This window comes from Lampetra fluviatilis, chromosome 34 (genome assembly GCF_964198595.1).
Source record: "Lampetra fluviatilis chromosome 34, kcLamFluv1.1, whole genome shotgun sequence".
NCBI classification, from domain to species: Eukaryota; Metazoa; Chordata; class Hyperoartia; order Petromyzontiformes; family Petromyzontidae; genus Lampetra; species Lampetra fluviatilis.
Window position 1 is genome coordinate 9,514,144 of NC_136308.1, and position 255,327 is coordinate 9,769,470.

The window sequence follows — 255,327 nt, forward strand, 5'->3', positions numbered from 1 at the left end:
TCACGTAGGTATAAAATAAAATAAATCACGACGTTTCGGGCGCAACACAAGCGTCCGTCATCAGGTGGGAAAGCATGGTCTGCTGCTGAGGCAGACTGTTTTAAAGAAGTGGCCGGGGCTAGTGATGTTAATGTGAGAGATTAGCATGTAACTGTAGAAAAGGAGAGCTGCCTCCTCGACGAGGGCACGGAAGTGGCTATGTTAATTGTGAGAGATTAGCATGAAATAACAGCTGACATAGGCAGGTAAGATGGAAACATCACAGTCAAATTTCGATTTAAAGCTTTCGTGACTGCAGGGATTCATCTTCTTGGTTCTTTCGGTAAAGTCACGTGACTTTACTGAAAGAACCAAGAAGACATCACAGTCAGTAAAGACTTTACCTGGTTAATAGCGTCCTTCCAATGATTGCTCAGTTTGTACCCATCCTCTCAGTTGAAGTTGTGTCTGCGTTTATATATCTGGTGGTTTTGGTGGATAACGTGTGGATAGTGTTCACTACATCAAGTCATTATGTGAATAATGTATAGGTACTATTTCAAGGCATGCTGTGATGGGTCAGTGATGTGATTGGTGTTTCCATCAGTCACGATGGGTAGCTCTTTGCAATGTATAATGGGTAATCACAGCTTCAAAACTATGTAACAATTTTTTATTTTACTAGGTAAGGTCCATGGAGTTATATAGCTCTTTTTCATAAGCTACCTGGCCAGGAATGATAGCTCATGTAAGTGGCTTATCATCATGTGGACATTTATAGCAGCTATTCGATTCAGCCATATCTGCTGGGTCCGCGACCCGATATTATCGTACACCACATCCATTACACTTCTTGCTAGAGCTGTGGTTACTAGTCACCTACTGCAATCTATTAGTAACCTGACTTTTTTTTTTTAAATCAAGCCCTGGTAATGAGTTCATGGTAATTTCATTATGAATGTCACACAATGCCCGTAGATTGCAATTATATGACACCACTCGACCAACATCGTAATGTTGAGAGATATTGCTTAAGTGTGCTAATGTATTGACCAAATTCTAACCAATGAAGCTTGACACTGGTGGTTTTAGAATTTTCATGACTGAATTTAACATTAACATATACGATATTTCACTCAAACTGCTTGAGCCCTATGCGGTTTGAGCGAATCATATGTTGATGTTAAATTCAGTCACGAAAATTTTTAAGTCTCACCAGTGAGGAGCTTTATTGGTCAAAATTTGATCGGTACACTGACATGTGTCAATAATGCGTCAACGGCGACAATTTTGTTAGGTGGTGGAAGGTTAGTGACAACAATTTTGGTATAAAATTACTACATGGCCGAACCACAAACAAATATAGTTCCTTGTATTGGCTACGGAAGCCTATGTTTTAGTTGATAATGATGCAATACAGGTTTCCCTCGTTATTTGCGGGTTTGGTTTGTGCGATTTAGTGGATATGCGGCTAACCTATTTCTATCCAAAATGTGCTTCGCCAGTCTTCCCTCTCCCGCCCACCATTGCTCAAACTGCTCGTGTTGATAAAATTTTACGTGTGTTTTTGCAATTATCAAGTGATTTTATTACCCCCATTGTCATCCAAACGACCATCTAGTACAAGTGGCCTTGTGATCAACAAATACAACGTAGAGGTGGGTGAGATTAAAAGCGAAATTGCATGTTCATTAGGGCTAGCACAGTCCACTTTAAATACTTTTAAACCAAGGAGACAAAGTAAAGGCTACTGTGCAATAATGTTTTCCAATTATACCCACCTTCACTGATATCCTGGAACGCATCCCTATGTCTGCCGCAGACACAGCTTAGTTTGTAGACACCGGGGTATTGCATGTCAGGGATCCCTGACATGCAATATTACATTGTGGAAACTAAGTGACATGTCTCGGACCGGGTTCGTGAACATAACGCAGATCTGAAACACGGTAGGACCAATACCTCAGCCGTGGCTGATCATTATTTTAACGCTGTGGGCACACGTAAAATTGATTTTTCCAAGACAAAGGTACTCTCAAAGCCACTGGCTATCAGCAAAGATTCGTCCATGAAGCCATCCAGATATATAAACACAGACACAATTTCAACTGAGAATATGGGTACAAACTGAGCAATCATTGGGAGGACGTTATTAACCAGTTTAGGTCATATGTTAGCAGTTATTTTCGACTCTGGTGAGTTACATTCACTAACAGCCACCGTTAGCTGTGTTAGTAAATGGTGGCTTGCTATCTTTTACCACCTCCATGTGGCGATGTTCCTTTCCGAGCTCTCTCTCTAGATTACATTTACAAGCAAATGTATTCCATTGACATGCTAATCTCTCACAATACAATGGCCGCCCCCACAGCTTAATTTATCAAGATTTCTCCCATCTTATATTTACAAGCTAATTTCATCTCTAGCCCCGCCCACTGACCCTTGGGCTACACCCATCTCAAACCTTTATAACTTCCTGCCTTAGCAGCGCTCCCTCCATATATGTTTTTCTGCCTCAGCAGCTCTCACCTGATAACAATTGCTTGTGTTGCGATCAAAACGTCGTGATATTGTTATTATTTTTATGATTTTTATTATTATTTTTATCTACGTGGCTTTACCGAAAGACCCAAAGAATATGAATTCCTGCAGTCATGAAAGCTGAAAGTCAAGATTTAGTATTCTAATGATCAACAGTTACTTTTAGAACATGAATGACGTAGCAATGACGGTATTAAGTTAATGGTGTTGATCTTCAGGCACGGTACCATGAGTAATGGACATGGTGATTATGGCAATGAGTTTGGTTCAGTAATTGACATTGTGATCATGGCAATGAGTTTGGTTCAGTACCATTTCCAGGACACGGTTTAAGTGCAAACCTGAATGACCAAGTGACTTGGCAGAAAAACATACTGAATGTGGAGAAGTTGTGAGTCACTAGTGGAGGCGTTTAAGCAAGAATACTGAATACATGAGTGGTGGTTGAATGGGCGAGTATTATTTGAGTGCTGTACTGCATCTCAAAAAAAGTGGGGGAGGTAGCAAGGAGCTGAGCAGTTAGGGAATGTGTTTAAGACATTATTTAACCACAGTGAATAATGGGTGAACGAGCAACTGGTGTCTGGGCGGCTGATTAAAACTGGCAAGTAGTGGTGAGAGTATGCCTATCTGAACAAGTACTGTATTGAATATAAAAAGGGAAATATCCGATTGAGTGGGTGAGAAGCCAAGTCGAGTGAACGAATGGGTGTTTAAGGAAGTATCGGATGTGAATCAGACAATATTCGAGTGGGCGGTGAGTGGAGTGAGTAATTTACTCGGATGTGAAGTCATGGCAGTGGTGACTCACCCGCCTACCTAAACGCGTATCACAATAGAGATTGGGCGGCTCGCCCGAGAGGCGTAACTGAGACCAGAACATTCGGTAGACTGCATTAGCCGCTTAAGTAGGCGGAACGCAAGCATTGGTATTAACGCACGAGTATATAAACAATGTGAGTGGGTGGTGAGTAAATGAGTAAATGGGGTAACTGAGTGGTGAGTTAATTCACTCATAAATTTAGTCATCATCACACAGTTGACTCTGAGTCATCATCACACAGTTGACTCTGAGTCATCATCACACAGTTGACTCTGAGTCATCATTCCAGACTGGTGAGATAGACCACTCATAAGCCACAACATTTGCACAACAGATACAGTGGTGGGCGGTTCCGTTCCAACTCGTGGGGGTGGGTTGGAGTGGGCGGCCCTGGGGGTGGGTGGAATGGGCGGCCCCGGTCCATCTCCCTCATGGGGGGGTGGGCGGTTACATCTCTCAGTGGGGGTGGGTAGAGTGGGCGGTGCCGTTCCAACTCGTGAGGGTGGGTGGAGTGGGCGGTCCTATTCCGTCACCCCCGAGGGGTGGGTGAAATGGGCGGTCCCGTTCCATCTTCCCATGGGGGGTGGGCGGTTCCATCTCTCTGTGGGGGTGGGAAGAGTGGGCGGTGCCGTTCCAACTCGTGAGTGGAGTGGGCGATCCTATTCCGTCACCCCCCGGAGGGCGTGGAAATGGGCGGTCCCGTTCCATCTCTCCATGAGGGTGGGTGGAATGGGCGGTCCTATTCCGTCGCCCCGTGGGGGTGGAATGGGCGGTACCATTCCATCTCCCCCATCGGGGGGAAGGGGGCGGATCCACTCACCTCCCGCCTCCATATCCACCGCGTTCACTCCTCACAGCGCCATCTTCACTGGCGGGCGGGGGTGAGAAGCGGGGTTACGGCAGGCGGAGTCGTGCGGACGGAGAGCGAAAATAGTTCCGCTATAATAACCCCACCACCCACTCCAGTGTGGCGGTACTTGCACTATTTTATTTTCGCGATTTTCATCGCCGATTGCTATTACGGGAGTATTTTTTTTATCACGAGTTTGTGTGTTAAATGTGAGCTGAGGCGGCGTTTGGTTCGTGTGGTGGGATCTGTTGTCACCATTAAGTTCGTTCATATTTAAATGTTTTATTGACTGCGTCTTACGGACTGGCGATGAAGAACGACTACGACTAAGAACTATTTTTGTAAACTATACAGTACAGTACTCGTGTTGCTGATGCAACAGCAATACTCTTGAGCAATATACAACAGTAACGCGAGAGTAAGAATTGTTAATTAAGGAACATTTTAAAAGCTTGTTTGAAAACGATGCGAAGATCTTAACGGTCATGGCCAACGAAGATTGGAACCTGGGCGCCATGATGATGATGGATGGAGAAGGAGGTGATGATGATGTGGACGATGAGGACTACTACGACAACGACGATGATGTTGATGAACGCCACGGCCTCGTCCGTGGCCGTGGGGTCTTGGCCCGTTCTCGTGCCGGGCTTAAGTCCGCGACCGGCCGAGTCATCGCCGACCTCTTCAGGGTCCTGGCTCCGTCCGTCCAGGCGAGTCCCGGACCCAGAGATCGCCCGTCAACGTCCCCTGCCTCTTCGGCTTCTTCGTCCGCGTCCTGCTCGTCCGAACGGGAACTCATGAGGCTGTTAAGAGGCCTGCGGGACGAGGGCCTTCACCCGACGGTGCTACGCAGCAAGGACGTGTACGGGTACTCCTCCGTCACGAACACCCACCGCACTCCGCCGCCTTCCGTCGCGTCGTCTCCTGCCTCCGTGTCGTCACTATCGTCGTCATCGTCGTCGTCGTCAAATTCCTCCGTGACGTCCGCGGGCTCCCTGGACCCCGGCCACCATTTCGGCGGTGGCGGCAGCGCCCCCCTGCGGCGGCGACGGCGCCGCGGGAAGAGGCGGCAAAGTTTGAAAGCCCTCGTTGAACGTGGAGGCCGCGTCTCGTTGCTCGGCAGCGACGGCCAGACTGGCCGAGTGCGCAAGCGGAGGCCGCCTCGTCGACCCAGTTCGTCGACGTCCGGCGACGCGAGTGCCAAAAAGGGTCGAAGGGAACTGGCGAACCGGAGAGACCGAAACGACGAGCCTTGGCGTTCGGTGTCCGTGACGGTCGGAGACTCGTCGTCGGACGAGGGAGTCGCAATTGCGCGCATGCAGGCGCAGCACCAGCTCCGGGTCAACCTGTCTCCTGTCATCAGGCTACAGCCACTGCCCGTTTCTGTGGACGAGAGTGGCCGGCTGTGCGGTGTGAGACGCTGACCGTACCGCGGGTACGCCAAAGCCTAACGGGCCGAACCACAACAGAAACGAGGGGACCCCTCCTGTTTTGTTGGGCTTGTTCTGGTTTCTTTACAGCACATGAGTCCTGAAGGACCATCGACGAAAAATGGGATTGGGCCAGGCCTGAGCTGGTGAAGAGACATTTCTTTCGGGATGATGATGGGTGGTGCCCAACTTGGCTGGGTGACTATTTCTGTGGTCTTGTCTGCCTTGACAATTCCCAGTGATTATCTGGAACATTTCAGCGAAGCTGCGTTTTGTTGTGAAGATTCGTCGACGTGTGTAAATAGAAAAATATACTGTGATCCGGATTTGTATTTATCGATTTGTATGCTATATTTTTTGTTACTTTGTAAAGCATTTGTGTTCTTGTACTGAAAAAAGTAAGTAAGTGTAATGAGCACCTTCAGGGTTGTGTGTGTATCAGACCTGGAGTCAGAATTTGTATTGCAAGCACAGTGTAATCGTAATTTCGTCGCATACTGCTGGTATAATTGTACAGGCTGAACCCGCTTAGCGCGACCCTGTAGAACGCTGATTCGTTGCAGCGCAGTTTGTTGTGGAAAACATTTTTACAAAAAAATTAAGAAAATCAAAACGTAAATCGTTACGAGTGAGAACACGCAGCTCTGGCCAAGGAAATCACAATTCATGTCACGATATTATGAATTGTAATTTTTATGCCATGAAATCTTTACAATCTGTATTATTAGTGCAATTACTGATACCGAAATGGAGCCCTCTCATATTACTTGTAGGAAAGAACGCTTTCGAGAATTAATCACCAAATATACAATGGTATAAATCTTGACTTAAAGCTTTCGTGACTGCAGGAATTCATATTCTTTGGGTCTTTCGGTAAAGCCACGTAGATAGAAAAATAAGAAAAAATATATCACGACGGTTCAATCGCAACACAAGCAATCGTCACCAGGTGAAAAAATATAGCGGGAGAGCTGCTGAGGCACAATTTTTTTTCTATCTACGTGGCTTTACCGAAAGACCCAATGAATACAATGGTATAATGATCCCGTTTCGTGCCGATTTGATTAGTGCTCATTTCTCCAGGAACATATCTTGAGTACTAAGCGAGGTCTGCCTGTACTGCTAATTGATCCCATGTCCAGTGTGTACCAGGAACGTTTTTTGGATGACCTTTTGGTCAAGAGGGGGTTTATCTTGTGCTTGTCTTAATTAAATTTGTGAAAAGTTATATATATAACTGCATCATGCCTGGCAAGCTGTGCAGTAATATAAGGTATTTTGTTGCACATATATTTTTAGTTTTAATTTGGTTTTAGGGTTCTTCGAGAAGGCACTCAAATTGCCTATGACAAATAGACAATGACAATTTTTCACATGCAATTGTCACTGATAGTGAGAAACTTTGAAACCGTACGGGAAAAAATTGTGTCATCCAAGAAAACTGATCACATTTGTCTAATAATGCCTCAAAAGTATAAGGTCAGTGACGTTTTGGGCAATGACCCCTTAATAGCACATTTGCCACATTATATTTGGGTAGTGGCCTCTCATGGCACAAACATTTGTGGTATAAAGAAGGGCCATTCACTGAAACATCGCTTATTTTCCCATAAGGTAGTGTTTACCAATGTGTTTTTTGTTATTTGTGCTTATGTAGCACTGCTGACACGGTATGACTAAACTATTTCTAATATAGATGCATTTCTTCGTCTTGAAATGTGTATTCTTATCTTGCGTCTTCACGCAAAATGGGTGTTTAGTGCCCAGTTGTGTTAAGACACTGGTGAACGCTGCTGGTCTAGAGGGGAAGGGCTCGACATGACCTTAATTTATTGACCCCAAAGGACCATGTAGAGTTGTACCGTAATTTTAAGAAAAATGTATTCGGATGTTTTTGTCCCTATAATATGGCAAAGGTGTTGGTGTAAAATACGTGTCTGGTGTGACCACGCACTCTTCTTGACACGTGGAGCTTGTTAAAGTTTGTGCCGTAATCTACAAATTGCCAGTAAAACATTTGAGACATTTGCTATGCTATTTTGGCCAACATTGTGGTGACTAATGAGATTTTTAAGTTTTAATATCTGTTTTGTACACCAGTATGCAATATGTTGCCTTACTTTTAAGGTTGATATTTAATAAAATATGAAAATAATTTTGCTTCCCTGTATTTTCTGGTCTGTGGTGGTCTTTTATATGCACATGGCAGACCCGTAAGTAGAGGAGTTCTTAATAAATGTATAAGACTTCATAGAAACTTTATGGATTGGTTTTAAGAGTTTATAGCAGTTTTTACTCATTGAAAGTTGTATATATGTAAAGTCACGTATAAGGGAAATAATATTTTATTATTTCCCTTCTACGTGACTTTACCGAAAGAACCAAGAATATGAATCCCTGCAGTCACGAAAGCTTTAAATTGAATAGTGTTATGTCAATCTACAGGTTGAAGATTCCGATTCCAAAGAACACAGGATGAGATGTTACTATCCTTTGTGCAAGCACTTCCAAGAGTTCATGAACAGTGAGCCTGGTGAAATTTGGGGAGCGCATCGTCAGTAGTGAACCTTTGGTTCCTAGGGTGTTTCGGCCTTTCATACTATACACCCTCCCCAAAGGCGGCCAGCGACAGACAAAGACAATTTGTCAAGTCTGTAAATTACAAGAAAAAACCCATAATACGATGATAGTGCAGGCTTATTTTTTTTAAAGTACATCCTTTGAGCATTTACAAAAACCAGAAGCATTTGAACTGCACTCTGTCGGGTGGTGGTGGGTTTTAACGACATTTATATATTTACACGATCTAACCCACCCCCCCCCCTCTTATAGCGACATTCAAACTATTTTGATGGTGACCAAAATGTCCTTAAAGAAATGTTGAATGGACAATTTGTGTAGCATGTTTGAAATTTGCAACTGTTTTTAGTTTTTTTGGGGTTAAGTTTTTGTTAGGTTTTTTGGGGGGTTTTTGGAGTTTTTTGGGGGGGTTTTGGGGTTTCATTTTTGTTAGTTTTTATGAGTGTTTTTTTGGTTTTTGTGGCTCCTTTTCAATGTGTCGACTAGTTTACAGAAATAGATGCTTTATAATTCACTGCAAGTAGCCTTGAGCAAAATATGTGGTCTCTGCAAATGAACTATTCAGTTCGGTTATTGGGAAGATGGCGAAAATAAAAGTGGTGCACCCCCATGTAAGAACGGCACAAGTGATGCAATCAAGTCCCCTTGTTTATGGAAGTTGATTTCGCAAACTAGGCCTGGCTGCTCGTCCATTTTCTTTAGTGGCTCAGGAGTGGGGAAATTTGTGATTTATTTTAGTTTCTTACAAACCAGTTTTTATACTGGTAGGAACCTCCTGGTTACACCAGCCCACAGGGGATTATTGCGTTGGTCGTGCAGGGAAGGGCTGGGTGGGAGGGGTGGGGCTAGGTGGGGGGTGTGAGGGGTGGGGCTGGGTGGGGAGGGGCTGGTCACCCCGTGGTGCCCTTATAAAACTCAACGTTTAACCTACTCACACCGGTTTGTGCCCGCCCTCAGTCGGGCATATTTGCGGAATACACCACGCCGCCGTTGACCCTGGCCATTGACCGAGCAACCCAACGTTCCTACCAGCTCCCTCCGCAGGAATCTGTTAAGTGTGCGTGGTATGGGCAGTGATGAGTTCAAGGGAATTTTAGTTTTTCCTTGTGGGTAATAGGTTATTCAAGTTAACATTCGAGTTACCGTTATATGTGGCATAAGTAGAAAAGGACTTAAGTGTAAACCCCATTTCAAAAGTGAACATGAAGGAATTGGCCAAACATCTCTTCATGAAATTATTTTCGTGACTTGGCGACGCTTCCATAAATAAAATAAAGTGATACATGCGAAGATTCCGACACGCTTGCGGGACTATGTCGCTCAGCTGGCCTGGAAACGCCTGGGAATTCCCCAGGAAGAGCTCGAAGAATCTGTCGCCAGGGAAAGAGGTCTGGACTGCCCTACTCAAGATGCTGATGCCGCGACCCTCGCCACCACAAGCGGACTGAGAAACGAATGAAGATTGCGAAAGTGCTTTCAAATGTCTGTCATGAAAGACGCTTACATCCATGTCGGTTTGTGTGCTGATATTTGAAGTGCCTATCTACATTTTAAATCACAAAGAAGTTTGCCCTGAAGTTTAGAATAATTTATTTTGATTCCATACAGCAATTTTGAGGTCGAGCTTCAGTACAAGGTAAATTAAGATACAATTGTTACCAGGTTCTCAACATTTCCGCTTGCTCAAGGTGGTTCATACGGTAATGTTTTTTCTCTGTTTTAAAGACCTTTACAGCATGCAAACAGCGTGCAGCACAAACAATAAATCGTTACCATGGAGTTTATGTCTGCCATGTAGGTGCATTGTTTTTCTGGGCATAGATTAGACGTAACAATTTACCTTTCCAACAATGTGATCTGTCAATCTTGTCACGAATATATATTATTATTATACATTTCAAATTGTATAGTCTGTCTCGATTGTCCTGTTTTGTATGGTCAGTCCACTTTGTATTTTATTACTGTTTTGTTTTCTTAGTACTACTCTATATGCTCGTATTTTATTTGGTACATTATCAGTCTTAATTTTCCGATGATTTCTCATTTGTTCCATTATCCGCAGGCCAACAAACCATATGTGTAATTGTTTAGGTAATTGATTCATACTCTCACGACTCAACACATATATCACACGTTGTGGTGGGTGCTGCGGTGGTGAGATGTTAACTACCTCTCATGGTATACAGGAGATTATAGGTTCGATCCAAACTTTTCTTTTTCTTTCATATGGCCGATGTAGATTCAGAGCAACAACTACAATTTCACATTCAGGTGGTCCAGCCAGATAATCGTGCCAGGAGCAGTGGAGTGTATCGCTGTGATGTCTCCCGACCCTGATGCCTGTATATTTGGAGTTAGCATGTTCTCCCCGTGGTTGGGTGGATTTTTCGCCTTCAGTTTTTCCCTCCATATTTAGAAACATGTATTTAGTATTTGGCTGCTATACATTTCCAATTGATAAGCCACTTCATTGGACTATCATTTGTGGCCAGGTTGCTTCTGAAATAGAGCAATATAGCTCGGTGGACCTTACCTGGCAAAACAAAATTGTTTATTTTTCAAGTTTAGTATCGTGAGCTTATGAATCAATGAATCGATGCACAATTCCGTGCCTCGCATACATACATACTGTATGCGAGGGGCTGATTTTTAGAGAGGTTTGGCGATGGTTTGACACCTCCACAGCAGGGCGTCGCTCTCCGTGGCTCTCTAAGCCCAACGGATACTGAGAGGGCTGCTGATGGACTGGGAAACACCTGTAATCACCAGCTCCTGTGAGGGGAGGGAGGGGAAAACACAAGGGAAGGGAGAGTTAATGCCAGTGCGGTTGTTTGCGTGTGCACGGTGCGTACATTTTTAGCCGTCGTTAATTATAGGACGGCGTTTTTAACCCAATATTTTTTCCGCTCTTCAATTTGGGTTGGTGTTTACATAAACGTGTGATGCTTTTAAACCGTGCTTTTTACAGTATAGAGTTACAAGGTTTTAATGTTACGAATATGTAACACCAGGTTATTAGCTGGAGTAGTGTAATGGATTATCCAAGCTTCAATATTAATAGTAATCGTTATCATAACAGTATTTAAAGTATTAATGCTTACCTAAATGTCAATATTATCAGCAATCCTTAATGCAATTCAGAATTGAAAATGATAATCACGCCAACATTTGAAGTGAATGTGGCTGTGAGTGTACAAAGATGGCACAGAGGAGAGCACAGGTGATGTATCTATCCACCAGTCATCTCAGTCAACCCATAACACCTGGGTCCATCTCAACCTGCTGGTGACACTTCACGTGGCTTCATATGCACCTATCATTGCACAAGCGCAGTGTTAACATCACCGTTAATGTAGAATTGGCGGCTGTTTTCGAAAAGAACAAATCTGTGCTTTGTAGCTGTTCAGGAGGTTTACTGTCAGCTGTTGGAAGTCTCGAGGCTTCAGGCTGCGGTAGTCAACATCGCGCTCACAAGTGTACACAAGGGCACGACCCCCCACTTCGCTATTGAGTGTGCAGGTGGTGCAATTGCACCTGGGGCCCATGAGCTGTAGGTACCCAGATGCTAGACTGTCATGAGGGGTGGGGGTCGTGGGCACATTGCCATTCTTTGTAACAGTGACACAAATGATCCACAATATCTTGATCTCGTCAAGGAGCATAAACCATCACGCAAACTCCGGTCATCCTCGCAGCGGCTTTTGGCTAACCATTGAACAAAGACGTTCACTGCATTGCGCGCCTTCAGACGCGCTTCTGCGGTCGTCTGGAACGCTCTTCCGATATTAGGAAGCCACTGGAGCTATGCACTTTTAAATTCAAGTTGAAAACTAATTTCTTTAGAACTGATTTTTGTGTTTAGTTTGTCCTTCCCCCGCACCTCCGATAAGCATGGTTGGCTACGTATGTGTCAAAAAAGTATAACATACATAACAGGGCCAATCTGCAATTGCCATAATTCCACAATCATATGATCAAATGATCGAAGGTGCCACTTTCATTGGACTTTTGAACTGGCGTGTGTGTGGCTGTCACCATGGGTGGTTTTCCACTGGCCATTTTCTGTGCAGAGCTATGGCCAAACTGATACGCTGGCCTTACATGACATCTGAATCTAGCTTGGGGCCAAGCAGGGTCAGGGGTGGGGCTAATGACATTCCATGCGTATGACATCATCACACCCGAGAAAGATGAACAATACGACATACAGTGAATTGCTGGTGTGTGCGAGTGGATATCAGTTTAATGAGGAGCGGTAGTGTCGAGGTTAGTGCGCTGCACTACAAACCTGGTGACCCGAGTTCGATGCCCTCTCACGGTCAACACTAGTGACGACTATCTGAACCGGTCCTGGGCCTCCCCTAGGTTGACTCGGCTTCAAATGAGTACCTGGTGTGGTGTATAAACACCACCACTAGGGAGACAAAGGTGGCAGGGCGTGGTGCTGTCCACCCACCCCCTTGTGTGCCGTGCCAGCCTTCATAGGTGCTCGCTGACATCACTTGCCCCAACTCTCTGTTAAGGCTAAATGGGGGATCTTTGTGTATTTCAGTTTGAGCATGACCATGTCCTCTACATGCATCTCAATGTCACACATTGCACGCGACGTCCATGGCACGGCTCTGCTTCTACAGTGGGAAAAGTATGGCGCCTCCTGACCTGTGACAGCCTGGCTCGGCGCAGGACGGATGTGCCAGAGGAAAAGGAATATCGCACTCCTCCTGTCTTCCCATCCCATCAAGCAGTGCACGGCGTTCCTTACACGCTCGCACGTCACTCGTGCTCACCCCCTACCCCGTACGTACCCCCGTGGATGAGTGCGTGTAGCTGGTCCAGGACTGGCCGTTGACGGTGACGGATGTGGGCTTGGACGAGATACCCAGCACGCGGATCGCTCCGAGGTTCAGCGCCTTTGCGTCGGGGCTGCCGTTCACCTGCACGGTGTTGTGCAGCTCCCCCTGCGAAGTTCAGTTTGGTTACAGATAGCTTCTTTTTTTTCTTTCGTTTTTGTTTTACTTTGCCTCCAACTTTAAATGCACTGTCCATTGAAATGCTCGTCATTTCATTACCTATAGTCGTGACATCCATTGCATAATTTAAATTTTCACGAGATTTGAATATTGCTATACAATCTGTCTACATTTTCCTGACAGGAAAAGCTGAAAAGTGCATAAAGACGCAGGAGAGATTCATTCTTGCAAATGTATTTAAGGATCAGGGGGACATAACAACAAATGGTATGCATCATAAGACAGTGGGGCTTGGGCAGAACATCATCGTTTAGAAGAGATGATTGGCAGACGACGGTGAGACCACACTGGAAGAATGACCTTTGCAGAAGTGGAGCAATGAGATGAGTGAATGTGCAGGCGTGTGATGATTTTGGTACAGCCAGACTGCGGAAGGGTGACAGTGTTATGAGGCTTTCAGTCAGCAGTGGAAAATCTTATCGAGATTAATACATTTAAACTTCAAACAACCCATGATTCGTTCAAATATTTGTTCACTGAAGAGATTGTAACATGATGCTTTTTTAATGGAATATTTTTGTTCACAGTAATTTTTATGAAACAAAAAATGCGTGGATTAAAAGTGTGTTCGTTGGCACCCTGCCTAACATGTGCGCACCTTTTCTACGTGCGTTTGTGTGTTTTCATACGTACGTGTGGCCCACGTGTTTGCGAATGGAGGTGAAACGAATGACTTTATAACCAGAGGGGCATATCGCATGTCAAATGGGCGCATGGGGCACCACAGGCATTTCTCAACCACCACCATACATCCCACCAACATTACCAAACACAAGTGGCTTTAAAAATACCCCGTATATCATTTCATAGACTATTGGGGTACGTGCTGTCAGTGTGGGTACCTCATTAAACTTAGCTGGCAGAGTGCTCAAATGCATGGTGTGGCCGAAATTTCACATGGCTCCCTTCAACTCACCCCAGCACCGATGTTGATGTACTGCACCAAGTACTAATTTCAGGCCGAGGTGACCAGATGCCGTCACCACCACACCATCCGTATCACCCCCAACTCCACTCTATTAACACTGAGTTATCACCACACCATTAACACCACAATCACGACCACTACCCCCATGCTGCTATGCTGATCGTCATTGTGCAATACCTTGTGGCTATTGCGCATTTCTGGAGTACGGCTATTGCGCAATCACAATACAACAGTTCTGGAGTCCTGCTGTACTGTGAGTGTGCAATAGCCGTATGAGGGTGGTGAAAGCAGATATGAAAAATGTTCAGTCCTTCCACAATGGATACCTCAGAAATATCGGCCGTATATTTTGGCCAAACAAAATTTCCAATCGTTAATTGTACTTTAGGACCCGAAGCCCTGATAACATCACAAACGAGATATTCAAAAAAACTACAACGAAGACTGTGATGGCCATAGGGGCCAGGTCCTAAAAACGGAACAGAAGTGCATCCCTAAAATTGCTCTGAGATGGACGCCTCCGGGGCAAAAGAAAACGGGGAGAGGCCAAAAAAAAAAACAACTGGCGAAGAACCGACGCCGAAGAGCTCGGTCGGGTGAAGCTCTCGTGGGGAGAGGCACACAGCATGCAGCCCAGGAGAGAAAAAGACGGAGAGAGCTCATTGTAGCCGTACATCCCATAGGGGATGAAGAGGAGCGATTAAAGTAAAATGAGTGTTGGCCCCCCCTAAACTCTGAGTGAGCATGCAGCGCGTGTGAATGCCCTCCTGTGCACGACTCACGCCGGACACGGAGTAAGAAGCCAGGAAGTAGTTTCCTTTTTCAATGGGATCTGTGGAAGAGACAATATTCAAAGCATGGTTCGCGCATTGTAAATGGAGCATTTGTGCGTTGTGTACATTAAAAGACGAGTAGACACTGGTATTTGCACCATTCTTACAGCGCAAGCCTGTCACCAATGTTTCACAGATGGGTACAGTCTGCCAGTAGGGGACAATGTGGCTGGGTAGATTTTATCCGATGATGTAACCTTGCAGGTCATTTTTATAATTTGGGAAATTTGGACTCCGACACACTTGGCCTCCGTTTTTTTGTTTTAAAACACATCCAGGGATCTTTAACGTCCCTGCCAAAGCAGACAGTGCATAATCATTTGTTTATGCACCCCCAATGTTAACCAGGGTGTCCACTGGGCTCGCACCTCAAACCTCTGCAACGGGGCGGCCAATGCTCAACTGCTGGGGCATGCCCTGATTATCCTTGGTAATTGGTGGACGTCGTGAACACATCTGTATTCGCACTTGCACAATATTAATTGGTACGGCGTAATGATTTCTCCTGCGTAATGATTTATCCCGCGCAATTATATGTGCTGGCGCAGTTCATCCACGGTATAATTTAGAGGGGGTTTCAACTGTTTATACAACATTTGTCTCATGTTCTGTTTCCGGGTTCTTCCATTCGTGCTGATTCTTGCATCCGAACTGTGGTTAGTCGAGCTCTGAATAGTTAGATTGAGCTACGTACAGCAATCTCCCGGTTTACATCGGGGATGCGTTCCTGAAAATGCGCAACGAAGAATATCGAAACAGCGTTAAAAGGGGGAGACGTACATCGGCATTACCGCACAGGTGGTCCAGATGTCTTGTGACCCCCAATTAATTGACCCAGAATTTGTTTTTCCTTCGCATATTAATTTCTACACTCTCTGGTTCTTTCGGTAAAGTCACGTAGATAGAAAATAATAAAATAAAACACGACGTTTCGGTCGCAAAACAAGCGTCCGTCTTCAGGTGAGAAAAAATGATCTGCTGTTGTGGCTTTATTTTTTTTCTCACCTGAAGACGAACACTTATGTTGCGACCAAAACGTTTTCTATTATTTTCTAAAATTTTTCTATCTACGTGGCTGTACCGAAAGCCCCAAAGAGTATGAAGTCAAGATCCAAAAGATTACATCGTGAAACTACTTCCAAAGTCCATTCCAATATGTGTTTTTGACAATTGGTGGGTTGCCATTTTACGTGCCCTGTGAAGGAGTCTACGATTGTTAATCTCGCTGCAATCGCACCAACATTGTTTTCATCCTGTGAGCTAAATTAAGCGAAAAATAGGTCAAACCAAATTTAATGTAATGGCTTGATTTTTTAAATTATAATCATTGGTAATTAGACTGAGATACCATGACATCAATGCCAACTAGGTATTGATTTGTAGAACTGATTAATATTCCGTTTTTTTTATTGAACTACTTGGATTACAAATTCCCTTTACATTCCTGTCTTGGTTTGGTCCGTGTGCTATCCAACTCAATACTAAGTTTGTTTCCTGAGGCAAAATCTACGAATCTGGATCGTGAGGGGAAGTCTTATCAACGCTACTGTGTTAATAAACCACAGATAACCTTGATTACTGGTTATCATGAACTACCACCACTACAACCATAAATAGTTTAACACGTAGGCTTTCGTGACCAATATCATTAGTAATAGAGGGCAACAGGACGAATGATCAGCACGAGACTAAAACATCAGATAAATATTAAATACTCCCAAATACAACTGTCAGCAGTAGCAGAACACACGTGCCAACAAGGACACTCAATTGATTTTCATAATGTTGAAGTTCTCTGCAAAGCTAGCTACGACTGACCAAGACTAATTAGAGAATCTATCGAAATTGAAAGAATTAAAATTTATTGTAACCGTTCGGATAGCTACCGACTTAGTGCTGCGTGGAAGCGAATTATCAAAAAAATATCTTGATTTGAAGCTTTCAAATGATACATTGTTTAAATGCATGCCTATACAGGCCACCATACTTCAATTGGGATTACCATTGGTACAGCTATTTAAATGGACAGAAAGGATGATATCAAAGCGCTCGCATAATGTGCATTCATAATGTACGTTGACTCATTAACCCCCCCCCCCCACTTTGCGCAAGAGCGCAGAAGTGTAATCAACCCATATATACGCCTCTAAATAAGGAACGAAACAGGTGGACTTCTCCACAAATCTGGCTGTCGCCTGATGAAGCTGGTTGTAATTACGTCGTACTCAAGATTGTAAATGTTGTGGCTTTGCTCTCCAACACACTGGTGTGCTGTACTCGTGACGAATTGACATGTTCTGTTTACGTTGGCTGTGTCGGGTGGTGGCAGGTTTTTTAACAACACATTTATATATCTACATAATCTAACCCCCCCCCCCCAAAAATATATATATATTATGGTCTGTTAATAATAGGTGGCTCAAACCCAGATTCGAACCCAGCGATTTATCGGTTAGGAGCTGGGTGGATTATTCCATCGCAGGATTTTGAGAGATGCCAATGGCTTGGGGAGGCATTCATCCAGCAGTGGATGGACCGTGAATGCTCATGTTGATCTTAGCAGTGCTGGACCCGGTGCTCAGACACTTGTTACCTCACTGAGCAACCCAGCCACCTCACCTTTGCTACCGTATCCTTGGAGCGATTAATTAGGATATATTCAGAGGGGTGACATCCAAATTAGCTTGTATCATAATGCCAGAGGTATAAATGTAATGCTATACCGTATTGTGAGAGCTCTCTCGGGAGTATAAGAGTGGCGCACTATTCCAGAAACGTTATTTGTCTTGCACATTCTATTGATTGGCGCACCTCTGCAATCCAGCGGCTTAGTGGATTCAACGTGTTTGTGAAACAAGTAAGCTTTTGCGACCAATATTATCCATAATAATGGTTTTTTTGGGGGTTAGATCGCGTAAATATAAATGTGTCATTAAAACTGCCACCGCCCAACACAGCCAATTAGTAATGTTTGTTACTTAAACAACACATTCCAATTAGATACTATTTCACCCCACCGGTGTGTTGGAAAGTAAACCCACAATATTTACAATTTGAGTACGACGTTTCGCCAGTCATTACGACCATTTGTGAAATTACAAATTCACCGGACTTCGATGTTGCCAGGAGATGACGGACAAAATAGGTTTTCATTCCCCCTGTAGAGAGTGTTTCTCCTCGTAATGTTTTTTCTCTGGCTGCTCCAGTTTGTTCCTTCGGGCAAATCACTCATTAATGGCATAAGCCTAAAATCCCGAAAGACACCACCTCTTGAAAATGGGTCTTGAGAATCAGAAAGGTTTTCGTGGATTAATAAATGACGGACGTTGTTGTCTTGAAGTGAGCAATGTCTCGCTCCACTCCGACGGCGCGCATGGAAAGTGCAGCAGCTTCTCGGCATCTCCGTCATCATCATCTGACCTCCCCCCACGGCAACCGACGGGGCCTTTTTTGAAGCCGAGAATGACCAGCCTCTCTGCATTTTAGACACGTCCATGTTGTAGGGAATATTTCGGACGATTTCTTTTTTTGCCGTTAAAGCTTTTTGCCTCGAGCACGATGCGATATGTTTTCCGGCCCACGTGCCAGCAAAAGCCTGCCACTAAGTGTCCGGGCCGCTGAGTCACTGCTGTCATTCAAAAACTCGTACTCAAAAACAATTCACCTTGCCAATAGTCAACAAGTGACAGCTCATCTCATCGAAATGGACTAACGGCTCATGTTTAATGGTATTGTTGTTTGTTCAGCACCCTCTTAATGGCTTGGCGTGTTACAGCGCGAATTTAGTTATCATTGTTATTATTACATTATTGATAACGAAGCTCTGTATGCATGCATCACTCGATTTGCATTCACAGATCATCAGCACCAGTACAGCAAACAGAATGCTATGTTTTGCTTTGCGTTAAGGTCAAAGCCCATACTGTTTGGGTCGTGGCATCTGTTCATGAAAGTGCCTTTCATGAATAGAAGCCAGGGAAAGAACAAGAGTCACGGATGTTCCAGCTGCTACTGCGGCTGTTAAAGCAAAGTAAACCACGTGGACATGGGCAGCATGCATCATGGGAACAACTGGTGAGAGATGAGATACGGAATCAACTCGGGAGTGGAGATCGAGAGAAGGGTGGAGAAGCAGAGGAAGACAGCGGAAGAGAGGGCAGCAGAGAGACAATGTGGAAGAGTTCAGAGGTCACTGCTGGACACAAACAGCTGGGGAATGAAAGGAATGGAGGCAAATGGGGGAGGCATTTGCCCAACAGTGGGAAGTTATTGGCTGACAACCGAAACAGCATCTATAGATGAACATATGCAACCCCCCAGCGATTCAGGGTCCTTATTCGATTCAATATTTTGTTGTTGTCACTCTTTACCATCTGATTTGTATAACGAAATTAACGTACATATTTTAGACATGGATAAGAAACTCCCCCCCCCAAGACTATTTGCATTTTAATTCCATGAAATAAATTAAAGAATCGATTCTCACAACCCACGCTGGTCGATGCGTGCGCAGCATCTGTCGTGAGCGTAGGAATAGATTTCAGTCGATGAATCGATGCGTAGTTACATGCTCTGCTGACTACCTCGCGTCGATGGAGTTGCAAGGCGTGCAAGAAGCCTCGGTCGCGAGCTGTGAGCCGCACCGTCACCAACAACCCCAGCATATTTTAGACATGGATAAGAGACAACAATCGTGATTTTTTTTAGTCTGCGTTTTTCTCTCCCTTGAATGAGGTGACAAAGGCTGATTAAGCTAATGATGCAGGCTTGGTACTGAAACGGTATAATGCAGTAGAACTCCTCTGGGACCAGGGAGATCAGAGCAGGCGCAGGGTAGATCGGCGGTCTAGCAATGGCAACGCACACCAAGTAAAATCTGCCTTTTCTCCTCTCAGGCCATTGTGTTCATGGGCCAGATGACAGATGGCCGGGCCGGGCTCTCCAGGCTATGTGGATTCTATTGAAGCTTAGCAAAGAGCTTAAGTCCGGTTCTACCACTCCATTGCTGGGGCTTTGCGACTGAGCTGCACCGAGTAGATGAAACCTTCACCACAGTGAATTTTGGCAGCAGCAGGGGCATCATTTTGAGCCTTTGGGTAAATTTGAAAGAAATTCACGCTGCTCAGAAGTCAGAGCACTAAGCCGGCGCCACTGAGAGCCTGGGTTTGAATCCGGGTTTCAGCCGCCTGTGGTTGAACTGAGTTTCTCAAGTGTGGCGAGTTGATGGCCTCAAGGCTGTTTCACTTTGACATTTGACGAACCATCATGGTCCGGCATACAAGAAGTGCACATCTATTGCAGTGACATCTATTGCAGAATAAGTTCTGAGACATTATATTCCCGGTCCGTAACGATATGGCGATTTAACACCGCAACATATTGTTGTTGCAGGTTCATGTTTGTGTGGGGTTCTGTTATTTAATGGTTGCTTTGATGTTCATTCTAAACGTGCGTTTAGAGTATTTGGCTGCTATACATTTTCCACATGACAAGTCACTTCACTGACCTATCATTTGTGGCCATGTCACTTCTGAAAAAGAGCTATATAGCTCAGTGGGCTTTACCTGGTAAAACAAAGATTAGTTTAGTTTTAGTGTCATTGCTTTTCCAAGCAACTGGTTCGACCGGCTTGTCCAGAAATATTTAACAGTTCGATGTGCATTGTACAAACTGTTACTTCCAGAAGTACTGAATGTGTAATGTTCATCGCTGTTCTATTCACAAACTGGTTCTTCCAGAAGTATTCAATGGTTGATGTTCATCGCTTTGATGTTCACAAACTGGTTGGTTCAGCAGTATTGAATGGTTGATGTTCATCGCTTTGATATTCACAAACTGGTTCTTCCAGAAGTATTGAATGGTTGATGTTCATCGCTTTGATGTTCACAAACTGGTTCGTCCAGCAGTATTGAATGGTTGATGTTCATCGCACAAACTGGTTCGTCCAGCAGTGTTGGATGGTTGATGTTGACTTTGATATTCACAAACTGGTTCGTCCAAAAATATTCAATGTTTTATATTCAACGCTTTGATATTCACATCGCTGACTGATAGCCATAGAAATTACGAGCAGGGCAGTTGTTACGCTCGGTGTTGTAAATACGTTGTTGAACTTAGAAATAAAGTTTCCACTTTCACAAATTGGACGTCTCGAAGGAGCTTCTTTACACACGCATACATACCCCAACACACGTGTGCGGACGTGCGCAACTACCATATCGTACGCATTCACAAGTGTACGCAAGCACTTATCTGACCTTGTGCACATGTGTACGAAAGTACATGTCAACACAATCAATGGAGTAAATAGGAATCGAGCAAGAACAACAAATCATTGTTAAATAATACATTCCTTGCAGCGTAAGTTGGCTCTGGCAGATTATTTGTAGATTGATTACAGCACTGATTACAATTAATTTCACATAAACACCCAAAGACAAAGATCCCCGTATACCCTTAACAGACTATTGCGGCAAGTGCTGTTAGCGAGCACCTCTGAAGGCCGACACAGCACATAAGCACCATGCCTGGCCGCCTTTGTCTCCCTAATTGTATGTGTACGTGTGTGCGTATATACATGTAAATATATATATACACACACACACACAAAAGTTCGTAAAACAACGTACTACATAATTATTGCATGTGTGAAGGCGATGGTGGAGAGCATATCGGGTTATATTTTTCTTCGAATTTAGGTGGTCTCGTGGTATAATGTTTGGCACCATGGACTTATAATCCAGAAATTGCCGATTCGATTTGATCTCCTGGCGTGACAATTCTTTTTAAACCGAGTGCAAGCACTCCCGCCTCCAAAATATCTGTCCCGAGTGTGGAAGAGTAGGCCAAATACCTTATAAGAAGGGCTCTCTAGAGCGCCCTCTAGTGGAAACCCTTCCACCAGCAGCGCAGTAACAGAGCCATTGCAGGGCTGCACCATTATATTTAGTTAACTTTTAAACGAAACAGTTTTTTATTTACCATGTAAGGCCCACCGAGCTATATAGCTCTTTTTCAGAAGCGAACTGACCACAAATAACAGCTCAGCGAAGTGGCTTATCACGTGAAAATTGATAGCAGCCAAAAACTTTCAACGCATGTTGATTCTAAATTATGGAGGGAAAAATTGGAGGACTTGGAGAAAAATCCACGTGACCAGGGGCAGAGAGACATTGATACTCCAAATATACAGGCGTCAGGGCCCGGATCGAACTCATGACCTCTTGTATACCAGGCGAGGTATTTAACACCTCGCCACCGTCGCGCCCCTTACTTGCCAGGGCTTAATTTCTTACTGGAGTACTTTAACAGCAGCCATAGCAGCGAGAGCGATACTGGATGTGGTAGCGAAAATATTTTCCTGGACAGATCAGCTGAAATGTTATAATCCCTGCTTGCAGGAGACCTATGCATGGGCATTTGTAGCCAGGCTCGCAAAAGACACACGCTGTACACAATGCACATAACTGAACACACCATACACACACAAAAAAAACTAAGATCCTCTGTATAGCCTTTACAGACTGTTAGGGCAAGTGATGTAAGCGAGCACCTATGAAGGCCGGCACGACATACGAGGGGTTGGGTGGCCAACACCACACCCGGCCGCCTTTGTCTCCCCAGTGGCGATGTTTAGACACCTATGGGAGGGCTCAGGACCGGTTCAAATAATCGTCACTAGTGTTGGCCGTGAGCGGCAATCGAACTTGGTTCGCCGTGTCGTAGCGCAGCGTAGCGCGCTAACCACTACACCACCGCTCCCCACGCACCGTACACACTGCTCTCCACACGGACTCGTGGCGAGCCCTGAAGACCGGCGACGGATTATTGTGCGCAGTTTGGCCACGGGGAGAGACGCGTGCCGTGTGGGTGATTAGCCCCTGGGGGTGAAGAGACCCCCCCGCCTGGGTCGTACCTATGGAGTCACCATCGTCCCAGTAAAGGGAGCCCTTGGCGGAGCCGGTGTCGTCCAGAGCAACCAGAAGGCCCATGGGGTTGTGGCGGCTGCGGGGGTAGTTAGTGGGGGGGCAGAGACACGGGAGACATGGGGGGGGGGGGGAGGGGGGGTGTTAACGTGATGTGCACGTTACGTCTGTGTGTGTTGGTGTATGTGCGTGTGCATTGTGCAAGGGTGTGCGTGTGTGCGCGGGCATGCATGTGCGTGTCTGTGTGTGCGTGTCCGCGGCATGTGAACAATGCGTGTAGAGAGTGCCGCATGCATCACGCGTGTTTGTCGTGTGGGTGGGAGCAGAGGCGCCGTGATTGGGGGCAGACCGGCAACCTGGGTTTGATTCCCCGCCATGGCAAACGTCTTGGCGGTGAATAAACTTCAGCAATGGGAAGACACAGTCGGCTCGGGCGTGGTTTTTTGGGCACACCAAACCCCTCCCTCCCTCGTGCACCGTCCTGGCCTTCATAGCTGCTCGCTAACAGCAGCAGTCTATGTCGGCTATACCAGGGGATCGTTGCCTTTGTGCACGTGTGCAGATTGGTGCCCGTGTGATTTGCATGTGTGCGCATGCATGCATGTGTGTGCATTTGTGGGTGTGGGCACGAGTGTGTCTTTGTAAAGGTATGCATGCGCCTTCGTAATTGCATGCGGAAATGCGCGCAAGTGTTTTTGTGGCTGTAAATGCATGCATGCGTCTTCATATGTAGATGCAGGTGTTCTTGTGGATGTATGCATATATATATAGGCTTGCGTGCGAGAGCGTGAATGCATCCGTCCTTTGTGTGTGTGTGCGTCTGCACATGAGTGCGTGCGTCCATGTGATTGTGGGGGCTCAGTGGGATCTGCAGACGAAGGTGATTAAGCGTGTCTCAGGACTATTGCAAGGAGTTCGAAGAGAGGAGGTGAGATGCGGGGGTGTGAGATGTGCGAAAGAGAGAGAGGGGGAGGCACGGGACACGGGGGAGAAGGGCAAGAGGAGCGAGCGAGACCACGAATTCTAAACAAGCTCCCAGCACGTGGGGCGAAAATCGTCTGGCATTCAGTGCCGGAGCAACACGCGCTGTACGACCCGAACACAACATCAGAGAGCCACCTACACACACTGTGCATGCCTGTCCCTAAGACCTGCATGATCACCACCACCAGCACCGTTAGCCACAAACAAAGACAATGATCACTCCCCCCCCACTATCCCTATGAAGGCCTGCACGGCACACGAGTGGATTGGTTGCCAACACCACGCCCTTCGCCTTTGTCTCCCCACCGCACCAGGTACTAAATTGAGGCCGAGTCTACCTAGGGGAGGCCCATGACCAGTTCACATAATCGTCACTGGTGTTGGCCGTGAGCGAAAATCGAACTCGGGTCGCCCGGTTCGTAGCGCAGTGCACTAACCGCTACACCACCGCTCCGCACGTGCTCTCTCTCACACACACACACGAGCACCTCTTGGAAGTGGTACGCTCTGGATCCTGAGTGGGCAGCACGTAACCTCCCCGCACGAAGATTGGTATCGTCTCCAATGGAGCGTCAACCTTGATGGAGGTCTTCCTCTTCCCCACCGAAACCTCAGTGCCCTTGGAAGGGAAAAGGGAAGACATTTGATTGCGTGCATTTTTGTTGATTGATTCATTGATACTGATGGAGCAGTGTCCTTTATTTAATCTGGAAAGTCTCAGCTAGATCTTCCATGGACACGAACTTGCCTACCCCTCCCTCTCATCTCACTTCACTCCACACACTCTCCTACCACTCCCCTCTCATCTCACTCTACTCCGCTCCACGCACTCTCCTACCTCTCCCCTGTCATATCACTCTACTGCCCTCTACGCACTCTCCTACCTCTCCCCTCTCATCTCACTCGACTCCCCTCCACGCACTCTCCTACCTCTCCCCTCTCATCTCACTCTACTCCCCTCCACGCACTCTCCTACCTCTCCCCTCTCATCTCACTCTACTCCGCTCCACGCACTCTCCTACCTCTCCCCTGTCATATCACTCTACTGCCCTCTACGCACTCTCCTACCTCTCCCCTCTCATCTCACTCGACTCCCCTCCACGCACTCTCCTACCTCTCCCCTCTCATCTCACTCGACTCTCCTCCACGCACTCTCCTACCTCTCCCCTCTCATCTCACTCTACTCCCCTCCACACACTCTCCTGCCTCTCCCCTCTCATCTCACTCGACTCCCCTCCACGCACTCTCCTACCTCTCCCCTCTCATCTCACTCTACTCTCCTCCACGCACTCTCCTACCTCTCCCCTCTCATCTCACTCTACTCCCCTCCACACACTCTCCTACCTCTCCCCTCTCATCTCACTCCACTCCCCTCCACAGACTCTTCTGCCTCTCCCCTCTCATCTCACGTCACTCCCCTCCATACTCCTACCTCTCCCCTCCACACAGATAGACTCAAGAATCCGTAGCTGTACTGCCATCTTCTGGCTACCTTGCATACTCTCATCGGACACATTCACAGAGATTTAACCATCGGCAAATAAAAAAAAAACTCTTTCCCGACATCACATTATCCGCACATGTTCTTGATAAAAACGACTCCCTCGCTCGGGGTATATTTGCCATTACGGGCGTCTGTGCTCGCATGGTGGAGCCTTGACTTAATTGAAAGCAGATGATCAGCCCGTGTATATGTTTACCTTGTAGTAGTCAAACCAGCGGGCATCCGGCAAGTAAACATCGATGGAGAATGTTTGCTGCAACAGGGGAAAAAAATACAAATGTTCACGACCACAAAACTGACAAGATGCACAGTTGCATGTATGCCTGTCGAACTTCTTTCGCACCGTACATAGCCAACCGTGCTAAGAGGAGGTACGGAGTTGGACTTGCGACGAGAGACATGAAGAGGAACGCGTGGACCGGGGTTCATACGCAGGGTATGACACACATCGCTAGACTAGCCGATGGACAAAATTGCGGATACAGTGGTCGACGAAGGAGCACGTTCCCTCCATGACTGCTGATACAGGCCACCATACTTCAATAGGGATTACCGTTGGTAGGGCTATTTTAATACACACAATGGACAGGAAGGACAAGATCAAAGGACTAGCATAATGTGCATGCATAATGTGCGTTGACTCATTAATCCCCCCCACTTTGCGTAAGAGCGCAGAAGTGTGGTCACCACATCTACGCCTCTATATAAGGAACGAAACAGGTGGACTTCTCCACAAATCTGATGAAGCTAGTTGTAATTACTGGCGAGACGTCGTACTCAGAATGTAAATGTTGTGGCTTGGCTCTCCAGCACACCGATTAGTGCTGTACTAGTGACGAATTGGCCACGTCCTGTTTACGTGACAATCCTCACTAGTTGGCTGTGTCGGGTGGTGGCGGGTTTTAACGACACACTTATATATTTGCGCGATCTAACCCCCCAATAAAACCTCCATTATAGTTTAATCGATGCATAACGAGATTTGCGAAGGGTTTTGGAGGCCTTCGTCCAGCAGCGGTAGACAGAACATGGGTGATTATAATCCTGACAATGATAAGCGTGCGACAAACATAAAGGAAATGTCGTAGCTTGACACGGATCCAAGATTAACCGGCCAATTCAATTGTCAGCTCTCTCGCTGTCTTTAAGAACCGAGTGCTTCTCTTTCAAATAAGGGGCAGAATCGGGCCATTCATGAGTTGCAAGGCCAAGCACTTCATTAATATCCAGCGTGTAGGAGTGGGGATCACGCGTAGAGGAGAGACGGTTGTTTTGTTACAAGACACTTGATTGGATTCTCGTGTGTTAGGGAGCAGTTAACATGTGGAAAAAAGATTATGTTGTGACATCCCTCACACGCGTGAGATGTACAAGGTGTTTGAGTCAAGATACGTCGATAATCTCCAATACAACTGTCATGGGACTTTCTTCTGATGTTGCCGTGAGTAACTTGGCGAGGGCGTAGCTCCTTGTCTAACTCTGCTATCGTGTGCATTTTGAAAGAACGGAAGAGGAATGCAGCGAACAGAGAACGAACACCTGCCCACCTATTATCCACCCACCAATACACTCCCCTACCTGCCTCCTAACCCTCCACCATACTCATACCAACCCAACCATCCGCATGCCCATTACCCACCCACCCACCCACTCACCCGCCCATCCACTCACCCACTCACTCACTCATCTGCCCATCCTTCCGATATTTGACCCATTCACCACACCACTCATACACACTCACGCGTCCTCTCACCTGCTCACTCACTCATCTGCCCACCCACTCACCCTCCTGGCCACCCACTCACCCACCCATCCACTATACCACCCACTCATCCACTCACCTACCCAGCCAAGCCACCCACCCACTCACCAAACCACCCACCCAATCACCCACCCACCCAATCACCCAATCACCCACCCAATCACCCACCCACCCAATCACCCACCCACCCACCCACTCACCCACCCACTCACCCACCCACTCACCGACTCACCACCCACTCGCCCAGCCACCCACCTCGGTGAGCACGGGCGCGATCATGAGCGCGGGCCCCCACAGGAAGACTCTGTCGATGTCGTGCGTCGCCGAGTCCTCGGGGAACTCGTGGAGTAGGGGGCGCACCACGGTGCTGCCGAGCGTGTGCGCGTCGTGGAACAGCGTGTACAGGTACGGCAGCAGCGTGTAGCGCACGCGCAGCGCGTCGCGCGCGATGCTCGCAAAGCTCGCCCCGAACGCCGCCGGGTCTTGCTCCTGTCGCGACGTTACGGGGGGCACGCCAGCACAGAGGTAGAGGTTAGGGATCCAAGCTTTTCACCGTGCGCCGTTTCTCTTCTCTCTCTCTCTCCCCTCTCTCTCTTTCCCCTGCTTCTCTGTCCCTGCGGTGTATCACGACCAGGTTCTTACTTCCAAGATGTTCGTCTCTACCGGTCGTGTCCATCCTGGCTATCCTGGTTGTGTTTTACCAAATTTTGCTTTGTCGAAGTCGTCCGTAAGTATTAAAAAGACGAAGATCACCTGTCTAGCCTTGACAGACTGTTGCGGTAAGTGCTATTAGCGAGCGTGGCGCAAGCAGCACATCCGGCCGTCTTTGTCTCCCCAGTTTCAATGATTACGCACCGCACCAGATACTCATTTAAGGCTGAGTCGACCTTGGGGAAGCGTAGAACTGGTTCAGATTATCAGCACTGATGTTAGACTTGGCCGGCATTCAAACTCAGGACATCAAGGTCGTAGTGAAAAGCGCTAAGCACTACACTACCACTCCCCACTGACATTTCACACACACAAATAGACAAATATCTCTTATATAGCCTTAACGAACTGTTGGGGCAAGTGCTGTTAGCGAGCACCTATGAAGGTCGGCACGGCACACGAGGGGATGGGTGGCCAACACCACGTCTGGCCAACACCACGTCTGGCCATCTTTGTCTACCCAGTGGCGATGTTTACACACAGCACCAGGTACTCATTTGAGGCTGAGTTGACCTAGGGGATGCCCAGGACCGGTACAGATAATCGTCACTGTTCTCGGTGGCCGTGAACGGGAATCGAACTCAGGTCACCGGGTTCGTAGCAAAGTGCGCTAACCGCTACACCACAACTCCCCTACACATTGCACACACACATTGCACACAAACACATCAACAAAAATAACCGCCATTCGCCAATAAGCATATTTCTAAATGTGGAGGGAAAAACCGGAGGACCCGGAGAAAAATGCACGCGACCACGGGGAGGACATACAAACTCCAAATATGCAGGCGTCAGGGTCGGGATCGAACCCACGACCTCCTGTATACCAGACGAGGTAGTTAACATCTCACCACCGCGGTGCCCTATAGCAGCACCCAAAGCAAGGAAAGGTTCCCCCACACCCCTAGCGTCGAGAAGCAACGCAGCTTCCTGAACGGTGGCCCTTCATCCTCCGCTTTAACGCACGCGGGGGCTGTTTCCAACCTCCGCCGTACCTTGTAGTTGAGGCCGTTGTGGTTGCGAGAGAAGGGGTAGAAGGCGCCAAGCTGCATCCAGCGCAGGCACAGCTCCTCCTGCACGTCGCCGTTGAAGCCACAGATGTCGGCTCCAACCTGCACGGGGAGGGAGGGAGGGAGAGAGAGGAGAGCGGCACAGGGTTTAACACACGGGCACTGAGACGCAGCGGAGAGATGTACGGTCTTTTCTCCTATGAAGCGATAGTAGTTGCGTTCCTGAAGAACACTGCCTGATGGAAACATCGCGTTGTAATGAACGATATATGATACAGGGTAAAGCTCAGTCCGCGATCACACGTGAGATGCGTACGCAGACTGAACAAATGCTGAGACGCGTGGGTATCATCTAGAAGCATCCAGCAACGTCTCGCCTTGTGGGATGCTATGCCAAGGCAGCCGTACGACCGCTTATTCATTATCGCGCGACGTAGTTCCGTTCACTCGATCGCGTTGTATCCAATTCGCATCCTCGTTAGAAAACAATGTGCTCCCTAATACATTCATAACGCGTTGCATCCAATTCGCGTTATGAAAGCACGCGGCGTTATAGGAAAACGGACTTTACGGTAGCGACTTACGGAGATAACTAAAAGAGACGAACACAGAAACGCGCACAAGGAGAGAGAGAGAGAAGGTTTTAGACACAGGGAGGAGACACGGAGAGAGGAGTCACTGGGAGACACGTGGAGTGATGCAGAACGATGCACGCAGAGGGAGAGATGCAGCGAGTCGAGTATGGGACTACGCAGTGATGCGGAGAGATGGAGAGAGCCTCGAGGGGAGAGAAACGCGGAGAGACAGATGCACCGAGAAGACGCGTAGCATCATTGAGGCCACAACAGTGAATTGTATGACATCTGTATCACTTAATTTACTTAATGTCTTTTGATTTGCCGCGTAAAAAAATTGGTGTCCCTACAAATGGTTCCAGTGACAGGATTTTCCATGATAATTCGTCTCCGAATAATGCCTTTTCCTCACCCAGCAGGGCCCCGCCGAGTTGCGAAATGCCATCTTAGAAGGGTGCTGCGTTGGGATGTTTGGCCAGTTTTCATTTTGAGAATGATTTTGCCCGTGGGATAGGACTGGATAAATCCCACGTACGCAACGGGGATATCACTCGCAGATGGGGCTCATTGACCCACTTGCTGTCTTGCGTTCAACACGTAGGCTCACCCGACCAATATTATCCTAAATAACGTTTTTTTTGTTGTATTGCGTAAATATAAATGTGTTGTTAATCCGCCAGGTAAGGTTTGTCACGTAAACAAAACGTGCCAATTAGTTACCATTTCAGCACACCGGTGTGTCGGAGAGTAAACCCACAACATTTACGATTTGAGTACTGCGACGTTTCGCTGGTGATTACAACCAGCTTCATCTACTGTCTCCCCCTGGCCATCCTGCAGCCCGGCAGCTTCGGAAGTCTCAAAAAATCTCCGTGTCCTCCGCCAAGCCCTTTCCCAAAAACGGATCGTGTTGGCGTGCTTAGCCAAGCGCGGCGCATTGGCGTGCTCGTGCACATCCGCCCCGTAGACTGCGAGCACGCAAGACTCCGATGGCGAGAATGTTGCGAAGCTCCGCTAGAGCGCAGCGGCGCGTTACCCGAGGCTTTTCTGTGGCCTTGTCCAGCGCTGCGCTGCCCACCCCCCTCCCCTTTATCTGTTCGTCCGCATCTTAACCCTTTCCCATTCCGATGACGTACGTAAGTGTACGTCATGTATTTTTTTTCCGATTCCATCCCGATGACATACGTGTACTTCATCGGAACGGAACCAGAAGAAAAAATAAAATAACTATCGGTTCCGTGGCTCCCACAAGGCCATGCGGGAGGGTGTGTGGCGCCAGCTATCACAGAGTGCGGTCGTGTCGCTAAGGTTCTCTGCGGCAAGTACAATGTCTTTAAAAAACTACGGCGCTATGCCTCTATAAATAAAATTAAAGCTGAGCCGCTTGCGTGTTCCGAGATTCAGCGGGGAACGGGAAACCCACCCTGCAACTTGCAGACGTCTCGGAATGGGAAAGGGTTAAGCATCCCCATTCGCCGACCACACAGCGCTCGGTTGCCCGGGGAACTATCTGATGGACCGGCGCAATGAATGTTTGGCCGTGGGTTAATTTGGGAGCAAAGCGATGGAAGTCGAGGAGTTTAATTAGAGGAGAGGCATTTCATTCGTTAGCGTCCTTGTTGTCCTCCTGTGTGTGTGTGTGCGCTTCTAGGTGTACCGTCTGTAAAGGTCACCCTCTCTCCGCTCCCGTATTGCCCAAACCGATAACAGACAATATGTCACCATCACATATCCGCCTCTCCACACAGAAAATTCAAGCATTCTTTACACAGCCCCCACAGCTTTGATTTGGTGCAAGCAAAACTCAGGACCGGTTTGGACGTATGGTGTCTCATCAGCAGAGTAAGGCTGGCTTGAATCAATGCTAGTGACCTGCCAGCAAGATAAGGGCCCTGAGTTTGAGTTTTGTATTGCACAGAGCGCCTCCTTTGCTTTCAACATATGCGGCCGCTTGTCAGCAGAGTTCAGACTTACATTGCAGTTAAATGTTCGACTGTGATCAACGCAGAGGTTACCCCTTAGATTCGTTGGGAAATGTTCACGCTTAGGCTTGCTTTTCGGACTCATCCCGAAATTGGGCGCATGACGCTCGTGCCCCCCCCACCCCCCGTTGCACCACGGCAGCATTGCGTGTGAGGAGCGTGTCCACTTTGACGACTCGGCAGAGCCGTTTGTGCGAGTCTTGACAGGAGAGGGCGGTAGCGCAAAACGTGGACTAATCTCCATCTGTTCAATTCGCGTGGCATAGAGTGTTGCCCCCTATCATACACGTGGGTTTTATCCAGGTGCACCGGCTTCCTCCAAATGTGTAATAATTCTCCGGAGACGGATTCGGAATCAGTCCTCTTTATTTTCACTTGACGGTACACTTGCTCCCACACGCTCCGTTGCTGGCAGACAACGTAGCGTCAGCGGACTCCCACCAGCTCCCACCGCGCACGTGGCACCCGGAGCCCCGTACGCGCGTGGCTCTCGCCCCCGTTCAGTTCCCAGACTCCTCCTCGATCCTTCCTCTCTCTCCCTCTTAATCCCTTCGTCACGTGGTCCTCCCAGCCAATCCTCCATGGACAATCTCGACCGTTCTCGATGGTTCCCTGTCAATCCCGGGACCACGCCTCTTACCCGGATCCCCATTGGCTGGGGTCCCAATTGGCTGGGCCAATCACTCCTGCTGACATGCCGTGATCACGCCGGCCCCACACTCCCTATCTCAACCCTTATTGGCTACAAGCAGGACCGGCAAGCCAATCCCCCACGTGAACCCACGATAGCTGTTATTACACATGTAACCAAATTATATGGCTCAAAACATCTTGATATATTGAGGACCGCAGAGCTTTGGCAATTGTTGGCACCGGCACGCCACCTGGCTGGTGCCTTCCAGCTCGTTTGCGGCTCCTCCTCGCGCCTCCAAGTCGTCTCTCTGTCTCCCAGAACGAGCGAGCACTTCGCTGTTCTGCGGTTACAAACTGATGTGATTGTTGTGAGTGCAAGTCCAAATGATCACCCAATGACTGCACGACAGAACGCCCTCTGTTTGCCCAGGATAGCCTCACTGAGTCGACACATTTGTCAGGTGGGAACTGTCAAACTGGGATGTTTGAACAACTTTTTTGTTTATTTATTTTGTTGTCCTTTCCCCCCGCACCTCCGATTAGCACGGATGGCTACGTACCGGTACTAAAAAAGTTCAACATATGTACATTTGCAATTGACCCCCCGGTGGGCTAATGATAAAAGTTGGCAAGCCTGAGTTTGTGCGTGAGGAAGCCAAGTGGGATCCACCCCCCCCACGAATTCCACGAGCCAGCGGTGGCGGGTTGCAAGTTGAAATTATAAGCTGCGTGGCGGTGTGGTGGTGGAGAGGCTCCGGTTCGGTTGGGGGGGGAGGGGTGGGGGTGGTGTGGGGGGTGGGCGCGCGGGCGGGGGGCAGTGCCGGAGGCTCGCTTACGTAGGGGATGCCGAAGAGGTTGAAGTCGAACATGCCCACGATGGAGATGTGCACGTTGCTCCACTGCGAGTGATTGTCTCCGGTCCAGTGGGCCACGTAGCGGCCCGAGCCGGGGAAGGTGGAGCGCGACACCACGAAGGCGCGCTTGCCCGTCGCTCGCTCCGCCGCCCTGCGAGCCCAACGCAGCCCACGGTCAAACGGGAGATGATCATGCCCGCGGAAGGCGACGCGTCGAGGTTTTGTGACGTTGCCTGCCAACTATAACTGGGACGACGGGCCGGTGGGTCGTCGATGGGTGGCTTCTTCGTCGACGAATAAAAAGAAAACTGCCGTTGTGCCCCGACCATCCTGCCTGCCTGCCTCCCGAAGGCAGGAAACCTCCAAAGAGCTACGCCCAATGCAATGATTACATCAGCAAGCCCCGCCTATCACCTCCCGTCCAGCAACACGTGGAAAAACAGGTGAGACTCATTCCCCCCTCCCCCCAATTTTTGTGTGTGTTATCTGAGTGAGTTGAGTAATGGAACCGGTATAATCAGGAGAGTACTATAATCGATTACGTCAATAATCGGATATCCCACCTGTATTGCAAATCCCACTGAGTTAAGTGGTATGCTGCTAATTTTTGTTCCCACTTGCTATACACCGACTCACAGTGATAATGGGAGGCTTTCAACCAACAGTGGATAGACCGTGACTCATGTTGATAATAGGACCTTCTACCAGCAGTGAATAGAGAATGACTTAAGGATGATATTGGTAAGGATTTCATTAAGCAGTGGATACACAATGGGTAATAATGATGATGGGGGAGGCCTTCATCCAGCAGTGGATAGACCATGGCTCGTGATGATGATGGCGATGAGATGTTGGCTGGGTCACGGCGGTGCGCGCGGTCTACTCACGCATAGGACGGCTCGCTCTGCGACCATCCGAACAGCGAGTGCGTGTCATAGTGAAGGCCCAGGTAGGACACGGAGTCCGGGCACAGGGTCTTGTCGGCCAGGGTGTCTCCCCACACGGTGCCTGCAGCGCGAGACGGAGAAACGCGGGTGGCGGGGCGAGGGTGGCACAAAGCGACAAGATTCGTATCCCCGCGACTCGCTCGCACGCAGTCCGTGGTCTTTCTGACGCGTGGCGTGTTGCCAGAGTTGCCACCTGCTATGGTTGTCTCAGGGTTGTCCTCTATTTGAAGTGGCTGCCCATGGAAAAATGTAAGTCTTTTCGAGACATTCACATCTACTTCTCCCCGCTCTGGCTAACGTGAGATATTCTTCTTCTCATGAAATGTCCTGCTTTTTTTGTTACTTCTGAGGTGGCAACCCTCGAGTGTGTGTGTGTTGTGTGTGTCTCAGTTAGTCAACCCATGGCACCTGGGTCTGTCCCGTGACCTGCCAGCGGGTGTTTGACGCTCCACGTGGCCTAAACGTGCATATGGCCTGACAGAAGCACCATTGTGATGTCGTCACCGCTTTGTGGCGAATGGTGGTTGTTGTTGTTGTGTGTGTCTGAGTTATGCTTGAACCAACAACACGGAAAGTTGGCGGTTCGGACCACAAGTGGTGCATCTGCCAGTCATCCCCATGAACCCACGATACCTGGGTCTGTCCAGTGACCTCCTGCCGGTCACAGCCTTCCACAACATCAATCGATGGTCTCAAAGTGCACCTTGCCAGCCTGGCACAAGCGCCGTAGTGATGTCACCATCACTTAATGGCGGCTCTTTGTTGTTGTGTGTGTGTTGTTGTGTGTGTGTTGTGGTGTGTGTGTGTACATACGTGGTTTGAACGGGGGGTTGTTCCATTTGTTGGCGGCACAGCCGCTCTGCTGACCGGTGCCGAAGTTAGCCGGCTCGTTCATGTCCTGCCGGAGACATCACGGGGACGGCGGGGGGGGGAGAGGCGGAGCAGCAAGAGAACCATCATCGGCCAGCCGTGATTTATCCACGCACACCCTCTCACCTTCAGTTGCTCTGACAAAATGTTGACTCGAACGGAACCCTGAACGCTGCTGTAACCAGTCGTCAGATCTGGGGTCAATTGTAATCACAATTACAGCAGCGTCGTTAGCTGAAGTTACCATTTAAATCAGTTTAACATGGAGGCTTTCGCAACTAAAATCATCCATAACCTGTATTATAGATGATATTGGTCGCGAAAGCCTACGTGTTAAACTGACTAACCTCTATGGGGAGAATACTTTTCTTCAAACCAGAAAACTGGAGAAACTCCGAATTTAAGCGGATTAAGCTGTTGTCTTCACTGGCATTCCTCAAAAGATGCAGAGATTCAAAGGTAATTCCACACGCAGTTAAAGTAACTCATCACATTAAGTCACGTAAAGCTAATCAAATACTACATAAAGCGAGTGAGTTGTTTCTAAGAGAGAAAACAGCACAATAGACGTGAACTAAGTCACACTTCTAAATCACTAATGTCCTTACACGTGAGAATGAGTAACAGTGTCTCTACAGATCACTGGAATATAATCGACATAATTACACAACAATCAGCTGATAATGTATTTAACAAAACTAACACTACTCAATTAACACATTTGCTAGACTAACTAACAAACAACTCTCAACTAAAAATGAACATTTTATAAACAAAACGGTTATCAACATTACTAACGTCGAATTATCCAGCAATATGGTTTCAGTCCTGTCAAAAGGTCTTAACTTTACTGTTGCCCCAAGTACAATCCCTGTCGATGAGATAATCTTTGAAGTGGAATCAGCAGTTAGACATATCCCCCATAATCAAGCTGAGATGACTAGGCATGAGGTTGCCAAAATGATTGAGAACAGCAAATTGCCAAAAACAAATATTAACTTCAGTGAAGCAAAAGCCTTCAGAGAATTGAAAGCAAATAAAGATACAGTATCCAAATTCTTGCTGCTGATAAGGGCCGATCGACTGTTGTGATGCCCTGTGAGGACTATGATAATAAAATCAAAGATTTACTCGATGAAGGTACCGACGTTAAAATTAAACGAGACCCTACCAGCACCTTGGAAGGTAAAACAACGGCAATCATTGCAAAGTTATCAATTCCCAAGGAAGAGCAATACCTGATCAAACCAAGGGCATCAAAACCACCAAGACTTTATGGGCTACAAAAAAATTCACAAACCTGATATCCCATTAAGACCCATAGTTAGTACAATTGGCTCTGCCACGTACAAATTAGCACAATACGTAACGAAACAAATACAGCCCTACATCGGTAGGACCTCTTCGTTCATCAAAAACTCTGAAAATCTCATAAATATAATTAAAGATATTAAGCTTAACCCTGATGATATTCTCGTAAGTTTTGATGTGACTTCTCTGTTCACGAGGGTTCCAGTCAACGAGTCAATTAAATTCCTCGACACTCTGGTAACGAACAAAGGTTTAGCCAAAGATATCTCAAAACTAGCTGAACACCGTCTAAAGAACACCTACTTCTTGTGGCTAGGTGACTTCTATAAGCAAAAGGAAGGGTCAGCAATGGGCTCTCCTTTTTCTCCTGTGATAGAGAATTTGTACATGGAAGATTTTGAAACAAAAGCAATAGCTTCAAGCATACTTAAACCATCTGCTTGGTTTCGATATGTGGATGGCACATTGGTGGTCTGGCCACACTGCAAAGATACACTGAACGAATTTCTAAATCATCTCAACTTGCAAAACCCATATATCCAGTTCACCATGGAAGTAGAAGCTGACAGAACTCTACCATTTCTGGATATTCTGCTCGGTCGAGGTCGAAATGGAAAAATAACACGCAGTGTTTACCGAAAGAAAATGCATACTGACGCCTATCTAAATGCAGAGTCACACCATCACCCCACACATAAATCTGCTCTTATCAAGACGCTCGTTCATCGAGCCAAGAAAGTGTCAGATGGTGAAAGTCTGAGAAGTGAAATTCAATATGTTAAAGAAGCGCTGCAAATGAACGTTTGCAGGAGTAACTGATAAACTAGCCAGATGTTTGGAAAAACCGAAGCTATCAACAGAAGGTGTGTACAAGATTATAATTGCACGTGTGGTAAATGTTATGGTGGGCAAACAGGACGAATGATCAGCACGACACTAAAAGAAAATCAGAGAAATATTTAATTATCCCAGATACAACTGTCAGCAGTAGCAGAACACGCGTGCCAATAAGGACACTCAATTGATTTTGTTGAAGTGCTGTGCAAAACTAGCTACTACTGGCCAAGACTAATTAGAGAATCTATCAAAATTGAAAGAAATCAAAATTGATTTAAACGTTCGGATAGCTACCGCCTTAGTGCTGCGTGGAAGCGAATCATCAAATAATACATTATTTAAATGCATGCCTACAAAGGGCAGCGTACTTCAATAGGGATTACAGTTGGTAGGGCTATTTTAATAAACACAATAGACAGGAAGGACAAGTTCAAAGGGCCTGCATAATGGAACATGCATAATGCACATAATGTACGTTGCCTCAGTAACCCCCCCCCCCCACATAGTGCAAGAGCACAGAAGCGTGGTCACCACATCTACGCCTCTATATAAGGAACGAAACAGGTGGACTTCTCCACAAATATGATGAAGCTAGTTGTAATTATTGGCGAAACGTCGTACTCAGAATGTAAATGTTGTGGCTTGGCTCTCCAACACACCGATGTGCTGTATTAGTGACGAATTGGCATGTTCTGTTTACGTGACAACCCTTACTATTTGGCTGTGTCGGGTGGTGGCGGGTTTTAACGACACATTGATATACTTAATCGATCTAACCCAAAAACCTCTATTATGGATTACCATTTCATGTTGCCAGGTTTCATTTCTCACTAGAAGTTTTCTGACTTGGAGTATGGGAAAATTGGCGTAAGGCACTACCAGCTCGTGCACACGGTACCCCTATCCACAATAACCAGATATTATTAGCTATTATCTTGTTATAATTCTATTGACAGGTTTATAACCACAATAATAACCAATAAAAATAATGTTTGAACAATTCAGGGAAAAGAGGTCCTGGTCCGTTCCGGCTGAAATTAAGTGCTGACAAGCATCGCAGTGTGACCGCGATTCGTTAAATACCAGTGACGCAGAAGTACGATTGTGCACCTCCGATTGGCGGGGTTGGTTACGTACGGTGCGAATGAAGTTCAACATTCACGCAGCCCATAGACTAACACTACCCATAGAGTTTAACACGCATGCTTTCGCGACCCTGTTGAAGTAAGGTGGCCTGTATACCGTTGGTAGGGCTATTTAAATACACACAATTGACAGGAAGGACAATATCAAAGGGCTCGCACAATGTGCATGCATAATGTACGTTCACCTAGTAATCCCCCTCTTCCCCCCACTTTGCGCGAGTGCGCAGCTGCGTAATCACCACATCTACGCCTCTATATAAGGAACGAAACAGGTGGACTTTTCCACAGATCTGGCTGTCGCCTGATGAAGCTAGTTGTAATTACTGGCGAAACGTCGTACTCGGATTGTAAATGTTGTGGCTTGGCTCTCCAACACACCAGTGTGCTGTGCTAGTGACAAATTGGCACGTTCTGTTTGCGTGACTTACTCGTTGGCTGTGTCGGGTGGTGGCGGGTTTTAACGACATATTTATATATTTACGCGATCTAACAAAAAACCCCCCTCTATTATGGACTACCCATATACTCAACACTGCCCATAGACTCAACACTGCACTCAGCACTGCACCTCCAATTAGCACGGTTGACTACGTACAGTGCGAAAGAAGTTCAACATACATACAGCCCAAATTCTAGATTTGAAGCTTTCGTGACTGCAAGGACTCATCTTCTTAGGTTTTTTCGGTAAAGTCACGTAGGTAAAACATCAAAATGAATGAAAATAAAATAAAATCAAATAAAAAATCACGACGTTTCGGAGGCAACACAAGTCTCCGTCATCAGGTGGGACCGTCACAGCCAGATTAGCTGCATCAAGGGATGCAGCTAATCTGGCTGTGACGGTCCCATTAGCTGCATCAAGGGATGCAGCTAATCTGGCTGTGACGGTCCCACCTGATGACGGAGACTTGTGTTGCCTCCGAAACGTCGTGATTTTTTATTTTATTTTATTTTATTTTCATTCATTTTGATGTTTTACCTACGTGACTTTACCGAAAAAACCTAAGAAGATACATACAGCCCATATAATAGCATTACCCATAGACTCAACACTGTCCATAGACTCAACACTGCACTCAACACTGCCCATAGACTCAACACTGCACCACCAATAATTATCACGGTTGGCTACGTAAATAAGTCCAACATACAAATATTTGCAATTGACCCCCGGTGGGATAACAATAAAATCACCGAATTGGCAAGCCTGAATTTGTGAGTGAGGAAGCCAAGTGGGATCCACCTCCCCATAAACCTCCCCCCCATCCACCCCACCGCCTTCCCACGCGGGAATCCCGGGGAACTCACGATCCACAGTCCGTCGTAGTTGAGCACGTCCATGAACTCCACGCACATCTGGATCCACCAGTCGCGGGTCACCGGGTTGCCGTAGTCCGGGAAGACAGAGCCCCCTGGTGGCCACACCTGGGCAGGGTGGCAGGGCACGGGCGCGATGGGAGGTTTTCAGTTCATTCGTTTGGGGCAGAGGGGGTGGGAGTTGGGGAGAGGGGGGGGTGGTCGGCAAAAAAACAAAATAACGAGACATTTTTTTTGAATTCGGTAAAAAAATTAAAACACTGAAATATTTCGAGAGCCGCATTGCACGCGGACGCAAAACGACGGCACTTCACGAACGACGCCGAGCCACGTATTTCTTTTTTGTCATCGCTATTTTAAGGACGGTGACGCCGCATTAACACATCGTTGGTGGGCTTTCAGGCGCTCGCTGTTCATCGTACATTAATTAGGAGGGGGGGGGGGGTCGTTTTTATTTTTCACTACTTTGCAATTATATCGTCTGGAGCCACGCAGCGGCCCTCAAAAGAGCCACCGCATGCGGCTCCGGAGCCGGAGGTTTGCCGACCCCCCCCTGGCTTGGGGTGAGGGATAAATGCACAGAGAGGAGTAGGGGGTCATGGATGATGGATGACGCGGGGTCAGGTCGGGGTTATGGAATATAGATTGCGGGTAGGCTTAGAGGTAAGCGATAAGGGTTAGAGGGGCTGGGGATACGGATGTTAACTACCTCGCCTGGTACACAGGAGGTCGTGGGTTCGATCCAAACCTTGATGTCTGCTGCATATTTGGAGTTTGCGTGTTTCCCGCGTGTTCACATGGACTTTTATTTTTTATCCTGGTCCTCCGGTTTTCCCCTCCACATTTAGACTCAACACGCCTTGACAATATTTGGCTGCTATACATTTCCACGCGATAGGCCACGTCGTTGAGCTATCATTTGTGTCCAGGTCGCTTCTGAAAAAGAGCTACATAGCTCAGTGGGCCTTACCTGCTATAATTAAAATAGTTTAGAGTTTAGTTTATATGGATAGCGGTAGGGGTAGAGTATTAGGAGTAGAATTATCGACAGTCAGGGGTAAAGGTAGGGGAATGATACAGGAAGAGGGAATGGAGTAGAAGATAAGGTCAGCATTAGGTGTAGGGCTTGGAGTTCAGCATTCGGATGCTGCTATTGACGACGAAGACAATTGTGACGATGTACATGCTGATGCCGTTGTTGTTGCTGATGACGATGATGGTGACCGCGTATGTACCTATGTATGATGATGGCGACGACGGACGATTTGGCAATGGCGATGCCTCACCTTGCCGACGGCGGGCGTCACCCCGTCGCTGTTGTTGACCCACACGCCCAGCTGATTGCCCAGGTCGTAGGGCCGGTAGGAGCCGGGGGGGTCGTCCTTGGTGAGACACGGGTCCTGAGGTCGGAAGACGGGACAGAGGGGAGAGGGGGGGGTGAGGGGACACGGATGCTTGCGGCATCATGACCTGGCTAAAGGTGCAGTAGGTGCAGGAGATTGGCTAACTAACGGTGGCCATGGCTGCTAACATGAACGACTGTGAGGCGATCTGGTTCGTGAGGTTGAAGCGACCAAGGGTGACAGGTCACAACGGGGCAACGATGTGGCTAACAGTGCAGCAATGTGGCTAAGCTTAAGATGAAGTGGTTCACGGTACGGCAACGCCGTGAAACGTAGCACGTGTGGGTGGGTGCTCGCTCACGGCTGGTAAGAAATGGCTGTGAGGATTGCTCGGCTCGCTCACCGGTGAGGAAGCCGAATCGACAGTCATCGGCGCGTCGTTAAACGCTCGACATTGCGACGACCCCAGCGTGTCTGGCCGTGTCGGCCGGCGGAGGGTCTCGCGATATTGATTCGGCCAGATCATGATTACGCGGCCGAACCCACAAACTCTTGTTACGTGTCAACGTGGTGGCAGGAGGTGGTGATTCTGATTGTCTGCCGGCCTGGGGGCCGGCCATAAATGACGTCACGCGATTTTGTACGATATTTGACTCCCCCACCCTCGTCACACGGCGTCACAAAAAGTCAGACCCCCCCTCAAATATGAGGTTACAAAGCTCTGCCCCCCCCCAAATAAAATAAAACATGCTTAAAATCGCTTTAAACTATTGTCATTGTAGTGTGTATTTAATGTGCCGCTGCACTATGATGTTGTAGGAGAAAACATTTATTAAAAAAGTCTATTTAATTAAGTAGAACGTGTTGTCTATATTTTTTTAAAGTTGTGCATTTTGATGTGACGTCACATTTCTCAACCCCCCCCCCGTCACACATCGTCACAAATTTCTGACCCCCCCCTAGGTGCGTGACGTCATTTATGGACGGCCCCATAGAAGGACCTTGCCCCCACCCTCCTTGACCCCGCCCTCCCACCCCGTGACCCCCCCCCGCACCAGGATGATGACGTATCGCATGCCGTCTTTCTGCAGATCTTTGACGTATTGGCCGAGGCCTGCGTAGCGCACGTTGTCGATGGTGAAGTCTCGCTGCTCCTGCATGTAGTCAATGTCGCCGAACTGCACGTCCTGCGAGCAGCACGCGACACACAGACAAAGGTTAAGCCTCTGTTGCAGCCTCAACTCGCTGTTGGGGCAAGTGCTGCACGCAAGGATACCTCGTCGACGCCCAATGGGGAGTTTCGCGGCTTTCGTGCGATCCACAAATCCTCGCTGCTGCCTCCACGGCAAAGACTCACGGGCAGCCACGAGTGGTGCAGCCGCCACCATCACCGCCACCTCCACCACTACCACCACCGACACCACCACCTCTACCACCACCGCCGCCACCTCCACCACCACCGCCTCCACCGCAATCACCACCATCACCACCGCCTCCACCACCATCACCGCCACCACCACCACCTCCACCACCATCGCCGCCACGACCACCACCGCCGCCACCTCCACCACCACCTCCACCACCGCCGCCTACACCACCACCACCTCCACCACCACCACCGCCGCCACCTCCACCACCACCATCACCACCACCTCCACCACCGCCTCCGCGTGCCACTTACGTGCGGGATGTCGCTGGCGCGCATGCGGTCCACGGTGGCGCGCACCGTGTCCAGGCTGTTGTAGCCGTAGCGCGACAGCTGGAAGCCCAGCGACCAGTACGGGGGCAAGAAGGGCCTCCCCACCGCCTGCAAACCCAGGTTGCAAGTCACCAGCTCGATTTGAATTTCGCACGTGGGACTTTCGCGACCAATATGATTAATAATTAGCACGGTTGGCAAACGTACGGTGCGAAAGAAGTTCAACACGCAGTACAGTAGTAATATCGTGTGATGCTGTATACGTGGAGTTTGCGTCTCTCCGTGGCTAGATGTTAACTACTTCGCCTGGTATACAGGAGGTCGTGGGTACGACCCCTACCCTGACGATGACTGCTGCTGTGTACGTGGAGTCCGCGTCTCTCTCTCTCTCTCCGTGGCTAGAAGATGTAACTACCTCGCCTGGTATGCAGGAGGTCGTGGGTTCGACCCCGACCCTGACGATGCCTGCTGCTGTATACGTGGAGTTCGCGTCTCTCTCTCCGTGGCTAGGAAATGTTAACTACCTCGCCTGGTATACAGGAGGTCGTGGGTTCGACCCCTACCCTGACGACGCCTGCTGTATATTTGAGATTTGCGTGTCTCTCTCCCCGGCTTCCCCGAGTTTTTCCCTCCACATTTAGCATCGACGTCATGCGCTTAGAGTATTTGGCTGCGAAAAATTTCCACACGATAAGCCACTTCGCTGAGGTATAGTTTTTGATAACCAGTTCGCGTCTGAAAAAAAAAAGAGCTAGACAGCTCAGTGGGCCCTTACCTGGTAAAATAAGAATATGAAAAAATAAGAATAGGTCTTACCCTTGCTGGCAATAAAACAGGAGGTGTTAAGATGTTCAAACAGAACGCTTTTGTCAAGGAATCAAGTTTGCATTGACCACGTGCAGTACTTGTGGTGAACACGCAAACAAACATGCTCCGATGAAGTCACGTATGTAGAAATAAAATAAAATTTAAATAAATCACAAATAAAATTAAATTCAAATAAATCACGAAGTTTTGAACGCAACACAAGCGCTCATCATCAGGTGAAAATGGGGCAAAACACATAGCGAGGGAACACACAGAGGGACATCACACACAGAGCACACAGAGAATGGCAAACTGCACGGAGGCAAATCTATTTTATTTTATTTCTACATACGTGACTTTACCGAAAGAACCAATGAGTATAGTAATTCCTGCAGTCACGAAAGCTTCCAATCTAGATTAATGTTCCGACAACATACGCAATCTTCTTGGTTCTTTCGGTAAAGTCACGTAGAAGGGAAGTAATAAAATAATAAGAAGGCTCAGCTAATCGAGTCTCTCACCTTTCTGAAGAGATGCCGCGACTCTAAGGTAATACCAAACGCATTTACACTAACATCTGCTGCTGTAACTTCTTCTCTACGTGGTTGTTTGGTAAATGCAGCTACATATCATTAACATTCCTTTCCTTTATTAACGCTGTTCCTTGCGCCCCCCCCGTGGTGCTGTTGATCCTGCATAATGCATGGGCATAATGGGACTTTGAAACCCCTCCGCCCACCTCCTACTCATTGCCCATTGGTATGCTAAATTCCTCTTCATATGCACATTCTTTTGTTAAGGCGCTCCTCCTCGCTACACCTATATAAGCTCCTAGCTTGATAATGTTCTTATTCTTCGCCTGAGGACGGCTGCTTGCGTTGTGGCCGAAACGTCGTGAGAATTGTTTTATTGTGTTTTATTTTTATTATTTTATTACTTCCCTTCTACGTGACTTTACCGAAAGAACCAAGAAGATGAATCCCTGCAGTCACGAAAGCTTTAAATCGAAATTTAACCGCCTCTACGGGGAGGGTTTCCACATAACTTTGAGATCCTTCAACAAGCTCCGGGATAAGAAGGCTCAGCTAATCGAGTCTCTCACCTTTCTGAAGAGATGCCGCGACTCTAAGGTAATACCAAACGCATTTACACTAACATCTGCTGCTGTAACTTCTTCTCTACGTGGTTGTTTGGTAAATGCAGCTACATATCATTAACATTCCTTTCCTTTATTAACGCTGTTCCTTGCGCCCCCCCCGTGGTGCTGTTGATCCTGCATAATGCATGGGCATAATGGGACTTTGAAACCCCTCCGCCCACCTCCTACTCATTGCCCATTGGTATGCTAAATTCCTCTTCATATGCACATTCTTTTGTTAAGGCGCTCCTCCTCGCTACACCTATATAAGCTCCTAGCTTGATAATGTTCTCATTCTTCGCCTGAGGACTGCTGCTTGCGTTGTGGCCGAAACGTCGTGAGAATTGTTTTATTGTGTTTTATTTTTATTATTTTATTACTTCCCTTCTACGTGACTTTACCGAAAGAACCAAGAAGATGAATCCCTGCAGTCACGAAAGCTTTAAATCGAAATTTAACCGCCTCTACGGGGAGGGTTTCCACATAACTTTGAGATCCTTCAACAAGCTCCGGGATAAGAAGGCTCAGCTAATCGAGTCTCTCACCTTTCTGAAGAGATGCCGCGACTCTAAGGTAATACCAAACGCATTTACACTAACATCTGCTGCTGTAACTTCTTCTCTACGTGGTTGTTTGGTAAATGCAGCTACATATCATTAACATTCCTTTCCTTTATTAACGCTGTTCCTTGCGCCCCCCCCCGTGGTGCTGTTGATCCTGCATAATGCATGGGCATAATGGGACTTTGAAACCCCTCCGCCCACCTCCTACTCATTGCCCATTGGTATGCTAAATTCCTCTTCATATGCACATTCTTTTGTTAAGGCGCTCCTCCTCGCTACACCTATATAAGCTCCTAGCTTGATAATGTTCTCATTCTTCGCCTGAGGACGGCTGCTTGCGTTGTGGCCGAAACGTCGTGAGAATTGTTTTATTGTGTTTTATTTTTATTATTTTATTACTTCCCTTCTACGTGACTTTACCGAAAGAACCAAGAAGATGAATCCCTGCAGTCACGAAAGCTTTAAATCGAAACATACGCAATTGTCCTTTGAAACGACAGTAGGAATAGTACTGGTAGGAACCTCCTGGTTACACCAGCCCACAAGGGACTATTGTGTCCGTCTGTCCGTCGTGCAGGGAGGGGCTGGGTGGGGAGGGTGGGGAGGGACTGGGTGGGGAGGGGAGGGTGTGGAGGGGCTGGGTGGGGAGGGGCCGGGTGGAGAGGGTGGGGAGGGGCTGGGTAGGAAGGGTGGGGCTGGGTGGGGGGTGGGAGGGGTGGGGCTGGGTGGGGAGGGGCTGGTCACCCCGTGGTGCCCTTATAAAACTCAACGTTTAACCTACTCACGCCGGCTTGTGCCCGCCCTCACAGTCGGGCATATTTGCGGAATACACCACGCTGCCGTTGACCCTGGCCATTGACCGAGCAACCCAACGTTCCTACCAGCTCCCTCCGCAGGAATGTGTTTTAGTTGAATTAAACGTACAGACAAATTAAAACTCGTTGAGTGTGTACCTCTGTGTACTGCTGCACCACCCCCTCGGGCGTAGGTCCCAGGAAGACGTAGAAGTCGAGCACGCCCCCGATGGTGCGGTACGTGATGCCGGGCAGCGGCGACAGTGCAACCTCTGTCACATACAGAGGGCGCGAAGCAGGAGTGTCGGTGGGGCAGTCGGTGCGGGTGTGTGACGGGTGTGTGGGTGGTGTGTTGGTTGGTGCGGATGTGTGGGGTGTGTGGGGGTGTGTGGGTGGTGAGGGTGTGTGGGTGGTGGGGTGTGCGGGCATGCGAGTGTGTGGGTAGTTGGGTGTGCAGGTGTGTGTGAGTGTGTGGTTGGATATGTGCGAGTGTGTAGGTGGTTAGGTGTGTAGGTGTATTGTGTGGGTGGTTGGGTGTGCAGGTGTGTGTGAGTGTGTGTGGCTGGATGTGCAGGGGTGTGTGAGTGTGTGTGGGTGGCTGGGTGAGCAGGTGTGTGTGAATGTGTGTGGGTGTGTGTGGCTGGGTGTGCAGGTGTGTGTGAGTGTGTGGGTGTGTGTGGCTGGGTGTGCAGGTGTGTGTGAGTATGAGTGGCTGTGTGTGCAGGTGAGTGTGTGTGTGTGGCTGGGTGTGCAGGTGAGTGTGTGTGTGTGTGGCTGGGTGTGCAGGTGAGTGTGTGTATGTGTGGCTGGGTGTGCAGGTGTGTGTGAGTGTGTGTGGCTGGGTGTGCAGGTGAGTGTGAGTGGCTGAGTGTGCAGGTGTGTGTGAGTGTGGGTGGCTGAGTGTGGGTGGCTGGGTGGTGTGCAGGTGGGTGTGAGTGTGTGTGCCTGGGTGTGCAGGTGTGTGTGAGTGGTTGGTGTGCAGGTGAGTGTGAGTGGCTGTGTTTGCAGGTGTGTGTGAGTGTGTGTGGCTGAGTGCAGGTGAGTGTGATTGTGTGTGACTGAGTGTGCAGGTGTGTGTGAGTGTGCAGGTGTGTGCGAGTGTGGGTGGCTGTGTGTGAGTGTGTGTGAGTGTGCAGGTGTGTGCGAGTGTGTGTGTGGCTGGGTGTGCAGGTGTGTGTGAGTGTGTGTGGCTGAGTGTACAGGTGTGTGTGAGTGTGCAGGTGTGTGCGAGTGTGTAGGTGGTTAGGTGTGCAGGTGTATTGTGTGGGTGTCTGGGTGTGTGAGTGTGTGTGAGTGTGGGTGTCTGGGTGGTGCTGAATCTGCGGTGCGCACCCTGCGCGTTCGCGTTGAGCAGCAGCACGCCGTGCGCCTTGGCGTCGTCCTCCAGGCACATGTAGAAGTTGTGGACGCCGTAAAGGTTCCCGTTGGCCTGCGCGCCACAGGCGGAGTGAGCGAGCGTTGGGGGGGGGGGGCACGCGGCAGTAACCGGAGCCCCTTTTTGCTCGCGATTGCGGCCCGTTTCACCGCCACTCAAACGTTATTTTGACAATAAAAAAAACAAAAATGTGCCTGCAAATTGCACAACTGGGATTACAGTAATCCCTCGCCACTTCGCGGTTCAAGTTTCGCGGCCTCAGTGAATCGCGGATTTTTCGAACTGATTTAAAGGCCTCATTATACCTGTGCAGTAACACCATCATCATCATCATTCATCATCACATTCATCGAACTGCACAGGTCTGTCATCGTCGTCATTGTCATCGTCATTGTCATCGTCGTCGTCGTCATTACTGGAGTCAAGTCTCAAGATACTACTGTCATTGGTGAGTGTAGAACACCATAATACGTATCGTATGAGAGAGAGAGAGAGTGAATGTATAATATTAAGGTTTTATAATTAAATAGATTTAAGTAAAATATATATATATATATAAAGTATAAATATACATATTTTAAACATTCTGGTACCCACACACACATATACGGAAATTCCTAGAGGGCCAATCCTACTTCGCGGATTTTCACCTATCGCGAGGGGTTCCGGACCCCATTAACCGCGATAAACGAGGGATCACTGTATACCATAAATATAGCAATCATAGCCCCCCACGCCACCACCCCCCCCCCTTGCCCCACTACTGCAACCATTCATAAGGAAATAACTCAACACATTTGTCAATAACACTGCGTGCGGACCTTAAAAAAACAAAGATATATATAGCAGGCGACATTTCGGGCAATGGCCCTTCAAAAGCACATGGACAGGCCAGAGAGGTAAAATACCTACGATAATCACCCAGGAATGTCCTTAACGCTCGTGACGTCACTCCACATCGACCACCCCCCCTCACTAATAATCATGAGCAAGTGTCGTCACTTCACATCGAACAGCCCCCCTCATTAATAATGATGAGCGGGTGACGTCACTCCACATGAAGCACCCCCCTTATTAATAATCATGAACAGGTGACGTCCTCCAAATGGACACCCCCCCTGCCATTAATAATAATTAGCAGGTGACGTCACTCCACATGGGGGGGCGAGGCTCCTCCGCGTCAACTTACAACCCTCACTACAAAGGCAGAACCCTCACGTCACACGATCTCTGTAACGCTGTTGAGACATCGAAGTAAAAAGGACGTCACGATGAACAAGGGATTATAACCTTAAAATGAAATAGGTCTGTGTCACCGCGCCCTAACAAATTGCACACGAATTGATGCAATGAATATCACGTCGCGGTCTGATTTTCGCTTGCAAGTTTCAGATTTACTGCAATACACCCGTCCTTGGACGGGCAAAAGGCGAGTTATAACAATACATAGCTTGTACGTAGACACTTGATCATAGGCCCCAGCGTGGCGAGTTCATTGTGACATTGTGGTGATATCATTGTGGTGGGGTGAGTGTTAAGGGTATAGTTGGTTTAGGGTAGTTGGTGATACGAGGGTTTACCCATATTCCTGTACAGGGACATTGCGTTTTCAGGTCCATACGGCGTACAGCCGTTTCAATACGGGCAACAACACTTGTTTGTTTCCATTTGCGTTTTTCCCTTGTGGGACTGTGTAGGATGAACGTTGAGATTTATTAGGGGCACGGGGTGACCAATAATGTCTGCATTGGTCTGTAATAAGGTAGGGCACTGATAAGGGGTTGACAGGTATGCGACTACTCTGGTGTTGATGTAGAATGCGCGTTGATGCGGCTGCTTTATTGCGATAGGAGGAAGTTTTCATGTGGTCGGGCAAGCACCGGCGTGGTAGTAGGGTGGTGGTTGGTGGATCCTGTTTATCGGTCGTATTGTTGTGGCTTGGCTATCTTGGTGGGGCGAGAGCTGGTGCGCCGGTGTGACGAGTGTGGGTGTGTCGGGTTTATGTTCAAGGCGGTGCATCGCCCAGTCATCTCAGTCGGTCAACCCACGGCACCTGCGTCTGTCCCGTGACCTCGCGCCTGCTAGCGTTTGACACTTCACGTGGCCCTGAAGTGCACCTAGCCTGGCACAAGAGCCGCGGTGGCGTCACCACCACTCGGTGGCGAACGGCGGTTGTTGCTGTATTTAAGGTGCGCGCGTGCGTGTGGAGTCGATGTACCGACTGGGATTATGCACGCAGCAGCCAACGTCGCTCTCTTCCTGGCGGACTTAATGCCCGCTTGCAGGCCATGTGCCGAGTCACTTCGTGACGCACGGGGACAGCTGCCACTGGGGGTGCCCTTTAAAATGTGTTGGAGCCGAGACGCGACAATGTCAAGCGCTCTCGAGATGTCCCGGCGTGTAGGTGGGCGCTTTATATACACGCATTTATAAACAATTCTCATGATCATGGTGCGGTGAGGGCAGGGTGCGGTGGATCACCGTGGGTGGTTGGTCGCGGGAGTACATTCCGTACGTCTTGAAGTTGAGCGACTGGCGGTAGCGCGAGCGCTCGTGCTCCCCTAAGCCGTAGATGCGCGAGGATGGGAGGCGCGTGGCGATCTGCAGGAACTGGTCGGCGAACGTGAGTCCCGCCAGGGACGTGTCAAACCTGGGAGCGGCGAGGGGGTTAGGGTTAGGGTCCGGTTAGGGACGTGTCTAACCTGGGAGCAATGAGAGGCAGAAGTTAGGGTTAGAGTCCGGTTAGGGACAAGTCCATCCTGGGGGTGTCGATGTTAATTACATCAGTGAGCTGTGGTAGCGACAGCAAAAAAGGTGATTATGGTTCTGACGATGACAATAGAATTAATATATGACGATGACGACCATGACATACATGGTGATGCTGATGCTGCTACGACGACGATTATTATTATTATTCCCGCTCAATTACAATGACGTAGTGGTGACAATCCAGGCATTGTGACGTTGCCATGACCATCTCGTGACGACGACGATTACGACGTCGCCACACTGCTGCGATTCACACCGACACGAATTTCGCAGCGACGATGCTGCTGCCGCGTGGGGCGCGCCGACGCTGGATGTCATCGTTGCTGGGCCAGGGTGCCTCGGACTACTCACAGCACGGCACCCGTGTCCTTGCGCACGACCTTGATGCTGAAGCCGTTGTCGTTGCTCCACTGGAAGTCGTACGCCTTGACCGCGGGTGCCGAGTCGGGCCGGGGGATCTCCAGTGGCACCTCGAAGCGGTTTGAGTTGGGGTCGTAGAACTGAGGGAGAGGAAGCCATGCGGGGGTGGGGGGGCAGCCGCACTTTGGAAGTTGGCAGCGGTCAAAAACGTAACTATTGTACCCGCCCCCCCTGTCCCTGGCTGCAAGATCAAATCTTGTAACACCGACTCAAACCCTTCACTTTAAACCCTAACGCCTAATTCTAACCCGGACTCTAACCCCGGTTATAATCCTAGCCCCGACGTTCACAATAATCATAGCTCTAGCTCTAAATTCAGTTTTCTAATCACAACCCTGACCCGAACTCTAAACCTGCCCCAAACCCTCATTTGCTTCGCAGTGGACGTTAAAGATCCCCGTAGGTCGTTCCCGAGATCGGCCCATCGTGTGCCAGTGTCAAGGATCCACATTTCCCGAATTCGAAAATTGCACCGCGAGTTACTCAATCAGGATGAAACACAGAGCAGCAATCGTCGCCCCCTGCTGGCAGACGAATGCCAAAGGTCGCTCCTGCCAACGCGACTCATCCTGGTTACCTCGAGGCCCCACGTGCCACTGCCTAAACAAAATGAACCAGTCCTAACGTTGAACCCACTTCGACTCTGACGCTCATCCCCCCTTCTCTCATCCTAACCCTAACCGTTATCCCGGCCTCTAAGCCTCTCCCCTCTCTCCTGGGCGACCTTGAATCGGAGTCGGTCCTGCGTGTGGAACTCCACGTCGAGCGTCACCCGCTCCAGGTCTCCGCCGAACATTGTCGTTGTGTGGATGCGCTGCAGCTCGAACCTGGATCGACAATGGCAGGGTCAGGAGGAGGGTTTGGTGATGAACGTTTCTGCCGACTTTACGCAACGACAGAAGCGGCAGGAGTTAATAACGATAACGAAAATGGAGTTAATAACAACAACAGCTGTTTCCTACTGCTGGTGAAGTAAAAATTCCCAGTAAACGCTGAACGTCGAGGCAACGTTGGCTCGACGTTTCGTGTTGACTCGCTTGATTGGTATCGTTGATATTTTATGATTACCCCTGTTCACACAGGCACATCCTCAGTCGCGTGACTGTTTCCAGGAGGGTTCTGCCAAATTTGTATCGTATCTGTTCCAATTGAATAATTTGCTTGATATAGGTGTACACGTGTACAGGGGTGTATGCTCGTATATATGTGTACAGGTGTGCATGCAGGTATATATGTGTACATGTGTACACGTGTGCTTGCAGGATATATAGGTGTACACGTGTGCATGCAGGCATATTGGTGTACACGTGTCCGTGCAGGTGTACACGTGTGCGTGCTGGTATATAGGGGCGCAAGTGTAATTGCAGGTATGTAGGTGCACATGCATGTATACAAGTGTACAGGTGTACGTGTAGGTGTACAGGTGTACGTGTAGGTGTACAGGTGTGCGTTCAGGTATATAGGGACGCATGTAGGTATACAGATGCACATGCAGGTGTATCGGTGCACAGGTGTACATGTAGGTGTACAACAGATGTACATGCAGGTGTATCGGTGCACAGGTGTGAGCACGCGGACTCACTTGAGGCCGCGGGCCGTGTTGGCGGGCTGCCCAACCAGGCTGTAACCGTAGGAGCCGTCGGACGGAAGATGGCAGAATGGAGCGCCGGGCACATTGGCTGGGGCGTAAATACAGCCACGCTGCTGGCACTGCACACACGCGCACGTGTAACATGTATCGTGTCACGTGCATAGCGTCACACACGTGCACACCGCACGTGTAACATGTATCATATGATGTGCACGCATGTGCATATCGCCACACGTGCATTAACGTGTGGCGATATGCATATGTTATTCGAGATACTGACATAAATGTTACATGAATACATGTAGTAGTTTTATATTTGAAGCTTTCGTGACTGCAAGGATTCATACTCTTAGGTTTTTCGGTAAAGTCACGCAGGAAATAAATAAATAATAAATAAATAATACCCTTGAAAAAATAATAGAAATAAAATAATAAATCACGACGTTTCGGAGGCAACACAAATATCCGTCATCAGGTGGGACCGTCATAGCTAGATTTACTGTCTCAAGTGAGACAGTCTCAAGTGAGACAGTAAATTTAGCTGTGACGGTCCCACCTGATGACAAAGACTTGTGTTGCCTCCGAAACGTCGTGATTTATTATTTTATTTCTATTATTTTTTCAATTATATTATTTATAATTTTTTACCTACGTGACTTTACCGAAAAAGCTAAGAGTATACATGTAGTAGACTTATACGTTTAAATTTCGATTTAAAGCTGTCGTGACTGCAGGGATTCATCTTCTTGGTTCTTTCGGTAAAGTCACGTAGAAGGGAAAATAAAATATTTTATTATGTTTTATTTTTATTATTTTATTATTTCCCTTCTACGTGACTTTACCGAAAGAACCAAGAAGATTACACGTTTAAGTTTATTGAACATTTTTTTAATGGTACTGATTAGATATTCTCGAATACCTACGATAATCACCCGGGAATGTCCTTAAAGCTCGTGACGTCACTCCACGTCGACCAGCCCCCCTCGTTAATATTCATGAGCAGGTGACGTTCTCCAAATCCCCCTCATTAATATTCATGAACGTCCTCCAAATGGACACCCCCCCACTCCTCATTAATAATAATTAGCGGGTGACGTCACTCCACATGGGGGGGGGGGCGAGGCGCCTCCCCCCTCCCCTCCTCGGCGTCAACTTACAACCCTCACTACAAAGGCAGAACCCTCACGTCACGTGATCTCCGTAACGCTGTTGAGACATGAAAGTAAAGAGGACGTCATGATGAACAAGGGATTATAACCTTAACATGAAATAAGTCTGTGTCACCACGCCCTTACAAATTGCACACGAATTGATGCAATGAATATATCACGTCGCGGGCTGCTTTTCGCTTGCAAGTTTCAGATTTACTGCAAAAACAGCCGTCCTTGGACGGGCAAAATGCGAGTTACTAATAAACGTCTACGTGTCGTCAATCATTCACCACGGTCGATCTAATTCGGCGTTCTAGGCTTGGGAATTTTTTTCCCAACACAGCTGAAGGGAAGGACGTTCCTTCAGCAGCCGCGCCAACAACAATACGATGTTTAAGTTCTTCAAGGTACCCCTTGGTTTGCTAGTGGAAGACTTTACTTGAGAAGGAAAAAAACGTGGAGATATTTTTTTTTACGTGGTTAAGTCGGGTGAAGGGGCGGACCTGACATTAGGGGCCGTCCATAAATGACGTCACGCGATTTTGGACGATTTTTGACCCCCCCCCCCCCTTCGTCACACGACGTCGCAAAAAGTCAGACCACCCCGCAAATATGACGTCACAAAGCTCTGCTCCCCCCCCAAATAAAACATGCTTCAAATCGCTTTAAACTATTGTCATTCTAGTGCGTATTTAATGTGGCGCTGCACTCTGATGTTGTAGGAGAAAACTAAGTAGAACGTGTTGTCTATATTTATTTAAAGTTGCGCATTTTGATGTGACGTCACATTTCTCAACCCCCCCCCCTCGTCACACATCGTCACAAATGTCTGACCTTCCCCCCCCTAGGTGCGTGACGTCATTTATGGACGGCTCCTTATATGAGAAAGTGGAGTTCCTCCTGAGACGGAAAGAACCACACTTCAATATCCACAGCAAACTAAAAGTTAATACGTCTAACGCATATATTCATATGAAATGTATGTCAGTATCTCGAATAACAATGTAACGATTACATTTTCTTGTTGGCGTATATTCATTTTCGGACACCCTGTATATCATCTCGCGTGCACGCATGCCCACATCAACACGCGTGTACACACGAATAAACACGTGTAACATGTATAATCTCGCGTGCACGCATGCACATATCAGCACACGTGTGCGTACGTGTGCACGACCTTATCTGACCTTGTGCACGTGTGCACGAATGTACACTACCACCAACAACGCATATATACAAAACAAAGTACAGTACAAGCAATGAAGCGAATAGAAATTGGAGCAATAATAACATGAATCGATGTTAAATAATTACATTCCCTGTCGCGCGCGTTGGCTCCGGCAGATTATTTTGAGACTGATTACAGAACGGTCACAATTAACTGCACACGTAAACACCCAAAGACAAAGATCCCCCGTATATCCATAGCAGACTGTCGGGGCTGGGAGCGAGCACCTATGGAAAGGCCCGGCGCATGTCACGCGAGTGGGAAGGTGGCGAGAACAACGCCCGGCCGCCTTTGTCTCCCCAGTGCTGAGGTTTACCCACCGCACTAGGTACTCATTGTTGTTGGCCGTGAGCGGGAATGGACACGGCTTGGTGCTGTAGCGCAGTGGTCTAACCACTACGCCACCGCTCCCCGCATATGTACAATATCAACTCAAAAGTTGTCCCGTTTCTATCTCTTCTCCGCACCACGCAATCATTTTAAGGCTGAGTCGACCTAGTGGATGCCCAGGACCGGTTGAAATATCTGCCACTGTTCTTGCTCGTGAGCAGGAATCGAACACGGTTTGGTAGCGCAGTGCTCTAACCACTGCGCCACCGCTCCCCACGGATATGCAAAAGCTGTCCTCTTTCTACCCCCCACTCTTCACCCCACCCCCCCCCCCGGCGCAGTTGCACCGCCTGTACGCTGCGTGTTCGCGGCACCTTGGCGGGGTCGCTGCCCCCCTCGGGCATGCAGTCCACACGCGCCGCCGCCTCTTCTGCCCCTGGGAATTCCGTCTGGTTGAAGAAGCACCAGGGAATGTCGTAGCCAGACATCTGTACCACGGGACACAAGGACAAAAGATGGCCCGCATAGCCTTCACACACAGTTGGGACAAGTGCTGTTACCGAGGGGGTGGGTGGCCAGCACCACGCCCAAGCCGTATTTGTCTCTTAGGGTCGGGCCTGCCTTGCTTTGCCCGAATAATTCCTTTAAAAACCTGTTCAGAACATTATATTAATATTGCGTAGAATGTGGGGACCTGATTCTCTAGTGGTAGTGCCTTCCGCCGATGTAACGTTCGAAAGAAGTTGAACATGGATACATAATCCCTACTCCAATCCAGCCGAGCAGCGTCCCGGAAAATATCTAGAAATATTAATCCTGGCTTCATACCTAAAGCAGTGAGATGTGCCCAATGATTCAGTGCTCAGTGATTCACTCCAGCCACTCACTCACAGGTGATCAGTCGTCTCCTTATTACTATTCTATCGCTACTACTACTACCATGGTTCCTAGTAATTCACTCATTGATTCCTCCACCCATGCTGTGGTCGTGGTTCACCCCGGACCGTTTCATCTCATCCCCAACTGAATTCAACCAACCCACTGCAGCTCACAGCAAGACACACTGTCACACTCACCCACTCGTTTGCCATCACTGCAGATCACAACAAGACACAGTTTCACACTCACCCACTCGTTTGCCATCACTGCAGATCACAACAAGACACACTGTCACACTCACCCACTCGTTTGCTATCACTGCAGCTCACAACAAGACCCACTCTCACACTCACCCACTCGTTTGCCATCACTGCAGATCACAGCAAGACCCACTGTCACAGTCACCCACTCCTTTGCCATCACTGCAGCTCACAACCACACCTACTCTCACACTCTCACCCACTCATTTGCCATCACTGCAGCTCACAACCACACCTACTCTCACACTCTCACCCACTCATTTGCCATCACTGCAGCTCACAACCACACCTACTCTCACACTCTCACCCACTCATTTGCCATCACTGCAACTCACAACCACACATACTCTCACACTCTCACCCACACCACAGGTCACCGCGCTTCTCCTTCTGCTTCTTCCCTCGCACTGCTCCACTTTGGAAATCCCCTACTCCCATCATCATCATCGTCGTCGTTTTCCCCTACAAGCTGGTGTACAAAAAAACCCCTCGCTCAATTAAAAACGCGTGCTGCACTCCTAGGGCTCTTACAACTTTGGTCGTGCTGCCTGTTGCTGGTCGCTTGGCGTGTTGGGCCTTTGGGGGCCTGTGCTCAGCAACATTTCGAAACATGCGTTTTGGAGTGTTTGGCTGCTGCTATTAATGTCCACACGATAAGCCACTCCGTATATCATTTGTGGCAAGGTCGCTTCTGAAAAAGAGCCCTATAGCTCAGTGGGTCTTACCCGGTAAAATAAAATATAGTTTAGAGTTTTAGTTTAAATAAACAACAATAATGTACAAATACTCGCTCTCTCTATGCTCACTGCCCTCCCCCCATCCTCCTCCCCCATCCACCTCCTGTCCGCACCTGCGCGGGGCACCACACGCAGCCCGAAGCCTCGCACGAGCCCTGGGTCACGGGCGTGTTGGGGGAGCAGTCGATGCGGTCCAGTTCTGGGATGACCGTCTGACACATCTGGGAGGGATGGGGGGAGGGGGGCGACACAGGGTTGGGGTTGTGGAGAGAGTGCCGCGGGCGGAGGGGTGGTTAGTAGGAGCGGAGTGAGTGGTCACGGTGCCGGGCAAGCATCTTTTTCAAGCTTGCCACCCAAGGGTTGGAAAAGAGCTGAATGCCAATGTCGAGGTCTGCTTGCTACGACAAGAGGCCTCCGTCGGAACGAGTAAGTTATTGTGTGCCGGCGTCACGGTCAAATGTGACGATGTTTCCATGTTTATTTGAAAACATTAGACAGTGTCCCAGAACGGCAGACGAATGTCCCATTGCAGGCCAGGTGCTGCGTCACCTTTGTGACGCACAAGGACAGCTGCCACGGGGGGAGGAGGGGGCAGGGGGTGCCCTTTAAAATGTGCGACGTCTTGTGTATTTGTCGGGGGCCGTACTAAGGGCCACCAGAGGGCCGCCGGTGGCCCAACGGACCTAGCAATGAAGATCACCGAATGACAGTTGTATGGCTACCATCATCATGCATATTCCTTGTCCCCCCTCACGTTGTCATCCCCTCCTCCCGAGGGAGGTGGCGCTGCTCCCGCGTCTCCGTAGAAGCACCACGGGGCGCCCTGCGTTGATGCCGGAGACCAGCAGCAGCCCTTGGAGAGGCACTTCTCCTCGCTGGAGCCGGGCTCCGGGTGGCAGTCGCGACGCTCCCAGTCCGCGTACTGCGCACACGGCTTGGTCACCTCCTCCTTTCCGTCGGGGAAGAAGCACCAAGGTGTGCCCTTGCGATCGCAGAGAGAGAGAGAGGGAGATAAGAAGTCCCCGACCAGGAGTCTGAAAATCTTTGCTCAATTCTTTTGTTCTAAAAAATGTGTACGCAAGTGTCATCACCCCCCCCCCCCCCGTGGTGCTATCGGCTTCGCATCGTCGCGAGGCGAAGTGTCTGGAATCTGTCAAAGAAGCGCTGCAAAGCTTTGTGTTGGAGAACGGTCCACAGAAGCGGATATCACAGAGCTACTTCTGAGATTACCTTCAAGTGACCTCTGGGCGAGTCGAGGGCAGCACCTGTGGCTCAATTCTGCATCTGAGAGTGAGGTAACGTTGACGATGGTCAAACCGGATGTTTAAATTCCCAGGCCTGGAATTTAGTCTAAAAATTAGAGCGAACAACCACATTTAATGCGATGGATGTATTTCGTGCAGTTATTTGGTGAGCAGGCTGAGACAATTCATCTCACCGCACTTGAGGACGCGGTTTAATCACAGGCAGCTGTCGAGACTCGAACCCAGGACAATAGCAGTGCTCAAAATTATACTTACACACTTCCACCACGAATCTGTTACAGTTGAACAGTTAAACTAATCTTGCACATTAGGAATCGACCACTCTTTTAATGATTTCCTCGTGCAGCAATGGAGTAAAGTGTGGTTTTGTGAAGGTCCTTATGTGCTGTGCAGTATATCAATGCACGTGTGTACACCAGCATGCGATACTGAGTCGGGCCTGCAGGCGGCTGGCAGGGTTATTGAGTAGCCTGACCTGTACACCAGTCACGTGGTTAATGGCGACTCGGTTGAGAATTGATGTGTGTGATGCACATGCTGGTGCATTTTACAGATTATCACAATAAATGTGTTTGCCCTCGATTTGGAGCACCTGCCCACGTCCTTCATTTCGAGTGTGCAACACTAAAATAACTTTTTTTTTTTACCAGGTAAAGGCCACCATATAACTATTTTTAAAAGCAACCTGGACACAAATGATAGCTCAACGAAATGGCTTATCATGTGGAAATGTATAGCAGCCAAAATACTCTAAAACGCATGTTCATAAATGTGGAGGGAAACACCCGGAGAAAAATCCACGTGACCACGGGGAGAGAGACACAAACTTCAAATATACAGGGGTAATGGTCGAGACTGAACCCACGACCTCCTACATATCGGCCGAGGTAGTTAACATCGCGGCCCCATCGCGCCAGATCGCTTTGGATCAGGCTTAATCGAGTGGCGTACGATTACCAGGGCATACTTTTTGTGGCTGTGTCTGGGTAATGGTGACCTCACTGGCTCTGGATACTATTTACGTGCCACCTACTCCAGTCGAACAGCAAACGTTTAAAATATTCAGTGAGAAGTGTTTCACTGCTAACATCCATTGCTGGGGGTTAGCCCGGTTAAAGTGGGTAGCGCCCTTGGAAAAGCGATCTTCTCGGCCCACAAAAAAAGGATCTGCTCAGGGCGGGATGCAGCTTTGCCTGGCTCTGTGTTACTTCGTTTCCAAGAGCCACAGGGCTCGAGTACAAACTCATGTTGCCTCACCACCCTTACCCATTCCGGCACCACGTTTCCATGTTTTTAGTCAATCCCCACTGCCTGTTTTGGGGGCCACTTTTTGCAGTCATTTTTGTGCTGATGACTGGAATTCTCTGGGCCAATTTTTGCTTTCACAGGCTGGCCTGAAATCTCCGACGTCAGAGTCTGGGCTGAGTGGATATTGAATAGCTAAATTTTTGTTAATAAAAAAAATACTTTAAAATTACAATAGGTGTTTGGAATTTTACATTTGATATGTTTCCAAATTATTAATTCATTTGGTTGGTTAGTAAAGCCGTGCTGCTGACCTTTGACTCAGAAGTATTTTTTTCCAGAAAATCTCACTCAGAAATATTTCTGGGAAATAATTTGCCCAACTCGTACAATAGCAAATAATGAGTCAGTTCTTTTCGATAACTGAGAAATGCTCATAAAATAGCAGGGGTAAAATACACATGGGCCCGGCAGCTTATCTGTCCACATGCCCTATGGATTCATATCCCATTGACTAATGAGAATACCAATTGTATAAAATATTCAACTTAGAAAAGCCTCGGTTTCAGGAGGGTGCTGCTGCATTGGAATTTTTGGCCATTATCATTGACAAGAGTTTGGTTTCACACGGGTAACCGGAGAACCCGGAGAGAACCCACCACGGATGACACGGGGCAATACTTAATACTTTGCCGAGATGGATTCACGAACACACTTGCTGTACTCCAAATACTGGCTACCTCGCAGTCCAGACGTCGTTTCACAAATCTTTACCCAACCCACCGACCCCTGAAAGGGGCGCACCACCGGGGACTAATTTGAGGCTGAGTCGACATTGGGGAGGCCCAGGACCGGTTCAGACGATTGTCACCGGTGTTGGTGGCCGCGAGCGGGAATCGACCTCGTTGGCGGGTTCGTAGCTCAGCGCGCTAACCCCTGCACCACCGCTCTCCACCGACACCCTCCCACCCCACCCATCCCACTCACGCACCCCCACCCCACTCCATCAACTCCTCTCACCTGGATCTGAGCCTCGCACCAGATGCATCCCTTCGCCTCACACCCGCCTTGGCTGGCCCCGGACTCCGGGTAACAGTCCCGTCTCTCGCTCTCCGGGGGAGCATCGACAGCGCAGGCGTCAACATACGACAACAGCAGGGGCAGCAGCACGAGCAGTAGCAGCGCGCGTGTGTGCTGCATGGTTGGAGGTTGCATGACGCAGTCACTTACGAGACACAATAACCCAAGCTTGTTGGGTACTTTTTGCACCCTAGCTGTGTGTGTGTGTACCCACCCACGGTGCAGTGTGTGAGAGAGATGTGCCCGACTCTAGCCGTTATATAGTCGCGCCGTTGTGTAGTTGCACGCACGCACGCACGCGCGCGCGCGCACCTGCGAGTCGCTCTACGCAAATATTTGAGGCCGATGCGGCTGTCAGTCACGTCGAGAGATACGGGGGGAGGAAGCTGTGTTTGCGAGCCTCTGTTTGCGCATGGGAAGGCCGCCACGTGTGTCCGTGACCTGGCAATGTCCTGCCTCGTGTGACCATTGATCCCATACGTTCATTCCAGCATCCATCAGTTTCTCCCATATTTCCACCCATCAGTTCAATCATCAATAAATCAATCCACCAATTATTATTATAAGCGTATATTTATTTAATAATTCAAGCATCCAAACAAATAATTCAGTGACTCAGGCATTCGTACATGAATGCATTCGTCAATCCAACCAAGCATCTAACGATTTGTTATTTCGCTTATACATCCACTTCATTGTTAATTTATCTTTCTATCCATCCATGATCCCTTAATTTCGGCAGCAATTCATTCAAGCATTTTTCCAACCATCAATTCATCCATCCATCATTCCTTAATTCGTGCATTTACCCATTCATTGACCCACCCACTAATTTTTTTCATTCATGCATCAATTCGTTGACTTAACATTTATCAATGCATTCATACCTCCACCCATGTAACCATCATGCATGTATGTTGAACCTCTTTCTCACCGTACGTAGCCAACCATGCTAATCGAAGCGGGATGCTAATGCATCTATTCATTCCAGCATCCAAACACCGTGTGTGTGCAGCACATGAATAACATTCACGTTCGTATGTGTGTGAGCGTATGGGGGAGCGGTAGGGTAGTGGTTATCGCACTACGCTATGAACCAGGCTACCCGAGTTCAATTCCCAGGCCACGTCCAACATCAGTGGTGAGTGATATCTGCACCCGTATTGGGCCTCCCCCTAAGTCGAATCATCCTCAAATGAGCACCTGTTGCGGTGTGTAAACATCAGCACTGGGGAGACAAAGGTGGTCGGGCGTGGTGCTGATTACACGACGGCCCATGGCGCGCCTTGCATGCCTTATCAGGTAGGTGCCTGCTAATAGCATTTCCCCCGAATATGGGATGGCATTTACTTATTTAAATACGTGAAAGAGACCTTGAGTTCAATTCCGGGTCACGTAAGGTTGCGAGTTCAATTCCTGGCCGAGGTGGAGGCCCTTAAGATACGCTCACGAACAACACTTGCCCTAACAGTCTTTATGGCTGTAAGGACGGGTCGGGGGGGGGTGTAATATTTGTGTGTGTGTGTGTAATTGAGAGGTCAATTCCCGGTCACGGTGCAGTGGGCCCCACTCTGTGGTAAGTCCACGTGCCACATGCTAATGTCCTACGGCTGAGTGGAGCGTGCCTTTCAGCCAGCACTTTCGAGGCAATGGTTGGTGGATTATTTGTTGATGGATCACACAGAGATGAATGGTGAGTGAATAACACTGCGATGTGTTGGGTGGTCACACAGAGATGGATGGTGAGTGGATCACAGAGATGAATGGTGAGTGGATCACAGAGATGAATGGTGAGTGGATCACACAGAGATGAATGGTGAGTGCATCACACGGAGATTTGTTGGTGGATCACACAGAGATGAATGGTGAGTGGATCACACGGAGATTTGGTGGTGGATCACACAGAGATGAATGGTGAGTGGATCACACGGAGATTTGGTGGTGGATCACACAGAGATGAATGGTGAGTGGATCACACGGAGATTTGGCGGTGGATCACACAGAGATGAATGTTGAGTGGATCACACGGAGATTTGGTGAGTGGATCACACGGAGATTTGGTGGTGGATCACACAGAGATGAATGGTGAGTGGATCACACGGAGATTTGGTGGTGGATCACACAGAGATGAATGTTGAGTGGATCACACGGAGATTTGGTGGTGGATCACACGGAGATTTGTTAGTGGAACACACAGAGATGAATGGTGAGTGGATCACACAGAGATGAATGGTGAGTGGATCGCACGGAGATGAATGGTGAGTGGATCACATGGAGATTTGTTAGTGGAACACACAGAGATGAATGGTGAGTGGATCACACAGAGATGAATAGTGAGTGGATTGCACAGAGATTTGGTGGTGGATTACACAGAGATGAATGGTGAGTGGATCGCACGGAGATGAATGGTGAGTGGATCGCACGGAGATGAATGGTGAGTGGATCACACAGAGATGAATGGTGAGTGGATCACACGGAGATTTGGTGGTGGATCACACGGAGATTTGGTGGTGGATCACGCAGAGATGAATGGTGAGTGGATCACACAGAGATGAATGGTGAGTGGATCGCACACAGATGAATGGTCAGTGGATCGCACAGAGATGAATGGTGAGTGGATCACACGGAGATGTGTTGATGGATCACACAGAGATGAATAGTTGCAGGTTCATAGAGATTTGTTTAAACTCCCCAAACTCGCTGCGGGTGGCGGTGGTGGTCAGGAAATAGCACACAGTACAGCAACGTGGGTTCGTGAACCCATCTGTGCAGATATTTTGAGTCACCCCCTCGTGTAATGCGTTGTGGGTTTTCTCCGGGTTCTCTGGTTTCTCCCCACGCATAGCCAAACATCAACAGGACCCTCTTGAAAATGAGTCTTGAAACTCTTTCAACTATTTATTTTTATTTGACCAGGTAAGGCCCACTGAGCTGTGTAGCTCTTTTTCAGAAGCGACCTGGCCACAAATGATAGCTCAACGAAGTGGCTTGTCACTTGAACATTTATAGCAGTCACATACTCTACACGCGTGTGTTGCACACTCTTAATGAAGGACGTGGGAAGGTGCTCCAAATCAATTAAGGTTATTGTAGCAATGCACATGGGTCACATTGCGGTTTATATTTACACTTGACCCATTTATACAGGTCACTGATTATATAAATAAATACATGGGACAATCGTGTATCCAGGAAAGCCTCACTGCGTCTCGAGACTCATTTTTAGGAGGAACCTACTAAACTTGGATGCTTGGCCAATTGCATTTACGAGAGTTTGGTTTCGTGAAGGAGGACATTGAAGTGTCTGGAGAAAACCCACCAAGTAAACGAGGGGGTAACACTCAGAGATCCGCACAAACCGGTTCATGAACCCACTTGCTGCACTGTCATAATTCTGGCCACCTCGCAGCCCGGAGAGTTTGTGGGGCGCCACGGTGGTGAGATGTTATCTCCATCGCCTAGTTTGCAGGAGGTCGTGCGTTTGATCCCGACCCTGACACCTGGATGTTTGGAGTTTGCATGTTCTCCCCTTGGTCGCGTGGATTTTTCTCCGGGTCCTCCGATTTTTCTCCGGGTCCTCCGATTTTCCCCTCCACATTTATAAACACGCGTTTCGAGTAATTGGCTACTATAAATGTCCACGTTAAAAGCCACTCAGTGTAACTATAATTTGTGGCCAGGTCGTTTCTGAAAATATAGCTAATAGCTAAAGTGGCCTTTACCTGGTAAAAAAAAGTATAGTGTCACACATCTGCGTGATCCACCAACTCCGGGCAAATACATAAATCATTATTTTACCAGGTCAGGCGGCCCGCTGATCCTGTCTCTCACGGCCAGCCAGTGACGCGTTGTTATTTAACGTGTCGGTGGTCGCGTGGCCGTGACCGGCGACAAGGTCACGGGAAAGGCCTGGAGCTGCACACCTGTGGCCAGGTAAAGTCCCTTCACCCCCACCCCGGAGCGTGAGTGATGGAGTCAGTGATCAATGTTAGTGATGGGTGTCAGTGATGGGTGTCAGCGATGGGATTCAGTGATTAGGGTCAGTGATACGTGTCAATGAAGACGTGTCAGAAGTGTGTCAGTGATGGGTGTTAGTAATAAGTGTCAGTGATGGGTGCCAGTTATTAGCATCACTGATGGGTGTCAGTGATATATGTCAGTCATACGTGTCAGTGATGATGTGTTAGTGATGACGTGTCAATGATGTGTCTATTTAAACTATTACAACTTTATTTAATTTTACTAGGTAAGCCCCACAGAGCTATGTAGCCCTTTTTCAAAGCGACGCGGCCACAGATGATAGCTCACCGAAGTGGCTTATCACATGGAAATGTATAGCAGCCAAATACTCAAAACGCGTGTTGATAAATGTGGAGGCAAAACCAGGAGGGCCAGGAGAAACATCCACGGGGAGAACAAGCAAACTCCAAATATACAGCAGGCGCCCGGGTCCGGATCGAACCCACGGACTTCTGCACACCAAGCGAGGTTGTTAACATCTCGCCATCGTCGCCACCGCATTTAGTGATGAGTGTCTCACAGTGGTGTCAGCAATTGGTGTCAGAGACGAGGGGTGAGTGTCAGTGGTGACTGTCAGTGATGGGTGTCAGAGACGAGGGGTGAGTGTCAGTGGTGAGTGTCAGTGATGGGTGTCAGTGATGCCGATCTGAGAGACTTAAGCGCACGTGTCTGCGCAACGCATGCATGAGAGGGCGCTCGTGCACAGACAAGTTAAGCAGCAGCAGCAGCTGCAGCATCGGCAGCAGTCACCACAGCGCTGGGTGTCCTCTGGGCTTCTCTGGAATTCCTCCCACACGAAGCCACGCTCTCGTCCAGTGTTCTTCACTAATTTTCAGAGCGGTGGGGGGGGGGCACCTTCGCCGATGAGACATCATCAGTGTGAGGGCCGCCACACATTTAAAACCATGGGGGGGGGGGGGGTGTGACAGCAGCGCGATGATGATGATGGGGGGGGTGTTTTCACATCTTGTGTGTCGTCGAGGTCCGCAAGTCAGGGGCCGCACTAAAGGCCACCAGGGGCTGCCAGTGGCACACGGGCCTTGCAATGAAAGAACACTGGTCAAGTTTCATGGCATTCCTGCTCAAACATTCGAATATAGCAGCACCCTCCTGAAAACAAGGCTTGAGACTTAAGGATATTTTCGTTATAGAGCTTAACGTGAAGTTCTAACATATATCCGTGTACTATATATGACAATAAGAAAACAAAGATGGCCAGGTGTGTGTATGTGTGTGGGCGATATTATAGCAGTTAGCGCGCTGTGCTACGAACCCAGCGACCTGAGATCGATTCCCGTTCTCGGCCAACACGAATGACGATTATCTGAACCGGTCCTGGGCCTCCCCAAAGTCGACTCAACCTCAAATGAGTACCTGGTGTGGTGTGTAAAAACATCGCCACTGGGGAGACAAAGGCGGTCGGACGTGCTGTTTGCCACCCACCCCCTCGTGTACCGTGTCAGGCCTTCATAAGTGCTCGCTAACACTGTGCTTCAACAGTCTATTGAGGCTATACGGGGGGATCTTGGTCTTTGTTTGGGCCACACCTCACCTTAATAGGTGTTCGCTAAATGGAAAACGACAACCGATAAATCGGTAACTGTTTCCAGTAGAATATTAGTCATGCGTGTAACGACTGGCACACGCCTACGGACAACAGCACCTCGGCCGACGTCACCGCGTGGTACATTTGCCCTCGTGTCTCAGTTACAAGGTAAAGGCGCAGCACTGAGAGTGCTCGCTCATGCCGCTGCTGGCGGAAGGGCCACCACTAGAGGGTGTTTCTCGAGGGTATTTTGGTCTACTCTTCCACCCTGGCCAAACGTCTTGGAATAGGTGGGATTACCCACAGTTTACCCCACCACACGCGATCTGCCAATCAACTAACAGCGCTGTATCCATCCAGACCACGGGTCGGAAACCAAAACACGAAGAGGCATTTTTTTAGTATTCGGTAGAGAACTCGATATTTCAAGAGCCGCCAATGCACTGTGGTGAATACGAGACAATGGGTCTTTGATAAAGAACGTCACGAAACAGTCCTTAATGAGCCACAGATTGCCGACCTCTACCCATGGTGAACTGAACTTCCATGGCGAACTGAACGTTCATGGTAAACTGGACTTCCATGGTGAACTGAACCTTCATGGTGAACTGGACTTCCGTGGTGAACTGGACTTCCATGGTAACCTAGACTTCCATGGTGAACTGGACTTCCATGGTGAACTGGACTTCCATCGTGACCTGGACTTCCACGGTGAACTGGACTTCCACAATGAACTGGACTTCCACGGTGAACTGCACTTCCATGGTGAACTGGACTTCCATGGTGAACTGGACTTCCATGGTGACCTGGACTTCCATGGTGAACTGGACTTCCATGGTGACCTGGACTTCCATAGTGAACTGGAATTCCATGGTAACTTGGACTTCCATGGTGACCTGGACTTCCATGGTGAACTGGACTTCCACGATGAACTGGACTTCCACGGTGAACTGGACTTCCATGGTGAACTGGACTTCCATGGTGACCTGGACTTCCATGGTGAACTGGACTTCCATGGTAACTTGGACTTCCATGGTGAACTGAACTTCCACGATGAACTGGACTTCCACGGTGAACTGGACTTCCATGGCGAACTGGTCTTCCAAAGTGAACTGGACTTCCATGGTGAACTGGACTTCCATGGTAAACTGGACTTTCATGGTGAACTGGACTTTCATGGTCAGGGGCCGGCAACCAAAATAACAAGAAGAGCCATTTTTTTTCCAATTTCAAGAGCCGCACTGCAGCCCTTAAAGAGCCACCGCACGCGGCTCCGGAGCCGCAAGTTTCCGGGCCCTGATTCGACTGCTGGGTGCAATGGGCCCGCCAGGAGATGGAATCGAACCGAAAACGTCTGGATTTGCAAGTACAGTGCGCGAACCATGACACCGCTGTCACGGTCACCATTTGTTTCTCGGTGGAAAATGGTGAAAAAAAGTCAATGTGTTTCGCAAGGCCAATGAATATATCTGCGGCTACCCGGTAATTGTTTTTTAACATGCGGTTAAAAAAACAGTACAGTATTGACAAGAAGACGTGGAGCGGGCCACGCACCCCGTTCATGCCCCGTGCCAGCCTTCATAGGTGCTCGCTAACATCACCTGCCCCTACAGTCTGTTTAGTTTATACGGTGAGCCTTTGTCTTTATTAACATGCGTATATAGATTCTGTGTATGTATGCGTCTATATTGCAAATACGTATATGTATGTGCGTGCGTGCGCGTCTCACCTAGGTGACAACCGCTGCCATAGCCACTCACACACGCACACACATACAACAAAAGACAAAGATCCCCAGTATAGCCTTAACGGACTATTGGGGCAAGCGCAGTTAGCGAGCACCTGTGAAGGCCGAAACGGTACACGCGATGTTTATACATCGCACCAGGTACTCATTTTAGGTTGAGTCGACCTAAGGGAGGCCCAGAACCAGTTCAGATAACTGTCACTGTTGTTGACCGTGAGCGGGAATCGAACTCAGGTCGCAGGGTTCGTAGCACAGCGCGCTAATCGCTACATTACACGCATACACACACAAAGACACACGTACACACACACACGCGCACACTCACAGAAAGACAACATCCCCCGTGTAGCCTTAACCGACTGTTGTGGCAAGTGCTGTTCGCGAGCACCTATGAAGGCCGGCGCACACACACACGCGTGCACACAACGCACACTCATTCACGCACGCACGCGCGCACACTCACGCACACACACACGCACACTAACGTGCACATACACGCGCGCTCACGCACGCACACGCGCACACTAACATGCACACACACACGCGCTCACACAACGCACACTCACGCACGCACACAAGTGCTCGGGCTCGCGCGCACACTCCCACCACGCACGCGCGCGCGCGCGCACCTCCAAGCAACCCGCGCGCGCGGACAGGCACGCGCTAATTGCGCCACTCTCTCGTTAGGACACGAAGCCTGATTGCCCGGGTGGTGGTGGGGGAGGGGTGGTGGGGAACAGGGGTGGGGGGGTCGAGGTGTCGAGAGGTGACGGCGTTGGGTGCGGCCGTGAAGGGGACACGGGGATGGGGGCCGCGGATGGGAGAGAGAGGCGGAGAGTGGAGGAGAAGGAGGCCCCGTGGTGTGGTTGTGCGTCGTATGGGCTGGGGCTATTGGTTGTCTGTATGAGCGTTGAACTTCTTTCGCACCGTAGGTACCCAACCATGCGAATCGGTTGGGTTGATGGGGCGGGCGTTGTGTGGAAGTGTTGGATGCGTAGTGTATGAGACGTGGGATTGGTTTTTGCCCTGCGATGTGCGAGTTAGGGTGTTGGTTGAGGGGTGGATTAGGCTGTGGGTTGAGATGTGAGGGTGTGGGTTGATGTACGAGTTAAGATGTGGGTCGAGGTATGTGATAGGGTCTGGTTGAGGGGTGAGTTAGGGGGTGGGTGGAGGTGTGAGTTAGGGTGAAGGTTCAGGTGTGAGTTAGGGTATGGGTTGAGGCGTAAGCTGATATGTGAGTTGAGGTGTGAGTTGGGGGTGTGAGTTAGGGGGAGGTTTGTGTGAAGTCTTGGTTCTGGTGCGGGTTGGCTTGGTTGACGGGTTGTGTGTGGGTCACGTCACTACGTTTTCGGGACGTTGTCCGATGGTCGAGACTAACAACCGAGTGGCAGCCAAAGAGAGGACGTCAGCTTACTTGCAGGTGCTGGCTGGCCTGATTGATGATAATCAGGACCGTGACGGGGTGATGGCGAATTGTGGGGAGGCCTTCGTCCAGCAGTGGATAGATCACGGTTGAAGGCGACGATGATCGTTGCAGAGTACGCGTACTCGCACGTGACAACCCGTGTCTCGCCGCACACACAAAGACAAAGATCCCCCGTGTAGCCTGAACAGACTGTTGCGGCAAGTGCTGTTAGTGAGCACCTATGAAGGCCGACACGGCACACGAGGGGGTAGGTGGACAGCACTACGCCCGGCAGCCTTTGTCTCCCCAGTGCTGATGTGAGATTGGATTTTAAGTAGAGGTCACATTGGTGGGCCCTGTACGGTACATCCAGTGATGTGAGATTGGATTTTAAGTAGAGGTCAAATTGGTGGGTCCTAACGGTACATCCAGTGATGTGGGATGGGATTTAAAGTAGAGGTCACATTGGTGGGTTATGTACGGAACATCCAGTGATGTGGGATTGGATTTCAAGTAGAGGTCACATTGGTGGGCCCTGTACGGTACATCCAGTGATGTGGGATTGGATTTTAAGTAGACGTCACATTGGTGAGTCCTGCATGTGGCCAGCACCACGCCCGGCTGCCTTTGTCCCCCCAGTGGCGATGTTTACACACCGCACCAGGTACTCATTTGGGGCTGAGTCGACCTAGGGGAGGCCCAGGACCGGTTCAGATAATCGTCACTGGTGTTGAGCTGGAATTGAACTCTGGTCTCCGGGTTCGTAGCGCAGCGCGCTAACCGCTACATTACCGCCGCGCACACGCGCGCACAGATCGCGGTCATATTGAAATGCGAAGCAAGCTCAGCTCCGCGTTGTCGCTCTCGTCCCGAGTCGCCTCGGTGTGATGGCGTCCTGAGTTGCGACGCCGCTTCACGGCCGCACACGCGTCTCCCACCACCTCCAGCCTCTCCCTTCATGCCCCCCTCTCTTCGCTGCTCATCTCCACTCTCCTTGAGCCCTGTGACTTCACTTCCCCCCTCTTCCCCTCCACTCCCCCTGTCCGCTTCTCCTTTCCTCTCCACTCTCCTCCACCACCCTGTCCCCTCCCCTCCCCTCTATTCCCTTCTCCTCCTCCCCCCCTGCTTCTCCCCTCTCATCCCTCCCTCTCCTCCCTCCCCCTCTCTCCCGCCACACACACACACAAACGCAATGCTTTTTTTTTCGGAACCTCCTATTTTGTTTGTCAAACAATATCGATTCGTTGGAGGAGGGAGGAGGAGGGAGGAGGGGGGAGGGAGAGCGAGGGAAAAAAAAGTTGGGCTTTTTTTAACCGAGAGCCCAATTAAGAGAACCAACTGCTCGCGGGACAAGGGCTCAGAGGCGGGGTGGGTCGGGGGAGCCGGCGAGATGGAGAAGTGGTTGGGGGTTGGTGGCCGTGGTGGTTGGAGGGCGTGAAGGTGGTGGATAACGGCTGCGCTTTGTGGGACATTCGGGCCTGGCTCGCTGGTGGCGACGGCTGCTGTTTCCGCTCTCTCGCTTCTTTGTTTCGACGTCGTCGAGGTTTGCTCCGTCAGTCGAGAAGAGCAGCTACGGGAGGGGCGCGTTGAGAACGCCTCGGACGATGTTTGCCGGCGAATGAGCGAAGCAGCGTTGGGCCGTTGCTGGGCGATGTTGTTTGTTGTTGTTGTTTGTTGTTGTTGTTCCACGGATGGCTGTGATAGCCGCGATTGCAATGCGAGGTGGGGCAGGGGGGGGCGAAGGGGTGGAGGGGGACGGGGGTTGGGGGTCGAGGGGGTGGAGGGGGGCGGGGGGTGGAGGGGGGCGGGGGAGGTGGGACGTGGTGCAGGAAGGCGGGAGAGGTGGGGGGTGGAGGGGGGTGGTGGAGGGGGTTGGAGGTGGGGGTCACGCCCAGGTGGCTGCCACAGCGTCACCTTCCGTGCGATGCTCGGACGCGGATTCCCAGCAGCAGCGCGCGTCACCCTTGACCCGTCCCTACTTGGACGCCTGTGAAAAAAAGAGCTTCATAGCTCATCGGATTCCTCCAATCTAAATACAGATTCTGATTGTGAGGTCCACCCCAGGGTGGTGATGCGGCTCTTGTTTGGGACGTTACCGTGGTGGCGGCACGCTGCGCTCCACTCGACATTTCCTCTGACACGTTAACGCTCATCCATTGGCCGAGAACACATTCACGTCTAGAGGAGCGCAGAGCTTGGACAATTGTTGCCGCCGGATCATCGCGTGGCTGTTGCTGCTGCTGCTGCTTTCCCGCTCTCTCTCTCTCCACGAGTGAGAGAATATTGCTCGTGCGTTATATTACATAAACGTTTAAATATACATCGCTGTGTCCGTTATATGGAATCAAGGGGAGCACTGAAAACTGCGAGTGGAAGATTTAGCAGAGTTTCTCAGCAGCGGCCGCGAGCACTGCAGTTTTGGGAGAAGCCTCAATGGGACCAATACTAATTAAACCCACGTCCCCAGCTGGGCCCGCCGTTGCTCGCTCGTCCACTCAGCGGATCGATCGTGGTGCAGCAGCAGCAGCAGCAGCAACCCAAGCAGATAAACTCACTAACGAGCTCCTTTAGACTGTGTGTGTCAGAGAGCGAGAGAGAGGGCAACGGGCCTGGATAGGCCTTCGTCCAGAAGTGGATAGATCACGGCCGATGATGATTATCTTGCAGGAGCAGCCGTAATACATCAGCTTGGCACCCCCCCCCCCCCCCCCATTCTTGGTGATGGAGACATCAGCAACATTTCCCCCAAACAATTCGATGCGAAGGAATATTCACCAGCGCCAGAATTGCATGTCAGCGCATTTGCCTCAATTGTGCATCTATTCAGCTTGGAGTCAACCATTCCGCCTTCTTATCGTTCATCAATTTCTACGACAATGGTTTAAAGTTCCTATTAAAGTCACTCGTTCATTCCTCATCCCATAGTCACCCCCGTCTCTTCGACTCGAAGCAACGCTATTCCGCATTTACCAGATTAATTCGTCACGCGCTGCACGCGCCCGATGCTTGTTAAACAACCCCCACGCGACCGAGGAATCAAGATGAGGCAGTGTGTTGTGTGTTGTGTGTGTGCGTGGGCAGCGGTGGCGTAGTAGTAGCGCGATGCGCTACGAACTGGGGCACCCACTCCCTCCACTGGCTCCTAACCCGAACCCGGATCGACTACGAGATGGCACTCACCGGCTTCCACATCCACCATGGACTCAACCCCTGCCTACGTCTGTCACCTCCACGTCTCTCTCGCTGTCCTTCTGTCCCTTCGTCTGTGTGTGCGTTTCTTTCTCGTTTTGGTGGCGTAGAGGTTAACCACTTTGCGCTACGACCCCGGCGATCCGAGTTGGATTCCCGCTCACGGCCACCAACACCGGTGACGAGTATCACCTGAACCGGTCCTGGGACTTCCTTAGGTCGACTATGGGGACAAAAGGCGACCGGGCGTGGTGCTGGCCACCCACACCCTCGTGTGCCGTACCGGCCTTTGTAGGTGCTTGCTAACAGCACTTGCCCCAACAGTCTGTTAAGGCTATACGGGCGATCTTTGTATTTGCAAGTGTGTGCGTACGCGTGTAGACGGTTTATGCATGTGTTTGCGCGTCTGTCTTTTTAATCTACGTAAAACCTGATCGTGTGCATATCGTTATATGTGTAATCAGTCTAAAAAACAATCTGCCCGGGCCAACGTCCGCTACGGGGAATGCACTATTTAACACTGATTTATGTTTGTAGCAATAATTTCGATTACTCACAGCGACAACACCGCTGCTGTTTTTTTGCACCGATTCCTATTCGCTGCAAGGATGCTCGCTAAACACCACTCGGCCCCAGAAGCCTGCTAAAGGCTCGACATGGGGGATCTTTGTCTCTATCTTTGTAAGCGCGCGCACATGCCTCAATCTCTCTCTCTCTGTGTGTTCGCGCGCGCGCGCTCGTGTGGATTGGGTGGGTGGGGGTGCGGTGGATGTGGTGGATGGTGGTGTGCAGGGGAGGGGGGGTAGGGTGACGGTGGGGTCTATCCCTAATCCGTCGGGTGCTCCCCGCACATTCACTCCCCAATTGACGGCCCATTCACATCGAACCACTTACATTTAGGACAACTGCCCTATTGCCCCCCACGCTTGTTCCCTCCCCACCAAAATCCCCTCCTCATCCTCCTCCCTCCCCTCGTCCCTCTTTCCATAGCCTCGCCTCCCCCGCAGCCTGCCTCCCTTTATCCTCTTTGTAAAAGCACCCCTAAAGATTCATCTTTATATGTTCAGACATGTTTGCGTCGTGTCCAGGCCCTCTTTAAATAGATTGTGTTGCGCGTGCGTGTGTGCTTATTTCAATCCCCGCTCGCAGCCAACATCGGTGACCTGTCCTGAAGACTTAATTGAGTACCATACTTTAGTAGCGTGTGCGTAAACATCGTCATTGGAGAGACAAAGGCGGCCGTGCGTTGCGCTGGCCACCTACCACCACATCACGTGACGCGCGTGCCTTCATAGATGTTCGCGAACTGCATTCTGGCCCCAACAGTCTGTTAAAAGGCTGCATGGGGGGATCTTTGCCATCGTCTACTTTTATGGAGTCTTTTCCGGTGAAAACATCTGCCGTGCGTGGTTGATTTGGAATCGAGAGAAATGCGCCAGAGTGTGATGTGCACACAACCATCATCACCCGAACCACCCAGTGACGTCCAGGCGCATGACCAGAGCGCTTGAGTGACGTAACTGCGGTGCAATGACATTTTACTATGACGGCTGTACGCTGATGTTTTTGGATGTGTTGTTCGTGATCATTGATCTTATCCACTGCTGGATGAAGCCTCCCCCCACCCCCAAGCAATTGCCATCTCTCACGGTCCTGTGATGTAAGAATTCATTTAGCTCGCCACCATGCACGCGAGAATATGGCGTTTAGAAAGCTGTCCTTCCCTGCACCTTCGATTAGCACGGTTGGCTACGTACGGCACGAAAGAAATTCAACATGGTACATACATGCAATATGTTCAACCGCTCTGTGTCCACAGCGGAAGTCCTTTCAAGCAACGCGTTATTGACACAATGGAATGGTAAATCGAATAGAGACTTTGCAGGCACCGCTTCCCCCTCCCCACTGCTTTAAGTAATCTCGTATTGACATACACAAATACAAGTTCCCCGTATAGCCGCTAATATACTGTTGGGGCAAGTGCACGACACAGGAGGGGGTGGTGTGGTCAGCACCCCACGTCCTGTCGCCATTGTTTCCCCAGTGCTGATGTTGACACGCAGGGCACCAGGGGAATCGAACTTGGGTCATCGGGGTCGTAGCTCAGCACGCTAACCGCTACACCACCGAGACCGAGAAAGACAAAGATCCACCCGTATAGCCGTACCAGACTGTTGGGGCAAGGGCTGTTAGCGAGCACTTATGAAGACCGACACGGCACATAAGGGGTGGGTGGACATCACTACGCCCGGCCGCCTTTGTCTCTCCAGTGCTGGTGTTTCCACACACGGAACCAGGTACTCATTTTTAAGATTGGACACACTTTCTGACTGTCCATTTGCACACGCACCATGTCAGGTAAGTGGTCTGTTGTCGGTTTTAACACATCCAGTGATGTGAGATTGGATTTTAAGGAGAGGTCACAATGGTGGGTCCTGTATGGTACATCCAGTGATATGAGATTGGATATTAAGTCGAGGTCACAATGGTGGGTCCTCTATGGTACATCCAGTGATGTGAGATTGGATTTTAAGTAGAGGTCACAATGTTGGGTCCTGTATGGTACATACAGTGATGTGAGATTGGATTTTAAGTAGAGGTCACAATGGTGGGTCCTGTATGGTACATCCAGTGATGTGAGATTGGATTTTAAGTAGAGGTCACAATGGTGGGTCCTGTATGGTACATTCAGTGATGTGAGATTGGATTTTAAGTAGAGGTCACAATGGTGGGTCCTGTATGGTACATCCAGTGATGTGAGATTGGATTTTAAGTAGAGGTCACAATGGTGGGTCCTCTATGGTACATCCAGTGATGCTCGGGCATGCCTCTAGGCGTGCCTGGGGATGCCCAGGACCGGTTCAGATAATCGTCATCGATGTTGGTGGCATTGAGCGGGAATCGAACTTGGATTGCCGGGGTCGTAGTGCAACGTGGCTAACCTCTACGCCACCAATACGAAGAAACGCACACACGGACGAAGGAACAAAACAGCGAGAGAGAGACATGGAGATGCCAGACGTAGGCAGGGTGTGAGTCCATGGAGGATGTGGAAGCCGGCTAGCGCCATCTCGTAGTCGATCAGGGTTCGGGTTAGGATACAGTGGAGGGAGCTGGTGATGTCTGCGCACATGATTCCATTTATATGTGTTGCACGTGAAATCCAGCAACTTGGATGTGTTATTCACTTTATTTGTTATCATTATTTTTCATCTACGTGACTTTACCGAACGGTCCAAAGAATTTTGATGTGACGGCTGGTGGATCAGGCAGGGATTAGAGCCACCCTGCAGGGCAACGAGCTGGCAGCACGGCAGTGCAGTAAGTAGGATGAATGACTGCCAATGAATGTCTTGATTGGAAGCTTTCGTGACTGCAGGAATTGGGCGCAACACAAGCGTCCGTCATCAGGTGGGAAAGCATGGCCTGCTGCTGAGGCAGACTGTTTTAAAATGTTTGAAATGGGTGTAGCCCAAGGGACATAAATAAGTGGGCGGGGCTAGTGATGTTAACGTGAGAAATTAGCATGTAAATGTAAGATCGGAGAGCGGTGCAATCCAAAGGCATGAGAGTGCAATGCAAAGGACATGTGAGCATGAGAGATCTAAGAGAGAGGCATAGAGAGAGAGACACAGAGAGTCGGAAATAACAGCTGACATAGGCAGGTAGGATGGAAACATCACAGTCAGTTAAGACTTTACCTGGTTAATAACGTCCTTCCAATGATTGCTCATTTTGTACCCATCCTCTCGGTTGAAGTTGTGTGTGTCTGTATTTATATATCTGGATGGCTTCATGAACAAATCTCTGAAGGTAGCCGGTAGGTTTGCAGAGTACCTCCGTCTTGGAAAAATCAATTCGGTGTGAGCCCACAGCGTTAAAACAATGATCGGCAACGGCAGAGGTATTGGTCCTACCGTGTTTCAGATCTGCCTTGCGTTCACGAACGCGGTCCGAATGGTCACATCTTGGAGAGAAGAGGCAGATGCGTGGGAACGATTTACTTATATCCCACTCCGGTATTCCACTCCCCTTGTCTCCCTCCCCATCTCTCATCCTGGTATCCATTCGTCTCCCACCTACCCGCGAATCCTGATCTATCTATGCCCGTCTCTCACTCAGTCTCCCACCCACTCACCCCACCACACATTGACAACCTCCACGCCCGTTTCCCATGCGCCCAAAAATCCGCCGTTATAGCCTTAAACAGACTGTTGGGGCAAGTGCTGTTTGCAGGCACTTCACCCGCCCACAACCCTGAGCTCTCCACCCCTGTCTCCCACCCACACCCTGATCCCTCGCTGTCGTATCCCACCCACCCACTCACCCACCCGCACCCTGAAGCCTTCCATCCCCAAGCGCCTCCCGCCGCTCCGTCCGTGAAGGGAATGTGAGCGCACTCATTAACTGAGTGAGCGAGTCCCAAAAGCGATAGATCGCGGAGCGAGGAGGAGGGAGACCATGTGGGGAGAAGGAGACGAGGCTCGCGCGAGCGGCACGGAGCGGCGTCCCGTTTAACCCCGCCGCTTGATCGAGACCGTCGCTTACAAAATGATTTTCCACGGCTCTCTCATCTCACCTACTCATCATCTCAGCACCCCCCCCCCAATTCACTGCCCCCCTCCCCCACCGCACACGCAACCCCCTCCTTCCCCCCAAAAAATAACTCGTGTTGTGTTTTTGTTGTTGTTGCTTGTTTTATAGATAACGATGGGACAGATAAATGAAGGGAACGCGTTCGAGAGTGGACGTCGCACCGGGGAGATGGAGCGATGGGATCAGTTTGTGTGCTCGTCGTGGGCTGGAGTATTATTACATCACAGGATCGTGAGAGGTGGTGGTGGATTGGAGATGTCTTCATCCAGCAGTGGATTAACCATGATAATTAAGAGGCGATGCCGTGTGGTGTAATGGTTAGCACACTGCAATTGCAATCCAGAGGTCGCTGGTTCGATTTCATCTCCCGACGTGGCAGCTGTAACAATGTGGCGAGTTGCTTAAATCACCACCGCCCGCCTCTGTCCAAAACCCAGCAGTCTTTGAACGCCACGTGTTAGTCGACCAGCAGGGGTAAAGTGGACGTACTCCAATCTTTTTTTGAAGACGTCCTGGTCGGCGTGGAAGAGTAGACCAAATACCCTCTGAGTGGCGACCTCTCGAGCTCCCTTCGTGTGGAGGCCCTTCCGCCAATCAGTGCCGAGTCAACCAAAGCAGGGAAATCGAACTCGGGTGGCCGGGTTCGCAGCGATGATGCGGATGGTGTGAGAGTGTTGACGATGATTTGACAATGATAATATAATTCGATAGATGTAATGATGACGATCATGATGAATGTGTTACAATGATGATATGACTATATTGATGCTGATGATTATTATTACGAATTATTATTATTTGAAAATTAAAATAACGATCATTACTGTATTATGATTAATGATCGCAATGATGTAGTTGGTACTGGCCAATCGGACACTTTACACACCGAGCCTATAGCCATGCAGTTCCTATGATCCTATGAACATTGGACAAGAGAAAGTGGCATTATTTTAGATTCGGCTGCCAAATCATAGCTGGGCTAGGGCTACTTAGGATTATGAAATTGAGCCCAAATTGGAGATGGAAATGTATAATTTTGGAGCAGAATTCACAATGCGTATTCGCGTATTCGTGTGTATGTGTCTTACAAGGAACACCACCACCACCACCACGGTCGCATCTTGGTCGTAACCATCATCGTCAATAATATTAGCATCGTCACAATTGTCAACATCATCTTCGCCACCATCAACTACGTCACACCATAATCCCCATTATTGTCATCATCATTATTGTCATCATCAATGTTATCAACTATTTCACATCGTCATTATCACCACCACCATCATATCATCGTTATCAACATATCATTTTCATAAGCATTGTCTTAATCAACTATGTCATAGCATAATCTTTACTGCCATATCAACAAATTTAATCAACTATTTCACTTCGTCATCATCACCACCGTCAACACGTCATTAATTATGATTATTGTTATAATCACCTATGCCACATCATAATCCCCATCATCATATCATCAATGTCATCAACTATTTCAAATGATCATCATGTCATCATATAATGATGATTGTTATAGTCAACTGTAAACATCATCACATCATCATTACCATGAGCACGTGGCTTGCTGCCTACCCACACACGGTCTGTATATTGTGGTTGCAGTCCGGGCGACATTCGGTTAACAAGCCTTGACGGCATCCGGGCTTTCATGTTATTATATTATTTGTTTTTTGTGAAGTTCAATTACCCGCCCCTAATGGACATCTGTAATAAAAAAAAGAGCTTTATAGTACTCTTAGGTTTTTTCGGTATTGTCACGTAGGTAAAAAGAAAAATAATAATAAGTAAAAAAAAATAGAAATAAAATAATAAATCAGAGCTTTATAGCTCATCAGATTCCTCCAGTAAATACATTAATATTCTGATTCTGAATGGTTTTCACTCAGCAGGGGGCGGGATGCCAACCAAACTTTCGCGACCGTGAAAACGACCAACCCAACAACACTCTCCCCCCACTCCCCGCCACCACACGCAACCTCTGAACTCGTCCCCGTTTTAATCGTTTTCAAATAATGCGTTGAGGAGGCAAGTGAAGAGAGCGACAGGGAGTTGGCGGGGGGCAAATGACAAATGGTTTGTCGCGTGTTGCAGGTGGCGGGTTCCAATGTCATCCTGCTGCTAATTCATTGGGACATTCTCAGAAATGACATTTGGCTTGAGACCGCGGCGTTTAGCGACCTTCCCGTCCGCGAGAGACCCACGGCGTGCACATGTATAATCTCTGCAGACACCACAGATCATTGACGACAGACGTGGTGTTGTTACGCGTGCACACGCTTACATTGAGAGCCTCTCACGCCAATGCCCTGGGGAGGGGCGGGGGAGGGAAATGATATATGTCCGTACTTCACCACGCTGGTCAGTGCGGGTTGATGAAGGTGGGAAGCATACACGTGGGAATATGTACGTATAGCACAACATTGAATTGTATTCTCATTACTTTGCAATGCAGTCCTGTGCTCCTTGCTGCCCACCACGTCAGCTTGAAGCCTACAACCCCCGTTATGTATGGTGGGTGCCGCCATCCAAAACGCGAACCAGGCAAAACGCCCGCTTCGCTTGCGAGATCTTACGAGATGGGTCACATTCCTGGTGATTTGACCATCGACGCGTGCGTGTCCACGGCGTCATGTGCAAGCATTGTGTGCAAGCAGCACACCGACGGGTCTGACCGTACGTATGAACACAGGAAGCGTTGCATTAGACCCGTCCAGCAGATCAATTGGATGCGTGACCTTCACACACTCTAGTCGTCGAGGCCCACAGCGGCATGCCCTTCCAGTCTGTGCCAATCCTCCGTTCAAATACGTGCAGATGCATTGGGTACACGCCTCACGCGCCCGATGATAGCTAAACACGTCTTAGGTGGTGTAGGGAGTGGCTGATTAAAATTAAGATGGCGATAATGTGTGCGCTGTATGTACCTTCTAACTCATTTTTTAAACTCGTGGTACACCACGGTAAGGCGTGTATATTCCACGGTGTGAAATATGATAAAGGAACACGGGACGGGAAAGGGAAAAAAAATAATGGTAAATAGGAGCAAAAGGATGGAAAATGAACGGAGAAACGGGATCAGAGGGGGTCAGGAGAGACGAGGATTGGGAGGAAGAGGCTGCATCAGGGACTCGACGCTTCTGCGTGGAGGGGCAGCGTCTGTTTTCACAGGGGGCGGCGATGGAGGAGGAGGGGTTCAAAGTGGGGGTGGCCACACAGAAGTCACGTGATGAACGGGAGGCTCGAGCTGATTTAGACAGAGAGATGCGAGTACGTGTGACGTAGAGAGAGCTAATTGAAAATGTAAGATACACGTCGTGTAATTATACCTGTGTTGCACGTGACAATATAGGGATTTTGTCTTTAAGTTTCAGGTTTATTTTCTTTAACCAGTTGAGAACTCAAGAGACCAGGATAGTGTAATGTGTAAGTGACCTGGGGCCTAAGTCTGCCAATTAAGGAGTGCTGATTGCTGCCGTATAATCCCAATTGATTAAGTGTGTGTTTGTGTGTACGTGTATATCGCACGTGACGTAGGGAGTGTTTGTTTACACTCAGACGTGTTCCTCTCCGTATTTAGCAATCATCAGGCACGTGCAGCATGTAACTACTCAACTTGTATTTTGAAAGATGAAGACTGGTACATACGGACGGGCGGACCGTGGTAAGAACAAGACCGCTGATTCAAATATCACGCACTGCACATTTGCCGTGTTCCACTGGGTTAGTCCATGGACATACCAGAGCCTGGCACGACTTGAGGACATGGGCACGTAATTTCATTTGTAATTTGGTATTGAAATCACACAATGTAACATTGTAACCTTTTCACAGACAGTAATTGCATTGCTCTGGTAAGTTGTAATTTTAACATGTTTTGCCTTGCCAGCCGCACGTTCATTGTACGTCCACAGGGCCAATAAATCGTGAAGGCTGCGCGGCGATGGCATTTTCAGTGGTTGCCAAACATTAGTAAATGCCCTGTGTTTAGCCTCACGGCAGAGTCTCAAGATTCGTTGAGCAGGAGGGTGCTCCTGCTGCACTGTCGCGTTTGGCCATTGCCATTCATCAAGTGACCTCTTCACGCGGAAGCCACGGAGCCTGCTTGAAAACCCCACACATGCAACGGAGATATTGTGAGCGTAGGAACCTGATTTTAATTGGTGTAATTGACATATATAGTTACACATGTCCCATCCACCTTTAACTTACAACCCCTTGGTCAATCCACTGCTGGATGAAGGCCTCCCCACGCCGTTACGATCACGGGGTGCTGACCGTACTTTAGACCACTCTGGTTAGTGCGTTTCGACGGAAGTAAGGAGGGAGCGGTGGCGCAGTGGTTAGCAACACTGCGCTACGAACCCGGCGACTCAAGTTCCATTTCCGCTCACGCCCGACATCAGTGACGAATGTCTTAACCGTTGCTGGGCCTCCCCTAGGCAGACTCAGCCGTAAAGGAGTACCTGGTACTGTGGGTTAAAACATGAGCACTTGGGGATACAAACAGCGCACGGCCGTGGTGATGGCCAACACCCCTCGCAAGGTCTGCGTCGGTGCTCGCTAGCAGCACCTGCCCCAAGTCTGACAAGGCCCTCTGGGGGTTATTTTTTTTTCTTTTGGAGAGAGGAGGCAGGACCGATTCAGGTATCAATCGCCACTAATGTTAGCCGTGGCCGAGAATCACCATGTCACGGTTTCATACCAGCCACCGACATCGCTATGTATCGACACTGCAAATCGGGCTGTCAGCTCCAGTGGTGTCGGTGTAACATATGGAGTCCGCGTCTGAATATGGAGACTTAATATTTTCTTTGTAACAAAAAAAGGTCTTAATTTTTGGCTAAAGCGGTTGGTAATATCCATCATCATCTTTAATCCCATCAACCACGGTCTATACACTGCTGGATGAATCACACCCCACCATTATAATAGTAATAATAGTCGTGAGCGCAGCGAAATATAGAAGTCGCTGTACAAAGGATTACATCGGAAAACGTGATATTAACAGCAACAAAATAATTTTAACAGTAATAATTATGATCATTGACATTAGTTATTATATGTACATGGACGCACGCAGGCGCGTGTATATATAACGTGTGTGTGTGTACATGCCGTATATAATTACATACAACTACAGGCTGGGAAGGTGAATTCTCACATTGTGCAAATATCTGGGGGCACTATCTCTGCGCTGCTCCCTGGTCAGTTTTAAATCCACGAGGCGTCAAAACGACTCAGAGAAAGCACCCGGCTGGCCAGGAGATTCCAGCCACACCTTGAAGCGTATAATTCCAACCGCGTACCTTCTTCATTTGGTTTAGACACACACGGGGGCACACGACGTGCGTAATCATACATACATACACGCAGACACGTGCGTAATCATACATACGCGTGTGTATCATACACAAACACGTGCATGTAATGAGAGCGACACAAACATGGGCAGACACACCTGCGAATACATAGACACATGAAGATTTATACATATACGCGGGCACACACATAGACAAATATCCCACGTATAGCCTTAACAGACTGTAGGGCAAGTGCTGTTAGCGAGCACCTATGAAGGCCGGAACGGCACACGAGGGGGTGGGTGGCCAGCACCACGCCCGGCCGCTTTTGTCTTCCCAGTGGCGATGTTTACACACCGCACCAGATATCAATTTGAGGCCGAGTCAACACACAGGTGCACGCAAACATTACAACGGAGAGCAGTCGACACCTGTTTGAGAACAAGATAAGTGACTTGAAGAGATATCCACACTCGATGTAATCACCATCACCGTCATAATCATCGTCACCAGCAGCATGTATGTTGCAACTGCTGTGCCATGTATCTTCAGATGCAATATCATTTAGGTGACATACACATGTAATCATGGACACCATGGTCAGCCTTGGTCTATCCACTTCTGGATGAATGCCTCCTCTTCATCATGCATCACTGTGAACCGTGGTCTATACACTGCTAGATAATGCCACCTCACGCCATCATCCCCTCGTGGTCCTGTGAAGCCAAACATCCAATCTCATAGCGGAAATGGGCAGTGGCACCCCCTCGTATACATCGAGACGTTAAATCCCTCGACTGGTCGTGGGTTCGATCCCAACCCCGACACCGTAATAGTTTTCGTGTTCTCCCCATGGTCGCGTGGGGTTTTCTCCGGGTCATCTGGTTTCTTCCCTCCACATGTATTTGGCTGCTGTACATTTCCACACGATGTACCACTTCGTTGAGCCATCATTTGTGACCAGGTCGATTCTGAAAAAGAGCCGTATAGCTCAGTGGGGCCTTACCTGGTGAGATTAAAAAATATAATAGTTTCGTTTAGTTCCTCACACAGGAATCCAAACTCCCATTATGCCCATAGAATTCATGGCTGAACATCCCAGTGTAGCGGGACCCTCTTTATAAATTAGTCGCGAGTCTCAGTGAAGCTATTCTGGGTAAACACAGGGTAGCTTTTTGGTGCAGTAGTTGGGTAATAATTTGTGCTTGCGTTTATAATGATGTCAACTTGTAACATTTATAATGCTGTCAACTTGTAACGTTTATAATGATGTCAACTTGTAACGTTTATAATGATGTCAACTTGTAACGTTTATAATGATGTCAACATGTAATGTGGCACCACAGTATCCGCTCGCTCTCGTAGAGAGAGAACGACTCAGAGCCGCGAGGAGGAACCACAGACGAGCGGTAAAGCAGCAGCAGCAGCCACGCAGTGAGCCGAGTTCCAAATTGCCCTCCCCTAAGTTCTGCGGTCCTCTTTGTATTAAGATGTTATTGGCCATTTGACGAAAGGAAACCGGAAACCCCGGGGAGAAATCGCACGCGTGCGAGGGGACAACGCTCTATCCCATGCAGATCGAACAGGCGGAGTCCACGTGTTGGTGGCGAGCCAGGGTGCGGTAGATTCCTCGACGCCCCATGGGGAGGGGAGTTTCACGACACCTGTGGGTGACCCACCAACCCTCGCTGCGGCACTACTCCGCGGTGCGAGATTGCCGAGCGCGTGCAGCGCAGCCACCGCCTCGTCTTACTCGACATCTCCTTCTCGAAGATCGTTGACCGCCCATTAAAAATACGCCAGAGTAACGTGGAGTTGCCACTAACGGCTCGGCAATGAAAGGGCGTGAACGCCACGTTCCGAGCATCCATTGTCGCATCTTATGCGACCGTCATCACGGTATTCTCCTGATTATAAGACGCACTGCCCCCCATCTCCTCCTCGCGTTTTAATGCAAAAGTTAGAGGTGCGTCTTAGAATCCGGTAGGTGCGCGCGTGCGACCAGATTTGTATAACGATATTGACACCGGTCACAAGTTTGGGGTGCGTCTTATTTTACAGAGCATCTTATAATTCGGAGAAATACCATAACACGGAGAATACGGAAACAGGCAGGTAGACCTGTAATGATGCTCCACCTCGCGTGATTAAAAAAAATGTAACATTACAGAGAACGAATCAATGTCTCTCGTACCGTACAACAATGGCCCCGTGGAACAATGGCCCCGTGGAACAATGGCCGGTGGAACAATGGTCCCGTGGAACAATGGGCCAGTGGAACAATGACCCAGTGGAACAATGGAAAACGGCACATACGACGAGGGAAATCATCGACTGTCGTGAAGACGACACGAATGCGTGCGCGAGTCGTGAACGCAGAGAAATTCACGATTGGAATTTACATAGAGAGAGAGACACGAACACACACGAGGAGCAGAGGACACATGAGCAGGTTCCGAATGGCACCGTTCACGCTCGCTATGAAACGTGAGTGTGCTGGGGCAGGACACGTCACGGCTTAGAAGGGGCCATGTGGTCACGGACGATAATGGAGTGGGCACAGTCAGGGACTTGAAGGCGTCCACCGAAGGAGATGGAGCGACGAAATCAGCTCGCGTGCAGCTGCTACAGGAGGCGGATTCATAACATCGCAGGATCTTGAGAGGCTGTTGCAGCCTAGGCCTAGGGGAGGCCTGCATCCAGCAGTGGATTGAGCATGGCTGATGATGATAGCGATGTATGCAAATCTTATGATAAAGTTGCTCAAATGAAGATGCAGCAGTTAAATAAAACAGTTGGAATACATATTCTATGGGTCTTTCGGTAAAGCCACGTGGCTTTATTATTTATTTTTCTATCTCCGTGGATTTACCGAAAAACCCAAAGAATATGAATTCCTGCAGTCACGAACGCTTGCAGTCAAGATTTAGTTAAAATACAAACGTGTTCTGGGAGTGGGAGATACGAGACGATAAAGAATCGATCCTTGAATCTAAATAACCGTGGAAATCAATCGTTCGCCGCCGGGGCGTTGAATCGTTCCGACCCGCGTCGTCAGACAAGAGGGCAACGGCGAAACAAGGGCACATGCGGACAGGGATCCATACAGAGTGCGCAGACACGGAACACGTTTACCAGGACACCGGTGAGACTGGAGTAGGTGACACGGGACTTGGTAAACCACCACAGCTATAGCAGCGATAGGTACAAGGGGATGTGGTGTGCCGGGTGCCGGGAATAATTCCCTGGTCACAGGCTGAGGGTAAGCCGTGAGCAGCACATGGCTTCAGTGCACGGTCTTGGATTCAAGACGATAATTGGCCGAAGATGACGGTGCTGCTGATGGTGCTGCTGCTGCTGCTGATGATGATAATGATGAGGATGATCGTAATAAAGATGGTGATGATGAATCTCGCCACGTGAGCTCACAAACTTCTCGCTCGCTTGTGGCTGTTCTCACCACACCACCATCACGAGCAGCGCCACCACCATCAGCAGCACATCTACCAGCAGCACCAGCTGCAACACAACCACCACCATCAGTACCAACACCACCACAAGCAGCAGCGGCACCAGCGGCTGCAACACAACTACCACCGCCACTAGCCGCAACTCTAACAGCAGCAGTGGCACCAGCAACACAACCACCACCAGCATCAGCCGCAGCTCTATCGGCAGCAGTAGCAGCAGCAGCAGCAACACAACCACCAATTGAAACTCTACCAGCAGCAGCAGCAGCCACGGCTCCGTCCGCGCCGCCCGCCGCCGTCGTCGCCGCCGCCTCGTGCAGCTTGCGCACGTGCTTCTTGAGGTCGAAGTTGCGGCAGAAGCCGCGGCCGCACGCCACGCACGTGTACGGCTTGCGCTCTGTGTGCGTGTGCATGTGGAAGGCCAGGTTGTACACCTGGTGGAACGCCTTGCTGCACACGCCGCACTTGTACTGCTTGTCCCCGCTGTGCGTCAGCTTGTGGTTCTTGTAGTTGCCTGCGGGGTGGGCATTGCGTAAAGGTGAGGGGGGGGGGTGCGACGGTCGAATGCATATACGCAAATTAATAAATGCATCGTTCCGTTCCTGCGTACGGAGGGCGATATTGTTCGGGAAGCTGGATGGTTAAGGTTGGGAGGACCGCTCGCCAACGACGAGAGGGCTTCAGTGGAAAGTCGAGTGGTGTTGCTGTTCCTTCTTCTACGTTAAAGAATGCACAGGCTCGTCTGTTATACGGTCCATATTCGACTTACATTGCCCGTAGACTAGCATTGCCCATTACACTGCCCACAAAATAACATTGCACACATACGAACACTGCCCATTTACCAACATTTCCCATCGTTGCACATTGATCATAGAATAACATTGCATGTAGATTTACATTGCCCATAACAATGCCCAAATAATAACATTGCCCATATACTAACACTAACATTTCCTATCGTTGCATATTGCTCATAGACTAACATTGCCTAAAGATTTGCATTGCCCATAACACTCTACATAGAATGACATTGCCCATATACTAACACTGCCCATTTACTAACACCATACTTGCACATTGCTCATAGATTAACAGTTCCCATAGACTCGCACTTCCCCATAGACACGTTGGCCATAACAATGTCCATACACTAACATTGCCCAAAGAACGAACACTGCCCATACAGTATACCAACATTGTCAATAGACATTGCCCATAGACCATTCTATTCTTTACTCTTTGGTTCTTTTGGTAAAGTCACGTAGGTATTCTATTCTTGCCATGTGGCAGCATGTTCAGGAGCGAAATGCCAATGTCGAGGTCTGCTGCTGGCTACGACGAGACGGCTTCAGCAGGTCGAGAGAGTTGGTGTCGTTTTGCCATTCCTCCTCCATTAAAGGAGTGCAGGCGACGGTGGATTACGATACGGTCTATAGGGGTTTTGGTAGCATGGCCACATTCGCACCCCTGTGGCTCCGTCTTTACCTTTCCATTCATCACAGCGATGTGCACATATCGGCCTGCTGGTGATGCCCTCGTGCGGTTTATAGTCACACCATAATCTGGCAGTGCTGGAGCGCACAAGCGCAGTTCACGAAGGAAAACGTCACACGTTCGTCATTAACACTTTGTGTGGCCTTAAAATGAACATTTGCAATGCGACCTTTCAGGCAATGGCCCTTCGTCATCAAGTAAATAGAGAGGCCAGAAATTGGATGTAAGACTTATGAAGTGCAGTTGGGGCGGATGGGCGGGTTGTGAGACTTGGGACGGTTGGGGGGGTTTGGGCGGTTGGGCGGGGGGGTTGGGGTTTGGGGGGTGGGTTGTGGGGGTGGGGGGGTTGTGTGGGTGGGGGGTGTTGTGGGGGGGGGGTGTAAACGTGGCCGTGTCAAGCGCGTGTCGTCCCCGTCTCGCGAACTCACCTTTCTGGTGGAACCCCTTGCCACAGAACTCGCACACGAAGGGCTTGAAGCCGGCGTGGATTCGCACGTGGGTGTTGAGCGTGGAGCTGCGGTTAAACGCCTTTCCGCACTGCGAGCATTTGTGGGGTCGCTCCTACGACAACAACAAAAAAGACAGATCCCCCATGTAGCCTTAAACAGACTGTTGGGGCAAGTGCTGTCAGCGAGCATCTATGTATGTCGGCATGGCACACACGGGGATGGGTAGCCAGCACCATGCTCGGCCGCCTTTGTCTCTCCAGTACGTTTACACAGTGTAGTCACTTTAAGATGTTTCTTGTTCATGTTTTTGTTTGTTGCGGTTGCACCCGAGTCAAGAGCCGCATTGCTCACAGGGTTATACCTGATAAATGAAACTGAAACTGAAAACTGAAACACCGCACCGGATACTCATTTGAGGCTGAGTCGACCTAGGGGATGCCCAGGACCGCTTCAAATAATCGTCACTGGTTGTTGGCCGTGAGCGGGAATCAAATTCGCGTCGCCGGGTTCGTAGCGCAGGGTAGCGCCAACCCACTACTCTACCGCTCCCCGCTACTGCGACACAACCGTTCCCCGCTACTGCGACACAACCGTTCCCCGCTACTGCGACACTACCGTTCCCCGCTACTGCGACACAACCGCTCCTCGCTACTGCGACACAACCGTTCCCCGCTACTGCGACACAACCGTTCCCCGCTACTGCGACACAACCGTTCCCCGCTACTGCGACACTACCGTTCCCCGCTACTGCGACACAACCGTTCCCCGCTACTGCGACACTACCGCTCCCCGCTACTGCGACACTACCGCTCCCCGCTACTGCGACACACGCAGAGAGAGGGGGGCACACTGCAATCGCAGTCACTTGCTGCGCCAGTTCGCGCAGTTGTGCCGCACGCCTCTCCGAGGTGCTTTCGGATGTTGCCGCGTGCCGTTCGGAACGATGTCCGCTCCACGTGCTGGGAATCTCAAAAAAGCCCCCCCCAAATCCATGCAGCGAAACGTCGGGCATCGTGTCGAACAATCAGGACAGGTGGCAACCCTTACTCGCAGCGAGTTTTAAATCAACCTCTTGAACAAATGCGCACAAAGCACTCGCGCCTATCTGCGCGTTACGCGAAAACCGTCAGCAAGTTCCTGTAGAACTGCACTGTGGACGGCGTCTTGCCTCGGGTCCCCATAAAAATAAAAATTGGGCAAATGTGGTGCCGACTGACAGCAGCAGCCATGGTGCAGTGATGAGCGACGCACGCGGACCGGTTTCCCCCTCACTAGGACTCATCAGCACAGTTCAGCTTGGCGACGTGCGTCTGACTGCAGGAGGTGATGACAACGATTTCCGTTCTCCTTTGCGCGAACCCTACCCCTGACTCTACCCCCATCTCATAGCCAAGTGGTTCCTAACCTTTACTGCAGCCTTGGACCCCTTGGGTTCTCAAACAAAGTAGTTGTTTCTTAGGTGCCCATTATTATTTCGATCATTTACCGTCGACAAAAATCTGGCCATGCACCCCCCCCCCCACAAAGGGCATCTTCGCGTGCCCCCCACGTTCAGCACCACCCAGCCAGTCCGACCCCGAATGTTCGCGATGCCACTTCCTGAACACCGAAAGGGGGAACCCCGAAAGGGGGAACCCCACTCGCGCACCTGCGTGTGGATGATCTTGTGTCGGCACAGCGTGCTCGCCTGGCGAAACCCCTTCCCGCACACCTTGCACACGAAGGGGCGCGCGCCGGTGTGCACGGGCATGTGTCTCGTCAGGTTGTAGTGTGCGTTGAACACCTGGCCCAGGTGGGGGGGAGAGGGGGAGGGAGAGAAGGGATATGGAGCTGTGAGCCTCCCCGTGTCCCCTCGGCTACAGCTCCTCCACACAGCTACACTCAGCCTCCCCGTGTCCCCTCAGCTACAGCCCCTCCACACAGCTACACTAAGCCTCCTCGTGTCCCCTCAGCTACAGCCCCTCCACACAGCTACACTCAGCCTCCCCGTGTCCCCTCAGCTACAGCCCCTCCACACAGCTACTCTCAGCCTCCCCGTGTCCCCTCAGCTACAGCTCCTCCACACAGCTACACTCAGCCTCCCCGTGTCCCCTCAGCTACAGCTCCTCCACACAGCTACACTCAGCCTCCCCGTGTCCCCTCAGCTACAGCTCCTCCACACAGCTACACTCAGCCTCCCCGTGTCCCCTCAGCTACAGCCCCTCCACACAGCTACACTCAGCCTCCTCGTGTCCCCTCAGCTACAGCCCCTCCACACAGCTACACTCAGCCTCCCCGTGTCCCCTCAGCTACAGCCCCTCCACACAGCTACACTCAGCCTCCCCGTGTCCCCTCAGCTACAGCTCCTCCACACAGCTACACTCAGCCTCCCCGTGTCCCCTCAGCTACAGCCCCTCCACACAGCTACACTCAGCCTCCCCGTGTCCCCTCAGCTACAGCTCCTCCACACAGCTACACTCAGCCTCCCCGTGTCCCCTCAGCTACAGCTCCTCCACACAGCTACACTCAGCCTCCCCGTGTCCCCTCAGCTACAGCTCCTCCACACAGCTACACTCAGCCTCCCCGTGTCCCCTCAGCTACAGCTCCTCCACACAGCTACACTCAGCCTCCCCGTGTCCCCATCAGCTACAGCTCCTCCACACAGCTACACTCAGCCTCCCCGTGTCCCATGGGCTACAGCTCCTTCACACAGCTGCACTGATAAGAAAGTGGAACGATCGCAACTGCCGTGTGCTTCTCACCTTGCCGCACACCTCGCACGTGAAGTGCTTGGGTTTCAGTGCCGCTGCGTGGCCGGCGGTCCTGGAGGCCTGCGACCTCGCCGTGACCCCCGCGTGAACTCCTTGCTCCGATCGACGCTTCTCCGCCGAGCGCTTGGGGCACGAGGGGGGTCACAAGGGGGGGGGGGGGCACAAAGAGGTCACGTGGAATCATCGTGAAGCAACACACGTCATCCCTTTGGTCTCTTCAACATCACCAGCAGAGGCCACAATCTATCCACTGCTGGATGAAAGCCTCCCCAAGCCCTCGGCATCTCTCACGGTCACGCTCTGTAGCTATCCATCTATTTTACGGGGAGGCCCTCACCCATCAGTGGACTGACAGAAGAGATGCACGTGCACATTAGTGCTGTTGTGTTATTTGCAGCACTTGGGGGTGGGGGTGGTCCCCGTTTAAAGACGGAGGGCAGAAACCTGGACTCAAACCCATGCTGGCTCAGTGCTCCGACACAGCCACGAGAGCTCCTGAGCCACCCAGCCACTTCAACACGCGTCCGTTAAAGACCATAAGCTCAGGCTTAGAGCCTAAACCCTGGGCCCTCTAACCCCTGACCTCCGGGGTCACGCCACAACACCCATCCTCTCACCGCCACATCCATGCCTTCCGCCCCATTTATAGCTCGACCCCCCCCTCCCGCCCCCTCCCTGCATCGCCCCGCTCACGTCCACGTCTCCCTCGTGCCAGCAACGGGCAATGGCTGAGCGAGCGGGTGTGCAGGCGGTGTGACTGCGCCACCAGAGAATAGACGGGCGCTTCGAAAAAAATGTGAACACTTCTGAGGATTTGCAACAATACCACGGAAAATGTGCCTCCGTGCTCTGGACACTACCTGGAGAAGATTCTAGGCAGGTGTTGACAACGATGGCGACTTTTTGTAACTATTAACATTTACATTTGTTGTTTTTCCATTAAAAACGATAGCCCCATATAAGTGTCATAACAATATTAAAGCACTCTGTATAGACAGAGGGAGCCCAGGCACGGGGCTACGAAGCGGTGCTGTGTGGAAGGTGGAGGGAGAGGGTGCCCCACACCATCGCCGTGATTCGCCGTCGCCGGCAGTGCCTCGGGGGTTCGAAGATGACGTCCATCAGGTTTGGTGGTGGCTCTCGAGGTGGCTGAGAAGTCCAAACTCTGGATCCGCACACATTTGGGCACTGCACCAGCGGGGCCCCGCGCTCACCTTCGCTACGCTGAACCGGTGATGGGCGTTTGCCCACTTCCCGCCGGCTTCAGCGTCACATTCCGCAGGAGGCAAATTACTCGGTCTACTGTCTATGTGCAGGTGTTAAGCACAAGACAACGTTGAACTGTCGGCTGGGTCAGCCCTATGCGTAGAATCTATCAATTCTAGGGCTGCATTGTATACGAATTTGGATGTTGCTCGTTATACGCAGATTTGTGCGAATTTGAGTCATTCTAGCCCTTCTGGATCCTCATCAGAATGTACATCAATCAGTCAATATCTCGCTCAGTAATGGTCACCTACAGCGATGTAGGGCAGCCCTCCGTCAATCAGCGGTTTCATGAAGGCCTTCCCATGCAGGGTTTGTCATAAAGACGCTACGGTGGCGAGATGTTAACGACCTCGCCTGATATACAGGCGGTCGTGGGTTCGATCCCGACCCTGACACCTGTATATTTGAAGCTTGCGTGTTCTTCTCGTGGTCGCGTGGATTTTTCTCTGGTTGACTCCCCCCAAAAAGTGTTTCTCATTTTATCTTAAATAAGAATAAATAATTAAATTGGCTGTTTTCAATTCATGACGATAAATGAAGTCAGTTTTATTATTACAATTATCTGTGCCTGTTATGGACAATGGGGGAACAAATGATCGTTACTGCGGGAACGAGCGTTTGAGGATCTACATATCCCCTCCGACTCGTTTCACCACGAACCCCTCTTACACTCTTCCGTTCGCTTCGCCGCGTTGATGTTCAGTGTTGACACGCGTGTTGTCGCATACGGCACTTAATGGCGCACTCATCGCCACCGCCAGCCTAATGAGCCCGACGCCTGCCCCGTGATGATGAGGGCCCTAGATCGTCCAGAGAATTCACAGCTTCCTGCTGCTGCCCGTCTTAAGTCTGGGAGAATTCACAGCTTCCTGTTGCCATGCAGTGTAAATCTGGGAGCATTCACACCCTCCTCCTGCTGCTGCTGCCAGTGTAAGTCTGGCAGAATTCACATCCTCTCCTCCTTCGTGAACCCGTTACTGAACCAGCGTGCTGAAGTATGATCAAGTAGCACCGGGGCAGTACGTGTAAGACGCGTGGCTATTCCAGCCGAGTATTTTCTCATTATAATTTAGGCAACAAGGCTATGCCACTACATTTGAAAGGCTTGTAATGCAGTAGCTCCCCCCGTCTGTCGGGGGGGGGGGGTCTAATATTCCCGTAAGGATGGTCCGATACGAACCAAACTTCAGTGTTGAGTTGCCTTTAAATTAGGGGCTTGCCCCACCGGCAACCGGCCACATCGATGAAAGGCGCTGCCTAGAACTCAGAGGCGCAACCCTGACCACTTGCTAATTCGCAAACGTATTTTTCCCTGACAGCTACCCCCACGACTTCCATACCGCTGGTGACTCTGCTTATGAAGGCGTTCAGCATTGCCGATTGGAATCGCATGTTGTGAACGCGTTCTGAAATCCACGCCGTATCTCACGGTTGTTTTGTCTTCTCGTTTTATTGCTGTTGTTGTTTTTATTTTCCGCCTCTCGTAACACTTTTTGGTGTGAGCGTGAGCGGCGGAGTCGTAGAGGGAGGGAGTGCGAGGGAGTGGCCATAAGAGGGGGAGGCGACACCCACGGGGGACAAGGTCGGGGGGGGGTGTCGTTGTGGTGTGGGAGGAGGTGGGGGGGGTGATGGTGTGGGGGGAGGTGGTGGAGGGGTGGTCGTGGTGGGGGGGGGGTCGTGGTGGTGTGGGGGGAGGAGGTGGGGGGGGGTTGTGGTGGTGTGGGGGGGAGGTGGGGGGGTCGTGGTGGTGTGGGGGGAGGAGGTGGGGATGTCGTGGTGGTGTGGGGGAAGGAGGTGGGGGGGGTCGTGGTGGTGTGGGGGGAGGAGGTGGGGGGGGGTCGTGGTGGTGTGGGGGGAGGAGGTGGGGGGGTGGTCGTGGTGGTGTGGGGGGAGGAGGTGGGGGGGGGGGTTGTGGTGGTGTTGGAGGAGGTGGGGAGGGGGGTCGTGGTGGTGTGGGGGGAGGAGGTGGGGGGGTGGTCGTGGTGGTGTGGGGGGAGGAGGTGGGGGGGGGTCGTGGTGGTGTGGGGGGAGGAGGTGGGGGGGGGGGGGTCGTGGTGGTGTGGGGGGAGGAGGTGGGGGGGTGGTCGTGGTGGTGTGGGGGGAGGAGGTGGGGGGGGGGGTTGTGGTGGTGTTGGAGGAGGTGGGGGGGGGGGTCGTGGTGGTGTGGGGGGAGGAGGTGGGGGGGGGTGGTCGTGGTGGTGTGGGGGGAGGAGGTGGGGGGGGTCGTGGTGGTGTGGGGGGAGGAGGTGGGGGGGGGTCGTGGTGGTGTGGGGGGAGGAGGTGGGGGGTGGGGTCGTGGTGGTGTGGGGGGAGGAGGTGGGGGGGGGTCGTGGTGGTGTGGGGGGAGGTGGTGGGGGAGGTGTCGTGGTGGTGTGGGGGGAGGTGGTGGGGGGGGGGTCGTGGTGGTGTGGGGGGGGAAGGTGGCGGTGTCGTGGTATGGGTGGAGGAGGTGGGGGGGGGGGGGTGTGGTGGTGTGGGGGGAGGTGGGGGGGGGGTCGTGGTGGTGTGGGGGGAGGAGGTGGGGGGGGATGTCGTGGTGGTGTGGGGGGAGGAGGTGGGGGGGGGTGTCGTGGTGGTGTGGGGGGAGGTGGTGGGGGGGGGTCGTGGTGGTGTGGGGGGAGGAGGTGGGGGGGGTCGTGGTGGTGTGGGGGGAGGAGGTGGGGGGGATGTGGTGGTGTGGGGGGGGGGCAGCACCTGTGCGTACGAGGGGGCAGGGTTCCTTTGGGAAGGGGCCGTAGCTTCCCCTGACGCTCCACCCACCAGCGCTGCAACGAGAGACAGGGGCGGCCCAAGCCGCGTGAGTTCGGGTACACTGAAGGTCGTGATGGGACGTTCCTGTTGATGGTGATGATGTTGCTGGCTGCTCCTGCTGCTGCTGGTGGTGGTGGTGATGTTGCTGATTGTGACGATGCTGCTGCTGCTGCATTAGGCGCATGAGGATGATGATGATGAAGACGACGACGACGACGATGAAGACGATGGTGATGAAGACGACCATGATGATGAAGACGATGATGGTAATGGTTTGTAATGTCGTCATCAACAACAGCGCCACCACTGACAGCAGCAAAAGTATCATCGTATCACAATCACTGTGGCTCTCCACCACCGCCATCATAACCAACACAACCACCATCACCATCACCTATATCGTCATCACTGACATCAGTGGTGGCATTACCACCATCATCATCATCAACATTGACACGTCATCACCATCAATCAACATCGCCATCAACACCACCACCATCGACTTACCATCACCACCACGAACATCACCACCCTCCAAAGACAAATATCCTCCCAGTATAGCCTTTACAGACTGTAGGGGCAAGTTCTGTTAGCGGGCAACCTCTCTCCACGACACCCAGCACCCCCACTCCTCCTCCTGCCCCCCCCTCACCTTTGTTCGGCGCCACCCCGCCGCTGAGCGCCCCCCCTCCCAGCAGGCACCAGCTGATGGGGGGCGCGGGGGCCCTGGTGAGTGGCTGCGCGCTCAGTGCGCGCGGCCTCACCACCCTGAGCGCCTGGGGTCCCGCCTGCACCCCCACTTGGGGAAAACCGCGACCGGCTCCGGCTGCAGACCCAGTCCAGCCGAGAGCGGCCTTGGACTCGCAGAGACTCGCAGGTGGCTCCGGTCCATCCACACCCTCTTGCTGGTTCTGCTGCTGCTGATGTTGTTGCTGGAACACGATGGCGTGGCCGGAGTTCTTGAAGGGCAGCCACCCGCAGCGCGCATGCTGCTGCTGTTGCTGCCCATCGCCTCCACTCGCCGTGGCGCACGGCAGCAGTGGAATGGCGTAGGCGGGAGAGCGCTCGGCAAAGCTCGCGGTGGCGAGGCCGCCGACGCCGCGAGCTCTGGCCAGAATGTCCGATCTCCTGGGGGCCTCGGCCATGATGCGTTCAATGGAGAAGGTCAGGGCCTTCGAGTGGCTTGCCATTGTGAACCCAACTCGCTCGCTCTCTCTCGCTCTGTATTTTGCTTAACTAGATACCTCCACACGGGAACAAAATAGTTGTCAATGATAATTATGATTAGTCTAATGATGGTAATTAGTCAGGGGTTAGTTAGTTAGTTAGTTTTTCCCCCCACTCGATATTTTGCGGAACGCTGGCTGCGAGGCTTGGTATCGACTCGTCGAGATTATCTGCGTAAGGCACTAACACTACAACACAATCTACACCTATCCACAATAATCCTAAATAATTCTACCCTATTATTCCGATAATCCTACGATGACGATAATGTATCATGAGGACAAGATAAAGCGTGACATCGTTCCGGACTGTTCCCGTTATAGTTAAGCACCGTAAATAGTAAATAAATAACCTAATGGATAAATAACCGTATCAATAAATAATTACGTTAAATAAATAGGCGCGCGCGCTAATTAAGTGAGAGCAATTTGTAATTAATTGGCCGGCTCTGGAGGAGGAGGGGCGCTGTGATTATTTTGAGTCCGCGGGCAATGGAGCGAATTTCTCCATCACAGAGCTTGGAACCTGCAAGAAGACACAAAGAGTGGTCAGAACCGTCAGCAGAGGGGCGCCACGGTGGCGAGATGTTAACTCCCTCGCCTGGTATGCAGGAGGTCGTGGGTTCGATCTCGACCCTGACGCCTGCTGCTGTATATTTGGAGTTTGCGTGTTATCCCCGTGGTCACGTGGATTTTTATCTGGGTCGTCCGGTTTTAGAAACACGAGTTTAGATGACCTGGTTTCTGTACATTTCCGCATGATAAGCCACTTTGTTGAGCTTCCACTTGTGCCATGGTCGCTTCTAAATATATATATATAGCTCAGTGGGCCTTACCTGGTACAAAACATTTCTCTAATCTTAGTTTCAATCACAGAGTCCAGTCAGGTCACCTATATCTATCACCAAACGGGGAACCACTGAGACAGCCTCTATTTTGCGAGGGAGACCTGGGGGGAGGGGGGGTCAGTTAATTATCCAGATCTCCACACAGTCTGCTGTGGGCTTAGCTCAGAGCGGTCTACCGGCACCTCGTCTAGCCGGGGGGCAGTGGTGGTGGCTACGCACGTGGCCTGTAACCCAGCACTGTGGAGCCAGGGAGGGTTGGTGGATTGTGTACAAGTTGTGAAACTCCATTCCCGTAGACGTCGAGGAGGAGCTTTATAACACCCTGGCTCGCCAGGAGAAGGCGGCACAGCAAATGTGGACTCCATCTGTTCCACTACCTGTATAGGATAGAGAGTTGCCAATCTCTTCCACGTGTATGGGATAGAGTGTTGGCCACTAGCACGCGTGGGGTGTTCTCCATGGTGTGTTTATACTCCCACTTGTATAAACACTCATTGATTGAATAAAAAACATCCTAGTAATATGTAGAGGACCGCAGAGCTTCGGTAATTGTTGGCAGCGGCTCACCGCGTGGCTGCTGCTGCCTTCCCGATTGGCCATGGATCCTCCTTGCGTCTCTGAGACGAGCAAAGGGTGAATGCTGCGCTGCACCGCGTTACGAGTTGACACCGTTATTGTTACCATTATAATTATTATCATTGAGAGATTAAGAATCCATTCGGAAATCTCGCTGAGAAATGCGGCCCCGTGTGTCACGTGACGTCTCTCGAAGTGATCTCTGTCATCTCCAAACTAAGAGGCGCATTTCCCCCACACACGCCGAGACACCTGGTAATTGTCAGATCACAGGACACCGACCATTAGCAAATTGAACAAAATACTCATCGTAATATTACGACAGCGTTCGTGAAATCGCAGGTGACCGGGCTTGAGGCCACTGAGTGGCTCCACTTGAGAGCCCGACTTGTGTCAGGGCTGAGTGGCTGACATGCGGAGTCGAACTGTGGTTCTCCAGCGTGGCCCGGCTGAGAAGCGCTCTGAGCTGTACAACCCCCCCGGCCACCGCTCAATCACTGCGCTCGCAAGACGCGGAGCCGAGCGACGGCGAGGAGACAGTGGACGAGTGCCGCGCTTTGATGTCGGAGGCGAAGTGTCGCTCACCCGAGTTGCTTTGAAAGTTGCTTCAAAAATTCTCAACTCCTAACCATCGTCACCATCATCATCGTTGTCGTCGTCATAATCATCATGGACTAAACGCCACGACGGAATCGTTTCACGGTGACGAGTTTAGGATGCTAATCGGAAAGCGATTAGAGCCTAGAATTGACGTGAGGAATACTCATCATCTTCATCACCGCCATCTTCACCGACGATGATCATGATGACGTGGAGATTTTACATTAAAACTTTCGGGACCGGGATAACAACGCGTTTACGACAAAGAATCGACATTCAATAATCATCATCAGAATCACCGCCATCATCATCGTCACCAACACCACAAACATCAACTCCGAGACTCATCATGACGATGGTTTTACGGTAAAGTGTTCAGCACGAGCATGATGGTATTCAATATTACGACCAACAAACTCTTAAGGCGTAAAAATAATAATTTATCATCGTCATCACTATCAACCTAAAGAGAGTAGGTGGATTTACGGTAAAGTTCCCAGGGTGGATATAGAACGCGCATGCCACGACGGAGATAATTTGTAAAACTATTATCATCAATATAATCATCATCATCATCATTATATAGAGCGTAAGAAATACTCATGCACCCACAAACTGGAATGTATCAACATCATCACCACCATCGTAGTCATCGTCCGCACCTCCAATTGGCACGGTTGTCTACGTACGGTGCGAAAGAAGTTCAACATACATAGTTACATACTCATCATCGCTATCATAATTTAAAATGACCGTTCGTACATATCTTGATGGTGTGATCACGGGTACAATAAAAAGGCGCTTACGACAAAGAGCTGGAATTCGATGATGACGTTGACCATGATTTCATTAACATTGTGACTCATTACCATCATTCCAATCCCTGTTGATGAGCTCTGATTAACCACGCATAGCGTCACCCCGCGCTGTCACATGACGCTCTTCTCTGAGTGTTGCTTGTACGCGCGAACACGCGACCACGCCGCTCGTCGATTATATTTTGCCGCCTAATTACGAATAATTATTCAAGTTGAAATGACTCATTAAGGCAGCTGCGTCAGCTTGGATGTGCACCTGGGGGGGGGCGCATGGTCGAGCGAGTCGCGGAGGATTCTGCTGCACGAACAACGACGCGACGAGAATCCCCTTCGGCTATCGCGAAAGCGGCGCGATAGAGACGCGCAGTCTGCGGTCGCGACGCGGACAACGACGATGGTGATGATTGATGGTGATAGAACGAGTGAATATTTATGCGTAAAAGTGCGCGTCGCGATCGCTCGCGGTGTGAAGGACGGTGCAGAGTTCATCATCTGGACCGTCTCGCGCGTAGATGCACAAGCAAACGTGCGCGTCAAGACCTCGGATGGCCAAGCGCCTCTCGTGTTAATCCACTGCTGGATGGATACGAGGCCCTTTCTCCCCACGTCCGTACGAGTCGTGGGGGGGGGGGCGGGGGGGGTGGTGTTTGACCATACTTCGCCACGCTGGTGAGTGTGGGTTTTCGGTGAGGATTGTATTTTAAGTGGTACGTCACGCTGGTGAGTGTGGGTTTTCGGTGAGGATTGTATTTTAAGTGGTACGTCTGTCGGACGCAGGTTTATAGATCGGCGCCACCCAAGCTAGCAGGAGCAATAGCAGCCTTCAACCCGCTTTCTATAGGCTTTAGCGTCACAGTCGTTCGGAAATAAAAGTATCGGGAAATGTGATTTTTTTTTTTATTAAGAAATATTGTGTTTTTTATTCAGTACAGTTTGAAATGTCCAGATATAAACTATCGTTAACCTAGTTTCCAAAACAACTAAAGTAGAAACTCTTATCCCAATATTTACGAGAGGCCTCCAATAGTTTCGCGGTGTTTTCGAGTAGTAAATAAACTAAAACATGCTTTTAAAATGTTAGTTCAGAATCGTTCACGCGCTCCACACGAGGAATATTTGTTGGTATATGTAAAAAAAAGTCTAAAATATTTCTTCCAAAAAATTTGATCCAATTGATGAGAGCCCACATTCAGAAACCCACTTTTAATAATAATCCCTTTTCAGATAACCCCGTCCCTCCTAGTTGTTATATGTGTATGACTGATTATTATTGTGCCAATTTTCAGCCATCTAGCCCTTTCTAGAAAATAAGAATATCAGATGCATCAACTAACCACCGTCCACGTGTATTGGGTACAGGTCCCAGCGTGGATACTATTCTACACATGGACAGCTCTTGTGTCGATCCTCTGCATGCTGGATTAGGACCTGCATATGCCGCGCGGGATTGTGGGTGGGTGGGTGGGCGGGGGGCATATGACCATACTTCACCACGCCGGTCAGGTCGAGTAGGAGGGAGGGGGCACCCAGGCATTACCGGGTTCGACTCGCGTTGCGCGTAGTTCTGTATACCACGGCGCCACCAGAATTAAATACGGGTGGTCTAAATACCCTAGGTTAGAAAATGTATATACTGTAATTACGTAACATTATAGCGTGTTCAATCAGTAATATGACAACCAGAGGAAGTGTGAAAGTTGCTGAAAATACTCAATAAATAAAGACTATCAGAAAATGTATAAAATCTGTAAATGACGATAAAAAGGGATCACAGGACGGAAACCTCGGTTCGAATCCGGGGTTCACCCGTGGCTATCTGTGGTGAACCCGAGGTTTCATGGGTACAGCGATGATGGTCTCCGCCCGGGCTCGTATAAGACTCGCACAGTGGAGAGCCGTGACTTGTGCAACGTGGGCCGAGTGTTGATTAAACGTGGAGGTGTGTGCGAGTTGATGGTCTCAGCCTGGTCTCCCAATGACCGCACCAACAATGCATCTTCCCCCCGCTCCCCACGCCGCCGCCACCCCATTAAACTGCCTGTTGAGCGTAACCAACATTCCCGAAACGTACCAAGACAAATCGGTCATATTAACATTCAAGGCATGTCAATGTTATACCCCTAAGTGAAGTAGTGCAAGAGGTCTATTGAAGCGACTCCAGGATAGGAGTTCTTCTGTTGGGTCACCAGCCAGCACCACGCGGTAAACCTTTGGACCAACATTCGTCCAACGTTCCGTGCTTACTGGATATCAGTAGTGGAATGTGAGCTCGCTACTCGGCGACCCGGTAAACCGTTGACTCAACGTTCGCTCAACGTGCATTGCTGACTGGATAGCAGTGGTGGACTGTGGGCTAGCGAGCTAGTCAGCCAGCGACCCGGTAAACCGTTGGACCAACGTTCGTCCAACGTTGCGTGCAAGAGTTCCGAATTGAAGTATCTTTAATGAAGGGACGTGAGAACATGCAGCAAGTGGCGTGGAGTATTCGTAGAGGCAGAACTCTGGAAGAGACCACTCGGTCCACACATCCACTCGAATGTACCATGATTGGTGACCCCCTAGACAATAGGATCACAATCGTGAAAAAGGATATAGGCTTGTCCCTTTCCAGCCAATTCATTCTTTTCATCATCTTGCTACTGGCAAAGGGGTCCCACAGCTAGAACTGCTCGACCCGGGCTATTAATATTTGCTTTGTCTTCGTCTTGTGCGCCTTTCGGCGTTCGTTGGTCTAACGCTATTGAGAAAAGGGGCGATACAAGGAGGCCGTCTCTGGTGTAGGCAAATCAGTTTCAAGGACAATGCATACATTATCAAAGCACTTTTGTTTGCATGTTTTACCACACGCGCGCGCGTGTGGTTAATGCAGACGCTATGCCTTGTGTCTATTTGGGGTTTCAACATCTTAACGCCTCCTCCATACTTCCCGGAAAGGGGTGAAGCCGACTCTTTTATTTCACCAACACCTTGATTCTGGCTAAAAAAAACTTCCAACGGGACTACAATTGAGGAACTGCTGATTGGGGGTTCTTTTGCACAGTTCCCAAAACGGCTGTGCGCCACGCGCGCATTATCAGCTGCGTAGCGCGATGCGAAATCTGTAAAAGAGCAGCATCACCAACGTTGTGAATCACTCAACTCACAGGCGTAATGTCATGCGACGTGTGCACGTTGGGAACACGCACACACGCACACGTGTGTGTTTGTGCGTCGGTATTTCGGTCTGTCTGTGTGTGCCTATTCAGCTTTGTGTATTTAGGTTTGTGTGCCTGGTGTATGTTGGTGGTTGTGGAGTCGGGGGCGATCGGTTAGTGCAAGCTACGGAGCCGGCGACCGGGGTTCGATTCGCGCTCGCCGCCAATAGCAGTGGCAATTATCTGAGCCGGTGCTGGGCCCTCCCCGATGTCGACTTGAGCCTTTAAATAAAGCATCTGGTGCTGTATGCAAGCATAAGAATTGGAGAGACAAAGACGGCCGGGCGTGGGGGTTTGCCACCGACCCTCCACGTGTGCCGTACCGGCCTTCGCTCGCAGGACTCCCCCCCCCCCTCCACAGGCTGCTAAACGCTATAAGGGGAACCTGTTTCGTTTGGTGCACATGTCGATTTATGTACGTGTGTGTGTCCACTTTGTGTACTTGTCTTTGTGTTGGGTAGGTGGGGTAGGGAGCTGTAGGTGTCCTGGTTAGCGCCGAGTTCGAATCTCGCTCACGTTCAACATCGGTGACGATTATCCAAACTCGCTAAAACGGCACTTTGTGACGGGGACCTCTCTATCTGCTTGTGTGTGTGTGTATGTGCGCGCGTGTGTTTCTGTGTGTGTGTGTGTGTGTCCGTACGTACGTGTGTGTCAGGTTACGTGTGTATTTTTCGGGTGTATGTATTTGTGCATTTCGGTGTCATGTGTGTGTGTGCGTCTATAATTTGTGTTTCCATGTGTGCGGGCTTTTTTATGGGGAGCGGCAGTGTAGCGATGAGCGTGTCGCACTACGAACTCGGCCACCCGAGTTTGATTCCCGCTCATGGTCAACATCAGTGAGATCGTCTGAACCGGTTCCTAGGCATCCCCTAGGGCGACTCGGCATCCCATGAGCACCCGATGTCTAAACATTGTCACTAAAGGAGGGAGACAAAGGCGGTCGGGCGTGGTGCTGGCCACCCACCCCCTTGTGTGCGGTGCCGGCCTTCACAGGTGCTCGCTAACAGCACTTGCCCCAACAGCCTATATGTCTACATTGGGGTTGTTTGGAATTGTCTTTTTATTGTACATATATATGTTATGTGTACAGAGTTGTTTATGTGAACGCACCTCCGGTTATCACGGTTGGCTACGTACGGTGCGAAAGAAGTTCAGGACACATACGTTTGCGTGTAAACGCTTGTACATATTGCATGTGTGTGTGTGTGTCTGTGTGCATGTGTGTGAGTGTACGTACCTGTGTTTTTTTATGAGAGTCTGCGTGTGCATGTATGTTGTACGCTGGAGCGTGTAAGCGCGTGTGTATGTTTTTGTATTTTTGCGTGTGTATTTTACTTACTGTATTTGTGTCTAGTTACGTGTACGTGTGTGCGTGTTTCGTGCCTGTGTGATATTTGTGTAATTGTATTCAAATGTACTATTTGTGCTTTGCGCATACGTGTGTAAAGCTGTCTCTGTGTGTGTTTGTCTTGTGTAGGCGTTCGGAGCTGCGCTATGAAGCCGGCCACCCGAGTTCGATTCCCGCTCACGGCCAACACCAGTGACGATTATCTGAACCGGTCCTGGACCTTCCCTAGGTCAACTCGGGCTTAAATAAGTATCTGGTGCTGGCCACCCACCCCCTGGCATGTCGTTCCGGCCTTCGTAGGTGCTCGCTAACATCACTTTCCCCAACAGTCTGTTGAGGCTTAACGGGGGATCTTTGTTTTTGTGTGCGTGCCTTGTGGGGAGCGGTGGCGCAGTAGTTAGCGACGATTCGAGTTCAATTCCCGTTCACGATGAATATCAGGGGCGAATATTTTAATCGGTTCTGGGCTTCTCCTAGGTCGACTCGGCCTCAAATTAGTACCTGATGCGATGCGTAAACATCAGCACTGGGGAGAAAAATGCGGTGGTGCGTGGTGTAGATGACCCATCGTGTGCCGTGCCGGCCTTTATAGTTGCTCGCGAACAGCACTTGCCCCAACAGTCTGTGCATGCTATGTGGGGGGATCTTTGTATTTGCATGTGCATTTTCTCTAATTGACGTGCCTGTTTACGATGACGGTGAGAGATGGTGACGACTTGGGGAGGCATTCACGCAGCAGTGGATGGAGCATGGCTGATGAAGATGATCATTCCGATCATGATTGAACTACCGCTGTTAAAAAATACAACTGAATCATAATAACGTTTAAACCACACCGGTAAAGACGAGTCCCCCCCCCCCCCCCTTCACAGCCAACATCATTAGCCGTGATCTATCCACTGCTGGATGAAGGCCTTCCTTACCAAGCCGGTTTTGCGACGCAATCATGAATCTCTCTCTTCCACGCGAGCCGGTTTCACGGATTCACATCCGCCTCGGACCCCGCTCTCGGGCTGTGTCTTCCCAGCCTTTGGCTGCCACTCCGCCGTTGGTCTCCACCGAGCAGCGACGCGTTCCCTTCCCCCCCACGCGCACTTTACCTTACCTAACAGTCCCTATGCGGTGTCTTTAACTCGCCCGTGTTCTCGAATCCACGTGTTCCTCTTGCTGTCTCTCGGTGGACATTGTCGGCGTGCAATCTCTCTCTCCCTTCCACCGGCCCCAGTCGAGTTACAGAGGAAGCGAGGGTGGTTACCCATCAATTTCTCAACTTACCCGTACTTTTTATTTATTCTACATTGGTAAGGCCACCCCGCCCCCCCACTGAGCTATGTAGCTCTTTTTCAGAAGCCACATTGCCACAAGTGATAGCTTGACGAAGTGACTAATCATCGCGTGGAAATATGTAAGCAGACGAATACTCTGAAACGCGCGCTTCTAAACGTTTCTAATCTCAGACGAGCCCAGAGAAAGTCGACTCCGGCGTGGTAAGGCACAAATGTTAAAAAGCACATCGGCTCCATGCAACCCTTATTCGTTTGGCTCTTTCCTCCTTTTTAATAGCGTAGTGGTGAGTAATTACGGTAATTACACCAATTATTTACCCCCCTCCGCACCCGCCCCCCCCCAAAGCCTCGCCGCGTCTCAACTCTCAGGGCTCTGCTTCAGGACGGTCCAGCCAATATGAGACGATGTTTGCTCAATGCCATTTCACGAGGAATGTGGCTGCGCGTGTGGGAAGGCAAACACCCCCCCGCCCCCCCCCCCCAAAAAAAAAACCTCGGAGAAAACCCACCGCGCACACGAGGGGGTTGACACTCAGCGCTGCAAGTCTCTTAACCACCTCGCAGCCGCACGCCGACAATGCCTGGCAAGCCCCGATGGTGGTCACCCATCCAAGTACTAAAACCAGGCTCCAGCCTGCTTGTATAATTTGAACTCAAATGCATCTTAACTCAGATGCGTGCCACGGGTATTCAAATATAAGTTACATTATAAGAGTATTTTTTGGGGGGTGGGGAGGGGGGTTAGATCGCGTAAATATAAATGTGTCGTTAAACCTGCCACCACCCGACGCGTAAAATAAAGCCTACGTGCTAAAATGAGTAAAATCACCACTGCCGCCGCCACCACACAGTAACCTCGTTTCGCGCACCATAAAGTCTGACCGCGAAGCTGAAGCGCCTGTTCGCAATGCGGTAGCTCACTCCACGTTCGTATGCCGGGTTCCCACACCCGCTCTCCCGACAAACAAAACCCCTCCCGCATGCGCGCGAGCGGCGAGTGGCGCGCTCACGATTGTCCGCTAGTCGGACGAGCCCGCCTCGAGGCTCACTCCACAACTCGTTATTGTTCGTGTGATATGCATTGTGAAATTGGCTGCTGATGAGACCCAGAAAGGTCGAAAGCGCTCCACAGTTGAGTTCAATCGATACCGCTGGCTCCGGGAAACGAATCGACTGATGGACCAATTTTTTTAAATTCTATTATATATATTATAATGAATACACGCGGAGTGACACGCCTGATCAAGTAATCAGTGTCGTGTTCGTACAGCAATCATTATTTGTTTTTTGACAATTAATCGCGGTGTCGCCAAATCAACCACTGCAGCGCGCCAAGAGCTTTTTTTGTTTAGCAAAGGATTTTCGATCATCCATTCATCATCACCACCACCACACACACGAGCGAGCGCGCGCTATTATTGAATCAGATTTCTGGAAGAGGCGAACGGATGTCGAATGCCTTTGTTGCCCACCTGCCTGCATCGGGTACCTTCGCCTAGCAGTGGGCATCTGCGCCGACCCGCACTCACCAGCGTGGTGAAGTATGGTCTCACGGTCAACTGCGGGAGGTGCTTTTCGCCGATCTGTTGCTGCTGTTCGCCTCCTCCAAATGTGCTCTCTGGTTGTACCGCGTGTTGTTTGGCATGGTGTCCGACGTTTCGCTCCACGTGGGGAGGGCCTTTAATACTAATACTTAAACTACACCCTTATACTTGCGTAAATAAATAACAAGTATTTACCGGTAAAGACGAGTCCCACTTAACAGCCAACATCATTAGCCGTGATCTATCGACTGTTGAATATTTGAACCGGTTCTGGTTATCCCTTACGGCCCTGCGACGCAATAATGATTTTCTCTACTGGTTACACCGCGCGTGTTTTGGTACGATGTCCAACGTTTCGCTCCACGTGCGCGAAACCTTTAGCTCCCATACCCCACCCCCCACGGAACGCAGAGCGAAACGTCGGACATCATGCCGAACAACGCGCGGTACACAACCGCCAAGACACCGGGCGAGAGAGCTATGAAACGCGGTCCGAGATCAATTGCAAATCTGATTTAAATGGAACGTGCCCGTGGTAGGGGATGTTGTGGGAGAGATTAAATGTATATTCTTTGGGTCTTTCGGTAAAGTCACGTGGATAGGTTCAAAGAAAATAACCAAAAACTACGACGTTTCGATCGCAACACAAGCCGCTGGAAAAGCTGATGACGCCCGCTTGTGTTGCGATCGAAACGTCGTAGTTTTTGTCTATTTTCTTTGAACATATCTACGTGACTTTACCGAAAGACCCAAAGAATATGAATTCCTGCAGTCACGAAAGCTTTAAGTCAAGAGATTAAATGTCGCTTACGTGGGGGGAGTTGCGGCGCATCCAGAAGGGGCGATGAAGCGGCGATGACTTCCGAATTTGCAGAATCCAATTTCTCTCTCTCTGTCTCTTGCCGGATCACGTCGCGTCTTTCCCCACGTCCAAAAAAACGATCCGAATTTTCGCGTTAACCATGAAGCCAGAAATTAATCACCTCATCGTGTTGTTGTTGATCCGCCACTCGCGTTGTTCTAATCATTTTGCGTATTTGTTTCAAATATTGAATTGGTTCAATGAAGTCAATCGTGGAGTCGAGACGTTGTTCGCCTTTGCGATGTTAACTTTATTTACGCGTGCCGGAGTCTCGGCGAATGTTGAAGAAGGAGGAGGAAGACGCGTGGCGTGGAGGCGGCGTGGCGCACCACTCGCTCGCCGCACTCGCCCCTCCGCTCGCTCGCTCGCACTCACGCGCTGACGAGTCACGAGGGATCGTCTTGTCCAATTAATGTTTCCAATCGAAGGGTCTCTCAGGATCCCACTTCGGTGCCCCCACACACCCACCGACTCCACCACCCCTCAATGCCTCCATCTACCCCCCACCCACCCCTCTCTTCTCCCACCCAGAGCCACTCACCCTCCCCTCTCATCACCCCTCTCGCTCTCTCTCTCACCCTCTGCTCGCTACTCCCTAGTCAGTTTCACCCAGGGGAAGCGAGGCGAGGGACTGTGCCCAGCGCGCACGTGCGCACACAGACGCGTGGACACACACACAGACACGTGGACACACACACAGACGCGTGGACACACACACAGACACGTGGACACAGACACAAACACGTGGACACACACACAGACACGTGGACACATACACACACACACAGACACGTGGACACACACACAGACGCGTGGACACAGACACGTGGACACACACAGACACGTGAACACACACACAAACACGTGGACACATACACAGACACACACACAGACGCGTGGACACACACACACAGACACGTGGACACACACACACACAGACGCGTGGACACACACAGACGCGTGGACACACACACACACAGACACGTGGACACACACACACACAGACACGTAGACACACACACAGACGCGTGAACACACAGACCCGTGGCCACACACACTCACAGACACGCGCACACACATACACGCAGACGTCTAGAGATATACGTCTGCGTGCATACAAGATAGGTAACATGGCGTAGTAGCAGTAGCGCGTTCGCCGTTTGTTGCAAGAGATTCACGGCTCGATTCAAGCGGCCGCCCTGGTTAATTTTCGCGGTGTGGATTAACCGTAACAATGCGTGCCGTCTGTTTCACACTTTACGTTAACGATTCCGTGCGATCATTCGCAAGAATAATCCACTGCGGATGCAGTTGTCACGGTCAACATTTGCCGAATCATCCACTAGTTGATTGGGATGATGATACCTAACGTAGCAGCGATCATTGCTCCGAACTGCAAAAGTTTGGCAGGTCGTTCCTGGACAAAAAAGAGTCATGAGGTTCAGTTACAATTTCCCGTGTAAACACACGTGGTGATGATGATAATAATGATGTCACGTAAACCGACGCTTGTAGGAAAAACATATAGATAGGCATGCATTCGCAGGTATTGTACAGACAAAGGTACCCTCCTTGAACAGACGGTTGGAGAACGTTGCTGTTTGCGAGCACCGAATGAAGACCGGCACGGCACACGATGGGACGGGTGGCCTGAACCATGCCCAAGTGCTCATTTAAGGCAGAGTCGACCTAGAGGCGGCCCAGGACCGGTTCAGATATTTGTCACGTGATATTGATCATGAGCTGGAATCGAGCGCAATGGTGTAGTCTAAATTTTATTCAGTTGTATATTTTAATAGCGGTAGTTCACTTATGATCGGAATTATCATCTTCATCAGTCATGCTCTATCCACTGCTGTATGAAGGCCTCAAGTCACCACCTCTCACCGTTATAATTACTAGGCACATCAATTTGCGCAATTGCACTGGCAAAGACAAAGACCCCCTCCCGTATATATCCTGAATAGACTGTTGGGCAAAGTTATGTTAGCAAGCACCTATAAAGGTCGGCATGGCACACGATGGGTGACATACACCACGCCCGGCCGCCTTTGTCTCCCCAGTGCTGATGTTTACGCCTCACACCATGTACTCATTTGAGGCCGAGTCGGCCTAGGGGAAGCCCAGAACCGGTTCAAATAGTCGCCCTTGATATTCGTCGTGAGCGGGAATTGAACCCGGGTGACTGCCAGCCACTGCGTCGCCGCTCCGCACCAATGCACGCACACAAAGACAAAGATCCCCCGTTTAGCCTCGGCAGACTGTTGGGGAAAGTTCCTGTAAGCCAACACCGATGAAGGCCGAGACCGCGCACGAGGGCGGGGCGTGGTCAGCTTTACAGCGGAGTCCACGTCAGTGATTTACGGCTGAGTCGACCTAGCAGAGGCCCGGAACAAGTTCGGACACTACCCTGTGACCGATGTTAGCCGTGGCTGGGAATCTAACTCGGGTTGCTGTATTTGGGTTCACAGCACAGAGCGCTAACCACTGCACCACCGCTCCCCACGCTCCCCACACATACAGGAGGGAGGTGACCGTGTGGACAAGGCGGTTCACAGTCGCCTTGTCAGAGCATCGAACCTGCACTTTGAGATTTCGAGACCTTGGTGTTAAATCCGCCCGTGAGTAAACGGGTTCCCAAGGGCACGGATGGTATGGGTTCTAATCCCAGTTACCAATATCCACCGACACACAAACCCCCGTCATGTTAGCTTGTGACATAAATCGCACGTAATAATGTTAAATTGAAGCACCAATATTTTATAGATAACGTTATAGATAATCTACTCACTTTCATACGTAAACAAATGCTGACATTAACCAGCGCTCTTTTCCAATTAACGAGCACAGCTATTCCGTAAAGAGGGATGTACGATCCACCCCCTGCTGTTTAGACCCTTGGCATCCAGGTCATGCTAATCAAACACCTATCATCCATTCAAATATCTGTCATTCTATTCAGATAGGTTCCAAATCATTAGTGCGTTTGGTATTCGTGTTGTAATTTTTACAACGCTATCGACTATCGCTACGGAAGACGCTGCAGTGTTTCACAGACATAGCCTGCAGTTAGAACACATTAAAAACTGAACACAGTTGTCAATAACAGTGGCCTTAAAAGCAAAACATTATATGCGATGTTTCTGGCAATGTCCTTTCTTCATAGTAAAACAAATGGATAGTCTGCAGTAGGCTCTCCGTAGTAGCCGGTGATATTGCGATGTGTACTGCGGTTTGTTTTCTCAAAATCGGTGATTTGCGGCTAATTTACCACGTTTGAAAGATGCCGCCAGCACGCACGGCGATCGACTACTGTCAATCACGTCCACGGGATCTTTAACGTCCACTGCGAAGTTTAATACACTCGCAGTATTAACCAGGGCGGGCGTGGGGCTCGAACCGCGAATCCCCACCCCACTGCTCGGCCACATCGCCGACTGACAGCATAGGAAAGTTGGCGGCAATTCGTGTGCGACTTTTGCCCCCATCAGAGTGCCGCGTCTATTTCACTGCATCCATGAAACATTTCCCTTCCATTGAATCTGTCGAGCACTCTTTTTTATTTTTTGCAGGGTATGCGGCCCACGACGTCTGTGTCAGTGTTGAAGAGTAGGCCAAATGCCCTCTTGAAAGCTCTCTGTGGCGGAGCCCGTTCCGCCGGCAGTAGCGTTTAGTGGGCAATTGCAGGTCCGCGCCTTTATCTTTTTTTTAAGACTGCAAAGATCCCCCAGTTTCGCCTTAAGAGACTGTAGGAGCAAGTGCCGTTAGCGAGCACCTATGAAGGCCGGAACGGCACACGAGGGGGTGGGTGGCCAGCAGCACCACGCCGCGTTCGCCGTTGTCTCCCTAGCGGCGAAGTTTACACACCGCACCAGATACTCATTTGAGGCCAAGTCGACCTACACACACACACACGGCTGATTCACACGCTCACCCACACATGCAAGGGCCCAAGAGAACAAGGGGTGGGGGGAGGGAGTTTGCTGGGGATGATGGGATCGATATCCCTAATTGAGGGGGTTCCAGCCAGCGGATCTTGGGTGCTTCGGTGACTGGTCGGCGTGTGGTCTGGGTGTCCCTCATTACAGGCTCACGTCGAAGGCCATCATTAATAGCCGTTGATTGAGATTTAGCGAATGTGAAAAGGACCGAGTTTGCGCTCACACAATTGCCGTTTTTCCGATCTCGGAAGCCAAGCGTGGTTGACCCTGGGTAGCAGCAGTCAGTGGCGTAGTAACTACATTAGTAACTACATTAGTAACGACAGTATCAGCTCGGAGGAGGGGGGGGGGGTACGGCAAAACGGTCAGGTGGGGTCCCAATACTGTTAAAAATATATCCTCATGGTGGTTATCAAGGGGGCCCCTACTCGTAGCTTTGCCCACCAGGGGTAGTGAGGGAGGGGCAAGGCAGCCCCTGCCCCCACGCTCGTGACTCCACGGGGAGCAGTATTTGTGTAGTGGGTTCCACGGAGGCACACGTTGGATGGGTGACCACCACAGGCCAGGACTTGCCAGGTGGTGTGAGCGTGCGGCTGCGAGGTGCGGCCAGGAGAACGGCAGTGGTTGAGTGTCACCCGCTCGTGTGCGCGCGTATTGCTGGCTCGTCTCGGGGTTCTCTGGTTTGCTCTCAACGCGAAGCCAAGCCGTCAATGTTGTGGCATTGGTCAACCATTCCAATGGAGCGGGGCTCGCCTGGAAATAGTCTCGATGCTCGCTTATTTGCCCGGGGCTCTTGCGAGTAATTTGACCGGCTTTTCTTATGGAGGCGTCGCGAATGAGACATATACGAGTAGGACCTCGTCTGTTTCTGAAAATCAAAAAGTGTTGTCAGATCGAAACTATCATCCTCCGGTATCCCATGAGTGCGGCTAAGATACTTCAGAGTGACTGATGTACATATCGCTGTACGTTATTTGCTGGGTGTCTCTAAATAGCAGAGGCCTCGAATGGGCACACAGTGGGTGAAATGAAGTCGCGGGCCGGGTCTGGCTCGTGGGCCGGAGGTTTCCTCTGTAGTCTACCCCCTCGCTGCCTCTGCAGCCTACCCCCTCGCTCCCTCTGCAGCCTACCCCCTCGCTCCCTCTGTAGTCTACCCCCCCCCTCCCCGGGAAGCGGAGAGCTCCCCACACCTGGCGCATTGTGGCAAGGAGGGGACCTCATCACCCCCCGTGCCAAGCGAAAGCCCCCACCCTCCTCCCGCACCCCCACCCTGGTAACCGCCCCCCTCCCCGCGCAATTCCCGTTCCACACCCCTGATTTCCCAACCACCGCACATCTTTGTTGTTGGACCTTGTGCGGTGCTGGATTTGACCCCCGCTAATTGTAGGGAGCGGGGCTTGGTTCAACACGGGCATCTCGGCCACAGATGGCAGCGGCAGCGGCAGCAGTTGGCGGCGATGGCTCTTCTGTGCCGACGAACGTCAGAATTGCTGGTGTAAGTGGTGCCGCGTCTCGTCTCGCTCCTCCTCCTCTTCTTCTTCTTCCGACGGGTCCCGTTGAAAGCGACGCCACGCGATCTCGGCTCAATTGAAGCGGTGCGCAGTGGCGGGGCGCGTGGTTGGCACTGGCCCCGGGGCACGGAATTTGCCACCGACGACTTCGTAGCCCCGGCGCCTGTCCCCCCCCCCACAAAGGGCAGCGGTGCCCTGGTGCAGTTCCACCGCCTGCGCACTCAACAGCCGCGTCACTGGCTGTATGATGAACGTCGTGCAAGGATGCCGTCATCTTGACATGCACAGCATGCTGCCATTCCTATTACGTTTTGCCAGCCACTTTTTTTTTGCGAGCCTGTGTGTGTGTATAACCCCACGTTTCTGGTCGCGATTAAAAATGGAATCTCCCATCGTTGAACAACCATCGCCAACCCCCCCCTTATCCTCCTCCTCTCCACCCCCTCCTGCCCCCACCCGCCACCCCTACTCCCACCCCACGCACTCCCTCCCCACTCTCCCGTGGCGCCTTCACAATTGAGAGACGGGGCTCCTTTATGGAGCTGCCCGGATTGACTGAATGGCCGGGCCCCTGTATAGCAGGACTCGGGGGCTCCGCGAGAGAGGTAATTGCTAATTAAGGACGAGGAGGCGGAGGGAAGGAGAGAGGGAGAAATGGAAGGAGACTGGGGGGGGGGGGCGAGTGAGAGAGAGGGGGCGAGAGCGAGGCTGTGCGTGCTGGTTTGATGTGTGGGTTGGTGGATCACGCAGGCATTTCAGGCAATCGCACAGTCACCATGCGATGGTCACAAGGCAAGCAGCATTGCGAGTTGAATCTCTGCGCACGGTTTGAGTGGCATTCCGCTCGAAGCATGGGGTTCCCCGTCTCACTCTTGCAGATTTCTGCCCAAAAGCCAACAAGAGACGATTTAATTGTCGGGAAAAGATTTTAAAAAACCAAGTCGTGTTTACGTGTCGGATCGCGACGCGTTTGTCTTCGGAAGTATTTCATCATCGGTCTGTGGAGACCGACGGCCTGCTGTCTGGGGTAAAAAAATAAAAGCCTTCGGACATTTGCGAATATAGCAGTTGAATGGCTCTGCTTTTGTCGTCTCCACGTTTTGGGCACAATCATTTAATTAATTTGGCCAGATTTGCATAGGGAGAGTCCATATTGGCAACACGACTGTCTTATACAACCTCGTGCCACGGCAGATCTCTCGCCTGCTTCAGCAGTTTGTTCTTGCTGTGGTTGTCCCACCTGATGACGCTTGCTTGTGTTGCGATCGAAACGTCGCGATCATTATTTATTTTTCTACCTACGTGACTTTACCGAAAGAACCAAAGAGTATGTCTTGTCAAGTTTCGCTCATATTGGATGATACACAGGATAGCTCTTGAGCGCTACTATATGAACGCTTGCAGCACGGAATAAAAAGTCGTGATTAATGACGAGTCCTGGGGAGACTCGGCGAGGCTTTGGCTTATAGTTTAGCCCATCGATACAATCTGCAATGGTTTCATTGTCCGGTGCCAATCAACAACGTATATATATATACACACAATGCAAATGTATCACACGTAAACAAAGCCACAACTCATCACGGATCAAGCTAATGCCTTATATGTATGTATGTATATATTGATGTCCGTTGGAAGAATCTGAAGTGACCATGAAGTGGAGTGAATGCGAAGTGAGCTCAAACGCTCAGGAGGTGCGCGCGACAACGACGCAAGGAAGAAAGGGGGACACGCGAAATTTGTAATTTTTGCAGATTCCAGATTTTTATTTTTGTATTATTCACTCTCGCGCGCGCACACAGAGGCAAAGACCAGCCACGCGATAGGGGCGAGGACAGAAAAGAGAGACAGAGGGGGACACGGGGAGAGGAACACGGAGAAGGATACGCAGAGAGTGGGAGGGGACACGCAGAGGGACACGGAGGGGGATGCACAGAGAAAGAGAGGGAGACGGAGAGAGGGACTCTGCTGTCCCTCGATTACGCCTAGCTAACAGCGCGACTCACAGACTCACATTCTCACACAGTGTACACACGACTAATTGGCGAAGTGCGCTGTTGAGGTTAATGACAGTTTAAACGCGGATAGGTGGGGGGCACGGGAAGGTTGTGGGGGGAGAGGAGAGGTCTGGTAGCGGTGTAGGGGGGGGGCTGGCAATGTGGGAGGGGCGGGGGGTGGAGGGGAGAGAGGAGCTCCGTGCGTGGAGATGGGATTTACACAAAAGCAGATCTTACGGACATTCAGAGAGATACGTTTATAGACAAACAAGACAAAGATCCCCCGTATAGCCTGAACCACTGTTGGGGCAAGTGCTGTTAGCGAGCACCTATTAAGGCCGGCACGGCACACGAGGGTGTGGGTGGCCAGCACCACGCCCGGCCGCCTTTGTCTCCCGAGTGCCAATGTTTACACATCGCACCAGGTACTCATTTGAGGCTGAGTCGACCTAGGGGAGGCCCTCAACTGGTTCGGATTATCGTCACTGGTGTTTGGCCGTAAGTGGGAATCGAACTCGGGTGGCCCGGTTCGTAGCGCAGCGCGCTAACCGCTACACTACCGCTCCCCACCATAAACACACGCTGATAGACACACTCAGAGACAAAGATGTACACTGACATTTCCCTAGACACACACACACGTAGACACAAAGACACAAACCGTCACACGCACACACACACATATATATAGTGCACACCCACAGACAAACAATACAAACATCCCCCGTGTAGCTTCAACAGACTGTTGGGACAAGTGTTGTTAGCGAGTACCTATTGAGGCCATCGCGTCGTGCCAAGGGGCGTGTCTATAATGACATCCGGTTGCCTTTGTCTCCCCAAATGATGATGTCTCCGCACCGCATCACGTGCTCATTTGAGGCCGATGCCCACCTAGGCGATGCCCTCCTAGGTGATGTCCAGGGCCGGTTCAGTAATTACTTACCACAATGACGTTAGCCGTGGCCGAGAAGTGAACATCGTAGCGTAAGTGCGCTTAACCACCGTGCTACCGCTCCCCGCGCAAACACCAACAACGGAGGCCGTTGGGAGCGAGTGCTGATATGTGAGCACAGCACCACCTATAAAGGCGGACATGGAACAAGACAGCAGTGGTGTGGCCAGTACCACGCCCGGTCGCATTTGTCTACCCAATGCTGATGTTCACGTACGCAAAAGACAAAGATCCCCCGTATAGCATTAACAGACTTTTCGGGCAAGTGCACACAGATACACATACAAAGAAAAAGACGCACGCACGGAGCCAGCCCCCCGGTGTCCCCATGGCCGCGACTCTCCCACGAAAGCCACAACAAAATTCAGCCCTTTAGTGGAAGTGACGCACTACAAAGCTAGCAGGTGGCTCACTCAAAACCTTCGCAATTCACGGTACGATTCTGGACCCAGTCGGCAGCCACCCCCCCTCCGCTCATCCTCCTCTATTTTTATCCTCCTGCTCTCCACCACCACCACGTGCCTACCCCTTTCTTCCCCAGCGTTCTCTGCTGAAGTGTATGCCACTGTCCTCTCTCTCTCGAGAGAGAGAGAGAGAAAAAAAAGTTGCCGCCAGAAGACGCGCGCGCGAGGAGTTTGGACGGGTCCGGGATGAGGAACGCAAACGGGGACCTGGCTAGAACACGAAGACAACAACTCACGTTTACGACAAAGACACCCAACACATTGCATGGATGGCGCATCCTCGCTCCTCGCCCCTTCCCGCTGGAGCTCGACGACCAGAATATCCCTGGCATGCGCAGGTGTGCCCATCGACCCCGCCGCACACACCGCGTACGCCGCGCGCGTTGCCAGACACCGTTTACGCGATTGGCTGGTAGGGTGGGTGGCTGGTGGTGGGTGGGTGGATCTGGTGAGATCGTTTAACAAAGGCTCGGTCCCGCCATACGAACGAGGACTTTCCATCATCGACACTAATACCAGAGCTTTCTGAAAGCGCGAGGAGTCCCAAATGTCGTGTTTTCTGACATCGGGCGAAATGTCTGAGGCTGCAACATCAAACCAGCCAAGGGGTGGCCGCTTTGGTGCACGTGCGCGTTAATTCTCGTATTGTCGGCGATTTGGCCCAAGGACACAGCCGAGTGAATTGAACTATAGTATACTGCAACGAATGACTCTCAACAAGAATGACGCCGGTGTACGGTCGCGGCATTTGTGCTGTTGCCGCCGGAATAACGTGGGCACAATCGTGCGGCTCTTCATCGAGCTTGCTGGTCGATAGCACGGCCTCGCGGCGCCCACCGCCACGTGCAAGTGGCAAGGCGTGCTCCAGTGGGACCGGGTCTCACGGGCACAATCTTCGGCGAGCGAAGGGAACCCCGCCGATTCACATCAACCACATCACCGATCCGTTAGACCCGCCGACCTTTGACCCCCCCCACAATCATCCTCCACCCACCACGACCAAACCCCGACCACGCCGCAACAGCAGCCACCTTTTGTCCAACCAGAGAGAAAAGTAGTTCGCGGGCGAAAGATTTCCGCGGAGCGTGAGCCACACGCGGCCCGCGACTTGCAAGCCAAATGTATTTCTGTTTAAGCAGGTGATTAAAGTGGCACTTGCACGCTTACGTTTCATACGGAAGCGCGAGTCGGGTCCGTCCAGACTATCACCACCCCCTTACCTACCACGGTCATGATCGCGTTGTCTCTCTACAGTCTACGCATGTGCAAAGTGTGCCTTCCCCACGTGAGCGTTTGCGTATCCACAGGCGCTAGAGGAGAGGGCTTGCCCTTTATTAAGGTTTTGGGATTATTTTTATTATTATTATTGTTGTTGTTTTAAGCAGGGGCCTGGGGACCCCACGACACGCGCTGAGATGACGAACAGGGCTTAAGTTTAGCGAGGGAGAAAGAAAAATAAATATACTCGGCTCAACACATCCATTATGACACGTCTCGCGAACGGGGCGGTGGCTGCTGCTGCTACTACTACGACCACTACTCGTTGTCACGTGCCACCTACTGCAGTCTACCAGTCGCGACCTCCGGGAGAAATGTCGAGTGAGAAAAGAAGCCCTGTTTTGGTGAATATTTACAACAGAGATAGGTGCACGAGACTGGCTAGAATAAACGACGAACAGAAACCTTGGACGAAAGGACGCATGCAAGTGTTTTGGTATAAGGGCGCAATTATTGTTAAAATAATATTTTTAAAAAAGTTTCTTAAAATATTGGAAGATGTCCTTTCTACCAAAAAAAGAACCCCCCCCCCCCCACACAAAAACGTCCGATAGGACCTGAAATATATGCTTGTGTGTTCTGCCAAACAAAGGTATCTCAATGTACAGTGTGAGTGTCCAATCAATCCCGACATCATGCCACGTGTGTGCGAGTATTGTGTACGTGCGGCGACGTTCGTCACTGGCATCAACATTGAACCCCCACAACTCGGAGCAGCAGCTATATACTCGGTAATAATAATTATAATATACATGTACAGGGGGCTATAATGCCTGTCGTCATTGAGAACAAAAACAGCAGAGTGCAAGTTTTTCATTTGCGATAATTCTATACCACGGGAGGAGGGGGAGGAAGGGTTGCCGGGACAGGGCAAAGATGGAGGGGGCAAGTGGTGGGATGGCTAATGGGGGGGAGGGGTAGGGAGAGGGGGCAAATCGACCATGCACAATCATCAAGTACGGGTCGGGCAGCTGGGTCAGCTGGTACGGGAGAGACACGGTCGCGTCTAACTTTGCCCCCCGAACACTGGGCACGCAGAGGCGCCTGCGATTTGCGGCCAGAAGAGAGTTACCCCTTTCCGTGCGGCAACAACAGGGATGCAAGCAAACAGGAACTTGGGTGGAATATTAGGACACGCAACTATTCACCGCGTGGAAGGGAATCACAATTCCGGTCACAAATGCAGTTCGACGATCCCAATGTTCGAAAGGTGGTACTTTAGATGAATGTGAGTGGGGAGCGGGGTCAGTAGGTTGGGATAAGGGGGGGAGGGGTCTCTACCTGACTAGGGACTCCACAGTAACAACGTTCACAGTGACAACCAATGTACATGGGACGAGAAACCTTGGGGGATGTGGTGAGAAGAGCCCGGATGGACATGAGCAATATTCATTCGTGGGTGGTGACGGTGGAGTAATGGGCGTGGAATTAGGAACAGATTAAACATGTGGAGCACCATCATCATCAGCAGGGCTACAACCAACGCCAAGGTAATCGTCACTACGACAGTCGCTGTCATCATCACATCCACCACCGCGATCTCTGGCTATGTCCTTTACCAATACAACTGGCCAACACCAAAAACCACCACCTCCACTACCAAAGTCGCTATGACTACCGCCGCCACCACCGTTACCACCGTTACCACCAACACCGCCGATGCCTCCACCACCGTGAGTCCTACCACGACATCGCCCACTCACACCTACACCAGTGATGTCACCATCATCGCCATTCACTGCCAATGCCCTCGCATCCACCACCTCCTCCACCGCCACCGTGCGCTGAGCTCCCCCAGAGGACATGGCTGCTGGCGCCAACGGACTTAGTCCATGAGCCCTGACCAGATATCTCACTCGTCGGTCGCACCTGGGGTGGCATCGTTCGAGCGCTTACAATTTCTCTAAGGTGGCCACTAACGGCGAATTAAGTGATAACCACTTGAAATGCGTGGGGCTATAAATACCAAAAAAAAAATCACCTCTCATTGATCACGTAAATAAATCGGCACCACTAAAGTGTTGCCTACCCTTTGGTGGTACCGATTTCTGCCCTGGCCCATGGACGACCGCGTTGCAGAGAGGGTGGGGGGAGAGAAACGCACAGAGATGGACACACGCGCGCACAAAAACCGTCCAGGTCATCTCCAGTCCCTTTCACAGTCAAAGCCACATTTCCTAGGCCAGGCCCTCTCACTTGCAACAAGCAGGGGCGGTCTGAGCACGGGTGCCTACGACCTTCAGGCGACATCATTCCCCGCCGATGGTGATGGATGTACAGCAACATTGACCGTACTACGCGTCACGGTGAGGCGAGGGGGAACGGGGAGAGAGGGTGCAATTTGATTTTCCATCGCCTCGTTCGCGCGGACACCGCTCGCTCTCCACGTCGGCCCGCGTGCCACGTGGGGCACAGCGTTTGCATAAATCGCACGTGATGGACAACCAGTTGCCGCGTGCCGTGATCGCGAGGAACGAGTTTTTACATCGACGACACGACGCAGCATCGTCGCATTGCTGACGCAAACCCCCCCTCCCACCCCCACCCCCGCGGTCAAAAGCTGTGCTAAATGTCTCCTAGACATACCCCCCCCGCCCTGCACCCCCCCCCCACTCGATGCATTCACCGGGATCCTCATAAGGCCCTAGGGACCCCCCCCCCCCACTCTCAGGCGCAGATCTTTGCTGGTGGTGAGACTGCCCCACTTACCCCCCCCCCTCCCACCCCCCCCCCCCTTACAGCTCCGCGCCTCATTACCGAACTCCCCCGGCTGACAGACTACATGAGACAAGGGTCGGGATGAAGGGGCTGCAGTGGAGTACACGAGAATCCCTTTTCCACTGGCACATCCGAGACAAGCCAGCGCGGTACGGGTTACGGGAAGCTTTCCCCCCCCACCGTTATGCCGTGGTGAGACGGAATGAAGCCCGCGATGACGCTCGCCTCACAACGTGTCTCTGATTCGGCTCAGGGGCCCAAATCAAGGGGCCGGGGCCAAACGACGCCTTCGTTGCGCGCGGCGGTCAGTCGGCGCACGCCTTCGCACGCGCCACCTACGCTCACCTCCACGTGTTCCGTCGCGCGTCACTCGACAGCGGCACGGCTCGGTGGCGGGTCGGGGGGGTGGGGGAAAAAAAAATAACGACCCGGCACGCCAAAGAGGTGCCCCAGACTGGCACGGGGGGGGGGGGGGGGGGGTGGAGAGCGGGAGGACAAGTGCGAGTGGGATGGGACGAGCGAGACGAACAGAGGAAACGAACGGACGGACGACGGGCGGGCGCACTCAATCGTCGTCCTCCTCGTCGCTGTCCCGCATGGACACCCCGCCGAGGCCGCCGCTCTCGTTGACGCTGGCCGTGGCCTCCTCCACCGTGAGCCGCTTGCGCACCGTCTCGTACGCCTTGCCGTGCAGCGTCGAGTCCAGCACGCCCTGCAGCCTGAAGTCACGGTACATTTTCTGCGCCGGCGAGTCGGGGGTGGGAGGTTTGGCACATGGTGGTGGTGGTGGAGTAGGAGATGAGAGACGTGTGGTGGTTAGTGTAGCTCGTCTTGCACTGCCTCAAGATTGAAAACTCGTTTTCTTTAGAAATGAGTTTTGTGTTTAGTTTGTTTTCCTTCACCCGCACCTCCAGTTAGCGTGATTGGCTACGTACAGTGCGACCGGAGTTCAACACACATAATACAATCAGAGACATTGTGACTCGTGGGGAACGTCAGAGATCTCCAGCAGCCACTCAAATCCATCATCACGAGCAGCGGGAGGACTTCAGTATCCGTGTGGAACCATTTCACTTTTTTTTTTTGCAATTTACAATTAAATGTTCCGTCACCGTTGCTGAAGTCCCTCGCTGCTTGTGAGGAAATGGCTCCTGGAGGTGTCCACCTTCTCACCAAGGCCCCTCATGGCTTCACCTCACTGATCAAAGTCCCTTGTTCCCAATATCTGTCACAGCTTATGAAGGTCCCTCAAAAGTTGTTTTTTAGTTAGATCGCGTAAATATTAATGTCGTTAAACCATCCACCACCCGACACAGCCAATTATTAAGGTTTGTCACGTAAACAAAACCTGCCAATTCGTTACTAGCAACATAGAAGGTCCCTTCACTTTTCCTAACGATCCCTCACTGCCTCCGAAACATCTCCTCTGCCTCCCGTGTCTCTTGAGACCCACCCACCCGTTCCTTACTACTAAAACTAACACTATTGTGGGTTTTTTATTTTACCAGGTAAGGCCCACTGAGCTATATAGCTCTTTTTTCAAAAGTGACCTGGCTACAAATGAAAGCTCAACGAAGTGGCTTTTGGGGGGGATTTATAGCAGTCACATACTCTGAAATTCACGTCATAAATGTAGAGGGGAAAAAACCAGAGGGCCCGGAGAAAAATACACACAATCACAGGGAGAGAGAGAGAGACCCGCAACCTCCAAATATACAGCAGGCGCCAGGGGTCGGGATCGAGCCCACGACGTCCTGCATACCGGGCGAGGTCGTTAACATCTCCAAGCCACCGTGATGATGAAGAGAGAGAGACACGCAAATTAAAAATATACAGCAGGCGTCAGGGTCGGCATCGAATCGACGACCTCCTGCATTCCAGGCGAGGTAGTTGACATCTCCCAGCCAACCGCGGCGCCCTCACCTTGACGACGCGGATGAGCGTCTTGAGCTGCATGACGTGGAGCTGAATGTCGAGGCGGTCGGTGAGCCACGAGGACACCGTGGTCATGCAGCTCGTGTACCATTGCTGTGGTGGTGGGCGGGTGGGGGTTAGAGGGCGTGCGAGGAACACGAGCGCAAGGATGGAGGTGGGGGGAAGAGAAGGCCGGAGGAAGGTGGTGGTGAGGCAGTTAAAGGGAGTTGGAAGGATGGGCGTTCGAGGATAGAGGAGGATGAAGTGAAGGCCGCAGAAGGACGGCAGCAGATGCAGGGATGAGGAAGAGGATTTGGGGTGTGGAAGTGGCGTGGAAGTGGGGGAAAAGAAATAAGAGGAGTCTGGAGAAAGGCAGCCGTTGAGAGGGAGGATGGTGGAGTGGAGGAAGAGAACGGGGAAAGCCCTGGAGAGGTTGGGGTATTGTCCACCCTGCACAGTGGATGCTCCAGCATATACGCACGCACGCGTACACGCACACACGCATGCACACACGCTACCACACACACACTTGTAAAAGCTCACAAACGCACGCTTCAACTGACACAGCAACACAGACGACACCCACATACGGATATCGTATTTTGCCAATTGCCAATTTTAAACCCCCTTGCTGCATTGGATCAAGGTTATTCACACAGATGTGAATCCCTGCAGCCTCCCACGCACATCGCTGGCGTTGGAAACTATGTATATCAACTAAAACTAAACTTTTTTATTTTGTATTTTACCAGGTAAGTCCCACTGAGCTATACAGCTTTTTTTCAGAAGCGACCTGGCCACAAATGATAGCTCAACGAATTGGCTTATCAAGTGGTAATGTATCGCTGCCAAATACATTAAAAACGCATGTTCCTAAATGTTAAGGTAAAAACTGGAGAAAAATCCACACGAAAACGGGGAGACCGTGCAAACTCCAAATATACAGCCGTCAGGGTTAGGATCGAACCCACGACCTCCCGTATACCAGGCGAGGTAGTTAACATCTCGCCAACATGGCGCCCCTATACGCATGTGCACACAAACGTAAATACACAAACACCCCGCAGGCACGCATGGACACTTCTTCTGGCAAGTGCTGCGAGTGAGCGTCTATGAAAGCCGTCGTCACATCGCACGACGGGACTGCCTGGCCAGCAACACGCCCGGCTCCCTCTGTCTCCCCCAGTGCTGATGTTTATACACACACCGCAGCAGCCAATCGTTTACGGCTGAATCGACCTACAGGGGGCTCTAGAGGGCAGGTTCTAGTATCGTTCGCCACGGATCTTGGTTTGTGGCTGGGAACTGAACTCGTCGTTATCAGGTTGGTGTAGCAGTGCACGAACCACTTCGCCACCACTCGCCACACTGAGAAACACTGACACTTACACAACCCCACTCAAGGACAAAGATCTCCCGTATAGCCTTCACAGACTGTTGGGGCAAGTGCTGTTACGAGTACCTATTAAGGCCGGAACGGCTCGCGAGGGGGTGAGTGGCAAGTATCACACCAGGCCGCCTTTGTCTCCCCAGTGGCGATGTTTACACATCGCCCCAGGTGCTCATTTGAGGCTGGCCTTAAGAGGGACTCGAATTAGGCTTGCTGGGTACGAAGTGCAGCGCCCCAACCACTGCACTATCGCTCCCCACCACCAACACACACACTCGCGTGTACAAGTGCGCGCGCACGCGCACACACACCTGCGCCCCGTACGTAGGCACCAGAGGTACATGGACACTTGGACATTCACACAAATGAATACACGCATACCCACACGCGCACACACGCTCCTTACACGCGCACTCACTCCACCCAAACCCTATATGCACATAGATCCTGCGTATAGCCTAAACAGGCTGTAAGGACAAGTGCTCTTAGTGAGCACCTGTTAAGGTGGACACGGCACATGATGGGGTGGGTGGCCAGCGCCACACCCGACCGCATTTGTCTCCCCAATACTGATGTTTTGATGTTTACACACACACTGCATCACACACACACGCGCGCGCTCTCATCAGTGCAAATCTCAGAGCTCATGTCTGCACAGGGAGGACGTGTGTGTACGTGTTTATACATGTGTGTGTGTCCTGGCGGGTGGAGGGGGGTGCAGCCGAGTGGCTCGCATCTCAGACCTCAGCCTCTAGTTAATAAGCTGCCCGAGAGTTGTGGAAAAACCGCTCTGTCCCGCTAATTAGCGTTCGTTAAGAATACCACCGTGTTGTCAAGGAATGGGCCAATGCTCCTCGGTTGAACCCCGCGGTAATTCTCTGCATCACTGCACGACGACGTAATATGCCGTCTATTTAAATGGGAATTAACTATGGATGTGTGCAATCGACTGGCGCCCACGGAATGGAACACGTCCGGGAGGACTTACACTGAAGGAGACGGAGCGATGAAAATCAACTCGTGTGTAGGTGCCTGCTGGATTGTTACATTGTCGGATTGTGATGAGAGCCGGTGGATTGGGGAGGCCTTCATCCAGCAGTGGATTGACCAAAGCTGATGATATATTCTTCCAGACATAGGCAGCCGTGACTGAGTGAGCGACTCGTGTAGATTCGAACATTTGCTCTCGGTGGTCTGCGACGCTTTGAATTTGGCACAATTACAATGAAACCGATGCTTATGGCTACAACACGAATTATGGTGCAGATGTCGATTGGTGTTACTCGTGGGGCAGAGTCTGCCGAGAGATCAGCGTCACTTTCATCTCGTGCCAAACAACGTCAAATACTCGATGCCCATCATCAGCGCACCGAGTAATTCGCCTCGCGAGCAGCGCGACAATTAACGCCGGGCACGTCACTTGGGAGGCGACGGTGGGCGGCGGTGGAGTCAAACCACTTGCGAGCAGGCAGCCACAGCAGAGGGAACGCGCCCGAAGGAGACTGAGCGACGGAGCGACGAATTCAGCTCGCGGTGCGTGGCAATGGGTGAAGCGCGGCATCGTTGCCGGACCACGAGAGATGGCGGCAGCGTGGGGACGAGAGGTCCTCGCGCCGTGGCTAAAATCATGGCCAACGATGATGATGACGACGATTGTTCAGTTCCCGGCAAAATACTTGCGCGCACGAGGCCCGACCCCCCTTTCCGTGACCTCCCGCACTGGTCAGCGGTCACATGAACCACGTGTGCACGTTTCCCCATGATTCCTTGGGGCTGAGGAGGAAGGTGGGGAGGCAGTGGAGTGAAGAGGTGAGGGGGGGGGGGCGGCTGTGGGGGGGAGGGGGGAGTCAGGTGGGGATGGGTTGGGGGGTTGGGGGTTGATGGGAGGTAGTGGTTGGTGGGGAGAGGGATTGTGAAGAGCAGCACCACCGCTAGGACATGTGCATGGAGAGGCAGTGGGTAGCAGTCCCTGTGGCGGGGGAGGGGGCGGGGAGTCGGGGATGCTATCGGTTCACGTGGCATCTTCAGAACTGCAGGGGGGTGGGGGTTGCCGCTGTCTGTCATTCAACGTTAAACGACCGCTGTGAACCGGACCGCGCTTCCAAGCCACGGCTTCCCAACCTCCAGCTGTGGCCGCAACGCCACTGCCGCCACCACCACGGTCGACCCATTTCGTGCGTGCCAATCTGTTACATTCAGATCAGACATACAAATCAAATTCGGGACGTGCTGCACGCACCTGATGATTGCTTGCTAAACACGCCCAATGTCACGTGGGGTGTGGATTCAAATAATATTTGGCAGCAATGTGCCCATGAGCTGAATGGCAATGTCGAGGCTTGCTAGCCACGAGGGGGCTTCAGGGGAGAGATATTTGTGTAGTTTTGCTATTCTTCCGCCGTTTAAGGAGCGAACACTTTAATTCGGATTCAAATTACTGCCAGACAGAGGCGGATTTAGAAACTTCCCAAGGGAAGGACAAGGGTGTGGTCGTGAAATTTAAAGTTTTACCTCGGGCCCTACATTCATAAAATAAACACATTGCATGTATTTTATCTGGTAAATATTAAAAGAGTACCACTTTTCAGGGGTCTCAGGGGTCTGGAGGGAGGGGGAGGCGGATGCTTGACCCCTTAACGTGGAGAACCAATGACTGGAATTGAGACGGGGATCGTGTGTGAATGCACAGCACTTGCCCCAAAAGTCTGTTAATACTATACGGGGAATCCTTGTCTTTGTCGTGCACATGTGTGCCCATAGTGCTCTTCCGATCATCGCTCTGCATCACACGATGCATATTTAAACAATCATCAGGCGCGTGCGGTGTATAACGACGCCTCGATTTTACTTTCGAACGAAGATGGCTGGTCGACTGTGGTGGACTTGCGAGGTCTGGAGGTTTGGGAAACCATGACCGAAGATCCTCCCCTGTAGTGAGACTGGGGGGTCTGGACTGGATAGGCCAGCCCCCCCACTCCCAGTCTCACGTCTCACACGTACACACAGCAGCGCTCTCTTAACCGCGTCACAGTTGAGGAACAAACTCGTAAGAAACTAATTCTAGATTTGAAGCTTTCGTGACTGCAAGGATTCATACTCTTTGGTTTTTTTTCTTTCGGTAAAGTCACGTAGGTAAAAAATAAAATAAAAATTAATAAAAGTAATAATAGAAATAATGTATTATCTATTATTTTATTTCGTAATAAACTAGCCCACGAATAACAGGAGGAAGAGGCGGCTTAGCTTAAAACATAGTAGACCATTATATTGTGATGCGCAACTGAGTTTTGCGTTGAGCTGCGTATCAATGCGCCTGGTCATAGATCTGCCCGAGAACCTTCCACCATCCGACATAGCCAAATACATTTAATGGTCACGTGTACGAGCGTTTAACGATGCGCCGGTCGGCATTGGCCAAACACTGCATTGTTGAGCGTTTGCCCTCTTGTGCGGGAGGAAACTGGGGTAAAGCCCCCAATTACAAATTATAGGATGGCGAAGATACTCAAAAAGCTCCACACATAGATGGATTCAATCCAGAGAGCTCAAGACACATTTAATCTGTGCCTGGCAGTCCACTGCCCCATTGAGTGTTAGGAGAGCCGAGATCCATGTAACGGGATAAATTACATACATACACGATCGGATCTTGGGTTGGTCCTCTAAGACTCGATCTCTTGCCGTATTGGCAGTAGACGCCGAATCATTCCCAGGAATTGTCTCGATTCAGTGTCGCGATTCAAGTTCAACAGATCGATTATTGTCTCCTGTTTCGTTTGCAATCTCTCCGTTCGGGTGCCGTGTCTCGCTGGTGGCGTGGAGTTTACGCAGTGTCAAAGCGGGGCTCATCTCCTGTTTACAGCCCAGAGCCAGTGGTGGAAATTCCACGATCCTATGTGCCGGGGTCGTTCTTCTAGCCCTTTGGGCCAAACACCATTGACTTCCCCACGTAGTGGCACTAATTTTTTCCGAGACGGCACAAACGAGCCTCTTCAAATCGCAGCTCTGAATTATTGACAATTCACAGACTCGTTGGCTGGCGGGGGGCGGTGGGTGAGTCGTGGAGCGAGAGAGACAGAAATGATCATTAACACGCCCAATACACACACACACACACAACAATAAAAACGGTCCTGATTCACAGTGGTCTGTCAATCCGCTGCGTCTGGGCGTGTGAAGGACACGGCAGCCGACGCAACACGGCAGTTCGTAAAAAACCACCGTCCACTCAGCGGCAACACCCCCCCCGCCTCGTTCCGTTCGTGACAGACGCCAGCGTGTGTGGGTGTGCGCTGGCTGCGTGGCGATGGTGCGTGGTGAGGGAGGTGCGACGATGCGGGGGGGTTGGAATCTGGGGGAGGGGGGGTGCTGGGGCTCGGCATGGGGAGTGACGCATGCAGACACACACACAAAAGGGGAACACACGTGGTGGGGGGGGGGGGCTGCAGCCCCACCCCTCCTTCCCTCCTCCCACCCTGAATTTAAGACGCGGAGAATGATTATTCCTTAAAAAGGGGCAAATTGGGACTTTTCATAACTGTAAGAGAAAATTGGCAATAACTGCTGTTATGTAAAAATCAATGGAAGCTGCGTGAAAATGCGAGGGTAATTGATCCATATGGGGTTTAAACTGCTTACAAGAAGTGTATGTTCATTCATCGCATCTGTCACATATCTGTGCTCTTCTGTCTACACCACAAGCGGTTAATCGTTGTGCGCGCATCGCTGTCTGGAGAACCCCTCCTCGACCGCCCCACCAATGCCGACGAATGTTAAGTCATTTGGAAAGTTTACAAGACACGCAGGTTACCCGAACTAAGTAAAAATTAACGTTCATCTTTTTTTCCCGATACCTTTTAAATTCAATAACCTGGCTTAAATCGACTCCCACTCCCCAACCTCTGCTTATCCACTGTACGATTTTCAAGAGCCGTGAGAATTTGACGGGAGCCCCGTTTCATGATCATACAATGGATGGGCATCTGCCATTGCCTCTCAATGGGCTTCCCAACTGGTTTACAATGAGAGACCCCTGCTTTGATTGTGACGCTGAAGGCCAGCGAGGGGTGTGTACAATAAACACGCGCTGAATCGAGAATACAAATCCCATCAATTCACACGGGTGGCATTGTGCTTACCCAATAACCACCACGACGGGAATTAAAGCCATTATTTTTTAAGACAGGCTCCAAAGACATCTCCAGTAATCTTTTTATTTTTGGCAGCAGCGATAAAATAAACAGGTTCCTCGGCCCAACATTCCGAGAACCCCACGACTGCCATTTATTAACACAATCCGATTAATTTCTAGATGCCCCACCGATCTCTAACAACACGGGCCCTCTCTCTATGCTTCCTTCTCGCCAGCCGATTCAATGTCGTGAAAGCGATGGCTCCTTCGAATGTACAGAGGAGAAGAGGCTTGAGCGATTTAATGAGCACATTGCGATCGGTGGGAGACGCGTAGAGGCCTCAGTTTATTATTTAACTCTTACCTATCGCACCTGCATTCAAATTAAACGGTGTCAATTTAGCCCAGATGGCGGTATCAGTTGGGCTCAAGGTGACACGAGAGCACCACGGAATACGTGGGGCCACCGGGAGGAGACCGCCTCCCAGCAGAGGAGGAAGCACCCAAACGACCCCGACTCTCTCCAGAAGCCCTATCTCGTCATTTAGCTCTGGAGCGTATTTGCGATGCGCAGGAATAACAAGAATTGTATTACTACGATTCGACCGATTGTCCAACGAATTCAGCTTACGCGATCTAACCCCAAAACCCAATTGTGAATCACGTAGAGGCTACGACATAAAACGTTATTCTCTAGAATTTATCCCCGTTCCTATCACCGGTTGCTCATAAACTTGCCATGTAACCCAACGGTAGAGCTCGCAGTCGGAAGATTGTGAGTTCAGTACCTGGTTGGGGGTGGGTTGACTGGGCCCACAATCCCCCAAGAGTCAATAAAATGAGTACCCCTTCATCGCTACTCTGTGACAGTCCACCGTTGTTGGCACACTGCGAGAAACAGAAGAGCAACAGCCTCAGTGCTAAATTGAGCAGGAAATCACTTAGACCTTTTTGTTCTTGTTGACAGTCCGTAAATGGATCAACCCCACACTTTTAAACGTCAAGGGTCCTAAATGTGTTCCACCGTTCGAGCTACGGTGGTGTCTGATCGCCAGCGGAGGGGGGAGAGAGGGGGAGAGGCAAGGAACGCGTGCGCGACAGGGAGGGCGGTGGGAGGACAACAGGGGAGGGCCACAGGACAGGACAGCACATGACCCACACAGCAGGTGGAATCGGGGAAACTGCTCGCTCCGTGGTAGCGAAACCAGTGACACCCCCCACCCCCCCGTTATCATCGCTCGTCAAAGCAGATAACGATGCGCCCAGAATTAAATTACGAATGACAGGGAAAAAAACGTTCTTGCGAATGATGATTAAATTAAATGCTACCGATATGCAACGGTTGCCCCTCCCTGTGGTGGCAAGGCCTAATGCTGGCCTAGCGAAGCCTGGAATGACAAGGCAATGATCGGCTTCTAGAGTGAGAGGAAGCAGGAGGCCGTGTGGCTCCTGGGATCAGACACATTGAGCTAGTGATGCTGAGATAGGTTCAAATTTGGGTATCAGCCACTCGTGATTGAACTGGATTCTCAAATGTAGTGAGCTGATGGTTTCAACCACTCAGTCTCCATTATTGCACCTAAAAAAAGTTTAGCTTTGCACTTCATTTGCCTCAATTTAATCCCTGACAATAAAAAAATATGTCGATTTGACTTCCGCATGACAAACATCTCTATACAGCTGGGCAGTCGCGCCTTGGTGGTGCGCAGATGAAATAGGTGATGAGAAAGGAATCTCACAAGTAGTTCTGCCATATCTGCTTCCGCGAGAGCCATTCACCAATAAACAAGGCGACGCATTTCTCTGCGCAAGAACCGAAGGGACGCTTCATCAGACGATGGGACGCCGACAGCACAGATTGAATAAAATTGAGCAAAAACAATGAAGTGAGAGGTGATGCTGCGGAGCCTGTCTCGTTGCAGCCACGTTTGGTGGGAGACCCCTTGCCAAGTGCTGCTGCAGACACGGGCTGGCTCTGCCACCAGTGACTGCACCCCCTTCCCCTGGGCTGGGTGTGGAGGCCTGGTTCCTTAGAAGCACGGCCTCGTCATCATGGTCTTTTTTTCTTCTACAAACGCGAGGGTGGAAATCATCACAGCAGGAGGGGCTCTCAACTTTCTCTGCGTTGGCCGTGCAATGATGATGGGCTTAAATTGATCAGATCCTCCTCCCACTCCGTGATTTGCTTACCTTTCCTATACTTTGAAACTGCTAGCATTTGTTTTATTGTTTTGTTGTTGTAACTTTCTGACCCGCCCCTACTGGACATCTGTGAAAAATACCTTCATATGAAAGGTCATTGTATTTCCCCAGGACAAATAAAGATCCCGATTCTGAACTTTCAGTGCGTGCACACGCATTACACAGCCAGTATTCTTAGAGGCCTAATTCTAATCCCACGGACAACACGCATGTGATATTAAGGGACCTGCCGAGAAAGAAGCGGTTCGGAGTTGGTGGCCTGCAAGACGGTGTGCCCTCCAGAGCCCTTGCACGTGGTTCCACGTGCCAGGGGCTCTGGAGGGCACAGCACTTGTGGCATGCCCCGAGGCACGGCAGGTCCCGAAATATTACGGGAAAGAGTTTTGGCTGGGAACCGAGTAAAACGCAAGGACGGCACGTGGACAGGACACACGGAGACGGGGAACGGGGGGGAGGGGGAAACTTGTGTTGAAAGTGGGCCTGGTATTGTTGCAGTTGTTGTGTTGTTGTTATTGTTGTTGGTATTCGTGGTGGCTTTGTGAAGTATGCCTTTCACTGTTCAGGCGCTGCAAGATTTGCTTGAGGGGAATTGCGGCAGAGAAAGTGACATCACATTTGTGGTATACAGTAACATGGGACTTGGTCCGGAAAAAGTGGGCTTGGGCAAAGTTCTTCACAATATATTAAAATTGAAAACCAATAAGCAGATGCTAAACTCACCTTAATGATGTTGAACCTGCCAAAACACCCGAACGCTGGCCGTATTAGATATACAGACCATAAACTCGCTTAAACACCATAAACACCTTCACCTGGATCTAAGCACCATGAATCAAACCTAAAGGCCCACCAACGCAGCATGAGGAGGCCAAATGAGAGTCGGTGGATCCGAGTTCACGGTAAGGAGTGTAAATTGATAACCCTTGTTCTGTCCATTTAAAAATGGAGCAGGAAAGAGCAATCCAGTCTGGGACGACTTAACCGTGCTTTGCAGACCACTCGGGCCAGGCATTGTCTGTGACTTTGTCGGTGTGGTATTCAGAAAAAAACATGGAAAGGGCTAGGTCCTTTTCTGAAATTGGTTGGGACTTTCTTCTGAATTGAGTGTCCTTCTGACTGGTCACAGCAGGCCGAAATCGGATTCTAAAGATAAATTTGACATGTAATTACAAACAACTTAAAAACTAGATACACTGCCATATTGTTTCTTTCTTTTCTGATAGCTTATCAAAAACGTAAATGGCATCTTTAAGAAGATAAAAATATTGCCCCCCGAACTCCCCCGTGATGTCACTTCCTGTGCCACCATTCCCTGGTTGCCATGGTGACTTACGTCGAACAGCCTCTCAATGTACATTTCCTCAGTGACGCGCTCGCGCAAAATGTCCTGGTTGGCTCGCACAAACGTGATGTACGAGTCAGCCAGGTCCGCGCCCGGCTTCTGCCCCCCGAGAGGGACAGAGGAGATTCAGGGTTTTGGGGGTGAGGGGGTGGGGGTGGCGGAGGTAATGGAGGGAGGCAGAGGATGGAAGGGTACGGGGAGGGTCAATATAATGAGAAGTGAGAGAGTAACGAGAGAGAGATCGAGGGGAATTTGTAGTTTCCGGGGATATATTCATAGGAACGGGGAAGGTGATGTTTTGTGGCAGAAAGGAGAGAGAGAGGTAAAGAGCGAGATTGAGAGAGGGAAAAAAGGGCAGAGGGGTGATAATCACAACAATGATAAAATAAAACGAACAAAAGGTGTTAATGGTGGGGGGACACACAGAGAGCACGTATTACTATGGCGCACAGTGAACGCACGAGGCTGGCGTGATCCAAAACCGCCGGAATCGCGAGGGGTCGCGTGGCGAATTCGTGCCGACGCGGCTCTCTCTAGCTCTCTCGTGCGCGACGCTTTGCGGGTGACAATACGTTACGGCTTGGCGAGGAGGCACTCACAGGCACGTCCACGTATTTAGAAGCAGCTTTAACCTGTACGGGGTCGAGAGGGGGGGGAGGGGTGAGCGACCAACAAAAAACAGACAAGACAGACGCCGTCGCCATCTCTCACCAACCTTCACCATTGAACGCCATTAACGAATTTCTGACGGCGCCGCGAGTGCCCGTGGCCGGCGCAGCCACCGCTAATGCTCAGCTCAAGGTGGCCCTCTATTGTGCGAGGCGTGGGGGGGGGGGGAGGACCAAATCGGGAGAGGTTGCGTGCGGAGAATCTCTCTCTGGAATCTCTCCTCTTTGTAAACAGGCGACGGGCAGGGAGCGGCGGGCTAAGTGGGTCCTTTCCGCGCACGTGCGAACGAATCCGTTCGATAGCGGACCGGCTCTCAGAAACACCTCGCCGAATAATCGCGTCCTTTTATTTCTCATCCCGGCGGAATCCACTCCGGGCCGCTCGCGGTAAGCGGCACGCTGAATGCTGGCGAGTGACCGTGGGCGCCTCAGTCGAAAATTCAACGTTTAAAATTGAAGTCAATTCGCCGTATTACACAAGTGCTTCATCGTGGCCATTCTGCAGGCAAAATAAATTCTCGAACAATGACGACTCCATGATGAATTGTTCCATGTGCCTGGTTACGCCAGCACAGCAATGTCGGCAGCAGTGACCTTGGCTCGTTCGCGATCACTTTCGCGATATAGATTTTAATTTTGATATCCATTTTGTTCTCATGCCCAGGTGCGCTGTGTTTTTGAAATCACGCGAGCGGATTGTCCAGTGTATAGCTGGGATTTTATTTTTTAAGGAAGGAGGGGAAGGTGGGGGGGGGGGGGTACTTTTAAATACTGAAAAAAAAGTAGAAAAAAATATATGTAAGTCGAAAAACCCGAGTTCGCAAACTGAACATCGCGCAGCAAAGCAATGGCGGGGAATCGTCACGAGGCTCCAGTCAGTCCCAGCTTAGCGCCACACTCTACAACAATGGATGGCTCATTCCAGAATCATTGTCATTTTCTGCTGCCGTTTTTTTGCACCTTCACGGAAATATAGTATTAATTAAGGAAGCCATAAAGCAGGGGTGGGGAACGTCCGGCCCGCGGGCCGTATAAGGCCCGCAAAATCATTTGGTCTGGCCCTGCCAAGGCAACCGCAGACAGGACTCAAAATTCAATAAATCTAGGCGCAAACCTGGAAAAGCATTTGCGAGTAGCAACAGCATCAATACCAGCTAACAATACACGCCTCACCAAAGAGAAGCAGTTCCAGCCATCACATTCGGGGTGAGTTAATTAAATGTTTGACCAAATATAACGGGCTAATTTATAAGTTGCTAATTTTGTATGGCCCGCGAATGATGTTTCAATATCAAAATGGCCCTTGGCAGAAAAAAGGTTTCCTACCCCTGCCATAAAGCAACATTACAAGCTGGAAACGGGCTACTTTTGCCCATTATGGAGATAGCAGGGTTTTGTTAAGGGAGTGGATATCAGAATTAAAGTCATAATTTAGAATGGAGGAATAACAATTAGCTATGAAGCTCTTTTTCACAAATGTCAAGTAGTGTGTAACATGTTACCCCCGTATAACAGGGGTAAGGGGCCGTCCATAAATGACGTCACGCACCTGGGGGGGGGGGGTCAGACATTTGTGACGATGTGTGACGAGGGGGGGGGGTTTGAGAAATGTGACGTCACATCAAAATACAATTGTTATCACAACACTCCTACAATATCAGAGTGCAGCGCCACATTAAAGCGATTTGAAGCATGTTTTATTTGGGGGGGGGGGGAGGCAGAGCTTTGTGACGTCATATTTGAGGGGGGTCTGACTTTTTGTGACGCCGTGTGACGAGGGGGGGGGGGGCAAAAATCGTCCAAAATCGCGTGACGTCATTTATGGACGGCCCCTACCGCCAACACTTAAGTAGGCCGGTACTGTGGATACATCTTACACAAACACCACCTTACGTAAATCCAGTGCTCACCCATCGATGAGCAATGGGGTGCAGGAGGCGGGATTACTGGAGGGAGAGTGTTGGGGGGGGGGGGGGTGACGTCTTACCGTGAAGGACAGGAAAGAGGAGAACAAGGTGCCCTCGTCGTAACGAGACAGCTTGGCCAGGATGCCCTCCAGCACCACCACCAGCTGCATACCCACGCACCACAGCAATCGCGTCAGGGCGTGCGCGCTCCACAAACACAGGACGATTAAAGTGGCCTGGCCAGCTGGAGTGGCAATCGTGCGGCGGAGTGGCCGGGTGGACTTGCGCTCTCACTCCCGTCGTCATCGTCGTTTTTATTGTTAACAAGAAGCCTCCCAGTGCAGTTACAATCTCGAGGAGCCAGAACAAAGGTGGCACCTGAGATCATGAATCAGCAGGGGAAGTGATCAAATACCAAATACGACCTTCAAAAACAACGGAATATTTACATTCTATAAACTATTTAATTTAATAGATAAAGCCCACTGAGCTATGAGTGTTTTTTTAGGCGACCTGACCACATATGATAACTCATCGAGTGATTTATCACATGTGGAGGGGGTGAGGGGGGGGGCAGGGGGGGGGTGTGAGGGGGGGGCGGGGACGGGGAGGGGGGCAAACCCGGAGGAACCCGTAGAAAAACCAACACGACCAGCACGAGGAGAGAGCACACACGAACTCCAAATATACAACAGCAGGCATCGACAGGGTCCGGGATCGAACCCACGATCTCGTGCAATACCGCGCGAGGGAGGTAATGCCGCCACGCCCCGGTTTAGACGGTGTATTGACTGTACACACCACACGATAATACAACACAATTGACAATCTAAAACCCTGCTCAAGACTGTAATTAGTCCGCTTTCTGAAGCGGACTAGTTACCTAGGTGGCATAGGTTGACTGACTGAGATGGCTGGCCGATGCACCACCTGTGCCCTCCTACTTTGGCAAAAGCAAATGCACACACACACACACCTCTCCCAGCCAGGATTTAAAAAAGACAATCTCGAACGAGAGTATCCAACAGTGGCGTTCAAACTGAAGATGGTAACAGCAACTGTGAAGGAGGAAACTGGCTCCCCGTTTGATATTAACTCTGGGAAGCTTCTGTTTTCAGTGCCAGCTTTGCACCAATTGCTGGCACGAACAATGCAAATAACTCCATTCGTGGGAATGGAAATATGGGGCAGTGTTGGGTGGGGGGGCCCCCACTCTCAGGGTCATGGTTCCCGGTTTGTGTACCACGCAACTCAAAGGATGCCGGTTTTTATTTGTGGACGAACCTTGGCCACCATGATGCCGATCATGTCCTTGAATGTGTCTTCAATTAGCTGCTCGATCTTCTTCTGTTGCTGCTCGCACACGAACACACACATGTACACACATCAACACACACATACATACAAGGAACAAATATGCACTCAAGAACACATCCACGTACACTCGTGCACACACGCGTGCTCATAAACCAATAAGTAACGGTGACCTCACCACGGCGCCTGTGCCAGGCCAGGTGCACTTTGAGGCCACGTGAAGTGTCGAAGGCTCGCCTGACAGACCCATGTGCCACGGGATGGCTCACAATCACACGCACACACATACACGTTGGAATGTGCATGAGGAAATAGACAGGATGGTCCCGCCAGCTGGTATAGCCGTATAGACCGGTGGGATAAATGCTGTTAGCGAGTATCTACAAAGGCCGGCATGGCACATGAACGTGGTGGTGCGGCCAGGATCACGCCCAGCCGCCTTAGTCTCCCGAGCGCCGATGTTTTCTGCACATGGCACCGGGTACTCATTTAAGGCTCAGTCGACCTAGGAGAGGCCCCTAGGTCGACTGAGCCGACATTGCCGCCGGGATCATAGCGTAGTGTGCTAACTGCGACACGACAACTCCCCGGACTTCTCATATACAAATACCAAGATCTCTGTGCAGTCTTAACATATTGTTTGGGGCAAGTGCTTCATATTCGCAAACACTGCGAAATGCCATCGGATATGGAGAGGCCAAAAGGCCTCCCGATTCTGTTAAATATGTGAAAGGCTGATGGCTTTTCCCGAGAGGGGATAAACCCCCCGCACCCCCCCCCTCCCCAGTTTCGAGGAGGGGGTTTGGAAGATTGGGCGGGGGGGAGGGATGATGAAACGGTGACATTGAAACAAATTAGGAATTTTAAAGAGGCGCTTTCAGGTAGCTCAGTGAGACACGGACCCATTCCGATACGGAATGTGTAATTGCACGCGACAAAGAGACGCGCGCACAGCCAAGGACGACTCTCAGGATGCGTGCACGGGGACGAGGGTGTACTGCCGCACAGAGCGCACACAGGCGGGGACACACACGCGCTCGTTCACGCGGATACGTGCACGCACGTGAGCCAACATACGCACACGACTGGGGTAGGGCACGTGAGTGGTAGCTACAGCCACGGCGAGAAATATACTGGGTTATTTAGTTTATTTTGCTGCTGTAAATTTCCACGGAACAAACCACTTTTGTTGAGCTGTTATTTGTGGCCAGGTCAATGCTGAAACATAAGTTACCTGGTAAGATAAAAAAAAATTGTTGAGTTTTATTTGCATATTTTTAAAGTGATTTGTTTACCTTTCCTATCCCGTACTTTGCACTTCCCTATCCTGTTTTTGTACTGTTTGTTGTTGTAACGTTCTGACCCGCCACTACTGGACATCTAGCTTTATAGCTCATCGGATTCCTCCTGCAGTATAAATAAATAATTATGGATGTAGTGTGCCCGCCGGCCAGAACCAGCTGAAGTTAGGCCCTGGGCATGGAGGGCACGGATGGGTAGCCCCACGGGCACTGTGGCTCGAATAGAGGAGTCCCCCCCCCCACCCCTCGATTGACTTGCCAGGGTGGGCAAGAGGGAGTTGAGAGATGTGGCACGCGGACGTGTGGTGAAATTTATAGCGGGGGGGGGGGGGGGGTGTGGATGTACAAATAGGGACAATACAGATGGATGAAAAAGGCCACGTGGCCGTAGACTGGGCGCTGACGCCACACACTGCTGCCTTGCACAGGTCCACACGTTGCGAATGGAGCCATGCACTTTTAAATAGAAATTGAAAACTCATTTCTCTAGAACTGCTTTTTGTGTTCCGTTTTTTTGTCCTTCCCCTGGACCTCTGGGTTAGCACGGTTGGCTACGTATGGTATGAAACATACAAACATTCTCTAACGATATCTGCAATTGCCCCATTGTCTCCGGAGAAAGAGAGCTCTTTATTTTCACAGCAGGGTTGCAAGGCCGCACGTCGGCACGCCTCCCCCTCCCCTCTCCCCCTCGCCCTCCCCTCCACCACGGCTTCCCATCTAGAAACCAACTTCGTTTCAGCAGCAGCGTATATAAACGCAGATCGTTCGGCGCTGATGGGTTTCTTAACTCTGCGCGTGGCACACGTGAGTACACACGACGGCAATTTTTGTGATATGCGCGGTGACGAAGATGGCACTGGACAAGGGTGATGATGGAATGTAATGATTACGGGAATGGTGACAATGATGACGATAATGATGATGATGAACACGTGGTGAAGTGTTGAGTAAGCGGTGAGCATGGATGGTGATGATGATGCGGATGACGGTGATGATGATGATGGTGATGAATATACCGGTTGTGATAATGACAATTGACAGTGATCATGAGATCAAATATGGTGATGATGATGATGGCGGTGGTAGTGTTGACGAAAACGCCAGTAACACTGGTGACACTGGTTATTGCGATGCAATTGATGATGCGGATTATGCTGATGACACTGATGAGACACTGGTGACACTGGTAACGCTGACAATACTGATGATGCTGATGACACTGATGGAACTGATGATGGCGAAGACGCTTATGACACCGATCAAGCCGACGACACTGATGACGCCGAAGATGCCGATGACACCGCTCGTGTCGATGACGCCCGTGACGCCGGCCACACTGACGATTCCCGCGAAGGGCCGCGCACCTCCTTGGAGCTCTCCAGCGCCCCTCCTAGCTTGGCCGTCTGGCCCTTGGCCTCGACCAGCACGTTGAGCATCGTGCACACCGACTGTGGCGTGCGGAAGTCCGTCGAGCGGCTCGTCTTCGCCAGCTTCGCTTCAAACGCAATCCGCGTGCTGGCGGGGGGGAGGGGGGGGGTCACACGCACGGGGTCACGAGGGTCACGAGATCACATGGGTGGCGGCGGGGTATCGGGGTCATGAATGGAGATATCACCCCATCGGTGTTGCCAAATCCTGAGAGTGAAAAAGTCGCCAAAGGAAGATCAGAAGGCCACGCGCAATAGGCCTTTTCAAAGGGTAAAGGATCAGCCCTGCATTAATTCTAGATTTGAAGCTTTCGTGACTGCAAGGAATCATCTTCTTAGGTTTTTTCGGTAAAGTCACGTAGAAAGTAAAATAAAATAAAAATAAAAACAAAAATCACGACGTTTCGGAGGCAACACAAGTCTCCGTCATCAGGTGGGACCGTCACAGCCAGATTAGCTGTATCAAGTGAGGCAATGATTCAAGATGTAATCCCTTAAAAGCGAGTTGGGGAGGGAGAGGGAGGGGGGAGCTCATCAGACTATGGTAGCCAATGAAAGGAACGTATCGGGAGGGAGGGGGGGCGAGGCCAAAAGGGTGGGCGATGGACGTGGAAGCGCTTGTGCCCAAGCGGCCAATTACTGCACACGCCAACACAATGGAGCGATTGTGCGCAAGCGGCCAGCCCCTGCACCCGCCAACACAATGGGCAGAGAGGAGGAGGGGGAGGTCTAATACACATGATAGACAAAAGAACGAAAATGATGATGGGTACAAACTTAGGGGGAGCTCATCAGACTATGGTAGCCAATGAATGGAACGTATCGGGAGGGAGGGGGGGGGGGCGGGGGGGGGGGGCGAGGCCAAAAGGGTGGGCGACGGACGTGGAAGCGCTTGTGCGCAAGCGGCCAATTACTGTACACGCCAACACAATGGAGAGAAAGGGGGAGTGGGGGGTCTGATACACATGATAGACAAAAGAACGAAAATGCCCATGTTTATACCAATGCTGGCTGAAACAATGAAGAGAGTACTGTGGACCATCTTATCTGACAGGCACTATTTTAGTGCCTGTCAGATAAGATGATACTGTACTTTACCGAGTGTTAACATCCCCAGTTATTTTAACAGTACTCTCTTCATTGTTCAGCCAGCATTGGTATAAACATGGGCATTTTCGTTCTTTTGTCTATCATGTGTATCAGACCCCCCACTCCCCCTCTCTCTCCATTGTGTTGGCGTGTGCAGTAATTGGCCGCTTGCGCACAAGCGCTTCCACGTCCGTCGCCCACCCTTTTGGCCTCGCCCCCCCCCCCGCCCCCCCCCCCTCCCTCCCGATACGTTCCATTCATTGGCTACCATAGTCTGATGAGCTCCCCCTAAGTTTGTACCCATCATCATTTTCGTTCTTTTGTCTATCATGTGTATTAGACCTCCCCCTCCTCCTCTCTGCCCATTGTGTTGGCGGGTGCAGTGGCTGGCCGCTTGCGCACAATCGCTCCATTGTGTTGTCGTGTGCAGTAATTGGCCGCTTGGGCACAAGCGCTTCCACGTCCATCGCCCACCCTTTTGGCCTCGCCCCCCCTCCCTCCCGATACGTTCCTTTCATTGGCTACCATAGTCTGATGAGCTCCCCCCTCCCTCTCCCTCCCCCCTCAACTCGCTTTTAAGGGATTACATCTTGAATCATTGCCTCACTTGATACAGCTAATCTGGCTGTGACGGTCCCACCTGATGACGGAGACTTGTGTTGCCTCCGAAACGTCGTGATTTTTGTTTTTATTTTTTATTTTATTTTACTTTCTACGTGACTTTACCGAAAAAACCTAAGAAGATCAGCCCTGCAATTTCTTGCTCATGGAACTGCTGGCATAAGGGCCTCCACTGGTGGGAGGAGTTCTAGACTCCGCCCTCAGTTGAGGGCATTTTGGCCTACTCTTCCACAACGGCCACACGTCTTGCAAGAGAGATTCCTTCTAATGTCGTCAAAAACGTCACTTGGCATTTCACCGAGCGTTACCGATAGACAATTGCTACAGGAACCTTGATGCAAACCTGGAATTGTGCGAGTCGTCGTTTTGGACATGTCGGCGGCTAGAGAAAACCACAAAGGTCGCTAGGAATCGAGCGATAAAATCACCGACTTGGCAACACCGGCTCCACGCCCGTGGGGGGTGGGGGGGGTGGAAGCGGTGGGGGGGGAGGGCGGGGGGGGGTCCGGTCCCCCGTTGAAGACTGCGCGCGGGACCGAACGCGAGGCCTCACCGCTTGACGCACGTCTGGATCATGTCGCTCGCCATCTGCTTGAGCCGCCCCTCCAGCTGCTCGCCGAACTCGGGGTCGGGCCAGTGCAGCCCCGACACGAAGCTCTGCAGCGTGTCCAGCTTCCAGAAGAGGTCGATGGACTCGGCGGACTCGTTACTGGCGGGCGATAACGTGCGGGCGGGCGGCGGCGGGGGGGGGGAAATCGCACGACATCAGGGAAGGGGGGTATGGCAACAAGCGGGAATCGCGTGACATCGCACGACCCGGTGCGCGCGGGGGTCATGCGTCACGATGGCACGCGTGTAGCCGTAGAACTGTCGGGGCGAGTGGTGTTAGCGAGCACCTATGAAGGCCCGCACGGCACACGAGGGAGCGGGAGGCCTACGCGATGGCCGGACCGCCTTTGTCTCCCCAGTGCTGAAGTCGAATACACACCGCACCCTCTCCGATTATCACGGTTGGTTAGGTATGGTACGAAAGAAGTTCACCCCTCCTCCCCCCACGCGACATGGTGGGAGGGGGGGAAGAGTAACGCCACGGACGCTCACTCCGAGTTGTAGATGGAGGAGACCCACGAGGGGGCCGAGAAGCTGGGCAGGTTGACGGGGGGCAGCGTCACGGGGGGCAGGGTCACGGGCACCTTGGGCAGGTTCCCCGTGAGGCTCCTGCACCGATTGGGGGGGGGGGGGGGACACGGGAAGGAAGAAGCGAGACACAGAGGGGGAGGAGGGAGACACGGGGCCGGGGGGGGGGGAGAAAGGCGACATGGGGAGGAGGAAAGAGATTCAGGGAGGAGGAGACATGGGGAAGAGGAGGAGGGAAACAGGGAGGAATAGGAAGACGCGGGGAAGAGCGGGGAGACGTGAGGCGTAGGAGGAGGGAGACAGGAGGATGAGGCGAGACACGGTAGGGAGGAGGGTGAGGTGGGGGGGAGACACGAAGATGCACACAGTCACAGCGTGGAGGTTGCTTGGTTCCCATCACGGGGTAGGGTCAGCTGCGAGTTTAACGCCGCTCTAAGCCTCCTGCTGAACACTGACAAATAAGGGTTTTAACTTCAGCTGGGTTTTAGGACCCACAAAATATTTCCACACTGGGCACACCCCATTCGGTGCACTCCTCGCGATGGCTGGAGGCTGTGAGTCAAGTGCCTACAACATTACCAACGAGAAATCAAGCGCTGCTGACGAACGTGTGATCCCGATCACCCGTCGAGCGAGCAATTCGCCTTCTGTGGAGCGCGGACAACAAACGCCGCTGCAGAACAGGCAAAGCCGTCTATCGCGGATATTTATTGAAGGGGAGAATGTGTTCAAAGCCTATGCATTGATCGATATTCGTTGTTTGGGTTGGGCCACGTGGTAGTTATTTGTAATTCACTCTCCACCACCCGACATGGTTGTCACGTTTGTATTTATGTATGTTGAACTTCCTTCGCACTGTACGTAGCCAACCGTGCTAATCAGAGGTACGGGGAAAGAACAACAAACTAGAGACAAAACGTGGAGATTAATCGATAAAATCAGCCGATTCGGAGCTGGATGGATCGTCCAATCCATTTCAGGACCATAGGAGATGTTGACGGCTTGGGGAGGGCCATTTTATCCAGCAGTGGATCGATCATGGCTGATGATGACGACGATGACGAACGGCATCGGCACCCACGAGACAAAGGTGACGGAGTGCGGCTTCTCCGGCGATGGCAGCGCCCACGCGATGGAGGAGCCACCCAGGGATGTTTTGCTTTCACTGTCGATCATTAAAGTGAGTTTGATATCTGGGAGGGAAGGGTGGGGGCAGGGGGGGGCGGGGTGGGGGGGTGAGCGGGGGCTTCACCCCCCCCCATTGTTTCTGTGGGGAATTCCGCCCCCGCCCCCCCCCCTTTGGGGTGGTGGGAGGTGCAGGTGTCAGCGCCGCGAGGTCACTAAAGAGTTAATGGGGCACAACGAACCCCGCCACCGGCGGGAGTGGCGCGCAATGTGTAATTTCGGACGGCTCCCTGGGAGTTTAATTAGCGGGACAACGCCACAGTGTTCGTTACCGCGAGCCAATCGGACGCGCGGGCTCCGTCGCCATCGCCGCCACCGCCGCGCGTAGGACAGGTGTCCGTCGCGGGCAGGTGTGCGGGCGATAATGACATCAGGGGCGACACGTGCGAGCGTGCGAGCGCACATGCGTCCGTGTGTGCCCGTGTGTGCGTGTGTGTACGTATGCCCCCCCCCCCTTCTCCCACTCACCCACCCTAGGTTAACTCGGTTTGAATGAGTACCTGGTGCAGTGTGTAAACTTCAGCATTGGGGAGACAAAGGCGGCCGGGGACGGTGCTGGCCATGCCATCCGTCGTGTGCCATGCCAGCTTTCATAGGTGCTCGCAAACTCAGAGCATTTGGCCTGGTAACCTCTTAAGGCTATATACGGGGATGTTTGTATTTGTGCGTTTGCGTGTCCGTGTAGGCAAGGTTGTGTGTACGTTCATGCTTGCAAGTTGCTTGCGTTGCGGGGAGTGAGTGGTTAGCATACTGCGATGTGAATTCGACGACACAGATGTGAATTTCGGGCCACGGCCAACATCATCAGTGGCGAGTGGTATCTGAATTGCTCCTGGCCCATCACCCCCCACATCCACTCCGCCAACTCGTACCAACTAGCATCGTGGTTAAAACGAATCCCCATTACAGCAGTATATTGGTAAAGTTCCCGCAAAAGAAAAAATATAAATTATTTATTTAACACATGAGTCGATAGAAATGATAGCAAAGAAGCACTGTATAGAAACATGCATTTTGATTATTTGGTGGCTAGAAACTTTCAACATGATAAGGCACTTTCGTTGAGCTATCATTTGTGGCCAGGTCACTTTTTAAAAATAAGCTAATAGCTCAGTCAGCTTTAAAAATTATTGTTTAATTTTATTTGTATATTTTGTGCCATTTGCTCACCTTTCCTCTACTTTGCACTCCCATCGTGTTTTTGTAGTTTGTTGTTGTAACGTTCTGACCCGCCCCTACTGGACATTTGTGAAAAAGAGCTTTATAGCTCATCGGATTCCTCCAAGGAACACATTTTAAAATACACTTTTGAGTCGAATTTAAACTCTAATTGTTACAATTCACAATCTCCTTTAACACCCCCACCCTCCCAAAAAAACAATACAAATGAGTCAATAAAAACGACACAATTAAATAAGTTATTTATGAAGAGCTTTGCTCGCTGATGCCACCCGATTCCCGGGAGCCACTGTCGCCGCTCGCCAGCTCCCGAGGCTCGACCACACCATCCACTTCTCCCGTGCTCACATCCTTCCACCTTCTTTTCACTTTGTGTAATGTTTACCCTAATTTAATCCTCAACGTAGTACCGGAACCCAACGTCAAGACACGCAGAATCCATTCAGAACTCTCGCAGAGCGGTGTGGGCCATTGATTGTTAAAGAACTGCTCGCGGAAGCAGATAGTACAGAGCTACCACCGAGGTGGGCAGCTTTTCCTCATCCACTCTGCCACTGAGTAATATTCGACGCACGGCAGTCAAGAAGACATTTGAGATCTTCGAGCTGGAATGGAGCCAAATTAAGTTGTCGGACCAAATTTAATGTGATGATCATTTAAGCAGCGATTAGCGCCCGTGATGAGACCATTGACTGCACGTGAGAACGGCGGGCGTCCGAGGTCGCTTTGTAACCAGGATCTCCGCTGTTCCAGCTTGGCGATCTGAACACCCCCGAACCACTCTGGCGACATGTTGCCCGCGCGTCCGTACCCCACGTACTTGACGGGCTCCCAAGACTCGCGCTCGATGCCCTTGCTGATGGACTGGGCGATGGAAGTCTCCATGAGGTCCACGTAACGCACCACCATGGGCCCGAAGATGTCCTGCAGGTGCCGGTGAAATCTCCCGTTGCACAGGTAAGCTACACACACACGAACAACGGCCTCCTTCCCCACACGTCCTGTGCAACCCGACCCGGTTCCCCCACGCGGACTGCCCGCTACCGATTCACTACCCTCCCTCGCGCATTCGATCAGCAAAATCGCCCCCCGCCAGTCGCTTTGGCCGGTCTCAGGCTCTGGATCGCCATCAGCAACCTCCGCGGCGGAGTGCACCCGTAAGTCACTCTGTAGGGTTCGGCTACTTCTTCCAAACATTGAGGCACGCCAAACCCCCACTCTCTCCCCACGTTCTTAAGGCCAGAGTTTCCCACAGCTCCTTCATGACCCCGAGCGCGCAGCAGGCAAGGGGCCCCAAGGCTGGTGCTTCCCTAAATTGGCCAGAAAAAAAACACACAAATAAAGCACGTGTGACGAGTGCCCCCTATTATGTGCCGAGTGAACGTAACTCGCGGTGTCGTCGCGGCACAGCAGGGGGTAGGGGACGGCCCCATTGCAGCAAATCTTGCGCAATCGCTCTCACTCACGTCTACGGCGGGCACAGCAGCGCACAGGCTTGTTTATTTCCAATTACGAGCAGCCAGCAAGCAAGCAGCAGCCTTTTGCGAAAAAGCACTTGATCATTCGGTTGTAAAACGTCGAACAAAAATACCCCGCTTGGAAACGCTGCGATGAGCGCAAGCGTTGCTCAGGCTATTTCGTCATTTCCCTTCTCTGCATCTCTAGCGATGCCCACTGCCTGCCACCCTAACCCCTTCACCGGCACCCGGAGGCGGTGTCGGTGACGCTCACGGTCGGCGCGCAGGTAGTCGTTGAGCAGCTGGAAGAGCGGGAAGCTGTCCCATGACTCGGCGGGCTGCATCGCGATGGCAGCGTCGAAGTCGTCCACGTAGAGCGACAGGAACGTCTCGGCGTGCTCGCCCATCAGCTCCGACCAGAAGGCGAATGCCTGCGGTGGACGAGCGTTGCAGAGGCAAAGGTCCCCCGTGTAGCCTTGACCTCCTTACACCGTGGTGCCCCGCGGTTATGAGATGTTAACTACCTCGTCTGTTAAACCGGAGGCCGTGGGTTCGATCCAGACCCTGATGCCTGCTGTATATTTGGAGTTTGTGTGTCTCTCTCCCCGTGGTCGCGTGGATTTTTCTCCGGGCCCTCCAGTTTTTCCCCTCCACATTTAGAATCAACATCACCACGCGTTTAGAGTATTTGGCTGCTGTAAATGTCCAACGTGATAAGCCACTTCGTTGAGCTATAATTTGTGATAGCCAGGTCGCTACTGAAAAGAGCTATATAGCTCAGTGGGCCTTACCGGGTAAAATAAAAAAAAAACAATTGCTGAGTTTAGTTTAGCCTTTAACAGAGTATTGGGGCAAAAAGTGCGGTTGGCGAGTAGCATCTATGAAGGCCTGCATGGCACAAGTGGGGGTAGGTGGGTGGCCAACACCAGGTGGTTATGTTTTACACACATCGCAGCAGGTACTCATTAAATGCTGAGTCGACCTAGGGGAGTACCAGGACCTGTTCAGATATTAGCCGTCACCGTTAGTGGTCGTGAGCAGGAAGCTAGCCCGTGTCACCGAGATGGTAGCGCAGGAGCGCAAACCACTGCACTCCCACCCCCACTATTAGTACCGGTGATTACACAGACACACACACGCGCAAGTACTCTCCACACAATGAAGTGGCCTTGCCAGCGACTAAAGTATTTCGTTCTTTGGAAAACATCCCAAGCCATTCCCACTAAGTGAATCGAGTTGTCAAGTTTCAAGTTGATTTAGCAGGCGAGAACTCGAGACACCAGGATAGAGTCTCGTTTGTGCGAGTTACCTGGGGCACGAGTCTGCCAGTAGGGGGCGATGATTGCTCTGTGTAATCCCGAACTTAATCAATCGCGGGTGGTTTTGAACTTTTACAAATGTGGACCCCCCGACGCCGGCACACGACGGCCTGCTCTTGTGAATGACGTCAGGGGATCTTTAACGTCCTGTGCGACTAAAGCAGACTCTGCGTAGTGCCACTATTATTACTACTACGGTTAATAATAACTAGGGCGGCCGCTGGATTCGAACCGCGAACCTCTGCAACAACAAGCGGTGAATGCGCTACCGCTGTGCCGCGTCATCGCCGTTGGCAAGGTTCTGGGAGGGGGCGAGCAGCTGGAGTGATAGCGATGGGATTGTGTTGGGCCCGTGGCATCGAGAGGAGTCGTGTGCGGTATGGTCTAGCGATGGCTCACCTCTCTTCCCTGCCGGCGGGGGAGCAGTGCAGAGGAGGAGGAGAGAGGAATGAGGAGAGAGGAGGAGTGGAGGACGAGAGAGGAGGAGGAAGAAGAGAGGTCAGAGGTCAGTGGGCAACTCACATCGTCAAGCGGCTTACCGCTTATGTGACAGGTGTCTGTGCCAAGGCGTGGACAAGTAGGTGAACATCAGATGAATATGGACTGCAAGAGGCAGACAGAGCAGACATAGCAGGTGGACAGAGGTTGCCTGACATAACAGTCGAGAAACAGACAGGAAGACAGACAGCCAAATTACCTGAAGACAAATGGCCAGAAATACTGACGGGTGGACCGATAGAAAAATATAGAAACCAACAGACGAGTTGACAAATAGACTCATGAATAAAAGAACGTAGCAGATGGGGAGACTAAAAAAAAAGTAGACCGAAGAATCGACAGAGAAGTGAACAGAGAGAAAGTGACAAACGGGTGTCGTGAAACAGACAGGCGGCAACGTAGCAGACATGCAGAGTGACAGAGCATCAGAGAGGAAGACGGACACACAGGTGTGTGTGTGCGTGCGCGTGCCTCCCAGTGGTAGTCGTGGTTCTGCTGCAGCACGTCGATGCAGTGCTCCGCGAGACGCAGCGTCTCCTCCAGACGCCGCACTGGTGGCGTCACGCCGGCCTCTGCTCCCGTGCCGGCCACAACACATCCAGTGCCGCAGACAAAGGGACGCGGGAGGAGACGCGGGGGGGCAGGGGGGTTTGACGTGGAGGGAGACGTAGGGGGAGATGCGGGGGGGGAACGCGGGGGGAGACACGGGGGGGGGGGGGGGAGATGCGGAGAAGATACGGGGGAATACGGGGGAAACCACGAAGGAGATGTGCAGGAGACATGGACGAGATGCGTGGAAAACACGGGGATGCAAGAGACATGGAATGCCAGGAGGTGGTGGTGGTGGAGAAGCAAAGGGAGACGAGAAATGGGGAGAGCGAGACGTTTGGAGGTGTAGTGGGGGGGGATGACGCTCGTTAGTTCTCCACTCCAGCGGAGCGCTCGTGACGCCCACAGCGCCGCCGCTTCACCCCCCCCCCCACCCCAGCACACGGAGGGTCATGCAGCCAAATGTCTGAACAGCACAACGGCCACATATCCGACTGTCACAGTTCCGCCCTGACCTAATTAACCGGCCCACACCGGTGCTTTATTCACGCATAGCAGCACGACTGTCATTTTATATACACGTTTACTTCATTCGACCTTTTCACATGTCCGCCAATATCTCAGCTCCCAGCAAGTTGAATATGCGACATTGTACTACATGTATGAAAAATATAACCGCTCAATACAATTGTATTTGAAAATGTAAATAAAACAAAACATATTCCATTTGCAACGAGATTTCCCTTCTGAACCCTGCCAGCGAGACGTTAAAAACCACTGTCTCACGTTTTTCACCGCGAGCCTCTGAATCGTCGCACCTTTAACAATCTCTACCGATTATAATCCATGCGCTGACACGGTTTACACGGGACAGAATAAAATAACTTCACAAACTAACAACACCATTATATTCTATTGTTGCCGCACGGTGGCAGCAATATGTTCAGCAGCTATACGCTAATTTCGAGGTTTGCTGCCCACAACGAGAGGGCTTCAGCAGAGAGAGTTTGCGTAGTTTTGCAATTCCTCGACTTAAGAAGCACAGACTACGGCGCTTTAATGTACAGTCCATAGTCTTGTAGCATGGCCACGATCACACTACTGTGGCTGGTATAATTAATTTTCCATTCATAATGGAGATGTGCGCATCAGCTCATTGATGAGGTTGACAGTTATGGTGGCGAGATGTTAACTACCTCGCCTGGTATACAGGAGGTTGTGGGTTCGATCCCGACCCTGACGTCTGCTGTATATTTGGAGTTTGCGTGTCTTTCTCTCAGTGGTCGCGTGGATATTTCTCCGGGTCTTCCGGTTTTTCCCTCCACATTTTAGAAACCTGCGTTAAGGATATTTGGCTGCTATAAATTTCCAAACGATAAGCCACTTTGTTGGGCTATCAATTGTGGCCAAGACACTTCGAAAAACGAGCTACATATCTCAGTGGGCCTTACCTGGTAAAATAAAATAAATTCAAACTCTTCGATGAGGAATATCACATAACTGCCACATCATCAATTGCCCTGGAACTGCTTTTCTCCCTCAAGAAAAACGCATCTTTGTCTGCGATTTTTTTTATTCTAATTTCATGCAGTGACTCACTCCATCAGGGAGCAGACAAGGACCCACAATGCCCCTCACCTGCAGCCTTCTGATTGGCTGCTCTCGACACACACGGACAGAAACGAGAGTCGAGGTTAGAGAGGAGAGTTACGGGACGCAGACAACATCGTTAACATCATCATAGTCATCGTCGTCATCATTAACATCATCATTGTCATTCATCAACATAATTTCTCCATCATCATCATTGCCATCATCAATTACCATCAAAACGCTTCTGTTTCTTTGCTCTCACCGCTCCAAGTCAAAACTGCCTCCCATCGTCTCTTTCCCCCAGCTCTTATTACCCTGCTCACTTCAAGTAATGCATAAACTCTTCAATAGTGCCGATTGTTGCTGGCCGCTCGATGGTTTTGGGACTTTGGGCCTGTGCTCAGCAACCGGGCCAAAGCATATACACGGCAAGTTAAAAGACATGCACAAAACACTGTACCACGTGCCAACGTAGCGCCACACAGGATGTCTCCAACACGCCACAACACCTAGTAAACAACGCATCACGCCACTAACGCTTCATATCAATCACGGTTTTTGGGGAGGCCCGATTTTCGAATGAGACATCGGAGTGGTTCTCCACGAATCCAATGACCAAGGGTAAGAGAAGACCTAAGGCCAGATGGTGGTGGCGGCGGGATACTTGTCAGGGCAGATCCTGGAGGTCCATGCACATCTCCTGTGCAGCAGCAGCAGCTGCGGGATTCTGGCAGAGGGGAGAACCTTGTAGTGAGGTGTGGAGGGGGCCAGCCGCGGCTGGCTGTGACCACAATGGTCTCTTGATCTTGACGTTGATTTTAAAAAGACGTCATGCGTGTGGAACTTCCTTCGTGCTGCACGTAACCAACCGTGCTAATCGGAGGTGCGAAAACGTGACAAATTCCACCCACTCCTGGCACCGGGACGGCCTGCGCGGACCACGGTCGTGGATGCGAATCCGGGTCGCGTGCGTGCGTACACGTATACGTGCTCGTGTACGTACGTACATTCGTGCGTGTGTACGTACGTACATTTGTGCATGTGTACGTACGTACATTTGTGCGTACACGTGTGTGTATGTGCGTGGGTACCTTCGTGCCTGGCGACGGCACAGACGTTGGAGAAGTTGAGGTGGGCAGCCTTCTGCAGACATTTACACAGAAGCATCTGCACATCGTCCTGGACAACGGGGGTTGAGATGTCCTTCATCATCACCTGCACGGAGGCACAGACACGGGCAATTTAACGTAAACCGAGACAGACACGTAACAGCCAGATCTTAAAGACACTTGCACAGAGACACAGACAATTTTCTTTAAAAATCACTCACAGACAGACACAGACAGAAACCTGCATAGACGCAGACACAGAGATCTTCAAGGATACCTAAGAGAGACACCTTGACAGCCACGTCACCCAGGGGACATTAACAATAATTTATCACCACCTGCCCAAAGATATAGATTGAGGTCTCACACATCACCTAGGCAGACACACGGACACACATTAATCTTCTGGAGTGCGGATTGTGGATTGTGGAACGTGGACAAGGAGATGGAGCCGGTGTCTCCGAGCGGCACTCACACGTTCCAGGAGAGACAGAGACGCCTTCAGTCCTCCCTCCGGCCGCCCAAATGGGAAGCAATACCTGCAAGACAAAGATGCCCCTTATAGCCTTAACAGAGTGTTGGGGAAAGTGCTCGTCACGAACACCTATGAAGGCCAGAACGGTGCCCGAGGGGGTGGGTGGCCAACACCACTTCCCAATTGCCTTTGTCTCCCAAGTGGCAATGTTTATACACCGCACCAGGTACTCATTTGAGGCCCAGTCGACCTAGGGGAGGCACAGGACCGGCTCAGATTATCGTGACTGGTGTTGACCGTGAGCGGGAATAAAACCCGGGTCGCCGGATTAGTAGCGCAGGGCACACACACAGCAATGAATGGCAACCGTTTCTTTAACAAGCGTGAGTGAACTACGGTCAAACAACCTCCATAATTGGCAGGGTGTGGAGAGGCCTTCACTGCGGGATTGACAACGGCCTGCAAATAAATTATTGTCGGAATATTTTACGTTGTTATATAAACACGGCGTTCCGAATTTAACACTGCGGAGAAGTCGCAAGCCTCCGCTGGAGAAGCAGCTTCATCGGTCAGAATTGTTTTCAATACATTGCAACGTGTGTCAAAAATCAAAAAAATATATCGTAGGCAATATCTCCATGTGGTGGAGGGTTAATGACGCGGAGTTTGGCATAGAACCGCCACCACGTTGGTCCGATATAAAAACGAACGTGGATCTTTTCATGGGCTACGAGAAGGGGGGTTCTGAGAGGTCGGGGGGGGGGGGCGAGACTCCGGTCTCAACCCAGGATTCTCAGCGTAGCCGGTTCAGCACTCCGACGCGGCCGTTACGATTCCCCTGTGCGCCACCCAGGACCCAGGGTCCACCCCCTCCCCCTGCCCCCCCCTCACTCCCCCCCACCCCCCGGACACAATCCGGCTTTTGACAAAACGATGAAGGAATGACGACGCAAAATAACTCGGCGGACAAAAAAGAAGGGCACCCCCCCTCCCACCGCTCTACCCCCCACCCGCCTGTTCCACGTTTCCTTTCACTTTTTTTTGTGAATTTTAAGTCGGCGCAGCTCGGCGGGCGAGCGGCTCCGAGTTAAAGTGTCGCTAATGAAGCGTGAGGTGCAAAATCTCACAGCACAAATTGGGGCGTTGTGGGCGTCCGTGCGTGCGCTCGTCTCGTCTGCACCGGCCGCCTGGGAGTGGCCGTCCGTGCGCGCGTGCGAGTTCGATTGTGTGTAGGCAAGGGTGTGCTCGTGTGTGTGTGTGCGCGCCTGGGGAGCGGTAGTGTAGCGGTCAGCGCGTTACGCTATGAACCTGGCGACCTGGGTTCGATTCCCGCTCACGGCAAACACCAGTGACGACACTGGCGGAGCCAGTGGAGGGGGAGGTGGGGTGGCACGTGCCCCCCCCAATTAGGGATTTAGATCGGATCATTGGGGTTTATTAGTAATAAATCGGTATTTTGTGACCCCTACTGCCACTGTGTAGCCTATTATTACGTGCCAGGGACTATGAGATGAGAGTCCATAATTGGCAATAAGTAACGCCAAAGCAGTTATAAGTGATTCAGAATTGTGCGCAGTTGTGTATACAGTATATATACGACTTCCCTGAAGGCATTCACCTTCAGCGAGCGCGATGCCGATCACATGACACGGTTCAAATTCGACCCTGGATCGATGGCTGCGCCATCGCCACACACGCATTGCATAAAAAGCAAGGGACAAGTCCTTACTTACTAACAACTCCTCTATAATTTTTCATTGCTGGAGGGGTTGCTCCCCCCCCCCCCACCTAAAAATCCTGGCTCTGCCATTGAGTGACGATTATCTGAACTGGTCCTGAGCCTCCCCAAAGTCGGGTCAGCCTGAAATAAGTACCTGGGTGCGATGTGTAAATATTGCCACGAGGGAGACAAAGGCGGTTGGGCGTGGTGCTGCCAACCCACCCCTTCGTCTGCCGTGGCGGCCTTTATAGGTGCTCGCTAACAGCACTTGCCCCAACAGCCTGTTAAGGCTACACGGGGGGTCTCTTTCTCTGTTTGTGTGTGAGTTTTGTGGGAAGCAGTTAGCGCACTGATTTATTACCCCAGTTCGATTCCCACTCATGGCCAACACCAGTGACGATGATCTGAACCAGTCCTGGGCCTCCCCAAGGTTGATTCGGTCTCAAATTACTATAAAGTGTAGTGTGTAAACATCGTCTGCCATGCCGTGCCAGTCTTTACCTCAAGGAGAACTCGTGCCAACATTCTGCTGCAGCGATACGGGGATGTTTGTCTTTTTGCGAGTGTACAGTGTCTGCCCGTGCGTGTGTACGTGAGTGCCCGTGCGTGTGTACGTGAGTGCCCGTGCGTGTGTGTGTGCGTATCAGAGTCATGTACACCTAACGCGCATGTGGTCAGTGTGTGCGAGTGTGAATTTGTATGTGTGTGCGCGCGTGAGCGGGCCCACACGTCCGTGTTCCACGTACACTCGACTTGCATGTGGCCAGTGAGCACGTGTGTCTGGGCTTGAATCACAAAGTACACCTCGTGGCCTCCCTTAGGTCGACTCAGCATTAACACGAGTACCTTTTTGTGGCGTTTAATAATCTGCACTGGGGAGACCATGGCGGCTGGGCATGGTGCTGGCCCATCCTATTCCCGTTCCTTTGTGTGCACCTTGCTAGCTTTAATAGGCACTCGCTAACAGCACTTGCCCACGTGTGTGTGCGCATGCGTAGGCGCTCGGGTTTCCACCTGTCGAGCATTTCCAGGATTTTTCAATGTCTAGGAGGCATCCGCCTTCCCTAAAATCTTAGTCTTGCCGGGACGTTAAAGATCCCGGTGTGTCTCAGTTGCGTAATAATTATAATGATTATGAACCGCTCAATAAAATGCAGTGACGTGTAGGTCTCTCCTCGTCTAGTATTCTGAGAGAATCTTCTTCCCATCATCACCATCATCACCATCATCATCGTAAATCGTGGTCATTCCACCTGCTGGATGATGGCCTCCTAAAGTGGCCGCCACCATCTTTCGCGATCCCGCGATGCAACACCGGCACACTCGAGATGATTTCATTGCTCCAGCTTCATCGGTGGACGTCCTTCAAGTCACGCTCCATTCCCTCAGTTGCCGCTCCGCTCGTATTCTTCACACCTTCCCGTCATCCCTTCATGCAGCCACGATGTCTCCTGCCCATGCCCACTTTTATCAACAGTTTGAATGATGTCATCAATAGGCGTTCATTTCCCCTGGCGCCTGACCTTCGCGAGATCGCACTCAATCACAGTCTTCACCAAGATCGTCCAATGCCTTGCTCATGCCTACCTCTCACCTCTCATCTCGCTCTACTCCCCTCCACGCACGCTCCCACCTCTCATCTTGCTCTACTCCCCTCCACGCACGCTCCCACCTCCCCCTTCTCATCTCACCCTGCTATCCTCCACATACACTCCTGCATATGCGTGCGTCGGTGCGTGCGTGGGTGCGTGCGCGTGTGTTCGCCCGCATGCCTGGGCGTTCTATCCGCGAGCCCGTGCCAACCGCTAATGCCCGCTGCCACCGCCGCCGCATTTCCATGGCAACCAACGAGGAGCTTGTCCAGTCTCATTTCATCGTTCATTTTTTTCCTCCCATCCCCTCTCTCCCTCTGCCGCTCTCTCCCTCTTCTCCGATCTCGCCGCACGCGCGCCCACCCTCCGGCGCCGTCGTAATTAATGTGCCACCACCAAAAGGTCACGGCCCGGACGACAACACGAAATGAAAAAAAAGCGATAACGTCTCACTTGCTCATTTTGTGAATATAATTTTTCTCTCTCCCTCGCTCTCGTCTCCGCGGCCATTCCGACGCGAACATCCCCGCTGCATGGCTGTATAACGCGGCTGCTTCCCGTTTAGACGCTGCACGGCCCGTGCGTGGCTTTCCCTCTTCGTTCCGCAGAGGAGCTCGCTGGCCCGTGCAGCTCGGGCAGTCGTCTCACGCGCTTCCCGCGGGAGAGCTGTCGTATGCGCATGGGCACGAGTGTGTGTGTAGTGTGTGTGGAGAAGAGTAGCATGTGATGAGAGGGCAGAGGTAGGAGAGTATATGGAGGGGAGTAGAGTGAGATGAGAAGGGGAGGTAGGGGAGTGCATGGAGGGGATTAGAGTGAGATGAGAGAAGAGAGGTAGGAGAGTGAGATACCTGAGAACGTTCATCGACTGAACTGCATGTGTGGAGGGGATGGCCACTCACCTGAAGTTGGTGATCTGATGCTCAAGGAGCATGCGGAGTCTCTCCTTCACCTCCTCAAACCGGTCCCTCTCCTCCACCGTCACAGAGCCCAGCCCGTCGGGCCTGCCACACACACACACGGGGTTTGTAGCGCAGTGCGCCAACTCGTTATGCCACAACTCTCCACACTCGCCCAGACACACATTAGTGGCTGGGCACAGTTGGCATGGGTGCTGGTGCAAGGAATTAAATGGATCCCCCTGCTCTGTCCAATTCCCCGCCCCCTCCTCTTTGTAGCCCTGGTGCCTGGGCCTGCGCGGCCCATGACCCCCAGTGCAGTTGCACCACCTTGCACACTCGATAGCCACGCTGACACACACGTGTAGACCAAAATGTCCCACCTAGCTGCATGGACTGGTGAGACACGAGTGCTGTTAGCAAGCACCTATTAAGGCACGAGACAGGTTCTGATACAATGCGCCGCTGACGGTAGCCATGGCTGGGAATCGAACTCGAGTCGCCGGGTTCGTTGCACAGTGAAGCCTACCGGAGCACTACCGCTCCCCGTCTGCGGTACACAAACATGCACGCACACACGTACGTACATGCACACGAGCACCGAGGAACACTCGCGCTCGCTCATCCCGTTGGGATGTAATCTGTCCACCTGTATCAAATCGGACCTCACGCTCAAACATCGGACGCGTCCGTCAGATTTTCCCGTGCGCATTGTGACGGCCGACAGCGTGCGACCTGGCGCGGCAGGTTTCCTCCCCGCACGCACAAACGCACACATCAACGTGCACACACACGCGCGGTGTGCGTGGCCCTGAGAGCTGTCACTCGCGGTCAACAGTCGCGTCGTTCTGGACTTGGATGATGATGGCTGCGACATCTAGAAAGCAGCTCGCCCGCCCGCCCGCCCGCCCACACCAGCTCCACTAAGGAAGAGCGGAGACTTATAATTAATTGATGTGTGAGTTATGCCCAAAATAAAATTTAATTGTCAATCGAATTAAAATCGTCACGTTTTAACGAGGTACAAATTGTTCTCGATCCAGCTAACTCACTCGAATGAGGTTAAGAGCAATTCCCAGAGCCAAATTCATCAGCATTCAGATATACGATTCTGTGTTCCTGGATTCTGTTCTGAAGATGCTTGACGCAGTTTCAAGCGAAATTCCATGGATCTAATCGCTGCTAAATCTGGCTGTGACATTTTGCTCTTTTGTATCGTTAAACACTCGTACATGCGACGAATTAAATTGTTAGGCCATTTCAGGTGGTGGAGGGGTCTCAAGACTTTAGTATGCCCAAATCGTTAGGTGGCAGAACACAAAAGCCTATTTCTGAACTGCAACACTGGCCGCTTAAACCTACTCCTGTAAAAGGAAAAATATCTTCTCAGAAGCTATGAGAACAAGCATAATTTCAGAATTTACAGTTACAGTCCAGGAGCACGTCCCCCGCGGAGATAGAGTGATGGAATCAGTTAGCGTAAAATAAGCTAGATGGATTAGGTTGCGTCGTAGGACTGCTCGAGTTCGCGACAGCTTGGGGGGCCTTCATCCAGCAGTGGATTGAACACAGATGACTACAACGGCTAATAACATCGGTGGTGGATACTGCCATCTTTTACAGAACACGGTTTAAAAATAATACAAGTTTGACATTCTTGACCCCCAAATTTTGGAGGGGATTGGCGTGTCCGGATTGTTTTCAATGCCCTCGCTCTTCTAGAACATCATTAGAATTTACACGGGCCATGAAGGAATAGCTCACGTGTCATTAAAGAAACACTCTTTGCTAAGCCACATTTAATGCGTTCGCCCTCCCTATGCGCACAGCAGTCGGAATCGCAGTAGCCGTGAAGATGCTTCGTAAATCCACACCGCCTTGCCGCGCCTATTGAATGCGGACAGACGCTACGGAGGTTCACTAAAGTGAACATGCAGGCTAATAAGCGAGACTGGCAGCGCTGGGCTGAAGCTGCAAGTGTGAGCTCGTGACAGTCCGTGGGGCTCCAGACAACAACTCTTCATTCTGATGTCACTTCCTTTAACAATCACGGGGACCTTGTCAGGCTGATGAGGCCTGTGCATATTCGGTGACCTCTGGTCCACATTGCTTTCCCACCCGCTCTATTCGTCGCATGACAGTCACACCAACTGGAACTTTGCCAAATCCAATGCAGAACCAAATTCAATGCTTGTTTTGAGGGCCGTTTGGTTATTTGGAGGGGGCCTTTGGGCCTGCACCAGGGAGTCGAACCTGTTCCCGTGGACATGCGAGGCGCAGAAGGCAAGTGAGCTCGTGGCAGTCCGTGGGGCTCCAGACAACGACCCTTCACTCTGATGTCACTTCCTTTGACAATCGCGGGGACCTTGTCAGGCTGATGAGGCCTGTCCGTATTCGGTGCCTGTCAAAGTCAATCAACGGGCGCCCCCCCTCCCGTCCATCCAGCTCTGACCGATGCGCCGTGAGTGATGTCACTTCCTGTTGACATAACCACGGGTTCTGTCACACTGATCATGGGTGTCCGGCTCAAGTGGCTGTCAACTCGTTTTTAAGATTACTTTTTTTGTGTAGTTTGTATTCTGGAGTCTAGGGACAGCACCGGTCTCTCGGATACGACAACCTGGAGAAGAAAAAAAAAACCCATTGGGTCTTATTTTTACTATGCATGTTTTTCCCCTTCTATTGGCTGGCTTTATCGCCGTGCTGTTACTTACTTTTAGCGTTCTTATCGGTTCCGTCACCGCCGCTATGAGGCCGTCGCATCACGTTTGCTGACGAGACCCTGACACAACTTCGACGCTCGTTAAGTTTGCGGACCGTTAAGAAAAAAAAGGTTTTGCACGAAATTTCCGGCCGACGAAAACGAAAACGGCGGCCCGAACGGAGACACAATAAAACGTGGGGGTTTCAATTAATCCGGATCTGTCCGTGTCGGTTACCTGAATAAATATTATTGCACCGGAACACACCACAAGCCAGTCGACCTCCCGCTATGGCTGTGGCTACTATTGTACACTAGTCATGTGCCACCAACTCCGTTATCCAGCAAACCGGAAAATATCCATTGGAAAATCGAGCCATGTTGAGAATCCCATTGGAAATAAAGATCTCTTAATTTTTTTTTACAAATATGATGATGGTGGCACATGATGCCAGAAGCAATGGGTTTTTGTGTCACTGTCATCACGACTGTGCTATCGGTGGCGGCTCATGAGATCAGGTGTCTGTTCGCATCTCACACACAGCCGTGCGGGTCCTTCGTGTTAAGACAACGGCTCACAGAAGAGGGTATTGCAGAGCTCCCTCTGAGATGCCTTAAGGTGACCTCTGGTCCACCCGCTGTATTCGTCGCATGACAGTCACACCAACTGGAACTTTGCCAAATCCAATGCAGAACCAAATTCAATGCTTGTTTTGCGGGCCGTTTGGTTATTTGGAGGGGGCCTTTGGGCCGGTGCTCAGCGACGTTTGATCGTGCCGTTTGTCGAGCCCGGCGCGCCAGGGAGCCGAACCTGTTCCCGTGGACGTGCGAGGCGCAGAAGGCGAAGGAGTAGTGCAGCAGCGTGGGGTCGATGATGGCGCCGCTCTCGGCGCGACTCAGCAGCTCGTTTAGGTATCCCAGGTGGCGGTGGCAGCCGCGCACGCCGTACCGCGCGCAGTACTCGTCCAGCGCGAACACCTGGCCGGGGCTGAACCAGCCCTGCACCACCACCACCGCACAGCCCAACACAAAGGTCATCTCCGTGTCGCCTACCCAACCACTCGCTCACATGCTCATCCGCTCGCTCAACCGCTCGCTTAACCACTTACTCAACCAATCACTCAAAAACCTGCTCATTTACTCGGTCAACCACCTGCTCACTCATCCACTCAACCACTCACCCACCCCACGACAGGTCACAACACTTCCCTTTCTGCTTCTATCCTCACGCTGCTCAATTTTTCAATTCCCTCCCGTCATCGTCTCTATTCGCCCCAAACTCTTATTATAAATAACCTTGCTCGAGTCAAGACAAAACACTGGGAACTCGTCTTACAACTTCGACAGTCCTGTGCTTTGCTGGCCGCTTCATGTTTTCGCCCCTTTGCGCCTGTGCTCAGCGGTGGAGTTGAAGTGGTGGGGCAGCAAGTGAGCAACTATTCAAGGCCGTCACAACGCACAAGGGGGTGGGGGACTGTGTGGCAATCACCACGCCGGACGTCTTTGTCTCCCCTGCGGGGACGTTTACGCACCACGGGGAGATACTCATGTAAGGCTCAGTCGGCCCAATGGAGGCTCGGGACCGCTTCAGATATTCTTCACCGATATTGGCGGTGAGCAGGAATCAAACTCAGGTCGCCGGGCTTCGAGGTGCAGCGCACTAAGCCACTACACCACCGCTCATCGCACGCAGACAGCCACACGTCCCGCACGCAGACAGCCACACGTCAGTGGCATAACACGGTCGATATCGGCTCTGGTGCGAGGACGGAAATTACCCCTCCCTCCCGCTTCCCCGCACTCCCTCCCTCCCGCTCGCCTCCCACCCCCCGTAGCTTGGTGCCTGCACCATTTCTACCCGTGAGCCTCTGTGTAGTTGCACCGCCTGCACACTCGATAGCTACGTCACTGACACACACAAAGACGAAAATAAAGACTGCCAACTTAGAAGTACAAACTGGTGTGATAGGTGCTGTAGCGCGAGCATGCATTAAGGCCAGAATGGCACAAACGCACACACTCAATCTACACACGTAGAGCGGTGGACAGGTCGCGGCTGAGGATGTACGACGGCGATAAGACGATCAGAATAAAATAATATTTTTCTTCTTGGTTCTTTCGGTAAAGTCACGTAGAAGGGAAATAATGAAATAATAAAAATATAACATAATAAAATACAATTCTCACGACGTTTCAGCCACAACGCAAGCAGCTGTCCTTTGCTTGCGTTGTGGCCGAAATGTCGTGAGAATTGTATTTTATTATGTTGTAATTTTATTATTTTATTATTTTCCTTCTACGTGACTTTACCAAAAGAACCAAGTAGATGAATCCCTGCAGTCACGAAAGCTTTAAATCGAAATAAAATAATATTTATTCATCCTGGAGGAATCCGATGACCGGCAAAGCTCTTTCATCACCAATGTCGAGCACTGACGATCATCAACGGCACGCGTGCCACGCACGGCGCTGCTCCTGTGCCCGCTCACCAGGGAGGCGGTGGTGTCGCCCGTGCGATGCAGCAGGGTGAGGCGCTGCAGGGTGTCGAACAGCTCGGCGTGCGGGAAGGTGCACGGGTTCGCCGCGATGAAGTCGTCCATGCCATGCTTCTGGGCGCGGTCCGCGTCTGCAGTGTGAACGGACACAAAACACACACAGATCTCCCCCCCCCCCACCACGACCACCCCGTGTACAGCCTTGAACAGACCGTCGGGTCCAAGAGCGGTCAGCGAGTGGCGCCTGTGGTGAAGGCTGGGGTGGCACACGAGGTGGTGGTCGACGCCACGCCCGGCCGCCTTTGTCTCCCCAGTGCCGATGGTTACACATGGTACAAGGTACTCATTTGAGGTCAAATCGTGGTAATGGAACTCGGGTCACCGGGTTCGCAGCGAGGTGCGCTAACCACGGCGCCACCGCTCCCCACGCATGTGCACGCACGCACAAAGTTTAAGGACTGGTGGACGTCCGGATATGAAGCCAGGATCTCAGCAGAACCATCTGAACCGTGCGCCTGAAGTAATTTCCAAACTCGGCTACAGTGAAGGGGTCTGCTGAGGCTGGGTCCATCTACCATCTGTCACAGCCTTTGCATGGCGTAGAAGCTAACATAGCTCGTCACGATGAATAAACCACGATGCTACTGCTACACAGCCCAAACACACATCAATTCGCATATATACACACACACACACAAAGAACCCTCCCCTTGTATAACCTTGACAGACGGTTGGGGCAAGTGCTGTTAGTGAGCACCTATGAAGGCCGGTACAGCACACGAGGGGGTGCGTGGCCATCATCACGCCCGACACACATACACACAGTTATCAACGTACACACACACACGTACACAGATACACGCCAGAGAACCTAGACCCAGATCCACTCGACAGTAGAGACTGAAATGGAATGCCTTCAAGCACCTGTGTGTCACCCTTCATCTCCTCCTCGCCTCATCCCCTTTGTCTATCCCTCCCATTCCTCACCATCTCTCTGTCCCCCATCTCACCATCTCGCTCCCCTAATTCCCTCTCGCGCTCTTCTTTATCCCCGCCCCCCCCCCCCCCCCCATTTTTTTCCCGTTCTCTCGGCGTCTCCCTCGCTCGATGTCACCCGCCCTTCTCCCACGCGCTCCCCTCTCTCTGCGCGCTCCCATTGTGCCTCTCCTCCTCCTCCTCGTCTCTCCCCATCTCCCCGTTCGCATTGAAACCCACGGTGGATGCCTTCCCTCTAAGTGCGGCGGCGTGAGCCGCGGCACTTTCAATGTCTCTCTCCCACCCCCCCTCACCCCACTCTTTTATTTCCTGCCAAACTTTACGGCCTCTCAGCACTTCGCGTCACAATGTGCAGCAAAAAAAAAATATATTAAAAAAAAACACCACACACAAATAATAAATAATCTATAACAACAAAGCGCAGATAAAGGGTGATGACTTTCCATACTTCTTTTGACAGCGAGAAATGTATCGATTTTACTCCCTTTCTCTGCTCTGGCCTAATGTTGCAGGGGCGCGTTATTTATTTATCATATATATAGAAGACTTATCTGGACGAAGGAATAAATAAATAAATATCCAGACAAACAACGACGCCCCTGACAACAACAACAACAAAAAATAAAAAGGAATCGCGGAATGGCCGCGAGGCGGTGAGGGGGTTGCGAGCGGCTTCGCCTTTTGTACCCTCAAATCGATAATTATTACTACCGACGCGCGATGCCGGCTGGCCAGGGCTCACACGCGGGCAGCGGCGGCTGGAGCTGTCGCGACGGGGGGGGAGGTGGATGGTGTCTTTTTTTTGTATTAACGCCCTTAGGGGGCAGATTCCAGGGTAAAGGGCTTTTATGAGAGGTGCGTGTGTGTGTGTGTCCGTGTCAGCGCGGGTTGCCTGCGTCCTCCAACATTTAACGTGACAGCCGCGCACGGGACTCGTGGGCCCCGTGCCTCTCCCCCCCCCCCACTCACGCCACTCATCCCACCGCCCCCACAAACTCGGCGAATGCCGCTAAATGGCCTTCATCATTCAGCTCACGTCAGTTTTTTTCTCTCTCGCTCTCCCGCTCTCTCTCTTCCCGGCGGTAATTGTTCCGTGGAGTAGTTCGCCTTTCTCTCGTGGGTCGGGAGTAGCGCGGTTTGATTTTGTTTGTTCGATTCCTGGAGCAGTGGGAGAAAACGAGAGCGCCCCTGTGGGTGCGGCGTGAGAGGCATGGGGACGGTGGGGGCTTGTGAGGACCTACGTGCGCACGTGTGTATACGTGTGTGTGTGTGCGCACACACGCGTGCGTACACGTGTGTGTGTGCGTACACGTGTGTGTGTGTACACATGTGCGTACACGCGCGTGTGTGTGTGTACACGTGTGTGTGTACACGCGTGTGTGTGTGGGGAACGGTCGTGTCGTGGTTAGCGCGCTGCGCTATGAACCCGGCTCATGGCGACAATTATCTGAACCGGTCCTGGGCCTCCCCTAGGTCGACTCAGCCTCAAGTTAGTACCTGGTGTGATGTGTAAACATCGCCACGAGGGAGACAAAGGCGGCCGGGCGTGGTCCTAGCTGCACTACCCCTTTGTGCACTTCTGCAGTATGAATAGGTGCTCACTAATAGCACTTGTCCCAAAAGTCCGTTGAAGGTTATATAAATGGAATCTTCATCTTTTTTTGTGCTTTTGAATAAGTGAGCATGTGTGAGAGGTTGAATGCGTGTGTGTTTGGTGCTTATGAGAATGTGCGATTGAGCGTAGTAAGCACACAATCCCACGCACGCATAAAAAGAGTCAGGTTGACCGACAGATCCAGCACTCACCAATTCACTCCGGTCACTCGCTCAACTAGAGGTCAGTTCTCCTCATGATTTATCTTCCATCGCTGCTACGAAGGTTACAGTTCCCGTGCACTTCACACACGATGAGGACAAACGTAAGCTGGCAGGCCAGCTTTAGTCACCTTTCGATGCACAGGGACAGCTGCCAGTGGGGGAGGAAGGGAGAGAGGGGGGTTCCCTTTGAAAAGTTTTTGACGCAAGTCGCTGGCCGCGTGCAAGGAGCGGGTTAAAGGGGGGCGGCGCTGCATCCAGTCACCGCGTCGTCGTTCTCTACTCACAGAACTGGGAGATGGGTGCGTCGATCTGGGGGCCCCCGCCCTTGGCGTTGAGCTTCTGCACCTGCGTGGGCGGCACGGGTTTGTGCGTCTGCCCCGTGGCGCGGTACATGGCCTGCACCCACAGGATGCGGTCCTGCTCGTCGGCGCTGGCAAACGTCACCAGGTCGCCCTCCTTCACCGCGTTGAAGAAGGCGCGCCCGCCCTCCAGACCTGCTCGCCGCGCACGCAGCAGCAACAGAAATCAGCGCAGTAGCAGCTCCGCAGAAGCGCAGCGGCAGTGCACAAGCAGCACAGCAGAAGCACAGCACACCACAATAACAAGAGCACAGCAACAGCAGCAGCAGCAGCAAAGAAGCAGCACAGCAGCAGCAGCACAACAGCAGCAATGCAGCAGCAGCACAGCAAAAAAAAAGCAACAACACAGCAGAATAGCAGCGCCCAGCGGCAGAACAGCAGTGTCAAATGTCGAGGCTCAGTGATCACGGGAGGAAATAACGGTCGGGGTTGTGACCAGGGCTTAGCGTTGAGCGATGAGTTAATGCTATTCGGCAGCACAGGGCTTAGGGGAGATCTATGGCGAGCTTACTTCGGCCGTGTCAGAGAACATTTATTCCCCCTTGGAACCAGGGCTTCATTCTGGCTGGGTTTAACCAGGTCGGTGAGCCGGTAAAATATTTCTGCACCTGGCTCACCACATCCAGTATGCCTCTCGCTCTGGCTGTGGCTACTTCAACTCACGTGCCACCTACTACCATCTACAATCCACCTGCAAAACATTCAGTGATAAATTAAGCCCTGACTTACGGGGGATGAGGCCGGGAATTAGGGTTGAGTGATGAGCTAATATAATTCAGACACCAGTGTTAAACCAATAGTTCAGTTGTCAGTGTCACAGAATAAGTACCCCACGCATATTTTTCTCGAGGAATTAATGTGTTTTCCCAGAGCAACCAATATTCCTGAGCATCTGTTCCACTTTGTAATATTTGAATCGTGGCTTTGTGGTTTGAGGCACGAGTTATTGACAGGTACCAGTAGGTCTAGGGGGAATTCTGCCACGTGGTCTAATGGCCAGCACATTGGACTTGCAAAACATTGGGAGCACGTTTCTTAAATCTCTCCCCGCCTCTGTCCACCCGGCAATATACAGTAAAACCTTGGATTGCGAGTAACTTGGTCTGCGAGTGTTTTGCAAAACAAGCAAATTTTTTTAATAAATATGAATTTGATAAACGAGCGAGGTCTTGCAATACGAGTAGTACGTATATACGCTTTGTGTGCCGAGCGTCATGTGATCACAACTGATATACGAGTGCTTTGGATTACAAACACGTTTCCGGAACGAATTATGCTCGAAATCCAAGGTTTTACTGTAAATGGGTTCACCACAGTTAGTGGATCGGCAGCTCGTGTGTGGTGGTCCTGTGTGGTGGGGTAAAGTGTTGGTATGCCCCCCACTCCCAACACAACTGCTCACCGTGGAAGCGTAGACCAACCACTCCCGCGAGACAGATCCCCTGCTATTGGAGGGCACTTCTGCCAGTCATGGCCTGAGCAAACAATTTCAGGACTCCACATTTGCCTTTCTTCTATTTCTACCGGTGCCAGGAGGTGGGGGGGGGGGGGTGACCGGTGTGTATGGGGAAAGCCGCGGCACCGCGGTCCCTACCGGGGTGCGGGTCCGTGTAGTCCACCGTGTAGCCGTCCAGCTGCAGTAGCTCCTGTGGTTCCGTCTTCTTCTCGCGGTAGCTGCACATCGCAAACGTGTACTGGCTCACCTGCGTGGGCATGGGAACAGGGGGTGGGGGGGGGGATGCACATGCTCTAACCGCTGCTGGATGAAGGCCACCCCCCAAACAAACCCCCCACCCCCTCCCCGAGATTTTAAATCCCTCGCCTGGTATGCAGGAAGTCGTGGGATCGATCTCGACCCCGACTCCTGTATATTTGGAGTTTGCATGTTCTCCCCGCGGCCGCGTAGATTTTTCTCTGGGTCCTCCCAGTTTTTCCCGCCACATTTACAATCAATATCCCTTCAGAGTATTTGGCTGCGATACATTTCCACATGATAAGCCACTTGGTTGAGCTATCATTTGTGGCCAGGTCGCTTCTGAAAAAAGAGGTATATAGCTCAGTGGGCCTGACATGGTTAAAACTAAAATAACAATTCTGCGAGCCAAATGCCCACCGGCCCTGCTCTCCGAGCACAGCCCATGATGGCGGTGACGGTGACGACGACCGAAAACATTTCGGTGAAAATGGTCATGACGCTACACGTACGGCCCTTGTGTCCAATCCACTGCGGGATGAGGGCCTCCTCCTCCTGACGCTGTGTGGATCGTGGTGGAGGGGGTGGGTAATCGACCTATACGTCGCCATGCTAGGTCAGTGCAGATTGGTCAAGGCGGGCAGCATAGATATTCTAGCGTAGAAATAGAGCAGAGTGTAGTCCCGTAACAGTGAAGTTAAGATTTGATCAATTGAATTAAGACCACGAGTGGCCATCCTTCTGCCTGTCGTGTACCACCCCCCCCCTCCTATTAGCCCTATCAACGCACGTCCGATTAGCACGCTTGGCTACGTATGGTGCGAAAGAAGTTAAACATACATACAGCTTATTCTTAGGTTTTTTCGGTAAAGTCACGTAGGTAAAAACATTAAAAAAGTAAAATAAAATAAAATAAAAATCACGACGTTTCGGAGGCAACACAAGCTTCCGTCTTCAGGTGGTACCGTCACAGCCACGACAGCTGTATCAAGTAAATGAGAGATTGCAGGAGCTACCACTCCGTTTATATAATGGTTGGAGAAGGTGGTGGGGCAAGGGCCGCATACTTTTTATTAATATGGTAAGGTGAGGCTTAAGACTAAGAATAGACTGCATAACAAAGGTTGAGCCTTTGTTATGGAGAGGTGCGGTTTGTGACGCGACCTGGGACAAGGAGACCACCACTAAACATGGTAAAACTGTAATGGTTGTCTGTCAAATAAGATTGGCAAATAAGTGTAGTTAAATCTTTTTTGCATGGTTAATCACATCTTTCCAATGATTACTCAGTTTGTAACCGTCATCACGGTTGAAATTATGTCTGTGTTTGTATATTTGTATGGCTTCGTGTACAAACCTTTGATGGTAGCCAGGAGGTTTGCAGAGAACCTTGGTCTCGGAAAATATCTTTTTGAGATATTTTTGGTCACGCCTGCTATGTATGGCAACGTGATAGTTTTGGTCGGAGTTTCATGTGGCTGTTTCTGTATGGTGGGAGAAACAGCTTGGCGGATAGTGCGGTCAGAGTATCCGTTCATCCTGAGGGCCCGATGTACATGTCTTAATTCACCGGCCAGGTGGTGTTGGTCAGAAATGCCATGGGCTCTTTGGTATAGCGTTTTGATGAGAGAATTCTTTTGAGATGGGTGGTGGTGGGAATCCGGTTTCAAGTAGGAATCTGTGTGGGTGGCTTTCCTGTAGACAGAATGTCCCAAAGATCCGTCAGGCCTCCTCTCAAACAGAATATCCAAGAAAGGTAGTTTACTGTCTTTATCCACTTCCATGGTGAATCTGATGGATGGGTGTCTAGAATCGATGTGGTCCAAGAAGTGGTTCAATGCTGGGAGGCCATGTGGCCAGATGACGAAAGTGTCGTCCACATACCTCTTCCACAAGGAAGGACGCAGGGTGGATGTCTGGATGGCGTCTGATTCAAACTTTTCCATGAACATGTTGGCTATAACTGGTGACAAGGGGGAGCCCATAGGGGTACCCTCATTCTGTTTGTAGAAGGTGCCATTCCAGGTAAAATAAGTGTTGGTGAGGCAATGCCTAACCAGCGCAGGTACATCAGAATTCAATCCATGTTGGACTAAGTCCTCAATTATTGTTAGGGTGTCCGGTACTGGGACTTTGGTGAACAAAGATACTACATCAAAGCTGACGAGGATGTCATCAGGAGATAGTACTATGTCCTTAACCATAGAGACTAATTGGGTTGAGTACTGCTGAAGAGGTCTTGCCTGTGAAGGGGAGCAGAGTATCTGATAGAAAACGGGCAAATTTGTACGTTATTTTACTTTTTTAATGTTTTTACCTATGTGACTTTACCGAAAAAACCTAAGAATATGAATCATTGCAGTCACGAAAGCTTCAAATCTAGAAAGAAATACATACAGCTGTCTCTGTACACCTACCAGCACATACAGTCCTCAAAATAGTGACATAATTGACACATGACATTGAAATTACATTTGCACGCGATTAACACCGAAGACATTTAGCCGACACTTCAAAAAATTAGAACCAATTAACCTCCATTCGTCAACTGCATCATGTACCCCCCTGAAGATGTCACGGGCACTCCGAGGGCTAAGTGGACCACCGGTTGGGAAGCATTGAAATAGATCCAAGACGAGGAGTTAGAGGAGGGAGGAGTGGGGGGTGGAGGGTGGAGGACAGAGGGGGGTAGGAGGGTGGAGGGAGGGGAGGAAGAGAAGGAGGGAGGGAGGTGGAGTAGGAGGCAGGAGGAAATGTATGTGTGTATGTTGAACTTCTTTCGCACCGCACGTAGCCAACCGTGCTACTCGGAGGAACGTGCGGGAGAGCCATGTTCTCCAGGTGCCATGTGTTACCTGCACGAGCACAAAGTACCGCTTCTTCCAGCGTTTCCAAACGTTCTTGCCGACGGCCCACAGGTACCTGGGAAGGGGGGGGGGGAACAAAGCACAGCATTTAACGGCGACGTTAAAAACACAGCGAGCCGGGAGGTGGCCGAAAGGTCCGGGAGGTACCGCTGAAAGCCTGGGTTCGAATCCAGGTTTCAGCTGCTGGGTGTTCTCAAGGAAGTGATTTTCTGCTCAATGACTAACTATACGACCAAACTTTTTATTTTACTAGGTAAGGGCCCACTGAGCTATATAGCTCTTTTTCAGAAAGGACCTGGCCACAAATGATAGCTCAAAGAAGTGGCTTATCGCATGGCAATGTATAGCAGCCAAATACTCGAAACACGTGATGTTGATTCTCAATGTCGAGGGAAAAACCGGAGGACCTGGAGAAAAATCCACAAAATCACGGGGAGAACTCCAAATACACATGTCTCATGGTCGGGATCGAACCCACAACCTCCTGTATACTTGGCGAGGTAGTTAACATCTCGCCACCGTGGCACCCTGAGCCAGAGATAGATTTTCGCATTCCTATGGTGGGAGGTGAGACTATCCATAAGACGACTGTTGAATTCCCCACAAAGTGGTACCTATTTTCACAACCCCAAAAAGCACGATGGGCTGATTCAACCCACCAACCCTGATTCTACGGCACCATGCCATGAACAACGCGTCTGGATCAGGCCTCGTCCCGTCGGCAATGTGGAGCATAATTCCGCACCCGGGACACCACATCCAGTATTGCTTTTCCTATGGACCATGGCTACTGCTACTAACCACGTGCTACCTGCTCCAGTCCACCGATGAACTGAAATATGCTTCAAATAAAAGGTCATGGCGCAAGATTGAAAACCTGAATGTTAAAGTTTCCAGAGCTAATTCTTCAATTAAGCCGTGACCGGCAAAAAGTATCAAATCGTCGCACTGCGGTGGAGAGAGGGCGAGCAGTGAACCGTCAGGTCCCTAATAATAGTCACTCACGAGGCCGTTAATTACACAATTCTCCGATCAAAATGGTTCCACAAATCCCACTTAAAAATGCAGTCTCACCCACCCCACCCCACTTACCCCACCACCAGGCACACCCAGCAGGGGCGCTGTGGCTTCCACATCCTCGAGGCAGTGGCTCCCTCCCACAATTCACCACTGCCCCCTGCTGCTTCGATAACCACAGCGGCAGAGGCGCGTCCTCCTCCCACCAGCGTTAACGATGCAATACGGCCCTTCCCGACTGCCCCCCCACCCCCCACTATGTCAAAACCGGTGCTGAGCGTTGCTCGGACTGAATCAATGCTGCCGAATGTTTTAATCCCGGAACGGCAGCAGGCCGCAGAGTCGACGGGTTGTGTTAATACTTTATTTTTTTCGGTAAAGTCACGCAGGTAATTATTATTTTTTAATTAAAACTAAATTAAATCACGACGTTTTTTTTTACCTACGTGAATTTACCGAAAAAAAACAAAAAGTATGGATCCTTGCAGTCACGAAAACCTCAAATCTGGGTTGTGTTAAAACTAGTTTTATTGCGTAATGTGGAGACATGATCTGCTTCTCCGTAGCGTTAACATCGTATCGTCATACATTACCTATATTCGTCACAGTGGGTCTCTGGCTCAGGCAATCTTTGCTCAGTGGCAGATTTGCTCCTCTTCGGCTGCTGCTCCCACTTTCTGCAATCCCCCCCCCCTCTGTCACCATCCTGCACAGTCTTTCGAGTGATGTCTCCGATTTTTAACCCCGATCCATGTTTTTCTCTGTCTCGGAGTATAAAATTAAACAGGCTCTGAACGGAGCAGAAAAAAAAATGCAGACAAGTACAACACATTATAACAAAAATATATTTTTCCCTTCCACAACTCCTAACACCACTCTGTCAAGGAAAGCCACCGTGAGTTGGCAGGCTTTAGCACAGGATAGGAATTTCAGGGCCCGCATTTGGCCCAAGAATTCAGAAATCTGAGATGGCTCTGCGTCTAATGGGCGGCGTCAATGAGAAACTCGACTCCAGGACTCAAAGCCACGGCCACATTGTTTGATCCACGCCAACTCCGCGGTCGCATCTCTTGTGACCAACAACACCGGGCGAGATTGTGTTCTTACATCACGTAAAGTAGGGGAAGCAACGGGGCAGACGCATTCCATTGGTTCGAGTGTTATCCTTTCTGTGAGCAGCCGAGGAGCGGGGATTGGGGGGGGGATTGGGGCAATCTCCAACTCTCCCCAACCTTGATACCACAACATTGGTATTTTATCGATATGTAACAGATACAATACATCGAATTGTTTTGTTATTGAATGTAGGGTCCTATTTTAAAAGATTGGAATTTTGGGAATGCCCCCCCCCCTACCACCACTCTGCCCCTTCCGTCCTGCCCCCCCCCTCCCCATTGCTCATTGAGAAGTTTCTCGATCCGCCTTTGCAAAGTGGATTACAAACAATGCACATCCGACTCACTGGGGGACTGAGGTGTACGCAACCACCGATAGAAAATGTCAAATTCACCACCGTGCACCAATAAGGTCACTGGACACTCATCGATCGCAAGCTGCTTTAATCGCCTGGGCCAAGGCTTTGCGGTGCTTTGGAAGCGAGGTTAGAATGTACTCGAGGTTAGAAATATAATAACGAGTACAGGTCGGGTTTGTGAACATCCCGGCAGTCGTTCAGGGCGGATATGCGACGCTCGGAGATCCGACGTAACGTCGCCCACGCAGCATATTCACAAGAACACATCACACGCACGGGGATGTACCTAGATCAAGTTATTGGACTATCGATGGGATGATGACAAAGACCCCCCGGTATAGAGCACACAGGGCCGTTGGGGCAAGCGCTGCTGTTAGCGAGCACCTAATAAGAGGACTACAACAACACACAGAGGCGTGGTATGCCCAAGGCTTGTGTGCCGATTTTTTTGCACACCGCAAGCATGTTCTCTTTGAAGGCCGAGTTGACCTAGGGGAGAGACCCAGGGCCAGTTGTGATATTTGTCACCGATGCTAGGCTATGAATGTGAGTTAATTGAAATCCAGTCCGCCCGCCGGGATTCGCTGCCGAGTGCGTGCGCTAAGCACGGCGCCAGCGCTCCCCACCCATCCACACACATCCCCAGTGTAAGACGCCGGCTCTGCAGTTCCCATCTGCTCCACTAGAGGGCAGCACAAGGCTGGACCCATTCCCCCAGCAGTGGGGACGACACGAGCCTCCCCCCCACCATGCGAACATCCGACGAGTGGTGCGGGTGGGAAGACAAAGCGGGCGGTATATGGTGAGTGGTCAGTGACACTACGCTACGAACGCGGCGACCCGAGTTCGATTCCCGCTCACGGCCACCAACACTAGTGATGATGATCTGAACCGGTGCTGGGCCTCCCCTAGGTCGACTCAGCCTTAAACGAGCTAGCCTGGTGCGGTGTGTAAAGGTGGCCCCCCGCAGTGGCCACACCACCCCCGCGTGCCCCGTTGGTCTTCGTTAGGCCCTTGGATCTTTGTCGTTCTCCTCCACTGGAGGCCGCGAGTGCCAACAGCGTTGGCCCTTGAATGGAATCGCGAACCCGAATCGCTACAATTCATCGAACGTCGAGGTGAGAAGTGGGTGGGGGTGGTGGGATTCACCACATCCGAGAGTGAGGGTGCACATGAATAAGTGATGTCCACCGACAGATGACCACACCACCGTGTGTAGCTCCCAGTCCCACATCAATGTTGAGATTGCACTGACCCATCAAGATACCCCCCCCCCACTGACTCGTCCCAGCCTACATATCACTCCCCTCCGCACACTCTCCTACCTCTGCAATTTCGTCTCGCTACACTCCACTCCAGCGACCAAGGCTTTCTGTCGAAGCCCCCCCCCCGATTAAACTTCGCTCAATTGGGAGCTCCACTTATTTTCCTCTGCTGCCCCAAAACAGTCTGGATCTTCTTCCCCCCCCCCCCCCCAGCCATCGATGCAGTCAAATCCCTGCCCACCACCTCAAGACCTCTCCCCCCCTCTCTTTCTCCTCTCTACCTGTGATCAACGCCCCTTCGCTCTGTAAAATAAATATTCCCACCGTTTCTGTTCAGCGTCTTTGGATTTGGACACGGCTGTGTAAATCCACACGGTTGCATATCCGGATACAAGCAACGTAAGCCGAAGACGCGTGACGCAGGCCGTACCAACGCCATTCGAAAAACCAAAAATTAAGACGATAAAACACGGACGTTTCGATATTAGCTGTCACGCACCTAATAGGACCGTCAGAAATATATACGGAGGGCCTCTCAATATTCCCCCGCGGGTTTCCTTGCGGCTCTGCCGCGGTCTACGGTTTTGTTATTTTGTTAAAATTCCATTAGAAACCGAGCCATGTGCTCTCAGAAAACAAAAACAAAAATCACCCCATCTATTTCGGACCCGCCGCTGCTGCTGCCGCCCGGGGCTCGTTCCATCAAGGGGGAGGGGGGGGGGGAACCGACAACCTCGCCACAGCCGCCTCCCGCCACCCCCACCGACTCCCACAAGGCAACAGGCACCCAGCATCATCACTTCATATTTGTGGTGCCCTTCTCGCTTACTAAACTCCCTACTGGTGCCCCCCCCCCAACCGCTTGTGGAACTCCCTACTGATGCCCCCCTCCACCGCTTGTGGAACTCCCTACTCGTGCCCCCCTCCACCGCTTGTGGAACTCCCTACTGATGCCCCCCTCCACCGCTTGTGGAACTCCCTACTGATGCCCCCCTCCACCGCTTGTGGAACTTCCTACTCGTGCCCCCCCTCCCCACTTATGGAACTCCCTACCGTTGGCTTTCAGGCTCTCCGCCAGTGCTGACATCTCTTATGCGTCGACTAAAACACAAACCTTTAAACAAAAAGCCTTCTCTCATGAGCTTTGTTCCCGTCTGGCTTTTATTTTACCACCCGGTTTCTTTTAGAATTATATTTGTCCTTTTCCCGCATGGCACTTTGAGACATTGTGAAAGGGGCCTCATAAGAGCAAATTATATTCATACTGCACCTCCCATGCAGTCCATACCGATGCTTCCTGTGGCAAGGGTCCCGCACTCCGTTACGTTTACGACCCACCCCGACTGAGCATCTGTGAAAACGAGCTTCATAGCTCAACGGATTTCTCCAGGATAAATAGAGATTCTGATTCGGCCGTTGACTCGGGTCAATATAATGCCGTGAAGTAATTTCCTTTGTTTAACTGCTCAGCCACGTTCGGACTATTTCTGAGATATTCATGAGACATTCCTGATTCATTCCTGATCCATTCCCGATCCATTCCTGATCCAGTGCCCAGTCATTCCTGATCCATTCCTGATCCATTCCAGAGTCATTCCTGATGCATTCCCGATCCATTTCTCGCTCAATTCTGGGATCAGTACAAGTCCACTTTCCCGGCAGTCGTGGAAGCACTCGTCAGATTGTGTGCATCTGCAAGAGCGTGCTCACGCCGTGCGCCCCTCTTCTCCAGACAACCGTCTTCCCGGATTTCAAATCGCCGCTTTCTAATTCGTTTAAAAAAGAAATACATTTCCGCGAACCTCGGCGCGAGGCGTCTTCGGGCAGCTTGGGAGCCCGCTGAATTATTAATGGCACACTTTGTCTGGTAACTAAACACCCGCGGTGACATTGCAGAGCCGGTGCGGCGAGTCGGGAGAGAGGTGAGGTTGTCCAAACGCGCGCCCCTAAACCACCTGCACCAGCCACCACTGGTTTACGGAGGCGCGACCCCGGCACGGGGAAAGCTGCTGGACTTGTTGCAGCTAATATTTGTTCGATACTCCCATAGCAGGAAAACGACTAATATCGTGTCCAGCGATATTATCAATTTTCATCATCATCATCATCAATCGTCATCGTCATCAGCCAGGGTTTGTGCACCCACTGCTGCAATAAACCCTTTGGGAGGAATTCCCCCCTACCACCCCCTGCCCCCTCCACCCCTCCCAGATCTCAAACTCACTTTAATGGTCGACAGTGAAAGCAACACATCCCTGGGTGGCTCCGCATCGAGTGGGCGCTGCCATCGCCGGAGAAGCCGCACTCCGTCACCTTTGTCTCGTAGGTGCCGATGCTGATGCCGTTCGTCATCATCATCATCATCCATAATCAATCCACTGATAGATGAAGGCCGACCCCAAGCCGTCACCATCTCCCACGCTCTTGCGATGGATGTAACAATCCATTGAGCTCCTAATCATTAGCTCCTGACGGTTATCTGGCTCAACCACCACAATGTAAAAATTATAGTTGTTGGTCTACAGAAACATTGGCCATACGAAAAAGAACATCGCCTACCGATTTCACTGCTCCACCGCCCTCTCTGACGTGTTTCGCTCCTTTGGTTGCCTCTTCTTCATTGGACTCGATCTGAGGCCACAATCCCACCTTGTGTTCTTTCCAAGTCCGTTGATTATTTGTAAGCAGTGAATATTTGCCTCTCACTTGCGTATGTTCTCTTGTCCAAGAGTTCCTCTTCCCGTCTCACAGTGTAATTTCAAGCGTGCATCTCCCCCTCCCTCACCCCCCCCCCCCCACCATGCAGGATGCCGGAGTGGTACCCATCTCAGACGAGCCGAGAGAAAGTCGACCCAAGTGTAACAAGAGAGGAGAACCACATTGGCAGCAGAGGTCATGAACGTGTAAACAGCAGGGCGAAGACTGGCAGGCAGGATTGGTCATAGGTGGGGTTCCAAGTGGTGAACCAGGATGTGAAGGACTGTGGAGTGGATGTGGAGATGATTCCCCAGGGTAGGAAGAGGACCAAGATGGCAGCAGACCCCACACGAGTGGCACGATTCGAGGAAGAAGAAGAACACGTTGGGAGTCGACTATTATTTACCCATCGTGCTTTGAGATAAGGTGACAGGTTACCTACCTGGGTTTAGGGGGCAGCAGTGATAGGGGTGATTTATCACGTGACTTACCCACAATGCTTCATGTTCTGAGGCTTGTCCATGCGTGCCGCAAGCCTGATCTTAATGTCCTGGTCAGGGCTGTTTTTTGGGACGGCCATCTTGTGCCAGTCAGCTGACTTGGGGCTGGTAGGCGTTGGGGTGAGCAGGACCTGGGAGCAGATGGGACCACAGAGCTCACCAAACTCTCCACATGCCACACCGCTCACCAAACTCACCACCACGCACCAAACGGCTCACCATGTACAACCACGCTCCCCAAACTCGCCACATGCCGCACCACGTGGCGTACGGTGTGCAACATTGATAACACAGCGTGCGCTGTACGGTGTGGAGAGTGTAGCCTGTGGAGCATCGCGTGTGTGTGTGATGCGTGGCAATCGGTGAGCTGTGTGGCGAGCTGTGGTGTGGAGGAGTAGCGCAGTGGTTAGCGCTCTGCGCTACGAACCCGGCCACCCGAGTTCGATTCCCACTCATGACCAATGAAAGTGCCGATTATTTTAACCGGTTCTGGGCCTCCCCTAGGTCAACTCAGCCTTAAATAAGTACCTGGTGTGTTTGGTGTATAAAGGCGGCCGGGCATAGTGCTGGCCACCCGCCCACCTGCCGCCTCTTGCGCCGTGTCAGGCGCTTGCTTACGGCACCGTCTGTTGGTTATCGATGAGCTCTGTATTGCGAGGGTGGAGAGGCGAGCGTCGTTTCGAGACCTTACCTTGCCGAGCTCCTTGTCCTCGAGTGCCAGCACCTTGGTGCTCTCAGTGAAGAGCTTTACCTTGACAACGGGCAGCGGGTGCGTCGTCGTGAAGTCCCCTTGAGTGCCCCAGCTGTGGCGAGGGAAGACAGGGAATGAGGGGGAGGGGACAGTGCGACGGAAAGAGTGAAAATGAAATAAAATGTCAAAACGCGCTTGCCGTGCGTTTCGCTACGACGGCGTGCGGGAAACTGCTGACGAAGCTGGAAGGCAAGCTTGGGCCATGAGCTGGTGGCAACAACTACTTAAGCTCTGCGGTCCTCTATATATTAAGATGCTTTTAGCCCATTAATGAGTGTTCATACGTGTGGCAGAACACCAGAGCACCCGGAGGAAACCGACATGTGCTGGGCATGGGCGATGCAACACTTCATCCCCGGATAGATAGAAATCCACTTGCTGTACTGCCTCCTCCTGGCAAGCCATGGTATGGCACCTCGACGCCCACGGGAAGAACGTTCAGAGCATTTGGCTTTTGTGATGAGCCACTTCGTTTAGCTATCATCTGTGGCCAGGTGGCTTCTGAAAAAGAGCTACGCAGCTCAGTGGGCCTTACACGTGGTAAAATAAAATAAAAAGTTTAGTTTTGCAACATTCGTGCTGTCTCCTAACCCTCGCTGCCTCCACAGTGCTGGATGACAGTAGTTTGTAGTCAATACTTCTGTCCCATGTCACCGACACACGTCACGCAGTCCCTCATCCTCACCCTGACCCTCACACTGCCCCAGCAGCACAAGTACAAAGATAGAGACAACAAAACTGCCCCCCCCTCGTCCCCCGAATAGCCTACACCTCACAGGCTGTTCGGGGAGAGTGCTGTTAAGCGAGCGCACACACGGGAGGCGCCAACGGCCACAGATGGAGCATCACAGCCTTGTGTCGACGCGTCTCAGCTTTTGCGATCGCGCACCGTGGCTTGGACGCTTCGGCCTGGTCGGTCTGGAGTTTGGCGCCGCCCTCCACCTCCATGGTGCAGTAGACGATGCGGTTCGGAGCCAGCGCCTTAAGCCCCGCCACCTCATGGATGACAATCTACAGCCGCACAACGACGAACAGCCAAGCGGATATAGATCCACGCGACCAAGCATCCGCTTGAACCCGCAACCAAATAACTGCGCAAAGCCACGCATCCATACCACCAAGCGATCACACAACCACATAACTGAACATTGACACAACCGAATATCTGCACAACTGCATGTAAAAAAACAACAACTGAAAAACCACACAACTGCAAGACCATGTAACTGAAAAAAAATACACAATCGCAGAACCACAAAAAACACATGGCTGCACAACCGCAGGGGAGAGGAAAAGTGCCCAAGCGACAGCACAAAATGGTACAACACATCGCACGAGCGGCTGCCACTACACACGCACACACTCCGTCAAAGCAGACCGCAACACACAACTACACAGCATGCTACAACACACCCACACACGTCACACCACTTGATAACAGAGCACAAAACAGAAGGTCACAAACGTGAAAACACTTCACAACCACGAAACTATAATACACACAATGCAAGATTCCACACCACATTGCACAGCACAACACTTCAGACGAACGTGAGTGGTGCAGTATGGTTGCTATGCCATCCATCCCCATCCCCGATCCCCCCTGCCCCTGTCATATTCCCCCGTCTCTTCGTAGCCCAACACCTGCGCTGGGCCCCGGGGTTCAATTCCAGCACCTGCAACCTCGAGAGCGACACCAATGGATCTATGGGCCTGCATGCAGATCCGTGGGCGTCTATGTAATCTATGGATCTCTATGCGAGTCACTGGTGACCATGTTTGGAACCATAAACTCGCGACACTTCAGAACTTGGAAATCGCAACTCGGCCTATGTAAGGCTTTGGGTTTCTATCGGAGTGTGGATCTCTCTCCGAGTCTACAACAGTGGTGTAGCATGATGGTCAAAGATGTATTAAATGCACATTCCCCTCCTCCCCACCCCACCTCTTTAACTCAACTATAAACTATTCAATTTTTTTTTTATTCATACGGTTAGGCCCACAGAGCTATATTGCTCTTTTTCAGACATGACCTGGCCACAAATGACAGCTCAACGAAGTGGCTCATCACGTGGAAATGTATTACATCCAAATACTCTAAACGCATGTTTGTAAATGTGAAGGGAGAAACTGGAGGACCTGGAGAAAAATCCACACAACCAAGGGAAGAGAGACATGCAAAATACATATATACAGGCGTCTGGTTCGGGATCGAACCCACGACCTCCTTCCTATATACCAGGCGAGGTAGTTAAAATCTCCTAGCCACCGTGGTGCCCTCTGCCACCCCCGTCCCCTCCTCGTAGCCCGGCACCTGGGCTCCTCCGGCCCGTGGGAGGGCAGCGAGTAGTTGAAACGCCTGCACACTCGATTGTTCGGCCACCGCACAAATCCACGCACCATGTCGTACCTCCTGGACTCGATCGGACTTCTCCCTCCCAAGCTGTGGGTCTAATTCCTGCTGCTTCCAAACCCTCATGACGTAAATACAAATTCCAAATTACGTGGGCTCCCGATTTTACGTGTGCTGCGATTAGCCGGGTCTCGTATTTACCGAGATCAACTTCCCTGGCTGCTCCCATGCGTGCCACAATCCACCCAACCCACTTATCAATTACGCCGTCCCAGATTATCGGACAGATTGCCTCATCTCCAATTGCCCCACGGTGCAACCATGGGCAGCGGTGGTTTAGCATGGCTGGCACGTGGCCTGGTGCAAGGATTGCAATGCCCCCCCTGCCTCCACTGGGTCCCTTCCGCCCCATGGGGCACCGGTGCAGTTACACCGCCTGCACACCCGAGAGCGAGGCCACTAAGGTGCGTCACATACTGGCTGTCCAATTCCGTTTTTGTTTGCAGGAGTTGCCAACTTTGCAACGATCGACAGGATAGGGATTTTTTTTTATGAAGTCCTTCCAATAAAATATTCCGATTTGTGAACAAAGATAATAGTTTACATTTTCTCAAAAAATGTTTCCCTATCTCCGTTGTTGGGGACTCCTGAGAGCGTCAAGCCGCCAAAAAAGAAGCTCAACATTCCTGCTCGATGGACCATCTCAAGTTGCCAAAAAATATTGCCGGGTGATATACAGTACCCCCATATGGCACGTGGTAAACTTACACAGGCTCCTTCATACACACCCAGAATCTGCTCACCGAATCTGTGTAAAGCCCTCGTCCCGGAAAGCCACTGGATTTGTCGCCCGTCGCTTTGAGAGAAAAATCGTTCACTTGGGATCTCGCGACAACAAGTGACGAATTTGGTAACACGGATGAGGGTTGGCACAGTAGGCTGGTGCAGTGGTAGCACGAGCACCTTTCTGCGTGGATTTGGTATGTTTTCCCCCTGTTCTCCAGGTTATTCAAACATTTCCTCCCCATAGCTAACATAAACATACCTGGTGTTGGCCAAATATTCAAGTACAGCACCCTTCTGATCGAGAGTTTTCAGACTCTACACGGCTTTCCTGGGTAATGAAGGAATTGTCATTAAACCGTTATCAACCGCCACCACGTGCCATCAGCGAGCGCCTGTGACCTCTGACCTCGAGGTTAAAGGTGAGGACGACGTCGGACTTAGACAGCGTGTTCTCAGCCTCGTCGCCGCCCAGCTCCAGGAAGGCCGAGTTCTGCGAGCGTTTCATCTTCTGCATCTTGGGGTCGGGCCCGCCACGCGCCACTGGCTGGCTCTCCAGGTTCGCCATCAGCTGGTTGACGGCCGCGCGCAGCTCCTCCACGTACATGGCCTCCATCTCGCGCTGCACCAGCCGTGGGAAGCGGCGCTCCTGCACAAGGATGCACCACGCATGCACGCACAAGGATAAGACGGGGCGGTGATGTTGCCCAGCTGGAATTGGGGCGAGATGTTATCTCCCTCGCCTAGTATGGAGGAGGTCATGGGTTCGATCCCGACCCTGACGCCGGCTATATATTTTTCTCCGAGTCTTCCGGTTTTCCCCTCCACATATAGAAAACATGCGTTTAAAGTATTTAGCCGCTATACATTTCCACCTTAGCTATCATTTGTGGCCAGGTCGCTCAGTGAGCCTTCCCTGCTAAAAAAACCCGTTTCATTTAGTTTAGTTACTTTAGTATTCCCCTGCTCGTTGTAGATGTTCGCAGCTCGATTACGGCAGGCTGGCCTAGTTATTACTGCTTCACAGTGGCATTGTTCAATACGAGTAGGCCATTGTGTGCCAGGCGTCAGGGTCCAAATTTGCCAAGTTATAAAATTTTCCGCAAACTACTTATTTGGGATTAAACATAGTAATGATCGCCCCCCCCCTCCATACTGGCAAATGAATTCCCACTTGCAGGCCAGCTGCTGAGTCACCTTGTGCTGGACAGGAGACAGCTGCTACTGGGGGTGTCCTTTCAAATGTTTGAGATGAGATGTGAGATGCAATTCTATCAACAATATTAGTGAGTCGCACCTATGAAGGCCGGCACGGCACATGAGGGGGTGGTTGGCCAGCACCACGCCCGGCTGCCTTCATCTCCCCACGAGTGATGTTTTTATACACCGCACAAAGTAATACTTTAAGGCTGAGTCGACCTAGGGGAGGCCCAGGACTGGTTCAGATAGTCATCACTGGTGTTAGCCAAGAACGGGAATCTAACTCGGGTCACCAGATTCATAGCACAGCGCGCTGACCGCTGCACTATCCCTCCCCACACACACACACATCTGTAATGCGAGCAAGGATTGAGGGGGGCGGAGTCTGGGTCACGTGAGGAGAGAGAAGAGTTAGGGTCACGTGGGGGAGAGGATTTAGGGAGAGAACCGGAAGGGGATCGGGGAGTTGAGACGGAGTGAAATGGGAGGAGGCCACGCTGGGCAGTACGGGGAGAGTGGCGCGATCGCCACGCGTCGGGAGACGTCGGCACCGTCAGCCATCGGTGTCAGGACGCAGAGGGCTAACGGGCTGTGGAAGGCTAGCTGCAGAGCGGAGCAGCAGTGAGGCTGCAGAGCGGAGCAGCAGTGTGGCTGCGGGGCGGAGCAGCAGTGAGGCTGCAGAACGGAGCAGCAGGGTGGCTGTGGAGTGATCGTCGGAGGAGACGTGGGCCTGAGCGAGGACGCCGTGTGAGCGAGATTTATACGAACCCAAATAAAGGACAACGGAGATCGACACTGAGAAAGAGTCCTTTATTACATTGGTGTCAGAAGTGAAATGGCATGTCAAAACAGCTCAGAAGAAAGAACGTCCCTGCACCATCTTCTGCAGCATCTTCTGAAGACGACCTCCCTCCAGCGGTGGTGCTACCGACGATGGAGGGGGGAAGCGACGCTGGGACGAGCGACGGTCCGGGGGTGCAGGACGTTGCCGCTTCGGTGGGTCCATCCGCGCGAGTGGACGCTGATGAAGGATGGCGACAGGGGGCGGCCCAACTGGAGGCACTGAAGATGGTGTTGGCGCAGTTGTGCGACCTCGTGACGCCGGCGACGACTTCGGGGAGGCCCGGCGGGGAACAGCGGGCCGGGGCCTTGCCGTCGCCGTCAGCCCTCTCCACCATGCAGCACGAAGACGCCATCTTGGGCGTGGCCGAGGAGGAACGGCGGGAAGCCGCCATCTTGCGCCCTCCACCGCGGGAAGCCGCCATCTTGAACACGTTGCGGAGTAACGCCATCTTGTCGCTGCCGCGCGAGTCACCATCGGCGGAGGACGGCGGAGCAAGGACCCGCAGCCGTCATTTAACAACTGTTAAAGAGTTCTCCATCGGCGGCGATTGGAGCGCTTTCGCCTGCCGTTTTTAAGCGGCTCTACGATCCGCCAAATGGACGGACGCGGAGGCCCTGGAAGTCCTACCAACACTTCTCGACGACGAGTCCGTCAGGTTCTTCCACTCCATCAAGGCCGACAAGAAGAGGACGCTACAGGGTGCCTTTGAGGAAATGGCGGATGCGTATGAGCCTCCGGACAATGCCCATCGTAGATTCGTACAGCGGCAACGGGCGCCCGAAGAATCGCCGGTGGCATTCCGAGGCGCTGTTCTGGAACTGGCGATGGCCACATATCCCGAGACGGAGCCGGATTTGTTGGAACCCCTCGTGTTGGGCAAGATGCTGGAATTATCTAGAGACTTGGGGATCCCCATGCCGGTGTGCAGCCATGATAAGTTGACGTCCCGTGGTGCAGCTAAATGCTTGGATGCTCAATTTAACCTCCGACACTGGAAACAGGTGTCAACTTGGATGGGGGGCCCCATCGTCGAAGGTGGTGCTACGGGGTGGGATCCTAAGAAGGTGGTCTACGTTCCTGACGACAAGGGTCCGCAGGAGTTGACGGCCGCCTCCGCCCAGTGGCCTGCTCGGGGGGGAGCGGGGCTGAGGTCCGGGCCGCCGACGCGGGAGCGTCGGGACAGAGGGGGTGCCGCGTGCCGAAACGATGTGGAGTGTTTCCGCTGCGGCCGTAAGGGCCACTTCGCCAGGGGTTGTTGGGCTCGCATCCTGGGGCTGCCCCAGGAGGAGGCCTCGACCACGGACGTGACGCGAAAGGACCATCCAGGCCAGGCAAGTCGGTGCACATAAGACACCCGGCAAGGCCTGTCACCTCATGCATCACCATCGCCGCGCAGTCCGTGTGTCGTTAACAACGAGGGGCCGCCGATTGACCCATGTCGCTCGCTGACGCAATGGCGGAGATTGGCACGGAGGGTGATTGCGGTCGCTACTGGGTCGTCTACTGTACCGGGTTCTATTCAGGGGGTCGAGGTGCGTATTTTGGTGGACTCCGGTGCGTCCGCGACCATTATTTCGGACGTCATTTTCCATCTCTTGGGCATTCCGCCGGGGAGAGTGCGACCGGTTTATGACTCGTGCATAGCGGCGAACGGGGGAAGTATGGGCATTGTGGGCCAGGTGGACGCCAACATATCGATTGGGGGGGTGTCGGCTTCAGTGACCATTTTGATCTCCAGGTCCCTCGCGGTGCCCTGTTTGTTGGGGACCAATTTCCTGGCAAAAATGCCCATTCAAATAAGGTTTGATCAAAATTGCATTGAATTACCGGGGGGTCGGAAAATTTCGTTCTTGCCGTCGCCCTGGGGCCAGTCTGCCCCTGTTTGCGAGGTGCAGGCGCTGTCCGAGGTATCTGTTGACATTCCACCTGGTTCGCAGATGCTTATCCCATTGAGATATCGGAAACCAGTGCCTGGCGTTGAGGGAGCGGCGGGGGTTTTGTTATCGCCGTCCACGGCTATAACGGGCGGCTCGGCGCTAGTTAGGGCACAAACGATTGTCCGGCCGGGCCAGCCTCCGTTTTTACAAGTGCTGAATGGGAGTGCGGAGAATGTTAGCGTACCGGCCGGAACGGTTTTGGCTCACGCCATGACCGCGTTCATGGCCCATGACGACCGGGGCCGCCGGGACATGGTAGGGGGGGTTTCGGGGCCCACGGGGCAGGATGATCGATGGGTTGCCGAGTTGTGCGGGGAGAACTCATCCCTGACCGGAGAACAACGGTCCGCGCTTCGCGCGCTGTTGCTAAGCTATTCCGACGTGTTCAGCTCCGATGATTTTCACTTGGGACGCACCTCCTTGTTTTCCCACCACATTGATACGGGGGACGCCGCTCCCATTCGGTTGAACATCGGTTGAGCCCGACGGAGCGGGATCAGGTTCGTGGTGCAGTGGAGGACATGCTGGCTGCTGACATAATATCCCCGTCTAACAGTCCATGGGGCGCGCCGGTAGTCCTTGTGAAGAAAAAGGATGGGAAACTGTGATTTTGCGTCGATTTTCGAAAATTAAACAAGGTGTCTGTGGCAGACGCGTACCCCCTGCCGCGTATGGATGATTCCCTCGATGCCTTGTCCGGGGTGAAGTTTTTTTCAACGCTTGATCTCTCCTCGGGATTCTGGCAGCTTCCCCTGGACGAGTCCTCGAGGGAAAAGACGGCTTTCCGTACGCCGCAGGGCTTATTTCAGTTTAATTGTCTTCCGATGGGCTTGAATGCTGCCCCCGCCACTTTTCAGCGGTTGATGGAGCTGGTGTTAACGGGTCTGTAGTGGGAGACATGTTTGATTTATTTAGACGATGTCATCGTCTTTAGCCGCACATTTGACGAACATTTACAGAGATTGGAGGCGGTGTTTGCTAGGATGCGCTCCGCCAATCTAAAATTTAAACCCAAAAAGTGTCACCTACTGCAACGATCCGTGTGTTATTTGGGACACATAGTCAGTGCGGACGGGGTGGCCACGGACCCAGAGAAGACGGCGTGCATTCGCAACTGGCCAACCCCGGCCTCAGTTGGGGACGTACGTCGCTTCCTTGGGTTCGCCTCATATTATCGCAGGTTCGTTCCAAACTTTGCTATGATCGCTAGGCCCTTGCACTTCCTTACGGGGAAGGGTCGGAGGTTCAGTTGGGGACCACCGGAGGAAGCGACGTTTGAGGGCCTACGCGATCGGTTGGCGACGGCGCCGACATTGGACTATCCGGATTTTGATCGACCTTTTATTCTGGATACGGACGCTAGTGACACCGGGATCGGGGCCGTTCTGTCACAGTCCAAGGGCGGCGTGGAACGCGTGGTAGCCTACGGTAGCCGCGTGCTGTCCCCGGCAGAAACCCGCTACTGCGTTACTCGCCGCGAACTATTGGCTATTGTCTATTTTCTCCGCCAATATCGGCCGTATCTATACGGCCGTTCGTTTATTGTGCGCACGGTCCATGCGGCTCTGCAATATGCCCTGAGAGTTGACCAACCATCTGGCCAACTGGCACGATGGTTGGAAACCCTGCAGGAATTTTCCTTCGACATTCAATATCGGAAGGGGTCGAGTCACGCGAACGCGCTCTCCAGATTACCGCAGGGGTCCCCTTGCGCTTGCGCGTCGGGTACGAATAGGTGTACGCCGGTTCAGCTACCCCCTCGGCCTGTTGTGTCAGCGGTCGAGGTGCATGAGGCTCCGGTGTGCCCAGGACCGGTCGATGGGGTTCTGAACCTGCCGCGCTCGGTATGGATTCGCGAGCAATTGCTTGATGACTCGTTGGGGGCTTTACGGAGTCGGGCTGCGAAGGGAGCGGGGAGATTGCTGTCCGGTGGGATGCCGGGGGCCGCTCTCCGGGATGGGTTGCTCATGTGGAGGGAGGGGTTGCACGGCCGCTGGCGTCTAGTGGTACCGTCGTCGTTACGGTACGAATTGATTCGGACTCTGTACTGTGACACTTTATTACATCTCGGGGTGCAGAAAACTTTGTTAACGTTGCAGCGAGACTACTTCTGGCACGGCATGACGACGGATGTCGTCGGACACATTCGGGCGTGTCCCGAGTGTGCCCGGCGGAAGCCACCTAAAAACCCATATGTGCCGCCAGTGCAGTCTATACAGGTGACACGGATTAACGAGTTGGTGGCGTTGGATATTTTGGGACCCTTCCCGCCATCCGCTAGGGGCAATACATTTTTGCCGGTCGGGGTGGAATATCTTTCCCACTGGCTGATGGCTTGGCCCTTACCCGACCAGTCGGCGGCGTCTATCACGGACGCCTTCCTGTTTGGATATGTACTGGACAAAGGGGCGCCGGAAAGGCTACTCACGGATCAGGGGCGAAATTTTTGCTTCTAAATTGTTGGCGGAAGTGTGCGCTGCTCTGGGAACCAAGAAGGTTCGTACGTCTCCCTACCACCCGCAGACGGATGGCATGGTGGAACGGCTTAATCGGACGCTGTCGGCCATGCTATGTCACACGGTTAACAAGAAACAAGCCGATTGGGATTTGCATATACCTGGGGTACTCTCCGCGTATCGGATGACGCCTCATGCGTCCACAGGGTATTCTCCATTTTTTCTAATGTACGGCCGCGAGAATGTGCCGCCGGTGAACGTACAGCTGGGTACGGGGGTTAAGGGTCCTGTTAAGCCTCTTCCCGAGTACATTCAAGACACTGTTCGACGCGTCACCGAGGCACGGGAGGGGGCCCGATTGGCTACTGCCAAGACCCAGGCGCGAAACGAACGTTGCGCCCGGCGCTCAAACGGTAAATGCCCCTGGCGAGTGGGGGACATGGCATGGTTGCACTGCCCGCAGGTGCGGCCGGGGACCTCCCCTAAGCTTCACAAACCATGGCAAGGGCCGGTTAAGCTTATTGAGGTCCCTAACCCGCAGTCCGCGCGTGTTCGGTTCGGATCGCGGCGCTGGTACGTCCATACGTCTCGGTTGAAGCCCTACGTGGCCCCGCTGACGGATGCGTCATCTCCTGATGTTGCCTTGCCGGTGTCTGTTGCACCCGACGCACCTCTGCCTTTGCCTGTTGACCCTGCAAGCACGCCTGTCGTGCCTTCTACAGACGAACCAGCCGTGACGCAGGCGGATGCGGCGAATCCTGCTCTGGGTGGGCCTACCACGGCGACGGGGACACTTGACCCCGCTGCCCCTCCAACCCCACCACAGACACGGTTGCGGGAGACCCCGGACTTGGGTCTCTCTGGGGAACGGGACCTTGGCATTGACGGGCCTCCAACAGCGGCGGGCGGTTCTAATCCCGTCGCTCTTAAAACCCCGTCGCATTCTCGGTCTGTGGGGGGGCCGCCGCCCGTTCCGGATGGGCCGGCGACCCGCACGCGTTCCAAATCCCTTTCCTTTCGTTGATTGTGTTCTTGTTCTTGTTGTTCTTGTTATCGTTTTGTTCTAATCTCCGTTGTACAGTGATGCCAGATGGTTAAAATGTTGCTCGCATTATTTTATTCTGTTGCAGCGGGGGACGGCTGGGTTTTCATCAGGGGGGGGGGGGGGCGTGTAATGCGAGCAAGGATTGAGGGGGGCGGAGTCTGCGTCACGTGAGGAGAGGGAGGAGTTAGGGTCACGTGGGGGAGAGGATTTAGGGAGAGAACCGGAAGGGGATCGGGGAGTTCAGACGGAGTGAAATGGGAGGAGGCCACGCTGGGCAGTACGGGGAGAGTGGCGCGATCGCCACGCGTCGGGAGACGTCGGCACCGTCAGCCATCGGTGTCAGGACGCAGAGGGCTAACGGGCTGTGGAAGGCTAGCTGCAGAGCGGAGCAGCAGTGAGGCTGCAGAGCGGAGCAGCAGTGTGGCTGCGGGGCGGAGCAGCAGTGAGGCTGCAGAACGGAGCAGCAGGGTGGCTGTGGAGTGATCGTCGGAGGAGACGCGGGCCTGAGCGAGGACGCCGTGTGAGCGAGATTTATACGAACCCAAATACAGGACAACGGAGATCGACACTGAGAAAGAGTCCTTTATTACACATCCATACACATCCATACACACACAACAATGCATATCCACACACACACACAACAACTGTCCCGGGGAATCTCAATCCTCTGAGAACCAACCCGGGTCTTGCACGGCAGGTGTACGAACATCGGCCCCAACCCCTTTGAAAAGAACTCGACGAGATGAATAAATAACGGCGCCCTCGATAAATCAATAAACAGATGCGCATCGCGTCTTAGACGAAGCGGGGAGAGTGCACAGCCGTTCATAATACACGAGGGCGGTCGGTGATTATAATTCACACACGTGTGTGTGTTTGATTCTACTGCCCAAGGTATCCTCTTTAATGTTTACAGGAGCCCATGGAGAGCCCTTACTGAATGCCCTTGCCAGCTGCTCCCAGCCTTGCCCCTGGCCCCCAAACGCCCCACACCCCCCCCCCCTCTTATCCTCTCACCTTCACCATCTGCTCGGCCATCTGCAGTCGTCCATCCAACTCCCTGCGGATTTGTGCTGCTTGCTCATCTGCGTTGTCCAACTGGGGTCATTGCGTGCGCGCCACGGAGACGGGGGGCGGGGGGGGGGCGGCGGGGGGGGGGAGTGGAAAAAAAGAGAGGGAGAAAAGAGCAGCGAGGGATTCATTCCTTTGTCACCGAATCATTTTTGTTGCCAGGAACAGTGCAGCCAGAGACCGGCCGAGATCTAGCAGGTCGCCTTGTTCGATCTCCAGGCGCGGCAGTTGAAACAATAAATGGCCACGTAAATTTTCAGTCTCCCCGCCCTCTGTCCGCCCAGCCGTACAGATTGGGTGAGCCGCGGAGGAGTCAGTCGATCGGTGGGTTCGCGTGCGGCAGGGTAAAGTAACGGGCGGCACCCGCTGGACTTGCAATCCAGGCTCGGTTCGGTCTGCCGGCGCGGCGTTTGTAGCAATGGGTGGGGATTTGTTGAAGCCCGACCGCCTCCGTCCACCCAGCAGTTGAGTCGGTCGGCAGATGGCACGTGGCAAAGATCCAAGCACCGATCGATGATAGAATTGGCCAAACATCCCAATACAGCAGGAGCCTCCTGAAGCAGTGTCTTGAGACTCGGTGCGATGCTTGTGGGTAAATAATTGGTATTACCATCATTATTTGTACAAATGATTATTGTACTATTTACATTAAAGGTGTGAATTACAGTGGCTCACAAAAGCACGTAATCAAGGAGCATAACTCTTTACAATTTGCACCACTCGATTGCAGGGGTAGAGATGGATTTGCTCCATCCCATCATCATAAGAAGTGGCGACGGCTTAGTGGGGAGGCCTTCAGCCAGCAGTAGATTGATCATGGTTGATGATAATGCCGAGAAACTAATCGTGAAACATTGACCATGTGGATCAATTCCGCGCCCCGGTTATACAGGACCCACTTCAGAGGGACGATATTTGTAGTTCTGATTGAAATTGATTCCGATTCAAAAGTATCTCAGAAGTGCCTTCAAAATCACGATCCATCTCCCGGCGCCCCAGCCATGTAACCAAGTGTCACAATGAGGAGTCTTCGATTCGATTTATAGTTTTGTCAAGCGATTACCTTTGAGTCCGTGGAATTTCTGAAGTGTTTTTCTATCTGGGTTTGTTACAGACATCAGCATAAGTGCATCATTACCATACAATTCGCATACATGATAAATAATCAATGGTGTTGCTGCTCCCGCAACCATGCTAATGTAAGGATGATGATGAATCTCATGTTGGCGATAGCGATGATGTTGTTGATGCTTATGCCTATATAAAAATGCTAATGACGATGGTAATTAAACGTCTATTTATTACTCAAGACGATGATGATGTTTACGCCGATCGTGTGACAATGATGAGAAAGCTGTTGATAAAGGTGATGACGATTATTCAAATGTAAATACATACAATGATGAATCTGATTGTGATGAAAGCAATTATTCTTATGATGATTATACTGTTGGAGATGCTGTTAATTATCATGATCTACATCATTAGACCTCCTTTGCCAGTAACAAAATATAATAATAGGGTTTTTCCCTTTTTTTAGCAACAAAACTGAAACCTTTTTACAAGGATTCATGTCTGCATTAACCACAATGCTTGCAGTAAAAATGCCTTTTGTCCTCATCTGGTCTAGCATCAATTGAGACGAGGCTCAAAAGAAAGCTGTCTCTGGTGTGGACCAATCAGTTTCAAGGACAATGCATATATTATCACGGTGTGATTTTTGTTTGCATTTTGACTGCAAGTATTGTGGTTAATGCAAACATGAATCCTTGTAAAAAGGTTTCAGTTTTGTTGCCAGAAAAAAGGGGAAAAACCCCTATTATTATATTAAATTATGATTATGTTTACACCTACAATGACGATGACAATTAGGATCCAGTTTAACACGTAGGCTTTCGTGACCAATATCATCCAAAATCCAGGTGTTTTTTGGTTAGATCGCATAAATATATAAATGTGCTCTCCACCACACCGGTGTGCTGTACTAGTAAGGAATTGGCATGTTCTGTTTACGTAACAAACCTTACCAATTGGCTGTGTCTGATGCGGTGGGCTCAACGACACATTAATATATTTACACGATCTGACCCGAAACACCTGTACAATGAATTAGGATCCAATATTGACAACCATGATGATGATGATGACATTCTCCCGACGATGACACTCTGGCTCATGACAATGATGATGATGACGATGCTGTCGATGACTCCGCTTATGCCAATGGTGATGACGGTGGCCCTTATGCCGATGATGATGTCACCACGCGCTTGCGGTGTGTGCGGTCTTATTCTCGCACTGCTCCTTTGGGCAGCGAATTCTGTCAGCTCCGGTTAAATTTGCCAACCATCACGCCCGCGGCTGGCAAGGGCACTGGATGGCGGTGGCGGTGGGGGTAGCGGTGGTGGGGGTTTTGCTGGGGGTAGGTGGTGTGCGGGGGGTGATGGTGGTAATGGTGGTGGAGGTAATGGTGGTGGTGGTTGCGGTGGTGATGGTGGGATTGGTGGTAGTAGCGATGGGGATAACTGTGGCAGTGGTGATGGTGGAAGTGATGGACATAACGGTGGTGGTGGGGATCGTGGTGGTGGTGGTAGTGTAGTAGGTTGTGGCAGTAGCGATGGGGGCAGCGATAGGCGGTAACGGTGATGGGGTCGTGGTGGTGGGAATGGTGGTGGGGGTAGTGGTGGTGATGGTAGTGGGGGTGGGTGCTGGGTGTAACGGTGGGGAGAGTGGTGGTGGGGGTACATGGGCAAGGGGGTACATAAAGAAAGACAGGGGGTTTGGGGGGGTTGCCACAGAAACAGCATTGCCACGGAAACAAGCTCATTATGACTACAGGCGAGGGGGAGGCTGCCACCAGCCGGTGTGACTCTATGCGAGTCAGAGTGCGGCATTGGGTGTGCGTGTGTCTGTGTGTCTGCGCGTGTGTCTGTGTGTGTGCGCGTGTTTGTGCGCGTGTATGTGCGTGTGTGCGTGTGCGTTCGTGCACAATTTGTGGTAGTGTGGTGGTTTAGCGCCTGCTACGCCACGAACCCGGCGACCCGAGCTCGATTCCCGCTCACGGCCACAAACACCAGTGACGATTATCGGACCGTTCCTTGGCCTCTTCTAGGTCGACTCGGCCTCAAATGAGTACCCGGTGCGATTAGGAGTAAACATCGCCACTCGGGAAACAAAGGCGGTCGGGCGTGGTGCTGGCCACCCACCTCCTAGTGTGCCTTACCGGCCTTCATAGGTGCTTGCTAACAGCACTTGCCCCGAAAGAATGTTAAGGCTATACGGGGAATCTTTGTCTTTGCTTTGTATGGATGTGTGTGTTGTATGGGCAGGTGTGCGTGGAGAGTGGCGATAACAATGGTCCGTGCAATGCGGAACCCCGACCTGAGTTCAGTTCCCAGCCACGGTCTTCATGAAACAATTAAAGTATGTATGTAGAACTTCTTTCACACCGTACACAGCAAGCCGTGTCAATTCGAGGTGTTGAAATGTTTTTTTTATTTTACCAGGTAAGGCCCACTGAGCTATATAGATATTTTTCAGACGCGACCTGGCTATCACAAACGACAGCTCAACGAAGTGGCTTATCGCGTGGGGATTTATAGCAGCAGCCAAATATTCTAAACGCGTGATGTTGATTCTAAATGTGGAGGGGGAAAACCGGAGAAGTCGAAGAAAAATCCACGCGACCACGGGGCGAGAGAGAGTCATGCAAACTACAAACGCTGTAATACTGGTGCAAGGGTCGGGATCAAACCCAAAACCTCCTGCATACCGGGTAAGGAAGATAACAGCTGGGCACACCGAATCACATCTCGCCAGATGAGGCAGTGGGTGCTCACCCTCCATGTTTACAGCCCTTGTCGAGCCAGTGTTGGAAATTCCACATTCCTATGACGGGGGTTGGGGGAGTGGGGCAAGTGTAGCCGCAGCCCGTGCCCCAACAGTTTGTAGGTGTGCACATATATGAGCTGTGAGTACGTGGGGAGCTCTCTCCGCCTGCGACTGATTTAGGATGCTGTGATGATCTGGGCTTTGATCAGAAGAGACGTTTGATCTGCTAAACGAGGGGGGGGGGGGGCAGGAGGTAACGCCCCCCCCCTCACGACACACGTGGGGGGGGGGGGGGGAGGAATTAATTCAAGCTGTCCTTAGATAAACAACATCGTGAGAATTGGTAGCCGAGTCAATTAACGCCCAGAGAGATTTGGGTTTAACCAAGGATTGGCAGAGATTGGGACCGCGTAGGCGAGCGTCATGAGCGAATTGTGACAAGCGCATCTGTGTTGACAAATTGCGTGTGTTGACAAACGCATCTGTGTGTGTGCAGACAGCTTCCACTTTTTCACGGTAAAAATAAAATAAACGCGTGTTTGTTTTGACACATTGACCAATTTAGCTGAATGTAATTACGTACGTTTTTATGTTAAATCGTGAATATTATTTTCCCGAATCCGATCCTTGACATGACCGAGCATCCACTGGGATATCTCGCGCAGTCGTCGTGCTAGATGTGGGGGGGGGGGTCTCATCCAGCAGTGGATTGACAGAGACAGCTGTGTGCACGTGCGCGTACAACAGATGACGTTCCCGTATGTATTGCTCGCGTCACCGAGGCCGTAGTAGTATATTTTAATAAAGTGTCATTTGGTGCAACGGACAGACACGCTCGCACAAATACAAAGATCCCCAGTGTAGCCTTCAGAGACAGCCGGGGAGTGCTGTTAGCGAACACCTATGAAGACCACACACACAAGCAGATGGACGTGCAAGCAGAGAGACAGATGGACACACACAGAGAGCCAGATGAACACACAGAGAGCCAGATGAACACACAGAGAGCCAGATGAACACACACAGAGAGTCAGATGAACACACACAGAGAGACAGATGGACACACAGAGAGCCAGATGAACACACACAGAGAGTCAGATGAACACACACAGAGAGACAGATGGACACACAGAGAGCCAGATGGACACACAGAGAGCCAGATGAAGACACAGAGAGCCAGATGGACACACAGAGAGCCAGATGAACACACAGAGAGTCAGATGAACACACAGAGAGCCAGATGAACACACAGAGAGCCAGATGAACACACAGAGAGTCAGATGAACACACAGAGAGCCAGATGAACACACAGAGAGTCAGATGAACACACAGAGAGCCAGATGAACACAGAGAGCCAGATGAACACAGAGAGCCAGATGAACACACACAGAGAGCCAGATGAACACACACAGAGAGCCAGATGAACACACAGAGAGCCAGATGAACACATAGAGAAAGACGTCAGACCGATAAACTCTGAGAATGGCGGCGAGGAGATAAGTGGGTGAAGGGAGAGAGCCGCGACACAGCAGGCGTAGGAGTGGGAGATGAATCGCCTGACGTGAAGAGGCCGTGAGCTGGGATGGCGAGATCGCTGCTCACGAGGTCGTTAGGAAGCAATTACAGCTCGCAGGTCTTTCACACGGAGAGGCTCGACATCTCTCACTCGCTAACGCGCAAAGACAGAGGGTCCCCCCCCTCCCTGCATAATCATAACAGACTTTTTGGGGCGGGCAAGTGGTGTTTAACGGGCAACTACGAAGGCCGGCACGGCAAGCGAGCGGGTGGGGTGGCAAGCACTACGGCCATACACCTTTGTCTCCCCAGTGGCGATGTTTCTACAGCGCACCAGGTCGTCAATTCGAAGCAGAGTAGACCTCGGGGAAGGCCCAGCACCGGTTCAGATAATCGTCACTCGCGTTGGCTATGAGCGGGGAATCGAACTCGGGTCACCGGGTTCGTAGCGCAGCGCGCCAACACCGCTGCACCACCGCGCACGTACACGCAAGCCCCCCAACAACATTCATCCATGACCAGCTCTGGCTTCAGCCACGACCGCCACACACCCCCGCTGCCATCCAGCCATTACGACCCCGTTCGAAGGCAAGCGATGACCTCTGCCCTAGCGCAATGGCTACAGAACAGCGAGGAGATCCCGCCACGCAGAGGCGTAGCTAGGGGGGGGCAGGGGGATACATATGTCCCTGGGCGCCAAGGTAAAGGGGCGCCAAAATGAGGCTTACAATGTTACATTATAACTTATTGCGGCGGGCGCGGCAGCCTGAAACTACTGCACAAATCTACACCTCAACCTAAAAGTGTATATATCCCGCCACACACAGCCTACATGTCATGTAATTAAATTTTGGTATGTGATTAAACGGGGGGGGGGGGGGGGGCGCCAATTTTATAGTTCGTCCCCAGGCGCAAATTATCCTAGCTACGCCACTGCCGCCACGTGGCCCTCAGAACGCTTTCCAACTTAGGTAGACGGCACGACCGGAAGAGAAGACGTTTACTCTCGTAAACCAAGATCCAATGGGAGCACAAATTTAGTATCGTACATTGGTGTCGCTATTAGGGAGCTTCCCACGAAAATCGTTAGAGTCTTTGCCCAACAACAGCGATAAAAAAAAAGTCACCGGTAAAAAGGATTTCGCCTCCACGCCCAGGGTGATGACGTAGTCTCGCGTTGTCCCACGGCGAACAGCGTGCGACATCATCTCGTTGTGCGGCTAGGAGGGTAACGTCATCGTCTGTGCTGAGATGCTTGGGGAGTCATTGGCATGTTAAAAAAAGGGTGACTGGATTCTTGCATTTGCGTGCTTTTTCTTCCTTGTTTTTTTTTTTATAAAACTGTTGTGCCCGTGGCACACACCACGGCTGGCAAGGGGGGTTAAAGACTATAGTGAGTGAGAAAAGATACAAAAAAAGTAGGAGGGAAGAGAGCAGAAGGGAAGTAATGGAAAAATACGAGGAAAATGATGGAAAGGGAAGGAAAAACTGGAATAAGGAATCGGGAAAGGATGAGTGGCGTCTGTCTTCACCGGGGCTGCTGGGATTGGGGATGGATTCGGAGTGGCGGTGGCCACAGAGAAGTAATTCACGGGAGGCTGGAACCCATTGAGATTGAGATTCTCCCCCAACCTGCCCCCCACCACAAAATGATGTTCCAATTGCGCTCTCGGCGTCAAGTCATGTGGAGAGATTTCCCCGCTCCGTACTCTGCTGCGAGGAGTGCATCACCCTGTGCGTCGCGGTTACAATCCCACTGAGGCGTGGTTATGAAGGCGACCACCATCATCATCATCGTCGTAACGTGGTGGTGGTGGCAGTGGCGACTGACGCTCCGAGCGGCAGCTTGTCGATGAGGAAACATGCCTGAGAGGGGACGTCCACTGAGGAGACGGAGCTATGAAATCGTCGAGCGTGCGAGCGAGAGCCGGGTTGTTACATCGAAGAACCATGAGGAGATGGCGATGGCCTCGAGGGGGGGGGGCGAGGCTTTCATCCACCAGTGGATTGGTGATGTCCGATTGATGATGATGAGAATTGCAGAAGCGATGGAAAATGGTGATTGTGCACATTTCGATGATAAATCAACACAATAATGGCGGCGATAGTGGTGCCAATGACGTCACAGTCTGTGGGGATCTCGTGGACGTGACCTGGCGCGGTTGATCAACGGCGCCCCTCCCCCTGCCCCCCCTTCCTCCTTCCCTCACCTCCACGCGTCGCCGCTCTCCGCTCTGACGCCTCAAGGTGGCCTGCGGGCCGAGCTGCCGACGCAGCCGCGGCGTTGCGGGGGAGGGGGGCACGCAGAGGACGCTCCCCACCCCTCGAACCCCCCCCCAACCCCCCACCCCTCGCAGCCCAAATGCCGCTCAGCGCTGCTCGTAAACATTGGGAGTGCGCTGGGAGCAATGTCAGAGCGATCGTCGGCAGAAATTAATTATCGTCGCGCCACATTCGCCTCCTCCTCCACTTCCGCCTCCTCCTCCACTTCCTCCTCCTCCTCCACTTCCTCCTCCTCCTCCACTTCCTCCTCCTCCTCCACTTCCTCCTCCTCCTCCACTTCCTCCTCCTCCTCCACTTCCTCCTCCTCCTCCACTTCCTCCTCCTCCTCCACTTCCTCCTCCTCCTCCACTTCCTCCTCCTCCTCCACTTCCTCCTCCTCCACTTCCTCCTCCTCCACTTCCTCCTCCTCCTCCTCCACTTCCTCCTCCTCCTCCACTTCCTCCTCCTCCTCCTCCACTTCCTCCTCCTCCTCCTCCACTTCCTCCTCCTCCTCCACTTCCTCCTCCTCCTCCACTTCCTCCTCCTCCTCCACTTCCTCCTCCTCCTCCACTTCCTCCTCCTCCTCTTCTTCTTCTCCCTGGCGTTTATACCACTCACGTGGGGTCCCCGGCTGCTTGACCGCCCCTCTCTCTCCACTCGCCCCTCTCTCTCCACTCGCCCCTCTCTCTCCACTCGCCCCTCTCTCTCCACTCGCCCCTCTCTCTCCACTCGCCCCTCTCTCTCCACTCGCCCCTCTCTCTCCACTCGCCCCTCTCTCTCCACTCGCCCCTCTCTCTCCACTCGCCCCTCTCTCTCCACTCGCCCCTCTCTCTCCACTCGCCCCTCTCTCTCCACTCGCCCCTCTCTCTCCACTCGCCCCTCTCTCTCCACTCGCCCCTCTCTCTCCACTCGCCCCTCTCTCTCCACTCGCCCCTCTCTCTCCACTCGCCCCTCTCTCTCCACTCGCCCCTCTCTCTCCACTCGCCCCTCTCTCTCCACTCGCCCCTCTCTCTCCACTCGCCCCTCTCTCTCCACTCGCCCCTCTCTCTCCACTCGCCCCTCTCTCTCCACTCGCCCCTCTCTCTCCACTCGCCCCTCTCTCTCCACTCGCCCCTCTCTCTCCACTCGCCCCTCTCTCTCCACTCGCCCCTCTCTCTCCACTCGCCCCTCTCTCTCCACTCGCCCCTCTCTCTCCACTCGCCCCTCTCTCTCCACTCGCCCCTCTCTCTCCACTCGCCCCTCTCTCTCCACTCGCCCTGTCGTGGGCCATCATCTCCGCGTCCACTTCTTCACATCTGGCTTCGGCCAACTTAGCATCACCCCTCTCTCTCTCTCTGGGCCTGTTCTCTCGCTCTCCGCCCATGTTGCTTCCTTGTCGACTTCCTCTGTGGGTTTCCCTCTCTTCTTCGCGATCAGAGATTTTCTTCCGGCGCGTCTGAGATGTACACCACCACTCCTGCCCGCTTCCTCGCCTCTCAACTTCTCACCCGATCCATTATTGCGATCCCACGGCTCCATCTAATCATCATCATCCTCGTGTCCGCGGTGCATAAACGTGTGTTGCCGACTGCCATCTAGAGCCCAACGCTCAGACCCTGGTCATACTTAGGGGCCGTCCATAAATGACGTCACGCGATTTTGGACTATTTTTGACCCCCCCCCGCCCTTCGTCACACGACGTCACAAAAAGTCAGACCCCCCCCCTCAAATATGACGTCACAAAGCTCTGCCCCCTCCCCCAAAAATACATAAAACATGCTTCAATTCGCTTTAAACTATTGTCATTGTAGTGCGTATTTAATGGCGCTGCACTCTGATGTTGTAGGATAAAACATTTATTAAAAAGTATATTTAATTAAGTAGAACGTGTTGTCTATATTTATTTAAAGTTGCGCATTTTAATGTGACATCACATTTCTCAACCACCCCCCGTCGTCACACATCGTCACAAATGTCTGACCCCCCCCCCCCCAGGTGCGTGACGTCATTTATGGACGGCCCCTTATTTACTTTTCTGCTCCGTTTTCTGTTGCAAACACGGCAGCTGCTCAGATGTGGGCAGATCTGACTGCTGCCACCCCCGATGGGCAACTGGGATGGCAACGTCCAAGCAGACGCACACACAAGTCAGATGCCCACCAGAGGATGTTGTCTTCTCTGGGTCACGGCACTTCAAACAATATCTACGTACATTGAACTTCTTTTGCACCGTACGTGGCCTACAAGGCTCGTCGAAGGTGCGAGGCAAGGCCATAAAACTAACCACACGAATCTAAAGAAATCCGTTTTCAATCGAGAAAATATATCAGCGTATGCTGATGTGACACGTGCGATCACTCATCTCTACCCCTCGTCCCCGAGTGTACCATCTCCCCCACTCTCTCTCTCAGCTCACCGTCATCTCACCAATCTGTCCGTGTTTTCTCTCGGTGGGCCACCTTCAAGAGTCTTTGCGGGACAGATTTGCCCCCCCCCCCTTCTCCTCGCGGGCTGCCAGGCGAAGAAGCCCGCTCGAACCAAATCGCTTGCTCGTCAAACTCAATTGTTTCACGAACCTCCGTTCCCGTTGGCCTGGACAGAACTCTGCCACGCCACGCCCCTGCTGTAGCAGGTCGCCATGGCTGCGCATGGTAAACGGGGCCGATGATTGCTGCTGATGATGATTGCCTAAAAAGCCGTCCTAGTTTAGCGCGACCTTTAGTCTGCCCCATTGCTCCGGCGTTCAAAATGCGATCAGCGAAATTGGCCGGCAATCGGCTGCGTACATCGCTTATTCGCCGGTAGGTGGGTGGGGTGGGTTTTTTTGTATGTTGCCCAGCAGGCAGCGTCGGTGGCCACTCGTCTAAGGTGATGCATAAATAGGCGGCTCATTAGCGCGGTGCACAGAGCGCGTGGGCGGGGGGGCCAACGCTCGTTTGTGAGACGAGCAAACGGGGGTGGGAGCACGGCACGGCAGGAGCACGTGGACATTGCCCCTCTCATCTCTCTCTCTCACCTCTCTCTCAAAGCGATGACGAGGTGAGAAAGGTTCAACGAAGCAGGAGACGTAGACCAAGCGGGAGTTGGTAATGATGATCATGGTGGTGGTTGGTGGTGGTTGCAGCCCTGACGATTAAGATCACCTCTAAATAATTCTGATGATAATTGATGGATGAAGACGATGTAGAACTTCTTTCACACCGTACGCTGTCAACCGCGTTAACCGGAGGTGCGGGGAAGGACACCAAACTAAACACAAAAAGCAGTTCTAAAGAAAATCCGTTTTAAATCGCGATTCAAAATGACAACGACGTTGACGCCGGCAGCGTACCTGGCAGGCGTTGTACAGCAGCTGGTGCTCGAATCTCTTGACCCCGAGGATCTGCTGGAACATGTCGTACAGCTGCTCCTTGGACATGAGCATCTCCGTGGCCGGCACCATCATCGCGACGGCGCCGTGGCCCCGCGTTGGGGGGCCGCCGGGCCCGCCGCCAGGCCCCGTGGCCACGGACACCATCGAGTCGTACTTGCCGAGCCACGAGTTGAGCACCGTCTCCTTGGAGACGCCGTCGATCTCGGGGAGGCCGCGGATGCGGCGCTGCACGTGGCGGCGGAACGCGTCGCGCAGCTCGCCCTGCGCCAGGCCGCCGGCGCTCACCATGCGGGCCACGCGCTCATCCTTCAGGAAGCCCTGCGGCGGTGGGGACCCCCGCGGGCGGGAGGAGGCGGGCGGCAAGAGGGTAACGAGCGTTTAGACGACATCAATTGGGCCCAAAGAAGACCTCATCGGGTGACCCCCCCCGCCCTCCCACCGATACCTCTTGCTGGCTTCTCGCTTCTCCGCAAGCCTTGGGGGCCCGCAGAGAATCGCCGCGCAGACGATGCGGCCGTCGTGGCCGTTGTGGCCGTCTAGCGCGCATAAGCCGAAAGTAAAAAACGTCGGTTCGACCGGCGGCCGTGGAGCGGGGCGCAAACGACGGGGCGCGCGGTCGACCGCTGCTGCCTGCCAGTGAAGAGATGAGGCTCATTTAATGGTAACCGGTGACCGCTGTCAGAATGGCTTCCCGGTTCCAAAATGTAGGGAACGGGTTAGCGATTGCCGTGGAATGTTGGCAATGAGCACACGGATTGGGTCTCGCGTCGAGGCTTCAAACTTCCCTGCCGGTGGAATCTAACCGGCGACCTCTGGGTGACCAGTCCGGTGTGCGAACCGGTACCATCACCGCTGTGGCAGCTTCCTTAAATTCGTCAGTAAAAAAAGAAAAGGTAGCGAACTGATATTTCTTGCTGGACATATCTATATGGGTAGCAAACTGGTACCTGGGTTCTTACCGGTTTTTCCCTGGGAATAAAAAATTAAACAATTTTAGCCACCCTAATGACGACCAATAAATGACAGCACCAAGGCGATTCACCAGCTGACAACCAGGACCGTCGAACGGGAAAACGAAACCGCAACATCAACCTCTAACTCGTGTTGCCGTTCCACAAATCAGTTTCTTATCAGCGCCGCACGCCGCACGGAAACAAAGAAGATGAACACCCAGTAGCAGGGACCAGGGCAGCAGCGGAAGAACAACAACCAACTCGATTGCGTTTTCAGGTTGTTTTGTTTAACTAGGTGAGACCTCAAGGGATCAGAGTGAGTCTCATTTTCCTGGGGGCATTAGTCTGCCAGTAAGTGGCCACGAATGCTGCTCCTGCTACTGCTGTGTGTAATCAAAATTGAGTAACGCGCGGTGTAAGTTTTCGAATTTGACAAAATCTGAACCCTGACACCGGCACACAGAGGCCGACTCTTGCAAAAATCACGTCACGAGATCCTTCAACCTCCACTGCGAGGTTGAAAAAGACGGGACACGTAGTTATTCTTACGGCTCGTGCTCATCGGGGCGGCCGCAATGGTTCGAACCGTGAACCCCTCTGCAACGAGCGGGCGAACGCGCTACTGCTGGGCTGCATCACGCCAGCAGCTGCAGCAGCTGCAGCAGCAGCACGAGAGTGATAATAGTTGAGCAGAGGCGATAGCAGCAGAATCAGCAGTGACAAATTACGTAGCGACATATTTACCAGAAACAGCACGCGGGCGGATACGAGTTTAGCAGAAGCTGCAGCGATAATCGTAGCAGCAGCAGCAGCACACTTACCGTAATTCGCATTAAAAGTCATATCTCGAGCTTGCGTATCTTTTACTTTCCAGGTGTTCCCCATTCTGTCTCTCAGCTTTATTCAGAGCGTGCACCTATCCACGCTTTCTTTGTACCAAACGTTTAAGCTTTTATTCCAGTTTCTTTGTCAATGTCTGGATAAGCCCGGACACGAGGATCTGCCCTTATCAGTGCGTCCACCTCGCGCATCACAACGGATAAGAGAACATCCAAGGAACTGAACATTGGCTGCAGGTTCTGGCAAGAGAGTGAGCGGTTTACGATCTCGAGGGTTCGCGTTTCAAGTTTACTTTGTTAATGAGGCGGGCAATCAAAGAGATCGGGACGAGACATTTACTTGAGTCGGTAAGTGGGCGAATGTGTGACCGCATGAGTGAATGAATGGGTGAATGGGTGAGTGAATGCATCAGTGGGTGTTTGCATGAGTGGATGAATAAGCGAGTGGATACATTATTGAGTGACATGATGAATAAGTTCAGGTTTTAAGTAGATTTTGTATAACGAGGCGAGAACCCAAAGAGACCGAATGAGACTCATTTGAAAGTGTTATTTAAACTGTTTTATTTTACCAGGTGAGGCTCACTGATCCTAAAAGATCTTGTTCATAAGCTATATGGCCAGAAATGATGGCTCAACAAAGTGGCTTAGAGCAGCCAAAAACTCACGTTGATTATAAAATGTTGAAGGGAAGAAAAAAAAACAGAGGAACCGGAGAAAATTTAACGTTACTCCGAGGAGAGAGAGAGAGACACGCAAACTCCAAATATACAGGCGTTAGGGGCCTGGGATCAAACCCATGGCCTCCTGCAAACCAGGCGAGGGAGTTAACATCTCCTAGCCACCGTGATGATGATGAGAGAGAGAGACGCTGACTCCAAACATACAAGCAGGCATTGTCAGGGTTGGGATCGAACCCACGACCTCCTGCACACCAGGCGAGGGAGTTAACATCTCGCCGCCGAGTCACCCTCGGTAGTGAGGGTCACTAAAATTTAAATAAGCATAGCAAATAAAAAAAGCAACAGCAATGAAGCAAACAGAAATCAAAGCGTAAACAACTGGGACACACGAGGGAGGGTGGCTGGCAGCCGAATTAAATCGGGACAGGGAGTGGGGTGTGGGTCGGGCCGGCGGTGATGGTTGTGCGGGGGACGCGGGGCTGACAAGCGGCACAGCGCTCATCTCTGGCGCCGTGAATGTTTCATGGCCTCTTACGTAACCCGCGCGTGAGGAGGCAATTGCTTGAGCAGGGCAGAAAGCGCCCACCCCAACCCTGCGGGCACATCGGAGGGAATGAACCCAACACGAGCGAGGGCCCCGCGGCTGCCATGGGTGAGCGGCGCACGCAGGCGTGGCAAGGGGGAACGCAGTGCCAAGGTTGGCGAGATGTTAACTACCTCGCCTGGTATGCAGGAGGTCGTGGGTTCGATCCAGATCATGACACCTGCTGTAAATTTGGAGTTTGCGTGTCTCTCTCTCTCTCATCATCATTACGGTGGCTACGAGATGTTAACTACCTCGCTTGGTATTCAGGAGGTCGTGGGTTCGATCCAGACCCTGGCACCTGCTGTATATTTGGAGTTTGCTTGTCTCTCTCACTCTCTCTCATCATCATTATCATTACGGGGGCTATGAGATGTTAACTACCTCGCTTGGTATTCAGGAGGTCGTGGGTTCGATCCAGACCCTGGCGCCTGCTGTATATTTGGAGTTTGCTTGTCTCTTTCCCCGTGGTCGCGTGGATTTTTCTCCGGGTCCTCTGGGTTTCTCCTCCACATTTAGAATCATGCATCTTAGAGCATTTGGCCGTTATAAATGTCCACGTGATGATAAGCCACTTCTCGTTGCGCTATCATTTGGGGTCAGGTCGCTTCTGAAAAAAGAGCTACATAGCTGAGTGGGCCTCACCTGGCAAAATAAAAAGAGACGGCGTTTCAGCGTGGTGGAAGAGCGTCGTTCGCTCCGTTGCTGTTCTATTTTACTTTCGCCTCCTCCTCCATCTCATGCCGCCTTCTCCTCACTCTCTGAGCAATGTTTAAAATTCGAGAGTGTAATAGTGAAACAAGTCAAGCCAAGAAAAAGTGTGGTCGGAGCCCTGCGGGGTGAGGTTTTGGGCTGTGTACGTCTGTGCTCTCTGTGTGTGTGGGTGTGCGCATGTGAGATGAGTATACGTGTCTAAGTGTGAGATGGCTTCGTATCCTTGTGTGTGTGTGTGATGCACGTGTGCGTGTGTGTGTTGCCCGTGTGTGTGTGATGCACGTGTGTGTTGCACGTGGGTGTGTGTGATGCACGTGTGTGTGTGTGAGTGATGCACGTGTGTGTGTGATGCACGTGTGTGAGTGATGCACGTGTGTGTGAGTGATGCACGTGTGTGTGTGTGAGTGATGCACGTGTGTGTGTGTGTTGCACGTGTGTGTGTGATGCACGTGTGTGTGTTGCACGTGTGTGTGTGTGAGTGAGTGATGCACGTGTGTGTGAGTGAATGATGCACGTGTGTGAGTGGGTGATGCACGTGTGTGTGTGAGTGATGCACGTGTGTGTGTGTGTGTGAGTGATGCACGTGTGTGTGTGTGTGTGTGTTGCACGTGTGTGTGATGTACGTGTGTGTGTTGCACGTGTGTGTGTGTGAGTGATGCACGTGTGTGTGAGTGATGCACGTGTGTGTGAGTGATGCATGTGTGTGTGTGTGTTGCACGTGTGTGTGAGTGATGCACGTGTGTGTGGGTGTGTTGCACGTGTGTGTGTGATGTACGTGTGTGTGTGTGATGTACGTGTGTGTGTGTGAGTGATGCACGTGTGTGTGTGTGAGTGATGCACGTGTGTGTGTGTGAGTGATGCACGTGTGTGTGAGTGAATGATGCACGTGTGTGTGAGTGGGTGATGCAGGTGTGTGTGTGAGTGATGCACGTGTGTGTGTGTGAGTGATGCACGTGTGTGTGAGTGAATGATGCACGTGTGTGTGAGTGGGTGATGCACGTGTGTGTGTGAGTGATGCACGTGTGTGTGTGTTGCCCGTGTGTGTGAGTGATGCACGTGAGTGTATGTGTGTGAGTGATGCACGTGTGTGTGTGATGCACGTGTGTGTGTGTGTTGCGTGTGTGTGTTGCACGTGTGTGTGTGTTGCACGTGTGCGTGTGTGTGATGCACGTGTGTGTGAGTGATGCACGTGTGTGTGAGTGATGCACGTGTGTATGTGATGCACGTGTGTATGTGTGTGTATGTGTGTGATGCACCGGCTCCGGTTTAACAGCAGAGGTCTCACTCTGAATCAGTCGAGCGGCATTATCTTTTCATCGGTTGTGTAACGCTGTGTGGAAGCTACCTGGTCTGTCGTTCCGCACGAAACTTCAGGTCTTCTCGGCCACAGTCATTCCCTCCCTTCTCTATGCTTGCGTAGAGGAGCCTTGCCTGCCAGTTAGAAACATTTAGGCTGGCCTGCCTACGATCCATCCTGAGTTTAACCAAACTGGATTGTGTGAGGAGCTCACAAATCCTTGAAAGATCTGGACAAAGTCCCATCGGTGAGCTCCTCCGGCAGGCAAGGCTGCGTTAGCTGGGCCATGTAGCCCGCATGACCAGCCACCGCATGCCTAAACAGCTTTTGTTCGGCCGGATCGAGGGGGCTAAACGGGCGTGGCATGGGCTGGAGAAGAGATGGAGTGATGTGGTACAGGAGGACGTGGAGCTGAGTGGACTTACCGATAACTGGTACCAGCGGTGTCAAGATCGGCCTCTGTAGAGGAGGCTCGTGAAGGACGCTACTGGGCAGTTGGAGGCAGTCGCCCTCCAACAACAACGGAGGGCGGAAGAGCAACGCTCACAACAACGAGCGGAGCGCGGGGTGGCTAAAGCACAGCAAGTTGGCACAGTAGGGGGCACAGGTGGTGCATCAGCCAGTCATCTCAGTCAGTCGACCTCTGCCCCGTGACCTCCTGCCAGCGGGCGTTCGACACTTCACGTGGCCTCAAGGTGCACATAGCCTGGCACAAGGATCGTGGTGACGTCACCGCCACTTAGTGGCGAATGGCGGTTGTTGTTGTGATGCACGTGTGTTTGTGTATATGTGATGCACGTGTGTGTGTGTGAGACGTATTTGTGTCAGAAGGATACCTGCTGTGTGTGTGCGTGCGAGTTGTATCAAGGTGTGAGATGGCTTAATGTGTGTGCTGCACATGTATGTGTAATGCATGTGTGTGTGTGTGATGCACGTGTGTGTGTCATGCACGGATGCGGGGATCGTGCCACCACTGAGCTATATCGCCCTTTTAAAGAAGCAACTTTTCCGCAAAGGATATCCCAACGAAGTGGCGGATCGCGTGAAAATGTACAGCAGGCAAATTGTATAAACGCGTTTCTAAATGTGGAAGGAAAAAAAAACGGGAGGACCTGGAGAAAAATCCACGCGGAGAACACTAAAACTCCAAATACTGTGTACAGGAGGGCGCCAGGGTCTGGATCGAAGCCACGACCTCCTTGCACACCAGGCGAGGGAGTCCACATTAATAAACTTTCCCCATTGTTTCATCGGGGCTGCCGCGCCGGGCGCTCAAATCGAACTGGCGACCTCTGGATTCCAAGCACCAGTTTAGTTTGCCACTGAATCATGACCCCCACGCACACACACACACACGACGCCATCACCACCACCGTGGCAGCGCAAGAGAAGGTAATGGATGTAATTGTATTTTAATGCGCGCATTAATTCCGTGGCACCGCGGTCACCTCCGAACATGCCGCCCGACCCCCGAGCAGAGATAATAAATTGGGTGAAAAAATAAATAAATAACGTCGCCACCAAACAAGCCAGCCCCTTATTTACGACCTAATTTCATTAATTACATCTGTGGAACTGTCCTTTGAAAAAATATATAATATATAAAAGTCACGGAATAAACGCCTTTAAAGAGGGTCGTTCTATTACGGCCAAAATGTCAAACGGTTAAATCTGCACGGCGAAAACAAATAAACAAAGAATCTCATCGCCCAGTCATCCCTAACGAGGGTGGCTTCGTGTCTGCACACGCCGCGGCGTCACGAGCGATTCTCCTCCATCGTGCGATGAAGAAACCCGACCCACCCGAGCCTTGCCTCCGTCAAAGGCGCAGCCCTGCAATCTCTTGCTCAGGCCACTGCCTCGCCCACGAGAGAGAGAGAGCGCACGCGCACCTCTAACTCTGTAGCTTGGCCTACTCTTCCACGCCGGCAAGACGTCTTGGAAGAGGTTGGAGTACCCACACTTTACCCCACCAACAATGCAACCTGCTGATCAACTTGACGGTGGTGAACCCCAAGTGTACTGCCCGGGTCGAGACACAGAACGGAAGGATTTCAGAAACTCGCGAAAAAAAATTCAACGGCAATGCCAGAACATCGAACTGGCGAGCTTTGCAGAGGCCCTTCTGCCAGCAATGCCTTGAGCAGGCGATTGCAGGTGTGCACCTTTACCTTCTACAGAGACTCACACATAGTCTTGTGATAGGTGCACGAAGGAGGGCCAGCCATTGCCCCAAGACGTCGAGTGCGGTGTTGCATTTGTTACTTTAAGGTCACGGCGTCATCGACAAATGCGCGCGGAGTTTTCTGGGTAGGTGAGATTGGCTAATGGGCGATGTCAGCCTGTTTAGCTCACTGGGGTGCAATGATTCACATGCACTAGAACGTTTTTTTTATGCGTTCCAGGAGTTAATAAGCAGATTGTGCAACTGAAGTGTCACGTGTTTCCTCTTTGCGTGAAAAGCCATTGGGGGGGGGGGGGTGACGTTGGCGGGGAGGGGGGTAATGGTTGGCCTGACGTGACTGCTTCATTAGCAGGAGAGTGGCTGTGAATCCCGTCGTCATTTGAAATAAAAATACCGGCACAGTGAATGTCCTGCATTTTCGTCGTGTGTGTGCATCACTGGGGCTGTGTGGGGAGCGGTAGTGAGGCGGTTAGCGCTACACTGCGCTATGAGCCTGGCGAGCCGGGTTCGATTCCCACTCACGGCCAACACCAGTGACGATTATCTGAAACGGTCCTGGGCCTCCCCCCTCCCCCTAGGTCGACTTAGCCTCAAATGAGTACCTGCTGGTGTGTAAACATCGCCACTGGGGAGACAAAGGCAGCCGGGAACGGTGCTGGCCATCCACGCCCTCGTGTGCCATGCCGGCCCTCATAGGTGCTCGCTAACAGCACTTGCCCCAACACCCTGTTGATGTTATAGGGAGATCTTTGTCTTCGTGTGAAATGATGACTGATCGATTTCTAAACGTTATTATTTAACACGTGGGCTTTCGTGACCAAGATTAGGATTCAGCATTGATTTCCCTGCGTCAGATCGCACACGTACAATGTGTGCCATACACCCCTCCTCCACCCGTCAAGGCCAAATAATAAAGTTGTCACGTGATGAACAAGCGTGCCAATCTATTTCTGCTGCAGCATCACTGGTGGTGTTTGAGAGTGATTGTTAAATCTTGTGGATTGCTTCTGAAGGCCTCCCCCAAACTCCATGTCGGTCATCCGAGTATTTGTTTTTTTAACACGATGGTCAACGTGGGTCGTTGAAGGGAGAAGGGGGGTGCAGTACATTTTCCAAATCTCGAACTGGAAATTGAACTCAGGTCGCCAGGTGTGCCCACCGCTCCAACCGTACAGGAGATACGTTGGAGGTCGAAACTGACGTTAAGTTCAAGACCAGGAGTGTCTCACTGGCACGAATGCCCTGCGGCATTAGTCTGCCCAGTAGGGGGGGGAGGGGCGATGACCGCTGATTGGTGTATACTGTAATCGCGATGAGTAATTTGCGGAAAATTTCCGAATTTAGCAAAGTCGGACAATGTCGCCCACAATCAATTGTCTACCCCTTGAGAATTATGCCACGGGATCTTTGCTGTCGTACTGTTCTGGTTATTACACCCGCTGCTAATAATCAGGGCGGCCGCTGGATTCGAACGGTGAACCTCCGCAACAGCGCACCACCGCCGGGCGCGCGTCACCGCTCGGTCGATTCTCAGCATCGCGACGAGAGGGTGTGTCTTGGGCTCGGTGCGACATGCAAGAAAACTCATCTGGGAAGTCGTACGGCAGACCCACGCGTGGCCCTATCGCTCAAGGGCCAGGCACCCTTGGGAGTGGGTCCTTTTGAAACACTGCGAAGTGCCACCGGTGTCAACGTCACGAACCGAAGGGTCCATTCGGAAACGCTCTCGCAGAGCTGTGCAAAATCATCCGTGTTGGCAAATGGGCCCAGGAAGCGGATGCCACGAAACTACCTCGGAGATGCCGTCAAGCGACCGCTGTTGCAAGCAGAAGTCGGCGTCTTCCCACCCGCTCTAACCACGCGAGCGTAACGTTCGTCACGTGCGACAAACCTGATATTTGAATTCTCAGAGCTGGAATTGAGCGCCAAGTTCATTGCAAAAACTAAATTTAGTATTTTGTCCAGTCATTGAGACCATCAGCTCACTACACTCCGTGTGAGCGCGGTTTAATCACAACTCCGTCGTTGTGAGTCTATAGTGCCTCTATGTACAGCGAGTCTATCTATGGGCGTCTATGCGAGTCTTTGAGTCTCGATGCGAGTCATCGGTGACCGGGCTGAGACCACGAGACCACCAATCCACTGCACTTGACAGTCCAGTTTAAACCACAGCCGACTAAAACCTGGACTCAAACCCAGGCTCTTAGCGTTGCCGGCTCAGTGCTCTGACCTCCTGAGTCTTAGGGAACCACCGACCACTGCTGCCCCCCCCACACCTCCTTCACCTCACTGGATGTGCCCGCAGTGCAATGCGGCCAAACACATAAGGACCCTGCTCCATCATACCGCCGCCTCAGGCAGCCTGGCATTTCGGCCTAATTTATGACCGGGCTGCAGCCGGGCCTCGGTAATTGCTTCTGTGCGAATTCGACAGCGGCAAAACGTCCCTTAAACCTCCATTACGGGGAGCGCGCGGCGCGGCAACACAAGGGCACGAGCGAGGGAGAGCGGCGCGAGGCGCGGCGGTGGTGGTGGCTGTGGTGGTGGCGGCGGTGGTGGCTGTGGTGGTGGTGGCTGTGGTGGCTGTGGTAACTGTGGTGGTGGCTGTGGTGGTGGTGGTGGCTGTGGTGGTGGCGGCGGTGGTGGTGGCTGTGGTGGTGGTGGTGGCTGTGGTAGCTGTGGTGGTGGTGGTGGTGGCTGTGGTGGTGGCGGCGGTGGTGGTGGCTGTGGTGGTGGTGGTGGCTGTGGTGGTGGTGGTGGCTGTGGTGGCGGTGGCTGTGGTGGTGGCTGTGGTGGTGGTGGCTGTGGTGGTGGTGGCTGTGGTGGTGGTGGCTGTGGTGGTGGTGGCTGTGGTGGTGGTGGTGGCTGTGGTGGTGGCTGCGGTGGTGGTGGCTGCGGTGGTGGTGGCTGTGGTGGTGGCTGTGGTGGTGGTGGTGGTGGCGGTGGTGGTGGTAATGGTGGTGGCGGTGGTAATGGTGGTGGCGGTGGCGGCTGTGGTGGTGGCTGTGGTGGTGGTGGCTGTGGTGGTGGTGGCTGTGGTGGTGGTGGCTGTGGCTGTGCTGGTGGTGGCTGTGCTGGTGGTGGCTGTGGTGGTGGTGGCTGTGGCTGTGGTGGTGGCTTTGGCTGTGGTGGTGGTGGCTGTGGTGGTGGTGGTGGTGGCTGTGGTGGTGGCTGTGGTGGTGGTGGCTGTGGTGGTGGTGGCTGTGGCTGTGGTGGTGGTGGCTGTGGCTGTGGTGGTGGTGGTGGCTGTGGTGGTGGTGGCTGTGGTGGTGGCTGTGGTGGTGGCTGTGGTGGTGGCTGTGGTGGTGGCTGTGGTGGTGGCTGTGGTGGTGGTGGTGGCTGTGGTGGTGGCTGTGGTGGTGGTGGCTGTGGTGGTGGTGGCTGTGGTGGTGGTGGCTGTGGTGGCTGTGGTGGTGGTGGTGGCTGTGGTGGTGGCTGTGGTGGTGGTGGTGGCTGTGGTGGTGGTGATGGTGGCTGTGGTGGTGGCTGTGGTGGCTGTGGTGGCTGTGGTGGCTGTGGTGGCTGTGGTGGTGGTGGCGGCTGTGGTGGTGGTGGCTGTGGTGGTGGCTGTGGTGGCTGTGGTGGTGGTGGCTGTGGTGGCTGTGGTGGTGGTGGCTGTAGTGGTGGTGGTGGCTGTGGTGGCTGTGGTGGTGGTGGCGGCTGTGGTGGTGGTGGCTGTGGTGGCTGTGGTGGTGGTGGCTGTGGTGGTGGTGACTGTGGTGGCTGTGGTGATGGTGGCTGTGGTGGTGGTGGCTGTGCGGGCTGTGGTGCTGGTGGCTGTGGCTGTGGCTGCGGTGGTGGCTGTGGTGGCTGTGGTGGTGGTGACTGTGGTGCCTGTGGTGATGGTGGCTGTGGTGGTGGTGGTGGCTGTGCGGGCTGTGGTGCTGGTGGCTGTGGCTGTGGCTGCGGTGGTGGCTGTGGTGGCTGTGGTGGTGGTGGCTGTGGTGGCTGTGGTGGTGGTGGCGGCTGTGGTGGTGGTGGCTGTGGTGTCTGTGGTGGTGGTGGCTGTGGTGGTGGTGGCTGTGGCTGCGGTGGTGGCTGTGGTGGCTGTGGTGGTGGTGACTGTGGTGGCTGTGGTGATGGTGGCTGTGGTGGTGGCTGTGCGGGCTGTGGTGCTGGTGGCTGTGGCTGTGGCTGCGGTGGTGGCTGTGGTGGCTGTGGTGGTGGTGGCTGTGGTGGCTGTGGTGGTGGTGGTGGCTGTGGTGGTGGTGGTGGCTGTGGTGGCTGTGGTGATGGTGGCTGTGGTGGCTGTGGTGGTGGTGGCTGTGGTGGCTGTGGTGGTGGTGGCTGTGGTGGTGGTGGCTGTGGTGGCTGTGGTGGTGGTGGATGTGGTGGTGGTGGCTGTGGTGGTGGTGGCTGTGGTGGTGGTGACTGTGGCTGTGGCTGCGGCGGTGGCTGCGGTGGTGGCTGTGGTGGTGGTGACTGTGGTGGTGGCTGTGGTGGCTGTGGCTGTGGTGGTGGTGGTGGTAGTGGATGTGGCGGTGGTGGCTGTGGTGGTGGTGGCTGTGGTGGTGGCTGTGGCTGTGGTGGTGGTGGCTGTGGCTGTGGTGGTGGTAGTGGCTGTGGTGGTAGTGGCTGTGGTGGTGGTGGCTGTGGCTGTGGTGGTGGTGGCTGTGGTGGTGGTAGCTGTGGTGGTGGTGGCTGTGGTGGTGGTGGCTGTGGTGGTGGTGGTGGCTGTGGTGGTGGCTGCGATGGTGGTGGCTGCGGTGGTGGCTGTGGTGGAGGTGGTGGTGGTGGTGGTGGCGCGCGCCGAGCGAGCCGAGCCCAACCAGCAGGGTGCGAGGTGTTCGGGTGCAGACCAACAGACACGGATGGACGGACAGAGACAGAGATAAACAGGCACAGATGGGCGGATGGACGTAGAGAAGGAGACGGGATATCGAGAAGGATGGACAGACAGAGAGACGGATGGATAGATGAACAGGCATACGTACAGACGGACAGATGTTGTTGGACGGACAGACTGGTGAACAGATGGATGGTCACAGAGACGGACGGAATTTGTTCAAACCAAGTGAGGGCACACTGAGACCGCAAGTCTCTTTATCAAGGGAGGTCTGGATCTGTGAACAGGCACAGCGTGGGAGTGGTGGCACAGTGGTTAGGGCACTGCGCTATGACCCCAGCGACCCGAATTTGATTCCCAGCCATAGCCAGCACCGACATGTTAACCAGTCCCGGGAATACTGTTTACAAACCCGAACTGACCAGCGTGGTGAAGTAAGGTCAAGCAAACACCGTGGAAAAAGCGCATGGGAAGTCCTTCTCCTAGCAGTGGATTGACAAAGGGCAACATCATATAACTCAAATCGTGAGAGAGACCTGCGCTTCAAAAACAACCACGAGAACAGAAAGAAAATTGCACTACAAGAAAATCAAGCGTAAAATACGAGAGCCGGTCGACTGGCTCCCAATCCAATTCCAGATCAATTTCATGATCACTCACAGACTTCAAGATCGTCCATAGACCTCATCACTGTTTACCCCCCCCCTCCCATCTCGCTCCCCTCCTCACACTCTCCTACCTCTCCCCTCTCGTCTCACTCTGCTCACTACCACGCACTCTCCAACCTCTCATCTCGCTCGACTCTCCTCCACACTCTCAAACCTCTCCCCTCTCATCTCACTCTACTCCCCTCCATGCACTCTCCTGCCTCTCCCCTCTTATCTCTCATCTCCCTCTACTCTCCTCCACACTCTCCAACCTCTCCCCTCTCATCCCACTCTACCCCCCTCCAACAACCAAGTCCCCCCCAACCCCCACCCCCTCCCCGTCTTAAAAGCCCCCAGTCAACCTTCTATTCCGCTGCCCCACGGCGTCTTGAGGTGCGGTCCCATTTAGCCCGAGACGCGATGTCAATCCGAATTGTATTGTGCAAACAGTGAGCTGCACACACTGCTCTCGCAAAGCAAAAGCCAAGCTCCCCAGTATAGCCTTCGACAGACGGCCGGGGCAAGTGCGGTTAGCGAGCGCCTATTAACGCCGGCACGGATGGGTGGCCAACAACGTCGTCTGGCCGCCTTTGTCTCCCCCATTGCACCAGGCAACTCATTTGAGGTCGAGGCGACCTAGGAGAGTCGTAGCATCGGCCCAGATATTAATCGCTGGTGTTGGCACCTGCACACACGTGCACAGCCACTCTCACCACTCAATGCCATCCTGGCACCGCCACCCCTTGCCGCTAAGCCCATTTTGTCAATTTGCCCCATCCATTCAGCCTCAGTTATTTTAAATTATTCTCCCAGTTTTAAGGTTTCATTTGATTACACTTCACATTTTTAAATTATGGTGTAATTTTAAATGCATGCTCGCGCATACGCAGGCACACACACGTGTGTACAGCTCCACACAGAACCCCAACTCTCACCACCACCACTAACAATACCACCACTTTCACCTTCACCACCCTTACTTCCATCATCTCAATCACCACCACCCTCACCTCCACCACCACCCTCACCTCCACCACCACCCTCACCTCCACCACCCTCACCTCCACCACCACCCTCACCACCACCCTCACCTCCACCACCTCCACCCTCACCACCACCTCCACTCTCACCACCACCACCACCCTCCACCACCACCCTCACCTCCACCACCACCCTCACCTCCACCACCCTCACCTCCACCACCCTCACCCTCCACCACCACCACCCTCACCTCCACTCTCACCACCACCACCCTCACCTCCACTCTCACCACCACCACCCTCACCACCAAAGATCCCCCGTATAGCCTTAACAGACTGTAGGGGCAAGTGCTGTTAGCGAGCACCTATGAAGGCCGGAACGGTACACGAGGGGGTAGGTGGCCAGCACCACGCCCGACCGCCTTTGTCTCCCCAGTGGCGATGTTTACACACCACACCAGGTACTCATTTCAGGCTGAGTCGACCTAGGGGAGGCCCAGGACCGGTTCAGATGATCGTCACTGGTGTTGGCCGTGAGCGGGAATCGAACCCGGGTCGCTAGGTTCATAGCGCAGCGCACTAACCGCTACACTACCGCTCCCCACCCTCACCACCACCACCACCACCACCACCCTCACCTCCACCACCCTCACCTCCACCACCCTCACCTCCACCACCCTCACCTCCACCACCCTCACCTCCACCACCCTCACCTCCACCACCCTCACCTCCACCACCCTCACCTCCACCACCTTCACCCTCCACCACCCTCACCTCCACCACCGCCACCCTCACCACCACCACCTCCACTCTCACCACCACCACCCTCCACCACCACCACCCTCACCTCCACCACCCTCACCTCCACCACCCTCACCTCCACCACCCTCACCTCCACCACCCTCACCTCCACCACCACCACCCTCCACCACCTCCACTCTCACCACCACCATCACCACCACCACCACCCTCATCTCCACCACCCTCACCTCCACCACCCTCACCTCCACCACCCTCACCTCCACCACCCTCACCTCCACCACCCTCACCTCCACCACCCTCACCTCCACCACCGCCACCTCTACTCTCACCACCACTCTCACCACCACCACCACCACCCTCACACACCACCACCTTCACCACTACCGTCACCGCGCACTCATGCATGGGATGACACTCGTGATATTTTCCTTCCCGTTCCAATTTGTATCTCGTTTATCTTGTTTTGTCCTCCGCTTCCCTCTCCAGCCCCGTCGCACAACCATCTCTCTCTCTCGCTCGTCCCTCCTATTTGTCTTTCCCCACTCTCTCCCCCCTTACTCCCCACCACGCTACACTCTCCCTTTCCTCGCACCCCCCCCCCCGCTCTATCACGCCCTCATTCTCTCTTCCGCAGCCAAACACGGTTACATCACATCCCGCTCATGCGGAGAGACAACACAGAAATAACCTAAGCCGCCGACTCACCACCCAGAATTACAATTCACGGGGCTTGTGCGGGGCCGATATTGTAAAACGGCGACCGCACATAGTCAGGTTTGTTAACACAATTGGTTAACACAATGGAATAACACAATGGGTTAACACAATGGAATAACACAATGGGTTAACACAATGGAATAACACAATCGATTAACAAAATGGATTAACACAATGGGTTAACACAATGGAAGAACACAATGGGTTAACACAATGGGTTAACACAATGGGTTAACACAATGGGTTAACACAATGGGTTAACACAATGGAATAACACAATGGAATAACACAATGGAATAACACAATGGGTTAACACAATGGGTTAACACAATGGGTTAACACAATGGGTTAACACAATGGAATAACACAATGGAATAACACAATGGGTTAACACAATGGAATAACACAATGGAATAACACAATGGATTAACACAATGGGTTAAAACAATGGAATAACACAATGGATTAACACAATGGGTTAACACAATGGAATAACACAATGGATTGACACAATGGGTTAACACAATGGAATAACACAATGGGTTAACACAATGGAATAACACAATGGATTAACACAATTGATTAACACAATGGATTAACACAATGGGTTAACACAATGTGTTAACACAATGGATTAACACAACGGGTTAACACAATAGAATAACACAATGGGTCAACACAATGGAATAACACAATGGGTTAACACAATGAATTGACACAATGAATTGACACAATGGGTTAACACAATGGAATGACACAATAGATTCATACAATGGGTTAACACAATGGAATAACATAATGGAATAACACAATGGGTTAACACAATGGGTTACCACAATGGAATAACACAATGTAATAACACAATGGGTTAACACAATGGATGAACACAATGGGTTAACACAATGGATTATCACATTGGGTTAACACAATGGGTTAACACAATGGATTAACACATTGGGCTTTTCCAGCCGCAATGTGTAAGTGTGTGCGCACGCGCGCGTGAGACGCGGCTGATCAACGCAGCAGATTTAATTTAGCCTCATGCACAAGAGTGGAACAAACAAGTTCCCCAGTAAACAAGCCAATGTTGGGCCAACGTTGGCAATTTGATTGGAGCCCATCGGACCCACGTTGGCCCAACGTCGCCTCTATGATATATTTTTTCCTCTCATGGCCACGATCATGTCTGGTCTAGTGCTCGCCGAGCTGTTATTGGCTTCCGGTAGACGAATGAATACGTTAAGGTCGCGCCCATTACACACAAAGTGCTTAGACACAAATGACCCACAATACCTCGCTGATCGCGTAAAGGGGCAATACACCAATCACGCGATCTCCGGTCATCCGCGCAGCAGCGCCTTTTTGGCTGACCATCGAACAAAGGCGGTTACCGCATCGTGCACTTTCAGATGCTATTCTGTGGCCGTCTGGAACACTCTTCTGATATTAAGAAGCCACTGGAGCTAAGCACTTTCAAATAACCTAGACTGAAAACGAATTTCTTGAGAACTCCTCTTGGTGTTTAGTTTGTTGTCTTTCTACCGCACCTCCGATTAGCACGGTTAGCTACGTACGGTGCGAAAGAAGTTCAACATGCGTACGTACGTGTTATTCACGAGTGCGTTGCACTACTTAGTCACGGGCAGAGGAGAAGAGGAAGGCATCGAGCCTGGACTTTAACCGGAAGAGGGAGTTGACAGCACCGATGGCTATTCCAGATAATGATCAGGAGCGACCTGTGCTGCTGCCACATCACTCTTGCTCTCTGCTGCCGACTGCTTTGCATCACAGGCCGCTTGTGGGCCCGTGCTCGGCATCTGTCATATCGCATGTGATACTCATTCATATTTGACACTCGAAGACTAATCGTACGAGTCGACCCACCAATCGGGATTTGAACTCGCAACAAAAACTTGCGATCCTCGGTGGATCTGCGTTCGAAAAACACGGCGCTGCTACCAGACTTGCCAGTCCAACGAGCGAGCCTCCACGAGCGGAAGGTGCATTCAGCGGCGATTATTTCTGACAGTCTTAAAGCCCAGTCGACGGCAAGCTGTGGAACGTTTGTAAAGTCGCCTAAAGCTGCGAAACACCGGGTCAGACACGCTTAGTCGTTGAATATTGGTGGAAGGGGGCGTACAATTTTCAGCCCCCCCCCCATATTATTAGGTTCAGACAATCAGTGATAATAATAACAAACAGAAAAAACAGCACAGTATAGAGCCAGTAACCAATGTTGGCCTTAGTTGGTGCACTGTAGTCTCTAATCACTGTATTAACCATCTCAGGGGAACCACAGTGGTGAGATGTCATCTCCCTCGCCTGGTGTACAGGAGGTCATGGGTTCGATCCCAACCCTGACCACTGTATTTTTGGAGTTTGCATGTTCTCCTCGTGGTCGCGTGGATTTTTCTCCGGGTCCTCCGGTTTTTCTCTCCACATTTAGAAACGTGCGTTTAGAATATTTGTCTGCGATACATTTCCACGTGATAAGCCAATTTTTTCGGTAAAGTCACGTAGGTAAAAACATAAAAAAGTCAAATAAAATAAAAATCACGACGTGATTTTTATTTTTATTTCATCATCATAAAATAAATTAAAAATAAAAATCACGACGTGATTTTTATTTTTATTTTATTTTACTTTTTAATGTTTTTACCTACGTGACTTTACCGAAAAAACCTAAGAATATGAATCATTGCAGTCACGAAAGCTTCAAATCTAGAATAAGCCACTTTGTTGAGCTGTCGTTTGTGGCCAGGTCGCTTCTGAAAATGAGATGCGTAGCTCAGTGGCCCTTACCTGGTAAAATAAAAAAAATTGTTTCGTTTAGTCTTCAAACTCGGTTCAACTCTTCTCTTCTCGTCACGGTCAGTCATGCCGAGGTCTGTGGTGGTGATGGTGGTGATGGTGGTGGTGATGGTGGTGATGGTGGTGATGGTGGTGATGGTGGTGATGGTGGTGATGGGCAGCAGTCCTAATCACCGCCGCTCTCGATGATTCTCCTCCGCTCACAGCCATCGTTGTCCAAGACTAGGAAACACTTTGCTGGCGAACACCTCGGTCATTAGTTTCATTAAAAAAACTGGCTGCTCTCATCGATGTCCCAATTATCTGCTCATCCGATTATCAGAGGCCCCGAATCAATCAGCAAAAAACGCTATTATCCACACATCACTTCTTCCTATTAACCCCCCCCCCCCCCCCATGGAGTGCCACCTCTGACCTCTAGGTAGGTTTGCACGGCGTTGCAGAAGGCCTCGTCCGACGCGATCTGCAGCTCCCCATTGAGGAAGGCCATGAAGCGCTCCTTCACCTGCTGTAGCTGCTGCTTGGTAACCTACACGCGCACACATGTGCACACACACACCGTCGCATCCGTCATCATCATCATCACCACCACCAGGGGTCTCACGGAACCACCACAAATGCATGAGCCACCGTCAACACTGTTCCGGATGCACCCACGATCATCAACATCACCAACATTGTGTTCGTCAACATCGCTGGCCTTCAGGCACCGACCCTCACTAATGCATCAGTCAACATCACCTCCGATTAGCACCGTTGGCTATGTACGGTGCAAAATAAATTAAACTTATATGCATACATCAACATTGTACCTGACGTACCCACCACCACCATCATCATCGGGGTGAACTCAACAATCGTTTATTTTCATGCGCATGTGGATACGAGTTATTTATTTAATGTGTTTTTTCTCTACACATTAAGCTTCTGTTCAGTGTCCCCCAGATGCGGTTGAACTTAGTCACGATATGAATCATACTGTATCACCACTAATATTATCATCACCAGTATCATCGCAGTCATCGTCATCCTTGTAATCATCATCATCATAGCTTTACAGTCGGAACATATATTTTTAATTCTCAAATTCATTTTAGATCCAACATTTTACGTGTGGGTTTTTGTGTGCAGTCATTATTAACTGGGCTGAGACGACCAACTCACTGCACTGGAGAACCCAGTTAAATCACAGGCAGCGTCTAAAATCTGGATTCGAACCTAGGGTCTCAGCAGTGCTGGGTCAACGCTCTGGCCTCTGAGCCACCCAGCCTCCTCATTTCACCTCCTCCTGGCTTAGGCTCAGGCCTCATGGTGAACCCTTATGGGCCATGCGTAATTAGTACAAAGGTATACAAGTGAAGCTGTGAGGCCTCTGGGGCGAGAGCCACAGCACAACGCATGGCGAACGAAAGTGGGTCACATCGTTACTGCTTCGGTTTATTAGCATTTGTTTAACGTTGCATTTTTTATATATTTAGTTTCACCTTAACGTTTCACATTGTGCCCCCACCCCCCACCTCCCCCGTCTCTCGCCAGCGTCTCTCGTTCCTCCAAATCATCATCATCGTCGTCGTCATCCTCGCCAGGCCCCCCTCTCTTAAACGCCGGAAGTCCAGATGCGGCACGGATTGATTTGATTGGTAATTTATGGCTCCGCGCGACACTCAATCACGACACCCGAGCCGCGGTCAAAAATAAAGTTTCCTCTCTGGCGGTGCGTCTGGAAGGGAGAGAGAGAGAGAGATTTCCCGCGGGATTGGGGGGCACTCAAGAGGGGGGGGGGGGGAGGTGAGCGAGAGAGATCGCGACACCGAGAGCGTAGACGCCGCGTCAAGACTGACGACGATTGGAGAAACTGACGGTGGTGGCGGCGGCGTGACCCGAGTGCACAGAGGCGCCAACGGCCGGACGTCATCTCCGCGCCCTCAACCAGGGCGACATCGTGGCCACCCGGGATCTGAGAACTAAAATAGAGCCAACAAGACCCTAAACCACCCCACCACACAGACAGATAAGCCCCCCCCCGCCCTGTATAGCCTCCAGCAGACTCTTGGGGGGGGTGGGGAGCGCTGCCAGCACACGCGGCGTGCACGCAAAGTGCAGAGACCCCTCCCAGCGCGGCTTCGTTTCCCGCGCGACTAACACACGTTCGTCATGGCTGCGTAGGCAGTGGCGCAAAGGCGCAGAGAGAGGGAGAGAACAATTCTATGAAGAAAGGCCGTTGGCCAAAACGTTGCCTGTAGGAGATTTACACGCGGTCCCCGCACACTTTGGGGCAGGGTTATCGATGAACGTGCAGAGTTTTTGTAATGTGTCACTTGGATATTTTCCAGGTCGTTGGTAGACTAGGGTTGGTGACATGCACTAGCTGTGGCAGTGACCACAGCTATTGTTGGAGGTATCCTGGATGTGGTGTGCAGGGAGCGTAAATATGTTCTCGGTCGCTGGCGGACCAGCCTACCTACTTACAAGTCACGTGGCACTCATGATCGATGTGGTGTGCCAGCAGCGATGGCGGTTTTCTGAATCCCCCGGCTGTACGTGTGCATGAAGAACGTATTTCTCACCGTACGGAGCCAACAGTGCTAATCGGAGTTGCTGGGGAAGAGAAATAAACTTAATGCAAAAAAGCAGTTCTGAAGGAATGAGTTTTCAAATCTAGGTGAATTAAAAGTGCATCGCTCCAGTGGCTTCCTAATATCATTGGAAGGAAGAGCGTTTCAGACCTCCGCCGAAGGGTATCCTGAAAGGGAGTGATGCGGCGAGCGTCTTTGCTCGATGGCTAAGCCATAAGCCGCTGCTGCGAGGCTGAAATTAAGCCCTGCCCTCGGCCCATTGCTCGGCCTTCAAGAAGCGCATCTTCCCCAAGAACCTCCGAGCCGGTGAGAAATAAAGAGCGGCGCGCTGCGCATTCGCGACGCATAAACACGCCACGGCGACGGCTGCTAATTCAGGAGCCTCTTTCTCACCGCCAGAGATGCCAATTTTCACCCTTATCCCCACTAACAACGCCGACAACGACAACAACAACAACGTTTGCCAGGGCAGGAGGAGGCTATATCTGGAGCCGCTTGCTCTGCAGAGACGGTGAGGTCATCTCTCTAATTGCCAGCCACTCTGCTCCTCTCGGGACCCATCTCCTCCCGCCGTTCGCCTACAACCGGCTTCAGCGACTGCCGTTACCTTTTAACAAGCGCGTTGCGCCGCAGTGGATGCGGAACAGCACGTGGCGTCATTTGTGAGGCCGCCGCCAGGGATTCATTTCTCAGCGAATATTTTCTGAGTCGACTACAGGAGGAGGAGCAGCAGCAGTAGCTGTAGCCTTGGTCCATAGCGAGAGCAATACTGGATGTGGTGTGCAGGTGCGGATATGTTTTCCGGGTTGCCGGTAGCCGGGATTGTGTGGCCTGTGACTTGTAGTAGCCACAAGACGTGTCCTGGATGCGGTGTGCCGGGTAAGGAAATCGTTTCTTAAATAAAACATTTGCAATGTTTTAAAATGACTATCAATACATGAGCAAAGGAGTGGTGGCGTGGTGATCAGCGGGACTGAACCCTGAACCAGGCTGACGGAGTTGGATTAAATCGACAGACCTGGGGTCAATCATGGTTACAATTGCAACAGCGTTGGTAGCGTATATTACAATTACATCGAAATTGCAATGCATTACGACTCCTACAATTACAATAGTGATTCACAATCTGGTCTGATTCCTGGTCCCGGCCACCATAGGTAGTGAAGCGTTATCTCAACGGGACATTTGGGTTTTTCCATTCACAAACCCTCACTGGCCAGCGTGGCTGAGTATGGTAACAAAGCAAAGAACTAGCAGTGCAATGACAAAATTATATATTTGTTTTAATGACAAAAAATTAAACGTGAGTGGCTGGTTCTGTTTAACTGCACTTGTCACGTCGTACGGAATGGAAATGAACTCCCCCGCGGGCCCTCGGCCGCGTTACAGCGCCGGATGATTAAGCGGAATATTTAAGGAGCGACATGAAAATTTAATAATAAAAAAAACTTTTCTTTTTCGTAACAAAAAAAAATGAACGCCAAGTGAATTCAGAGGACGAGCGTTGGCGTCCTCCGAACGCCGCGCAGATCGCCAAGTCGCCGAACTATTGCAAAAGGTTAACGTCCCTATTTAAGGCGACGAAAAAAACACGATTGCAACTAACAGAGAAATGTAAATATTTCTATTGTTCACTCTTCCAACTGTGTGATTGGTCTTCGTGTTGAAAGAGATTAAATATCCCATTTGCAACTCCACGGTAAGCAGTGCATCGCCCCGTGTTAGAGGAGGATGATTTCTGAAGTCGCTTCACACGGCATCGTTATTCGCGCGCGTGCGCATGCGCACACAGGCACGCGTACACACATGTGACCTTCTGTCGCCATGCTAACAGTTATCATGACCAATCAACAACATCTCCTGGACTTCAGTCGAATTGGGTGCAGATGTTTTGCGCAACTATCCTTAACCAGACTGGGACCTAGAACTCGACCAGACTTGAGGACCTTGTTTAATCGCAGATGGGCGAAACCCAAATTCAAACCAGGACGTTAACGGTTCTGGCTCAACGCTCTGCCTTCTAAAAACCGTGAAGAAAAACGAATGCAGCTTACAAATCTCAACACATTACCAAACTGCTTGCACTGTGGCAGTGGGACTTTGGATAATGAGACTTCTCCATGTAATTTTCAGATATTTGTCTGCATGCCTTTTTCTGCCAGGGTACATATCCATATGTCATGTGCAGGTAATATGCACGCCGATTAAAACATTCTTTTTCGGGGTTAATCGTATGTTGCTCTTGTTGCCTTTCATGATCTCTTTACTCACACTCAGGCCATAGATCTTAATGCCCCCGCAAAAGTGTCCGCCGCAAGTCAACAAAACCAAACATTTAAATCCTCAAGCGGGAATATAGCTAAATTTGGCTGAAAATGCAAACATTGTGAGATACTTTTTTATACAATTGATTTTTGCCTATCAGGCTGAGACCATCAACTCACTCGGCGGTGGAGGTATATAAAGCACAGTCCAATCCCATGCTGTTGTAACCCAGTCCCGCAGGCTCTGTGACAACCCGATGAGCTTCGTGGTGCCCTTCCAGCACCATCCAAGCTTACCCCAGCTTAGCTTCCGAAATCTGATGAGATCGGGTCCATTCTGGGCGGTGCAGACAAAGGCTCGCCGTTACGTACCGCTCTTATTTGCCGGGGAATGCCTCTGTTGGTCTTGAGAACCCAGTTTAGACACAACCCAGATGTAAACCCGAGTTTTGTGAACAGCTGGCTCGACGACCTGACTTTATCATCACCCGGCCGCCTCCTAAAATAATAAATGTCGTCTAGAAATCTTAAATCGCGTTTAATCCAACACTTCTGGCTCCGTGGGGGTCTCGGGATAACAAGACGCCCTTCTGTAGCGCATCACAGGGATCTCCACAGGGAGCAGGAGCAGTGCGCAGGAGCCAGTGGCGTGCGTTTGTTCTCCGTGCCGCACGTCTTCTCAGCGTCTCTCCGCCGGGCCACGGGGATCACCACTGCTGCCGCCGCCAAAAACAAAGATCCCTCCTGTATAGCCTTAATGGACTGTTGGGGAAAGTGCTGTTCGCGAGCACCTACAAAGGCTGCCACGGCTCACGCGTGGCTAGCACCATGCCCAGCCTTTAGCACCCAGTGGCGATGATTAAACACTTCACCAGGTACTCATTTGAGGTTGAGTCGACCTCAGGGAGGCCCAGGGCTAGTTGAAATATTTTCCACTATTATTGGTCACTAGCGGGAATCGAACAAGGGGTTGCCGGGTTTGCAGTGCCGCACGCTAACCGCTGCACCGCCACCGCCGCCCTCTCTCGCTCCATGTTTCTTGGCTGCAGCGCCCGCCCTTGTGCCGTGTCGCGAGCTCGTTCCACAATGCCGTGGTATCCGCCTCCGTTTTAATTACCGTCATCGTCTCATTTCGTCTTGCGTCTCTCCACGCGTCCGCCGCCCGGGTGTCTTCGTTCAGGGATGGGGGGGTGCTCGAGTTAATTACGTGGCACTGGCTCGAAAATAAGGAGCGGGTTATTAATTAAGACGTCCGCATCGCAAACGGGCGGCGTCGACATCGGCGGCGGCCGCGCGGGAGCGGCACGGGAGATGAGCTCCGGGACTCGCGACTCCGAACTACGGAGGCAGGCGGCACGGCGCGCGCCACTCGAATGAGCGCAGCGTGCGCAGTGCAAGATGAACGCGCGCTTGCAAACGTGGCGTTCGTTCCAGAGCAGGATGATGACGGCAACCGCCGCCATTCGCTGCCAAGTGGCGGTGATGTCACCACGGCGGCATATGCCAGGCTGTGTGCACTTCAAGGCCACCATGAAGTGTTAAAGGCTCGCTGGCAGGAGGTCACGTTGTGTTTAGTTGTCCTTCCCTCGCACGGTCGGTTACGTAAGGTGCGAAACACGCTCAACATATATACATACTTGCGGGAAGTACCCGGCCTTGCCCGGGCAAAAAATATATTTCCAAACTTCTCTTAAAAACACAACATATCATATACATACACAAATACTATACTATTATGAAAGCCCGGTGGGCCGTTTGTCCATTTCTCCACCAACAAAATTATAAGAGGCTTGCAGAAGTCCAAAAAGTTATAGAAAGTGGGGGGTAAATAGTTGATCTAAAAGGTTTCCGAAAATTGTCGACTCCCCCCCTCAATTTTTTTTTTACCCCCGCATAGGTATATATACTACACACCCTACATACAATAGAGTGAGTAGTATGTAGTGACTCTGTAGTAGTATCTGGCTCTACAGTAGTATCTGCTGACTCTGCATTTGTATATACTGACTCTGTAGGAGTATCTACTAGCTCTGCAGCAGAAAATACTGACTAGTGGAATCTACTGACACTATAGTAGTATCTACCGACTCTATAGGAGTATCTACCGACTCTATAGGAGTATCTAATGAGTACAGTACCATCCACTGACTATAGTAGTATCTACCAGTAGTATCTACTGACATTAGTAGTATCTATGGATTGTATAGCAGTATCTACTGACTTTAGCAGTATTTACTGACCGTAGTGGTCTCTATTGACTGTATTAGTATCTACTGACTCTATAGTAGTAACTACTTACTCGATAGTAGTATCCACTGACTATAGTAGTTACTTACTCTGCAGTAGTAAATACTGACTCTATAGTAGTAACTACTGACTCTATAGTAGTTTCTACTGACTGTAGTAGTATTTACTGATTGTAGTAGTATCTACTAACTTCACAGTAGTATCTACTGACACGATAGCAGTAGCTACTAACTGCAGTAGTATCTCCTGACTTTATAGTAGTATCTACCAACTCGATAGCAGTATCTACTATCACTACAGCAGTGCATACCGACTGTGGTGATACCTGCTTTCACTACAGCAGTGCATACTGTGGTGGTACCTGCTATGATTACAGCAGTGCATACTGACTGTAGTGGTACCTGCTATAACTACAGTCATACATGCTGACTCTATAGCAGTATATACCGACTCCATAGCACAAACTACTAACTTGACAGAGTGCCGTTGTAAGGCCTAGTCCCGTGCAGAGCCCCCGGCCTCGCCTAGATTGCCCAGCCAGCCGAGGTGGCACCTTGGTAGGCTGGGGGCTGGGCCGCTACCCCCCCCTCCCCCCACCATCCCCCCCGCCCGCTCTACAGTAATAGTATCTAAGCGCTATAATATTAGTATCTACTGACCCTATAGTAGTAAGTGTACACATTGGAGTGGGGGGGGGGGAGAAGGGGACATTACACTTTGAAGAATTTACCTCAGAGTTGTGTATTTTTTGTTGCATTTTTTACGCAAATGAGAATTCCCCCCTACCCCTCCCACCGAACGCATGTGCGTTGTTAAGGGCAACCACGGCTCGGCTTTGTCGCGCATGTGCAGATGCATGCTTTGGCGCATGCTGAGCGGCGTAATATAATAAATAATAGCACAAAATTCTTAATTTAACTACTTTAAAGTTAATGGATGCGAAATTCGAATCGCGCTAGCTCACCACGGGGCTTATGGCGTGTTACCTGGGTACTTTAAAAAAAGTAAACCCCACGGTTCGCAAACCAAATCCTTCGCAAGTTTTGTCCACACGCAGACAGACAAAAAATGCCGTATAGGTAAAAATATACATACACGACCCTGGAGGCAACATACTGCTCTGGATAATGGGGGCTTCTCCTCACGCCATGCGGATCTTGGGGGGGGTCATTTAAGCCATTTTTCACTGCGCTGGTCAATGCATGTCGGCGAACGCAGACAAGTGGGGGCATAGAATTGCGTAGATTTTACTCTGGATCCTCCGTTTTTTTCCTCCACATTTAGAAACATACGTTCAGAGTATTTGGCCGCAATACATTTCCACATAAATCACTTGATTGAGCTATCATTTGTGGCCAGGTCGATTCTTAAAAAAGAGCGTTTTAGCTAAGTGGGCCTTACCTGGTAAAATAAAAATATTTATAGTTCAAAAGAAAAAACTTTTTATACTTCATCACAGTCCAAGACCGTGCAGTGGCACTCCCGAATGCCCTGTGGGAACCCGGCTTAGCTTCTGAAATGTGACGAGATCAGGTGCATTGTGGGTGACGCAGACAAAGACTCGCCCGCTCCGTGTGGCTTTTTATTACGTGGAAAAACCTCTGCAGATCTTAAGATTCTTCCATAGGAGGGCCCATTATCGTGTATTCACACCCACAGAAGAAAACCCGACAGGCTCACAAAACTTCACTCGGATAGATTCCAGAAACCACTTCTGCGCTGGACTCTACCAGATCACTTCGCAAGCCAAGCCGACATCACCTGGCATTGCCGGGGCAGTCTCCCGTTCATCCAAGTCCCAACTCGGCTTCCTTGATGCGACAAGAACGGGTGCATTCAGGGTGATTTGGTCGGAGGCAATTTGCGTTACGCTCACCAGCAGACGAATGAGGACTGAGGGGTGGGGTTATTGCACACATACGCACAAACGCACGCACAGACATCGATCAGCGCTTGAAAGAGCAACTTCAGCGGAACGCAACACAGCGACCCTAATCCCCATACACAAAGCCCCCCAAACAGCCACAGCTAATACCCCATGCGGCACTGAGCCCACAATGCATGGATGCACTTAATTACAAATGATAACCAAATCACCCGCAATGTCCCCACTCCACCACCTCCCCAAAGATCTCACCAAATTTAGGAAGTTAAGCATGTTTTGGAGCCTGGATAGTGCTGCTGGGGACGGGCGACTGGCGTCATTGCGCGCACGTCAGGCTGTCACAGACAGTGACCTGGCTACGCAGTGAGCAGGTGATGGCGATATAGAAAAAAAATTAACCAGTAAAAACTTACTTTTTCACTATAAATCCTTTATATGCGTGGCATTGGTTTTATTTTATTATTCATTTCTGTTTTTCTTGAGTAAGAGTTTCATTTTTATCACATTGGTATTTTAAATTAAATATGAAATTTTTTTTTCCTAAAAAGTGGAAAATTTTGGGAAAAAATTTTCAGGAAAATAAATTGTCACGCACAACGAGTCTGTGGGCAAAATGTCAGCTCAATTGGATCACGGGAAGTGGGTTAAAACACGACCGAAAGATTTGCACGGTCGTAAGCGCGCAAGCAAGCGCGCAAGTGAACTTAATATAAAGGATTTAAAAATCCGCCCTTGCACTGCACTTTCTATGCTCCCACATCTGTGCTCTCCCACCGACCATGGTCAATCAGCCCACCAGGAACTAGCACATAGCCTTTACCCCTCACCCGCACAAACCAGCGGACCTGGCAGCATTATTAAAGTCCACGCACAACCCTATAAAACGAGCCAACCAGACGGCTAATACCAACCCTATCACCCACTCATAATAAAGGTTTTTGGCTTAGATCGCAAAAATATAAATGTGTCGTAACCCTCCACCATCCAACACAGCCAGTAAGGTTTGTTACATAAACAACGCGCAAAATTAGTTACGACAACAGCCCACCGGTATGTTGGAGAGTAAATCCACAACATTAACAATTGGAATACGACGTTTCGCTGGCAATTTCATCAAGCATCATCAGGCGATTTGCCAGAATAGTGAAGTAATCCACCTGCTTCCGGTATTAAATAGAGCAAGATGACATCATCATTGAACCCATCACATGTAGACGTACGACACATTTATACTCACGCGATCTAACCCAAAAAAACTTTCATCATGACTAATATTAGTCGCGAAAGCCTACGTGGTAAACCTATCACCTACTCTAGACAATCAGCCACGAGTATTAACCCGACCAGTAACTTTAACCTACCAACTAACGACCCAGTGGTATGAGAACTAACATTAATCCTAACCAACGAGCTAACCAGTTACTAGAACTAACTCTACCCCTAACCTTCTAACCCTACCTCCGCACCTTGCCAGCCCCCACCCCCACCTCACGCCCATAGCTTATTGGTTGCTCGTCAGCTTTGTCGTCGACTGTGGCCGCAGTCATAAAGCAGCCATCAAGACTCGTGCGATAACATTCGGCGTGATGACACGGAGCCTCACCTGCCTCCCGAGTAACGACCAAAAATGTCCCAAAAATTACCATTATGACCCCACGTCAAAACCCACCACCACCCCCTCCGCGTGGCTGGACATCATCGCCGCGCGACTGCGCACGGCCGCCCTGATCAGCGGCGCGAAACGGGGCGATGACGACGGTGACGGCGAAGGTGATCAATCTTAATGGGCTATCGCACGGTCAAACAAAGGACGCGAATGAATTAATGTCGGACGCGGGTCGGGCCCGAACACTCGGGAACGCCTCTGGGCTTTGCACCGAGCGGCGTTAAACGCGTGGTATTCCAGCAGCAAAGGGGCATCTCCTACACCCCACGCCTCCCCCACTCCCACCTCAAGGACGCACATGGTGTTTGGGACGACCCCCATCTCAAGCGAGACTCCCCCCCTTCCCCGACTCGATCGATGGGGCGAGCGAGTGAGCCGTGCCACAGCGTGCCCTTGCGGAGGAGCTAATGCCGCGCTTCCTCCAGACATCGTCTTCCCGTCTCAGGAGTACAAAAAAGGGGAGGTAAAAGGCGCAGCCCCGCCGGCTTGCCCGGCTCACGGCGGCTGCTGGGCAGAAGGGGGCCTCCGATTGGGGCGCTACACAGACTCCTGGATCGAGCGGATATTGGAGCTACTACTTTGAGACGTCTTGGGAAGAGGTAGGAGTTACCAGCACTTTACCCCACTGCAAGCAACCTGCCGGTTGGACCGAGACTATGCCCGTTTGCACCGCCGGGGTGGACAGAGGCGGCGCGAGGAATTTGGGAAACTGCTGTGCCGGAAGAACGAGGCGGTGGAGCTTGACTGCAGGCCCGGTGCGATGAGCGTTAGACTGGAGGGCAGCAGCTTCCTTAGGTCAACACGGGGCAAAGTGAGGAAAAGCGATCGTAAAGCCAGACTTTATCCTCGCGCTACTTTGTTTTCCCGAGTTAAAAAAAACGGAACGATAGACATATTTCTGTAGACCGGGAGAATGCTGCTGCTGCTGACGACGACAGAAGCAAACATTTCGATTGAAGAATACTACTATGATGATGGTGATAATTAAAAACGATTTCAATTAATATCAGTATGATGATGATTATTTTCAAATTATTGTAACTCATCCATCACCATTAGGCATCTCCGATTAGCATTCACAAGCAACACCATCAGCATTCAACCCAACAGATTACACTGGTCAACACACTTTTTCTGGCATAAGGTATTCCAACGGTTTTAAGGCAATTTTGGGGTGCTGATTCCAAATCTGGCATCATTTTTTGTCTATCACATCAGGTTTTTGAGATATCAAATATTGCATTTTCAATAAAAACTGCAGAAGAAAAATATTAAATAAATGTGGATATCTACATAAAATTATATTATAAACACACTATCCTAAAAATACAGCACCATATTTTAACACTAAAGCAGTCACTGACTCGCAACAACTTGCAATCATAAGTGACAGAGTTAATTTCGGGTAAAATCAATGAAAATGGTGTATGCCGATAGCATAAAAATGAGATGTGATAGAGCAAATCTGAGATCAAATTTTGAATCAGCACCCTGAAATTAGTCTAAAACAGCTGCAAAAGTCCAGGCCAGAAAAAAAATGCTTTTTTTTGTTGACCAGTGTTATTCAACAACACTGCGCAACTTAAAAGGAAAAACATCTATATATAGGAGGCAACGTTTCGGGCAATGGCCCTACTTTGTAGCATATCAGGCCTTGCTCCACAAAAAACATCTGCGCCTGTTCCGTTTTGGAGAAGGGATTTCTGTTGTTGACGTCGTAGGACCCTGGTCCATTGCCAACCCCCCCCCACCCGTTCTACTTTTGTTTTCTCGAGTTGTAAGCAGAATTACTGACGTCTCTCCATAAATCAATAGTAATGGGATGTGTACGCGCACACTTAAATCCATACACAAGAACTTAAGCCATCTCACCCCCACCACCCACAACCCTGTCCAGAATGGACCGAACAGCTGCTACCCACAAAAAACACATTAAATGGATTGAACACAAACAAGGAGGACGATTCTCAGAACATCTTATTTGGGGGGCGTGGAATCCAACCGCGTGCCCTTCATGCATTTGTGCTCAGGCGGATTCGACGAGCCAGAAAGGGTAAAACCCTCTTCGTGTTTTTCATCATTTTGGATACTGGTAAAAATATCCCATAGATGGAGATCACACTTTATGCGTTTTGAGGTAGGTTCTATTAGCGAGCACCTATTAAGGCCAACACTGCAAAGTTATGCACAGCATTTACAAGAATAATTGTCTTTCCTGTGATTATTTATATACATTGCTTTGTTATTCCCCCCCCCCCATTATCAGGGTTATATGTGACCCGCCCCTACTGGATATCTGTGATAAAGAGCTTTATAGCTCATCGGATTCCTCCAGTAATAAATAAATATTCGGATTCTGTTATGAAATGAAAAATCTATTTCCTTTATTTCACAAAGCAGCTCAACGCTCTGTGTTACGAAACGCGAGTACGGAAGCGGACAAACCAGAACTACTTCTCAGCTCCCTTCAAGTGACCTCTGGGACCACAAGGGGGGGGGGGGGAGTGGTGGGGGGGGGCAGCACTTTGCCACCCACTCTGCCACAGAGAACGAACGTTCGTCGCATGAGAATCGAACTGATATGTTCAATTCTGAGAGCTGGAGTTTAGCCAAACGAAGTGCAGATACTACTATACTTGATGGGTTTTTTTGTGGCAGTCATCGGTGACTGGGCTGAGCCCATCAACCTCACGACACTTGAGAACCCAATTTAATCAGAGGGTGGCCCGTCTGGATTCGATCCCAGGATCTCGGCGGTGCCAGCTCTGCAACTCCCCCGATGCCAAAGTTATTGTTAGGAGTGGAATGATTCACCTCCACAAGGTGATCCAATTCACCATCGCACTTCAGGGTCGTGATTCAGTTCAAGAATCCGGTTTTTTTTTACAATGCGGCGAATATAGCGGCCTCTAGCAAGTGCTGTGGTCACAAGAGAGGGCTGCGAGGCGCCAGATGGCAGTCCAGCACGCGGACACATTCCATAATTCGGTTTGGTCCACTCGCTGGATTTACAGACGACCCCGTGGATTGAAGGCATCTGAGCAGAGCTCGGTGTGCCATTCTCTCGCGTGCGTAGTGAAAAAAAATTTCTCCGAGTATTCCGGTTTCCTCCCACGTGTCAAACACACATAATTAGCCAAAACATCCCAATTCAGGACCCATCTGAGACTCAAGGGAAGCTTTGATGTGTAAATAACTGGCATCATTATCCCATTATTCCATGACCTAAAAAAATACATAAAAATCGAAAACACCGTCAACTATGACACACGTGATTTATTGAGCATATCGTAGAGCTTGGGGTGCAGCGGTGGCTCAGTAGCGACAACGCCGCCCCCTATAAACCAAGTAAATTTGAGTTCGACTCCTAACCAGAGCTAACAAAAGCGGCGAGAGTTTAACAGGGACCACCTTCACCAGCCCGCATTGCTCAGCGTGGTGAAGTATGTTCTTACTTTCTTTATTTTCTGTTTTATTTCATTATTTTATCCAGAGAAGCCACATCCAGTCATGGGACTTTTTTTCAGGAGAGTCTTTATTTCAAGATGTGTTCAGCCAATTAATGATGAGTTGTGTTTATTATACCATGTGGGAGGAGGAAATCAGAGCCGCTGGAGAATACGCACGCCTTGCCCGATGAGGCAACAACGCTATATCCCGATGAAGATGGAAACGGATGGCGATTAGTTAACTTGCTGTACCGCCTTCTGCTGGAGAGCCAGGATATGGCACACTCTCACCACCCACGGGAAGGGAGTTGACATCTGTCTGGTCAATCAACCCTTGCGGCCTCCACTGCTGGATTACAGGCCACTTGTATAGCCACCGTCGCCTGTGAGCAAGCAATCCCTTTGCGCCCCCCCCCCCGACCGTGACCGCTATGGCGTGGTTGGGTGGCCCTCATCCACCAGACGATTGACGAAGGTGCTGTAAATTAACGTATTGGCATCACCGGGCTTTGAGAGAATCGAAATTAATCTATGAAATTGATGCACCATTACACCCCCAGTAATTATCGTGGGCACACGCTTTTTGGCTCGCTCCGACGGGTGCGAGCTCTGAAGCCAAACTCCCGTGCCAAGAGTCAACAGCACGAACGGGCAGAATCGGAACATTGCATCCTTCAGCAAAGTCAAAAGTCCCCCGTGTAGCCGACATGGATTATTGGCGGCAAGTGCTGGAAGCGAGCAGCTATTAAGGTCGACACGGAACACCAATCCTGTGGCGTGGCCAGCACCACGCCCGGCCGTCTTTGTCTCCCCAGTGCTGATGCTTTACACACCCCGCCAGGTATTCATTTAAAGCTGAGCTAAGCGAGGATGGCCCCCAACGGCTCAGATTTTCATCGCCGATGTTGGGCCATGAGCGGCAATCGAACCGGGGTCAGCCGGTTTGTAGCGCTGTGGCGATACTAAGCCACTACACTACCGCACCCCTTAAAACACACGCACGCTCCTCGATCTATCCCTGTCCCTTCGCTCTTCCCTCCCCCCTCTCTCTCTCGCGCCCGCACACGTGATTGCTGCGCCTGGGGCGCACATCTCCAGAGACCTCGTTTTCTGATTGGTTGCTTTTTTCGGTTCGTCTTTTCCCGGCCGCTCGCTCTCTCCGTGCGTCACTCCGCTTATCTCACGAGCGCCGCAGCATCGCAGCTCAATGCCCGCTCCTTGGTGGCCCATTGTGTGTGCACATTGCACAGTAATCACGTAGCCCTGCTCTTCCCCGCAGCCCCACTTCAACCCCACCCATCCCCCAACCTCCCTAGCTCTATCCACTGCTGAATAAAGGCCTCCTTCGATGACGTGTCGTTCATCGAGGGATTATTATCACTAAGCCTCCCCACATCGAGCAGGTGTCCAGATTGAAGAGTGCATCATCTCGGTCCAGGTAACTTATGATCACCTCTGGCTGTCCCTGTGACCTCCTGGCGGCAGCGACTATTCCACACTTCACTTGATGGCCTCAAAGTGCACCGAGCCTGGCACAACCGTCGCGGTAACATCGCCCTTGACATCGATGATGTCGACAAATTGTGTACTCGCGTACGTGAACATGCTTGTGCGTGCGATGCGTTTTCATGTATGTGACCGTGCACATTTGTGTTTTTGTATGCGTGTGTGGACATGTATTATGTATGCATGTGTACGTGTGTGAAATTGCGGTTAGCGCACTGCACTACAAACGCGGCGTCCCATGTTCAATGCCCAATAACGACCAATAACCGCGGTGAATATTTGGACCCGTCCTGGATCTTCCTAAAGGTCGACTGGGTTGTAAATGAGTACGTGTAGCTGGTGCGGTGTGTAGTAAACATCGCCACCTGGGAGACAAAGGCCGCCGCACGCAGTTGGCCACCACCCACCCCCACGTTTGCGGTGCCGGCCGTCATAGGTGCTCGCCAAGGAGACTTGCCCCAACAGTCTGTTAAAGGTCATTACGGGGGATCGTTGACCTTTATATTTTGTATACATTAGAAGTGCAAGTGTGTGTAATTGTTCTGATCATCACGATGGGGTGGGTGGATGGCCAACACCACACCCGACCGGTTTTGTCTCCCCAAAGCACATGTTTAAACACAATACCAGGTACACATTTAAGGCTGAGTCGACTAAGGAGAGGCCCAGGACCTGTTCAAATATTTGCCATCGTTATTGACCGTGAGCACAAATGTAACTCGGGTTCGCAGCGCAGCGCAGCGCCCTAACCACTACACTATCGCTCCCCTTATACTTACACACACACGACATAACACACAATGCATGCTTCAATAACATTGTCTTGAAAATCCAATCATATACTGGTTGGATGTGGTGGTAGTAGTCATATTAATAAGATGCAGTCTGTGTCACGATTCGAGATTGTCATGCCACACAACACAAAAAAATATTACACTTCGTCCATAAGATGTTTACGTATTCGCGTGGTAGGTGCGTGTGTACGATCGGGATGCATGGCATGCGAATGCAAGTCCAATCTCAAATATTATTGCATCACACGGCAATTTGGGCACGCGTAATTTGTGGCAACAATACAAAGTTTGACTTTGAAAAGTAGCACAATTGTGGATACGCCAATGGGCACATCGATATAAACACAGAAAGTTTTATGACAAAACAACACATATCGCTGAAATAATAAATAAAAACACTCCCCAATTTCGTCAATATCACTGACAGACTACAGAAGCATATACAGCAGGGCGATCGCCTCGGGCAATAGGCTTTATTATAGAGTAGCAAGGGCCGATATTAATTACGTGGGTGTTAGAACTAGCGAGGCAGAAAGTACACAAAGTACAGACACTACAACCGTGTCGTATAGCACAGACTAAACAGACGGTATAAACGGGACAGAGTACACAGGACACAGATTGAGACAACATTGATCCATATATAATTTTGGGTTAGGCCACACCGTCATTTTACGGCAAAAATAGTCATTGTTAAAATGTATTACAAAATTCAGGAATAATTCAGAAAATGTATTTAAAATAATATTAATTATTGCCATTAACTCTCCCCCACCCGACAAGATTGTTACGTTGATACAGATGTCTTTATTATTTACACGCGCCTACGTATTGATCGAATTCTGACCGGTAAAGCTGCAGCTCATCAGCGGCTTAAGACTTTTCACGACCAACTTCAACATCAACCGACAGGTATAGAGACCAGATCAATGGTAAATTATAGTCATTGCTCTACATGAACATCAGCCGTACGAAACAAGTAAGATACATCAGACACATGCGGAGTGCATAAAGCACAGTACAGGCGAGAAAGTACAAATAGGCCAATAGATTCGATAATTGAATCGTGATCAATCACTGAATCGTGATCAATCACTGAACCGCGAGCGGACGAAAACCCCTTTAACGTCTCATTGGCGTTGTCCGTGGTACTGAAAGCAGGCGTGTCAAGCAAGACCCCCCCCCCCGTCCCTCAGCAATTCGATAAATCATCGTGATTCGATTCAATAATCCCATTCTTTCTTCGTCTCCTTCCAATTGCCTCGACCGTTATTTGCGTTCTCATTCGGAGTTTCAAATGTTGCGTCTAGTGTGCGCTGTCCGTCTCGTTTGTACTGTCCGACACGTTTCAATGTCCTCGTTTGTTCGATTTGCCCCCGAGTGTGCCCCCCCCCTATCGTTTACTTAAAAAGTAAACCGGTTCTTAGAGGCACGTCTCATTGCACGTGTTTTGACCGTACGAACCAATTGCAAAGCCATGCGCTGTGACAAACCCTACCCAGCCTGCCTGCCGCTCGTCCCATTGCCACAGCATTGTGGGGCGGCGCTGTCCATGGTGCTGATTTCCCCGGACAGCGAGCGAACTCGTGGGTGTGGGAACGACCTCCGGCTACTCCGACGATTCGATCGCGTCCCATTATATACCACGCGGGGGGGGGGGGGGGTGAGATTCCATTGCATTCATTTGAATGACATAGCGGTGAATGGTAGCGCCTCTGGTGGCTGCAGCGGTGATGTTTACTCATTGTGACATTGCACGCACATTTTGTAACGCGCACAACCCGTTTAGACAATCCGCTGCTGGATGATGTGTCTCCCAATGCCGTGTGTGGGTGATGGAGGAGGGAGGGGGGGCAGGTATTTAACCATACTTCACCATGCTGATCAGTGCGTGTTGGTAACGGCGGGTGCAGCATGGATGCATAATCAAATTGTGGATTATGTTGCACTAGCATCTGTTCAACCATAACGTAGCCCCATCAAACACAACAAATTACGGATCGGAAAAGACATCGATTCTTGAACACGCGCGATTTTAGGACGCAAATTGTGCGGCTACCAATTCAATCCGTATCGATTAATCGATGGGTCGTTTCACACCCCCCACATTGAATGGGCCCCAGTGTGCGAGTGTGCGTTTGCCCATTAAATGTCTCGCCCTTCCTCGCAAAACAAAAGCAGCACTCTCCGAAACCTGCGCGCATCTCTTGGGGATATCGTCGAGGGTGGAGTTGTAGGGGGGGGGGGTGTAGACTGCGGTAAGAAGCGTTAATGATCCAAGGGCCCATTGCGAGCGGTGGCGTCAGGCCGAGGGAGATGAGATGCACGTGTGAAGAGGAGTTGGAGACTGCTTAAGCACTTCCTTTATCCACACTCGTCCCTCAAACCAACCTCGAACACGCGTTTCACCGCGCCCTTTAAACCCTCCATCTCCGCCCCAACTCCCAATGCCTTCTATCTCCGCCCCCCTTCCGAATCCACATCTCTCGTGCGCGTGTGACGTCAGTGCTCTTTAACCCTTGACCCCCGTCGAGTGGTATTCCCGTGCGTGTGATTGGTGTGTGCGATGTCGAGTGCGAAGATTGTGTGTCCGTGTGGTGCGAGTGCGTGAGGATGCCTCGGACATCCTCGACACGTGTTACCGTGTTCCCCCGTTGCTTCGCCGTCACTGTACACGGGGCCGTATTACAAAAGTCAACGATATCAACGGCCCTTTTGACAATTAATTATCGCCAACGGGCCAGCTTTGCGGGAAGAGAAGATAATCACAGACACGCCACTCACAGCAGCCTCTGCAACCCCGCCTGAGTGCCGTGATGCGGCGCTTTGAGGTTCGCTCGAATTGAGCGGCTGTGTTAATGCAGCATGGATGCTCACGCTCCTTGTCCCGCAAGCACGCAGAACTGTATTTTGTCGTTCGGTGCTGTTGTTGTCCTTCCTCCGCTACCGCCGATTGGCACGGTTGGCTAAGTACGGTGCGAAAGACGTTAAAATGACATGGGTGCACACAAACACACGCCGAGTGTCAAGACTGTTTGAGAAGAGTGCTGCATGAGGATGTTTGGCCAATTCCTTTTGTAATTGGAGTTTGGCATCGTGTTTGGGAGGAAACTGAAACGTCGACAAGAAAATAAATAACCCCAGCCCCGCGCTGTATACGAGGGGGTGCCACTCTACACACTGCCATCTGCTGGCCACACCTCGCAGCACGGCGCGTACAACACCTCGTAAGCCACAATATCCAGGCTGAAAGCCCGCTTCGCTTTCCAAGATCCGGTCACATTGAGCCGTCATTTGGTAGCAGCAGAGGTGTAGACTCGAGTCATGTGACTTGGACTCGAGTCAGACTCGAGTCATGAATTTGATGACTTGCGACTCGACTTGGACTTGCATAACAATGACTTTGTCCCACCTATGAGATGTGGACTCGAGTCATGTGACTTGGACTCGAGTCAGACTCGAGTCATGAATTTGATGACTTGCGACTCGACTTGGACTTGCATAACAATGACTTTGTCCCACCTCTGGGTAGCAGCGATTGCGAACGAGCTCAAGTGACAAAGGCACGTGCAAAACAAACACTAATGTGTAGCAACTCCCTCCACCACCCGACGAAATGTCGGTTTTCGTGAGCCCTGCGACTGAAATAAAAATATAGTTTAGTTTTGTTGACATGTCTTTCGTTTGCTTGTATTTTTTATCGTGATATTTGCCCATCAACGCTACATGAGAAATTGTTTTTCATAAATAAAAGAAAAAGTCCGTCTTCCACACGCGAAGTGTGCACACACACGCGCGCGTGCACAGCGATCCTACAACGATCGGTAATAATCCACGATTCGAAACATCGCTGGACCTCTTCCGAGACGCGATTTGAAATCAATTGTCCACGCGGCGTTGACGTCACAGCCCCGTGGTCCTCGCAATTATTGCGCGACACTTCTCACCGAGTGTCGCGACTCATTCACAACGAACGAATGAATGTCCGAGTTCGTTCGCAGCCCTACGCTCACCTTGGACGCATTGCAATGAGCTGCGCAAGGTGCGACTGACCACCCGCTTCTGCGCCAAAGCGCATTTGGCGTAACCTACAGAGGCGCGTAGAGGTGACACAATACAGACAAAGATGCCCCGCGTAGCCTTCACAGACTTTTGGGGCAAGCGCTGTTAACGAGCACCTATGAAGGCAGGCACGGTACACGAGAGGGTGGTGTGGCCAGCAGCACGCCCGACTGCCTTTGTCTCCCCAGTAGCGACGTTTACACACCGTGCCAGGTACTCATTTGAGGCCGAGTCAATCTAGGTGTTGGGCCGTGAGCGGGAATCGAACTCGGGTCGCCGCTCCCCAAAGAGGTTACACGTGCACAGACACGTGCACAGACACGTGCACAGACACGTGCACAGACACGTGCACAGACACGTGCACAGACACGTGCACAGACACGTGCACAGACACGTGCACAGACACGTGCACACACACGTGCACACACACGTGCACACACACGTGCACACACACGTGCACACACACGTACTGACACAGCAGACTACACACACACAGATGCAGATACACAGATACACTGGCGAATACACACACAAATACAAGACACAGACGTACACACACAAACACTCAAACACACTCATGGCCACACAGGAAATACATACACGTATACCGACAGAGATACGCAGGCACACTGCAAACTTTGATACAGAGATACACGCACAGATGTGCACACACACAGACATAGACTGCACATTTTACACAAGACTGCAAACAGAAATACTGTATCCAGATACACGGACACAGACACACACCAACACTTGCACACAGATACAAAATGATAGAGATATACATACACGTACAGCTGAACACACACAAAAGCAGACGTAAAAAATGTAGGACAAATATCCGTGTAGGCGTTGTAGATTGTTGGGACAAGTGCTGTTAGGGAACACCTATGAAGGCAATCACAGTACACGAGGGGGGTAGGTGACCAGCACCACGCCCGACCGCCTTTGTCTCGCCGGCTCTGGTGTATGCACACACCGCACGAGGCATTCAACTTTGGACGAGCGAACCTTGGGGAGGACTGGAACCTCTTCAAGCTATTCCCCACTACCATTTGTTGTGAGCGGGAATTTCCCTCGGGTCGCCGCCAGGTTTGGGAGGGCAGGACGCGAACCACTGCACCACCGCCCCCCCATACACAACCACACAGACAAAACAAAGAAAAAGATCCTCCGTATAGCTTCAACGGAGTGCTGGGGAAAGTGCTGTTAGCGAGCACCTATTAAAGCTAGCACGGCACACGAAGCGGTGGATGGCCAGCACCACGCCGGGCCGCCTTTGTCTCCCCAGTGTCGATGTTTACTACACACCGCACCAGGTACTCATTTGAGACCCAGTCGACCTAGGGGAGTCCCAGGAGCGGTTCAGATAATTGTCGCCGTGTCGGCCGCGAGCAGCGAATCGAACCCGGGTCGCCGTCGGCTTAAGCGGCGCAGGACGCTAACCGCTGCACCACCGCTCCCCGCACACAACCGCACGGACCGCACGGCGACGAGACGCTCACCTTGGCCTGCCTCCTCGCCATGTCCGTGGGCTGCCTCGCGTTGAAGGGGTACGCCACGCAGCGCAGCACGAACACGTAGATCTGCAGCCGCCGCTTGCGCTCGTCGTCCTCACGGCGCAGCCGTTCCAACTCGTCGCGCTCGCCTCCCAGCGAGGGGCTCGGACTGCCGGGCCTCCCGGCGGCCGGGACCCCCACCCCGACGCTCGCCGCGCTAACGCTGGCGCTCAGGGCCCCCGCCCCGGCCACCGATCCCGAGGACGCGGACCCCGAGGCGGACCCCAGTCCCACCTGCGCTCTCACCGCGCCGGCCGGGCCACCCGCAACGACCGCCGCAGCGCCCCCACCACCACCAGCACCACCTCCACCAGCACCTCCACCACCTCCTCCTCCTGCCGAAGACGACGCCAACGCCGCCGCCGCCGCCGCTGCTGTTGAAGCCGCCGACGCCGCGGTTGCCTTGGAGAGCCCCGGTGACATGGCGGAGCCGGGAGAGGCGCCCGGCGGCATGAGAGCGGCCCCGGTGCTCTCGGCTATGCGGGAGTCGCCGCGCATGCCGCCTCTGGGATGCTCCTCCTCGCACACATCATCCCCTTCCTCCTCGCTCGAAGATGGGTCTAGCATGGCTCGCCTCCTCTCCTCTCTCCGCCCGACCCGATGGCTCTTTGGCTCTCTCTGCCCGCCCCTTCCTCCCTTCCTCCGATCCTCTCTTTCCAAGCGCTACTCGTCTCCGTCAGCGAACGCGGAGCGGAGCGCGCGGGGATGCGAGAGTGCGTCCGTCCGCAAGTGACGGAGATCGGCCCGCTCGCTTTGTGCTCAGCCCCGTGTGGAGCGGACGGCGGGAGGGGAGGGGCTGGTGGGTAGTGGGGGGTGGATGGTGGGGGTGGTTTCTGTAAATGAGGATCGGGGTGTTGGCTGGGGGAAGGAGGGAGTGCTGCTGACGTTTTGCGCCGTCACGTGGCGAGACTCGATCTGTGCGCTTCTTGCGTTGGAGCAACTTGGGAGCCGCACTGCCGCGTCTCGACACAGACACTAACGAGGGTGACGCAGACACCACGAGGGTGACACAGACACCAGGTGACATAGGTACCAGGGTGACACAGACACCAGGGTGACACAGACACCAGGGTGACACAGACACCAGGGTGACACGGACACCAGGTGACACGGACACCAGGGTGACGCGGACACCAGGGTGACGCGGACACCAGGGTGACACGGACACCAGGGTGACACATACACCAGGTGACACGGATACCAGGTGACACGGACACCAGGTGACACGGACACCAGGTGACACGGACACCAGGGTGACACGGACACCAGGGTGACACGGACACCAGGTGACACGGACACCAGGTGACACGGACACCAGGGTGACACAGACACCAGGGTGACACGGACACCAGGTGACACGGACACCAGGGTGACACGGACACCAGGGTGACACAGACACCAGGTGACACGGACACCAGGTGACACGGACACCAGGGTGACACGGACACCAGGGTGACACAGACACCAGGTGACACAGACACCAGGGTGACACAGACACCAGGTGACACATACACCAGGTGACACAGACACCAGGTGACACGGACACCAGGTGACACGGACACCAGGGTGACACAGACACCAGGTGACACGGACACAAGGGTGACACGGACACGAGGGTGACACATACACCATGTAACGCAGACACCAGGTGACGCAGACACCAGGGTGACACAGCCACCAGGGTAACACAGACACCAGGGTGACGCAGACACCAGGGTGACACAGACACCAGGTGACACAGACACCAGCGTGACGCAGACACCAGGTGACACAGACACGAGGGTGACACATACACCAGGTAACGCAGACACCAGGTGACGCAGACACCAGGGTGACACAGCCACCAGGGTAACACAGACACCAGGGTGACGCAGACACCAGGGTGACACAGACACCAGGTGACACAGACACCAGCGTGACGCAGACACCAGGTGACACAGACACGAGGGTGACACAGACACCAGGGTGACGCAGACACCAGGGTGACACAGACACCAGGTAACACAGACACCGGGGTGACACAGACACCAGGGTGACAGTCACAAGGTGACACAGACACCAGGGTGACAGGGACACGAGGGTGACACAGACACCAGGTGACGCAGACACCAGGGTGACACAGACACCAGGGTGACGCAGACAGGAGGGTGACACAGACACCAGGGTGACACAGACACCAGGGTGACACAGACACCAGGGTGACACTGACACGAGGGTGACACAGACACCAGGGTGACACAGACACCAGGTGACACAGACACCAGGGTGACACAGACACCAGGGTGACGCGGAGGGTGACACAGACACCAGGTGACACAGACACCAGGTGACACAGACACCAGGGTGACACAGACACCAGGGTGACGCGGAGGGTGACACAGACACCAGGGTGACACAGACACCAGGTGACACAGACACCAGGTGACACAGACACCAGGGTGACGCAGACACCAGGGTGACGCAGACACCAGGTGACACAGACACGAGGGTGACACAGACACCAGGTGACACAGACACCAGGGTGACACAGACACCAGGGTGACGCAGACACCAGGGTGACACAGACACCAGGTGACACAGACACCAGGGTGACGCAGACACCAGGTGACACAGACACGAGGGTGACACAGACACCAGGTGACACAGACACCAGGGTGACACAGACACCAGGGTGACACACACACCAGGGTGACACGGACGCGAGGGTGACACGGACATGAGGGTGACACGGACACCAGGGTGACACGGACACCACGAGGGTGACACAGACACCAGGTGACACAGACACCAGGGTGACACAGACACCAGGTGACACAGACACCAGGGTGACACAGACACCAGGTGACACAGACACCGGGGTGACACAGACACCAGGGTGACACAGACACCAGGGTGACACAGACACTAGGTGACACAGACACCAGGTGACACAGACACCAGGTGACACAGACACCGGGGTGACACAGACACCAGGGTGACACAGACACCAGGTGACACAGACACCAGGGTGACACAGACACCAGGTGACACAGACACCAGGGTGACACAGACACCGGGGTGACACAAACACCAGGGTGACACAGACACTAGGTGACACAGACACTAGGTGACACAGACACCAGGGTGACACAGACACCGTGGTGACACAGACACCAGGGTGACACAGACACTAGGTGACACAGACACCAGGTGACACAGACACCAGGTGACACAGACACCAGGTGACACAGACACCGGGGTGACACAGACACCAGGGTGAGACAGACACTAGGTGACACAGACACCAGGTGACACAGACACCAGGTGACACAGACACCAGGGTGACGCAGACACCAGGTGACGCAGACACCAGGTGACACAGAAACGAGGGTGACACAGACACCAGGTGACACAGACACCAGGTGACACAGACACCAGGTGACACAGACACCAGGTGACACAGACACCAGGGTGACGCGGAGGGTGACACAGACACCAGGGTTACACAGACACCAGGTGACGCAGACACCGGGGTGACACAGACACCAGGGTGACATAGACACCAGGTGACACAGACACCGGGGTGACGCGGACACCAGGGTGACACAGACACCAGGGTGACACAGACACCAGGTGACACATATACCAGGTGACACAGACACCAGGGTGACATAGACACCAGGTGACACAGACACCGGGGTGACGCGGACACCAGGGTGACACAGACACCAGGTGACACAGACACCAGGTGACACAGACACCAGGGTGACACAGACACCAGGGTGACACAGACACCAGGTGACACAGACACCAGGGTGACACAGACACCAGGGTGACGCAGACACCGGGGTGACACAGACACCAGGTGACACAGACACCAGGTGACACAGACACCAGGGTGACGCAGACACCGGGGTGACACAGACACCAGGTGACACAGACACCAGGTGACACAGACACCAGGTGACACAGACACCAGGGTGACGCAGACACCGGGGTGACACAGACACCAGGTGACACAGACACCAGGTGACACAGACACCAGGGTGACGCGGAGGGTGACACAGACACCAGGGTGACACAGACACCAGGTGACGCAGACACCGGGGTGACACAGACACCAGGGTGACATAGACACCAGGTGACACAGACACCGCCGGGGTGACGCGGACACCAGGGTGACACAGACACCAGCGTGACACAGACACCAGGGTGACACAGACACCAGGTGACACAGACACCAGGTGACACAGACACCAGGGTGACGCGGAGGGTGACACAGACACCAGGGTGACACAGACACCAGGTGACGCAGACACCGGGGTGACACAGACACCAGGGTGACATAGACACCAGGTGACACAGACACCGCCGGGGTGACGCGGACACCAGGGTGACACAGACACCAGCGTGACACAGACACCAGGGTGACACAGACACCAGGTGACACAGACAGGAGGGTGACACAGACACCAGGTGACACAGACACCAGGGTAACACAGACGCGAGGGTGACACAGACACCAGGGTGACACAGACACCAGGGTGACCCAGACACCACCAGGGTGACACAGACACCAGGTGACACAGACACCGGGGTGACACAGACACCAGGGTGACACAGGCACGATGGTTGTTCTATGGGCACGGTTGGAGGTGGGCAGTGAAAATGTATTGGCTATGGGTGGGGACATTTTATTGGGGGGGTACACTGGTGGCGATGTGGGTATGGATGGGTAATGTCTGGTTGGTGGGTTCCGTGAGGTCTGTGACTATGACTGGCACGTTGTCGGTAGTGGAGATTGGTGGTGGGTAAAGTATGGGGAGTAGTGGAGATGCTGCCGCATTGTGGGCCCCCTTAGTTGTAGAAACACCTCGTGAGAGGACAGAAGAGATGTCGTGAGATCAGAGAGATGCGGACAAGACAGAGATGAGGGCGATGTCAATTGGATCGTTATTTTTATATGCTTGCAATGTTTCATAGGATATGAATCGGGGCTAATATTTGGTGCATTCCTCGTTTCCATGCATCCGGGGGACCCTTGAGCCACTTAAGACCCACGCTTTTACTTTGCTCGTGTATGATTGTATTATGCCGATCGCAGCCACTGATGGGCACTCGTGTGTAGCTCGGCACTAAGTGGATGTTTTGGTAACGGCTGGGACGGAGAGCAATATTAAGTATAACCGGTAAAAACAAAGTTATTCACTATAAATCCTTTATATGCGTGGCAGCGAACTTAATATAAAGGATTTAAAAATATATTCGCCTGTGGGAGACGCGGGGATCGATCACGCGACCTTTGGCATGGGAAGCGAGGGCGCTACCAACTGCGCTACTCCGCCACGGCCTGTGGAGGGGTTACGCTCTGGGCTCTTATACTGTGACGTTCAGCCAAAGCGATGAATGAGTTCTATTTGAATATATGTAAAATAAAAACATTTTGCCTAAATAGTGTAACATTTTTGGAATTTTTTTTCACGAACATTAATTGTCTGGCACAACGAGTCTGTGTGGAAAATGTCAGCTCGATTGGATCACGGGAAGTTGGTTAAAAAACGACCGAAAGATTTGCACGGTCGTAAGCAAGCAAGCACGCAAGCAAGCACGCAAGCAAGCAAGCGAACTTAATATAAAGGATTTAAAAAAATTAACCCGTAAAAACAAAGTTTTTCACTCTAAATCCTTTATATGCGTGGCGGCTAGAGTCCTCTCGTCCTCTGGCTTGAGATGGCAGCCACCTATTGGTCAGATGATTGTCTGCCAGCATTAAGCAATTGGTAATTAAATATTTATTTATTTTTCCCTAAACAGTATAAACATTTTGGAAAAAAAATTAATTGTCACGCACAACGAGTCAGTGTGCAAAATGTCAGCTCGATTGGATCACGGGAAGTGGGTTAAAAAACGACCGAAAGATTTGCACGGTCGTAAGCAAGCAAGCAAGCACGCAAGCAAGCACGCAAGCAAGCAAGCGAACTTAATATAAAGGATTTAAAAAAATTAACCCGTAAAAACAAAGTTTTTCACTCTAAATCCTTTATATGCGTGGCGGCTAGAGTCCTCTCGTCCTCTGGTTTGAGATGGCAGCCACCTATGGGTCAGATGATTGTCTGCCAGCATTAAGCAATTGGTAATTAAATATTTAGTTATTTTTCCCTAAACAGTATAAACATTTTGGAAAAAAAATTAATTGTCACGCACAACGAGTCAGTGTGCAAAATGTCAGCTCGATTGGATCACGGGAAGTGGGTTAAAAAACGACCGAAAGATTTGCACGGTCGTAAGCAAGCAAGCAAGCACGCAAGCACGCAAGCAAGCAAGCGAACTTAATATAAAGGATTTAAAAAAGATTTACCCTTTTCTAGCATAAATATAATCCGCATACAATACTGTACTGGCTCAAAGGGTCCCATAGAAACTACTTTTTTCTCGTTTGCATCACCAGTAACCGCATGAAAGACCGCTTACGGGTTTTTGCCGCACATACAGAAATGTCAAGATAAATTAACATAGCAGTTATTTTTTACTTCAATAAAAAAAAAATCTGAGAAACCAAGGCAGCCGCCGCTCGGTGTTATGTTTGGCAGCACGCGTGACACACAACCCACAGAGCGCCTGCGAGATTCAATCTCCGGGCGCGGCAGTCAAAAGAGTGCTGCGATGTTTTATGTTTGAGCCGCCACCCACCACCGCCACACCGCCTCTTGTTCACCCGGCAGCGTGAATTGGTTCACTACAGTTGATCGGTGGTGGGGTAAAGTGTGGATGTACCTCTTACAACACCGTTGATCAACACGGAAGAGTAGGCCAAATACCCTCCATAGTGTGTTCTCTCTCGTGAAGACCCCCTCCTCCTCCAGCAGTGGCGTGAAAAAGGCAATTAATATCTCCCCGTATAATTATGAACCCAATCAATTCATTCATTACAACGACAACATTTCCACGAGCGATGATCACGGAACCCGGTAGTCATTTTCTGAAAACCGGTTACCGATTTACCGGCAATCGTTAAACAGCCCGTGAATGACTCCACCCGCGATCCGCTCGCCTTCACAACGCCTTTCGTATTTTGCGCACGCACACGCTGATACGCAGATAAGGCCAAGATATTTCATTCACACATTTCACATGCACGCATGTTTATACACGAATAAAGAAAAAGATCCCACGTATAGCCTGTGAGGCAAGTGCTGTTGGTGGGGAGCGGTAGTGCAGCGGTTTAGAGCACTGCGCTGCAAACCCGGCCACCCGAGTTTGATTCCCGCTCACGGTCAACACCAGTGACGATTATCTGAACCGGTCCTGGGTCTCAATGGAGTACCTGGTGCGATGTGTAAAAAACATTTACACGAGGGAGACAAAGGCGGCCGGGCGTGGTGCTGGCCACCCACCCTCGTGTGCGGTTTTGGCCTTCATCGGTGCTCGTTAACAGCACTTGCCCCAACAGCCTGTTAAGACTATACGGGGGATCTTTGTCTTTGTTAGCGAGTACCTCTTACGACCGGCATCGTTACACGATGGGGTGGGTATCCAACACCACGTCCGGATGTCTTTGTCTCCCCAATGATTATGTTCACACACGGTTACCATATTAATTAATTGCAGGCTGAGTCGACCTATGGGAGGACCAGACCCCCCTGTATAGCCTTAACAGACTGTTGGGGCAAGTGCTGTTAGCGAGCACCTATGAAGGCCAGGGCGGCGCACAAGGGAGTGGGTGGCCAGCACCACGCCCGACCGCCTTTGTCTCCCCAGTGGCGATATTTACACACTGCACCAGGTACTCATATGAGGCTGAGTCGACCTATGGGAGTTCCAGGACCGGTTCAGATTTTCGTCACCGATGTTGGCTACGAGCGGGAATCGAACTTGGGTGGCCGGGTTTATCGCCCCATACCCTAACCAGCGCGATACCTCTCCCCAAACACATATACACGGGTACAGTCTTCATCCGTATGCTGTACATGAACATGTTACACCGACATTCACACACAAAGACAAAGATCCCCCTCCGCCACGGTAGCGAGATGTTAACTACCTCGCCTGGTATACAGGAGGTCGTGGTGGCCAATGCATGTAATACAGAGACAAGGATTAGTTCAACTGTAATTTGAGGTACAGTGTGGCTAGGAGCTGGCAGTGCAGCAAATTTTATTTAACCTATCTACGTGAATTTACCGAACGACCCAAGAATATGAATTCCTGCAGTCACGAAAGCTTTAAGTCAAGATTTTACAGCAAATTCGTTTGGGAAATGAAATGTGGGATCTTTTTAGTGTTAAATGTGTGCTTTCTCGAAATATTCCAGTTGCCTCCCACATTATTAAACACTCCCCGCAGTGGCGAGATGTTAACTACCTCGCCTGGTATACAGGAGGTCGTGGGTTCGATCCAGACTCTGACACCTGCATATTTGGAGTTTGCATGTTCTCCACGTGGTCGCGTGGATTTTTCTCCGGGTCCTCCGGGTTTTCCCTCTACATTTAGAATCAACATCACGCGTTTAGAGTATTTGGCTGCTATACGTTTCTACACAATAAGCCACTTCGTTGAGCTATCATTTGTGGCCAGGTCGCTTCTGAACAAGAGCTATATAGCTCAGTGAGCCTTACCTGGTGAAATTAAAAATAAAGTTTAGTTGCATGGTTTAGACTGGTGGGGCAAGTGCTGTTGGCGAACAACTATGAAGGCCGGCAGAGCGCATGAGGGGGTGGGTGGCCAACATCACGCCCGACACACACATTAAAAAAAATACATCTCTGGGCTGGGCAAACACACATGCTGACGGATGACTTGTATAATTGATGTCCGCAACAATAACAAAAAACACAAATGCAGCACACGTGAACGCGTTATGAGCGAATTCACAAGATAGCAACATTGCAAAAACAAACAAGCGAGGTTTGGAGAAGGCCGGGTGATTAATGTCCGGCAGAGTCACGCGCGATGGAGAAGGAGAGGCGCGCCTGTGTCTCGGCTTGTTTTTAATTAGAGAGTGGAAATATACGCAAGTGTTTATGGAACTTGCAACTCACAGCGATCCATCTCTCTAGCACGGAGCATCGATTTCCTCCGCTTCGTCCGGCCGGAGACCGCTGCGCGCACCCACCCACTCCTCTTCCCACCTCCGCGTCTCACCCAGATTTCACCCACTTCTCCCCACCTCTCACCGTCCATCTCCGCCTCTCACACCTCAGCCCACAATCTTCCTCCACCTCACCTCCCCATCTCTCCCTTCACCTCACCTCCCCCACCTCTCCCCACCTCACCTCCCCATCTCTCCCCACCTCTCACCATTTCTTATAATTGGTCGAAATCTCTCACCCATTTCGGCCCATCTCTCACCGTCCCTTGCAATATCTCAGTATTATTCATAATCGCCATCCCATCCCTCATTTAATCTCTCCCCCATGCCTCTTCACCAAACATATTCTTCCCGAAACCTCCTCACCAAACCCCATCCGTCCTCGCCACCCTATCCCTCCAAATACATCCTCGCCTCACCATCCCATTCCTCTTCATCACTCCCCCTCGACCACCCCTCGCCCCCCAGCCCACCCCAAGACAGCATCAATAAGGAGGAGACATTGCCATTGCTGTATTAATTTCGCACCTGACCTGAGGCGACGTATAAAGGAAGCTCCCCTGAGCAGCCAGCATAGGCTGCAGGGTCCTGACATTTACCCGCGGGAGAGGGGCGAGTGAGTGAATGAGTTCATCATCGAGAACGGAACAGGAGCAAGGCAAGCAGCGGGTGATCACAGCAGCGATTTGTTGGCGTGTAAGAATCCTGCGCACGCTGCGGTGATGTTTGTCATGGTCGGCACACACCGGACTTGCAAGCCACGTGTCGCCGGTTCGATATCCCGGGGTGGCAGTTAAAACAATGAGGCGTGTTAAATGGCATTCCCCACCCCTTCCTCTGCTCGATCGGGCAGTGTGAATAGGTACAGCCGCAGTTGAGGTGAGTCGATCGACAGGTAACGTGTGATGGTGGGGTAAAGTGTGGGTACTGCCACCTCTTCCAAAACGTCCGGTGGGCCAGCATGGAAGAGTAGGCCAAATACTATCTAGAGCTCCCCTCTAGCGATGACCCTTCTGCCAGCAGTGGCTGAAGTAAATGACCTCTGCTTTCGAGAACTATTAAACTCGTTTTTATTTTACCAGGTAAGGCCCACTGAGCTATGTAGCTCTTGTTCAGAAGAAACCTGGCCACAAATTATAGCTCAACGAAGCGGCCTATCACGTGTAAATTTATAGCAGCCGAATATTCTAAAACACATGTTTCTAAATGTTGAGTGAAAAACCGAAAGACCCAGAGAAAAATCCACGTGACCACGGGGAGAACATACAAACTCGAAATATCCAGCAGGCGTCAGGGTCGAGATCGAACCCACGAAATCCTGTATACCAAGCGAGGTATTTTGTGGACAGTGCTGTTAGCGAACGCCTATGAAGGCCGGCGCCTTTATAGCAGGGGGTGTGGAAGGTATTCCTTACCGAATGGCGAATAGGACTCTCCAACAACCCTTTGGCGAGCCTGCCCACTTGCACGTTAACACAAACATGAGCGGCATCCAATGATAACGCGATAAATAACGCGCGCACTGACCGAGGAATCCAGATGCCCTTGCGGTGGCAGAAGTGACCGCGCGCGTCGCCAAACTTAGAGGCGTAGGCGTTGTGTGCCGGGTCGAAAGTTATTGTCTCGAGCGCCCGATAAGTGCGGCTAGGACGCTTGCAGTGATGATGGAATATCGCCTGCGAGTCGCATTTCTCATGCGGTCGTGGGTCCTACTAAATGAAGTCGCGGGTTGGATTCGTCCCGAGGACCGTTGGTCCCCCCCCCCCCCAGTAGCCCCGTTTTAAAGAGCCTCCACGTGGAGCCTCACGTGCATATTAAGTACCTCGTGCTCACGTCTGCTGTGCACCAACGTGTAGGGTGGGAATGGTGTGTGTATTTAATGTGGCGCTGCACTCTGATGTTGTTGGAGAAAACATTTGTTAAAAACGTATATTTAATTAAGTAGAACGTGTTGTCTATATTTATTTAAAGTTGCGCATTTTGATGCGACGTCACATTTCTCAACCCCCCCCCGCCCTCGTCACACATCGTCACAAATGTCTGACCCCCCTCCCCCCTAGGTGCGTGACGCCATCTATGGACGGCCCTAAGGCGGCCAGGTGTGGATCCTGACAACACCGCGCCGTTCCGGCCTCAATAGGTGCTCGCTAACAGCACTCGCCTCGTATACAGGGGATCTTTTGTCGTTGTATATGAACACGTGCATAATGTGTATTTGTAGGTGTATTCACTGCATGCACGCGTGTCTGTATTTGTACGAACGGGTGTAACTGCGTGGATTATTATCGATGTCAAGGTCACGGTATGAATCGTTACATGTCCAGGTGCAGCCTTTTGTCAACCCACTTCTGCACGAGAGTCTTGCGTGGCGTGCGAGTCATACGAATCATTTGACCATACTTCACCACGCCGGTTGTAAAGGCGGGGGAGCATAGACGTTGGAGCACAGCGCGCCAAGGCAATTGATTTTGCAGAATTGTTCTCTCCTGACAATGTAAACTATAACACTACTTGTAAACTAATTGTAAACTATTTTTATTTTTATTCTACCAGGTAAGGCCAATTGAGCTATCTAGCTTTGTTTCAGACGCGTCATGGCCACAAATGACAGCGCAACAAAATGGCTTATCACGTGGACATTTATAGCAGCAAAATGCTCTAAACGCGTGATGTTTATTCTCAATGTGGAGGGGAAAACCGGAGGACCCGGATAAAAATCCACACGACCATGGGGCGAACGTGCAAACTCCAAATATAAAGACGTCAGGGTCGGGCTCAAACCCACGACCTCCTCTATACCAGGGGACACAGTTAACGTCTCGCCACCATGGCACCATAGTAGTTGCGCAACAACCTATGAAACGTGTTTTATGCAAAATCCTTTGAAGTTTGCATTGGAGAAGAGTTACTGTCTCTTGAGTTGAGCAAGGTTATAGGAACTTGCGAGAATGTTTCACGCGTAGTGGTCACCGTTACATGAATTCAGCAAGCCCCATCCATCTCACCTTAAGTGCGGTGGTAATATGATTACAGGAATATATGGCACAATAATGTAGGATTATTATGCATAGGCTACCTTGTTCTCGAGTGGTAACGCCTTACGCCGTTAATGTCTACTCCAAGCCCGCCTAGCAGCCCTGCAGAACTTATCGAGTCAGAAATTAAGTCCTGGCAGTCGTCCCATCCAAGCACTATATCCAGGTTCGCCCCTGCTCCGTGTCTGAGATCTGACGAGACCGGATGCATTCCGGGTGATTTCGTCAGAGGCGAGCCGTGACACCACGAGCAATGCGTATAATAGGGGGTCAAGAGGTCAAGGGGAGTTGGGTGTGGGGTAGGGGGAGATACGGAGATGTGGGAAGTGGCGGTGGGGTGCTGTGAAAGTGAATGGAGAGGGGGGGGGGACTTGAGGCTGATCAGCACGGTGCTATTTTCCGTCCCTGTTTTTGAGACTAAATTAAGAAACGCTGAGGCAGCAGAGAACATCATCGCCTACGCTGCGCACAGACGCTCGCTCGCTCGGCTCACCGCGCGAATGGATGATGATGATGACAGAGTGCGAGAGGTGAACGGACGGCGAGCGAGGGAGGGATGTGTATGGAGAGGGGGATTAATGCAGGAAAGAAGAGAGGGGCGACGGGGCGAGGGCACGGAGAGATGAAAGGAGAGATGCAGAGAAGGGGGGGGGGAGCGTGATGGTTGTGGCGGGATGCGAGGATGGAGAGAGTGAGAGAGAAACGGATATGGAAAGGGGAAGAAATTTATGAAATGAGAGGGAGATATAGAGAGCGGTTATGAATGAAGGGATTGAGGAATGGCAAGAGGTGGGATGGATAGGAGGGAGGGATGGAGAATGGGAGGAATGGAGTGATGGGTGTTACGGATAGAGGGATATTGGGATGGAGGGATGGGTGGAGAGGGAGGAAAACTATTCATGAGGAAGTGACGGATATGATGGGTGAGTAGACGGAGAAAGGGTTGGAGGGATTAATAATACAGAGAGGAAAGGAGAGATGTCTGGGGGAATGGAGGGATACCGAGAGGGCGAGGCGGTGAGAGGAAAGGGGAGAGGGAGTGAGATTGTAAGATGGAGGGATTGAGGGGTGTAGGGGTGGAGGCAGAATTAATGCCGCGGAAGAGGGAACGCGAGGCTGGGTGCGCACAGGGGGTGATTTATCGCGCGCTCTGACGTTGCCTGAATGTTAAGAGCATACAGTGCATTGCCCGTGCGATGCGCATTTAAGAACGGATTTAAGTTTGCCACCGGGCACGCGATCCCGAGGGGGGTGGGGGGGGCGCAAACCGGGAGGAGGCAACGGAGCACCGCCGGTAGCGACGCAGACCCACGTGCACAGACACTGACGAGCGGACCGACTTGAGCATTGTCAAGGAATCCGAAAATACACGGGCATCCAAGGTGTTCCAAATCATACTGCACAGAATTGAAAAAAAAAGTTTTGCTGGCTGGCTGGCTGGCGCGCGGGCGGGTGAGTATTCGATGACGTCACGGTCGTGTATCAAGCGCAAATGCGAGGCCAGTGCTAGTGTATAATACAAATATACGATGACGATGTAAATTATAATAATCGGCTCTCACTTTGTAGCTGTACCCCTAGGCCTTATGTCCCAGGTCTGTCACACTCGACTGAATCTGAGGCTCTGTTATCAAGAAACCAAAAAAGAATACTTTAACGCTTCATGATCAACCAACCATTGCCTCCAAATCACTGGATCGCATGCGTGGGCCACGACGCCCGCCTATTAACCAGGGTGGTGTTCGAGCAATTGTTATGCATCGACACCGAATTAGAACAAAATAAACGTCCACTTCGGTGACGAATGCCTCCTGAAGCCGCCGCCCCTCAACCATCGCTTCCTTCCCTCTGCTAGCTTTTTGCCGCTGTTGCACAGTCGACACCCTCGACCTCCCCAGAACCGCTGTTAGTCTTATAATCATCGCTATCTGGTTTCATGATGACGTCCTGCAAGTACCAATATTCGTCTCATCACCACCACCGTCTGGCTCCATGTTTCTCCTTGGTCGCCGACCCCAAGGCGTCACTCCAATGCCCGTCTCGATAACCTGCCCTCCTCCTCCATCCTACACACGCGCCCCCCCCCCATCACAATCCCCTCGTTCTCTTATTGCCGATGACATCCGCGACACGCTCCTGCTACGTTCCATTCCCAGCCCTGCGGAGTCGCTGACCCTATCCCAGGGGTCAGGCAAACCAAAATAACAAGAAGAGCCATTTTCTTCGAATTTGGTCAAACAAAAACAAAAAATAGGAACTCTCAATATTCAGGGAGCAGCGATGCGCGTGAAAAGCGTCACGAAGCAGCCCTTAAAGAGTCGCAGGTTGCGGACCCCGTGCCCTATCCGGCGTTATCTTACACGCGTGTCAAAGCCATCACAACCTCCTCTTTCTGACATCGATAATCCTGCACTCTCCTGCCACGGTGTACTCCGAACCTCCAAGCTGCTTGCGCTATCTTGCTTGACCTCGCGCACGTGCTCATCATAGCTTGTTCACGGTCGCGTAAGCCAGTGGTGGAAATTCCACATCAGCTGTGACTCGGCGAGTCTATCCAAAATACAACCAATTGATTCGAGGATGAAAAAAACAACCCAGTATCTTGTGGTCACGATACCTGCCACGGATCGTGCGTGTGGGAGTTGATGATTTAATTCATGCAAATTGCAACCTTGAATCATAACAATTCAAGGAATTGCTGGCAAGGGGGTTTGGTGGCGGTGAATCATCGCATGCCTGTTGGAAAAATTCCTCGCTTATTAAAGAGACGCCGGTGTGACCAAACATCTTGTCACCCCCAGCTGTCAACGGCGTAATGATGTGCGGACGCAAGGAGGGCCTCACGCGCACCTGCCAGCCGTATGCGTCTCCTCCTTGCGTGCGATGGCAATATGTTGTGGAGCTGAATGCCAATGTCGAGGTCTGATAGCCAAGAGGGGGCTTCGGGAGAAATAGTTCGCGTGTAGCCCTGCCATTCCTCTGTTGAAGAAGCGCGTGCCACAGTGGGTTTACTTTGTGGTCCACCGTTTGGGTTTCACAGCCAATCGCACTAATGTGGCCTGCGTCTTAAATTTTTCTGTCGTTAAGGGGACGTGCGCATCGGCCTGATGTTCTGATGTTTGTTGATGGCTACGCCAGTGTCTTCGAGAGATGTCAAAAAGCCAGGAGGTGCGATGTGTGTGGGTCCCGAATGAGGTCATTATTTGGGACGTCCGCACTGTTCCACACTGTTCGCCAGCGTTTCTCCCGGATCTGGTTTGGATGCTAGGATGGAAACAGCAGCGCGATTACAAAAGGGGGATCGGGAGATGAGTCAGCGGCGAGGTACATTGTTGCTTGATGGGTACGTTGTTGTTGTGGCAAGAAAACGTGTAAATCGCATTTGCAGTGAGCAAGTCTCTGCGGACATTTGGTGCCAGAATGTTCGCCAGAGTGAAAGAGGGAGCCGGGGTTGGATTCAGTTTCAGTGTTCTGGTTATGATGCACATCGCATTCATTCAAGTGCACATCCAAAGGTTTTGTGCACGAGCTGCTGCCGGACCAGGCTGGAGTGAAGGGCGGCAGTGGGCAGCACGTCAGCTGAAAGCGCCCCAGGTCGTTAATTCTTTATTTGGCGCTAGCGTCTATAAACGTGTGAATAATGTACAGGTATCACAGAATTGTGTATGCATGCATGCGCACCCCCCTTCTGTCAATTCCACCACTGGATAGAGGTCTCCCCATGCCATGCGGGTTACTCGCCACACTGCGGAAGTGCTATGTTAACTACCTCGCCTGGTATGCAGGAGATCGTGGGTTCGATCCCAACCCAGACGCCTGTTGGATATTTGGAGTTTGCATGTTCTCCTTGTGGTCGCGTGGATTTCCCCCCGGGTCCTCCGTTTTTCCCCTCCACATTTTAAATCAACATCACGCGTTTATTTAGAGTATTTGGCCGCTGTAAAGTTCCACGTGATATTCCACTTCGTAGAGCTATCATTTGTGGCCAGATCGCTTCTGAAAAAGAGCTGTATAGCTCAGTGGACTTTGCCTGGTATAATTTTGTTTTTATGTGAACATACTTCATGAAAGTCAGTGCAGGTTGGTGAAGGCGGGGAGCACGGATAGACGTGGGGGCATAGTACACTGCTGACTCAAGATATCACTGAACAGCTCAAAACAATGCGAGTGATGAGGTTTTTTTTGGGTTAGATCGCGTAAATATATAAATGTGTCGTTAAAACCCGCCACCACCCGACCCAGCCAACCAACTAGTAAGGGTTGTCACGTAAACAGAACATGCCAATTCGTCATGAGTACAGCACACCGGTGTGTTGGAGAGTCAAGCCACAGCATTGGCAATCTGAGCACGATTGTGGATGATATTGGTCACGAAAGCCTACGGGTTAAACTTAAAATGCGAGTGATATTTATAGTTTTGGACGTTACCTTGTTTACGTTGTCAACATGCAATCGCTATGGTGTGCAATGCCCTCTACTGTCAACCCCGCTGAGCTTGCGAGATCTGACGTGAATGGGGTGCTTTTCGGCCGATTTGGTCAGAGGCGAACTAATTATTTGGTGATACTGCACTGCGCTGGCATTAGTGCACAAGCACAAATAACTAAACTAACTCAACGCATTTGTCAATTAACAGTGTGGCCTTCAAAATGAGTGTACAACAGGCAACGTTTTGGGGCAATGGCCCTTCTTGCATAGCACACAAAGATCGAGGCCAAAGATGTAAAGTAATTGGGAGTTTGAGGCTGCACGATACACCGCAGGGCCTGATAATTAATTTTAAATTGGCTACCAGTGAGTTGTGATCTTGATCATATAAATTCATGAGAAGAATGTTAACGGTTTCCCTTACCCAACATAATTACACACAGCTCAGGCTATGAAGACATACTACAGCTGGCCGTTGAAATAACTAAGATGAGATGTTTCGTAATGTGCTTTGAGATCTTGGGGCATTTAAGCACCAGATAAATGCAAAATCCTTTTCCTTACATTTCCAAGGTTCGCGTGTCAGCAAAGGGTAGCCCCAATTTGGACCTAGGCTCTAATTAAGAACATTCATTACAGCAACGTTATGCTCGGCAATGGTCGTGTGTATAACCCTTACCGCGTGTGAGATCATGTTTGGCATCGCGATGACCGCACGCACATTGGTTGGCAGCTCTCCCTCCGTCTTTGATACAACAAAAAACATTTCGCTATGCGACCTCACCACCCCAAAGCCGATACCGTGACGCAGGGTTTTCCAAACTCCAGTCCTCGCGACTCACCACGCTAACGTCTTTACCGATTTGCTCCCATTCAAATCAACTCGTTTGACGCTGCGCACGCGCCCGATGATTATTAAACGTCCCACGTGACGCGCTCAGCAGTTAACGCTGTCCGCGTTAATGGGGCCGACTCTAATTACAATTACGTCTGTATCGCGCGTGTGTGCACGTGTCCCACGTGAAGCATACAGCGTTAATTGCTTAGTGCGTCACGTGGGACATGTTTAACGCTCATCGGCCGCGTGCAGCGCGCAACGAGTTCATTTGTATTTGAAGGAGACTAAAATTGGTAAATGCGGAAGGATGTAGCGTGGTGGAACACGGGGAACGATAGTTTAGGAAAGCGTGCCGGAACGGCTGCCGGTGTGAAGAAGTTGCAGCGACTGTTGCGTGTCGCATTGTTGCTCAACAGATGGCGTTCGCTGCACCGGAGTGGAAAACACGACAGTTTCCCAGAGACCGAC

The 255,327-nt window shown here is 51.5% G+C and overlaps 3 protein-coding genes and 1 long non-coding RNA gene across 9 annotated transcripts; 1 reads left to right on the plus strand and 3 right to left on the minus strand.

Annotated features, from left to right (window-relative positions):
- The first annotated feature begins 4,044 nt into the window (after window positions 1–4,044).
- On the plus strand, window positions 4,045–7,778 carry LOC144944362 (uncharacterized). Its single transcript, XM_078872465.1, has one exon. The coding sequence runs from the start codon at window positions 4,679–4,681 to the stop codon at window positions 5,615–5,617; it is 939 nt and encodes a 312-aa protein (XP_078728591.1). The 5' UTR covers window positions 4,045–4,678; the 3' UTR covers window positions 5,618–7,778.
- A 2,542-nt stretch (window positions 7,779–10,320) lies between these two features.
- Window positions 10,321–60,161, minus strand: LOC144944410 (lysosomal alpha-glucosidase-like). The gene is made up of 25 exons (XM_078872549.1): window positions 59,982–60,161; window positions 57,206–57,400; window positions 56,565–56,672; window positions 54,950–55,063; window positions 51,855–51,982; window positions 50,997–51,099; window positions 50,204–50,352; window positions 49,562–49,730; window positions 47,038–47,134; window positions 45,865–45,977; window positions 42,386–42,511; window positions 41,760–41,891; window positions 40,648–40,761; window positions 39,353–39,469; window positions 34,695–34,779; window positions 33,822–33,942; window positions 32,917–33,085; window positions 28,876–28,992; window positions 27,425–27,658; window positions 25,604–25,660; window positions 24,392–24,522; window positions 22,910–22,998; window positions 14,944–14,993; window positions 13,009–13,161; window positions 10,321–10,975 (listed from the first exon to the last, which is right to left on the minus strand). The coding sequence occupies exons 1-25, from the start codon at window positions 60,159–60,161 to the stop codon at window positions 10,913–10,915; spliced, it is 3,114 nt and encodes a 1,037-aa protein (XP_078728675.1). The 3' UTR covers window positions 10,321–10,912.
- Window positions 60,162–90,093: 29,932 nt separating this feature from the next.
- LOC144944442 (uncharacterized) lies at window positions 90,094–94,743 on the minus strand. Its single transcript, XR_013639588.1, has 3 exons — window positions 94,707–94,743; window positions 93,998–94,068; window positions 90,094–90,157 (listed from the first exon to the last, which is right to left on the minus strand). It is a non-coding gene; the product is annotated as an uncharacterized LOC144944442 (long non-coding RNA).
- A 24,912-nt stretch (window positions 94,744–119,655) lies between these two features.
- Window positions 119,656–238,263, minus strand: LOC144944368 (calcium-dependent secretion activator 1-like). Of its 6 annotated transcripts, none has more exons than XM_078872477.1 (29): window positions 237,438–238,263; window positions 215,896–216,009; window positions 197,482–197,841; window positions 186,510–186,590; window positions 178,417–178,656; window positions 175,761–175,882; window positions 174,812–174,923; window positions 174,112–174,251; window positions 167,156–167,222; window positions 164,202–164,310; window positions 162,533–162,742; window positions 159,429–159,565; window positions 157,751–157,938; window positions 154,242–154,343; window positions 150,031–150,094; window positions 149,538–149,661; window positions 148,492–148,509; window positions 146,776–146,876; window positions 144,762–144,918; window positions 143,851–143,992; window positions 140,631–140,747; window positions 140,083–140,238; window positions 137,757–137,907; window positions 135,059–135,127; window positions 133,855–133,938; window positions 131,799–131,831; window positions 131,191–131,298; window positions 121,144–121,248; window positions 119,656–119,959 (listed from the first exon to the last, which is right to left on the minus strand). In XM_078872477.1, exons 1-29 carry the CDS (start codon window positions 238,056–238,058, stop codon window positions 119,786–119,788), a joined length of 4,206 nt encoding a protein of 1,401 aa, XP_078728603.1. In that variant the 5' UTR covers window positions 238,059–238,263; the 3' UTR covers window positions 119,656–119,785. The 6 variants fall into 6 exon arrangements, with proteins under 6 accessions (XP_078728603.1, XP_078728602.1, XP_078728601.1 ...); XM_078872476.1 differs by having other exon boundaries at window positions 143,842–143,992; XM_078872475.1 differs by having other exon boundaries at window positions 131,772–131,831; window positions 143,842–143,992.
- Window positions 238,264–255,327: the final 17,064 nt, after the last annotated feature.

Coding starts and splice junctions, on each gene's coding strand:
- LOC144944362 (XM_078872465.1), top strand. CDS start 4,679: ATGGCCAACGAAGATTGGAACCTGGGCGCCATGATGATGATGGATGGA.
- LOC144944410 (XM_078872549.1), bottom strand. CDS start 60,161: ATGCAGCACACACGCGCGCTGCTACTGCTCGTGCTGCTGCCCCTGCTG. Junction 49,731..50,203: donor AAGGACACGGGTGCCGTGCT/GTGAGTAGTCCG, acceptor CGCCGCTCCCAG/GTTTGACACGTCCCTGGCGG. Junction 24,523..25,603: donor GCTGGTTTGACTACTACAAG/GTAAACATATAC, acceptor TTCCCTTCCAAG/GGCACTGAGGTTTCGGTGGG.
- LOC144944368 (XM_078872471.1), bottom strand. CDS start 238,058: ATGCTAGACCCATCTTCGAGCGAGGAGGAAGGGGATGATGTGTGCGAG. Junction 167,223..174,111: donor CAGAACATGAAGCATTGTGG/GTAAGTCACGTG, acceptor CCCCCTTCCCAG/GTACCTGTGGGCCGTCGGCA. Junction 140,239..140,630: donor TCCTCCATCTACAACTCGGA/GTGAGCGTCCGT, acceptor ATCGCCCGCCAG/TAACGAGTCCGCCGAGTCCA.